We start from the raw sequence: 288358 nt of genomic DNA on the forward strand, positions 1-288358 counted from the left end.
ATTCTGTTTATGTCGAAAGAAAGAGAGAAAAATGCATTTTCGAACAAGCACAAATGTTACGTTGTCAAGATAAACTTATGTGCAAGCAAAAACTTGAAAAGGGTTTTCCAACATAATTACAAATTAAATGAGACGAAAAAGAACGTGTACAAAATCTACTTATTATAACATGTGAATAGACATTACATCGAAAGCTAACAATTTATTCTATAAATAAAAAATCAGTGATATATTATTAACGATCACAAAATCATAATATTGATCATTCTTAATGAATTGTTTTAATCCAATATTAATCCACATTTGTTTTACACATTCGACCTTTCAAATATTTGCATTCATGCCCGGTTCACGTGAAAAAGAGTTGGCGCATTAGCTGTTGTTATAATTAAACTAAGGATATATATATTTAATAATTTCTTTTTTTAAGTTAAACCATCAAGATGTCTTAAGAATAAGGCCCCCATAACTAAAGAGGCCAAAGAACGGCCTACACAATCTGACCACATGCACGATTCCTATACTGCAATATAATGCAACTTTCATACAAGTACAGTTGAAGAACAAAAATAGCACAGTCAAGAACGACACAACGAACAACAAAGCAGCAGTAATGATTTAAAAGTTAACAATGGTGACATTAACAACGTTGTTAACTTTAACTTTAACAATGTTCTAAAAACATCGGCCCAATGCCAATACATTACACCAAACCAGTAAAGTAAAAGGAAACAGCTCAAAATCGAACAGATTGAACGAATGAATATAGTTATCATCCCAACCATTGGAATCAGCTTAGACCATATATAATAACTATCTTGTTTAATACAAAGGCTGCCTTTTCAATTGTTAGAGGTGAAAGGTTTACGATTAGTGTATGAACATATATGTAAGGATGTAAATTTATTAACCAAAACGGAAATCCTGATTTCGTATAAGATTGCTCGAGTGATAATTAAAGTATTCAAAGTGGTTTGCAGTTATACAATTCACTTTTACACAAACATTAAATAAGTCTAGCACCATTTATTAGCAGCATATGTCTCTACCGTTATATGTTGCTTTGTTGAACTGTACAATGCATGTTCTTTTATCTAAAATAGCCTCGTTCTCATTGTGCATTAGTCTTTCTGATATGCTCATGATGTAATGCTATCATGAACAGATGGGTTGTCCGGTTAGTTAGTTAGTTTCTCACCAAGGCAACCCGGGTTCAATTCCCGGCCTGGGCGCATGTTAGTCTGGTTAGTGGTCACCAAGCCGGACAAGCGTGTTTTCTCCGGGTTCTCCAGTTTCACTCTCAACACAAGACCACACTCTCGCGTAACATCGTGCCAACAAGAGTGATTAATATCAGTTGCAATAGCTTGTTTCACAATCGTTGTAAAATTGAATAAAGTTTAAACTAACAATGTTCGTAAATATAAAAAAATGAAACTTGAATGCATATATCATGCAGTTAAATTTAGAATGTTATGTAACCCACACCATAGAATATAAGTATAATATATATATGTATGTATTATACATACACAATATAATCATGTTATTTTCTTAAAGGCACATACTCTCTTTTCATTATCAAACGTTTGAACTTGTTACTATTTACGAACAAAGAAACTTATTACTGGCTGCATTAGCCCTTTTGAACAGTTCTTATAAGCCGTCTGGCTTAAAGCAAAGCTAATCCGAAAAAATGAAAACGTTCAAAAGTATGTTCAAGTACCCTACATACTAATAAAAAATAATATAAACCGGAAACAGTTGATCATATCACGTCATAATAACGCTAGAAAATCACTTTAAAAAATAAAACCGGCCGGAAACAGTTTAACATATGACGTCATGATATACCATGCAGTATAAAACAGTTGTACACTTATTTAAAGCTGTTTAGTATGACACAATATTCACAGTTAATAAGTAAAAAAGTCTATAAATAATTGAAAGCAAACAACGTTCGCTCCAACTTTTACAAATTCTCCCCAAATTACAAATTGTGTGCATGTGTTAAATATTTACACCTCAACTTCAATTCCTTAAATGAACTGCCTTTCGGCAATTGCGTTCATCAATCGATGAACGCAACATCTTCGGATAACAATATACATGAAAACTATTGATCTTGTTATTGTTTGTATCGTGTCAGCAGGTCCCGTAAAATATAAATCAACAAGAAGTGTAAAGTTATTATTTAAACGTTTTATTGCCAAACGTGTTTGAATTTTACGTTTAAAAGTGATTTCAAGTGGTTGATCTTTTTACGTGTTATTGTGAGGTCAACTGAAAAAAATGTTTCCGGTAACAGTCGGGCTGTCCTATTTACAGAATGGGTAAGAAAGGATTACTGAAAGGTAATCCGAAATGAAATGAAGTATCTTTTTAACGTTTCTTGAATAAAATAATGAACTAATGGTGTAAATATAAGGAATGAATTGCGGGGTTGATGTCATTATCGGGGACTCCACACAATTAGACCAGCCCAATTGCGTTCATACCCCGCAATTCATTCCTTAAATAAAACCTTACTCAGATGTATGTTACTATTGCCTAGTGGATTAGTGACCGTATAAGGACAGAAAGGACACAGGTTCATTTGTTTTATTATTTTATTTTATTAATAACTTTAATTATTTTATGTAACATCACATTAATTGCTATTTTTTCTGATATATTCTATTTAATACCTTCACAATTGCAGCTTATGTGCCTTTAAAACTCGAAGCAGATCTTGAAACACTAGTCATTTATTACTCGGACTCACAAAAAGCGGAAGGCCCAACCAGGATTTCCTAACAGGAAAACATATGGCAAGCACTCGTGATAAATATTATCATTCACCAAGTCCGGGTTGTTAATGAACATGTTTATTGTGATTTATTATTTTAAATAATCACATATTTTTAATAAAAAAATATTTGTCAAAATGTCGAGTGCGTGCTATTGCTTTTTGTGGATAGTTCTTTTTCTGGTGTTTGGCGCAACATCCGGACTGCATATTCCTGGCGGAAATGGCACGTGTATGGCTAATCTCAAAACTGGTATGTATTGTATAGTTTATATTTATTTTCACAACGTATCTTTATATCAGATACGATTTTTTTAAATTAATGAAACGAAAGCTGCTTGTTGGATTAAGTCATTTCATGAATGACGAAACACTGACATTACCCAGCATTTGAAACGTTCGGTTGTGTCGTAGGTTGACAAGCGTTGGCTGAACACATTACTGTTACACTTTCGTGGTTATTTTTGTTAATTCTCGTACCAAAATGTATCAGCCAAATGAAAAGAAAACATATCAACACGAACATTTTACATTTGTTCTATTTTTAGTGGAAATGACGAAACATTGCTCTAAGGAGGAACACGTCGAAAGCGCTGTTGCCATTACACTATCCAAACACCAGTTCAAGGTGATTTCCGCGTGTCTTAATTGCTCCTTTACCATGGTGACGCGAGCAGACCACGTGCTTGTGGCGACACTCTACAGTTTGGGCACCGAGACTGGCTCTGATGGGAAATGTGATAAAAACCGGCTAGATGTTTACAATGGACGCAAGGTGAACGACTCGAGAATCCTTTCTGGTAGGCCGACGAAAAGTTACGTGTATAATTTGAACAGTGATCGCAATGACATAAACATTAGAACCAGATATTTCTTTTTCTCTTTTATGTTTCGAGATACGGAACAAAAAGACGATTGTTATTTCGTCTTTAGAAAAACCATCCCTACAACACCAACATTTGTATATCTTACTGAGAAAACAAATCATTCTGTTGTTGGTTTTTATTGCTTATATTTGGTATAAACGAGACTCATTGACTCGGTATAAGTTACGAAGTAAGTTATACGTTTTGCACAATGTTATACATGTAGTTATATTCATTATTCTGACTCTTGAAACATACATATTTTTACAGTTTAAGCTAAACCATTCTTTTAAGGTAAAACCGGAATCTGTGGGTGCAAATTTCCCGCCAAGAGTGAATTCCAGTCTACAGAAAATGCACTGACAGTCCGACTGTTCACTCCGTGCAACAATAGATCAACACACGGAGAACTCGTGCTGGTTGTATCGTCAATCCCTAATGGTAAGATGACCATAGTATCTTACCATACCAAGTAGTTTTACGACCAATCTAAAGTCTGACTTGATCCAGATCACAAAAGCAAATGACTAACATCATTGATATTATATGACTTTTACAAAATGTGTTTAAATGATAGAGCAATGTTCACGTAATACAGATTTGTTCACCAACAATGCCCTGCTAGAAAGAAACCTTCAAGTGGTGTGTGGTCACCAAGCCGGACAAGCGGTTTCCCAAACAGCAGGAGACCACACGCACGCGTTAAATTGTACATACGAGAGTTCACTATAATGGTGTAATAAAGTGTTTCAAAATCATTGTAAAAAATAATCAATTTAAACTTAAGCAAGCCTAAACTCAGCCTTTTAACTGTTGGTAGACTTGGTCCAGAACTTCTCATATTGTTTGAGTTAAACCCGAATTTGACGACGGCTCTTATTATGTGCATGCAACAAGCATGTTTAGTTTCGTACGTCTAACGATGACCAGCTTATTATTGACGTACACAGAGGAATGCATGTGTGAACGAATAAATCAGAGGAACTGTATAGCGACAGCATGGTGATAGTATTTTGTCAATTCATCACGATATTGGATTCAGTGACGGTGTCATAGCAATTTACCCTTAGTCCAGATTTTTTTTTGCTGCAATGGCATACATTTTATACTTACTTCAATTCCAGAACTCTACAATCGTACAGAGTGTCCAGGACAGTTCAAGTGTCTCAGTGGCGAGTGTATTGACAAGAATCTCGTCTGCGACGGTACTCCCGCTTGCAAGGACAAATCAGACGAGACTAACTGTACCGGCGCGCGCAACCACACGTGCGCTGGAAAATTTGAATGCGGAAACGGGAAATGCATCGACAAAAATCTCGTTTGCAACGGGAAGAATGACTGCACGGATAAGTCGGACGAGAAAGGATGCCATGGAAACAAGCATACGCTGATGTTTGTACTAATAGGCATTGCTGGTTTGGCTGTTATCGTGTTGGTCATCATCCTCATCGTGCTCTGCTGTCGATATTGTTGCCATGGATATGCATCAGCGTATAGAAGGCTTGCGTGAAACAATTGTTGCAATGACTTAAACTCATAATAGTTATTTTAAGCGTTTTGATTATATATATATTATGGAAATGCAGAAATCATAACCATTGAAATAGGATGCAGGGAAGCTATACCAGTAGAACATCTTGGACACATAATTCTTTTTTCCACACTGAGTTCCTGATATGTTGCGATATCGGATAAAACATCAGATCAGTGTCAGTTCCTTGTCGTTTTAAAAAAAAAAAAATAAACCGTTTTAATTATAATATTTACTATAATACTACTACAATAAAATACTTTGTTTCTTATAGTTCCGTAATAAATTGAGAAAATATATACATATATATATATATATCAGCGGAACCCGTCAATTCAATACAGGATTTCCTGAAATTTCCACTCGAGATAAATATGTACATTTACATGTAAGTATTAATTTTGTCGGTTGATATGTATAGTGATAAAACATGACATATTGTTAAGGGTTAATATTTATCAAAATGTCGATTGCATGCCATTTATTTTTGTTGGTAGTTCTGGTTTTGGGTGCAACATCAGGACTTATTCCGGGAGGAAATGAAACGTGCATGGCTAATCTAAAAACATGTATGTATTCGTATGTTCCTAATTTTGTTTTATGTCATACAGGATTGCATAAATAACCCATACTATTGATAAAATACCAACAATAACAGTATATTGCATTTATAACACTACTAAATTACACCTCAGCAGGGGTACTTTGCACGTGGAAATATTCGGAATCCCTAGCTATTTTTTTAAATACACAGTTTTTGTCGAAAGAGCCAACCTGTCTGAGTGTAAAGTTTTAATGTAATAGCTATCTTGTGTCAAAAGTAACATAGGTGAAACCTCCGTTTCCGGCCGAAAAGGGATCGCTAACCAGTAGATTGTTTTGTTGCTTTAACATGTTACTAAAATATCATCATGTTTCATTTTGTTTCTTTTCTAATTTAAATGTGTTTGTGTGAGGACATATGAATAAAAAAAATAAGCAAAAATTTTGTTACATCTTATTTTTTTCAGTGGAATTGACCAACCACTGCTCTAAGGAGGAACATGTCGAAAGCGCTGTTGCCATTACACTATTAAATCACCAGTTCCGGGTGATTTCCGCGTGTCTTAATTGCTCCTTAACCATGGTGACGCGAGCAGACCACGTGCTTGTGGTGACACTCTACAGTTTGGGCACCGAGGCTGGCTCTGATGGGAAATGTGATAAAAACCGGCTAGATGTTTACAATGGGCGCAAGGTGAACGACTCGAGTAGCCTTTCTGGTAGGTCCAGGCAAAGTTGCAAGTGGATTGTCAATGCGTCTACTTATACAATTCTTACAACATCAGCCGTTTGATAACGAGTACCTGTCCAGGGACACAGCTTCCTGACGGTCATGTAGGTTCGGCGTACACTTTCCCCGCTAAATCCAACTAATATAAATGCAGTATATATAGAATTTAGGTTATAATTCAGGTTAAATGTTCGGAAATCTGTGAAGGAAACATAAAGAAAAAACAGGGCGCATGCCACCGAACACACGTCATTTTAAGACAAGCCAACTTACCCGATTTAATTTCCTAAATACACGATTTGCATGAGCAAAGCAAATACGATGGTGGACTTTCAATGGTGTGCGACAGCGTCAAAATATGATGCAGCTCGAACCGACAGGAGGAAACCGAGACTGTATACTTTTGATGGCAATCCTTTTAAATGTTTGGCGTATATAAAAATTACCAAGTAACATCATAATTTACCATGACTTACAATTCGTAAGCTCAGGTAAAGCAGACACAACTACTTCTATTTTCATTTGGAGTTCGTCTTGCACTGAACCCTCATTATATCTATAGCTGTATTACTGACCACTGATGTTTTTATTGAAGGTAAATCTGGAATCTGTGGATGCAAATTTCCCTCCACGAGCGAATTCCGATCCACAGAAAACTCACTGACGGTCCGATTATTCACTCCGTGCAACAATATCACAACACACGGAGAACTCGTGCTTGTGGTGTCCCCAATCCGTAATGGTAAGGTGGACACAGTGTATGTTAACCAACGATCTCAAGTTCTTTTTACAAAATATGTGTAAATGATTTAAGCGGTAATGAATTCACCAATTGTTCGTAAACCAATCTCCTACGCAGTGACCTCCCCTGACAAGCAGAACCACGAGCATTTCAGCTATATAAACTACAATATAAACTGTTTTTAGACGTGTTTTTCTTCTCTTTGTTTGGTGTTTTTTTTTGTATTAAAGTTCGATTTTTTACGGTGCATGAATGTTAAAATACATTTTTTTTTATCAAAATTGAAGGTAATTTACATATTTTACCGATATGGTTTATGGTCACGTGATTAGTTTTGTACATGTTACCGAAAATATTTGAAGTTTGAAGTACTCGTATATGTATGGTGTTCAGATATATCCGTTCTGCCAGTTGGTAAACTGAGTTCGAGTAATAAATACTTAAATTACAGAACGCTACAATCTCACAGAGTGTCCAGGAAAGAACCGGTGTCTCAATGGAGAGTCCATTAACAAGAATGTCGTCTGCGACGGTACTCGCGCTGGCAAAGTCAGATCAGACGAAACTAAGTGTAACCACAAGTGCGCTGGGAAGTTTGAATGCAGAAATGGGAAATGCATCGACAAAAATCTCGTCTGCAACGGAAAGAATGACTGCGCAGATAAGTCGGACGAGAACGGTTGCCATGAAATAAAACACCATCGGCTTTCCACATTTATAGGATTGGCTGGTTTGGCTGTTATTGTGTTGGTCATCATTCTCGTTGTTCTCTGCTGCAGATTCTATTGCCATGGATATGAACCAGCTTACATGAGGCTTACGTGAACCAATTGTTACAATGACAAGACTTTTTCATAGTTATGTTGAGTCTTTTAATGAATGCTTACACGAGAGCAGCATAACAAGTGATGTAGGCTGTTATGAAGCTATAGTATATTCACATTAAGTGAACATTGGATAATAAATAAAGCAGGTCTTCTCCAGACACGACTCGTACATTTAAGTGTACATTGGTTTTATAGAACATATACAAACTAGAGATTTGGATTTTTTAAAAAAGCGCTTGTCTCCCCTATTGTGTGGTCGTAGCTGAGAAAAAATAAATGATGGTGATGAAATTTGTAATTTTGGACTGGACACGAACCAACAGTGAAGTTTGGTTTATTCACCCGTATTAAATAGTGAAGAGAAAAAGTGTTGGAAAATGTAAACAAAGTTTGCATTGTACGAAGTTCCTGGGCGCTAGCGTTATTCATTTATTGATCGGAAACCATTTTTCAGCTCAAGGTCATCGTGACATTGACCTTTGACCTACTGATCACAAAATCAAGAGGGATCATCTACATGACGAACTTGCATACCAAGTATTAAGTTCTTGATTTCAAGTGTTGTTTAGTTACTGAGCGGTAACTGTTGACCTACTGATCTCAAAAACAATAGGGTTCATCTACTAGTCATGACCAATTTGCATACCAAGTATGAAGTTCCTGGGTGCAAGTGTTGTGTAGTTATTGAGCGGAAACCGTTTCCTCACCTCAAGGTCACGGTGACCTTCACCTTTGACCTACTGATCTCAAAATCAATAGGAGTCTTCTACTAGTCATGACCAACTAGCGTACCAAGTATTACGTAATTGAGCAGAAACCATTTTAGGCTTAAAGTCACTGCCAACATGTTTATTACCTGAAGGTAACCTTGACCTTTGACCTTTTGATCTTAAAATCAATAGGGGTCATCTTCTAGTCATGAATAACCAGCATACCAAGTATGAAGTTCCTGGACCCAAAGGATCTTTAGTTATCGAGGGGAGACCGTTTCTTAACCTCAAGTTCACAGTGACCTCGACCTTTGTGCTACTGATCTCAAAAACAATAGGAGTCATCTTATAGTCTTGACCAACTTGCATACCAAGTACGAAATTCCTGGGTGCAAGTGTTCTTTAGTTATTGAGCGGAAACGGTTTCTTCACCTCAAGAGCACGGTGACCTTGACCTTTGACCTACTGATCTCAAAATCAATAGGAGTCATCTTCTAGTCATGACCAAGTTGCATACCAAGTATGATGTTCCTGGGTACAAGCATTCTTGAGTTATTGAGCAGAAACCCTTTTTAAGCTTAAGGTCACCGCCAACTTATCGTTTTTTTACCTGACCTTTTGATCTCAAAATCAATAGGGGTCATCTTCTAGTCATGAACAACTAGCATACCAAGTATGAAGTTCCTGAACCTAAAGGATCTTTAGTTATTGAGCAGATACTGTTTCTTCACCTCAAGGTCACGGCGACCTTGACCTTTGATGTAATGATCTATAAATCCATAAGGGTCATCTACTAGTCATGACCAACAAGCATACAAAGTATGAAGTTCCTGGGTTCAAGCGTTCTTTAGTTATTGAGCAGAAACCATTTTTAAGCTTAAGGTGACTGCCAACATATCGGTTTTTACCTGAAGGTTACCTTTACCTTTGACCTTTTGATCTCAAAATCAAAAGGGGTCATCTTCTAGTCATGAACAACTAGCATACCAAGCATAAAGTTCCTGGACCCAAAGGATCTTTAGTTATCGAGCGGAGACCGTTTCTTAACCTCAAGTTCACAGTGACCTTGACCTTTGAGCTACTGATCTCAAAAACAATAGGAGTTATCTAATAGTCATGACCAACTTGCATACCAAGTATGAAATTCCTGGGTGCAAGTGTTCTTTAGTTATTGAGCGGAAACGGTTTCTTCACCTCAAGAACATGGTGACCTTGATCTTCTGATCTCAAAATCAATAGGAGTCATCTTCTAGTCATGACCAAGTTGTATACCAAGTATGATGTTCCTGGGTACAAGCATTCTTGAGTTATTGAGCAGAAACCCTTTTTAAGCTTAAGGTCACCGCCAACTTATCGTTTTTTACCTGAAGGTAACCTTGACCTTTGACCTTTTGATCTCAAAATCAATAGGGGTCATCTTCTAGTCATGAACAACTAGCATACCATGTATGAAGTTCCTGAACCTAAAGGATCTTTAGTTATTGAGCGGATACCGTTTCTTCACCTCAAGGTCACGTCGACCTTGACCTTTGATGTACTGATCTATAAATCAATAGAAGTCATCTACTAGTCATTACCAACTAGCATAAAAAGTATGAAGTTCCTGGGTTCAAGCGTTCTTTAGTTATTGAGCAGAAACCATTTTTAAGCTTAAGGTCACTGCCAACATATCGGTTTTTACCTGAAGGTAACCTTGACATTTGACCTTTTGATCTCAAAATCTATATGGGTCATCTACTAGTCATGACCAACTAGCATACCAAGTTTGAAGTTCCTGGGTCTAAGTGTTCTATAGTTATTGAGCGGAAACAAAGTGTGACGTAGTGACTGACTGATGGACTGACTGACGGACAGGGCAAAAACAATATATCTCCCCATGAATGGGGGGGACAAAATAAACCGATGTACATATTTATACTTACATATATGTGTATTCACTGATGTATTTAACAATTGTTTTTGTAAAAAAAAATACTTTGAATATGAATTTTAATTGATATGACATTGTCGCTTTAATTTCATAGCTTAAGGATCATACTACGCTATGGCTGTGTACGTCTGCAACTCAATGTTCAGTCATTCCTGCTTGAGCCCCACATTCTGTTCTATGTAGATTTCCTTCCAACTTTCCAGTGTTGAGCAATATTTAGATGTTCCAAGAGAGATACACATGTATTATTGAGGAATTTGCCAGGTTGACAGAATACATACTTGAAATTAAAAATGCTATGCCTAACAATTTGACAAAATTTCATTGACATGTCTTCAATAGTTTGATGTTTTGTCCAATACTGGTTTTTGCAAGGAATCTCCACCTCTACTGACAAAGGCTTAGACAATACAACGTATTTATTTCTGTCGGCATACTCGTTTATGTATTTTGTCATTGTGATTAAAATATCTAAGAGTATATCCAATTAGTTAACATGTTTATGTATCAGAAAGAAAAATAATATTTCAATAAATTACATTTTTATTGTCAATTTATAACACATTTTTTTTCAAATATTGTACAAATGGTTTACAAATAATTACATGTTCAAGACAGAGGAAGGTTAATGAATGAGAAAAAGATGAGAAATATTGAGCAAATGTCATTCCTAACAGCATGACCTACACACTAGATAGCCAGAATACTTTACAGAATTAATACATGGTACGGACATTACACACAGTACAGACTTTACACACAGTATGGACATTACTGTGAAAGACAATCTAGTTAAGCATCACAAAACAAGTAAAAGAATCTGTCATCTTTTTTTTTTACTTCAAATAATATTGAAGCAAAATGTTTTGGACTATACATGTGCATATTTTCTCTGGCAACATTAGTTCAAAACAAAACCCCACAAAAAACATTGGTACAAAGTTTTATTTGTACCTGTAATAAATGTTTTTCGAGTGATGGCCAATGTTTTGCAAATGTCAACGCCAATGACAAACTAATGGTGTTAAAACCAATAACTTATTACAGACTACTCCTTTACAAAGATATGAAGAATACAGATATTGCAAAAAACATGATATTGATAATTGCATTTTAGCAAGCATAACCTTCAACGCCCGTGAGCACAGCTATTTCACAGCTGATCTACGGTTAGATTTGAATACAAAACAGTAGATATGCAATAGAATTAATCGTATAGGTTTTTCCAGTAAAGGATTGGAACACTTGCACTGTCACAATCAATGCATTGATGCTAAAAATCAGTTCCGGGAAACAATTCATGACAAGATAGAGCAATGAATTTACAATGGTGCATTTAAACAAGACACACATTCTGCATATAGATCAAACACAGATGACAGCATAAATGAAAAAGACAAGAAAGATATAACTATTGAATAGAATGTTTCCAATTAAAGTTTTCAGAGAATAAGACATCGATGATTGAATACTGGTGATATAACAGATACTCAAGATTATATGTTTTCTACGACACCTATGAAATAAATCTTACAATGAAATCAACAAATATCCTAATAAATTTGCAACACAAAAGGCACATTTATTGTAATATGAACTGGAAATGTTGTTTTTGAGGCGCCGCCTTCGAAAACTGATGTCTCCCCTACTTAAACTAGAGCTAAGTTAAAGGAAGGAGGGGGTTAAATAGATTTTACATTATTCAAAAAAATTAATAAGTATTTAAGTGTCTGGACGAATAAATTATCAAAAATTAACAATAGTAGATAACTTTACAATTGTGTGCCCCAGAGTTAGAGTTCTTGTAAGGTGCATAACTTCACACAGGTAATTTCAATCAATACCTTCAAGTAGTTCTCGATGTCTGCTCCAGGCAAAATTTCATTGAAGAAAAAGAAGAATGACAAATACAGTATGTCTCTCTTTCATTTGAATGGGAGAAATAAACAGTCACGAGCAACAAGAATGATGTAAATGTACAATATGGAAATGTCCTGCCAAAAGCAGATTTAAAATATGCTATAATGATCGATGAATATACAGTCAATAAGGTTTGCATAGTGGCGTTAGATTGTTAAAGTGACAATCGTATTCAAAATCAATACATACACATGTATACCGTATTAACTGAAGCTTTCTTTCAAATTTAACTAGGTATCCTTTATAAGAACAATTATTTATGACATTTTGTCATTGATCCTTTTTTTAAATATCTAAACAAATGTTTTCATTGTGGTAAATTTTATTTGGGAGTACGAGTGCTGTTTCGTTTTTACAGATTTTGTTTACTTCAACTGTTTTTGTTCTTTTAAAATGTAATATAAAAAACAGTAATTTTCAGGCTGATATATGCCATCAAATGATGTCAATGAAGATTTCTTAGTATAAGAAATCTGTTACTTTTACAAATTTGAAATGTTATCAAATGTTCTGAATTATTAAGCTAAACAAAATGTTCCAAGTCACACAGTGACAAGACCGTACTAAATAATTAAGCTCCTGAACATTTAAGAAAAATACATATGAATATTTTACATATCACATAGAAATCATGAACATGAAGACTGGTGTACAGAGGTGAAAGAACATAACGACACCATTGTTCAAACTAAGGACTGAACATGTTCACATGATGTATAGATTTTCCTCTTAACAATTGTCCTTTAAGGGAATAGACACCAGATAATACAATTGCCAGAAAAACAAGAAAATTGTCAAAAACTTACCTGTACATAAAATTGATATCATTGCGTACAACTCATTGAATCTTGCTTTCTGATGTATTACATCCCAATGACACATGTACCTTTCACAGTTTTTGCCTTTTTTCCCAATTTGAAACATACTTGGTTTGTCTACCAAATAAATACCAGTAAATGAAAAAATAGCGTCCGTATATAAATCTGTACTAATAACATGACACACACTATAAACTAGGAAAGCGTAATGATCTATTTTTAAACCGGTTAACTCTGCCGAAACAGTGTGTTTATTTAAATCATACTAGCTTGTATTGACAATTTTAGGCTTGTTATGCAGAAATAATGTATTCACTGATTTTGGGACCATCTGGTGTCTAGTCCCTTTAATCCCGTACATATCAGTATTCAGAATCATGAATTTCCAGCCGCAGCGTTACTCTTGTACTTCTCCAGCAGAACTTTCTTATATTCTGTCTGATTGGCCCATAACTCAGCAGCTTGTGCATTCAGTGGACTGTCATTGTTTGGTTCTGAAAATAATAATGCAATGTTGATTTTTTAAATAGAATTCTGGGAATCGTATGCGTCAGTCAGATGTAGAGAGTGCCAGTCGTTTTGAAAATACAAGGGCCTTGGTTGGGATAATATGCCAGTAAGTATTAATGCAAAGTTTTGTAAAGATTGGAGAAGAAATAGTGGAAATGGAAGTTACTCTGTTGAAGACGTTACTGAAAACATTGTCCTTTTGTTACAGCCATACTATGCAGAAGGCATTATTTTCATTTACTAGTAGGTGAAAACAGTGGTGACTCTCTGAGAGGAATGGTTTACCAGGTTATTTCTATTAATTTGTAAATGAATAAATTTTCATTTTTTTAACATAAAAAACATGCTGTCTTTTTCTGCGATTCACATGAAAGTCGCACTAGAAATCATGCTTTTGACATGTTAAATATAAAAGACAATTAAAGTTCAATTCAAGTTGATCAACTTCTTTAAAATCATCATGTTTGTATCAGTAATGTGTATCACTTATATTTTTACCAGGGGCTTTGCAGGGGTTTCAAATTAACCCAGGGCTCAAGGAGGTGAATAAAAAAGCCAGTTGGTGTCGGTCAACCCCTATTTCCCAATACAATTAAAAAACCAAACTAAGTTCAAAATTCCCAATAAATATTTTGAAAACAAATGATTCATTTGGCCCAAAACAAAAAAGGTTGAGGGGTTTTGTCACATCAGATTATATAAAGCAATTGTTGATTTATAGATCACATATTTCTTGACATTTGTTCATTAACTTTGATGTAATATCTTGACTTTAATTCCCAATTTGAAGGTAATGGACCATCTTCTCAAAATAGCCAAAAAAGCCCCGGTATGTCTTGGTACCAAAAAGTAACCGTATAAAATTGTTTGATCCCCCCTAAGCTGGAAGTAGTAGATAAACACACCTCCGAGTAAGCTTTGAAGTGAGATGAGGATAGTTCGCACATCGTACAGGGCAGACCATTTCTCCTTGAGGATGTCGAGGCATATATTTCCGTGGTTGTCTACGTTTGGATGGTAGCATGGTGTCTCAAATTTCACTGTCGGGGCATGGTAAGGGTAGCCACTTGGAAATTCAAGTGTCAGTTTAAAGCTAAGACTCTCGTATACCTAAAAATATAAAATATAATAATTTCAGTGGTTTTCTTCACCAAGTCTCCCTTTGGCATATGTTAATTGAGTGTGTGGAGGAACTGGTGTCGTAAAGAAAACCAACTAGTATGTCTTGTTGACAACAAATTAAACTCACTTGCCCAAGAGCTGGGAATCAAACCTTGGATGCTTATCTGACAACCATTTGATTTTATTGTTGTTTTTTAACAGAACTCAGAAGCTACACGTATCATATTACCATGAAAAACATTTATAATTTAATATAATATAATATAATGAACTATCGAAAATCTTAAACATGATCAATTCCTAACATAATCAAAGAATGGCTTAAAATGACACATGGACAAAACATAAATTAAGAATGCAAATGAATGGAATATAAACATAAAGAGTTTGTAGACCCTATTTCTATTCACGTCCAATTCATTTAAATATTTCTCATTAATTTACTTCAAATAATTCAGGTATAGCTTAATGTTGAGTCTACAAAATTAGCACTTGTGTAAGGCCGTAGATGGTCAGATGCTTTTGGTGCCAAAAATTTCATAAAGCAGGGCTTGTTAAATATTTCTTTGCTAACTGAAGTATAAGAATTCAGACATTTTTATTTAAAAGCTTTATCTTGATGACTGAAGTCTAATCATAAGGATAAACATACTGTTCCATTTGGTCCGGTTAAAGTACCAATCCATTTGAATAAATTGTCACCATCTGGAAATGCAGTGATCCCTGGGTCTCCTGACATCTGAAACATCATCCGATGTTTATTACTTTTTTAAACCAAATTCAACAATTCACAAATGTTTAAGCATCTGTTATCGTATTTAGTTTAAAGTAATCAAGATCTGAACAAAATGTCTTTCCATGTAATTTGAAGTGTAAATCATATTAATTAAAACCCAATTCAGATGTATGTCATTGTGATAATACAAATTATTATTCCCAAATAAATCTATTAACTAATTTGATGATACATGTATCTTATACTACATCTTTGCACAATTTTATACAAACCAAAACATCTTAACATCCTAGAATTCTATTAATCAGATGGAGAGCTTGTCGCATCATTTTTTGGTAAAGCCTCTTAAAGTTGTATTAGAGTTCGTGACAGGAAATCAAAGCACAGCTCCAAAATGATGCTCAAAAAAGTAATTCCTTTGTGTCTGCCATGGTTTTCAGGTGAAAGACACACAATAAACACAGACATATATAGTGAATTAAATTTGACAAGTTCAGTGAACAAGATCACAAGTACACAGTAGAAAACACAGACGATACTGCTCAGATTGGCAGACCATACGGCCCAGACTGTAGGACGGTACTGATCAAAAGACTATAAGGTCCAAATTAGTTCACCGACCTGGGTCATATTGGTCACTAATCTTGGTTGTTTCATATCAGCCGATCTGGTCCATATGGTCTGCTAATCTGAGTGACCCATATTGTCGAAATTAGCACAAGGCTGAATTTTGGCAGACTTGTCCAAACTTTTTTTAATTTGAAGAAAATCATTAGCATTAATCGGGTCACGGACACTACGGACCATGGACATTACGGACCAGATTTAGTGACATTACGGACCAGATTTAGGGACATTACGGACCATCTTCAAAAACTTATGGACCATGATTTATAATGTTTTTAAACATTTTTTTTTAATTTATTCACTCATTGGTCTTATATTTGTTAATAAATACTTTAATATAATTGCTCAGTATGACAATTATCTTTAATGTAACTGAAAAATCCCATGAAATTCCAATGTTAAACATTAATGTATTTTTAATAAAATATTATAATAATGTGAATAATAACAAACAAAATATGTGTTTATCTTATAATTGTAAATGTGAATATTAATGTTTTCATATGTGATCAATTGCTTTCTGAAATTAACTTTCGATCGTTATATTTGTTTGTTTTCGGTTTCATCTGTTTTAATTGAAAGGTTCAGTGAAAGTGCGCAGTCACAATGGGTTTTCACACATTTATGATTGCCAATTAAAGGTTGTCAGTATAATGTTTGTTTCTTTTGTAATATACCGCCGATAATTACGGGTACAATTATAATTACGGGTACAATTATAACTAATAAACACTAATTAAGGCAACAGAAATTGCCAGTTTTAAACATCAGTTGCAAGAATTGCAACAAACACTGATATGTTCTTATATGTGCTCGATTTATTTTGGGAAATAAACTGTTTTGGAAAATATTTCTGCTCGATTTATTTTGGGAAATAAACTGTTTTGGAAAATATTTTTTCTGTTGCTTTTAACTGATTTTACTGCCAATCTTTCAAATTTGGTCCATAATGTCCCTAAATCTGGTCTGTAGTGTCCCTAAATCTGGTCCGTAATGTCTGGTCCGTAATGTCCATGGTCCGTAGTGTCCGTAATTCCATTAATCTAATTTCCATGTGTGATCTTACCAACAGTGTGCGTAGCTCTTGTTGCAATCTGAAATGAACAAAAAACACAAATGTAGCTTATCAAGTGTCATCAGAGGAAAGACAATGTTTGCCTGACCTTTGTGTTGTTCAAACCAAAGGCCTTTGGTTTAGTCTAAAATATTAGACGTGTTATACGGGATTCTTCCAATCCCTAACGTCTAAACGGGAATGTGCAAAAAAACCGGGGGTGTTTTAAAAATATTGAAATTGTTTTAAGTGAAGTATTTTATGGTTGAAATTGATCATAAAGAGTTATATTCATATTTTACCATGTAAGTGAAATGCTATTTTGCACTAAACAAGCATTTAATGCATTAAAACAAGTTGTTTACCTTTCCAATAAAACGAAAGTTGACTGACACAGAAAACAATTATGCGAAGGGGAACAACTCGATACAATCGTAATAACTCGGCCTCCTCCGACAAAGCTTCGAGATAGACCTCGTTATACAATCGTAACAACTCGGCCATGGCCGAAATGTTCCGAGCGATTTAAAACTGTGCCCTGAAACCTTGCAGGTGCCCTTCATGTATATATCGTTATGTTATGACAGAATGAAATGAAGAAAAGCCGTCAAACTCATAATTATAAGTTGGATATTTATTTTTAGTGTACGGAACTAATATAAAATAACATTATCTGGTAATATTTCTTGTTTTTATAATATTTTATAGACGCTATATGCTTTAACCCGGAATCCTGATTGGAACAACTACCCACTTTCGATACTAAACAATTTGTACGTGAAGGATTTGCCATATCAAAAATCTAAAAAAAATCCGCCAACGTACAATAATTTGGACTACCTTTGGTTCAAACCACAAGCATTTCTCATGATTATTTTTACCTTCTATTTAACCTACAGATTAAATAGCAACACAGTGTAAAAAAAGATCCTGAGAAAACCCTGTGGTTTCAGCAGATCTAAGTCTTTTAAGATGCAATTTAGTAAAACATGCGGGACACGATTTTCTCATAATAACTTTCAGTGTAACATTACCTTTTTTGATTAAGTATCATGTAGACAAGTGTAAAAGTATTTATTTAGCCAATACTGCTGGTGGTTACTTTGAATATTTATACAAATTTATTTTAACTTTGAATAATAAAGTAACGTTTGTCAGATAAATATAGAAACTGCAGTGGCATATAAACAAAATAAAGAAGAAAATTACACAATTTCTTACGATATCAAAACAAAAATACTCATATTAACTTTATTCTGTTTTAAAGGTCTAAAGATTGTTCGAGAAAATGTGGTAATCAAATTAAACTTGCATATCGAAAATGACGACCTCCTTTGTATTTTTTCTACCATTCGCGAAAATATATGACAAAATATTTGTACTTACCGTTTGCTCACAGAATGAGTTTCTTTGGAGTTCATTGCAATTTTCCCTTTATCTTTAAGCCTTTGATTACTCGTACTGGGGTCTATGTTTTGTTCTGACATGGCGATCCCGTATAATTTACAGAAAGTTGCGATTGTGTTTTCTTTTAAATTAAGCTCTTCACCCTGATATAAATTTTTATCCAATCAACTGCCAGTGCATGAAAAATATTTTGTTGTGGAAATTGCAGGGGTAAATTTCGGTACATTGCAATCAATGATTTCTGAGGTATGTTTTCAGTGAAAATAATGAAATAGAAGTTAGCTGTTTTCTTTAGTAAAGTTTTTTAGCATATCAATTTCTTTTAGCACAATTTCCCTCACTTGACACTATCATATACCAGTATAGATTTTCTAAGTTTTTATCCACAGGGTTTGCACGGTCTATCTATCTCTGTTTAATGTCAACTCCTCTTCCGAATGTTACTGACATTACGGTCGGTGGAATTACCGAAATCATGGTAAATACTGAAATCACCTTTCATTTTCATAGGTATACGGTATTTCGTTTTCTTTTACAAAATACGCCCGGATTTAATACTTTATTGTGTTCGAATGTTGTTCTCGGTACCATAATTGTTGGAGGTTGGAGAGGGGTGGAGAAGTCAGAGGAGGGGTGGGTGTGGGGTCGTGGTGACTAAAACCCGGGACCCCCTTTCATTTACATAAGTTCATACAAAAGAAGAGTATACTAGGAGGTATTTGTTGGAGGTTGGAGAGGGGTGGAGAAGTCGGAGGAGGGGTGGGGGTGGGGTTTGGGTAGACTAAAACCCGGGACCCCCTTTCATTTACATAAGTTCATACAAAAGAAGAGTATGCAAGGAGGTTCTTACGCGGTTGCTTCAAAACTGCATTGTGTTTATGGGTTGTATGCTGTAGTTGTTCGTGGTTGGAGAGGCAGTGGGAGTCAAATGAGGTGGTGGGGGTGAAAACCCGGAACCCCCTTTCATTTTCAAAAGTACCCACAATAGAGTATGCGACTTGGTTTGTATGAGTTTATTAAACTGGCTAGAGGATGGGAACAGAGAAATATTTTAAAACAGTTACCTCAATTACTGCGAATTAATACTTTGCAACGTGGCATATAATGTTGACTATACGCAGGGAAAATCAAAGAAATGAACGTGGTATATATGCTTTTATTGCAGGGTATAGTTAAAAATAAATTAAAGAGATAATGTCTGTGGTAAGGAAAAATCGATGCAAAGCAGTCTGCAAAATACGTGTGGTTGGTAGTGTAGATACCGGTATGTTTTTTGCATATGAGTTTTTTGTGCTGAATTCAGTGTTCAAACAATATGTTATCTACGTTTCTATGTTACTAAAAGCATGATTCAGGAAATGTCGATAAACGATTAAATCTTGCCTTTTAATTCATCAACTTTGAACTGCGTTGCTAACATGATTGAGATATAAAAAGAATATTACATTACTATCAAAACTATCACATGACAAAACTGTGTGCTCACTCTTATTCTGGGCTACCTGTGAGAGCAGTGCTGATAGAGCTTGATGGAATATTGGTATGCTTTGGCCAAGATCTACTTTATTCCGAAATAATTTTAAACAGTAAAGTATATTTATCTTAAGTATTTAATTTGATTGAATGGATAATGCATTTAAGCTCTGCACCCACTCTTAAAACTGTCAAGAGGGAAAGTGGCTCCGTTCTACACCAGTAGGAATGAATAAACATGGACATGTAAAATAAACTTGGCAGGAATTCCTTTTTCAGTGGTAAGAATTATACAGCAATTCCTTGACTACTGGGTGTGCAAATAATTTCAAGGTATATTCTGTCAGATTTTAAGCTTATTAAATTAAAATTAATTTGTTTTTAATTAATTCTAATCAGAATGTTAAACGCAATGTTCATGTTTTTATAATCATACAAGTACATGTTCCTCTGATATCTCTCATTGTAAACTGTAGAGTTTTGTGTACCCTGAAGCTATGATAGAAGTTTGAGGACAGACTCAGATGCTTTTATCAACATGCATGGTATAATGCAGGGTTTCTGAAAATAATGGCTGAAATCAGGATTCAGAAGTTTCAACTTCAGTTTTGTGTATCCTGAAGCTATGATAGAAGTTTGTGGACAGACTCAGATGCTTTTATCAACATGCATGGTATAATGCAGGGTTTCTGAAAATAATGGCTGAAATCAGGATTCAGAAGTTTCAACTTCAGTTTTGTGTATCCTGAAGCTATGATAGAAGTTTGTGGACAGACTCAGATGCTTTTATCAACATGCATGGTATAATGCAGGGTTTCTGAAAATAAGGGCTGAAATCAGGATTCAGAAGTTTCAACTTCAGCCTATTGTACATTTGTTAAAAAAATATATTTTGCAAGCCTCTGACATCACATCAAGAACAGTAGGAACTAGGAAGTACCTTGAAATTAATATAAATGACTTTGGAAACAATCTCAAAAGGCCAGCCCAAGCTTGTTTACCATGCCTTGGGCTTGATTCTCTCATACCTCTGGCTATTTTTCAGGATTGAAAATGTTCAGCTGTTAAACCCCAGATATTGAAATAAAATTTATTTATGTATATTGAAAACAAACTGCTGTAAAATCAAAACAGTTTATATATATTATAATATATCATACCTTTTAACTTTGAATGGAATTTGCAAGAAGGAAAACACAGTCATATATCATACCTTTTAACTTTGAATGGAATTTGCAAGAAGGAAAACACAGTCATTCTAATAAATAAAACACAGTCATATATCATACCTTTTAATTTTGAATGGAATTTGCAAGAAGGAAAACACAGTCATCTAATAAATAGACTAAAGTATTAGAACTAATTTGATGAATTTATCATTATTGAGTGTATTTTGATTTTGTTACATCATAATACTGATGTTTGACACTGTGATTTTGCATTCAAGTTAAAATGATTATACTCTAAACATTCATTATCTATTATCTGTATGCGCTGCAAGTAGGATTATACGCACATGTACATGTATTCTGACCTGTGAATGGTAAAATGGGGATGTCCTGGTTTTGGTCATAGTTTTAATAATAAATCTGAAAATATAGAACACGTTCTAAATAGTTTTTGTATTTATATTCTTGAAAAAAGGTAAAGCCAAATGTTTTCTTTAGTGTATTAACATTATAGTGCATGAAATTTTAAATATTTAAAGGTGAAAACAACATCTACTGTATAATATTTTATATTCTTAACTTGAGTGTATAAATGGTATGATCTTTTAAATATTGAAAGGTATAAAACACATCTACTGTGTAATATATTGTAATTTTTATGTATTTTTTAATATAAACATTAATATAGCACCTGAAATGCTTATTCTCAAGCTGAGGGTTAAATCTAGTATTTTTTGAAACCAACCATCCATTTAGTATAATATATATATGATTTCACACGATTTCACATAATGCATTATATATTTATATAAAATAGAAATACAATCTTCTGTTTTATGTATTACAAGTTATCATCATCCCTTAGTTCTCTAAATTAACTTTATTCAATTTCTTAACTTAAAAGTAAATACAACTTTAAATAACAAAACTAGTAACATAACCAATAAATTTGTTTGACTTTGTTAGAAGTTTAAAATTAAAACTACCTATATTATTCATATTGCATATATATATATACATAATAATATCTAACTAATTCTATTTTTATATTTCAGATCCTGAAAAGTCATTGTGGATTAGTGCAAAGCGGTGTTACATTGTATTACAACTGATAATATCCAGATATATTATTTATGTCAAGTGCCGGTATTGACAAACTTACTGAAGTTTATGCCTGACTGAATTCCTGAAATAGTTATGCAATAACAAATATGTATTTTGAAAACAAGTCGAAATTATAGCACACTTAAGTATAATTTGGCAATAGATGACTTTGAATGCTATAAGTAGTAATACAAAAATCAAGGAGTTAGTGAACTGTGAAGGGCAGGAATCAACATACTGGTTATAGAAAGTTTGAACATTATGGCTAGATCTATAGAAATTGTGAACAGGTTCTTAAAATCAACAGCAGCAGACAAATGTTAGTGAAGAATAAAATACAACTCCAGCAGAAACTTAAACGTGTTTAAGCACACTTGTTGTGATACAGTAAGAAATGATATGTTAGTTGATAATATATAAAAAAAACATTTGAAGTTTTCAAATATTGTGTGTCAATTTAAAAAAATGTCATCAACTAACTGAAGAATATACTTTATAAAAGTGTTAAGATTTTGTTAGAGTGAAGACAGTATGTCAGCGACTGCTTTAAGCCTCTCTGGAAGGACGTTGGGTGCCGGAGAATTGCAGAGAATCAAAGAGAAGGGAAAGCAATGGGCGGTGTTACATGGTAAGCTGAAAATATTTATACTTGACTTCATGACCTTTCTTTAAGCCGCACCCAAACAGATTTACCGTCTTTTATTTATTGTTTTTGAATGAGCCAATTTTTGAGTAAATATGTAACAACCAGTGATGTAAGACTGCTGACAAAAGATCAGATCACAGATTTTCATATTTCTGTTCGAAACATCAATTTTTGAACATAAGATAAAAACCTGCCATCTTACCATATTTTAGTCAGCAGTCTTATATCACTAGTACATGCATGTTCGCTAAAAATGGCTTGTTCCTAGACAAAAAAATAAAAAAGCTGTCAAAACGTTCAATCTGTAAGAGTGCAGCTTTAATGATTTTATATCATTATTAGGCTCTATTTCCAATATTTTGAAAAACACATTTTTCTCAATATATGCGTAAAAACTGCCAATGAATTTACTTTAAAAAACATGGTCAATTTTGAAGAAAAAAATCACAAATATAAGGCTTTGATCTCTTATCTCTAACAATTTTTTGTGGAAATGTGACAGTGTTACAGTTTAGCAGTCATGGTTCAAATTTGAATGTATTTCTATCATGCATGAACAAACATAATTATCCTTGATATTTTGTCTTCATTTTTTCCCACCTTCAATGGTTACCCGAGTGTATGACTTTGCATTAATTCATCATAATTTGCATTTCATTTTTGGCTTCACTAGTGCATAATACGAGACATCTATTCATGTAATGTATTTATTTCACCTTTCAGTATGATAAGTTTGTATGGATAAATGTATACAAAATATAGAACATATACTCTTCAAAATAAGTTCAGGACCTCAAAGAGAAACTGATCAATCTTAATTATAAGGCATGCATATCTGTATAATATAATTTTATATAATATAGTAATTCTTTACATTTGGGGCATCAGTTTAAATTGGACCACCTTAAATTCAACATTTTTTTATACTTTTTTCCACTGACAGAAAATATGTTATGCTTAATGTATATTTGGCAAATAGAATATGGAAACCTGTGTTTTATAAACTTTCAAAAATATTTGAAAGAATTTGTTAGCATTTAATTTTCTTAACATGTTTCTGTTATACAGCACAGGGCTTCCATTAAGAATTTGAAACTGGAAGTATGAACTTCCAGTCAATCAATTTTGGAAGTTTTACACTGAAATGTGGAAGTTTATTAAAGTCTCCCGAATACAATATCTTTTTCAACTATTTTTCAACAAGTACATTAAAAATCTAATAATTTGCAACTTTAACTTGCCAAAATCACAGACTTATATTGTATTAATTCATTTTACTTAAACAGTTAAACTGATTGAAATTGTGACCATAAAAGTAATATTGACAAAAGGGTTTGAATTTTGAAATTCCAAGCTTTCAACTTTGGAAGTTTTCTTCAAAATTATGGAAGTTTTTGTACTTCCAAAGAATCATATTTGGAAGTTTTAACCCATTTCTAAGGAGTAATATACTTCCAAACTTCCTTTAACGGAAGCCCTAACAGCAACAGTTAATTTAACTTAGACAATGATTTTCCTAACACTTGCAATGAAATTAAACAAAAGAAAATTACATTGAGCCCATGTTCTAGCCAAATCTTTAAAACATTTTTTAAAGCTGTTTTTATTTACAATATTAAATCTCAAAAAATCTATGTTGAAGGTCACATGTATTTGAGTATGCGCAATTTTTCATGAAAGTCTAGTTGGTGCAGTTTTAGTTTGAAGGTTTTTTTTCTAGTATTTTGGAAAAATGATCTATATCTTTGGAATTGGGAATTTTCAAGTCATTTTTTTACAGTATTTTTAAATAGTTGTGTAGGTTTAATACACTCAAATATCTTTTTACCATTGTGGGTTTTTTAGACCTTCGAACAATATACTTCAATTTACTATATTGAAAATTGAAATTCATTACTATGACCACGAACCTATAAACCTTCAAACATATTCATTGCTTATAATACATGTGACAAGCCAGTCCTGACGGAAATTAATGGAGATCGCAGATTGAATTACTGGCAGTAATTGCTGAGTGCAGGCTTTGATTGTGGGTAGATTATTATTCATTATCATTTCACAGATATCAGGCAGTTTTCAATCCGTGGTTTATAGGTCCGTGCCTTAATACTGCATGTAGTGTTGTCTCCATGGAGGGTGACAGGCGGTCTAATGATATTATTGATGTGGTGTGCAGTTGGCCTTAAACACTGAACATCCCATATCAGGTTTATGTTCGTGGTCAAGAAAGAAATGCGTAATTGGCAAATATTGCAAGGCTGGTAGGATTCATAAATGAATGAATAATATTTTGATTAGGTGCAGTTAATTATATTTTTTATTTCATATCATTTTAATCCTCAGCTGTGGTTATGCGACCCCAGAATGATCCAAGTTCAAAGTCACATGTTGAATATGCCCCGATGACATTATTCCCGAGCCCACTGCCACGAGGTGTCCTAGCAGAAGCAAAGGCGTTACAACCCTACTTCAACCGGCTCATACACCAAGTGGCACATGACCATGAGTACCTTTGGCATTGTCTACACAAGTAAGTGAACGTCTATTTAATTCTATTAGGTTCTATTGATTTGGGCTATGGGACACTGCCTACAAAGTTACAAACTAGGTGTTGACTGTACTCTACTGTTTTATATAGTCCCCTAAAATATCTGTTATATTTTTATTTTTATTTTGTTAGTTTGTATTTTGTATGTTCAAAAAGCTTTAAAGCTTTATACTGAATATAACTTGAACACTATTCCCCAATGATGAAAATATTGTTCGTACATAAAGCCTAATATTTATTTCTAGCTAACATGTACCTACCCTTCCTGCTGTTGAACAAAATGTATCAACAATCAACTTCAAAATGTACCTTTTGAGTTTTTTTGTGCAATTCTATACAGAAATGTCCATGGTCATATTGTATACATTACAGTGTGGTAAAGGTGGATGACTATACTCGCAGACTCTGGGACATCTATACAACAGTCAGGAAGGAGGGCAGTGCCCAGGTATTGCATAAAAGTTTAAGTTCTATTACATATTATTCGTCTGTTTTTCTAAGAAAAAAATTATAATGTTGGTTTAACCACAACTTGTAGACTACTAGGATGTCTATAAAACAGTCAGGTCCAAGAGCAGTGCTCAGGTTGGGCCTTAAAGACCACAACATTTGGTTCGGGATACCCGACCCTTCACGAAATAGTTGTTGTTGTTGTTGAGTTTATAAAGGTCTGCCCGCGCCCTATAATGGCTGCATTATGGCTTGACCCCGTCACATCCCCAAGTGTGACTAAAACAGAAGTTTGAAGCCAAAGGGGGAGTTTTACTCCCATCGGTTGATGGGATATTCGCAAAAGGAGTCATTTTGTATCCAAAGTGCCCAGAAACCGGCGATTCACGAAATAGGCGCCAACCCTACAGTTTTATAGTCAGCTGGTAAAACAAGATATTTAAAAAATAAAATTAAGTGTGTGTTTTAAAATGCAGTTTAAACCTTTTATGCTTTACACAGAAGATTACTTCAATACCATTTTGCAATGATGACAATAATGTTCTTGAATTAAACCAATAAAAAAAACCAACCTACCCTTCCTGTTTTTGAAAAGATGAAACTTTAACCAAACCATTTATTTTTTTGGCCTAGGCATCAGAAATGTTGCTTTAGTAGATTGTCAACTTGTTGGTTTTAAGAAGCAAATAAGTTTTGGTTTTGTTAAAGCTTAAATTGGTGTCTTTGTTGTTGTTGTCACTGTTGGTGTCTTGCTAAAATTTTCGTTTTTGCACCGCCAAAATTATTGAAGATTTTCATGAATCTCATGTTCACCTTGACAATATGCACATGTGTAGCAAATCCCCTAATATCTCTGGCTAAATATTTGTTAATAATATGTCTCTTGTTGAAATATGAAACTGAACGAGTGTTGGCATCTAATTGCTATGGTCGTGAAAGCTAGTCGGTTTTTTGGAAGTAAAAAAGTTCAGGCACAAAACATGTAAAACTGTATATATCGAAATGAAGTTTTGTACATTTCTTGGGTAGATAGATAGATAGATTTATTCGTGCATATATATGTCATTGTAACAAACCAAATATCTCATAAAGTTATAACACAGACTGAATAACAAAGTATTAGTGATGATATCTATACTAAAGCACAACATCATTAGAATGCTTTGGATACATACGTGCGTTAACAAAGATTTAATTCAATGTGACAAATATATAACACAGGATAACCCATTAAAGTTATTCAACTTATTTCCAATGGGGTCCTTATGACAAATATAATTATTTGCCAAGATCTCAGTTATAAGCTGTTTAAATTAGGTTTACTTATACAAAAATAACATGCATGTACTCTTGACCAGTTAAAGAATGATTAAATGTTTGATATCGAACTTTTACAGTTATAATGCAACCGACTGTTAAAACCATATGACACTTTAGCATAATATGACAAAAATCTTTGGACTGATATGCAAGATTAAATGAATAACAATTAATAAAAAAGGAAATCTTCCATTTCTGCACATTTCATACCAACAATGAGATGTGATTTCACTTCTTTTTTAAAAGTATTCTTATTTTTCAATTCTTTTAACTTTATTGGAAGACTGTTCCAGTCCTGGATTGCTTGATAAAAGAAAGTATTTAATATAAAACTGTCAGCCTGTGGCACTTTAAAATTTCCAGCACTATGTCTAATGTTGTAAGAATGTGTGGATGAGACTAAAGTAAAATGTTCATGTAAGTATGATGGGCATTTGCTATTAAAGATTTTATGTACATGGTTTAGTCGTAGTTGCTTTATCCTATTTTCTATATTAAGCCATCCAATATCACTGAAAGCCGAGACTTTCAGGGAAGTTCTACAATCATAGCCATAAATAAATCTGACAACTTTGTTCTGAGTGACCTGTAATCTGTTCTTGAATTGTTTACATATACCACTGTACCAAGATGTCGATGCATAGTCAAAATGGCATTGTATTAAGGAGTTACATAACAATCTTCTTAGATTCATATCTAAAAAACGATTTTGTCTATATAAAAATTTTAGCCTAGAATTAACTTTACTGACAATATTGTTAACAATAGATGCAGCACTGAGATCATTGTCCAGTATATTTCCAAGATATTTAACAGATTGTTTAGGTTTTATGATATGGCCATTGCAGTTTACATTAAAGCTATCAACTTTTGTTAGTTTTCTTTTAGACCCAAATAAAATACATTCTGTTTTTCCAAGATGCAAAGACAGTTTGTTGTCAACTAACCACTTACTACAGTTTTCAAGTTCCTTGCCGAGTACATTACTAATAACAGACGGATCTTTGTGTGAGAAAAGGATAGCACTATCATCTGCATATAATATTAATTTACATTTTTTACTTATGCTTATACTCATATCATTGACATAGCATAAAAACAGCAACGGTCCAAGTATGCTTCCTTGAGGAACGCCACAAGAGATGTTCATGAATTCAGACGTTGTATTATTTACATTGACAACTTGTTTACGTCCAGATAAATATGATTGAAACCAATCAATTGAATCCACACCAATTTCTTTTAACTTCTGACATAGAATTTTGTGATCTACGGTATCAAACGCCTTTTGAAGATCCAGCATAATCATTCCTGTATATAGACCTTTGGAATTTTGTTCTTTTATATGGTCGGTCAAATGAATTAGGCAGGAGTCAGTTGAATAGTTACATCTAAAACCACTCTGAAGTTCGTATAATAATCCATGTTTAACAAGAAAAGATTCTAGTTGGTTGTATACAACTCTTTCTAAGATTTTTGAAACTATACATAGTATGCTTACAGGTCGATAGTTTGAAACATCAGATCTGTTGTTTTTCTTAAACAATGGTTTAACTTTAGCATTTTTGAGTTCAGATGGTACAATGTTACTTGTGATAGAACTGTTTATCAGAAATGTTACTGGTATCTTTAAAAATGGTGCAGCATCTTTTAAAAATCTTGCAGGAATGTTATCTAACCCTGTGCTTTTTGAACAATTTAGTTTACATAGTTCCTTGTAAATGTATTCTTCACTAACAGTGTGAAGTTTAAATTTAACAGAGTCAGGATTTCTATCTTTATAAAATCGTTTAAAACAGTCAGACTCATAGTTAAACAAATTGAAGGGCAAAGGTAGTTTTTTTTACTAAAGTTGAGGCTACAGTAGTAAAAAAAGTATTAAAGTGATTTGCAATCTTACATGGTTCAAAACAATTTTCATCATCAATGTTCAAAACAATATTTGGAGAAGATTTACTTTTACTACTATATCCAAGATTTTTTAAATCTGACCACAGCTTTTTTGGATCATTTTTATTTTCTTCCAGCTTGTTCGACATATATTCCGATTTGGCCTTAATTACTTCTTTCTGAACAAGGTTTCTGTAAAAACGATATTTATCTAACATCTCCTTCTGTTTGTATTTTTTGAATTTGAAATAAAAAGCATCTCTTTGACTGATGAGTTCCAGAATGTTAGAATCTAACCATGGTTCACTTCTTTGTTTTAGTCTGACTTCCTTAACAGGAGCAACAGTGTTCAAAACTGACAGAAATGTTTCTTTAAAAGACAGCCATGAATCTTCTACAGTTTTTGCAATAAACATGTTTGACCAATCGCAAAGTTTAAGTTTGTGAATAAAATGATCTACATTGTAATGTTTCAAAGACCTTACAACAACATTCTTATGCATATTATACGTCCCTTTCTGTGTTTTACGCGTACAAAATACAGGCAAATGATCACTGAGACCTATCGGAAGAGTACCAGACAGAACAATCTTGTTTTGATGGCTACATAAAATGTGATCTAACACAGAAGAGGAGGACTCTGAGATTCTGGTAGGGTCATTTATGATCTGTTTTAGATTAAAGATATTAAGAACTTGTTCAAACCTTTTAAAAAGAGCTGATTTCTTTGCAAAAAAACAAATGTTAAAATCACCAAGGATGTACCATTCTGTGTCAGATCTAACCATAGATAAAACATTTTCAAAAATATCAACAAAATCTGTTTGTTTAGGTGGTCTATAACATGACCCTATTAAAATAGGTTTGGTTTTTGGTAATAAAATATCAGCCCACACTGCTTCAAGATTGTCATTTTCTAGGTCCCGTCTTTCGGTGAACGCCAGATCTTCATTAACGTATAAGCATACTCCACCACCTTGTCTGTTCCGGTCCTTTCTGATCACATTGTATCCTTGAATTTGTATTTCCGAGTCCATAACTGAATTGTCCAGCCAGGTCTCTGAAAACGCTATGGCTGCAAATCTATATTTTGACATTAAATGTCTCACTTCGGGCAACTTTGGTAATAGAGATCGTATGTTGAAATGAATAAAATGAAGTCCTTTAAGTTCAAAGCAGTTAAAATTACTACAAGATTCAGCAAAACTATTGTCATGTAAATCTGGCAGAATTCTATCATGAATATCGTTTAAATCATCACAAAGATAAAAAGGTAATAATTTAAAAGTACATATCCGACAAGTGAAATAGAAAGATCCATTAGATTTGCATACGTTTGAGTAAAAAGAATCACTTATATAACCTGAGCATCTTATATGTGTCCGGATTTCACAAAAATCACAGTTGACAGCTTTACTACGGGCAGTTACACCTTTTCCACAAACCGAACAAGGAAATTTAGGTTGTCTTCCTTTTTTCATATTTGAAAATCCCGAATTATCAGCATACTTGTCCAATCGTAACAACTCGGCCATCTCCGGCAAGCTTCGAGATAGACCTCGTAAATAGTAGTAAGGATATACGAAAGTGCGATGCGGCTGCCGGCGATTAACACCGTTTTCAATCCGCGTAAAGAAGGTCCATTGTAACAACAAGGAAATGGATTGTGTTAAATTAAATGTGTTTGTTTAAGAGAAAATATTTATTGTAACCTCAAAGAATGTTCGTTTTATGAATATTTAGATGTTTCCTTATAGTTAAAGCACTCTGTTTCCTCAAGAAAAATCGTGAGCACACAGAAAATGTACTTGACAGTCATTGAAATGATCATACGGTTCATGGCATGCATGAATCATTACATCGGATTAAATGCACGCATGGACTAAATGTCAACATTTTCTCAACAGTTATAGGAACACCCTATGAAATGTAAGTTTTAAGTCATAATTTGCCGTGTTATTTCTCACACAATGCCTTGCCATTAAAACAACATTACTATTCTGTAAAATCATTGATTGCATTATCCAGAGTTTTGAGGGTTGTGGTAGGATGGTTGTGAGCTTGGCACCCAGTCAGCTTTACCAGCTGAAATCTATGCATGCCTTTACTTCAGCATTATTGGGTTTGGGCTGCAGATTTTTTTTGTGTAAACAGTTGGGGTGGGGTGGGGCGTTGACTATCCACGCAGTAAGCTCAATTGTTAGAGTACCAGTACAACGTTCATGTGGCTTTGCACCAGACAATTGTAACCACGCCCCCCCCCCCCCAGGTATGGGGAATAGTGGGGACTTTGACTTTCAGTACAGCCAACCCCGGCTAAAATCCTCACCCTGCGCGGACGATCCAATGGCAAAATCCCTGCCAAATGCCCCCAACACCCCAGGGACTCTAGGTAAGGTCCATTCCCCTCTATATTTTAAGTGAAGATAAAACCACCGCATTCACCCAGCACTGCAGGGCCACCTGATAGGTAAAAACACGGCCTATTTCCCCGGGTAAACCCCAGTATTCCCCCGGACCTGGAGTGGGGGGGGGTACAATTGACTGGTGCACTAAGTTGACAGAACTTGTCTTAAAATTGTATTTGTTCAAGGCAGATCATGCTTCACTTTACCTCCTAGGCTGTGGATAAAACCCACTCGTTAAAAGTTTCCTTACACATTATATTTGTCTTAATCTATAATTATTAGTCTCAGTATCTTTGAGTAAATTGGCATTTTTTATGAAAAACAACAACACCAAAAGAGTAACTGATAAGATACTCAACTGATTTATTTTTTTTGTTAATAAAAGCCTTAAACAAATATTTAGCCAGGTTACTAAGCTTTTCAGCAATGAATATCAGACTTTTTTCAATAATACTTAATCTATTTTGAATAATTAGCCTTTAGATCACTCTACACCAAATGACTCTTTTATGTCCAACTCCATAAAATACATACAAGAATAATTACAGTTTGGATCAACATGTCTCTTAATTTTATTTTTAATATTAGTAAAGTAATAACAGAGCCATCTGTATGCAATCCAATGTAAAATTAATGATAAATTAGGTTTTGCTCCCATTTTTACTTTCATTTCTGTGCCAAGCCCTTTTAAGTGCATTGAGTCTTTTGGGAGACTTCACAATATTTCTGGCATTTAATCCCCATATATGGCTTTAAGTTGCCATACAAATTTAAGTCTTCATTATAAAAAATACTGTATGTTTCCACTTTAACCATAAACACACAATGAGAGGACTATTTAAAGCATTACCATGTGTCAGAATAATAGATCTTTCTTTGCATTTTATTTGTCTAAATATATTACCGGTCTCTTGAGCAATATCCTTGTGCCTCTTTGAGTACTTGGCTTGACAGTTTGATTTTTAATACATTGTTTTGAATGTTTTATTTGTACACAACAATGATGATGATGATGATGACACTATGCTACGCCAAAACCTCAACACATTTTCTTCAAACAAAAAAGGACAGTCATTCAGAATAACTTTTATTACATCATTTGAGAAAATAAACTCATACAATCAACAAAATAAACATGCATCTGTAAAATCACAAGTAATGTTATGTGTTCGTTAAATTTAACTTAATAACAAAATAAGTATTTGTTGCAGTAAGCAATTCGCATCACTTCTAATAAACATTCCAACAGACTGAAAAATAAATCAACACAAATGGAAAAACTGTTTGCAAGTCAGCTAGTATCTTATTTTATGCCTTATCAGATTGCTATGCAAGCTGGAAGCTTACAAAATCACTCTTAAGTCTGTTGCCTAAGTAGAAACAAGTATGGGCATCCTTTTCCTGAGCTCAAGAGAAAGTATCTTGGAGGTCTTGAACTCACAACCTTGAATTTGAGACTTATCCTCTAGACCACTTTCACCTTTTCACATTTTAAAGAGCCCAGTTTACAATATGGCATTTGCAAGGATGTGCCCTATTAACGGATTTTCTGAAGTCTTAAAAATTGAACTGAACAAAATAGTTCTCCTTTATTTGGTCTGCCGATGCCATCTGTTTCTGTTTTTGTAGTTATCTTCCCTCCATAATATAGGAAAACAGTTTAAGCGTAGATAAATCCTTTACCATATTACCCTTTTAAAATATATGTTCGGATTTATTTAATAATCACGGACCAACAGATGGCTTTTATCTTCAACTTCACATCAGTATGTAAGTCATCAAATGTTTGAGATGACAAGATGTTCCACTGAACGCTTTGTTTCCATCTTGCACTCATTTTTCCATGGTAGGCGTTGCAGTTGTGTTAGATGATTTCCATGCATTGCAGGTCAATCCTCATACAATGGCATTTTTGAGTACATTCGGATTCCAATGCCTGAAATAGAAAACAGAAAATACAACAATAATAGGAATTATATCTTCAGATCAATTATTTTAAAAGCCTGTACAACAACAGAAAAGTATTCCCAAAACATTAACTGCAACACCAATTTAAAGCTGCATCCTCACAGTTTTACTGTTCTGACACCTTTTTTTTATTTTTGTCTTTAAACGAGCCGATTGGCAATTATTGTGCAAATGTAGATATTAGATTGCTGACATAATATCAGATCACAGTCTTTCACAAGTTTGAAAATTTGGTAAAAATTCCTCCAACTAGTCATATAAGGTCACACATAATATAACAGATTTCAATTGTTTGGAAAATATTTTTTTGCTATTGCTTTAAGCCATATAATTAATTATATATGTGTAAATTTAATTTAATTACTCCTTTGGGCTTTTGAAGAATGACCAAGAAGAACTGTCAATCTGTGATAGAGCAGCTTTTAGTTCTGGACTACTGGTAAATGTTTAAATTCATCTACAATGTTGATATTTTAATACTGTCAATCCTTGTTGGTTAATTGTTCAAACATGCAGGTACTTTTGGGCTTAAACCAATAGGATACTTGACACTTAAATTATTGTCCGAATTTCGAAAATCGCACAACCATTACCTCATCTGCCTTTTTTTCATTAGAACAAGCTGGGAATCAAGAGTCAGCTGCACCCCTGGTACCATACTCTTCTCTGAAAATGACAATAAGATTAAAATTTAAATGTCTGCATTTCATTGGCACAGTAAAAATGTCAGCATTTTTCAATGTTTCTGCATCACCACCACTGGTGGATATCATAGAATTTAGTCTTGAAAGAAATGTGTGCTGGTTCATGCATTCAAAAAATGAAGATCTAATTTATTTAGAGAACTATATTAGTGAACAGGGCCGAGGCATTCAGTTGTGCCATTACATTAAGTTGTTCGATACCAACACTCACGGACATATAAACCATACATCCTTGGTTAAAAGAATGTAAATTTTAATTATAAAAAAATAAAGTTAATGATATGAAATGTATGAGATAAATACACTGAAAAAGAAAGTCTAACCTATTATCGATCAAGGTAAAGTCAGATTCAGACTTATTTGTTATTAAAAAAAATCAAATAGAATATTTGTTTTCTTAATTTTTGCCACTGATCACTGGAGCTTCAAAATTGTTATTTACTATATTAGAATCTGTCAAATGAAAGAAGACTTTACCCCACCCACTAAGAATTAATGACATTTCCAATTAGTTTCTCATTAGGGCTCTTTTAAAACTATTTTTATATTTTATTAAAATACAATAAGTATAAAAATAACACTTACACACAAATAAGTGGTAAAAGTTCGCTCCTCATCCTGTCTTTGGACTAACATATCTCTTGGTTGTTTGAACATCTTCTTGGTCGGCCATGATGGACTATTTTCTTACGACCCGTATTATATCCGAGGCCATATCTTGATACTAGCCGAGGAGTTACGATTGCATACTTGTCCTGTTCAATAGGTCCAGGGTGAGGGTGCACGTCACCACTTAGTAGAAGGAACACGAAAAATATATATCTTGGATTAACCTTGGCATAATACTTCTGAAGGTTTTTAATAGTTCTCATGGAGGATACAAAATGGCTGGGTGCCACTTCAACCACTGGGGGCGAAAGGTACGAAAGAATTTCAAACGTGAAAATACTTTTTTTTGTAGAGTCAAAACAGTTGACAAGTGTTTTTTCGCCTGGAGAATATTTATGTTTTGTTTTAGGCTGGTTGGTATCGTTGTATTCCACTGCCTTTAAATATATTTGAAGAAGTATACAGGCGACTAATATTCCACGAAAAGCCACCATCTTGAACGACTAGACTGTTATCTCCTGTATTAAAACGAAATTAAATGTCTCACCAGTACGTACAGAAGAAAAAGTGACTCTCCACATATGTTGAAAAAATAATTTACTCTTCCTTTTTACTAAGCTTGTAAGTCCCTCTTCGGTTATTTCTACGCCGGGATCCGAACACTATCAAGCGTTTACGTTATATCTCCTGTGGAATTGTTGTTCGATTTTGTTGAATTTGTCATAAACGGTATGGTTGTTGGCAAAATGATTGTTCACTGTTGATTTCCCATCTTTTAAGTTAAAGTTCCGTCTTTTTCCTCTTTGTAACTCGATTTTTTTGCGCCGACGTCAAAGCAAATTTGAAGTTTTCCAAAGTTCACACAAACCATCTTGATGAAAATTGTACCATAAGACGTGAATTTTAATTTGACATCGTTTGATAATATTTTTTTAAATATTGCTTAAGAAATAATGTTAAAATAATTTATTTTTGTTAAAATATATAAGAGCGTCATTTTTTACAACTTGTTATGATGACGTCATTTCCGCATTTATGCAACATAGGGTACATTGTGAATAATTTATCACTCATAATCAAGCCTTTTTTTTCTTCATAATTATTATATATATACATGTAATATGATTGTAAAATTCCTTTATATCAAGCTAAAACTAAATTGAATGAACAATATCTGATAATTATTTACAGCCGTTGAGTCTGGGATTGATTCGTAACGACTTTATGTTGGACGTCAAAAGTAGCTGCTGTGAAATTCAGGGCATGCCACAATGTCTTGAGCTTCGCCAGATAGAAATCAACACAATCGCATCAAGCTTTGCTGGCCTAGCTTCGGGAATCTGGAAGGTACACAGGTATATGATAGAAAATGCTAATTTTTTAGATTTATCTGAAAGGTGTCTGCCATTTTAAGCTCACATGGCCCCAATTTCTTGACACTTTTTAAGCTTAACAGGCTAAGGTAGCTTATTTCAATTTCAAAAATATATATTTCAATTTGATTTTAATAAATGAAAAAAGGTTTATTATAATTTTTAATATCATGAAAATAATTCACATTCAAAGTAAAAAAACCTCTTACTGAATAGCTCAAATTATAGAAAAACAAAATTAGTGAGCTTAGCTTAATCATGTAAGAAAGAACTTGAAAAGTTTCGTGAAATTTGGGCCTGATTTTAGTACTTTGTTTTGAATATCATAATGACTCTTCTAGATGGTGTTTAAAAGAGAGGTCCGACTAAATTATGCATAACTTCCATGTTTTTATTGGCATGCCTTTATATTGCAGGTTTACAATGGCACAGGCTGGCATAGAATGTAAACCAGAACAGGTAGGCCACTTTTATTTGGATAAAGAAAAAATTATAAATGATTTTATGCTATTCAGTAAAACATCATGATATTTTCACTGCTGATATTTTCATGGCTGATATTTTCATGGCTGATATATTTACTGCTCTTACACAGCTTGGTTTCTGTTGTTTGACAAAAGAATCACTTTATCAGTGTTGACTTTGCCAATAATTTTTTTAAAGGAATACATGAATAAGACTCTATCTTTCTCAAAAAAAATATATAATTTTTTTTTAATGCTATTTAAATCAACACTTTCCTTGAAATTTAAGTAAGAAAAAACAACAACAGAAAAATTGATGAACAAATCAAAATTAATTCACTGGTGAACATTAAAAATTATATTTTCCTCCACTCAAAAAAAGTTTGCTTTCAGAGATTACTTGTCAAAATAAATTTGGATCCTACACCAAATTCTGTGAATATTCTCTGTATTTTTTCTTGAATTTTATATTTTTATCGCTGCATGAAATTTATTTCCCTTGACACAAATGTCAAGGGAGAAAAATTACATCTAGACTGTCTAAGAGGGCTGGTTTGCCCCTGCAGTTAGCCGCCCTGGACAGTGTTTTACTGCAATATAGACCTTTCTTTTGGGGTCAATGCAATATCGTACTGAAGCAACATTAAAATTTGTATGGCTTTGACATGTTTTCATTGAACCTATAAACTGACATTTTACCTGCAGTTCCATATAGAGAACATATTTGTAGAGAAATTAAAAGGGGAAAGTGATTTCTCAATGTGTTATATTGCTTTCAGATACCGGTAAATGCACCTGCTGAAGGCATTGCGAAGGGTCTGTTGTCAGCATGGGAACACTATGGCAATCAGAGGTTTGTGTTGATCTAATTACAGTCATATGTTAATACTGGTCCTAGAAGGTTCATCCAAAGAAGGTCATTTTCTCGTGACCTTTTTGTCAGCCAATCAGATGTTTACTTACAACAAGTCTGTATATATGCGATAGAGTTAAATTTAGCCAATATTTCACTGGGATTCCAAATGTGATTTGAATATTTAAAGTAGAACATATGAATATCTGCGATGTAGGTTCGAATCAAACCTTTGCTTCATTTTTATGTAAAAATATATAAAAAAAAAAAACAACATTAAAAGCACACTTTTGCCAGTCAATTTGTGTATGATTTACATTTTTTTTAACATTGATGTAACCTATTATCCAATTAATTCCAAAAGAACACAGACTATCAGTTGTGCATAATTTCTTATAAGCTGAGCTATAAAAAGCATATTTATAGTTTAACAAGTTCCAACGGGTGGGAGTCAGATTTTATCTTAAGTATATTAAAGATTATATTTGTAGTGTTATACCCCCTGAAAAAATCCCAAATAACATAAAAATGTTTTGTTCTGCAGGGCTACTGTTCTCGTTGTAGCCTCACTTTTAAACTTGTTTATGTATGTCAAATAATATTTATAGTATGTTGATTTGAAATCCAATGGAAAATGCCTCTGATGAGGATATATACCCAAATCATCTTGTCATGTTATTTGCTTATAAAATAATGTCTTTTTCTTTAACATAAAAGGTTTTTTGCCTTTTTTAGCAACAAATCCATCATTGATTGATAATTTTTTCCAGTGCGTCAGTTTTATTTGTTACAATGGAGGTTGAACGGAATGCCGTGGACCAGTGGTGGCTGGAGTCCCAACTGTTCTCGCTAAGCCACAATGTGTGTGTGCGATACACAACACTACAGTATGCATACGAACATGCCACGTTGACAGATGATAAAAGATTATTGCTGTAAGAAGTTACTTATTAAGATTTTGAGTATATTGTAAGTAATGAATTATTTTATTCTATTTTTATTGTTTCTGTAAGTAGTAAAATGTTGAGTATTTTAAGTCCTGTTACAAAATATAATGTCACAAATAACTCCAAAACTATTCCACCTTAACTTATTTAACTTATTAGGAAATGTTGGTCAGCATATTCCATACATGCCATATCCCCCGGCGGGGGGAAAAATCCCCCAGAATTTCGACCCATCCCAAAACTTGCTTAAGGTTGACAGTGGAAAGCATCAATAATATTATGAGTGTGAAATTCCATGAAGGACCATGATGACTAAGGCCAAAAATTATTGTATTTTGAGTGTATTTCTGTATTTATTCTAATATTATAAATGCAGTTATTGCGTAAATTTTCATCGCGCAAAAATCCCCTGGTGTTATATCAAAGTCCCCTGGAATTCAGACAAAAATCCCCTGGGAAGCCTCTCAGAAATATGGCATGTATGATATTCAATTCAATTGTGCACCTTTTGTGACATATCGCATTGTCTAGCAAGAATTATGGCCCTTTAATAAATGAAAAAAATGGTCTTTAAAAAATGTGTCACATGTAGCTCTAAAGGTATTGCATCTTCACTTATGAAACTTCATAGGAATGTTTGTCTGCTTTGTGAGTGCCAAATCTTTTTTACATTCCACTTGGTCCAACAAGAGTTATTGCACCTGACCAAGTAAATATCACAGATCTGCAAGATCTTGTTTGGCATGTAACACCTAAATTATTGTAACTACTATAATGAAACTTCCTAGGAACGTTAGTCAGGATGTGCTTTTGTACACCTGCCATATCTTTCATTAATAAATTCTGCAACTCAACATTTAACCATTTCTTTGTCAAGGCGGTGTCTGGTGTTTTTCATCATACTGTGATAGCTGTAGTGTTTTTTCTCAATGTAGCAACCCTAATTAGTAGAATGCTGATTTAAAATCACGAGTTGATATGAATCTGTGGTTTAATTACAGTGATGATGGAAATGAAATTGCTGTGATATACTATCGGGATGGCTATGCACCCACACACTACCATTCAGAAAAGGTAATTTAACAATTATACGGTAATAATTATAAGCACCCTCTGAATTCCATTTCCATTTTGGTAATTGGAAAGGTTATTCTAAAGAGGAACATTCTGATCAGATTTTCTGTAAAGAGCAATGTCTATCTCATGTAGAATTGTATTTGTTATTTAAACGTTTCACAGGTGTGACTTGAACACATCAGAAAATATTTTAACTATCACGGTCTATTACCACACAGTCTTCATAAAATGCACCTGACCGAATGCCCGAGGTTTAATGAAAATGTTTTGAGTCTATAGAAATTCAGTTGCTGCAGGCCCTTTTGGCCTGTACTTTGTTCATTGTACGGTAACAGTTAAAACAACTGAAATAACCTAAAAGTATGAGTTTAATTATTCCAGATGCCCAATTGGTCTGTGCTCAAAAAATCATTTCACATACACAGAACTCATTTGGTAGACCTCAGTTTATTTCCCAGTCTGGCAGCAATTTTGTGACAATGTTTTATTGAATGTGATGAGACATGTATATTTTATCCCAAAGTTCAAGCTCAACTTTAGAAAACTTGCTGAGTTGAATATTTTTGTGTTTTGAGCTTGCCTGTTTTTTTAAAGAAAAAAAGATTGTCAGATTCTCTGTGTCCTTGTCGCGAGCATTGTGCAAAGACCTCAACTTGGCCATAACTCAAAAACCTAATCAAGATATTTGAATGAAACATTATGTACACACTCCCACATGTATAGCAAGTTTCATAACTCCGGCTTTAATAATTTTTCTATTTAATAAATAGAGTTGTGCCCCTTTTTGACTGAAAAAACAACACCGATGAGTGTTTCACAGTGCTCATGTTACTTTATTATTCAGGAATGGGATGTCAGATTGATGTTTGAGAGATCAAAGGCAATCAAGTGTCCATCCGTCCACCTACAATTGGCCGGATGCAAGAAGGTGCAACAGGAGTTAGCCACCCCTGGTGCTGTCGAGAGGTTTATTAAAGACAGGGAAGTGTGTAATGGAATCAGGAACACATTTGCTGGGCAGTACACATTGGATCAGGTGAGATTTTGGCCCGAATTTCTTGAAACATCTTTTTTTTAAGAACTGATTAAGCTAGGCTCGCTATTTTTGTTTTGGTATAATTTGTATGTGTATTTACATTCTTAAGTGGTTTTGGACTATGAAATATTATTATCGTTACGATGATCACGATTAACTAATTTTCATTTAGTTAAATCAAGATTAAGTAAGAAATTGGATTAATAAAAAAAGCCTCTTAAGCTTTAGAGTAATTGGGGCCTGGTGCTTCTGTGTCTTAATACAATTAAACGATTAGTATTTAAAGTGTGCACTGTTGATTGATTGAACAATATTTCAATATACTTAGTAGGTGACCATTTCATCAAGATTCTTGGAAGTGATTTTGCATTTTCAACAGTAATATTACACTGTTCTTAGGTTTGAGAGTATTTCTAAGATGCTTGATAATAGCATTATTTTTTGTTTTATAAATCCATGTATCGGTACTCAGCTTTCCGCCACCAAAGCAAAAAACAAGCCAATAGCAAATACTGTACATTAAATACCCCCACAAAACCATCACCAATATGTAACAAATTTATTAAATAAATAGTCAATAATGTTATAAATTACAAAGGTAATTATACTTTTGCTTTGTAAATTTCATACTTATTTACACTGCATATTTTGATTATGTATAGGGCCCAGAAGGTGACGCAAATGCAAATATGGCCATCAACGATCCCAGTCATTATGTACTCAAGCCTCAGAGAGAGGGAGGAGGTATGTGTTAGGATTAGTTGGGCTCAAACCTCAGAGGGAGGGAGGAGGTATGTGTTAGGATTAGTTGGGCTCAAACCTCATAGAGAGAGGGAGGAGATATGTGTTAGGATTAGTTGGGCTCAAGCCTCAGAGAGAGGGAGGAGATATGTGTTAGGATTAGTTGGGCTCAAACCTCAGAGGGAGGGAGGAGGTATGTGTTAGGATTAGTTGGGCTCAAACCTCAGAGAGAGGGAGGAGGTATGTGTTAGGATTAGTTGGGCTCAAGCCTCAGAGAGAGGGAGGAGGTATGTGTTAGGATTAGTTGGGCTCAAACCTCAGAGGGAGGGAGGAGGTATGTGTTAGGATTAGAAGGGCTCAAACCTCATAGAGAGAGGGAGGAGATATGTGTTAGGATTAGTTGGGCTCAAGCCTCAGAGAGAGGGAGGAGATATGTGTTAGGATTAGTTGGGCTCAAACCTCAGAGGGAGGGAGGAGGTTTGTGTTAGGATTAGTTGGGCTCAAACCTCAGAGGGAGGGAGGAGGTATGTGTTAGGATTAGAAGGGCTCAAACCTCATAGAGAGAGGGAGGAGATATGTGTTAGGATTAGTTGGGCTCAAGCCTCAGAGAGAGGGAGGAGATATGTGTTAGGATTAGTTGGGCTCAAACCTCAGAGGGAGGGAGGAGGTATGTGTTAGGATTAGTTGGGCTCAAACCTCAGAGGGAGGGAGGAGGTATGTGTTAGGATTAGTTGGGCTCAAACCTCAGAGAGAGGGAGGAGGTATGTGTTAGGATTAGTTGGGCTCAAACCTCAGAGAGAGGGAGGAGGTATGTGTTAGGATTAGTTGGGCTCAAACCTCATAGAGAGAGGGAGGAGATATGTGTTAGGATTAGTGGGGCTCAAACCTCATAGATAGAGGGAGGAGGTATGTTTTAGGATTAGTGTGGCTCAAACCTCATAGAGAGAGGCAGGAGATATGTGTTAGGATTAGTGGGGCTCAAACCTCAGAGGGAGGGAGGAGGTATGTGTTAGGATTAGTTGGGTTTAAACCTCAGAGGGAGGAAGAAGGTATGTGTTAGGATTAGTGGGGCTCAAACCTCATAGAGAGAGGGAGGAGATATGTGTAAGCATTAGTTGGGTTTAAACCTCATAGAGAGAGGGAGGAGATATGTGTTAGGATTAGTGGGACTCAAACCTCAGAGGGAGGGAGTAGATATGTGTTAGGATAAGTGGGGCTCAAACCTCATAGAGAGATGGAGGAGATATGTGTTAGGATTAGTGGGGCTCAAACCGCATAGAGAGAGGGAGGAGATATGTGTTAGGATTAGTGGGGCTCAAACCTTAGAGGGAGGGAGGAGGTATGTGTTAGGATTAGTTGCGCTCAAACCTCAGAGAGAGGGAGGAGGTATGTGTTAGGATTAATGGTGCTCAAACCTCAGAGAGAGGGAGGAGGTATGTGTTAGGATTAATGGTGCTCAAACCTCAGAGAGAGGGAGGAGGTATGTGTTAGGATTAGTGGTGCTCAAACCCTTGAGCTATTAAATGAGAAGCAGACACCTGTATAACTAAAAACCAGCACCTTGGAGTTGCGTTTCTACCTGCCTGTAACCATAAATGACTTCATTTCTTACCTGAATCTTGCAATTCTTAACAATTTTTTTTTTGAGAGTATGTGTTCCAAATAATGCCATATATATATATATGTTTCTTGGTACCGAGTATTCTTTAATAAGCCCCTGAGTACTTCATATCAAAACATGGGGCTTAGTAATAATGAAGTAGTCAGGGTTCTCAATAAGTTTTAGTTAAACTAGCCCTCATATAAAAGTAACTAGCCAACTAGGGAGGCCTGGAAAAGTTTCCCGAGTGAGAAATTAATTTCGAGCATTCTTGGTCATTCTAAAGGCATTTTTGAGCACATTTTTAAATTGCAATTACATTATAAAAAATTCCTGTAATTGTCACATAATGCACTGGATACAAGTTCTACAGCTCATGTTTAAAACTGACATCAAACTTGTATGAAAGGCACATTGATTAATGAAAGTTGGAAAGGCACATTGCCTAATGAGAATTGACAACAAGAAAGGTACAAGATAAAAAATTAAACCAAGTCAAATCTGAACCAGCCTAATTGCCATTTGAACTGTCCATTTCAGCCAGCGGCCAGTTCTTGTTGAGAACCCTGTATAATATGTTTGTAAGGAATGTTGGATAAGAAAACTAGGCACATTAGACATAAGATGGTTGTCAACAATCTAGGACAAGCTTAACCAGGTTTTTCTTCCAACTCATGAGACAACATTTTTTGGTAATATGATATATATATATAATGGTGTATATGTTTTTTGTTGTTGTTTCTTGCAGGGAACAACATCTATGGAGATGAAATAGCAGAAATGCTGCAAAAAATGGGAAGTACAGAGGAAAGGAGCGCTTACATTCTGATGGAGCGAATATTTCCATGGCCTCAAAACAACCATTTATTGAAGGAGGGAAAACCATGTGACCTTTTGGAGGTCATTAGTGAGCTTGGAATATACGGAGTTTATCTAGGGTAGGTACTTAACACTGACCTAGAATAAATCAATTGATTTCTTCTAGCTTTTGTTTCGAGGAAAAAAAGTCCTCTATGTAGTGTTATAGCCTTGGCTTAGTTGTCGTAGCTGTGAGCGTCGATGACTTAAAAAACTTAAACCCTGGCCTTAAAGCTGCGCTCTCACAGATTTACCATTTTTACAAACTTTTTTATTTTTTGTCTTGGAATGAGCAAACTTTTGCGTTAATTATCTGCAAACCAGTGATAAAAGACTGCTGACAAAAGATCAGAACGCAGATTTTCTTATTTCCATTCGAAAATTGATGTTTTATGGCTAAAAGAGTTACTAACCGTTTAAGAAAAATGCATAAATCATATATTTTTGAACTTAAATATAAAAATCTGCGATCTAATGTTTTGTCAGCAGTTCTATATGACTTGTTTACATGCTTTTTTGCATAAATTGGCTCGTGCCAAGACAAAAAATATAAAAGGTAGCAAAACGGCCAATCTGTGAGAGTGCAGCTTTAAGGCATAACAAATTATATGTTTGTTTCTGGTTTCATCGCCAAAAATAATGGGTGGATAGATGTCAAAAACACTTTATTTTTTATTTTTTAAAAGATAAAAAATCAAACAATTTTTTATGTCAAATTAAAAAAAAAGATCGATATTAAAAGGAAAAATATAACACCCTTTGCCATAGACAATGTGCATTAGCAACAAAGACTTTATTTTTGGCTTTTAAAATTTTTGAGTTACCGTATTATATCATGTATAGGACGCTAGCATAGATAGGACGCAGGCAAAAAAATCGCTGAGAAAACGTGTAAAACCCCTTAATATATAAGATAGGACGCAGCGGAAAAATGTCAAAATCGGAGCCGAAAAATTGAGGTTGGTTAAGTATTTATAACATATATTGAAGTAAAAAAAACAAACAAAAATTGTATAAAATGCATATTTCGATAAGTGTCTTGTGTACTTCGATAATAATCGTCGTATTTCAGTAATTAAACGTACACAACAATGATATATGTCTTGACATTTTGAGAACATTCACGCATATTATAAGACTTATACAAATGATGTAATAGACTAGTTCTGACTGACAGTCAACCGTTGCATCTCCCTACATGCCTTCTGAATGACAGTCAACCGTTGCAACCGTTGCAAAACTGTGTATTGTCAAAACTAATGATTGTTTTGATAAGGCTTGTCGCTGCGCGGATTAAAGCATGTCAGCATAATTATTGCGCGTCGGTAATTAGCCTTGCCAGCAGAAGGCACCTCGGGTAAAGTGCGAACAAACAACAATACAGTATTACCATCGCAATAGTTTGTTCTATTGATGTTTTTCTAATGACAGACAGCGGATGTTTTTCACACCTTCGCACATTTGAAAAGATTTGATAGTGACAATAATGCTACTTTGCGTTATGCACATTCCTTTATTATTTTTTTAAAACAGTAACGTACAACAAAATGTTTTGTTAAATATCGAAACATTAAATTCATGAACAATGATTAATTGATAAATAGCTCCTTTCCCGATTTTCCGTTGCCGTTATAACTCAATCCAGTTTAAGTGCTGACTCACATAGAGTTTTTATGAGTAGCGTCCCTTTTGTAAAAAAGTAAACACTCGTGTTTGTTTTCAATTTATTTCTCAATAAATCATTTTAAACATTCAATATATTTCTGCGTGTGTTAACTTGCATGATTTTACCTATGTCAGTTGTTCACTTCGGTGATGCAGTACAGATACTTACTATAACCGCGTTCTTCCCCGGTCCGATATTTTCAACCTGAAATGGACTTGGAAAAAAACAGATGAAATTCTAATAGCATAGAAAGGACGCAGGCAATTTTTAAGAAGATAATTGGGGGTAAAAAAGTGCGTCCTATGCATGATATAATACGGTATGCCTCTTTTTGGTGACATTTGCATGGGTGAAAGTTTGAATTTTTCAAAATACTGAAAATAGGGTATTTACAGAGGAAAATGCCATTTTTACAATACATTATATAGGATAAATATTTTCCAAAATACTGAATTCAGTATCAATACTAAAAACTTTCACCCATGCATTTGTTGGTGATTTTCCCACAGCTTTCTTGTTCATTATTCAAAATTATATGCTATCATTTAAAAACAATTTTATCGAGGTAAAGAGATTGGTACACATAAGTACAACACATTGTTACATTATGTTAAACATTTAAACGGGCAAAGTGCCAAGTGGACATTTATGAAAAAAAATAATGAGTACTTTATTTCAGTAAAAACTTAAAGTATTTTTTAAATATCCTAGCTGGCACACCTTGAAATTAATTTTATAAGAAATTTTGTCAGTACATTTTTTAGAACCTTATATTTTAATATGTATATTTTACTCAGATGCTTTGAAGAAATTAGTTATTATAAGGTATTGTATTTTACTGTGTTGCTAAATTGCTTTTTTCTGAGCTATCATGGCATTTTGGCATTGAAGAAGTAGAGAAAAGTAGGGAAAATTAAGGAGTTTGTGTGCAATGTCTTAAATGAAAGGTAAATGAATATACTCCTCAGGCCCTTATTTCTCAAAACTTCTTAAGCTTAACAGACTTAAGTAACTTATTTTAATTAGCCAAAATACATATTTGATACATATTTAAATATTGAAAAATGAAAAATGGTTTATTCGGATTGTCATAAAGATAATTCCTATCTAAAGTATAAACACTCTTAAAAAGGGTAAATATCACCCAAATAATTGGAAAAAAATAGTGAGCTTAGCTTAATCCTGTCATAATGGACTAGAAGTTTAGGCCAGATGTCAAATTTTGTATTCTAATTATTTCAGATCAGCTGAGGAAGAGTTGGTTAATGAAGAAGTGGGTCATCTCCTTAGAACTAAGGCTCATACAGACAATGAGGGTGGAATAGTGGCGGGGTTCGCTACCATAGACTCACCACTCATTGTAGAGGCACCATGTGTAAAATAGACAACGAAAGCTCATACCTGAAAAACAAAGATGGAATAGCTGTGTGTGTGTCAATTGCTGGGGTGGGATGGGGGAGGGTTGGGTTGCGCTTAGTATGAGTGGATGATTTGCAATTACAGTTACAAACTGCTCAATGTGGAGATGCAATGTGTATAGAAAATTGAGGGCTCAGGTGTAAAATAATTATATAATCACACATATCTCTTTTTTTGCTTATTTATTTATTTTGCTTTGTAAGTTTCTCTTTTTCTGGAGACGAAACAGGGTAATGTATAGGTGATTTTATTCAGCATATATTTTAGTTTAAAGTTTAATCCAACGAAACAAGTTATTGCAACTTATATAAGTTACTCTGGTTGGCACAAGGTTGGGCGTGAGTGTTTTATTGTATTGTTGGGGAAACCGGAGTGGCTGGAGAAAACACACTTGTCCGGCTTGGTGACCACGAACCATACTCACATGCGCCCAGGCCAGGAAATCGAACCCTGGTCACCTACATTTTACTTTTATTGGCTTGCCTGTTTTATGAAGTAATAACATCAAAGTATTATAGCCTTGGGGTCACTATAATTAGTTGGAAATGTCGGTGTTGTATTTAAATAACCATTATGCCTCCTTATAACTATTAAAAGCGTTGGCATTAATTTTGCTTATCATTCTTTTTTTTTTTTTTTAGATCATTCAGATGAAAAAAAACTGTTGTACATGTTTTTTTTAAACTGCAAGCTGTCTATAGAATGCATTCTCATTTTATATGGTCAGATAAGGAAAAGATATATTTGTGTGTAATGTGACCAAAATGCTTGTTTTAATGATAAAACATCGTCAATCGGGAGCCGTAATGGTAATCATCGTTTAAAGCATTGGAAATATTATTTTATGTTATAGTATTTTCTTGTACATTGTTTATGCTTTTTAAGTCTTCAATATTGGTATGTAATGGGCATTATAATCACCACCCCTCTTAGAAGCAGATTGTTTCATAATTAGCGAGATATTACAATAGCATTGAAGTTATTGTAAAACACAGTCTTGAAAGTGGCTTGTAAAGATTTTTAAATTTTGCATAAGGCCATACCAAATTTATTTCTACGGTATGTTGAGCATCAGGTTTTAGTTTTAAAATCTACCTACCTGGTAGGTATGAAACGAAGCACCGTAGAAAACAACAACAATAAATGTATTTGATAGCATTTGATAACGAAAGCATCATTATACATTTACAGCTAAAAAATTTAGATTCTGAGGCCACAATTGAAAAACATTTGACCCACAGTTTGATGGGTGGATAGGTTAACAGGTTATTTTACCATGCATTCAAAAAGTAAAACCAGCCGTGTTTACTTAACATGTTTGTGGCCAGTGTTTGCTGTTTGGTTTTCTGCTTGCAGTGTATTTGCTGAGTTCCAACAGGGAAACAAATCAAAACAGTTTGCTTACGTTAGGTAATAATTTACCATACAAGGTCTTTAAGGTTGACATATTGTGACCAAACTTGGGATGTAGGAAGAATTTATGGAGACCGTTTTTGGGGGATTGCATTTGGGGACCCTAGGGTCAAGGTCAATGTCACCTACCGTAAAATAGAAAAACGTGTGAAACTGAATCTCACAACATTTTTTCTGTCAATCATCGAAAAACCTGGTTTTGTGCATTGTGGTGTTTCTTTTTCTCTTTCTTACCTCAAAATTCCACAATGAAAATAAAATTAAAGAATTAAAATAACCAATGGGGAGGCAAAGTAATATTCCGGGTAGCTGGTAAGGCCGAACCAAACCAACTATTAATTTTGGCCTCATGGTATAATTAAAATATAAACTACTAATTGTGGCCTCATGGTATAATTTAAAGATATATTTTCAAACCCGCATTATTGTCTCCTAATTATTATTTAGCTCTATAAAATCATTTTCTTTGCATAATTAAGAGTTTAAAGAAATGTTGTTTTTTATTCTGGATGCTGAAAACCTAACTGTTGGATTATGCAAAACAGTGAACCAATTTTGCAAGCTGATAGATTTAATTTTTTTTATAGATGTATCAAGATAAAGCTATTCAGTATCTTTTCAAACAATAAATATTTAACGATAATCAGAAAGTGTAACTACAGTTTATATTTTTAACATTATAAAGCTACTATAAATTGTATGTATTATTTAGTGTAAAATCTTGCATGCTACTATTGCAATTTCCTATAATGCATTTAATTTTCAAAAAGACATATTTTAAACAAATTTTTTAAGATATTTTTGAGTGAGTGCAGACTATGACAAGCATACATATTCTTAAAAGGCAAAAGCTAAGCTAAAAAGGGAGGTCATATTTTTCCAAATTTAAATTTCTTTCTTGAAAACAAAAATAAATCGAATAAAACATTGACTCAATTTATTTTATATAAAAAAAATAAAAAAAAATGCTGTTGACTGCAAATTTTATCAGTCGGCATGGTCTGTAATTGTCACACTTCATTTTCTGATCTATTATGTTTGATCAATTTTTTTTGTTAAGTCCATAAACTTGGTATACACATTGGTCATGATCAGAAGATGGGGTCAATAGGTCAAAGGTCATGGTGACCATCGTGACCTTTAATGGAAAATTGATTGGCATTCATGAAAGGCCACACATCCAATTTGAGGAATCCCATTTTCTTATTTATCTTCTTTATATATTATTATATTTATAGCCTGATTGAGGTGACATTTCAGTGTATCAAATAAATGCCTTGGTATGTAAAGACATATTTAAAGATTTTTTTTGGTTGCATTGATTTGGTTCTGTTTTAAATTCATTGTTAATTTATCCATTGTACATATTATCACTCTGACAGCATAATATCTTTTATTTATAGACATTTATTTTGTTCGGATGTTATAGCGTAATTTCTTCTTTGCTCTGGTTATTCATAATTGTGTTTAAGAAGGAGGCACTCGGATCAATTAAAGCTCAAAATCTCATGTATTTTATTATTTAAAAGTCAATTATAAGCTTATATTTTGGTTTATTAAGAAGTCATGGTTTTGTGAAAGTCATTGAGTCATCAACTTCAACACTGATGTGCAAATACCTTGGACATAATTACTCAAAATAAAATCATTTCAACAAACTTCAGTGAAAAAACTTGTGAATATTTTGTTCATTTTTTTTCATGGTGCTTTTTTCCATCTATGATAAATTGAATGTTTTGTGTGAAGCAAGCATACTTGAATATTAAGTTTGATTTGTGATGACCTGTTTCTGTTACTGATTGTTAAGAATATGTTTTAATTGATGCACATGTATTTGTTCTATACAAGAAACAATAAATAAGTATATTATAGCTCAATGTTTTGTTCTTTATCATTGGTTTACACAACTTGTACAAATAACTTTAATTCCTTTCAATAGATTACATATATATGGTCCTTTTTAGCTCACCAGCTTTTGTGATTGGTCTATGTCCGGCATCGGTCAGTTGTCTTCAACAATTTGCTTTAAGTTTAACATACATCTAAACTGCCTGGACAGTTTTGATGCAACTTCACAGGGATGTTCCTTGGGTAGTGCCCTTTGTTGTTAAAAGTTGTTAAAAGATATGAATTCCATGAAGAGCTCTGATTGCCATGGCAACTGATGGAAAATTTAAAAATCTTGACAAAAACATGAGGCCAAGATATTTGGTTTGTAACCTTGTCTAGTGGTCCTGTAGCAAGATAGTTCAAATTAAGCCTGAAGGGTCACATGTTTTACGTCAAGATATCTAGGCAAATCTTTAATAATCATCTTGTCTGAAACCCAAGACCCATGATTTTTTGTATGTAGCATAATAAAGTAGTCTTCTACCAAGTTTGTTCAAATTATGCCCCTCGGGTCAAAACTGGCCTCACTCAGGGGGTCACAAGTTTCATATAGGGAAATATTTTGTATATTTGTGTCCCTTGGGTCAAGGCTGACCACACCCCAGAGATCACATGTGTTTTTTAAACTTATATAGGAACATGTTGGTTCTTATATGACTGTGACCTTTTGACCTACTTACTAATTTTCAAAGCCACAGCAATGAAACTTGGACCATATTTAAATGTCTGGAAAATTTGATATAGAAAACTCATTTAGGCCAGTGTTATGGACCTTAATATACCTGTGCGTATTGTCTCTGGCAACAGGTCTACCAAGTTTCATTTGAATGTTTTGAATGGTTTGGGAAATATGGCCAATATTAAGTTTTTTGCACAAATATGAAGCAGTGGCAAACATGAACAAGAACACCTCAACCCTTTTCTTCAAAAACAGAGGAGCCGAAAAAACCCAATCACAAATTAAAACCATCCTTCAGTAACAGTTGAATGACAAAGCAATAAAGATTTCACTTTTGCACCAGAACAAATGAACAACAAACAAGTGACACTAACAAAACATAGTTTATTAAAATATTATAGATGTACAAATAATGATAAATAAGCCGCTTAACAAATAGTCACAACAAATTAAAATTTTATTTTAACACAACAAGAGAATTGAGGTATAAATTCAAGCCTTTTTTGCGTATGCAGAACAAACTCTATTATAAGTTGTACTACCAGTACTCATTTTATTCTAAGGATTACCGCCAATTATTCTGGTAAGGAAATATACATGTGTTAAAGGAACTATACAATTCTATTTTATACTATACTGGCCTTAATCAAGGCAATACTTATTAGACACAATTAATGCTTTGTTGGATCAAAAACAATAAAACTAAATTTCGAATATGGAGTATCAAAAACACATTAATCAATTCTTATTATTGTCATAGACTTAAATGTTACTGAGGGCTTTTCCAGTAAAACATATAACCCCTGGGGGAATAATATATGGGTGGGTGTCTATTTTCGCTAATTTGGACCCAAAAGGGTAAAATTGCTCATGTAAGGGGGTGGCATAATATTAAATTGCCTCCCCCCCCCCCCCCCCCCCCCCCAGGGGTAATATGTTTAAATGGAATAGCCCAGAAAATAAAGGTTAACCATTAGGTTCTATAACTCTTTCAATAGTCAAATTTTAATTGTGGTCCTTGGCATTATTGAATGATTAACATATATATGTCATAGATTCTGGTTTATTATGTATTGTATTTCTGTACCAGTTTCTTGACAGATTGACAAATATGGCCGAGAGACCTCAAACTTGGTAGGCAGATTTGAGGTCAGTGGGTCAAGGTGAAGGTCAACAGTTGATGAACACTAGTTGTCATCTATTATTAACAATAACCCATAAATTATCCAAAAATACCTTGTACAATGCCTTGTAATGATATGTTAGGAGAAGACTTAGGTGATCCCTAGTAAAATTTGAGAACTTTGGTATACATGTTTATATGTACTTAGCTTTTGATATATAATTTAAATACACACATCCATTGTCTTATTTTTGGCCTTTCCGATTACTCGTTTCTAAGGGAGGCTACTCCATTCTCTACTTCTGAGGAGTACATTTCTCTCATTTCTAAGGGAGGCTAATCCATTCGTTACCTCCGGGGAGTACATTTTTGCAAGATGGCAGTCGCAGACAATGAAATCACTGGGGCATGCATATCAATGTAATACAAGTAAAAAACAAACATAAATGGACATTGGTGATAGATTATATTTCAGGAATGAAATATTCACTTACCAAATTCACAAGTTAAAATAAAATGCAATCAAACACTGAAACAAAAAAATGCCATTTTTTTTAAAGCCTTAATATAATGTTTAAGACATGTCATTGGTACATATACATGTATACTGGACTTGTGAAGCACTACAAATAACTTTAAAACCAAAAAAGTATAAAACAAAGTAGTAAAAAACACTCATACATATCATTTCAATATACTTAAATGTTAAAAGAATGAAATGCAAATATAAAAATGAGCGAAGTTGGTAAACATGATCATGCTTATAATATAACATAGGTGTGAGCCGCTGACCAAGTCATGAGTATAATCCTATCGTTACAACCTGAATTTAACACACAAAGTTGTCTAACAAATAATAATTGAAATGCTTAATTTTCTGAGGTTAATCTTACTGCCCAATCACATTGAATGTGTTGATACAAATGATTCATGTTTAAATTTCTCCTGATTTCACATTTAAATGATTGATTTGGGTAAATAAATGTCATACGTCAAATATGTTAAATATTATTAGTACTTCACTGTTGTCATGTGTCAAACACTTAAATACCATTAATACTTTAATCTCATCATGATGTATGAGTATATATAGAGGATGAGCTTTACTTGATGTTTGATTCATCAGTAAAATTAGTATATATTTTTTGGCTAACTATGCCTTTCTATTCAATTTTATTGCATCTGTCCAGACCTGTAAAGACATTTAGTATAAAGAAACTTCATTTATGTCAAAATCTACTTAGTATGAGTAAATTATTTTACAAATGGTAAACAAATAATGCAATTTGTTAACTACTTACAGGAAAAAACCTTCGAATTGTCATTCAAATTCAATTGTTCAAAATATTTCAAATAAAGCTTCATACATGTAATCTACAAGGATATGAGCATCTCAATTTTTATGTGAAAACTTTGTATCTCGAGTTATGAAAAAACTTAGTAGCCTGATTTTTGTAAGAAAAGTTTTTATATTGATTATTGTGAGAAAACTTTGTATCTCGTTTTTTAAAGATTTTTTTATATCGATTTTTGTGAGTATTTTTTTATCACAATTTTTTTGTGAGAAAACATTGTACCTCTATTTTAGTAAGAAGCATTTGTATCTTGATGTATTTTATTTTTGTGCAAACTTGAACAAAACCCCCATATAAAACTCCCCATCCTTTTAACATAATTATTTTAAAAGATCTGCAGTCACAATAATTTAAAACTACTGGCACACTGTACATCTAAGTTGTTAACTGTATGAATCATCATTATTTCTGTATAAGAATACAAGTTGCCCACATTGCTAGGCAAGTATACATGTGCATGTGTTTATTATATAACTATAACATGAACTTTTCTAAATCTCTACCCTCTGTAAATAATAACATAAATACATGAGCCTTATCCTTTATATGACACTACTGTTCATTAAGTTTCTATATACAGTCAATCTGCATTGGCTCGAACTCACTTGGCTCCATTTCCTTGTCGGCTCGAACTGGATGTAAAGGACTGATTTCTTTCAACTGAATGTGAGCAATCTTAATTAGATCGACTTTTCCGAGACTCAAGGTATTATTGCCAGTCACAGTGAATTTGAGCAAATGGGGTTCTACTGAACTTATTTGAAAATTGAATTCTCAAAAATTCAGTTCACAGCATCATCCAGAGCGCATCCAAACCATACCTGTATACATGAATTATAATAGTTTAACTTGCGTAGGAGATTCTGATAAAAAGAAACACTTATTTCCTAGTTACGCCGAAAGTTCTTTTAATCAAAACTACCGAAACTACCAAAACTGCCACAACTTCCAAAACTACTCATAGAGCTCCAACTGCCGCATCGACCCATGCCAAACATTCCGAACGGACTGCCAAAACCACCCATGCCACCACCCATCATACGACTGGCTCCATACCCCAGTGCCGCACCACCAATCAGACCTAGAAATAATTGGACATGTTTATATTGTGAAGACCATTAAATTGATGACAGTTTATAACAACATAAGTGTCACTTAGCAAACACCAATGCTGGTCTGTTTATAGTCTGTAAAACTAATCACTAATATTAGGATGGTTCCATCATATGTCAGTGTTTTGTTCCACCGTCATGGTAATGGAGGCGGGGCGCCTTGATAGGGGAAAAATAGTGTTGTTTAGACAAAATGTCAACAATATTTGTTTTCAAACCTTTTATTTAAAACACCCTGACCCCAGGGTTTTTGACTCAAGTTCCTTGTTACAGGTCTGGGACAGAATTTGCAGGAAAACAATTCAGCAAAGTTGCAGTTTGTATAAATCTCCTGGGTAAGCCTGCTGCAAACCAGGTGGGGCAAAACATTGATAGATGCATAGCATATCACCGATGTATAGCTATCCATGACTCTTCAGAGCTCACCTATCTATCATGTTGTTAGGACCTTAATATTAAATGCATCTTATCATCTGCTTATCTTGTTCCAATCCTGACTTACCTGCAGCCATTTTGCCTGTATTACTGCCCATAACTCCTCCAAGGCCACCTTTCTTTTTCCTATGGTGATCAGTGGCATACACAACATTTTGTTGTGGGCCCTGGGCATACCCTCCTGCATAGCCCTGGGGTGGTTGCTGATACCCATAGGCTGCAAAATAAACGTTGCATTTACAACAAAAAGGTGTTTGTATAATAATAATATGACCACTGTGCACTGCTATGTCAGTAACATGTGGTATAAAGAACAAATGCATTGTTGATGATTGTGACCACCTGAGCCCCCAAGTATAATCTGTCAAATACAACATACCAGAGAAGTTTCATGGTCCCAAGTCAAACTGTTGTTGAGATTTTTTGCAAACAAGTTCAACCCATTATGCAATAAAAAATAGCAATATTATTGTCCTTACATATATATATACCAATACGTATCACTTCTGTTTCCTTATTATAATACCGGGGTATCAATTATTTCACACATCCCTATTCACTGACTTTACTTACGTTGTTGCTGATAACCTCCGTACTGCTGTTGTGGGTAACCCTGTTGCTGTGGATACCCTTGTTGCTGTGGATACGGTTGTTGCTGGGGGTATCCTTGTTGTTGTGGGTACCCCTGTTGGGGTGGATAAGGGCCGGGCTGACTTGTTGGTGGAGGACCGGGGGCTGTAAATAAACAGATGAGGTAATGAACTAAATCAATGAGGTTATACGCCATATAATGTGCTTCTGATTTTTCTGTGGCTCCTGATAAGGTTTGTGCTTAGAGGGAACCTGGTTGTGAATAATAAGGGCTGAGTTGACTGAATATAACGATACTTAAAAGCGCACTATATACATGTAATTATCTGTATGAAATAAGTTATTCCAGTAAAAGAGTTAATATTCCAGTCCACAGAGTTTATTTGGATGAAAAATATCATAGTTCAGTAAGAAATGTAGCATTTCAGTAAATACAGACATGGAACTATTTTACAAAGGCTATCATTAAAATTCAAAGCTCTACCATATCCTCCAAAACCTATGGGTTGAGGCATAGGCATGCCTCCAGGAGGTGGCGGGCCTGGCTGGTAGCTGTAAGGAGGTGGTGAATAAACCCCTTGGGGGTGCTGGGGCTGGATAGGACCCTGAGGCTGAGGCGGTGAGGGGCCAGACTGGTTGCTCTGGGGTCGGGAAGGGAGCTGGAAAATAAAGGGGCCATAAGTTAGTACTAATTTCTTTTGCTCAACTGTGATAGCTTACAGAAGCAGGTTCAAGTCTGCTTCCCTGTGAGACACCAGTACAAGCGTCAGTTTTAAGGGGCCATGAGAATATACCTCTACTGGGGATCAAACCCACAACCTCTTGGGCGAGAGGCGGATACCACTATCACTTGACTTTAGATTTTCTGTTAATGGCCCTCTTGGTGGAGAGTGATTGACATAGTTTGAGAAAACAACTCAACTACATTAGTGTGAGAATGAATTACTAACTTCCTATTCATTTGAAAACTTCATGTATATGCGAAAAGTTGGAATGATGTAAATACAATTATAAACATGAGGAATGCATTGCTTTAGACATGACTGCAAAGGGCCTTTGTGCATACCATACATGCATTCATAAACAGATCAAGTTTTGATGACATTCAGGACATAATTTTACATTATTCATTTAATCATCTTTAAAGGGACTGTACACCAGATTGGCACAAAAAAAACGTCTTTTTCTGTAACCAATCTCAGGACAAGTATTTAATAAAATGGTTTACTCTTTGATATCATAATTGTAAAAAAATACCAAAATGTAAAAAAAAAATCGAGTCGAAAACCGGGTTCGAACCGGGGTCGCCAAAATTGCAGCCCAGTGTTGAACCACTGTGCTACGAAGGAATACTCTCAATGGTTGGAATATTTAAGCTATATACCTAACTTGGTAATATCACGTGATAACATCGACTAGCCAATCTTTTTTAATGGAAAAATACCAAAAAACTATGTGGTACTTCAGTTAGTAAGTTTCAATGCATTGTACACATCCATACCAAGTTTATGTCAGTTTTCGACAATTTTCTTTTTTTCTCTCGCTATTTCATCATACGGAGTACAGCCCCTTTAAAGCATACATTGTAAACACTTATCAACAACCAATTTTCTATAAATATTAAAAGTAATACTTACAGTAGAAATGATTGCTGACATCCACTCACTGAAAAAATACAAGAATAAGGATTACTTTTTAATAATGCATTTTTCCCCCTTATTTTCAAACATAAAAGAAATGTTCTTGTTCCTCATAATTCAAAACTACATGTACAGGTAAAAATAAACATACAGGAAAATTGGTTTTATATTTTTCAAACAGAAATATTAATGAATTTTGTATTATGGTATCAAAAAACAGTTAACACATTATATTGTCGTTATCGTCTGTATTGACGTGTAATATCTTTTTCTAAATACTTTTAAGGCCAGAGTTTTTTGTGTTTTTTTTAACTGCTTACCCACTTTTAGCAATTATAAAATAAATAAATTCAACTTAATCTGTAAAATTTCAGATCTCAGAATGATGACTGTTTTCCCATTTATGTAAAAAATCATTTTTTGTATAGATCAAATTAAAGGCAACAATTAAATTTCTAAGTTTTGTGGCCAAAAAAGAAGAAATCAGATGAAAAAAGGAAAATTGGCATCACTGAATTCTTACTGCGAGTAATACATAGCAAAATGATTCATACTGTAACTGCTGCTCATTGTTCATAAGGAAGTAGTGTGGCTTTGCTTTATGGCTTGGTTTCTCGGGGACAGCTATCAAACATGAGATGCTCGACCCTGAGGGCAGCTGAGGAATGTCTTTGAAGTTGTTCTGTACATGCTCCCCAAATGCAAAGTGTTTGCATACATTCTGAAATGATAAAAAAGCGTCCATGGCTGTTTTTTTTTTCATGATTTTGTAATTGAAAATGTTGTGAAATTCATTTTAAATTCTTAAATGAAAATACATTAAAGTGACACTCTTATTCAAAATCAGTACATACACATATATAACAAACATAAACTTTGAGTGATAAACCTTTAACTCACTCAAACTTTATGTTTGTTTTTACCGTACTAAATAATGCATTTATGGAAAATATTAATAAATGATAACAAGATCGTAACTGTGTACTTACTATGTGAAAACGCAAAAATATTAAATGATTGGTGAGTGCTAAAGATTTACTCTGATCTACTATTGTTTCATAAGGTAGAAATACCATGTTTTCTGCACCTTTCTTTCAAATTAAACTTGGTATCCTTCATAAGTACCACTGTTTTCGACATTTATTCATCCTTTTTGGTATAGAATTGTATTAATTGTGGTAAATTTTATTTGGGAGTAAGAGTGCATGTTTAAGTCTATCTTCATGATTTTGTTACATTGAATATGTTTTGAAGGTTTGTTTTAAATTCTTAGATGAAAATAAATGAAGCATATCCTGAAAATATGTCAAAAAATGTGTTGTATTGAATTGTGTGCGACATGAATTGTCACTATCAAGATGAAAATACACGTATTCGTTAGGAATGCTGTGATGAATTACTATATAATTATACAGCAATTAGCAATTGCAAAACAGAACATTTTAAAATGTCTTTAGTTGGTGACAGGTGTTTACTGAGTAATTAGTATTTACAGCAGATATTTTTCAATAATAAATTAAACATAGACTTAGTTCAAATCAGATAATTTATAAAATACAATGTGTCACATCAATATTATTTTATATAGATAACACAGAAATGAGCATTAACCAGATTGTTATAACTCTCTTAAGTCTAAAATAACTTCAGTTCAGTTAATACACAGTTGATACACTACCGTAAATGTGTATATAGGACACACTTTCCCCCTGGGTTTTACTTAATTGCAACAGGTTTAAACATACAATGTATTCATCGACAACTGTTTTTAAATGAACAGAAGAAAAGTAAGGTGTTATGAGGACTTGCTAATGTTTTTGCAAAATGCATCTTTTTTATGACACAAATAAAGTTTCGCAAATTGTTAGAAGTATGAAAACTAATATAAAAATACCCAAAGCAGCTGGAACCTTTCAGCAGATGTTGATATTTGCTCAAATATTGTCTTCGATAAACTAACCCTTTTCATAAGCGTTATTAAGGCTAATGGTCATTTAATTACAGCTTTCTGTGATTGGTTGATGTACATTATCACGTGATGTTATCAATGTATTGTTAATAGGTCGAAATACCCTTCACTTTTTTATACAAGTACAGGAGGACTTGTGGTGAAGGCGTCTGTTTTCTATTTTTTTGTTGACTTGACTGGTGCGTGTTCGCACCCTACTAAAATCAAAATACATTTTTATTCTAAAATTTTCTGCAGTTTCAATATCATAGAGTAAAATAATTATTTAATAAGTGTTTTCAGATGCATGACCGGGAAAAGTAATTTTAATCCAAAACATGAGAAAAAAACTACTGATCCTGCCCAAACAGGAACATGTTTATTAATGAAAAATACTTTTTACAATAAATATCTGTATTTGCTTCAAATCATTCTTTTTTAGATTATCCCAACAATTTTATTTAGCTGGGAGTCAGTGTCACCCTTATGCTTGACAAATTACAGACCTCTGGTAACTAAATAGTATGTCAAAATAAATGGTTTACACTTAATGGAAGGGATACGCATTAAGCTCAGAATTGGAGTCCCTAGCTTGAATCCAGTCCATGAATCTGCCATTCTTTCTTAACCTTTTAATATATACTTACTTTCATACAAATCTGTACTTTTGCTGTCATGTCGCCTTTTTTCTTGTATGCCAGGAGATTGCTGTCAGAGTAAAGCTTCAGGTAGACGTCATTCCAACCACCTGAGAACAAACTCTCTGTAAAACACAAACAAATAAATAATCAAGCCTCAAATATCCCTTCCACAACGAGATGTGTTTTCAACAAGATTCATGATTTCTAAGTTTGAAATTTAGGTTTGAACATTTCTGTAATTATCTAACAAATACATTACATGTATATACAATAAATGTGCAATAACTGCATATAGAAATAGAAGCAGATATTGAGTTTTTTTGCACTTACATGGCGATATAATGTATTAATTGTTATATATATGTAAAATAAAGTTGTTAACTGTACTATCTTTATTTTTTTTTACTTTTTACAAAGCTGGTAAAGATCTGTAGTGCATGTGGGTAAGAACAAGCCACCTTGTTAACTTAATAGGTTGAAAATTGTGCATGTGTCACAAGAGTTTGGGTTCAAGCAACATACTGAACACTTTTTTATCTTCATTTAAGCCAGCACAATTAGACAGAGACGAGAGTGCATAAAAAAGTGACATGTAGTGACTGAAATCGACGGCAATGTTTATTCTATGTCCAGTATCTATTTTTATACTTTAGTACAAAAGAACTGTTACTTACTGCTATGTCGTTTGACATAGCCTTCTTTCACCACCGACATTGTTGTGTAATGAACAACAAACTATGAGGTCTTGAAGTGTTCAAAATTAGCACAAAACTTGAATTCCTATTTTTACGTCGCCTGGCTTGTTACAATTCCAAGTAGTAGTGTAACTACTGCAGTGTTAAAACTTTGGCTTGTTGATTCGAAAAATTTATGACTGGTCCGTTACTTATTGCGCAATACTTTATCTGCAAAAAAGAGAAAAAAAACAACAGAACATTAGTCAGTCACAAATTGATTTGTCTGCAACATATTTACAAATGGAGCTGTTCAACTAACGAATATCAAAATATTGAAAAAAGAGCAAGAAAGTAACATATGTGACAAGACACAATCATTTATCAATATCAGTTAATTTCTTAGCAAACAATTATGAAACATTCTGGAATGGTCGAACTTCGTGTGATAATCAATGATACATAGAAAAACTTATTCCATTATTCATATACATATTTATACATGTTAGAGATGAAATTTTAAAATATATTTCATAATATTCTAGAAAATTACCAAGAAACGTCAAATTTGGTAAACACAGTTAAAAAAATATTGTTTGTGAGAAACAAAAAGGCTACACCCAACTATAAATTCAAGAGGAGCACTTAGATTAGAAGAAAAAAAAACTTGTCATGCGTGAAATAAGTATTGCAGCAAAACAGAATAAAACTGAAAAACATAAATTGTTTTTTTACGGTACCTATATTTCCGTTTCTAGCGAGTTTTCATTTTCGTAGGAAAAGTAACGTAGGGTAGTTTTAATACAGTGTCAATCCGTGATTTTGTGAAACTGTTGTCTGCTGCTTGTACAATAGGGTAGCATTTTGACAGCTAGTTGGCCAGAATGAATACAAATAGCACGTCTTTTAAACAATATAAGTACTGCAGTTTATGCAAAGTAAATCACAATACAGGCAAAAAACATGTTTATTCAAAAAGACACCAGCTCATATTGAAGAACATTCTCCAAAAATTTCAAACAAAGGTAATTCAGCTATAATTTCTAAATAGTTAAAAGATAAACCGGTTTCATTTTTTTAATTTATAATAGTGAGAATTCATATTTAAGTATGAATAATCAAGTATATAGCAGTGTCGTGGTGTTTGCAATCTCAGCTTACTTTAAAGTGACACTCGTATTTAAAACAATACATGGTACACATGTAGTCATTCTAAAATGCCGGCATAAATTTTTAGAATGACTAGGTACACATACATTACAAACATACATTTTGAGTGATAATTAAACCTTTAACTACTTACTAAATAAAGCAGTTTGGAAATAATAACTGATACCAAGATTGTAACAGTGTATTTAATAGCTGAAAACACACACATATTTAATGACTGGTGGGTCCTAAAAGATTTACAGTGATCAACTATTACTATTGTCTCATAAGATAGAAATACTGTGATTTCTGCATTTTCCTTTCAGAATCAAAGTAAACACAGTATCCTTCATATAAACCGTTGTTTTCTATATTAATTCATCACTTTCGGTAATTTAAAACAATTGTATTAATTGTGGTACTGCTTATTTGGGAGTGTAATGTTCATGGAATCATGTAGTCCGGAGCCCGGAAAATAATCATTTCTGTTTTAGTGAATTTTATAGAGAATTTGATTTTCGCTTTATCGCTATGACTTCTTTATGATGATTTCGTGTATTTTTACTAATGTTATGTTTTTAGTATTAAATGTCTAAATTTAGCTAGTAAATAATTAATTAATACGAACTAAGTTGTATTCTTAATAGTTTTCTACTTTTTCGTAAGTTTGATAAACTTGACACCCCTACTCTGTAACGTTAGTTATGTATAATGGTTTCGCCCATCGTGCTTGTTAAAATGGACCATTCCATTTTGGTCACGTGATGTTAGGGTATATAAGAAGCGAAATGCATAGAAATAGTTAGTTCGTGTCTCGACGCCGATGTGAAAACATCAAGTTAATATATAGGGAAGCTTTGAAGTATCTTTTTGCACTGTTTAGGGCGGGTTCTGAACTATTGGAGGCTAGGAGAATTAAAGTGAAGCATTGCGCTACAGCTTCTAGTTTCTAGGTTCGGACATCCGTGGGGTTTCTTTTTGGCCTCTTAGTAAGCCTGGATCATTGCGATACAGACGGAACAGGGTCAATGGTTTGATTCCCCGTAAAAGCTATACATTTAGGACTGTGGGTTTCGCTGATATATTGTTATTAGTTTATAAGCGTTTTGTATGATGGTCCTGTTTGAAGTTATAGCATAATTGTTGTATTGTTTCTGTTTGGTCGTTCTTGCTTTTGGGATAATTGAACGTTGATTCTTGAACCATACCAATTATTTCTAATCATTCGGTTTTGTAAGCAATCATTGTCAATCACGTGTATATAATATTAATTTCATACTTAATTTTTGGGACAATGCAGTCTGAGAATAGGTTTATAGTTTAATTTAAGGTAGCGTGTCCGAGCTAGTTAGGGAAGAAACGTTACAGGAGTAAGAGTGCATCTTTAACCTTCTACACTTTTTTCTATTTGTATAGACCCTGTTAACTACAGAATATTACTTGCAGCATTTCTTTCAGTCAAAAATGTTCATAAATTATGACCAAAAACATGTACTACTAGTATTTTCTGTGTTGTAATATCCCAAATGTGCATTTTTGTGTGTGTTGTAATACCAAATTGATCAACAATTAGAGTCATATGGGACGACAACTTTGTTTACTGATTAAAATTGTTTATTTTACAATGATTGTGAAACAAGGTCTTACCATTAATCACTCTCGTTGGCACGATGTTACACAAGACTGATTTCTTGTGTTGTTTGGGAACCGGATTACCGGGAGGAAACAGACTTGTCTGGTTTTGTGACCATAAACCAACAGCATATGTCCATGTCTTTTATTTCCCAGATACAGCAAGTGAAGGGAACATTGTTCAGCCCAGTAGCAAAGGATTTGGAATATGAGGCTGGAGCGAAATTCTGGTGCTACTTTTGTGCCATAGAAGTTGACAAACATGACATCATGGAATCCTGCAAAGTTCTCGGATATGGCCTGCTCCAACATATTGCAAGGTGAGCTTTTGGAAACAAAATAACTACTAATAAGATTGAAAAAAAAATAACTTTATTAATATAGAGAAGAATATACAAAAAATGATTGAAGATTGCTTAACTCAAGAGATGTTTCATTTCCATGTAAAAACACATTTTTTAATGAAATTCAATGTGAGATATGAGTTATTAAATAGGACAGTTACATAATGTGAGCCTTTTCTTAGATAAAGCTTGGAAATCTGGCTGTCCGTGTCAGTTAAGAGGTTTTAATAGTTAAACTTAGTGTTTTTGCAAGGTTTGAAACTAATTGGTCCTGAAAAATTTGTGTTGTAAATCATAAACAAAATAAATGCTGGATAATTTTTGTTTCAGTTTAAGATCATAGTATATTTCACCAAGTGAGCATCAAGAGTAGCATAGCAATAAGTGAAATATTTACTATCCTCCTGGGGAAGAAAAATACAGAACCGCACCCACTGACTTATTCTCAAATGAAAATTGTTTTCCAGTGATGAGCACAAGGCAGGCTTGGAGCAGTTTTTCTGGGACAACCTTGTTAAGAAGGAGATGAAGCCGAGATATGTGCTGTCCATAGAGGATCTTAGCATGTTAGTACATGTGTATAGTTTGGAATGAAAATAGGAAGTCTTTAAGCCCATAATATCTTGATTTTCTTGGAACAATCTTGGTATGGATGCATTTGGACTATCATAATGAGCAAGTGTTTGAAATATGGACAAATAAGTACCTTGCCACTGCAGTTTCCTCTTCTGACACTAAAATCCAACTTTTTTTACTCCTTATAAAAAGTAAGTGTTGTATCTACAGTGCTCATATTTTTTTTATTTTTTTTTTGTGCTAGTTAGATTTAAGCATATTAATTCATACATTATGGCATCATAATAAGTATAAATACATATGCAGTTACTGTTACTGGTAATCATAGTAACATTATGGGTCATAGTAACAGTATGTATTTGTTATTTTCAGATTTAAGAAAGCTGCTTTTTTGGCTGTAAAGAAATACCAGAAAGCAAGTGAAGCGGATATTAAGCAAGTAAGTTGGAATTGAATTGTTGAATAATAGGAAATATATTTTGTGGGGCCAAGAGTACAGAATTATGCTGCCAGCGGAAATGATTTTGATACAAATTTGATTTTTTTAAGTTCTTGACCATGATTTTAGCAAGCTAATCGAGGCACAGGCTGAATTACTTGATCATGAAAAGAACAGCAATAGAAATTTTCTTAAGCAAAATGAGACACTTTGACTTTGTCAGCATTAGTTATCAAGTGTTTACCAACTGTCACAGTGTTCACTGGGATTATATCTCAATCGATAAAGATCCACAGCCAGATCACTCTCTTACTCCAGAGTTATGGCCCTTGAATTGTCATAGTTTGGCGAAGCTCTCCAATTTTAGCATATTTTTACCAAACTTGATCATAATGTATATGGTCATATAATCTGTACTGAGTTTGATTAACAGCCTGATCAAGTTATTCATCCGGAGTAATTGCCTTTGATTTTTATTTGATTTTTACAAAATTCAGATTGTTGTTTGTCTAACTTGAGCAATTTTTATCCAATCCTAAATTACCAAACTTGGTTACAATGTTAATAGGCGTAATACCTTGACTGAATTCATTCAACAATCAGATGGCTTTATTCACTCCGGAGTAATGGCCCTTAATTTATCAAAAAATTACAAAACTAACATTGTCTTCTCTCTAACTTTTGTGATCCAAATTCTCTACACTGGGTTAAAATCTTCAAGGGCATAATATCACAGTCAAGTTTTATTGGCAGCCAAATAAAACTATTTATATCATTATATATCATGCTGAGTTTAATAGTGAAACATATTGTTCTTGTTAAATCAATCCTTCTGAATATTGATAATTGTTGAATCATTTTCCATTTCAAAATACCGGTATGGGTGCTCCTAGCATATGACATATCCAATTCTCATTTATTTTACTTTGTGTCTATTGTATATATGAAAGAGGTGTATTCAAAAATAAAATTTGAACACCACAAGTTTTGACCATTAATATTATTTATTTCAGGCAGCATTTGAAATAGCAGCAGCGGAAACCAGACGCCAGGAACGCCTTTCAGAGGTTGTCAGTATTCTGCGACACTGTATCCAACTTCAAAATTTGTTGTCTATTTGCTCAACTTCAATTTCCCGAAATGAAATTTTTATTTTCATGAAACCTACTGCTGTAGGCCTCACATTTTTGGCATACTGTCTTAGAGATGTTCAGATATATATTTAAGTAGTGGTTGAAATTATCACAAGCCGACCAGCCCTGCATTGGTTAGATGATTTCCAGGCTTCCTCAAATTCTGTTTGTTATACAGGAAGGCTTTTTAAGAAATTTGATGCCAAGGTCTTGTGTAAGAATTCAGTAGGATTCACGCTTGTTTAACCAAAAGATTAATTTTTTTACTGTTATAGTTCATTGCTTCAAAGAAGCCAATCTGAGTCTAGTATTTCTTGCTCTCTACTTTGGTTGTTAGTGTATGTGACTCAGCATACTCATATATAACATAATAAAACTTAATAATTAACACTTTACAATTGAATAGTTCAAACCATAAACTATTTGTTGGTACCGTAATCAATGGTTCATGTAGTATGAATTTAACAAACTTATTCCTACGGTCACTGTCTCTTTGGAATAAATTTGTTCAATTTATCATATATAACCAATATAACCTACTACTATTATGTTCATGACTTTTGGGCTGTTGTTCACAGTCTATCAGACAGCGAATTGAGTGTATTCATCAATGAGGAAGCAAAAATAATGATGAATTGTAACCATTACTTAAAGTGTATTGAATTGTATTTATAAAAAATAAATAAACAATTTGTAACCATTCCTAACACTGAAATCAAGTTTGTGGATCATCATAATGATTGTAAGTCAAGAAGACTTGAACATTGTGTTTTTTTATTTCATCTTAATTTAATGCTTTGAGAAACTGCTTTGTCAAATTTATCAAAGATTTGGCAAAGCAGTTTTAGTCAATTCATACGTATTACATTTTCCTGAATGTACACAGTCAAACCAGTCCAAACAGATAACCAGTCAACTAGAAGCTAACACTGGTAACCAGTCAACAACTGAAGCAGAAAACCGATCCATATCAGCCAGAGGAGTAAAGCAGTCGGCAGAAATGAGATGGCCCATATCATCAGGAAAAGTGAACCAGTCGGCTAAAGGCGGGGCCAGTCGTGATGGAAAGCAGCCTGGAAAGAGGACAGTTTTGGCGCATGGTGAAGGTCTCTCATGTATTTCACAGGTTGGTAGTGCACTGTTTACTGCTGGCTTTCAAAGCCCTAAAGCTATTCTACTCGCAAATAGGCTTGTTTCCTGGTATTAACAATAATAATACCCCCACAAACGAAGTTTGAGGGGGTATATAGGAGTGAGCTTGTCGGTCGGTCAGTCTGTCGGTCTGTCTGTCTGTCGGTCGGTCGGTCGGTCTGTCAGTTTTCATGGTTTCCGGACGATAACTCATGAAAGGCTAGACAGATTTGAAAAATATTTGGTACACAGGTGTAACATCAGAAGATACAGGTCAAGTTCGATATTGGGGCTGGTGGGGCCAAGGTCAAGGTCACTGTTATTAAAAATAGAAAAACGGTTTCCGGACGATAACTCATGAAAGGCTTGACAGATTTGAACATTTTTTGGTACACAGGTGTAACATCGGAAGATACAGGTCAAGTTCGATATTGGGGCTGGTGGGTTCAAGGTCACTGTTACTAAAAAAAGAAAAACGGTTTCCGGACGATAACTCATGAAAGGCTTGACAGATTTGAACATTTTTTGGTACACAGGTGTAACATCAGAAGATACAGGTCAAGTTCGATAGATCCTTCAAAAACTAAATGAGCAAATATTTACCTTAAAAGTAATTGAAACTTGGAAAGATGAACAAACAAAATAAATCCAGCATGCTTCATTTGAACCAGATGCCAGTGGAATACCAGCAGAACTTAAGTATGGCATATTTAACACATAGCATAACAGTAGTGCTTACTACAAATATTGACCTGTCAGATGGATTTGTTAATTCGGCTACAGGAACAGTCCCGGGATTTATTCCCAGGTAGATAAGGATGCATTCAAGCCCAAATATGTACTTGTAAAATTTGATGATGATCGTGTTGGAAGAAAAGCTCGTAAATGCTCTAGATGTCTTATTCCAGAAGAGATCAGCTAGAGCATCAGCTAGTTTTTCTTGTCAGCAGTGTAACTTCTAAATTACTCAACAGATTTAAATAAAACAATACATGCATGATAAAAGAAGATGCAGTGTGCAGTCACCTTGGAGTTATGGCCTCTTTTCAAAGGAATGGTTTGCCATTCCTGTGTCCAGGCGGCATTTGGGGGTATTAGTCACTCCTGTGACAGCTCTAGTTTAATCCTGGTCAATTTTAATGCCTGTTGACTCCATATAATTTTAGCTGCAATTGAAAGGTAAATTGCTTGCTTATATGTAAAAAAGAAAAGAAAAAAAATGAGGCAACAAGTGTTTATCAATCTAACCTTTATAGCATATAATTGTACTTGTTATAGTCTTATGCTAGGTCTTCAAGTGCTTAGGGTGAAGTAGTGTATTTCCGCCTCTTTCGACTTGAGTCATGCATGCTTCTTTATGTTACTAAAATATGGATCAAATACCCTTGAAAATGACCGGAAAAATCTTGTTATTCCTGACATACCTTTTGATGCTTTAGGTTTTGTCATACCCTTGCTGTCCTTGTTGAGGTTGCTGAAGTGTTAAATAGGAATCTTGATGATTCCTTAAAATAGATAATCAAATGAATTTAACTTACTACAAATGTTCCCCCAGCTGCTCATATACAATAAGTCCCATAACTCTGACTGTAAATATTGCTACGTTATGCCCCTTTTTTGTAGCAAAACCTTCAGAAAGAGAAGGGTAATGCGCCTATGGCTTCAGGAAAACATGTCCACATCCAGGATGACGGGAAATAATTCCTGCTTGAGATGTCTTTACACAAAGTAAAATCTGCTAGCTTTTCAGCCTGGAGTTGTGATGGAGGGTAATGTACGGTCATGGGCCATATCAGACTGGCTGTTAGAGACCCAACTACTTTCAGGGTAGAGATATGTCACACCAAATAGCAGTGCAATTTTTGTTTTCCATCAACAGTTGTGAATAATTAATAATAAATCTTTACCTCTTTAGCCTGGAGGAGCGGAGGACGGAAATGTCCATTCAGGTGCGATGCCCCCCTGGCTTCTCAATGACACGCCCACCTCCAGGGGAGAGATTGGACCCACCCTAGAAGACTACCAGAAACACTGTATGGTGATTTGATGATGTGATTTCTGAGCTATCATTAGATCAAAAGCTTGGGTCAAATACCGTTTTTTAAGGAAAAATATTGGCATTAAAGTTTTACCATATTTATCAGTTCTTAGAACAGTCACCTATTAGAACAAGAAATCTTGGGGATGGTGCAAAATGTTTAGCATAAAAGTAAAAGCATATAAAAGCCACAATTTGTGTTGTGATTAATTTAAGGGAAGCATGCCATTTAGACTTGCTCTACCAAATTTAACAATTGTAACTATTTTACTTGTAAATTATGTGTACCGGTAGATCATTTTTATTCTGAAAATTTCCACGTTAATTAACCTTTATTTTGATTTTATTTTAGAGAGGAGACTCAAACTATCAGCTTTGACAATGTGGTCATTTCATCCACTTTAAGTGATAATTATTTAAGTAATATCTTAAAATGTATTTTTAACAAGACCCTTTAATGTTAATATACAGTGCACCAGGAGAAAAGAGCCAAGCTGCCTGCTATGAGGGTTGGGGCAAACTTTGATCATCAAGGAACTTCTGACACCAGCTGGCTGCCTTCCTTTGGACGAGTCTGGAGCAAAGGCAGGCGACTCCAATCCAAGTACAAATAGATACTTAATTTATATGTAATTGGTGAGGTACATGTACAAGTATATTTTTTCTTGCCTGATTGAATATAAGTGTTCCTTGAAAGCTTTTACATCTTATTTATTTGTATTGTTTACATGCATTTTTCTCTGTGAAACAAAATACCTTCTTTTTTTGATGAGTGATGTTAAATAAAAACTCCAATTATTCGTGATATGAGGCCCCCCGGCCCAGAACACATTGATTACATATATCTAATTAAAACCCAACAGGTTTGATCAAATTTCTGACAAAATGCAATTCTCTCAAATTGTCCATTACCCTGGTTCTAACATTTCTTTAGAAATGATTGTTTTTTTTAAAATAAGAAAAATAAAGTTTATTTTTTCAGACAACATTTTGAAAAAGAATGGAAGAAAACAAATGGAAAACCACAGCCAAGCAGCACCGTTACAGCAGAAAGCAAAATTGAAAGGATTAAATCAAGCACACCACCATGGGAGCAGCCATCTTGTTCCAGAATTGAGGTCATCCAAGATGGCTCTCAATCAGCCAATCAAGTTCAGCCTTACAAAAAGAAACTCAAGCAGACTGTAATTGATAGTGAAATTGATTCGGATTGGACAAAACAGAGTGCTGGGAAAATGCCTGCTAATATTGTGCCATACAAAAGGAAATCACAACATTTTGGAACTCCAGATAATAAATATGTAAAAATGCAAACCAACACAGATCAAAGATTTTCATCTAGTAGTGAAGTTGTGCCTACTGGCTATAAACGTCAAAGGAAAGAACATGATAATGCTTCGTCATCATCTAATCTTATACAAACTCCAGTCCTAAATTTGCAATTGTAATTGAAGTTAACTGTATTATGTTATGTCAAATATAATAGGGCATATAAGTTTCATGGACTATTTTTCTGATTGTGGAAAACTGATAGTCATATGACATTCTTTGTTAAAATGCATCTTATATTGGCAAACTTAAGAATATTGTTTATTGTATTTCGAAACTAAGAGCTTTATTGGTCAGTTTCTGGAATGTTTATTTGATTCTGTTATTACAAAGTTAGTTTTGTGTGCATCAACCTATCATACCGTGTTTAGTAATGACTGAGTATGTGTTGATAAGAGTTCTATGTGAAAAATAAATGAGAAAAGTTTCTTTTAATCCTGAACACCTTAATAATTTCTTCTGTTTTCCTTTTCTCATTTTTACCCCACCTATTTGAAGAAAAAAAAGCTAGAAAAAAGTTATACTACTCACCCCGGTGTTGGCATCACACCTTGGTTAAGGTTTTGCATGTAAGCACCTACAAGTTATTGTCTCAGCAAATATGTCATATATTGCATTGAAACTTTAGATATGTCTTCCCAACTATCTGACCTATTTCATTAATCAAGTAAGAGATGGCTCAATCTGGCATATAATGCAAGTAATTGCCCTTTATTATTTGACTTAAAAAAATGGTTCAGGTTTTGCATGTAAGCACACATAGGTTAATATCTCAGCAACTACTTGATGTATTGCATTGAGAATATATTCAAAGGTACTCAACCATGCAACGTACTTGAATAACCAAGTAAGATAACTCTTTTTTTACATATAATTTGCTGGCCATTTATCATTCAACTTCGCTACTATGGTTAAAGTTAATTAATGTAATTACACATAATTATGTTAATATTTTAGCAACTTCATGTATTGAGACTTTAAACAATGCTTCTCAACCATCTAACCAACTTAAATAACTATATAATGCAAAATATGGCCCTTGATTATTTGACTTAGAAATTCTGGTTAAGGTTTTTTTGCATTTTACCACATATAAATCAATATCTCAGCAAATACATCATGTATTGCATTGAAAATTGAGACATGTCTTCCAAACTATCCAACCTACTTAATTACTTAAGTAAGATAACTCAATTGTGCATATAATGCAAAATATTTCCCTTTAATACTTGACTTAGAAGTTCATAGTTAAAAATCTCTGTAACTACTGATTTGTCTCATGTAGGCTTTATACAACGATACTTAACCACCTTCTTGAAATACTAAGTTAGATAAATCTATTTTGAATATAATGCAAATAATGGCCCTTTTTAAGTCATAATTCTGGCTTTTTTGTAACAAAGGGAGAAAATTTAGTAGTGTAAATGGCCTTTTTGTTACTTTTAAAGGCAAGAATTTGAGTTTAATAATGCAAATAACTTTTTCGAAACAAAGGGAGGAACTTGAGCAAAAATGAAAACATTGCAAATTGATTATTTGTAACAAAGGAAAGTAAATAATCAAAAATGTGTTGCAAATGGCTTATTTGTAACAAAGGAGAGAAATTGAGTAATTATTATGCAAATGGCTTTTTAGTATCAAAGGGAGAAAATCTGGTTTTGAATATGGCTTATATGTAACAAAGAGAAGAAATCAAGGAAAAATATAGCAAATGGTGTTTTAAGTAACAAAGGGATAAAATTGAGTAATTCTTATGCAAATGGCTTTTTGGTAACAAAAGGAGAAAATTTGGTTTTGAATATGGCGTATTTGTAACAAAGGGAAGAAATCAAGAAAAAAAATAGAAAATGGTATCAAAGGGAGGAAATTGAGTAAAATTATTGCAAATGGCTTTTTTGTAACAAAGGGAGGAAAAAATAAAATAACACAAATGATTTAATTGTACCAAAGGAAAGTTACCATGAAACTACCGGTATATTGCAAATGGGTCATATGAAACAAAGGTAAGTAGTTGAGTAGTATTTTGTAAATTGAAGGTGATATGTATACAGCGGGAAAAGTTAGATGCCACATCATGCTGTGTTGAAAGTGTTTTTTGTACTTCAGATATAAACAATCTGGTGTCACAGAGACAGCGGGCTCGGCTTATTCACTGCTTTTAACCAGCATTTCGTCGAATAATAATGATCAATCATTTGCATTAAATGCAAGACAATTATCTGACTTGATTGGTTACCTTTGATTGTTGGGAGCCCTTGTATAAAATATTAATGCAGTAGTTACTGAGATATTGACTTACACGCTTACATGCAACCAGAATTTCTAAGTTGAATACTAAAGGGCCATAATTTGCATTACAAATGTACATGGAAAACAGAGTTATCTAACTTGATTAAGTTAGTAGTTGAGAACCATTGTAAATAGTTTCAATGCAAAACAAGACATATTTGCATAGATATGTACTTTTGTTTTTGAAATAAAAAGGGCCATAATTTGCATTATATCAAAGATAAGAGTTATTTTACTTAACTTAAATTCAACAGGTTGGATGGTTAGGAAAACTTGTCTTATTAGTTCCAATGCAATACTTTAGTTTTTGCGGAGATTTTTTACTTTAACTCCTTATACTTGGAAAAGTCACACTAAAATATTGACAAATTCTACAATTACCTGGGACCCCCTCATACACACATCAAATCTTGTAGCCATCTCAAGATTTTCACATATACAACAAACTACCACTGGACATAACAAGGAGTCTTTAATCAGTAAGAATTTCATATACATAATATATATACAATGTTTCTAATATTTGGACAGATATACAAAATGCAAGGAAGAAAACAATATAATATAAAATGCCTTAAAAAGCAAAGAAATTAATAAACTAAAAAAAATAATTCAAGAAATTATTAACATTTTGTAAGTATGATAATATAAGTAGATATAAAGAGTTTGGCTGGATCTTAAATTGTTATCACATTACCTTTACATTTATTTTAAAGCTGCGCTCTCACAGATTGAACGTTTTGACAACTTTTTCATTTTTTGTCTTGGAACGAGCCAATTTTTGCGAAAGTGCATGGAAACCAGTTATATAAGACTACTGACAAAAATTGGATCGTATAGTCTTATATTTAAGTTCAAAAATTGATGTTTCATGCATTTTTCCTAAACTGTTATATAGTAACAGTTAAGGCCATAAAACATTAATTTTTCGAACGGAAATATGAAAATCTGCGATCTGATCTTTTGTCAGCAATCTTTCATCATTGGTTTGCAGATATTTACGCAAAAATTTGCTCTTTCCAAGACAAAAAATAAAATAGTTGTAAAAATGGTAAATCTGTGAGAGTGAAGCTTTCAAGCTGCACTCACACAAATTGACAGTTTTGACCATTTTATTGTTTGTTGTCTCAGAATCAGCTCATTTTGGCATCCGTGCTTTCAATTTAGTCATATAAGATAACTCGCAATAGAAAAGATCTCAATTGATTGTTAAACTACCGAAAATTTCAATTTTCTTAAAGCGTTAGTTAGGCTTTTAGCCTCTTTTGTCAGCAGTCTTATATCACTGGTTGCCAGACATTTATGCAAAAAATTGGCTCATTCCAAGACAAAAAAATTGTCAAAAAAATCAATCTGTGAGAATGCAGCTTTAACAATGAAGTGAGTATTATAGAATCTTATCTCATAATGTTGAACATCATTCAGTACTCAGCAGTTGACATTCAATCTAATACTGACTACAATTATGGCAATTCTTTGTGTGCTTTCAGATTATGGATATCAACAGTTCATATTCATAATAAAATGGTCCTACAGTTTGCAGACAGTTGCCCAAAATGTTATGGTCATGTATTTGATCTGTGCATTTTCTGGCGCAAGCATGAACAATTTATCAAACAAATTGAACACTTATTAGATTTGATTTCATATTGGGAAAATCATCAATCTGAAATGAAAAACTTATGAGTGTAAGTCAGTGGTTCTTACAGCTGACAATTGTTAATCTTAAAATATATCAAGGTTCTGTGTGTACAAGGAATTCATGCCAAAAGCATGTTGAAGGTTTGTTTTCCATAGTCATTTATATTCATCACCATTGTTGATGCACAAGTCCGAGCTCTCAATCCCGATTTCTGCATCAATCCTGAAGATCATGCACCAGTCAATTGTAACCCCCCCCCCCCCAGGTCCGGGGGTAAACAGGGGATAGCTGGCGAAATGGGCCGTGTTTTTTACTTCCAGGTGGCTCCGCAGTGCCGGGTGAATGCGGTGGTTTTGTCTTCGTGCCAAATATAGCAGGGAATGGGCCTTACTTAGAGTCCCTGGGGTGCGGGGGCATTTGGCGGGGGTTTTACCAGCAGTTCATTCCCACAGGGCGGGGATTTTGCCCGTGCTTGGCTAGACCCAAAGTCAAAGTCCCCCCTATTCCCCGGACCTGGGGGGGCTGTGGTTAAAATTGACTGGTGCATAAGAACCCCGGATAAACACAACTTCATCATTTTTAGCATCTTTGGTGCCAACCTAATTTTGAATAACAAAAGAATGCACAATTATATTATTAAAAGAGCATAACTGGTTAGTGGTACAAATATTTTGCCCTATAAATAGAATGGTTTAAGTTTGATTAACATAGTTTCTGTACAACTTTTGGAGCACTTAATTATTATGTGTAATATTAAAGGTGAAGAAATATTAAAGGTAAAGAATTGTCTTAATTGTATTAAACTGGGCATGAAAATAGTGATAGGAGCATGGCAATTTATGTCTGACTTCGGATATATTTGGTTAGGTTCTATATTAAAACTGTACAAATAATATCTTACAAAGCAATTTATAGACAAAACATACAAAAGCACTTAATGACTGTATGTTTTTGTGATATTTCACAGAGCACTCTATGGGCAAAATGTATAAAAGTACTTCATGAACAATATGTATATCCTTATAAAGCACTTTATGGACAAAATGTACAATACAATAATAAACAAATAAGACAACACACAATTATACAATCAAAACACCTCGGCCATTTTCCTTCGAAACAACCTCGAATGTATATGGACCATTTTGCAATGTAAGATCTTTTTATATTTCACCACATTGCAACAAGATCGCGTAGTTATTTTAATCAAGCACATAAGTCTTTAAAGCTGCACTCTCACAGATTGAACGTTTTGACAAATATTTTTAATTTTTATTTTTTGTCTTGGAAAGAGCAAAATTTTGCGTAAATATCTGCAAACCAATGATAAAAGATTGCTGACAAAAAATCAGATTGCAGATTTTCATATTTCCGTTCTAAAAATGCATAAAACATCAATATTTTAACTTAAATATAAAAATCTGTGATCTAATTTTTTGTCAGCAGTCTTATATGACTTCGAGGTTCGTGGTATTGCGGAGATGTAAGAGGTGTTTTGATTGACAATTATAACATACTTTAACAGTATAATACTCTAATAATAATCATCATCACTTGATATTTGGCAAATCATATCATAAAAAAGTTTTTGGACAAACGAAAACAAATCACAACATTTTTATTTTGTTTAACGGACATTAACAAATTATTGCTTTTCAAAATTCATTGTTATTTCAACTAAAGTTTCATATAAAAATACAAGAATCAACATACGGTACAACTGTTTTGTTAAAACTGCTAGTGCACATATAATCAAAAATATGCTACACTCCTGCGAACAAATAACTGGGTCACTTCATTGACCTTGACTTGCATCAGAACAATTGTCTTTGTGTTACTTCAAGGTTGGGAAAATAAAAGTTCTATGAAAAACAAAAAGCCATCACATTCTTCCCGAAATGTTCAAGTCTGCCGGACATGATCGGCAAATAATGCTTTTGTATGGCAGTTTTTCTCGTAAATGATGGACTGTTAGACAATTTTTTGCATTCACTCAAAAACAAACATTTCCTTGTAATTTGATTAACAGAGGGGCCTTTAATTTTTTTTTACATGTCACTAGAAAGTAAATAATGTCATAGCCAATGGATCATACTTTTAGAAAACTTGACAAGATCAACAATGTCGACAAACATTCACATTAGTGTATTTGAAGCATTATGCTTCAAAATAAAAATATTGTGACACAAAACATATTTTGAGAGCGAACCCTAAGTACCTTCGAACATGTGTATACACAACCATTTTAGATAAAACTTTACATGTTTTTCTTTCTTTTTTCAACAATTTCAATTCACAGTATTTTAAGCTGATTAACTTCTGTTTCAGACAGGCAAATATTTTTTTTTCAACAGGCAAACCTTTCAGATTGCTTTAAAAATATTTCCGGTGGACTTGAAGCATTGATTCTTTACAATTTGGAAGAACTGAATTCTGTATCAAGTATTGTGGATTTAATGCTCTAAATATTAAGAAGACAAACTCTATTTTAAGTCTCAAAGTTACAATTTGTACAATTTAGGCTCTACAGAGCTGTCAAACTGTCTATGAAAAAAAATACCTAGAAAACTCTTCTTTATGTTTCCCCTACCAAAATCTAAAATAGATATAATGATTTCGATCTATTAGGCCACCCAAATTATATTTCATATTTGTAGGAATTTGGGCCGGAAGAATTGGAGCAAGCGGGCAAAATAAAGAAAAATCAAATTCTCCATTTCGTTTAAAAACTGGAATGGCTGAAAGCCAATCCCCTAATGAATTAATATTTATAACATTTTTGTTTTCAAAATTGACATTGCTAAAAAATAATCAAGCCTTGAAATCACTCACCCCTACATATTCCGAATATTATTGAAAAGACGACATAAAAATTGGGTAAAAAACAGCACAGAATAAACTTGATTGAACTCGAACATAAAGACAGAAACATGAACTAAATACGCCATACTGTACATTCAATGGTCCCAAACTTAACTACGTCTTTCATCTTGGACAGAGTAAAAAAATTCATATGGCAGGACAGAAAAATCTAAATTTGTAGTAAAAAACAAATGTTATATAACAGTTAAACACCTAAAATGATGCTTGTGCTAACATGGTCAACATTAGTTAACATTTCTGGCAGGGAAACACAAGGATGATACACAAGTTTATGCATACAATATAATTATGTTGTGTCAAGACTTGGACGAAACGTTGTCTAGATAATCCAGCAATTTGGGTGACCAAACATATTTTGTAAACACTGATATTTCTAGTATAAAGTAACCTGTTTTTCTTTCTCCTCATTGGAACACATAACAGAATAATCAACCTATGGTCACAATGTATGAAGTAATTTACCAAAGGTCACAAGGCAGAACATGATTGCTAAATGGTCACATGGCAGTAAACCTTATTGACATCCTTATTTATAGATCTGAATACTCAGTATAAGAGAATATGACATCATCATCCGAAGATATTATCGAGGTGATACCAATGACATCCCCGGAGTCGCAGAAATGGATTTTCTACACAATGAACTTATTGTTATCGTCTAATGCTACAGAGACAGCTTGAGAGTTTTTTTTCACCTAGTTTTTGTCTATTTTCAACTAGTTGAGGTCCGACGATACACGACTTTCTGCCTTGTTGTACTTCTGAAATACATAAAAGAAAATATTTTAAAATAAATATAATTAATTGGACAAAAAGTATAAATCAAAATATTTTAAAACAAATGGTACCATTGATAAATATATATATAAACATACTGACTTAAAAGCAATGTTACAATGAACAATTAACTATGTCCTGATAGAGAAAAATATTACATGAACATTACCCAAATTGATTCTATGTTAAATGATGTTTTGACAATAGGTTTTCAGCCTTTAGAATGAAAACAATTCAATGTTAAACATAGAATCAACTTGGTATGGCCTAAGTTGATGTGGATTTTAAATGACATTAGTTCTTACTTAATTGTATTAGAATAATGGAAAGAGTTTGCATTTGCAATGATTATAGATTTATGAAGTAAAATGAAGATTTATTTGAGAATATAATTGATGCTAAAATAATATATTTTTTATGAAACATAACAGTAATTGATCAATATCATATTTGTGTGATATAAAACAGATTGATCTATTTTGAAGACTTAATCATGCACAAAAAGAAGGGAAATATTTCTGAAAAAAACCCACTCCACCTTCTGACAAGAACCTTCAGATCCATTCACATAATGACATATTTTAATAAAAATATGAGACAAGACATGAACATGCAGCAATATAGGAAGACCCGGCCCAAATTTCTTCAAAGTTCTTAAGTGTAACAAGTAAGGTAAGCTTATTTCATTCAACCAAATAAGTTATTTAATCTTGAATTTACTAAATATTGTAATAATCATTAAATTAATTCTAAGTCAAAAAGCTCTCAAGAATGTAAATATTGGAGAAATTATACCTTAAACAAAGATAGTGAGTTAAGCGTAATCCTGGTCTAAGGGACTTAACCTGTTTCGAGAATTTGGGGCCCATACACCAGAAAAGAAAGTAACAAACATGTAATACATTCTCCTTATTTTAGACTAAAAAGCTAAAAAGGAACAAAGTTCATAACCTTGAAATGAAGAGAAATTCAGAGCAACTGTTATATAATATAATAATTATAATAATAATAATATAATACATAATATTATAAAGTATCAGGCTTTCCAGCAACTTCTGACAACATTAATGAGGGTTTATTTTTTAGGATTTTTCTGAAATAATTCAGCCTCCAAATGTTGTGTTCGGGTGTGGGTGGGGTTAACTTTATATGCATGACATCAGTAGAACAGACCAGGTGTTCTTTAATGGCTCCGATGGGATTATTATTAATCAGAACAAGTTGCATTCTTTTTGGGGTTAAGTGTCCAGGTATGCCTTATTAAAAAAAAGAAAATGGTCCATTTTGGACGCTTTTCACGACTACCAATTACGAGAAACAAAAATCCCTCATTCTTGCCAAAAATTGTGCATTTGTCGAGTGTAGCCTTGTGTTCATTGGACCATTTTATTGACTTTATACACCAGGGGATGTATACAGCTGTAATGCAGCAGATACTGATTGCTGATTGGACATTCACAGGCCTAAGGGTAGTTAATCCATGTGTTCATTGGACCATTTCATTGACTTTATACACCAGAGGATGTATACAGCTATAATGCAGCAGATACTGATTGCTGATTGGTCAATCACAGGCTTTCGGGTAGTTAATCCATATGTTCACTGGACCATTTTATTGACTTTATACACCAGGGGTTGTAAACAGCTATAATGCAGTAGATACTGATTGCTGATTCATCATTCACAGGCTTTCCGTTAGTTGATAAATAACTGATCAAATTTAGTGGATTTTAAAAAGTTGGCTTAAAGGGTGAAAAACATTTTTATTCAGCACGAAGGCTTCTCAAAAAGACACACACCAGTACCGCTAAATAGAGGAAATTAATTGCATGTTCCTTGACAGAAAATGTGAACTTAAAAACTTCAAAGAAAAATTAAGGCTTAAGTTACCCTTTTTAGGAATTTAAGCAAAGCTGTAATCTTTAGGAAAGCCATGCAGTAGATAATAAAACTATATAAAAACCTTTGGGGGTGTTTTATCTGCCTAGAAAAAAAATGATGAGGAAGATTATGTCCGCCTTGTTAAAATGATAGGAGGGATTATGTCCGCCTTGAAAAATTGATAGGGAGAATTATGTCCACCTATACAAAAAATGAGTGGGAGGGATTTTGCACAGGGGAATTTTGTCCGCCTCCCATTTTTTGTCACTGGAAAGCCTAGAGTTTGAAAGGAAACCCATTCAACTCCATACATGGTCAAAGAATTTCAGATATACCAGTACATAAACAATGCAAGGCTTGAATGTATATGTCTGACTATTTATCTCATTCTAAGTCTTCTTGATACAGCGAATCTTCCGACAAACTGGTAAGCGTTGCCCTTCTAGACTGGTACAATGCGGACTCATTCCACATTGAGTTTGAAATGTGGCCCTGGATGAGATAGCTGAAATCCCCTCCTCTATAAAGAGCAAATTAGGGCAAAAATTAAAGTGGCACCCGGAAATGTCAATAGTTAATTTATTTTGTAATCAAGAGAGCTGAGATGAGAATGGCAACACTTATCCGGGTCTTGTTTGGTTGTCTTTGGTTTGTTCAGTCCAACAAGAGGCATAACTCATAATTTAAGACAGAGTTATGGGCCTTGCTTTACATGAACAATCTCCTTGCAAGGTGCATACCAAGCTTTATTTGAATAGCTTTAACTATTTTTGTGGGATGCCGATGCTGACAACAAGGCTATAACATAATTTTTTCTTCAAACAGACAGGCTTACACAGTATCATAATGATTTTGCACATAAATAATATTATATTAGATTTCAATTCATTCACTTCGTAAGTTACCTAGAACAATCCTCAGCAACAGTCAAGCTTGGCTTAGTAAAAGACAATACTTTTCCACATCGTATTGTATTAAGAATGCTTCCCTTCTTCAAAGGAGACACTAAAACATGTTTTACAATTGGCTCTGTATGATATTTAACAAAACCCTACACAGCTATTGCTTGCCTTTGTTTTACAGTAAACATAACACATTATCACATGATGCTGACTACAAGGTAAGATCATTAAAAAAATTGAAAACGTCTTTTTTTTTTATTTAAAAAAAAAAACTTAAATTAATAAAACCTAAAAAGTATTGCTTAAATGCGTGTAAAAGTATATTTCATAAAGTGATCATTGCTGATATTAATCTACTTTTCGTCCATGTTGGCAGATATCGTCACTCACGTCTAACAGGAAATCATTGCAAAGGAGATAGCAGCCAATTTCCAAAGGCAATTTTTTTTTATTTCAAAAACCCTGTTCTAAAATTAGTATATAATTGTGTCAAGCAGATTGAATAGCAGTTATTTTAAAGCTATATCTTAAAGCAAAATATATGATAGTAAACAGCTCAGCTTATATTACGACGGCATAATTCCTTACCCATTAATGCATTAATGAAAATACACTGGAGGAGACTTAGTAGTAGATGACGCTGTCAATCCTATGTAATTCAGAAACTTTCATATTTCACTAAATAAATTAAAACTCTTAATTATTCTTGATAAAAACATTTTCTAAATTTAGTCTAAGCACGTGCATTTCAAAGCATTAACACCCTTTAGTGGTCAACATTACATTTTGTCCAATGATAAGGCAATATTTCTTAAGTTTACCAATACATTTATATCCGTTCATCAGCAGTCAGCAGTTATTAATTTTTATCAGTTGAAGCAGTAGATATAAACAGGGGCTGGCCCAAATATCGGGTAGTTAACATTATATAATGTAGACCACTAAAATATTGTAAGAATGTACTTACACAACATCAATAATTATGCAAACCTTTCGCATCAAACCATCAAACTAATTTATTTGTAAGTTAATATACTAAAACGTTAACCATTACGTAATACATGTACCATATTTCCAGACAATTTAATAACATGTTTTAATTGCACAACAATTTTTAGTTTTAGGTTTCACCAAACGATCTTATATGTACCTGTTGAAAATAAAAGTTACAAACAAATTCTTAACAATATAAATAAAATTATCTGGTGCTGAAATGTTGATGATAAACAAGAGGCACATCAGTGCCTGTGCTCCACTGGCCAAAAGGTTCAAGCAAAGACCACCTAACGAACATTTTCGTCAAGTTTCATAGAAATACAATCATCAATTTTTGAGGAGAAGTTATTTAAATATTTTTTTTACTTTAATAGCTCTGGCTGCCATGTTGTGCAGTGGACCGAAATGATTTGGGCAATTTGAGTAAAGGAGCACCAAACAAACATTTCTGTCAAGTTTTATCGAAAAAAGGTCATCGGTTTCGACGACAAGTCGTATAAAGTTTTTTTTATTTTTTAGCTCTGGCAGCCATGGTGTGCAGTGGACTGGAACCATTTAACAAATTTTGGTTAATGACCACCCAAGGAACATTTCTGTCAAGTTTCATCAAAATCTGATCATCGGTTTCTGAGAAGATGTTCTTTAAAGGTTTTTCTATTTTTTTGCCCTGGCAGCCATGTTGTGCAGCGGACCGGAACCATTTGAGCAATTTTGGTTAAGGACCACCCAAGGAACAATTCTGTCAAGTTTCATCAAAATCTGCCTATCCGTTTCAGAGAAGATGTCGTTTAAAGATTTTGCTATTTTTAGCTGTGGCGGCCATATTGTGCAATGGACCAGAACCATTTGAGCAATTTTAATAAAGGACCACCCAAGGAACATTACTGTCAAGTTTCATCAAAATCTGCCAAACCGTTTCAGAGGAGATGTCGTTTAAAGATTTTGCTATTTTTAGCTCTGGCGGCCATATTGTGCAATGGACCGGAACCATTTGAGCAATTTTGGTAAAGGACCACCAAAGGAACATTCCTGTGAAGTTTTGTCAAAATCCGCTTATCAGTTTCAGAGGAGATGTCGTTTAAAGTAAAAGTTTACGCACGCACGCACGCATGCACGCACGAACTCACGACGGACAATCTGTGACGACATAAGCTCCATGGCCTTCGGCCGGTGGAGCTAAAAATCAGTATTTAATTTAGTACTTGACTTATGAATACTTATTTTAGCTTATACTCAGTTTCACCAGTAAAACTTTTTTTCATTAGAACAAGGGGCTTAACTCATTATATATTAAAATCAGAGTATCTGCCTTGCTGTACATGAACATATTTTCTCTGGTGACAATTGTGTTTCAAGTTTCACTTCAATATGTTTTTGTTTTTAATACATTGAGGCATCAACACTTAGGTTATCACAATAGCCACGGTCTTCTTTTCCTTTGAAAAAAGTACAAGTTAAAACTGCACACAGTTACAGCTGGTATTAAATATGGTATGATTACATAAAATAGATAATTAATACACTTCAACCAAATATACTCCTCTATAATTCTTACTGTATATAATAAACCATTAGCATATCCATTTAATAAGTATACATGCCAAATATCCTACCCTGGGAAAATTACTGTCTGTGCTTTGTTATTATAAAAGCAATCCCCACTCAAAAACACTGATTTGAAACCAAATTCCCCCTGCTCGGGTAAACCTTGAATCCCCTGATTTGAAAGTAAATTCACCCAGCTCAATTAAACTTTCAACCCCCTGGTTTGAAAGCAAAGTCTCCCAGCTTGAGTAAACCTTTAATCCCCGGCTTAAAAGCAAAGTCTTCCAGCTTAGATTAACCTTTAGTTCCCTGGTTTAAAAGCAAAGTCTCCCAGCTTCAGTAAACCACTAATCCCCTGGATTGAAAGAAACTTCTCCCAGCTCAAGTAAACCTTTAATCCCCTGGTTCAAAAGCAAATTATCCCAGCTTAAGTAAACCTCTATTCCCCTGGCTTAAAAGCAAATTCTCCCAGCTCAAGTAAACCTTTAATCCCGGGGCTTAAAAGCAAATTCTCCCAGCTTAAGTAAACCTTAAATACCCTGATTTAAAAGCAAATTCTCCCTGCTCCAATAAACCTTTAACCCCCTAGCTCAAAAGCAAATTCTCCCAGCTTAAGTAAACCTTTAATCCCCTGGTTTAAAAGCAAAGTCTCCCAGCTCAAGTAAACCTTTAATCCCCTAGCTCAAAAGCAAAGTCTCCCAGCTCAAGTAAACCTTTAATCCCCAGCTCAAAAGCAAAGTCTCCCAGCTCAAATAAACCTTTAATCCCCTAGCTCAAAAGCAAATTCTCCCAGCTCAAGTAAACCTTTAATCCCCTAGCTCAAAAGCAAAGTCTCCCAGCTCAAGTAAACCTTTAATCCCCAGCTCAAAAGCAAAGTCTCCCAGCTCAAATAAACCTTTAATCCCCTAGCTCAAAAGCAAATTCTCCCAGCTCAAGTAAACCTTTAATCCCCTGGTTTAAAAGCATAGTCTCCCAGCTCAAGTAAACCTTTAATCCCCTAGCTCTAAAGCAAAGTATCCCAGCTCAGGCACACCTTTTAATACCCTTGTTTGCAAGGGAATTCCCCCTGCTCAGGTAACACCTCAAATCCCCTGGCTAGAAAACAAGTTTCCCAGCTCAGGTAAATTATGTATCTGCTCATTTGAAAGCAAAATCCCCCTGCTGAAGTAAACCCCAAATATGGTATGATTACATTAAATAGATAATTAATACACTTCAACCAAATATACACCTCTATAATTCTTACTGTATATAATAAACCATTAGCATATCCATTTAATAAGTTTACATGCCAAATATCCTACCCTGGGAAAATTACTGTCTGTGGTTTGTTATTATAAAAGCAATTCCAACTCAAAAACACTGATTTGAAACCAAATTCCCCCTGCTGGGGTAAACCTTGAATCCCCTGATTTAAAAGCAAATTCACCCAGCTCAAGTAAACTTTCAATCCCCTGGTTTAAAAGCTTAGTCTCCCAGCTCAGGTAAACCTTTAATCCCCTGGTTCAAAAGCAAATTATCCCAGCTTAAGTAAACCTCTATTCCCCTGGCTTAAAAGCAAATTCTCCCAGCTCAAGTAAACCTTTAATCCCGGGGCTTAAAAGCAAATTCTCCCAGCTTAAGTAAACCTTAAATACCCTGATTTAAAAGCAAATTCTCCCTGCTCCAGTAAACCTTTAACCCCCTAGCTCAAAAGCAAATTCTCCCAGCTTAAGTAAACCTTTAATCCCCTGGTTTAAAAGCAAAGTCTCCCAGCTCAAGTAAACCTTTAATCCCCTAGCTCAAAAGCAAAGTCTCCCAGCTCAAGTAAACCTTTAATCCCCAGCTCAAAAGCAAAGTCTCCCAGCTCAAATAAACCTTTAATCCCCTAGCTCAAAAGCAAATTCTCCCAGCTCAAGTAAACCTTTAATCCCCTAGCTCAAAAGCAAAGTCTCCCAGCTCAAGTAAACCTTTAATCCCCAGCTCAAAAGCAAAGTCTCCCAGCTCAAGTAAACCTTTAATCCCCAGCTCAAAAGCAAAGTCTCCCAGCTCAAATAAACCTTTAATCCCCTAGCTCAAAAGCAAATTCTCCCAGCTCAAGTAAACCTTTAATCCCCTGGTTTAAAAGCATAGTCTCCCAGCTCAAGTAAACCTTTAATCCCCTAGCTCTAAAGCAAAGTATCCCAGCTCAGGCACACCTTTTAATACCCTTGTTTGCAAGGGAATTCCCCCTGCTCAGGTAACACCTCAAATCCCCTGGCTAGAAAACAAGTTTCCCAGCTCAGGTAAATTATGTATCTGCTCATTTGAAAGCAAAATCCCCCTGCTGAAGTAAACCCCAAATATGGTATGATTACATTAAATAGATAATTAATACACTTCAACCAAATATACACCTCTATAATTCTTACTGTATATAATAAACCATTAGCATATCCATTTAATAAGTTTACATGCCAAATATCCTACCCTGGGAAAATTACTGTCTGTGGTTTGTTATTATAAAAGCAATCCCCACTCAAAAACACTGATTTGAAACCAAATTCCCCCTGCTCGGGTAAACCTTGAATCCCCTGATTTAAAAGCAAATTCACCCAGCTCAAGTAAACTTTCAATCCCCTGGTTTAAAAGCAAATTCTCCCAGCTTAAGTAAACCTTTAATCCCCTAACTCAAAAGCAAATTCTCCCAGCTCAAGTAAACCTTTAATCCATGGGCTTAAAAGCAAATTCTCCCAGTTTAAGTAAACCTTTAATAACCTCGTTTAAAAGCTTAGTCTCCCAGCTCAGGTAAACCTTTAATACCCTGGTTTAAAAGCATTTTCTCCCATCTCTAGTAAACCTTTAATCCCCTAGCTCAAATGCAAATTCTCCCAGCTTAAGGAAACCTTTAATCCCCTAACTCAAAAGCAAATTCTCCCAGCTCAAGTAAACCTTTAATCCCCTAGCTTTAAAGCAAAGTCTCCCAGCTCAGGCACACCTTTTAATACCCTTGTTTGCAAGGGAATTCCCCCTGCTCAGGTAACACCTAAAATCCTCTGGCTAGAAAACAAGTTTCCCAGCTCAGGTAAATTACATATCTTCTCATTTGAAAGCAAAATCCCCCTGCTTAGGTAAACCCCAAATCCCCTTAATTGAATGCTTATTCCCCCTTCACCAAATCCTCTGGTTTGAAAGCAAGCTTCCCTTAAATCCCCTGGTTTAAAAACATTTGCAGAGTTCTAGCAAACTTCCCCTGAATAGGGCAAATAAAAATTTGGCATGTATGTTCCGAGTAATAACATTTTGCGATGTCCCGCAATGAGCTAGGGAAATAAAAAGCCCGTGATATATAGTGGAATATAGCATTGTGAAGCGTGATATAAACTAATTACCACACTGTGGTCACACAAGAGCGGTTGTAATATTTCCTGCGAGTTGACCTGAATATTATAATGGTGGTTTGGTTATTACTTTCCTAGAAATTTTAGTATGTCTATCGTATGTTATTTAAGACAAAAGATAAATAGTAAATAATGAAATTCGCTTTACGAATGGTACTATTATTAGACATCATTTGGTTCATCACATCACATTACAGATTCTATAAAGAAAACTAAATTTTTTATATCCTTTTTTTTTCCAAGTACACTAGGGGTGATTTTTTCTTGAAATAACTAAAGTATACCATACATATAAAACCTTTCTACAGTTAAGCTCATTCAAAAATTTTTTGAAGAGATTTGCTCATTTCTTTGTTGATCAGATGAACAATAATATCCATCATTTAACTGGCATAGTTGAAGCAAGAAAAGGGAAGGTTCCATCAGACAAGAAGAATGAGAGGTTGTGAAAAACTATATGACAGACAGACATTTTATTAAGACTTATACTAACATACATTGTCTAATCACATATAATAATTTACTTAAATATGTCATGTTAACACTTTCCTGTATGTGTAGCTACCCTTACAAGTATAAGTTTGGAACACTGCCTGTATGTGTAACAATTCCTGTTTGTGCAGCTACTATATGTTTAAGAATGTAACACTTCCTGTATGTGTACCTACCTGTAAGTGTAGCTGCCTGTATGTGTAACTTTCTGTATGTGTAGCTACCTAAATGTGTAGCTGCCTGTATGTGTAGCTACCTGTATGTGTAGCTTCATGTATGTGTAGCTACCTGTAAGTGTAGCTGCCTGTATGTGCAGCTTCATGTGTATGTAGCTACCTGTAAGTGTAGCTTCCTGTATGTGTAGCTTCATTTATATGTATCTTCTTGTATGTGTAGCTGCCTTAATGTGTAGCTACATGTATCTGTTGCTTCCTGTATGTGTTTCTACCTGTATGTGTAGTTTCATGTATATGTAGCATCATGTATGTGTAGCTCCCTGTATGTGTAGCTCCCTGTATGTGTTTCTTCTTATATGTATAGCTTCCTGTATGTGTAGCTGCCTGTATGTGTAGGTTCCTGTATGTGTAGCTGCCTGTATTTGTAGCTGTCTGTATGTGTAGCTACTCTAATAATTATAAGTGGGCTACATCTCTTATATGGGTAGCCACTCTATAACAAGCGTAAGTTTGCTATACCTCCTATATGTGTAGCCATTCTTACAAGTTTAAGTTTGCAACACTACACCTGTATGTTTAGCTACCCTTACAAATATAAATACATTTACATATATCTGGATGACAAGGCAATAAACAAGAGCTGTCATAGAGACAGCGCGCTCGACTATTCCGCCGCTTTTCGGTGTATGGATTGAAATGTTTTGGTGAAACATGCATGGATCACTGTTAGATTAGATTTCAATGCAATACATGATGTGCTGAGATATTTACATAAATTGAATTGGAAAATATTTGAGGTGGTACGCAAACTTTAATGTAAATTCTAAGTTGAAAAAGGGGCATAATTCTGTCAAAATGCTTGATACAGTGACCTCCTCCTGTGTACAGGTTGGGGGCATGATGGTGAACAAGCTTGCAAAGTTTCAAAGCCAGATGTCAATGGACTTTGAAAATATTAGAGGTGGTACGCAAACTTTAATGTAAATTCTAAGTCGAGAAAGGGGCATAATCTTGTCAAAATGCTTGATAGAGTAACCTTCTCCTCTGTACAGGTTGGGGGCATGATGGTGAACAAGTGTGCAAAGTTTCAAAGTCATATGTCATTGGACAATGGAATATTTGAGGTGGTACGCAAACTTTAACATAAGTGGTTACGCCGACGCTCGGGTGACTAGGATAGCTCTCCTTATTCTTCGAATAGTCAAGCTAACATTTACACATACAGTACAAGTAGCATTTCACAACCCCTCAACCTAGAGAACTAGACAATACACTCTTGTCACAGCACAATCTAGCCTTTGGTTTTTTGTTACTTACAACAGTTCTGTTCTTAGCGATACCCTCTGTTTGACCACATATACATTATAATATAATACTTAAATACACACTGTACATTATTCAAAATAATGATTTAAATTATATATTAGATGTTTGTCAGGGAAATGCCAACAATGTTGAGCCCGCCCCTGTCACATTCATGAAAACCCTGAGAAAGGCTGTTGTTTGACCTTGAATGTAATTGTTGTCAAGTTTGTGGCCTTGCTTCTCATACGCATATTTTCACTGGTACCAGTCCATGTGTACTAAGTTTCAGGCGACAATGTTAAAACATTTTTTATTTAAAATATTTCTTAACTACGATAACATTTTTTTGCATGAAAATGATGACAGCAACAACACTAGGGCTCTGACAACACCTCTACATAATCCAGATAAAGACTTTTTCCCCATGGTATTATTTGATAGTGTTTCTGATGTGGCATTGCTGGGGTAAATTTAAGTATACAGCACTATACAATACACTGTGTTTGGGCAAGAATGTTATTGGCAATTTTAAGTGAATGTGCTATGTTATTGGATGATAATAATTAATAATATATGGGGGAAAGATAAAGATAATACTTGCTTAAAAAAGCCAAATATTTTTTTACTATATTAAGTCATAGAAATTGTTATGATTGCACTAAATGACCAAATAAAATGTCCAAACAATTAAATGTAAATTTCTGCTAGTCAAAATGTGTTATAAATTAGTGAAAATACATTTTTTAAAGGAAACATTATATTGAAATAAAAAAAATATGTATATATAATTTATAATAATTTTATGTCAGAAAAACTGTTTTATGAAATAAATGAAGCAAAGAAATCAAAATTCCAAATAATTGAACACAAGATTTATTATTATTAATAAAAACAATGTAAAACTAAATTTAGTAAGGTCAGGGGCGTAGCTGATGCAGATGTAATACGTAATTTATCTAAAATACATGGGAGAACAAAAAAGTGGGCTCAAACAGTTGTCTGTTTTACTAAGTTGTTCAAAGCTGCACTTTTCACAGATTGTCAATTTTGAAACTACTTTTTTTTGTCTCAGAATTGGCTTATTTTGACATAAATACCTTCAATGCAGTCATAAAAGATAACCCCCAATACAACAGACTTTAGTTGGGTAAACTGCCGCAAATAATCAAAACATTTAATGCCTAAGTAACGCTTTAGCCATAAAACTTCAATTTTCATATATAAATATGTGAATATATGTATATAAAAACTGTGATCTGATCTTTTGGCAGTAGTTTTATTTCACTGGTTTCCTGGCAAAAATTGGCTCATTCAAAGACAAAAAATAATAAAAAGTTGTCAAAACAGTCAATCTGTAAAAGTGCAGCTTTAAGAAACACAACTCATTCTAGTCAGATTTTGTCAGAATGATGTTACTAGGACCAAATACCCATCTCCTCATTGTTTATTTGTTCTGCATAACTTTTGCGTTCTTATGTAATTTTTTAATATGAAATGTGGCCGACATCATCATTTTTGCAAAACACCTCCATCATGGCAGCTGATGAAACCACAGTGACTTTTTCGAAGATAAAAAGACTTGCAAACTAAGGGCTGTTCCATTTTTTAACATATAACCCCGAGGGGGAAGGAACTTTTAAATTATGCCATCCCCCCTACAGAAGCATCCTTGTGGGATCCAAATTAGCAAAAAAAAAGACACCCACCTATATACTATTTAAATAATTGCCTTCCCCCTGGGGTTTATAATTATGTTTTACTGGAATAGCCCTAAATATAAACAAACATAAATCTCAGAAACAAATGCACTGTAACTGGACATATGCCACTGCTTGTGTGTTTCCTCTCAGTTGAAAAAAATGCACAGTAAAACGCACAATGGGTCATGGTACACATAAGTGTATTGTTTCTAGTTACATGTGTATCAAGTTTCATTTAAAAATGGTGAACATTTTTATTAAGTAAGGGCCAAGGTTTTTCGTATGTCAATGATAACACCTAGGGCTATCAGAATATCTGAGCCTTTTTCTTTGAAAAAAAAATAAGATGAAAAGTTGGTATCATCCGTACCAAGTTGTGATTTTCTGTTGTTGATTTTTTGGACCTCAGATTTCTTGCTATTTCCATAAAAAAGTGCTTATCAATATTATTTTCTTTTAAATGCAAATAGGCCCTTTGGGAATCAATATGCAAGTGAAAGTACTCCACTATTTTCTTTACAATCAAGTCTCATAGCTACGCCCCTGATAAGCATTATTCAAACTAAGACCAAAGATCTATCACACAAAAACATACTTCCTATGTTGCCGTTCCCGACTTTTCGTGATTATTGTGTCCTCAGTTTCTTGCAGCTTCTGTCGGCACTGCTGCGCTGAGCGCATATCCCCCTGTAGTTCAAGCTCCTGTAATTTAGTTGTGAGGTCGTCTTTCTTGTCCTGGAGGTCTTGGAGACACGAGTAGATTTCACTGTCCTCCTCCTCCTATATAAAGCATTTACATTCATTCAATATTTTAATATACTAATTTATATAAGTGATTGTGGAGACAGTTTGAAATATAAGTTGATCAAATGTGATCATTTAGCAAATAAGTTTTGGCAACTGCTCCTACTTGTTCCTTTTTTTAAACTGGACTATTAAATCGATGATAGATCAAAATAACAACCCTGGCCCCGATTTCTCGAAACTTCTTAAGCTTAACAGGCTTAAGTCGCTTATTTCAATTAGCCAAAATACATACTGAAAATGGATTTTGATAAATGAAAAATGGTTTATTCTGATAATCATACAGACTATTCCTACATAATTTCTAAAATTTCTTGAAGAAGTAAATAGAACACATTTTATGGAACAACAAAAATAGTGAGATTAGCTGAATCCTGTTATAAGGGACTAAAGATGTTTCGAGAAATTGGGGCCTGATTATTACCGATCATCGATTATGTTTTTGGTCTGATTTTTGATCCCTTTTTATCCCTTTTAACAAGTACAAACCTGTGGGTTCTTCATCTCAATGTAGACTAGCAAGGAGGACAACTCATGAGGTTCACTGTACTCGTTCTTCAGAGGTACACTTCGATAGCCTGAAACAGGAATATTTGAATAATGGGTTTTTGGAATTTTCTTTACTCTGGTAACCTGAAACAGAGGTATTTGAATAATGAGTCTCATATTTTGGAATTTTCTTCACTCTGGTAACCTAATAATGGGTCACATGTTTTAGAAGTTGCTATGTTCTGGTAGCCTGTAATGGAAATATTTGAATGATAAGTCTCATATTTTCTTCACTCTGGTAACATGAAATAAAAATATCTGAATAATGAGTCTCATATTTTGGAGGTTTTTTCACTCTGGTACCTTGAAACAAAAATATTTGAACAATGAGTCTCATATTTTGGAATTTTCTTTACTCTGGTAACCTGAAACACGAGGTATTTGAATGATAAGTCTAATATTTTGGAATTTTCCTCACTCTGGTAACCTGAAACAGAAGTATTTGAATAATGAGTCTCATATTTTCGAATTTTCCTCACTCTGGTAACCTGAAACAAAAATATTTGAATAATGAGTCTCATATTTTGGAATTTTCCTCACTCTGGTAACCTGAAACAGAAGTATTTGAATAATGAGTCTCATATTTTGGAATTTTCCTCGCTCTGGTAACCTGAAACAAAAATATTTGAATAATGAGTCTCATATTTTGGAGGTTTCTACACTTAGCTACCCTGTTATGGATAATATTAATATTGAGTAACTTTAGCAGGTAGCTCCTCAAAACCTAAAGTTGCTTTACATTTCACATCTCTTAAATATCACTGTGTTTAGTTAATACAGATTTATTTTAGCTTCATTGTCAAAACAGCTGTAACTTGATGTGAATCTTGCTCAAGTTTGCATTTTGTGTAGAAATCAATGCTGGGTCCATGTTGAGAGGTCACGAGAAAGCTTAAATTTTTTGGCTCAAATCGGGGCTCCTTATTCATAACATAGACCAAGAGCCCCACAGAGCAAGCGCCAATGTTAATCTGTAATTTTAAAACCAAAATGGCATTATTCATCATTTTTAATAATGAACATTATGAGCCCTGCTTCACTCGTCCATGTTGCCTCTAGCAATATCTGTACCAAGTTTCATGGGAGTTATAAGGTTTAAGTTTTGCATGACAACACCTGGTTTTGTTTTCTGCCCACAACAAAATAGCTAAAAAAACATGACAACTGCAAGGGAAATAACTCAAAAAATATTTTAGCAAGAGTTACAGTCACACATGTGCATATTGCAAAAGTAAGCGTCTGTAACCTTGTTGAGCTTGACTCTAGTCTGACTTTGTGAAGAGACATGAGAGGTGTTGCATAAGTGGGAGCGCGAGCGCCAGTGAAATAGCACTACTTTTATATCGTTTCATGCGAATACCTTTCTATTTTTCAGCCAAGCCAAAGTTAAAGTTTTTGCACAATGATGACGGTTACTGGTGCCAATGTTGATGACAACCTCAAGGCTTTAACAATTGGCTAACTTTTTTCTTCGACTAACAAGGAAATATATATATATAAAAATCATTTACCAGGTCTGAGGCACTTGATGGGAAAGGTCGCTTGTCCCAGAACATTTGGGTCTCCAAACATATCTTCATCGTAGACAACGAACCGGATCATGGCCAGATCCGGGCAGCGGATGTCAAAATCATAATTCTGCTTTGACCATACAGGATTCAGGCCATTTGATGCTGAAAGAACAGGGTTATATTTTTATAATAATAACATTTGCTTTGAAAATTTAAGGGTCCGGACCTCGCCAAAAATGTAATATGGACCGCTGACGTCATACAATTGGTAAGTGCGGCTTGCTATTTTCACAACGGCGAAAACTTGTCTCAAGTAAACATTATTAGCTTTGTTCAATAAAACACATTTAAATCGCTTTAAAAATATAGAATTGTAATGCAAAGTGTTCAGTATAATATAAGAAATATAACACACCACTTCTGGCTTTATGGCATTATAAGGACCAGTCAGTCAGCCCCCGAAGGTGAATGGACCTCCGCTAACGCCTCGGTCCATATACACCTTCGGTGGCTGACTGGCCGGTCCGTATAATGTCGTATGACCCTTAGTGGTGTGTTATATTTCTTAAATATATCACGATTGTACACTGTAAATCCTTTCCCAATGAGCCAGGTAACACTCACATGCTGGAAAGGTTTTGAACTTGTTGTTATCACAGTCTAGGCCGACAATCTCTAGCTCCACAAACGGGCTCACAATCTTCTGCTTTTGTTTGACCAGGTGACGAGCCCCAATTACCTAAGATGAGATCATATCAAAGTACAATGCAATGCGCATGAGTTTGAATTTCTGAGAATGAAATAAATAAACACCTGATAATGCTATTATGGAGACGACACATTATTAGCTCTGTTTTCGTTTCAATCCATTTCAATGTATCATGTTATTGATAGTATATATATATATATATATATATATATAATCATATAAAAATAGGTTTCAACAGTTTTTTGCCAAAACCTTCATTTTGAAATCATATTGGAGACACAGTCACACCATTTTTTTTTTAATCAGACATGCTTAACTTTGCTGAAGGACCATGTTTATTCTTAGTTTAAATCAATTTACCAAAATGTTATTGCTATTGAAGGGGATATGTTTTTAAACTACTTTCAAAGCATGATTAAGTCCAATAATAAAGCAGGACCTGTTGACTGCTACCTACCGATATCGATATGGTGAGTGGATCGACCTTTATCGACTTCTTATCAAATGGGGAATAATCCTCCGATCTCATGCATTCCGGCTGCAACACATACCCACACCTGAAAACAAGAGTGAATGATTATTTCAACAAGTCTCAAAACTCAAGTTAATCAATCATTTCTTATAAACTTTAAAGCCAAATAGTCAGGCCACAATTATTTTTTTTAAGTTTTTTTGTTTATTAAAAATGCAAATTTTAATTGAAGTGCAATATAAGACCTTCATACCTTTAAGAATGGACCAAGCAGTCAACTTGATATCATTAGATCATATTCTTTTTAACTCTTCACCAAAATGAATAAGCTTGAGGTCTTTTGCAACTTGTTTCGATTTTTTTCGCCATAATTTAACCCATACACATACATACCATTAGTCTACTAGTTGCATGGATCTATGTAGGATATGGGCGCTCATCTGAGACTGATATTCAAACTTGCAAATAGGGTCATATAGAAACCAAAATTATCCGAATTTCAAGTTCAAAGACTTACATGCCATTCTGCAAGAATCTGCCCTGGTTCAGTTGCATGGACCTGTCAGGTGTCTGGTAGTTCAGGGCACACAGCTGTGAGCCACAATTCCACATGGGCATGGGGTTGTAGTTGGTGGAATCTATACGCGCGCCCTTCGGGTACACCCTGCTCAGCTGTGTGTTATTGTACGTGGGAAGAAGTTAAGGAGCGCAGTAAAAGCCATTATCAAATATTACTGGTTCCCTTACACCCTGCTCTCTTGACAACTGTGGGACATTTCACAGGGAAATTATCGTAATCATGAATGATAATTTACAAAGCAATATCATGCGCGTAGCTGCCTATATGCAAGTATGCAGCTGAATCCACATTATTATGACAAACAAATGAAAAAAATCAGCCAAAGTGGCAGTATGCGTTCTTGACTACATGATCCTAAAACTGCTGTCCATTTTTCCAGTACCAAAAAAGCGCCTCAGAATGCCCAGAATGCACCATGTTTTTGAAACTTTTCTGACGGGGGTATGCCCCAGGCTTCCCCCCCCCAGCACAATTATGAATCCACATGAATAGAGGGCTAGCTACACCCCTGAATATCAGTGTTGCTGAATGAGGACCTCTTTGGAACCAAAGCCCATGACATTACATTGTGTCTTTATTTAGTAACAAAACCCCTGCATGACATCAAATTTAATCTTCTAGGCTGAAGAGTATTAAATTGTAACATGTGATTTTCATAGGAGGATGAGTTTTCTCCCATACGTCATTAATATTCATGAAAACTAGATTGTTTCAGTCCATTTTCCCACTGTACTTACATATATGTAAATGGAATGATATTCAGGGGTTGTCAGTTTTGGGTATAATCTAGATAAAAAAGAACCTTCCTGTTAACAGTGTGTGTATACCACGTGATAAATTGCGTCATAAATGCTATATCAGAAGGCAATATTTTTTTTAAATGAAGAGTTCAAACAAAGATAACTTTACTATTTCCTCACCATTTTAAAGGAAACATAGCACAGTCTATGCCGCTTACAGAGCCCCGCCTTCAATCTTGTACCAAAGTTTGATTGAGAGTCTAGTTTCTGACAACACTTCAACAAACCTTTACACAAAACCACAATTTTTGTTGTGTTTTTAAAAGAAGAAGTTCTGTTTGAAAAATTATAGTTAATTGTTGTTGAAATTATAAATACCCACACATAAATTGTAAAACTGATCATTATTTGAGCAAATTAACTAAGTCTTACAAAATAATTTAAAAACAATTCCCAAATTTGGGAAAAAATGGTGCAAACATTCATGATTTGAAGGGTCAAGATCATTTCCCAATTACCGAAAATACAACAAATCTTTCCTGAGGCATATAAGAAACATAGCCCGTGACGTAAAGGATATTTGATGAACTGCCTGGCTTTGCTCTTGCTACATAGACTCTCAGCCTTTATTTCCTGGAAGGACGACATCTCCAGACAGTTGCCTGAACCCTGGATCTCTGTAAAAGTTTTGTTTTATACAACACTAGGTTTACTCTATATAACAGCAGGTTTACTCCATTCAACAGCAGTTTTACCCTATATAACAGCAGGTTTACTCCATTCAACAGCAGTTTTACCCTATATAACAGCAGGTTTACTCCATTCAACAGCAGTTTTACCCTAAATAACAGCAGGTTTACTCCATTCAACAGCAGTTTTACCCTATATAACAGCAGGTTTACTCCATTCAACAGCAGTTTTACCCTATATAACAGCAGGTTTACTCCATTCAACAGCAGTTTTACCCTATATAACAGCAGGTTTACTCCATTCAACAGCAGTTTTACCCTATATAACAGCAGGTTTACTCCATTCAACAGCAGTTTTACTATATATAACAGCAGGTTTTACTACATATTTTCTATAACTGCAGGTTAAACTCTATATGGCAGTGGTTTTTACTGTATAACAGCAGTTATACTCTATAAAACAGAGGTTTTACTTCATATAACAGCAAGTTTTAATCTATATACCAGCAGTTTACAACATATTACAGCAGTTTTTCTCTATATTACAGCAGGTTTTACCCTTTAAAACATCAGTTCAGCTGTATTTACCTCTTAAGAAGCAGCTACTATGAGTGCTATGAGGTCCTATATTATATCCACAAAGATTATAAAAACTATTGCATTTTCATCATCACCTGATGATGGGGGACACAATCAAGTTTTACAATGGAATGCATAAACTCTATCAATTTAAAAAACAACAACGCTTGATGCAAATTGCAAATGTTTGCGTATAATTTCTTATAACAATATTGCACAAATTTTTGTTATACAAAATGGGTGAATTACAAAAATGGACTCGCTCACAGATTAATCGTTGGCAACACTTTTTCAGACTTTGTTGCAATCAGGTTATTTAATTTACTTTTATGAAAAAACTCCAAACACCTACACATTTGAACATAAATTCTGTTAATCATTCAATTTACAATAGTATTTAACAAACTGTTTCAAAAAATAGAACATTTTTTGTCACATGTTTAAATATATTTTTACAAGAGATTCAAATTTTCATGATGTATTTTCACTGTAGTATGACTTTTGTTCACATTTCAAACAAATTTAATGTGAAACGCTATATAGTGTGAATGAGTCCCTATGAATGTCATGCTTACTGTCAAAGTTGAATTGCACAGCGATGCAGTAGACAATCAGATCTGAAAATTCTTGAGCAATTTGGTTCCTTCGCTCCCGTTGACGCTTTATAGTGGCCTGTAACCGCAAATCAGGGGAGATAATTTTCAAAAGTGCTAAAGTAGGTTACTTTCAAGATTTAACAATTTATTATAAATATAAATGTAATGTTATTTTCAAATCATGCTACAATATCTAAGAAAAACATTTCCACTATTAACATGCATGTATCAGGTCAATGTGTACTATCTGTAATCTCACATCAATGCATATGTAAAACAGCTCCTTTTACTATGTACCAGTAAGTGATGATTTCTCATGGTTAAGTTTCATTGCATTAGTTTCAATCCAGTCATAACTGTTTAGTTATCAGTCACGGCATTTGGTTAATAGACCATCACCTGCCTGTAATTACAGTGTGGGTTTTTTCTTGACCAATTTGGGACCAAAATTTGGCTTAATCGAACACTCAAACACATATTGTTGTGCCAAATGTGAGAAAAAAAAATCCAAATTTTTTGCTGGAAAAATAAAATATATTTATAAAAGCAAAGAAAAAAATTAATTGGACACTTAATTTATTAGTATATGGAAAAGTTGTTGTATTCTTAAAGAAACAAATTAATCAATCTGTTTTATTTTTAAAGCATTTTTGAGAAACGTTCATTTTTAGGCAAAATTGGAATTCCAAATTTTAATCAAAATGAAATATTTATTCCAGTCAGAAGAAAGGCCTTGGCACCATTCCCAAAATGGTAGGAAAAAAACAACACTGGATTAGTATCACCTACATGTACATTTGTGTAAGCACGCTACAAAATTGTAAATGGTTTATATTTTCACCAAAAACTAAAAAATTGAAAGGCAATTTTATTATACATAAGATATTACACCATTTTTTATTCCAGAGAAAGGTCATTTATTAATCAAAATTTAAAACATTTTTACAGTGTAAATGTTCCATTATCTATACATGTATGCTTCACTCTTAAAACTGTTGGTATATTTTTCAGAAAAAGTCTCAGGTAAGATATAATGATACAAGTTCAAAAGAAGTATTGAAGTAAGAAATTTCTTGCATACCACGTAAGTGTTTCTGGTCATCTGACCAGCGTGGAAATCTATCATCCAGCCCACATGGAAGAGCAAGTCATGGGCAATAACAAGCCAATTTAGAATATTTTAACCCTTTGCATGCTGGGTAAATTGTCGTCTGCTCAAAAATGTCGTCTGGTTTATTCTAAATTTCTTTCAATTTACTTAAAACTTTGGGGATATATTGACTGGATGGCAAACAGCTTGGAATCAGACCAAGCGCCGAGTTACTGGTGTCTGGTCTGGTTCCAAGCTGTTTGCAAAGCCTTCAAAAACGCCATCAGCAGCCTAAGGGTTAATGTAAAATTTCATGCAATTTAAATTATGACATTTTAAAAGAGCAAAATCAAATAAATTATAATTTGAATAAATGTAATTACAAAATAACCCAAACTCTGTGAAATACTGATGGTCTAATCAACTCTTTCACTCAATTGTGATTTCAAATTATTGAGTGTCATAGCAGCAGTAAACAACACAGCGGGAGCTTTCTAGTGAAATGTCCAAAAACAGTGTTGAGCTTTCTGGTGAAATGTCCAAAAACAGTGTTGAGCTTTCTGGTGAAATGTCCAAAAACAGTGTTGAGCTTTCTGGTGAAATGTCCAAAAACAGTGTTGAGCTTTCTGGTGAAATGTCCAAAAACAGTGTTGAGCTTTCTGGTGAAATGTCCAAAAACAGTGTTGAGCTTTCTGGTGAAATGTCCAAAAACAGTGTTGAGCTTTCTGGTGAAATGTCCAAAAACAGTGTTGAGCTTTCTGGTGAAATGTCCAAAAACAGTGTTGAGCTTTCTGGTGAAATGTGCAAAAACAGTGTTTTTTTGCAACCAAATTTAATTAAATTCGAAAGTTAGAGGTATGCAAGAAAGGTATCATGTGTTTCTTGTACAGACGGAAATTCTGACCCTCGGGCACACTGCGTTGATTACTCAGCAAGCCTTGTATGTAATACCGGATTCCGCACGTGGCCTCAAGTCAAATTTTTCCAACCCCACAATGAAACACATGAAAGATGCTTATAACAAAATTCTTGAAATTGGAAAATGAAACTATTAGTTTTGAATTTTGAAATAAGAAAAGAGAAGGGCAAGAAAACAAGATTGGTACCAAATATATGTAGAATAACAGAATTTGGTATTTTATTTTAAGAATTATGAGATCATATTATGCAGTGCTAAAACAAAACACGCCATTTCGATCGTTTTAATCACAATACTATTCTCATCTGATCACAAAACTATTCTCATCTGATGACTAATAAGCAGTACTGGTACTTACCTGAGAAGTAATTTATATTATAAAACACATAATATGACACCTAAAGCTTCTAATGATTTTCCTTTACCAAAAGTCACAACATGAATAAGACAGGGAAGTGTGGTTTAATTACCGTTCTTTTTAATTGTTCTATAGGTTGCTCAGTTTTCCTCGCCTTCTATTTTAAGTAACACAAGTTTTCAGAAAAGGATTAAAAATGAGAAAAAAATGTTATAAGTCAAAGTTTTCAGAGAATGGATTAAGAATTATTCAGCAAAATATATTTCGATTAGAGATGTTAAGAAATCAAAAACTATCAATTATGTGAATAAGCATATTATTATATAGAATTATTTGGTTAAATAGCACATAATGGCAATTTGAGAGTTTTTTAAAACTACTGAAACAGAATCTGAAAAATAAGACTTTTTTTAAAGCCGTTCTCTCACAGATTAACCATTTGATAGATTTTTTTTTTTTTGTCTTGGTAAGAGCCAATTTTGGCATAAATGTCTAGAAAACAGTGATATAGGACTGCTGACAAAACATCAGATTTAAGGTTTCATTAATTAACATTCAAAAAATTTAATTTATGGCTTAAAGCATTACTAAAACATCAATAAAAATGGATTTTTTGGCAAACAAGATCTGTTCTATTGTGAGTTATCTTATATGACTGAATTAAAGGCATTGATTCCAAATCAGCTGATTCTGAGACAAAAATTAAAAGAAAAGTCAAAACTGTCAATCTGTGAGAGTGCAGCTTTAAAAGCTTCAAGATATTTGAGGAGACCTCAATTAATATAGTCTACATTTCTTCATTGATCATTTTGTGGCCCAGGGATGATTACAAATCAAAAATCCCAATCCTAAATATTTTGTTTGAGTATTAGAGATAGCAGGGTTTAAGGGCTAAAATGTACCCCACTTAAAATTGTTTTCAAAGCCTTTAATATCCATTTCAAGTTACTTCTCACTATTTTTAATGCCCCCCAATAAAAAAATAAAACAAGAGATGTTTGTCAAACATTATGCCCCCTGAGCGCCAAGTTGCCAGAAATATTTGGACAATTGAATGAAATATGCATGGACTGAAATGACAGCTGATTTGTCATTGGATGCATATGAGGCAGGTCATCTACTGGTCATACCTAATCTTCATGTCAAGTTTGATGACCATAGGTCCGGGAATTGTTGAGTTATCACTCGGACAAGCTTTGGTCTTCCAACAGACCGACCGACATGTGCAAAGCAATTATATAACCCCTCTGCTTCGAAGGGGGGCATAATTAAACTAGATGTTCACTGAAAACTGATACTTCAACTCATGCATTTAGTGACATATAAATTTCTACTGTCTACTATATAAGAAAATAAAATATGGACAATCAGAAAACCTTTTTTCAGCTTACAGTCACACTGACCTTGACCTTTGACCCACTGACCTCAAAATCAATAGGGTTCATCTGCTGGTCATGACCAATAAGCCTACCTAGTATGAGGTCCCTGGGTCAAAGCGTTCTCAAGTTATTGATCGGAAACCGTTTTTCATGTTAAGGTCACACTGACCTTGACCTTTGACCCACTGACCTCAAAATCAATAGGGTTCATCTGCTGGTCATGACCAATACACCTACCAAGTATGAGGTTCCTGGGTCAAAGCGTTCTCAAGTTATTGATCGGAAACCGTTTTTCATGTAAAGGTCACACTGACCTTGACCTTTGACCCACTGACCTCAAAATCAATAGGGTTCATCTGCTGGTGATGACCAATACACATACCAAGTATGAGGTTCCTGGGTCAAAGCGTTCTCAAGTTATTGATCGGAAACCGTTTTTCATGTAAAGGTCACACTGACCTTGACCTTTGACCCACTGACCTCAAAATCAATAGGGTTCATCTGCTGGTGATGACCAATACACATACCAAGTATGAGGTCCCTCGGTCAAAGCGTTCTCAAGTTATTGATCGGAAACCATTTGGTATTCCGACCGACCGACAGACAGACAGACAGACAGACCGACCGACATGTGCAAAACAATATACCCCACTTTTTTCAAAAGGGGGCATAATAAACAATGTACAAAAGTCTAAAATCGGAAGCTCTCAAGCTTGATATCTGTAATTAATCCTGAATTTCATCACCTCTGTGATAATTGGTAACTGTTTTTTCCCCTAGTGATTAATATACATAGTTAAATTGAGAATATTTCAGAATGTGCATGGCAAATTTATCATGAGTATTAAATAATTGGAAAGCACTTGGTTATATAGAGATAGTAATGTTATACAAAGGTCACCCACAGTCATTAAGTTCGTTAATTAAAATTCAGACTAAAATCTTCATAAAAGTTTCCACCTGTCCACCCATGTCTGAAAACCATTAAAATAAAAAACAGCACTTAAACACCAAAGCGCCTGAGAGCAAAAGGTCAACATCCTTCTGTTGTTGTTTTTCAAGTTTTTGACCTAGTTAAATAAGAGGGCATTTTTACTTGTGTACGAAGTTTCATGCAAATATCTGAATACTTTTTTTAAAAATATGGAGGGTCTAAAAAAATAATTCTCTGACCCTAAAAAAATTACAAACAACTAAGTAAGATCTTTTTTATGACTGTAAGTGACCTACTAGCATCTTTACCATGGCAACACTTGGTGAGAAAAGTATATAACTTTAGTGTAAATATTAGTTTCATGTTACTATGGCAACAAACAAAACTGCAGACAAAACAAACCTCTGCTTTTTTCTGAAATCAAATTCACAACAAAACTGCTGAAAGTGTATGACACGACATCGAAGCAAAATTACATACAAGCAAATAAAAACAATAACATGCATATAAATATTATGATCACATATTTATTTAATCTAGCCTTTAATAAATTCAGTGTTTTAGTCATGAAAACTGCATGAAATAAAATAAGGCCATACCAAATAGTTTCTATGTTTAGCATCTTTGTTAAGTGTCCTGATCGAAAAAAAATTCACACATTTTATACGATCAACGATCTTGCCAAATATTTTTAATTTCCTTATACTATAATTCCGACTGAAAAACACAAGTGTTAAAAACATGCTACATACTATGTATTAGATGAATTCTGCATGATTTCCATAATCAACACACTTAAATATAAGTTTTATTTGAACTCATTTTGCAGAGGAAACCCATCTAACAATTGAGAATGGACTAAGGAGGCTGTGGTGTCTATATTCTACATAAAATGTAACTCATTTAGTATTTGTTTTTTTCCGGGAATTTGTTTATTTTTATTTTTTTCTGGAAAGCTACAGGTTTTCGTACTTAAGGATTGATGTTAAACATAAGAGCATTTTGGTATGGCCTGATACTGGTTTGGCTTGGTTGAAAGCTTTCACTGATTACAGAACATCATGAACATCAAGGTTGTTAGAAAAATGAACATGAACAATTCGTAGCTTGCAGACATGCTTATAAATCAGTACAAGTACTTCCATTTAAATACATAAAAGTTCAGTTCATGCGGAAAGTTAAACTGAACATAAATATTATTATTTGGTTTCCCTTTTCCTTTGTCCGGTAAGAATCCCAAGACAGCCGCAAAACAAAGCCAACGCTCCTCTGTATGTTTTAAGGTTAAAAAAGGGACAGCACTCACCCATTATTACAGCCAGAGATTTGTGCCTTTTTTTACATGTAAGTATTGCCTCTGGAAACATGTATGCCAAGTTTCATTGGAATATATTGAATGGGATTTGAGTTATGGCCAAGGTTCAAGTGGTTGTACTCTAACAACGCCAAGGCCTAAAAAAAACTACATTTGGTTCGGGTTACCCGACCCTACCTACGGAATAGGCGCCGACTCTACCGTTTTTATAGTCAGTTTGAAAAAAAATGAAAAACTAAAAAATAAATAAAAAAACATTATTTTTTTTTTTTTTTTTTTTTTTAATTGCTTTTCAATTGTAGTTTAAAGCCTTAAATGCTTATACAGAAGATGATTTTAAGACCATTCTCCAATGATGAAAATAACATTCTTGTATAAAGCCTTATAAAAAATAAAAAAATAAATAAAAAAAAGCCTACCTACCCTACCTATTTTTGAAAAGGATGTAACCCTAACCAAACAATTTTTTTTTAGGCCCAAGGCTTACACAAAACATTTTTTCAATGAACTCCAGCACAGCTAAAATTTACAGACAACATAAAACTGAATGGAAATATTCACCAAGAATTTACGAACCACAACAATGAATACTCAGTCAGTCCCCCAACAATGGAGTACACTTACTACAAAAACAAACAAACCATATTTACCTGATCCTGAAGGTTATCGGCACACATGCGAATGTTTTCTATCCAGTCAAGCATTTCGCTCTCTGCATCACACGCAATATCCAGGTCTCCAGATACAAGTGACGGGCTGTAGATTCTGAAACAGCAGGGCTTGTTTCCGCGACCCTGAATGGATTCTGGGGAAAAAGAGATGTTGGTAACAATTCAACAACAAATAATTACTAAATTTCATATGTAAAAAATCTAAGGATCCAATCCCAACCACATAATTACCTGTAAACTTCCTAGACTAACCTACATTTCAGCTTGTTACCTTAACCCTTCCCTTTAGCTCACTCACTTTTCATCAAGGCATCCCAGGTTCACTACCCGGTGCAGGTTCTATTACCGGCCTGGGCATCCCAGGTTCACTACCCGGTGCAGGTTCTATTACCGGCCTGGGCATCCCAGGTTCACTACCCGGTGCAGGTTCTATTACCGGCCTGGGCATCCCAGGTTCACTACCCGGTGCAGGTTCTATTACCGGCCTGGGCATCCCAGGTTCACTACCCGGTGCAGGTTCTATTACCGGCCTGGGCATGTTAGTTTGGTTGGGGCCTCACCAAGATGGATAAGTGGGTTTTCCCCAGGCACTTTTACCCCCCAACATAAGACCACATTCTTGCTTAAGATTATGTTAAACAACAATGATTGTACTAAGCATAAGTTAATATACCTTACTTCACAATCAATGTTAAATAAATATAATGTTTAAACTGACCTCTCCCCTTTACAGATTTTGAAAAGGGTGTGTTGTAGTGTCTATAAAGATGTATTTCAAACTCTATCAAACTATTCCATAATAGTGCCTGATAATGTTGCATTATGTCCATGACTCACCTACAATACAGCTGGTAACATCAATCGCTCCCTTCTGCAGGCTACCCAGGGGCGTATTGTCCCCGCTATCGTCCTGAGACTCAATTTCGACAACGAAGTTTGCAGGGAACCAATACTGCTTCTTGTCTTGGTAGTCACCTCGCCACCTTATAAGGAAACAAGAGTAATGCATGAGGATGCCAATGCTCATCTGTTTTTTACCAGGGAATATCTTAACAATTCAGCAAGAGCTTGGTAAACATACATTTATATGTACAGTCAATACCTGTTGGCTCGATATCGCTTGGCTCGATTTCCCCTGTTGGCTCAAACATGGTGTAAAGGACCAATTTTTATGTTTACGTCATGAACAAACAAAATTCAACTGGATGGCTCAATTTTGCAAGGGTCGATGTTTATGGCCAATTTATGTTTTTACTAACACCTATTTCCACACCATTACAATGACATCACCATGACATTTTTTTCTTCAAACAAGAGTGCTGCAGAGTGAAAGGCATTGCTCGTCTGTTTTTCTTCAGTAAAAAAAGGGGCATTACTCAACAATTATGAAAGCCAGAGTTATGGGCCTTGCAGTACATGTGTGCATTGTTTCTAGCAACATGTGTACAACGTTTCATTTAAATAAATTGAAGACTTTCTATGTTATGACCAAGGTAAAACAATTTGAAGCTGAGGTCGACCATGAAGCTGTTAGGCTAAGACATTACCTCAACTATTTTTCTCGAAAAAACAGGAGCTAGTAAAACATTGTGGAGCTTAAAAATGACTTTAGTTTTCATAAGGCCAAAAAAAATAATATTGTTTGTTTAGGGTAACCTTCCCAAAATGTCTAGGTAGGGTAGGTAGGGATTTTTTTTTGATTTTTGATTTTTTTTCTTCAAAATTTGTCGTTCAGAGTGTTTTTTTGCACATGGCAGTCTTTCCTACATTGCTGTCATTGCCTGACTTTGTTTTATCATATAAACAATAATTCTGATTAAAATCTGCATTTATCCGCCCTTCGTAACTCTCTATTCGCTAACGAATATTTTTTTTGCTCAAAAACGAAAAAATATAGTTAGGATCAGCGCATTTTTAGAGGTAGGGTCGGAAATATTTTTTTTAGGCCTAATGAAATACAAACCATCCATTATCGTGCTTGTTGACGTTGGTTATCACGGCACCACGGTAAAAGGTCAGTTCATCTTCGTGGTTGGCTCCATAGTCGTGCAGCGCTTTTACGCGAACCTAGTGAAAAAGCAAGAGACCCATTAAGAAAATATGTAATATGTTGTTTATTTTTTACTTTATCAATACTTTTCTGATTATTTTCTGAATATTGTTTTTACCCCTTAATAAGGGAAATATGATAGAATAAAGATTCTACAATTAACAATCCAATTAAAATAGTAATCATCAGGGTAGATTTTAAAAAAGGCTGTGGAATCATGAATTAATTTAAGATAACTTCTATTCTGTTTAATCAAATATTCTAGGCTTATGAATAATTCACTACAATTGCTTAATGTTAAGAATGGTCAAACAAAATCAGTCTCTTGATAAAAATCAATCCTAGACTTATGTGTAAATAAATATACAGTTAAACAAGAGCCTTATAGAATTATCTTTATTATGTAGCATGTCATACATGTTTTTGAATAATTGCATAGAAACAGTGCTAAGCAAAAGGCAAAGAGTTATTAAACAGCTGTATTGTAAGGTATATGTATAGTTATCTATTTAACAATATGAGGGTGAATATAGTTTTCATATTACAGGTTTTCATGCATTCAATAAATTATATTGTAAGATAACCATATATATATCATGCTATGTGCAAACATAAAAACAACAAACATAAATGGTCTTTTATGAACAATCTTCGACAAAGATGTGTCCCTTTCAATCGGAGACCAAATAGTAATGTAATATAATGTAATATTTTCTTAAGAATTTTCAAGTTACTTCATCATTCATTTTTTAGTGTATGGAATGCATAAGAAACTAGAGCTATAATCACAGCCATGAGGAACCCCCCCCCCCCCCCTCCCCCATGCTGCCTGGACACAGGGATGGTTCAATGTCATACTTTGAGTATATATCCCTTATAAAACAGACCAACATTCCTATGAAGTTTCATAAGAGTAGATGCAATACTTTAAGAGCTACAATGTGCAGCAAGGTTTTAGTCATTTTTTTTACAACGTTAAGGGCCATTATATAAATGATTGCAAAATTTGAGTGTAAGGTCCACAGATTTTATGTGCACCATTTCGCATACTGATCAACAATCCTATGAAGTTTCATGAGAGTATGTTGAAATATTGATGGTGCTACCTGCGAAACAATTTGTTCACGTTGTGACGTGACACAACCTAATATACTACGACAAACGCAACACCTATAAAGACCATGGATAAATCTATCTAGGGGTATAATAACTTAACAAATTCAATAGTTCAATTATAAATTATATGAAAGACAATACACACTTCTAATTAAATCAGTGTAAAGATGGTGTATCATTTTGTTTCAAAACCCACCATGTCAATCCCTATTTTGCTAAACTGGAGAAATTTTGAGAATGAGATGGGATATCTATCACAAGACTTTAAGCAAAATAATATGTTCACTGTCTGTAAAATGTTTCCAAAATCCAAAACAATAGGTAGAATTTAGCTCACCTGAGCAATAGATAGATTTAAAAAAAAAAAAGATCTAAAGAAAACATGGCTTAAATGATTTAAACGATTAAGCTTTTAAAAAATGTTTTTTGAAATTTTCGAAATAATACTATTGATCTTAAATATTGACTATCTATACATAATGGAGCATCTTATGAAGGAGATATTATAAGTTACAGGATTAGTAGGTGACCCGATATGGGATATATGGGGTAAAGAAAACCATATCTGGTGAGAGCGAATATGGTTTCCTGCGCACTGTATATCCCATATCGGGTCATCTTCTAACCCTGTAACGTATATATCATGTTGACAACCTATTTACATGTTTCAATGTTTCATTTATTCATCTGAATATTCATCGGAATCGAAAATAGACACCATTTTTGTACAATATAAATTTGGTGACCCAATATAGAAAATATGGGGTCACCAGGTGACCAGTCCTGGACCAATGACATTGTGTCATTAATGTTGGAGGCGTGATATGACAAAATATCATCTGATCACAAATTTCAATTGAATACAAAGCAAGTGTTTGAATAAAATGGATGAATAAATTTCAAAAACAATGGTTCTTATGAAGGATACCATGTTTAATTTGAAAGAACAGTGCAGAAACACGGTATTTCCACCTCATGATCTCCATCAATCTTTTAGGACCCACCAGTCATTTAATACTAATGTTTTTTCAGCTATAAAATACAGGGTTACAATCTTAATTGTTATCGGTAATTGATATTTTTCATAAATACATTATTTAGTAAGAAGTTAAAGGCTTAAATTACCATTCAAAATTTATGTTTGTTATATTGATTAAAAATACAAGTTTCACTTTAAGATGGCCCCATTGTATGGCCAGGTGAGCTAAAAATAAAACAAAAAACTACCACTTCAATCCAGCAGGTTTTGTCTAACAGTGCGTAAATTACAGCTTGATATAAAGTGTACACTATTGGTGCCCAGTTGATACCTTAGACGAAAAGATTTTTGGCTGAATATATACGCCATCACTCTGACAATCAAGCGGTTCCGGATTCTGCAAGGATTTTAGGTGTTAAACAGTTTGATAGGGAAAGGAGAAAAATCGGTTGCCATGCAATCTGATTTGTTGCAGGTTTCAGCGAGGCCATTCTTAGAAAATTATTAAATTGCAGTTGCATACCTGACTCATCATAAATAATACCCTCAATTTTTTTTAATGTCAAGTGACCCTAAAAAAAGGTCAATGTTGTTCTTTTACTGTCATTGGAAGCGAATACCATTTTGTAAATTCAAGTCAGAGATATGCTTTCCTGCAATCAAACAATTTTTAAGTATGGCTATGCTTTTGTTTGTCTATGAACACTGTGACATCCAGAACTTCTCAGAAAACAGTAAAACTTTCCTTAAGCAAGAGAGCTACAGAGCAAATTCCAATGCTCATCTGTTGCATAAATAAAAATTCAGTTAAAAAAATTGGCATTATTCAAAAAATATTTAAAAATTGTTGAACTGTTTTAAAGACATGAAGGCAAACACAAACATATAATTATGTTACCCATGACATTAAAGCATTTCAGAAAAAGAATTTCACAAAATGAAAATGACTTCATCAAAGGCAGTAAATACAAATACAGCACAAGGCTCGTTCACAAGAAGTTCTGGTTGCCATGGCATCCAAACATATGTATGCACAAATTCTTTGGATTTTTATTCATTTCCTTTTTTATAGTTACCTTTGACGTGAACACATTGGGAGAATGATAAATTCCTGGCTCATATAAGGATTCTGGGTCCATATTGGGTTCCTACAATGCATGCAAAATAAAAGGAATGCATATTAAGCTTGGCAAAAGCTGGGATGAAAAAATAGGGTAATGTCTGAGGCACAATTTCTATCTGTTTTTCTGTCTCATATTGAGACAATATATATTCTGTCAGTTTTTTTCTGAAAATGTAATTACATGTATATAACAAACAGTTTTTCGATGTGGAATATAAAACGATTAAAAATATTCACAAAAATGAAAATGAATTTCAGATTTAGTTTTAAACAGTGACGCAGGCATCATTTACTCGAAAGTTCCTTATGTTTTGACCCCATCAGTTATTGTTGATAATTTTGTATGTTCATTTGTTAGAGTGACTAAGAATATACTTAATATATTTTTGTTTAATTAGTATTTTGACCCAATACTTTCAGATGTGTATGGTCATTAAATTATTAACATGCAATCTCTTGTCAGATAAATCAATATAGTACTTCTCGGACAAGAAAAAAAATGAATAAGTAACCTGACCAATTTAAATGGCTACAAAAAAATCTGTTAGGCTAATTTCTCCCACCACAAGCATATATGTCTAAGAGACATCATGATAAGATTGTTAAATTTCTAGACTGTTAAAATTAAGCCCAGCTTAAGCCAGATATAAAATAAAATATAAACCAATAAAAAAGACTTAAAAAAAAATATGCTTACTAAAAATTCAACAAAAAAAAAGAAAATCACAAAAAAAAAATTAATTAAATATCAGAAGAATCATTTAAATAAATAAGTCAGAACAAGAGATCAATTTAGTGATTATGCTCATGTTTCAGCCGATGCGATTGCTGTACTGTTTATATTTTTATCAATAAATTAATTATTTTTATCAATAAATTAGAATGCTTCTGAAGAATTGACAACCAACGTTTCATTTAGTCATCACTCTGGTTTTATTAAGCGAGTTATTCCGTGGATCGCGCATGCTTGTACAAAGACTTTCGGGGTTAAACACTTAGTTAATTATTACTTATTTTTGCATTACTAAACAATTTAATCGGCATATACTAAGATAGTAATTTATTATTTTTACTTTACTTAACAATAAAATCGGCAGCCAGGCACAGAATGCTGATTTAATGATTTATTCAAGCAAAATTTTATTATTACTTAAACTAAGGTAAAAAATATTTGGAAGTTCCGTACTTCAAGGAAGATTATTGTACAGTAAGTTGTCAATATAGACTAAGGACAATGGCATATAACTAGAATTGGCACATTCCTTCACATTGTTTTTGCCGAAGATGGAGTCATGCAAATTATACTTTCATCAAGTCATAATATAGACAGCGGTTAAGTCGAAGCAAGATGTTTATCCTCCTTAACCGAATATTGAATTGCTTTTACTTGAGAAGAAATGCTTGCAATAAGAAACAAAATTTAAGATACTGCTATTATCTTAATGGCTAAAATAAATCTGATTTGACGATAGCATTATGATGATGTTGTTGTTCAAATTCTACACTTCAGCTTGTAAATGAATTGTTTAAACTAAAACAAACATTTCAAAACAGCAGAAAAAATCCTATTAAAATATTGTTGGCAGTTAAGAGCTCAGTTTAGATAACACAAAAAAACTTATCAAAAATAATTTAAGTCTAGCAATAAACCATCAGCAAAACGAAACAATTCTGCAAACCAAGTCCCTCATGCTTGTTAAGCAAGGGTTAAAATTCCCTCAATGTTTTAATCTATATTAACAGACAATATTTTTACTATTTCTAAAAAAACAAGAGCACCGCGGTGTCCAACGCCCATCTGTTGTTGTATTTTAGTCAAGCAAGAAACATAACTCTTTTGAGTTATTTCAAGTTATGGCTGAGGTTAAAGTTTTGGCACAACAATTTAGTAAATGACGACAATGACTTGAACACCAAAGCTATCAGAACACTTTTGACTTTTTTTTATGAAAAAAAAACAACAGTTGAGCTAACAATCCTATCAAACAATGGTAACTGCTAAAGGCTATACAGGGATCTAGAAGCTATAATGTCTGAATTAGAAGCTGAAAAATTGCCATTATTAAAGCATTGAAATAGAAACTAAATAAACCAGAGAAATATAACCTTCAGAAAGGTCAAGCCAAATATAATGTGATTTTCTTCCCTAATTACTTGATTTGCTTCCCTAATTACTTGATTTGCTTCCCTAATTTCTAGATTTGCTTCCCTAATTACTAGATTTGCTTCCCTAATTACTAGATTTTTTTTCCCTGATTGCTGATTTGCTTCCCTAATTACTTGATTTGCTTCCCTAATTACTAGATTTTCTTCCCTAATTACTTGATTTGCTTGCCTAATTACTTGATTTTCTTCCCTGATTGCTTGATTTGCTTCCCTAATTACTTGATTTTCTTCCCTGATTGCTTGATTTGCTTCCCTAATTACTAGATTTTTTTCCCTAATTACTAGATTTTCTTCCCTGATTGCTTATTTTTCTTCCCTGATTGCTAGATTTTCTCCCCTGATTGCTTGGTTTTCTTCCCTGATTGCTTGATTTGCTTCCCTAATTACTAGATTTTCTTCCCTGATTGCTTGATTTTCTTCCCTGATTGCTTGATTTGCTTCCCTAATTACTAGATTTTCTTCCCTAATTACTTGATTTTCTTCCCTGATTGCTTGGTTTTCTTCCCTGATTGCTTGATTTGCTTCCCTAATTACTTGATTTTCTTCCCTGATTGCTTGATTTGCTTCCATATTTACTAGATTTTCTTCCCTAATTACTTAATTTGCTTCCCTAATTACTTGATTTTCTTTCCTGATTGCTTGATTTGCTTCCCTAATTACTTGATTTTCTTCCCTGATTGCTTGATTTGCTTCCCTAATTACTAGATTTTCTTCCCTAATTACTTGATTTTCTTCCCTGATTGCTTGGTTTTCTTCCCTGATTGCTAGATTTCCTCCCCTGATTGCTTGGTTTTCTTCCCTGATTTTTTTTATTATCTTCCCTGATTGCTAATTTTTCTCACCTATTTTCTCGATAATCTTCCCTAATTGCTTGATTAACTTCCTTGATTATCTTCCCTTTTACCCTTCCTGTATAATATGTTCATTGCAATGCTCATTTTGTCATGTATGTATGCCATAAGTTAACTGAATAAACTTGATTTTCTCCCCTGATTGCTTGATAATCTACCCTAATTACTTGATGAACTTCCTAGATTGCTTGATTTTCTACCCTGAATATCTTCCCTAATTGCTTGATAAACTTTCCTGATTGCTTGATTATCTTCCATCATGAGCATATTGTTCAGTATCTGAGTTATTTGCACTATGCATGCATTGCTTCATATCTGAGTAATTGTAACCATGACAACGACAATGACACTCGTACATCAAGTCTATAATTTTTTTTGAAAACCAGACCATCGTAAACCCCTATATAACATACATCATGCTACAATTTAAAATGACAATCCATATTCGAAAATTGCTCCTTATTTTTTTTCTTTTTCAGATTGAATAGCAACATTTGGCTTGACCTTAAGAACAAATCAGTTCACAAGCATTCATATGCATTACAACGGTAGAAATCGATCGCTATACAATGTGTCATTTCCGATACCTGAGAAGTAAAATCGTTAGGATTTATATAGATATCGGTCTGTCCACATAAACCATAAAGTCCCTGCTCTGTGGGCTCCTAAAACAAACATCAATTACAGCTTATACGCTACCAGTTACACTTTCATAGACATTACTATGTTAAACATCTTTGACAAAAATTTAAGCTAATTTCAAGCTAAGGCATTGCATATTTTACAATGCAACATTTTACCTACCTACATTCCAAAAATTAATATTTATAAGAAACACATACTTCACTTGAAAAATAAACAATCACATTGTCTTGACTTAAATTTCTAGCATTATAAATGACCTCCTCTTTGGCAGTAGTCATTTTTTTCATTTTAACCGGCTCGCATATAAATGTAGCAAGGGAAGAATGGTTAGGAATGCTTCTTACAAGAATAATGACATGTTTTAATTCACAATGTATTTTTCATGTGACAATTTATCAACGTTTGACAACAACAGTGTATTTTATATGGAGATATCTGCCCCCAATGGAAGTAGAATGACATATTGCTGATGTTATTCCTTACAGCAAGTCTAAAGACAGATGTAATTTCCACAAGAGATCTCATAGAAGCACAAAAAACTTAAAGCATGAAAAAAGAAGTCTCAGTTAGAATGAGACTGTTCAGGGAACGTGAGAGGTGAAAGTGTAAAGATTCTTAAATCTGCTTCAAGTATCTGCTTCTAGTCCACTTCAGAATTTACCTCTAGTAACTGCTTTTAGTATCTGCTTTTCGTATCTACTTCTAGTATCAGCTTCTAGAATCTACTTCTATTATCTGCTTCTAGTATTTGCTTATAATATATCCTTTAAAAATCTGCTCCTAGTATCTGCTTCTAGTACCAACTTTTAGTATCTGATTTTAGAATATGTTTTAGTATCTGCTTCTAGTATCTGCTTCTTTCAACTTCTAGTACCTGGTTCTAGTATTTACTTATAGTATCTGCTTCTAGTAACTACTTTTAGTATCTGCTTCTAAAATCAGCTTTTATCAAATTCTATAATCTGCTTCTATTATCGGCTTCTTGTATCAACTTCTATTAACTGCTTCTAGTATCTACTTCTCGAGTCTGCTTCTAATATCTACTTCTCGGGTCTGCTTCTAGTATCTACTTCTCGAGTCTGCTTCTAGTATCTACTCTTTGTCTAATGTAACTAGGAACTTTTTCACTTTCACCTCTGGAATGGCAGAGCAACACTGTGACAGAGCCCCCTAGCACCATAGCATCATAGAAACACTTCAAATAGCTATAACTATACTGTGGATAAAGTACATTATGGAAATGTCTGACTCACAAGTAACAAAAGGGAGATAAATCTGTGGAAAACAATCCCCTTTTGGTAGAAATATTCACAATAATTATCAATACAAGATCAGGAACATATAAGTGAAATTTAACAAGAGTTATTCCCCTTACCTGGCCTTCTCTATCCACTACAGACTGGTTCACTGGTTTTCGTAGTTTCATCTTTTTGTAGAGCGAGTTTTTCTCGTAATACCTGACTAGTTCAGGAAGGCTTTCAAACTCTGCATCACCCATCGTGAACAGGCGGCCTTCTTGTCGAATTCGACAATGCTTTATCTTGCCTTCAGCCCTGGAAATCACACAGGGGACATATATAATTTTGGCCTTGATTTGTTCAAATGTCCACATATACAAAAGTTGTAAGGTGACATTTAATAAATCATTCGATAAGCCTTACCCAGCTGACTCACTAAACTACATGTAACTTGCTTTTTAATGGTTCTTCAGAGGGTATTACTTGTTTCAGTTTAAATAATAATTTTTAAGATAAAAATAAAACAAAACACATCCCTGCCTACCCATCCTAGAAAATGTGGGTCAGGTTAGGTCAAACAAACTATTTAATTCTTACATTGCTTAATACTGGATCGCTGCTGCCATGCGGCACATAATGGGAGCACCCACAAATGTGATACATTGTGAGTAAAACAGTCAATATAAAGTGTCTGACCCACTTTCTTTTTCCCTCCACAGATTTTAGCGAAAAATAACAATGAATTTGTTGGTTCTCCGCTTCATGTGGGTAATGTATTTTAGGCCCTTGGCACCTGATCAGTCGACCGAACTGGGGACTGGATTTTAGAACACATAGGCAGTGCCCGTCTGCTATGTACTTAAAGAGATCACCTAGTACAACACAGCCAAGGCCAACCTTAAAAAATTTCTTGTTTGGAGTAACCCTACCCAGGTTTTTTAAGGTGGGTAGGTAGGTAGGTTTTTTTTTTTTTTTTTTTTTTTCTCCAACGACAACTGGATCTTGTGTACAGTACATTCACTACATAACACTAGTTATTCAAGGCATTGTAATAAACTTTTGAACAACAAACATCTTAACTTCTGATCCTTTATTTTTTTAATTTCAAAGAATTTCAATCTACTTAAGACTGACACAGAGATGAACTCCACAAAACAAACTTATGACACTCAAGATAAGCAAACGAAAATGTGAAACAAATTGGTTTACATACAATCATACAATGGCTTTGTGTACTTGTAGTTTACTTGATTTTACATTGTAAAATGTTTCATTATGTTTTACCAAATAAAATCAATTCTATCGGAATTTTGTGTTAGCTATTTCACAATCATGAAGGTATATTTGCAATAAATAATATTTGCAACGGGATTGTTTCATCATTCTCCATTAAAATATCAAATACATCGTACCATGTGTAGTCGACATTGAATTTTCTTACAAAGTTGTTTTTAATTTTTTTATTTAAGTAATTTATTGTCACACAAAACGTAATTTCGTTCGGTTCACGTTCGACAAACTTGCAGTCAGCCATGTTTTCGAAACGCTCATTGCGATCAGCGATAAAAACCGAAGCTCTACGAGTGTGTCTACAAATCGAAAAGAACCGAAACAGAAGAAAAGAGCAGAAACAGAAAATAGTAGCGGAAAGGCGTTGAAAAAAAAATTCGCGGATCAAAATGCCAAAAAAAAATTTGAGTCGGCAACGATTTTTATGGGTCGGTCGCGTTACTCCAAACAAGAATTTTTTTATTTTAGGCCCAATAACAATTTTTAATAAATATATGAACTGTACTGTACTGTAGTATCTTTAATAAGGTTAAGATACACGAAAGACTTATTTCTTGCTTATGTCAACACTTCATCAGAAGCAAATTCTGCCACAAGTTCATAAATCAATTACATTGGACGATTTCTGTTGATTCTGATCATATTACACGCAAGGGTAAAAGAGCAGCTCGGAGAACCTCAGAGGGAACCCATAACCCCCGACTTTATCTCTTGGAGCTTGCAAGGAAAGTGGGTCTAACACTATGAGTGTACTTATTAATAAACCGGAGTATGAACTCATTTTGTTATCACTTCCTATCTGGCCTGAATAGCTTACGTAAGTAGACGAGCACCTCTGATAACCACCACCATGTTGAATACTGGGTCCAAGGAGGAAAGCCACTGAGCACAAGGTATGTCATTGCTATTAAACATACACCTGCATGGACTTATTCTCAAACCCTATCCATTCCTACCTGAATGAGATTGCAAAAGTCGGTGATGTTCCCGGATCTCCGCAGCCATGCGGAATACTGGGTCGTACGAGGAAAGCACCATCGTACGGTATACGTCGTAACATTTCCTCTGCTTGGTCTCGATCAACATTGCTGTTGTACCACCTGAAAGATATGACTGGATAATAAGAAACAGTAAATATTATACCCAATAGGTTCAATGATTGTGAGACCTCTTATTAATTTTCCTGTTATCATTTTAATCTCTTAATATTCTAACCTCACATACTATAAAATCTGAAGTCTTATTGTTAGACGCAGAGAAGTGATTTTTAAAATATTACAAAGTATCTATAATATTATTTATTTTAACAAAAAATGTGTAAATTATTGTAAAGTATGTTATTTACACATTTATAGCAAGTTTAACCAATTTAACCAATAAATTAATTGCTTGATTTTCATTCAAATCTTGGGTGGGGATGGGGTTGACATTTTATTTTCTATTTTTCTTATATATCTCTAATTTCTTCATGCCTTTTCTTATTGCTTAATTAAGGGACCATATACATGTGTTTCTAGACAAACCACCAACACGATTGCAACAATTTTCTTTTTTTGCATGCGAATAATATACATCGACACCATATGTATGAATAAATGCCACTCCCAGCCAGTACCGGACAGATAGGCAAAGACATATCCTAGTTCAACATTTTTATTTGAATCGATAAAATTTAAGGGGCGGCATCAAAAAATGGGGTGGATGTGGACGAACATGTAGCAGTTAATCTATAGCCACCTTATTAGCCATCAAATGCAATGACAGTAATTATGGGCCCAGAATACATGCCAAGATGTTAAAGTTACTTTGAAAACAAGAGGACCATGATGGCCCATATCGCTCACCTCAGTGAAAGTTTTAAACCTGTGTTTTTTTATGTCAGTGAAAAAATCCTAAAACAAAAACCGTCTGGGCGGATTAAAGTTTCAAACTTTTAGATGCCCTGGTTACATATAATTATATAGCCTATCAAGTTTTAACAAAAAGGTCAATTTAGTCCTAGAAACAATGTCACAAGATATGCTGCCCTTCCTTCTAGAGTAAAGTCATCATTATCAATTTTAATAAAATATGTACCTTATGTAAGTCTATAGGAAACTTGTAACTCCCAGGTTGGGGTCAGTTTTGACCCCCAGGCCATGATTTGAACAAACTTGATAGAGGACAACAATATGATAATACACACAAAATATCAAGGGTCTATGCCTTCAGAAAAGAATATTTTAAATAATTTCCCAGTTTGTAAAAACTTGTGATCCCTTAGGCTGAGCCAGTTCTGATCTCAGGGGCATAATTTGAACAAACTTGGTAGCTGACCAATAGACAATGTAACACACCAAATATCTAAACTCTAGGCCTCATGGTTTTTTTTGTAGAAGATTTTTGAAGTTTTTCCTGGAATTTATTTCTTTGAACAATTTTAAAAGGGCACCACCCAAGGAACATCCCTGTGAAGTTTCATCGATATTGTCTTGGTGGTTTAGAAAGAGATGATGTTTTTAAGCAATTGTTGATGAGGGACGCTATACACTGGATGCCAGACATAGACGCATCACAATAGCTCACCTTGAGCCCTTCGTGCTCAGGTAAGCTAAAAACACAAAAAAAAATAACAACCATCAACAAATTGATTCTTCTATAATAAGTGTCAAGTTCCACTTCCAAAATTGCCTTCAAAAAAGAAATTCAAACATCTCATTAGTTTCTTAGATTAAAAACACCCTTAGCAGACGTCATCATGAACACTTAATGAGAAAGTCATTTACATTTGTAGGTCCATACCTGACAATGAAACTTTGCACAACTTCTATTTTCCTTGATTCATTTTATCCTAATCAGCTCTTTATTTGGACTAAAGTGTTGTTTTTTACAATATAAAAGACAAAACTTACACATCCAATTCAATGACGCTAAAAATAGAATCAATCTGGCATGGCCTATCATAAATTCAACAACCTATAACATGTAAATGCACATAAAAATAAACAAGTAAGTTATTGTCAACAAATGCTGCATGGCAATAACATCCATCAGGTGGTTTATCAATCTCTAAAATAGTATTATAGAATACCGTATATGTCCTATTAAAGGCGCACTTCAAACCAACTTGTTGCTTAATAGGGAATGGTTATTCTGTATATGTATAACTTCAGTAGGTGCTCTAGATGGCAGCCATAGGAATGATTTTCATCGCAATGAATTACATTTTTTGGAGTTTTGGGCTAAGGTCACATTCTTTGTTCATGTCACAGAATTGGAAAAAGACCCACAAAAAGACCCCCTGCGCATTCAATAGGACATTTACGGTACATATTTTTAAAACAGACATTTTCATTATAAATAAGAACAAGGCAGATTACATTTTCAAATACAATATTAAACACAACTTACAACAAATATGTAAACTCTAATAATTATATTCATGTACAACAGACAACCATTCTAGAAACTTATACAGCGTGTGTATACCACAGGATAAATTACAACATAAATGCTAAGTCAAAAGGCAATATTTTGCTTCGAATGAAGACTTAAAACAAAGATAACTATTATTTCCTTCACCATTTTAAATGATACGAGATTTGATCAAGGGGAACATTCTGACCAAGTTTTGAACATTTTCTGATCAATGCCTACCAAGATATGGTTCCGGACGGACGGACGGAATGACCGACGTACGGACAATGCCAAAACAATATCCCCCTCCGAAACCTTCGATTCGGCGGGGGATAACAAAGGGCTGTCTATGCTACTTCAAGTGTTTTACCAGTATTACCAGAGTTTGATAAGGTGACAAGTTTTCTCAAACGACAAACCTGTTTCAAAAATCATACTTTGACTGTTTTGCAGTTTTGTGAAAAGGTTTGTTGAACTGTTCTAAGAAACTAAACTCTCAATCAAACTCTGGTAAAAGACTGAAGGTGGGGCTCCGTCATAGACTGCGCTTTGATTCATTTAAAATGGTGAAGAAATACTAAAGTTATCTTTGTTTAAAGTCTTCATTCGAAGCAAAATATTGCCTTCCAACGGAGCATTTATGACGCAATTTATCACATGGTAACTGTTTTAGGGCATAACAAAAATAATGTTTGTTTCCAGTTCACAAACCTCAAAATTTTGCAATAAACCCTTATACTTAAATGACACCGGATCTTATTTTTCTATCCATATATTGGCATTGTTTTAGTAGTTTTGGTTCTAGCAAGATGCATGAACTTACTTTTTTTCACAAAGCATCTAGAAAACATGGAGCTCTACAAAATGGTAAGTTTTTTTATTTTGAAAATTCCATTCAGACAAAGTTGAACCTTTAAAATATATGCCTTTCTAAACTATCATTTTGTGAAGTGAATTAGTGAAACAAACATTTTATTTTTTTTGCGTAATAAACAACATTTATCATGATAAACTATGGCATAGCCAAACAATAAATGATTTATTAATAAGACTGTATGCTTTTATTCATGTAAGAATTAAAAGCCAAAATATATCAACCATGCAATGCATAGATAAAAGATAACTGCAAAGTTTTACTATTTTGAAATATTGCACATGCAATTATTAAAGATATTTTAAGAAACAGTCAAATTTTTAAAAATCAGCAACTAGGGTGAAAAAAACTTGAATGCAAGTTTTGCGAAAGCATAGAAAAGATTTTTAATCTTAGCATACAGCCTTGGATATACATTCTAACATCAATTTCATAAATATGATTTACTGAAGATCAGGAATAACATCTTACATTATATCATTATTGATGACTTTCTAACATTAACTTCTTTTCCGGAACATTTGAAAATAATTGTTGAGTATATGATAAAAAGCCAACTAAGTGAAAAAGCAGCTAGCCAAATAGCATTATTTATAGAGAGGAAACTATCACTTTAGAACAAAATGTGTGTGGTAAGTGCCATATTTTTACTAGAATTCAACAAAATTGGTTGTGTTATTGTCACTGGTTGGGAGAGCCAATCATTTTTCTAGTACAGGTCACCGAGACCTTCAACTTTGACCTACTGACCTCAGAATCAATGGAGGTCTTTACTGACCATGACCAATGTCAGGAATGTGACTGAACAGGCAGATGAAGGACTCAAACCATTTCAGCAAGAGGCTTTGGGCAGCATTAGCGCTCCAGTGGGGTGCACTCACTGTACCCTACCCAGAGGCAAAACTGGCTTTTAAGAAGCTCTTAAATTGAGGGCTCTGAGATGGTTTCATTAAATACTATTCTTACCCAGAAATTGACAATTTAGAGTAAAAATACCTTAAAACACATCCATCTCTTTGACATACATTGTTTGTGATTGGCTGTTTAACTTTCGTAAACTAAGGCCATACAAAAAATCCCATTTGGAAGAAACAGGCGGTGAAAATAATTCCCAAAAAAATCACTGACACAAAACATAGAATCAATTAGGTACGACCTAAATTCTGATCAAGTTCACTTACATAAAGCAGTTCTATTTATCCACATCATTCAAACAACAATTCACAAGATGAAATGGATGAGATTAAGCATTCAGAAACAACAGCTGTCAAAAGTACAAATGCAGCAATTTATTCCAGCCATGTGATCAGTTAAGGCCAAGAAAAATAATTTCATGAAGGTGATTCTTAAAAAATTGTTTGTTTGCAGTGGCTCATAATTTTTACGGCTTGGAGTAGGCAAAATAAAATATTAATATGGATTTATTTCGGTGTTGATTAATACTAAATTATAACTTAATTTAAGTCATACAAGAAACTAAAGCTATAACAGAAGTGATGAATACCCTCAGACCGCCACCTGGACAAAGGAATCCGCCAATACTTTTGGAGATTCATGTAACAAAATAACTATTGTTAGACCCACTGAACAAATAGCAGGTGTTGTGGCAAATCCTTGGTCTAGTAGTAACACACTTGACTGTTAATCCAGGGTTCTCAGGTTTAATTCCAAGCCGCATCACTAAAAAAATACTTCCTGGAGGGATGTTAAATTGGGGTCCCATGTCACAGTGATATACACTAGTGCATGTTAAGGAATCTGGGTAACATTCTGTATGTACACTATATAATGCTCAAAAACCTAACATGACTTTAATTAAGAAATCTTATTGGAGCACTGGTGGAATGGGCCTTGCCCAAGTCTGAGTATAAACAAGCTTATACAAATGTTGCATATGCATACCACAGTGACTGGGAAAGGGTTTGGTTAGTGCATGTGATTAATCTTATTTGGGGGAAACAAGACAGAATTTCACAGTAGGTCCAAATTCACCGGAAATTCTTGTCGGGTTTTCATGAACTTACTATCGAGGGGTATGATGCATCCCAACCTACTAACCCACTGCAAACATAGAATTTTTGAAGTACAGTTGAACACCGTTAATCCGAAATTGTAGGGACCAGAATAATTTTTTCGGAATAGCGATATTTCAGATCAACAATTTTCAAAAAATGACAGCGTTCGCGAATTAGAGATAACTTAAAATACTAAGTTGTGAAGATTGCAATGTCGGTTACACATTACCAATATGATACATTCGGTTTGAGTGATCTTTCCAATACAAAAATATTTGTTGATTTGTTTAATAAATGACAAATAATTCATTATTATACTTCTTTATTTAAACAACAAAAAACATTTAAAACAAAATGACAGCACATGTATGCATTCGGAACATAGCACGGATTGTTCGGTAGCAGGTCGTATGAGCAATGACGAAATCAAAGCTGATGAGATAGACATTTTCGAATGATATATAATATGTTGTGTTAACCAGCAATGATATACAAACTACATCAACCAAATGATTTTGTAACATACGCGTGCTCAATGGCATTCTTTAACAAGCGCTAATTGTGCTCCATTGTCACCTCAAGCCAATACCCGAGTGCATTCAAAGTATGATGAAAACTAAGACATGATCGAGTTCGAAATAAGACTTAAATAGGTATGAAATACCAAATCGGGACCGTAAATTTTACTGAACGGAATAGCTTTTATTTCGGACTAGCGATTTCGGATTAAAGATTAAAAATATAGTTAAACAAAGAAGAAGTAAAATCGGGACCGAAAAATAATTTCGAAATAGCGATAATTTCGGATAAACGGTGTTGGGAATAGCAGTGTTCAACTGTATGTGCTTCATTTCTAATGAAAATACGCTGATAGCCAAAAAAAACACACCATGTTATCTTATTATTCGTAGCCTTAGTACAATGTAAACTAGAATGATGAAGTGACTTAGTAGCTAAAAAGCCATCATTCACAATATCTATAGTGACACATCATATTATTCATACAAAACTGCAAAATTATGTTTTACAAATCCCTGGAGTTTCAGTTTAATACCTATTTAGAAACAGAGCTACCCTTATGTCAACTTGCTCTTAAACATTAGTCAAACTTTCTCAGTCGTCTATCAGGGGACATAACTTGTAAGACGAGTTATACAACTTAATTGTCTGATAAGCCTGATTAATACGGTGAAGTCTTGGTTCTTATGTAAATTGCATAAAGGAGATTTTGAATTATGGCGAAATTTGCCAAAAAACTTCCCTTTTTCAAAAACAGGAGATATAACTTGTATTATTTATCATATAAGTTATCCAAATGAATTGCCTGATGTCTCTGAACACTTGTGTGAATAATTTTCAAAATTGAACTTGTGTTCAAGAATTATCTATATTGACTATGATGGTCAAATTGTAACAAAGAAACACCTACAGGTGCACCTAATAAGCTTATATTAAATTCCAAAAAATAGAATTCACACTTAAGAATATAAAAGAGCTCTCATAAAACATAATCTATGCAGTTTTGTACAATAACAAACGAAACAAGACACAGGGCGAGAGTGTGCTGACTAAGGGTCAAAGACGCATGCCGACAACTTTACGTCGGTGAGAGACTTACTCATTCCCCTCATGAACGATTGGTTGCGGACACGGAGTCTTGAGCACCAACTCTATGTCTTGGACTCGTAGTTTGTGTTCTGGTGATCGATAATACGCTATAAGACTGTAAAGGCTGTCAAACATAGCGTTTTCCCGCAAAAAGTATTTGACCTGAAAAAAATGATCAACATGAGGTAAATTAAGTGTTACCTGATATGAAAAATTTATACTTACTCCGCATTTTCGTGGCTTTGTGGCTGCGGCACTGGCTCACGTAGAAACATGGAGAAGTTACTTCCCTTCAGCGGATGGGTGCGGTAATAATTCATAAGCGAAGACAGATTGTCAAATGTGACATTCTCTATAAGATAATATTTAACCTGCAGAAAAGAAAGAGTGTATATCAGTATCGTTAGGCCAAATGTAAAATTGAAAAAAATAGATGTGGTTCCTGTTACAAACAACAGAAAACGAGCTACTTAGGTCGGGAAAACATTTAATTGAGGAAAATTATTTTTAAATTTAGGAAAAGCATTTTCAAATTTATAAATTATAAATAAATATATAAAATTATAATTATACAAAGTATGAATATCATTGTATTGTTCACATATCAAAACTAGGGTTTCCACCTGGTCTTTCTGGCTTTGTCGGGCCTGACATGCCTTCTGCTGGCAAGGCTTATAATCAATACACATTAATTGTGCCGACATGCTATAATCCATCAGCAACAAGCCTTATCAACAGAACCATCAATTTTGAAAATGCACATTTTTGCTGTGATTGCAATGGTTGCAACAGTTGACTGACTGCTAGAAAGTGTTTTGGGAGTATTACGATATTTGTATCAGCCAATCAGGATCGATGACAGCCAGAAGGCGTGTTGGTGGGGGTTTACAGTGCTGTTACCCCAACTCCTCCTACACTTTTTCGCAACGGGAAAACAGGAAATTGCACCATTTTGATTTCTAAATGTTGTGGGCGAGAGCTATCAACCCTCCCGAACCCTCCCCTCCAGACATGCCTTATGGATTTCTGGCGGAAACTCTCATTGTAACATTCTGACAACATTACTGTTGCCAGGAAAGTAACTAAGTACAAGGTAATTGTATCACCTTGTACAATTAACAGTGTCACTGAGGGTGTCTAGTCCCTTAAGAATTCAGTACTGGTTAAAGAGAAGAAGCCGGCAGTTTTTGCATGTTTTTGAAGATTTTCTCGGTAGATTGAAATGTAACGGAAATAATACTTACATATTATTAAATTAGGGATCAAGGTCTACTAACTTTACAATATCAAAATTTGTGTTGTCACAAAGCACGTGCCTAATTGGGGCCACAAAGGGGGTAATCAATTAGTGCCAATTTACGGATTATGAGAAGCAGTACCTGGCAATTTTATTACGGTTCTTTTTTACCATTCTCACCTTCTTTAAGAAGATTTTAAAAAGAAAACGAATAAAAAGCGATTGCCGGCTACTGCTTTCCACCGGCTACTGCTCTCCAACCAGTATATCTGAGTCTGAGTCCGTAACTCAGACTCAAGAAGTTAGTGAACACAGACCCTGGTATGGTAGAGACTTAAAATTAGAGTTGGTCAGGCAATGGAATCGCAGCATTAATTATGTTAAGCCTGAAGTTTCTGTATTATTGTGTACATACTGAATAAACAAGTTCCTTCTGAATTTTACCTTTTTCATTCAATATTTAATTCATGAAATATTGAGGAAATATACATTTTGGAATCTTGCAACTGACACTTCATGTATTTCATTTTTATTAATTTTTTAAAAGAATTTTATATTTTGATAACCTTTTTCAATACAAATCCAAAACTTTCATATACTTTTTAACCATATATTTGTAGGCATTTATAGCATTATTTACAATGAACAACATTTTTTTTTTTTTTTACAATTTCTGATAGTGAAATTTTATTGAATATTTTGAAGCCCAAAAGATTTTAACATAAAAACGCCGGAAAAAAACAACCCTGGGCTTGTTGTATTCATAAAACATCTAAAGTTATTGCCTGACTTAAGTCACTTTGAAATTCCTTATTTAAGTTTCTTATTGGTCATATGATGTAAAAACGTAATCATTTCTAAAATACATTATATTTATTAACCAAATTGAAAAAAAAACATACATTAAATGTTAAAATAATTTATACATTTCTTGAAATTTGACAACAATTTTGAGAAATTGACTTAATATTGGAAACACCTTTAGATGCTTTATGAATACCGCCCAGCAATCTTCTTGCTTTTATAATATACCTGGCCCATTTCTTGTTTTGATTTTATACGGCAATGGTTTATTGAGGTATTCCATCTGAAAAATACAAAGAAAATTAGTTACTGTAGATTTTGTAAATTTTGCATGTTCATCTTATCGAAAAATTTAATAAAAGGCAAAATTTCGAAAATTTTAAAATATCAAAAATTGGAAAGCCATCATGTGTTTTAATTAAATATTTTTCTAGGTTCTAAATAAGCAGACGGATCAACATTAAAAACAACAAAACTGAAACCCTCATGTAATAAGAATAATCGACACAACAGCAGTCACAGACTGCCATATCCCATACTGAAATGAGTACAGTCTCAACTTCACATTACAACCAAGGATAACAATAAACATTATCAAAGCGTAACAAGCGAAAAAATACTGCAGCCTTAGTAATATGTCTTTATATGAAGTTTAAAGTCAATACCACAAGGATATTTCAAGATATGCTCAGGAAAAAAATAGTCTAAAAATTTAACAAGGGCAATAAGTAAGAAAATACTGCATCAAGAGTTATCTTTCTTGTGCGCAGCACTTCTCCTGAATGAGATATATCTGTTACAGTATATGAAGTTTGAAGTCAGTACCTCAAAGAATTTTCAAGTTATGCTCTAGTGAAGATTGCCTCAACAAACAAACACACACACACAAAAGCCTACCATTTCTATATCCCCTTCTCCTTTCGGCAGGGTATAAAATGCTAAAACATTGCTATTTGTACTGGTCTCATTTTTAATACTATTGAAAGAGGTTCAACAAAATAATTTTAGTGACAATTTGGTATACTTATTTGTTATTTCATAACTGCTATTGTTTTTTATTTGTAAGAGATACCTTTAAGTAGTGTACCCTCTTATTATTACTAAATCTAACTTATTGACCTGACGCTAAATCAATTGAAGATTGCCCTGGTTTTTTTACCTAACTAGTTAATCTTTCCATTGGTTAAACAATTATGAATATCTTTATGAGGGCTAGCAGGCATGTCTAAAAATAGCTCATTGAGCTCATGTTTCTTGTTAGTATATACACGACTTTAAATAAGGATTTTACAAAACAATATTTTTATCAATGACAAGCCAATTTATCATGTAAAGTAAAAATAATTGTTTAATAAAAATTTAGTAATGCATGAAAATCTTACTTGAAAGACAATGAAAAATCCCCGACAAATGTGTCGCTGTCCCTGACGAGAAATGTGCCGTCCCCGAGATGAGAATATTCCCGTAACTTCTTCTCCGCCTCCAGTCGTCCACCCGCTAATCTACCATGAAACCATTTCTCCCGAAAATGGAGCTCATCCTAAACAGAAACAAGAGCTGTCACAGTATGTGACGAATGCCCCCGAATGTGACATTGACCTACGAACAAGGTCAGTACATGAAAAGTTGATCTTGCCTTTACGTGTCAAATACATATGGCAAGTTATTTTAAATTGCCTCTGAACATAAGAAAATACCACCATTACTTGACAACCTACACTGTTATGTCCTTATATTCAGAATTCCCTTGTGAATAAACACTTAGTGTATCTTTCACCTTAGAGGTAGGGACATGGGTCTTGCACGTGACATGTCGTCTTGGTATGTGGAACACATGTGGCAAGTTATTTTAAAATCTGTCCATACAAGGGAAAGTTACAGCTCGGACACGTCAACCTATACTCTATGTCCTTATATGCAGTACTCCATTGTGAGTAAACACTATGTGTGACCTTGACCTTTGAGGCAGGGACACGGGTCTTGCACGCAACATGTCGTCTTGGCATGTGGAACACATGTGGCAAGTTATTTTAAAATGTTTCCATACAAGAGGAAGTTACAGCCCGGACACGACAACCTATACTCTATGTCCTTATATGCAGCACTCCATTGTGAATAAACACTAAGTGTGACCTTGACCTTCGAGGTAGGGACACGGGTCTTGCACGCGACACGTCATCTTGGTATGTGGAACACATTTGGCAAGTTATTTTAAAATCTGTCCATACAAGGGAAAGTTACAGCCCGGACACGACAACCTATACTCTATGTCCTTATATGCAGCACTCCATTGTGAATAAACACTAAGTGTGACCTTGACCTTTGAGGTAGGGACACGGGTCTTGCACGCGACATGTCGTCTTGGTATGTGGAACACATGTGGCAAGTTATTTTAAAATCTGTCCATACAAGGGAAAGTTACAGCCCGGACATGACAACCTATACTCTATGTCCTTATATGCAGCACACCATTGTGAATAAACACTAAGTGTGATCTTGACCTTTGAGATTGGGACACGGGTCTTGCACGCGACACGTCGTCTTGGTATGTGGTGCACATGTGGCAAGTTATTTTAAAATCTGTCCATACAAGAGAAAGTTACAGCCCGGACACGACAACCTATACTCTATGTCCTTATATGCAGCACTCCATTGTGAATAAACACTATGTGTGACCTTGACCTTTGAGGTAGGGACACGGGTCTTGCACGCGACACGTCATCTTGGTATGTGGAACACATGTGGCAAGTTATTATTAAAATGTTTCCATACAAGAGGAAGTTACAGCTCAGACACGACAACCTATACTCTATGTCCTTATATGCAGTACTCCATTGTGAATAAACACTTGGTGTATCTTTCACCTTAGAGGCAGGGACACGGGTCTTGCCTTCGGGGGCATAAAAATATCAAATTCATGTTTCATGGTTAAAAAAACTGCTACATTTATACTTCTTCATGCATAAACAATTGTTTCTGAACCAAACATTACAGAAAATGATTTCACTCACTTTACTTACGTTAAAATATTGTTTGTCATAGATACAAGAAATCAAGAGATATAAGTGTTCAATAACACACTATTTTTCTATCAATAATGTGGATTGTATTTAAATTCATTTGTACCACTCTCCAAACATTTTCAACAAAATGTGTTCACTTTATTATAAGTCCTTTATGTTTGTGTACCCTCATTCTAGTGGTGGGAATCAGTTCCAGTTTGACTATTGACTATTGGTTATCTGTTCAACTCAAGTAACCAATTATCGATAGAACAATCAATTTCCGACCATATCTTAATTGTAGTTTTAATATTGTACAATAACAGTACTCCTAATCCTTAACTATGCTTATGTTATGTGTATGTTTGAATTCAGTGTTGTTGTTGTTATCACCTATATTGTTAACGATATCAACTGAACTCTTCCGAGTGTCAAAAATTAACCGAAAGCGAAGAAGAAAAACAGCTCACTGGTTGAATCGATGATGGATTATGACCAAATTCATTCAATTTCAGGCCCAACCAATCAATTTTCGAATATATTTGATAATCGAAACAACACTACCTCATACAACACTATACATTAAATACTTCAATCTATTTCTTTAACAAAAGTGCCACAAAGCGAAAGCCAACACTTGTCAATTGTTGTTTTTTAGTCGGGGCACAACTCAGTAACTAATAAAGCCAGAATTATGGGACTCGGGCAACAAGTGTTTCAAGCTTCATTGAAAAATCTTGATTTAATGGCCCAGTGATGAGTTATGGCCAAAGTGTAAAATCAGAAACCAGCTTAAAATAAAATTACATGTGAATAAAAATTGCTTGATGATATTGCCAACATAACTTAGGGCACATATGGTTCAATGTCATGCCATGTCTAAACACAGGTGTATAGGACCGATGTCCTTTCAGATAAATATACACACCTCCTTGCGTACACCATTTTCTTCCTCCTCCTCCTCTTCCTCCTCAGCGTTATTCGTTTCTTCGCTGTAGTACATTCTGTTGGGCGTAAGCACGAAGAAATGGGGCGTCCACGTCTGAAAACATAAATCAGACAGCTGCCAAACATAAGGAAATATGACTTGTAGACAAGAAACATCATAATGTCTGCTTTGTACTGTATAATTTTGAACATCCATCAAAACTTCATATTAATTCTTATGAATATAAGTCTTGAGTATCTCTCTGTTTTGAGCGTACTGTATAATTTTAATTCAGGTTTCTCAATAAGTGTTCGTTGAACCGTCTCAAATAGTAAAGTAACCAAACAGCTATTTCTTATTCTACTTAAAATTCATTTATTTTTCCAGATTTGAACTGGCCCAATTGCCATTTGAACCGTTTGCAGCTGGTTCATATTGAGAACACTGTAATTGCAGCTTAATAAATGGCTGAACACCAAGTTTCAACTGATGTTATCAGAGTGGTGTTGAATTTTATTTACATTTATGCTTTTAGATGACATTATTAAACATTGGAAACCATGGAACAATTATTATTTTGTTAGGTTTAAATTATTATTTCGTTAGGTTTAAAATCTTAGAGACCTGGTGCTGTATTCATAAAGCATATTAGTGAATACTAGACATCAAGTGATGACATGTCACACCCAGTGAAAGAGCCTTTGACACAGAGAGAATGCTCTTCCATGCAATTGCAACACAGAATAACATGGTGTTAAAAAATTTGTGTACTTGCAAAGTTATGCCTCTATGCTTATCCGCAAAAATTCAATTTTTTGCCACTTTAATTTAATCGCTATTGAAATATAACTACATAACTTACGTTATCAATTGGATCTTCCAAGTACAGAATTCCGTTCTTAACGGAGTTACTCAGGTCACCGTCCCGTGTGTCTGAAAATAGAAAAAGATACTGGGGCTGTCTCACCAACGCAAGTACGACAAAATATCGCTAGATAAAGTAATTCAAGTCCATTACAGTATGTGCAACATGTTTAATGTTTTGTCTGCTAACTATTGCTGAACTGACAAATGCAATTGTTACTTTGTAAATACATACATTTGAACCCTGTTGGCTCGTACTGGCCTGGCTCAAACTAGATGTAAAGGACAGATTTCTTTATACTGAAGCTAAGCATTCCTGCTTGGCTAGGATTTTCCGAGGCTCGAGGTTTTTGCCGGTCCCTTGGAGTTCGAGTCAACAAGTTTGACTATTCTTACAAAAAAAATGATATTCATAAATGTATATGGGTTGTCCAACTAGATGTAAAGGACAGATTTCTTTATACTGAAGCTTAACATTCCTGCTTGGCTAGGATTTTCCGAGGCTCGAGGTTTTTGCCGGTCCCTTGGAGTTCGAGCCAACAAGTTTGACTATTCTTACAAAAAAAATGATATTCATAAATGTATATGGGTTGTCCAATTAGCGCAGTTGTTAATGCACTCGCTTCTCACCAAGGCGACACATGTTCAATTCCCGGCCAGTGCACATATGAGTTTGATTAGTGGTCACCAAACAGTAAAAGTGGGTTTCTTCCAGCACTTCTGTTTCCCCAACAACACAACACCACAGAGTGACACATTAAAAGTTATCCTAACTTTCTCCACGATTGTTGTAAAATATATATAATGTTTGATATATATTCATTATATTTTTAATAGCATACAATTCTCAAAGGAAGACTAAATTCCCAACCTTAAAAAACAAAAGAGTCTAATCAGACATAAACATGGTGTTTCAAACATTTCAGTCCCTTGTAGGAACAGGCTGCTGAGAAACTTCAAAAATAGCTTGATAAAATAAATAAAGTTCTACAATTTCCTTCCTTAATTTTGTTTTCTAATTTGTCAACCATTTACTATAATACCCTGCTGAAATTGAAATACCCTCAGGGGCAATAGAGTTGTTGTGTTTATTTATACTCAAGGGGGAAAATTGACCTTACCTCCAGACATTGGACAAACTTGCCCAAAAGGCAGATGGTATATGTTTACCCCTACAGTATTTGCACTTATATGCACATATTATACCCTGGTGTAGATTTGCCTAATGGGGCAAGTTGGGGAAAAATTTGCCCCCTGGGTAAATCTCGTCATATAAACGTGACATATGTTAAATCACTCACTGTCATCTACTGTAAAATCCTGCGGATCTGCCTGTGAGGGATCTGCAGGTAGCTTTTTGTGCTGCAAATACACAACCAAACAATGGCTACACAACACTTATATCTAAGGTTACTTAACACTAAACATTTAATAATTAATCAGCAATTTAACAAAAAAGTTTGAATGTAAGACAACAACAAAAATAATTTTATACTTATTTTAGGGGCCTATGTGCCCCAAGTTTAAAGTTAAGCCATTTTTATCTAGTCACAAATCTCCTCAAAAACTTCCATCACTTCTTGCTAAATATTTTGCTAAAAAACATTTAAGAAGGAGTTTCGCACAGTTTAATGGGTATCTGGCTTAAATATGCTCTTAAAAATTCAAGAATGTGTCCTTATTCTATATTTCAACCTTAAAAAAGATTACATTTACACAGTACTTGTTAGACTAACCTTCAGGATGATTTTCCTTTTGAGATGATCGGGCGATGGCAACATATTGGAATCTCGCTGGATAGGTTCCGTCAACAACATGTCTGAAATCAACCAAAGAACAAGTGAACAGGGGCCATTATATTATTGAAGCTTTTTAGTGAAATTTTTAACTTTGTGAAATTTGTTGAATTTTTAACTACAAATAATCGTAATCAAATATATTCATATACCTTCATTATTTGGACCTTTTTCTATCTTCTGTTCATGTTTTTGGGGTAAAAGTATTATTAATTTTCTTAAAATTCAACTGAAGTTCAAGTTGAATTTTTTCACAAATATGCCTAATGTAAACAGCCCTAGGATGCAATAAAAATTTGGTTTAAATTTGGGCTTAAATCTTATGAAAAAGAATGACAGAAATGCACAGTTCCATCAAAGTTAAGTAAGGTATCTGATTTGCAAATTAGCTTGTCATTTTGACGAGCCATAGGTGATACTGCTTCATTTTGATGCCTGGTCACCTTGTAATGTTTTGGTGTCATATAAAAGAGTGTGTATTGCTTGCTGATAAGTATCAAGACAAATAAAAGATGGAAAACACAGTAAAGATAAAATTACAGTTTAATTCTTTTGTGCATAATTTCAAACAAACTCAGACATAACTAACTGCAAATTACAGTCGAAACGCGTTAGCTCGATATCGTTTGCCTAGTTCCTCTTTGGCTCGAACTGGATATATAGGACCGATTTCTTTTTACTCTATGTAAGCATTCCCACTTGGCTAGATATCTGCTAGGTTCGAAGTATTTTGGCCGGTCTCTGGGATATCGAGCCAACAGGTTTCGACTGGTGATTTTATTGTTTAACTTAATGCACCAGTCATTTGTAACCATGGCCCCCCAGGTCCGGGGAATAGCGGGGACTTTGACTTTCGGTCCAGCCAAGCCCGGGCAAAATCTCCGCCCTGCGGGGACGATCTGCTGGTAAAACCCCTGCCAAATGCCCACGCACCCAAGGGACCCTAGATTATGCCAATTTCCCGCTATATTTGGCATGAAGACAAAACCACCGCAGTCACCCGGCACTACATGGCCACCTGGAAGGTAAAAACATGGCTCATTTCCCGGCTATCCCCGGTATACCCCCGGACCTGGGGAAGGAGGAGGGGGCGTGGTTACAATTGACTGGTGCATAACCTTAATGTTCTGAAAACTGGTCATACCTCCAAATATGTCTTTGAAAGCACTGGCCATATTTCTTTGCTGTCCTAGACTACAGTGGTTCTCTATTGACAAAATTAGCGGATAACTGCAAAAGATGGAAAAAAGATGATAATTTAAGTTCTTAGTTAAAACAGTATAAATTTTACAACGATAGTGAAGAAAGTTATGTTAACTTATACTAAGTGACTCATGATGTTGTACGAGAGTGTGGCCTTGTGTTGTGGGGAAAACCAGAGTGCCCGGGGAAAACCCACTTGTCTGGCTTGGTGACCACAAACCAAACTCACATGCACCCTCACATGCATTACAAATTAAGTTCAAAATTCACTTATTACAAAGAGGACCTCACATAGTAGCATGGGGAAACTCAATAAAATAAATATGAATAGGTCATAGATCATGAATTACAAATTAAATGAATTAATTCCGAGGGTGCAACAGCGACCATAAGAATAATTTCGTTTAAATTGTAATACATGATCAATAACTGACTTATTATTTATCGTTGAAACAAATTAGATAATTAAGTATGACATCATGGTCCAATACAATGATTGACTCGGTCATGAACAACGATAACCAAAAGTGAGTGGACAAAATACATGTCTCTGATTGGCCTGTTTTAAGTGATAAAATATATTCAATTTAGGTGAAAATCATGTCAAACACTCAAATCTTTATTAAATATCATACTATATTCATAAATAAACAGTTAATTTCCATCAATAGTAACTTACAAATCAATTTCTTGAACAATTTCTAAAAAAATAAAGTAAACCAAACTCAGGAAATTAATGAAATCTCAGAAAACAGAAAATTCTAAAATGATAATCCAAAACTCATCGGAAAACCAATAAAAAGGAAAGAAATCTGTTTAGAATGGACGAACAAAAACAAAAAATCTCAGAACAACAAAACATCTGCAAACCTCTGAAATGTAAACAGAACTAAAAACTGTATTGTTCAGCAAACTAGTTACAACACTAAATCAACACTTACTCCGAGCTAACCCACGCATATTCCTTAATTGTCTCAAGAACATCACGAAAGCGGATTTTAGAAGTCAGCGTGTGTCCGTGAAACACGAGGGGAAGGTTATCTGGACCATCCCAACAATCCACTGCAAAATTGACTCCAATACCTCAGATATTGGCCTACTTTTGATTCAAGGAGTCTGCCTATTTTTTTCACTCGCCATATTAAACTTACATACCATTTGTCATCCTTCAAATGTCTTTTTCAGAGCTTGCTAATGAATTATGAACCAAAAAAGTGTTTTTTCAATATTGGTTTTATGTAACCTACAAGTACAATATGTCTGTTGGGTATATTAAAGACATCAAAATGGCGGCTGATACAATGCTCACATCGAAATAAGCTCCATATCTACAAGCTTAGTGTGCCTGGTTAAGCATTGTTCAGATACAAATACACGTTACAGACTCAACTTGAAATTGCAAATTTCACGAGGCTCAAGGTACTTCATTACATGATAATTATAAAGTACCCACGCCATTCAGGGATAAAACAATGATGGCGTTAATTGTCGAAAATCGATCATCTTGATCCGATTTCCTATCCCTATCATCACTATTCATAAAAGAATTGCTCCTTGAATCAAAATTGGGCACAAAAATCCACCAATCAACATTCATAATGCAGGAACGGAATATCCAAAATTCATGATGCAGGAACGGAATATCCAAAATTCATGATGCAGGAACTGAATACAAACCAACTAAAAAGCCACTTATCTAAAAAACCATTGCATCCACAACCATTCCGCAAAACTAATGATAACGTTAAACTAAAACTCATTTTCAAACAACTTTTGTTTCCATAAAAAAACAACTACTCTAGCATAACCAATAAACAACAGTCATGCAAAAACACAAACAAATCAGGTGAACTGGTTTAATAGAAGATTAAAAAGCACATCTATACATATCCATAAAGTGAACTAAGATTGAACTAAAAAAATCCTCAGCATGCATTCAAATTAACGTTAAACTACAACAATAACAACAACAACAACAACAACACCAACAACAACAACAACAACAAAAACAACAACAACACGTCAAATGAAATGCACACAAACATGCACCACACGGTCAATGAAAGGCAGGGTTAAAACAGAAACAACACCACCATGCAAACTTTGACTCACTTAACTGACAAATTTGACCAAGAATGAAAAACTTTGTGCATGATAAAAACTTCAAGTAAGCCTCACTAACTCGGGAATAATGTGCAAATTATAGATTTCAAATAACTATTCTTTTATGGCCTTGACAATGTTAAGTCATTTGGTCTATCACATACTCAGAAATAGCTCACACATTTTTTTATTGCCTTGAAAGAGTCTTAATTTTTTTATTTGTGATGTAATCATTCAACTCACTCTGACTTACCCCATACATTTTCCTTTATTGCCTTGACTATGTCTAGGAATCATTCCTGTGATGTAAGCTTACAGCTTACCCTGATATATATAGCCCACATATTTATTCTCAACAACGCGTAGGTATCATTTTGTGACAGGCATATTTGACCTACTCTGATATACCCAAAATATTTCTTCTCGGCAGCTGCTAGGAATCTTATTTGTGATGTCAGGGTTCAGCTTACTATGAAACAGCATTTGTTCTTGAAAATGTCTATATATATACATGTATGTCAGAGATTCATGAGTGTACAACTTACTCTGATACAGCCCAAGCATTTTCCTTAATTGCTTTGACAACGTCTAGGAATCGTATTTGTGACGTGAGTGTGTGACCGTGATAAATCTTCGGGTATCCATCAGGACCGTCCCAGCAATCAACTGTGAGTTTCAAGCAGGGAGGAACAAGAAAAATATCATAAGTGTGAACACTAAAATTTAAATTTAAGTTGAGTATCCCTTATAAACTCAAATCCCTTCGAAATACGGCAATTAATCTCCTTCTGAGATGCATTTATACCATGTCTTCAAAACCCATATATCCAATACTCCAACCTCCCCTAATAATATTCCACATTTAACTAATTACAACCTTTATCCCCTCCCACCCTCCCCTTTTAACCATACAACCCTTTTCAAATCCCAACCCCTTCAGTACAAATACCTTCCCTAAATTCTTACCCCTCCTTTCCAATTTATCCCTGCTCTTGACTGATTCATATTTAGCCCATAAACTCTTCCTCATATAGGGGTACCCTTCAACTAGATATCTGCCTCCTGGAATACTTTAACGCCATCACTAAATTTTCCTCCCATCTTTCATTCCCCCTTACCAATAAATATCTCTTCCTTCAATTGAACAAACACATGCCTCAAATCCCACATTACTCCCACAAACTCCCATAACTTAAAACAAATGCATTCAAATAATGATATAGGTTGAATATACCTTCAACTAAAATTAACCACAATTTATCAATTGAATAAAAAATGTAATTCTTCTTGAGAATTTTATTCAAAATTTGGAAAAATGACAGATACCTTTTGGCATTGAGAACAAAACAGAACATCCTTCTGCCCTCCATCCAAGTTTCAAACCCCACCCACCCAATTTTATCAACCCAACCCCTTAAAAACATCCTCTTTCCTCATCATGAATGCTGCATGTGGACAAAAGGTTCACACTTATAATATAAAACATTGGTAACAGAACTGTTTAGAGAAGAAATCATGATGTGTTTGGACAAAGTCAATGCATAGTTTAAAATTTGATTGACCTGGCCGCTGAAGGGCTAAGGGGTTTGGGGACTTCTCAAGGCCTTTCAATGAGTGGAAGCACCCTGTACAGAATGAAAACTGGCATTTGGGAAGCTTTTTTGAGGACTATCTTCTCCTAACTTCAAATTGAAGCAAACTGGGACGTCAATAATAACAACCTAAAAAGTAACAACCAGAAGCAAATGTTAAAACAAGAGGCCCATGATGGCCCTTAATCGCTCACCTGAGTAAAAGTTTTTGACATTTGTTACACAACAAATATTCTAGGCCCCATGGTGTTTGTCAATAAGATTTAAGAAGCTTTCCTTTTCATTGCCATGGTAACCAGAGTTCTGCAGGGAATTAATTTCTAAGAACTATTTTAAAAGGGTACCATCCCCGGGAAGTTTCATCGAAAATTGTCCAGGTGGTTTAGGAGATTATTTTTATAAGCAATTGTTGACGCCGAATGCTGGACACAGACCTATCACAACCTATCACCTATGTTTGGAGGGGAGGGGGGGAGACAAATCACATCCCTGACAGTCTCCTTTTAAAAAAATAGTGCAGGCAAGCACTTTTTGTCCCATATAATTGGGACCTTGTTATGATCAAGGACTTTAGAGTGGCTTAAAACTTACTTAATGAACTGAAAGTGTCCATTGCAATTTCAAACTAGCTGTGTCTTATGCACCAAATAAAACAATTTGTTCGATGTAAATAGTATTACTTCTTGGATTTACCAGCTCAAAAAAGTGATCGTATAATTAGGGTCATTGGAAAGGGGGTCCCTCAAACCTTTACTAAACACATCATGCTTTCCTTCTCTTGATAATAAAACAAATAGAACAAATTATGATAAATCAATAAAATAAAATTTTCTAATTCATAAACAGTAGAAATATTGCAACATTAACATTCAAAAGCAACTAAAACTATTTGCAGGCCAATAGGTGTACAAGACATGCACAGAATTTAACAAAATGAATACATTTTTTGACTTTGTAAAATTATCACTTAAGGAATTCCATCCATCATTAATACAAAAAAATGCTTCAGGTAAATTTTAATTTTAAAGTTAGAAAATGTTCAGTTTGATTTTTTTAGAGTTTTCAATGAAAGCTTTTTTGATATAGACATAATATTATTTAAGAAACAAATAAATAAAATTGCTATATAATTATTGATTTTTTGTTCTATTACCTGCCATTCATAGATCATATGATAATAGTAGCATAATTATTGTGTTATTCAAAAATGTTATCCATGCAAAAATTATACATTAATAGTTAATCAGTATAAAGTAAATATACAAATAATCCCAATTTTCATATCTAAAATCCACATATTTTTTTTACACATCTTCGCATCCTAATGATGGATGGCTTAACTTAAAATTATTTTGGTAATATTATTAATATGTGAGACATTGGATACCCTTAAAGCTGCACACTCACAGATAGAATAATTTGACAACATTTTTATTTTTTGTCTTTGAACGAGCCAATTTTTACGAAAATCCATGGAAACCAGTTATATAAGACTGCAGTCAAAAAATAATATCGCAGGTTTTTATATCTTAGTTCAAAAATTGATGTTTTATGCATTTTTCTTAAACTGTTAGTAACGGTTTAAGCCATAAAACATTAATTTTCGAACGGAAATATGAAAATCTACAGTCTGATTTTTTGTCAGCAATCTTATATCATTGGTTTGCAAATCTTTACGCAAAAATTTGCTCTTTCCAAGATAAAAAATAAAAAAAAAGTTGTAAAAATGGTATATCTGTGAGAGTGCAGCTTTAACAATTAAGGTTTATCAATTATGTCCAATGTCTGCAAATCTATATGAATGTCGAATGAGATGACTTTAGTTTTGCTAAAACAATTTTCTTTAAGCTTGATAAAAACAAAACCAGCTGTGTTATTTCATTACAAGTTTGTAATTTTTTAAAATACTTACGTTCAAGGCACTTGCAGCCCATTTTCAGGCATCGGGCGTACGCTTCTACAGATGACTCGCTGGAAAACTGATCCCCTGTCAGGTACCTGTCAACAGAATAAATAAACTTCGGTGTTCACTTTAAGAGGCCAAAGCATGTAGACATGAAACGGAAAGCTATCCAGTAGTATAAAACCAGTAAGATCATTAGGAGAACATAAGTCTTATATGAAGATTTGATCCAGTAATATGAGAACAGTCAGTTCATTGTGAGTACATACATATTATGTGAAGATGCTATCCAGTAATGTGGGAGCGGTCAGTTCATTGTGAGTACATACGTATTATGTGAAGATGCTATCCAGTAATGTGGGAGCGGTCAGTTCATTGTGAGTACATACGTATTATGTGAAGATGCTAACAAGTAATGTGGGAGCGGTCAGTTCATTGTGAGTACATACGTATTATGTGAAGATGCTATCCAGTAATGTGGGAGCAGTCAGTTCACTGTGAGTACATATGTATTATGTGAAGATGCTATCCAGTAATGTGGGAGCGGTCAGTTCATTGTGAGTACATACGTATTATGTGAAGATGCTATCCAGTAATGTGGGAGCGGTCAGTTCATTATGAGTACATACGTATTATGTGAAGATGCTATCCAGTAATGTGGGAGCGGTCAGTTCATTGTGAATACATACATATTAAGTGAAGATGCTATCCAGTAATGTGAGAGCGGTCAGTTCATTGTAAGTACATATGTGTAATATGAAGATGCTATCCAGTAATGTGAGAGTGGTCAGTTCATTGTAAGTACATATGTGTAATATGAAGATGCTATCCAGTAATGTGAGAGCGGTCAGTTCATTGTGAGTACATACGTATTATGTGAAGATGCTATCCAGTAATGTGAGAGCGGTCAGTTCATTGTGAGTACATACATATTATGTGAAGATGCTATCCAGTAATGTGAGAGCGGTCAGTTCATTGTGAGTACATACATATTATGTGAAGATGCTATCCAGTAATGTGAGAGCGGTCAGTTCATTGTGAGTACATACGTATTATGTGAAGATGCTATCCAGTAATGTGAGAGCGGTCGATTCATGTCTTGTGTCACGCTATTATATTTGCTGTCCCAAATCGTGTTGTGTCCGGAAAACAAGTAGTCTACAAACTGAAACAGATAGTATATCATTAATGATTGTGAAAAGGTAAAATGGCACGTTCAAGAATATAGAGGCAGGTTTGTGAAAATATACTTTTCTAAAAGAGTGATGAATTCATTATTTATTCAAATTTTGCGCTCTGATTAGATTAGTGGGATGTCATTTAATCAACGCTATACAACATTACAAGACAGCTATTCTTTTATACAAACAAATTTTGTCTATTACACTTATTAATAAAAAGAGGTACTGCTAATGTTCAATCACTATGAAAATTTCTTTTAAAATGTAAATGTAAGTATTGATCACATTTTTTTCTTGAGTTTATGCTGTATGAATGCAGTATGGCAAGCAAGCAAATGACCAACAAGAGCTGTCACAGTATGTGACGAATGCCCCCAAATGTGACATTGACCTACGAACAAGGTCAGTACATGAAAAGTTGATCTTGCCTTTACGTTTCAAATACATATGGCAAGTTATTTTAAATTGCCTCTGAACATAAAAAAATACCACCCATACTTCACAACCTACACTGTTATGTCCTTATATTCAGAATTCCCTTGTGAATAAACACTTAGTGTATCTTTCACCTTAGAGGTAGGGACACGTATGTGGAACACATGTAGCAAGTGATTTTAAAATCTGTCCATACAAGGGAAAGTAACAGCCCTGACACGACAACCTAAACTCTATGTCCTTATATGCAGCACTCCATTGTGAATTAACACTAAGTGTGACCTTGACCTTTGAGGTAGGGACACGGGTCTTGCACGCGACACGTCGTCTTGGTATGTGGAACACATGTGTCAAGTTTTTTTAAAATCTGTCCATACAAGGGAAAGTTACAGCCCGGACACGACAACCTATACTCTATGTCCTTATATGCAGCACTCCATTGTGAATAAACACTATGTGTGACCTTGACCTTTGAGGCAGGGACACGGGTCTTGCACACGACACGTCGTCTTGGTATGTAGAACACATGTGGCAAGTTATTTTAAAATCTGTCCATACAAGGGAAAGTTACAGCCTGGACACGACAACCTATACTCTATGTCCTTATATGCAGCACTCCATTGTAAATAAACTCTAAGTGTGACCTTGACCTTTGAGGTAGGGACACGGGTTTTGCAAGCGACAAATCGTTTTGGTATGTGGAACACATGTAGCAAGTTATTTTAAAATCTGTCCATACAAGGGAAAGTTACAGCCCGGACACGACAACCTATACTCTATGTCCTTATATGCTGCACTCCATTGTAAATAAACACTAAGTGTGACCTTGACCTTTGAGGTAGGGACACGGGTCTTGCACGCGACACGTTGTCTTGGTATGTGGAACACATGTGGCAAGTTATTTTAAAATCCGTCTATACAAGAGAAAGTTACAGCCCGGACACGACAACCTATACTCTATGTCCTTATATGCAGCACTCCATTGTGAATAAACACTAAGTTTGATCTTGACCTTTGAGGTGGGGACACGGGTCTTGCACCCGACACGTCGTCTTGGTATGTGGAACACATGTGGCAAGTGATTTTAAAATCTGTCCATACAAGGGAAAGTTACAGCCCGGACAGGACAACCTGTACTCTATGTCCTTATATGCAGCACTCCATTGTGAATAAACACTAAGTGTGACCTTGACCTTTGAGGTAGGGACACGGGTCTTGCACGCGACACGTCGTCTTGGTATGTGGTACACATGTGGCAAGTTATTTTATAAAATCTGTCCATACAAGAGAAAGTTACAGCCCGGACATGACAACCTATACTCTATGTCCTTATATGCAGCACTCCATTGTGAATAAACACTAAGTGTGACCTTGACCTTTGAGGTAGGGACACGGGTCTTGCACACGACACGTCGTCTTGGTATGTGGAACACATGTGGCAAGTTATTTTAAAATCTGTCCATACAAGGGAAAGTTACAGCCTGGACAGGACAACCTGTACTCTATGTCCTTATATGCAGCACTCCATTGTGAATAAACACTAAGTGTGACCTTGACCTTTGAGGTAGGGACACGGGTCTTGCACGTGACACGTCGTCTTGGTATGTGGTACACATGTGGCAAGTTATTTTAAAATCTATCCATACAAGAGAAAGTTACAGCTCGGACACGACAACCTGTACTCTATGTCCTTATATGCAGCACTCCATTGTGAATAAACACTAAGTGTGACCTTGACCTTTGAGGTAGGGACACGAGTCTTACACGCCACAAGTCGTCTTGGTATGTGGAACATATGTGGCAAGTTATTTTAAAATCTGTCCATACAAGGGAAAGTTACAGAGCCGGCCGGACGGACGGACGGACGGACAGACGGACGGACGGTGCGATTTTAATATGCCCACCTTCGGGGGCATAAAAAGCACTAGGGGGCTTCATGGAATTTTCTCGTGTGCCGTGCTGCGTTCATACAGCATAAAATAGAAAAATACAATTAATCCTGAAGTATTTCGACCATCTTTCAATAAGATTCATTTCGACCATCTTTCAATATTAACAATATCATCTTTTGTTATTCTGTACCTCCTGTTCGGTGAAGAAGAGTTTATTATGGATTTCCCGTCCCGGGTCAGAGAGGAAGTTCTTCATCACTTCTTTCACCTCAGATTGGCCCAATGACTCCTGCACAGTAAAGAAACAACAAGCATAAGTATTGATGTGCCATTATGAATGTTACATATGAAAAGCTATGTTTAATGCGTTGTTTGCAAAAGAGTAATGTATATTTTGAACTTCTTTTAATGTGAATGGATGTGCATTTTTCACTGATAGACAGAAACAAAATGTTCTTAAGAAATACACAATTTGTCATTCTGAAATATAAATACATGCCATATTTTTGAAGGGCTTCCCAAAGAATTTTGATCAAAAAAGCAACAAGTATTTTAAGATTGTTTTCCAACTTACCCTCTGTTCTTGGGTAACAAACTGGTGCAGCTTTTCAACAGTGGCCACCCTGTGTGAACATAAAAAATACACCATGTAAATCTAGTATTATTGAGTAAATCAGCGGTGCAAACTCCAACAACTGCCATGCGTTCAGTAAACATGTATGTGGCCAAGTTCTGCTGGTAAGATCCGAGCTTGCAGTGTATGCCCTGCTTTGCAACATGGAAACAAAACAAAAAAAAATTGCTTAAGTTAAGCACTGTTAGCCTTAACTGAACACATGGCTGTCTTTTTCTTTTATATAAAAAAGGGCATTACCGTTATCAAAGGCCTTCCTGTAAATGTTTGACACATTTGGATCACAAAATCTTTTTCTTCCTTTTCATTTAAAAAAAAAATGTTTGTGGTATAAAAACACTGTCAGTAGGGTTCCCAGAAAAAAACCCTTATTTTTTAGGCCTTATATTTTTCACCATGTGTATTGTCATTATAAACAATGTACAAAAATTCGTCTGTTTTATCACAATATTTTTACAAAAGGTATTACAAATATAGTTTACAGAAAGGGGATCTTTATTTTTATTAATTTAGCTTAATAAAGGGGACAAATTTTATTTTACTTTATTTTCTGAGCCTAAATTCTTAAACACGTGCATCAGAAAACTTCAACAAATTGAGCAAAACCTTGAAAGCATTTTAACAGTGCACTCAGTGGGCCTTTGCTAATTTCAACCATTGATGCATTTACTAACTAATACTTGCTGCGTTACTGACTACATCCAATGTTACCTACCTGTCAGTATGCAATTTCCTCATAAACGGAACAAAGTATTCATCAATGACCTGTAATAATGATATAAAATAAATGATTAAGTCATTGAAAACAGTTTACAAAATCAGTTTTTTACAAAAGTTTATATACTTAAAGACAAATCTTGATCCCATTAAAGTTACGACTTCTTAAAACAAATATAATAGACCATCTGTAAATATAAGTAAATTTTTCTAGTAAAAGTGGTTAGAAAAAGCATAATTAATTCTTGGGTTGTATGTAATAAACAACTTAAATTTAACTTAATTATAAGAGTAGAATCTGAGTGTTTTGATTGGCCTATAAAATTAATTGGCCAATGAAATGAATGCAATCACTCAGGCATGACTAAGGATATGGATAAGAATTATACTGAATATGGAACTTATGGTAGTTGATGCATAACCAAGTGAATTTTGGATGCCAGCCTGGGGTGGTATTCAATATCAATCTTATCTTTGTCCTTAGACACGCCTCAGTGATTCCTTTCAGTTGGCCAGTTATTTTTACAGTCCAATCAAAACACTTGAATTCCAATCTTAAAATTAAGTGAAATCTTATGGTGCCCATTTCCATAAAGATCTAAGTCATAAAATAACTTAAATTATTGTTTGTTATTTTGCTATATATTTATGTTAACTGAACTTCAGCCAGTATTAGAAATAAAGATGAATTTTTTTAAAAATGAATAGAATGTGATGATTTTACAAATAAAAAATATTGATATAATGTCTAAGATCCTTTAAGCAATTGGGCCCCTAGTCACCCCTAGTCACCCTATATTAATTTATTATCATTTGAAAGGGTATTACATGTAGAGAAATCATCTGAAAAAATATATACGCTTTTCTCTTATTTAAAAAACAACAACATACTCTTGCTCTCAAAATATTTATTAATTAGACAACTAAACACAGGCTTCAATGAATATAAAGAAAAAATATACAAACTGCAATTACTTTATCTGTAATGCATTTAAAGTTGTTTTTTTACATATACAAAATATCCATAAGCAAAGCCCTTTCAAAAGATGCAAAACTTTGGGTCACAGAACACAATTACAATTAAACATTACGGATAATGGTCCGATAAAACGGCAAGCTTATTTGTAGGTCAGATACCTTAAAGCAATTGAACAATATACAAAGCCTATGGTACATGAATATTTCTGTCCTGTAAAAGATGACATTTCTAACAATAAATTTCAAACACATTTAAATCTATTTTTGATATGCAACAACAGGTAAAGCCCTAGAGTTATAATAATAAAAGACAGTTAATAACAGAAAAAAAAGAAAAGTATTTATTTAGGTAATCTCATTCACATAGAAGACACATTCTATGTACTTTTATATGAAAGGGAAACAACTTCAAGAGCACTGCGGATTGAACATCAACGCTTGTCTATTATTGTTTTATTCAACAAGGGACATAATTCACTAATTATCCAAAACAGAGTTGTGGGCCTTGCTATACATGTGTGAACTATCTCTGACAGCGTGTGTACCAAGTTTCATTTAAATATATTGAAAAGAGTTTTGGCCATTAGATTTTGACCCTGCAGACACAAAGGCTAGGACTGTACCAGGTCCAAGACTGTTTTTAAAAAACAGTCAAGTTAAGAGACTGGGGCAAAGGAAAAAAAAGTTTCACATATATATAACTGTGGAGAACTATTGCAAATATCAAGTTGATTCAGTATGGACATAAACAGAGGTTCAAACAGCTGATAATTGTCAATCCTGAAAAAAATAACTGGGGGGAGGGGGGGTTGAGGAGGAGAGAGTCATGCCCAAAGCAGGGTAAATAAAAAAAAGGGCTTAGACCCCTTTTGAAATTGTTTCCATATAAGTCATTTATATTCATTTCAAGGTACTTGCTATTTATGTTGATACGAAAGTCCTCGCAAAAAACAATCTGAGCACTTGAGATCTACTGATTTCTTAACATGAATTTTAGAACCCCTGCATACCCTTATATTGCTCCATGCAATAGACTGGGTTAGATTTTGTAAATTTTTGAAGGATAAGGAAATAGACAAAACCATTGTGTCACATGGAAAGATATTCAATTTCAAATACTGAACAGAAAAATCTTAACTATTACACATTTTTTTTTCAAATAGACTTTTTATATGAGATGGAGGAAGGAAATGTGAAAATCTACATCAACGGGGCTTGAATATTTTTCATTTAATAAACAGAGCAACCCAGGTGAGACCGACCCAATTTATTTGCTACTATGACAAACAGCCTTAACCTTGAACCATGAATCTCAATGTAGGTTAAACTCTTGATAAACTATTTAAAGCACTGAATATAAAAGCGCACAAAAAACACCATGTCCACTTAGCCGATCCCCCATCCACGTTCCCCGCCATCATTATAAAGCATTTAAATTTCCGATCTGAGGGAGGGGTGAATGTCACAAGGTTGTGCCCCTCATGTCAAATCCTGGATCCCCCCATCCCCATACCATCCACCAATAATACAATTCTGATGAAAAAATATTAATAACAAATTTCACGTGAAGGGAAATCCTGTTTTTACGAAACAATTAATTTTAATCAAAATCATCTCAATGATATTATGCATAGCTAACACTAACTTTTGAATCCACATGGCCGATGACAACATTTGGTTGTCCATGAAAATTCAACAACTGTTAGTGTCAATCTTTGCATAATATGGGCAAATCTCCAGATTCAAGAAGCTAGCTGTATTATAAATAAGATGGGGGTGAAACCTTTTTAAAGCAAACTAGCTGGTGTGATTATATAATATATAACTCCAGGTAAAGTGAACATATACATTACCGACTGCAAAATACACACATGAAATCAACAATTAATGAATTAAAGATATAACAAATAATACATAATACAGTTGTCAAAATGAGACATTTTTGTGAGATTAGGGCTCCCTCATTGGCTTAATCCTTCGTAACCACTTAAATTTAACATAATTCATCCTTTCCATAACTTGTAACACTAGGACTCACAATTTATCGTTCTATTACATTTTTCGTCTATCTCTAAATTTAGTTCAAAATGAAATACTTTTAATAACTTTGGCAATAATTCTATTCACATCAGATAACTTTCAATAAAATAAAAAAAAATGAAATAATTGATGCACTTTTCAGACATAAACGCCTACACGTTCCTGGAAAACACTTATGTTCTCATCTTTTATTACTTTGTTTTAAGAACCTAAAACCATAATTGGTAGAAATAAAACACTTCACAAGAAACCATACACCGTTTCTAGAAGTTCTTGATGATATTTGAACATGATAAAAACATAAAGCATAAAACTGGTGAAACATTTAATTTTAACAAAGCTGCTCTTTAATCTTTAGGAGGAAATAAAATTTCATTAAAGCGACGCTCACAGATTGACTGTTTTTTTGTCTTGGATTGAGCCAAATTTTGCGTAAATGTCTGCAAACTGGTGATATAAGACTGCTGATAAAAGATCAGATCACAGTTTTTAAAATTTACATTCAAAAATTGATGTTTTATGGCTAAAAGCATTACTAACACTTTAAGGAAAATTAAAATTTCGGCAGTTTTCCAAACAATTGAGATCTGTTGTACTCTTTGAGTTATCATATATTACTGATTTGAAGGTATTGATGCTAAAATCAGCTGATTCCGAGACAAAAATTAAAAAAAAAATGTCAAAACTGTCAATCTGTGAGAGTGCAGCTTTAAAAGTTATATTTTTTGCCTTGTGAAGATCAGTATCAATCAATTAACACTATTACAGAAACAAGAGTGCCATTTAGCAAATGTCAATGCTCATCTTTTCTTGTTTTGTTCTTTTTCAGTAAAAAAGGAGCATAACTCCACCAGTATTGATGCCAGAGATGTGGCCTTTTATCTCTGGCAACAAGTGTACATACCAAGTTTTATATGTATATATTTTACAGTTTATTAGTCATGGCTGAGGTTCAAGTTTTTTAATGTTGACACAGACTCTAACAACAACAACAAGGCTATGACAATTGTCAAGTATTTCACTTCCAAAAACAGACCATCTAAATATGGCGTTAATTATTGTGTAATTTTTAGGCATTTAAAAGAATATTCTGCATTAACAAATCCAAGGCAATTTAAATTAATTTCCTTCTACTGGGAATAGTTTAAATTGAATAAATCGGACAGGTTTTCTTTCCAAAAGATAATATTTTATTAATGTCACAAATTGTTTTCAGCACATAAATTGTATAAATGTCACATTTGTGATAATAGGCTTTGATTAAAATAATAACAATGAAGGACATCTAAAATAGAAAAATAGAGCCAGTCCTTTTAATTGAAGGCCAGCCAGACCCCATGCATGTGACATTGGTTTCATTATGCACCAGTCAATTGTAACCACGGCCCCCAAGGTCCGGGGGTATACTGGGGATAGCCTGGGAAATGTGCCGTGTTTTTACCTTCCATGTGGCCCCGCAGTGCCAGGTGAATGCCGTGGTTTTGTCTTCGTGCCAAAAATAGCGGGGAATGGGCCTGACCCAGAGTCCCTGGATAGCAGGGTCATTTAGCTGGGATTTTACCAGCAGTTCGTCCCCGCAGGGCGGGAATTTTACTCGGGCTTGGCAGGGCCGAAGGTCAAAGTCCCAGCTATTCCCCGGACCTATGGGGCCGTGGTTACAATTGACTGGTGCATTACACCACTGTAAATAATCCATCTCAAGGGAGGCTACTCTGTTAACACCATTCATTGATTATAACATATTGTGATGTAAGTGCACTACTTAATAAAAGTATTATCAAAATATGTATTTTTACAGCATTTTGTCGTAAGCTGTATATTATTATAAGTTTTAAACACTAGGTTTTTCTATAAATACTGGGCCTTAAAACAAAATAAGTGTTTCCACTAAAATGGAAATGAAACAGCCACACATGAACTAAATAGTACACTTAATGTGTTAATGTTTTTAAAACAATGGCCAATTTTATTATTTTCATTTTAATGTTATATTTTATGCCATATAGTGCAAATTATGAGTAAACCAGATTTTAAATATTTAAGGTAATTAGTAAAAGTGTAATTTTTCTTTGAAGGTTTCAAAGTTTGCGACCAAAAAATGGACAGGCAAATTTAGTGAAAATTTTATTTTTGGCCTTATATTATAAATTCGTTAAACTATATACTCACAGTGGGAACATGGACGAGGAAATGATAAAGCTGGGTAAACTCCTCCTGGACTATGGCTCCCTTCTTCTCCTTATCTACGCTCTGAAAAAAGAAAGCAAGAACAGGAGTATACATCTATGAAACTAAAGTAATCATTTCTTGAAACTACTAAGTTATCTCTTTCTTATGATCTAAAGTTATCTTTCTTTTGAATAAAAGTTATCGTTTTTTTTATTAAAAGTTATCTTTCTTCTGATTGAAAGTTACCTTTCTTTTGATCTTAAGTTATCTTTCTTTTGATCTTGAGTTATATTTTGTTTGATCTAAAGTTGATCAAAAGTTACCTTTCTTTTGATCTGGAGTTATCTTTCTTTTTATCTAAAGTTATCTTTCTTTTGATCTTAAGTTATATTTTGTTTGATCTAAAGTTGATCAAAAGTTATCTTTCTTCTGATCTGGAGTTATCTTTCTTTTGATCTAAAGTAAGCTTCCTTTTGATCTAGAGTTATCTTTCCTTGGAACAAAATTTACCTTTCTTTATTCTAAAATCATCTATCTCAGGATCTTTTCTTAGGATCTAAAGTTAACTTTCTTTGAATCCAATTTATATCTTCTTTGAATCTTAGGTAGCCTTCCTTTGGAAAAAAGTAACCTTTCTTTGAAACTTAAATTATCTTTCTTTTGAAGTAAAATTATCTTTCTTTAGATCTAAATTCAATTTTCTCTGCATCTTAAGTTAGCTTTCTTTGGAACTAAACTTATCTTTCTTTGGAACTTAAATTAAAATGATCTTTCTTTGGAACACTTGTTCTAAAGTTAGTTTTCTTTGGAAGAAAATGTATCTTTTTTTTAATCTAAAGTTAGTTTTCTTTGGATCTAAAGTTAGTTTTCTTTGAAACTAATTTTAGAACAAAAGTCGCCTTCCATTGATAAAACTTACCATTCATTTAAACTAAATGTTATCTTTCTTTGGATCTATAATTACATTTCTTTGGATCTTAAATAAATTTATGGGGGGGGGGGGGGGGGGGGGGTAATCTAAAGTTATCTTTTATTGAAACTCAATTATTCTCTTTGGCACTAAAGTTACCTTACTTTGGAACTATTTCTGTGGAACTTCATTCGCCTTTCTTTTGAAACTAAAGTTATCTTTCTTTGGAACTTAAGTAACCTTTCTTTGGAACTGACATTATCTTTCTTTGTAGCTTCAATTATCTTTAAGTTATCTTCACTTGGGAACTTAAGTTATCTTCACTTGGGAACTCAAGTTATCTTAAATTGGAATTTAATTCATCTTTCTTTCAACAAGATTTATCCTTCTTTGCAACAATAATTTTTCTTTTAAAGAAGAGACAATTCCTCCTTTCCAACAAGAAATATCTGTATGTCTAGTTGAAATTTTATTAAATTATCTTTTGGTTGCAAATTTAAAGACTAAATTATCATAACTTGATTCTTAAAGGGACTGTACACCAGATTGGCACCAAAAAAAGTTTTTTTCTGTAACGATTCTCAGGACAATTATTTACTAAAACGTTTTACTCTTTTATATCATAATTGTAAAAAAAAAATGTAAAAAAAAAATCAAGTCGGAGACCGGGTTCGAACCGGTGTCGCCAAAATTGCAGTCCAGTGTTGAATCCACTGTGCTACGAAGGCTTACACTAAACGGTTGGAATATTTAACCTATATACCTAACTTGGTAATATCACGTGATAACAATACTAGCCAATCACGCATAAGAAATTAATTCTACTAGGTAGACATACCTAGTAATCTTTTTTAATGGAAAAATAGGAAAAAACAGCGAATTGTAAACTATGTGGTACTTCAGTTAGTAAGTTCCAATGCATTGTACACATCGATACCAAGTTCATGTCAATTTTCTCTTCTTTTTTTTCGCTTTTTCATCATACGGAGTACAGCCCCTTTAAAAGAACAAATAAATAGAATGATTATGTTCACATAAAAACCATAAATAAATACTTATTAAAATTCAAAACTTTCTTAAAAGCTTTCAAATACCAGAAAGTAATGTTCCCTGGTAACAAAGGTATGTTTCTTGAAATGTGACAGACACAAATTTTGTTTGTGCAAAAACAAAATACCGTATGTGCTGTAAATAACACATGTTTCATATGTGATCATTTTAAGAGCCGCATGCCACTAGATTTAGTCATAAAATATCTTTAGTAATTTCATAACTTCTGTCACTTAGACTTAAATTTGTATAGAGAGATACTTAATATGAAAAATGACATAGGTCAGGAAATAACTTTAGATGTTTTATGAATTCTAGACCAGGCACACTTCACAAGATTAAGGGCCAAAAAGATCTTTGGCAATTACTGAGTTATTGATGCAACAGTTCAATCTATCTGAGAGCAACAATGATTCTGTTTCAAAACATATGTGTTGTGTATCTTGGGTAGAACCCAAATGTATCTGAAGGGATTTATGGATTGTCGTATCTAATCATAGGAAAAAAAAAACATAATCTCAATCTCTTACTTTCTATTTCTTATTGCATTATTTGAAAATTCCTTGGGGAAAAAATCCCTACTCTTTTAGTTGAATCAACGTCATTTTTAGCAATAAGAGAGCCCTTGACCTACTTCCCAAACTTGTTGAAAAAAAGGAATAAGTACATGTGTGTGTATTAGGACATGTACAGTAGATAATTATTGCTTTAAATATGGGCTTTTTTTTTCTTTCACAAAATTTAATGTGTTTTTCTTATTAATCTACACATCAAAAGTCTCATCAATTTTGAAAAAAGAAGAGCTTATTTCCTGAACATTTTTATCAAGTTTAAGTAATCGTACGTGCGTTACAACATTCCTATACTCTCCATGCAATTCCTGTTACTAGATAAACTCGAATTACATTTCTGAGAATGACAACTACTTTAGAACCACTGCAAAAACAATGTAATGCATTTTGATATAAATAGCAAATAGCTTTTACTGTTAATTGCAAAATATCAAACTAACAATGGTTGTTTTTTTACAGCAATTTCTAAGAGCATGCCATTCACTAATATCACAAGAGAGCCTTAGAAAAAACAACTATTCTAGTTGCTTCTCAATTCTACAGATTTTATGCTATTGTTTGCATGGTTCTTTATCATACAGTGATTTATTTTTGGAATTATTTTCACCGGCTGTGCCTTGCAAATTGGGAAAAAAAGTTGACTTTGGAAAAATTAAAAACCAGGCCAATTTTTTAAAACCTATTATAATTGCCCATTTACATTTTTATGCATACATTATTATGAGAAAGAGTTAGTCATGTCAAGATTTTGTTTATTTTTTAAGAAATTCATTGTTTTATTTAATTATTAATGTAATCTGCATTCATCAAATTAGGAAAAAAATTATAATTTTTGGGGAAAAATGGACATTTTTTTGAAAGGGTTAACAGCCTTAAGAAGGCAGTAAATTGCACCAAAAAAACAAAAACATGTCATATTTGAATTCACTATAATATATTATTTTCCTTCCTTATTTATCATGCAGTTTCAATGCTCTGAATTGATGAATTATGTATTTAACTATCTGAAAAAAATACTGGTTTTAATAACTAACTAATAACATCCAATTTTATGGTTTGGGTCTAGAGTCCTAGATCGTGTACATCAACAAAGCTGGACAAAGTAATCCCGTTATGACTGAAATGCTTTGCAGGACACAAAATGAGGATGTCTAGTTTTGTTTTTTACGCAGACATCGCAAAAGTTCAGTTAAAGTGTCGGCCATTCGGTCCGACAGCCTCTGATGTTGTCGGTCTGAAAATTTGCTGGTCAGAATTTTTTTGTTTGAAAACTAGCTTTTTCAAAGCCTTTTTTTGCTAATTTTAAATTGACAAGGAATAACAAGAGGACCATGATGGCCCTAGATCGCTCACCTGTAAAGCGGTTTAAACTGGTGGGCAGGGATAAATTTGACACAAGGGTCAGGATTTGAAGAAAACTTTATAGAAGTCTACTATAAGCAGACCTGTAATCCCCTTCCAAGACTTGTCAGTAGCCTGGCAGTGTATTATTAGTAATTTTTGACATTGGGCTGAAAATGTAGCCTCTAAATAGTTTTCAGGGCTTTTCAATACTACGGCCCTGTGACCTAGTTTTTGACCCCAATTGACCCATAATCAAACTTGATCTAAAAATTATCAAAACAACATTTTTGACAAATTTCCAGGATATTTGGAATGAAAATGTTACCTCTAGAGTGTTAACAAGGTTTTTCCATCTTTGGGCTCTGTGACCTAGTTTTTAACCCCAGAAGACCCATATTCGAACTTGACCTAAAACTTATCAAAACAGCCTTTCTGACAAATTTCCAGGATATTTGGACTGAAAATGTTACCTCTAGAGTGTTAACAAGGTTTTTCTATATTTGGGCTCTGTGACCTAGTTTTTTGACCCAAGATGACCCATATTCGAATTTGAGCTAGAAATCAACGAAAAAACATTTCTGACAAATTTCCAGGATATTTGGGCTGAAAATGTTACCTCTAGAGTGTTAACAAGGTTTTTCCATATTTTGGCTCTGTGACCTAATTTTTGACCCCAGATGACCCATATTCGAACTTGAACTAAAAATCAACGCAACAACCTTTCTGACAAATTTCCAGGATACTTGCACTGAAAAAGTAGCCTCTAGAGTGTTAACAAGATTTTTCTATTTTTGGGTCATGTGACCAAGTTTTTCATCCCAGATGACCCATATTCGCACTTGTCCACGTAATTACTGTGACAAACATCCTGACCAAGTTTCGTGACAGTTGAGGCAAAAATTGACCACTAGAGTGTTAACAAACTAAGTGTGGACGTCCGACGAACAGCGGACAACAGACGACGGACGACGGACATTCATCGATCGTAATAGCTCACCCTCAGCCTACGGATAATTAAGGTGAGCTAAAAAGGTATTAAGATAATAACCAGTTATTTAAAACAATCTAATGTTCATGACAAAAGTTTACTATTTTAGTGTTTCAAAACATCCATATTATATACAGAGTAATATAAATTACATGATAATGTATTGAAAAAGGAGTTAAATGCTGCATTGTGTTTGACTTAAAGCGTATAACACATTCTGACATCTACACTACTGAATATGACATCAGATTCGTAAACAAATGGTTATTAAAACTAGAGATTACTTTTTTGAAAAAGCGCTTGTCTCCCCTATTGTGTGGTCGTATCTGAGAAAAAAAAAGATGGACATGAAATTTGTAATTATGGACAGAGGAGTTTTCTAAACCTCATGATCAACCTCCCTACCAAGTTTGGTGAACCTAGGTCAAACCATTTTCAAGATATTGAGCGGAAATGTTTTTTACATTGGGGGTCGCCGCGACCTTGACCTTTGACCTAGTGACCCCAAAAACAATAGGGATCTTCTACACCTCATGACCAACCTCCCTACCAAGTTTGGTGAACCTAGGTCAAACCGTTCTCAAGATTTTGAGCAGAAATGTTTTTTATATTGGGGGTCGCCGCGACCTTGACCTTTGACCTAGTGACCCCCAAAACAATAGGGATCCTCTACACCTCATGACCAACCTCCCTACCAAGTTTGGTGAACCTAGGTCAAACCATTCTCAAGATATTGAGCGGAAATGTTTTTTACATTGGGGGTCGCCGCGACCTTGACCTTTGACCTAGTGACCCCAAAAACAATAGGGATCTTCTACACCTCATGACCAACCTCCCTACCAAGTTTGGTGAACCTAGGTCAAACCATTCTCAAGATATTGAGCAGAAATGTTTTTTATATTGGGGGTCGCCGCGACCTTGACCTTTGACCTAGTGACCCCAAAAACAATAGGGATCCTCTACACCTCATGACCAACCTCCCTACCAAGTTTGGTGAACCTAGGTCAAACCATTCTCAAGATATTGAGCGGAAATGTTTTTTACATTGGGGTCGCCGCGACCTTGACCTTTGACCTAGTGACCCCAAAAACAATAGGGATCTTCTACACCTCATGACCAACCTCCCTACCAAGTTTGGTGAACCTAGGTCAAACCGTTCTCAAGATTTTGAGCAGAAATGTTTTTTATATTGGGGGTCGCCGCGACCCTGACCTTTGACCTAGTGACCCCAAAAACAATAGGGATCCTCTACACCTCACGACCAACCTCCCTACCAAGTTTGGTGATCCTAGGTCATGCGGTTTTCCAGTTATCGATCGGAAACGAAGTGTGACGTACGGACGGACTACCGGACAGGGCAAAAACAATATGTCTCCCCCAGAGAGGGGGAGACATAAATACAATTTCATTAATAAAGCGTGATTTTCTATTAAAAAAATTTTTTCTGACTTTAAGTGGTGTTTGATTATTGATAAAGATTAGATCTTCATTATTTTTACATCTGGACATGAAAAGTGTCGGTCAGATGAACTGACTGCATTACATATTTAGTCGTACTGAGTGAAAATTTGCTGGTTAGGACTCTCACAGAAGGTCTTTGCGATGTCAGTTTTCTGAAGAAGATAATCATTCAAAACATCTCTATAAATGAAAACTTATGGAACTAAAGTTATTTGCTAAGACTTCTTTAAGTATTTTGAATGTCATGTATACAATATTGTCCTTATAGACTTGAATGTTAGTTTTGTGTAACCTACTGTAGGACAATTGGGTAGTGGGTTAAACAAGACACGATGGCAGGTACACTGGAAACAAAATGGCAGCTGATAGAATGTTTAAGCGGAATTATTTATGATGACCTTTTAGAAGTCTTTAGTCAGATTAATTAAGCATTATTCAAGTTCCGAATCAGACAAAATATCCAATAAGAGACCCCTCCCTCCCCCTATTAGGGCTTGGGCCTCTTTAACAACATATAATATATTTTAATTTTTATTACAAACAAGGATTCTGATTTTTATTATACGGCAACAAAACTACACCACTCTGAGAGACATTTATGAGAACAAGAACAGAGTGTAAATGGAAATTACATCATATCACTTAAAAGCGATTATTCAACCATTAACTTCGACATCAATCAGTTTCCATCCTTTGTTCACATACTTTGCTAGTTAATGGATGATTAAATTTTACTAATGAAATTGATAACTTCCTCATTCCATAAAAATAAACTGAATTTGATTTTTTTATGATGAACACTAGATATTTCAGTATCGTTCTCACCTTTCATATTTTAAAATAGCTAAACCCAATAATAAATTCTTTGTTTTGTACACCTTAAAGGGGCTAGACACCAGATGGTTCCAAAAATGTCAAATACATTATTTCCACAAAACCAGCCTGGAATTGTCAATACAAGCTAGTACGAGGCTGATAATACATAATTTACATAATTTAAAGAATATTTTGTCACTGTCTCAGCTGAGTTTACAATGGCAATGTTTAAAAATAGTGCATAACGGTTTCCCAGCTTATATATATATAGTGTGTAAATTTAGCATGTGAAAGACACCTGATTAATACAGATCTATACATATATTGACACTATTTTTAAATTAACTGGGATTTACATGGCAGACAAACCTAGTAAATTTAGAATTGGAAAAATATTCACAAACTACATATACAAATAAATTGTCTTGTAAGCTATGTGATACATTTCAGTAAGTAAGATGTAAGGCATTGTACAAAAGAAATCAATTTTGTGTAAGTTTTTGGCCATTTTCCTTTTCTCTTACAATTGTATCATCTGGTGACTTAAGTTCCTTTAACCTTTTGTAAGTTCAGTACATGGCATACCAAAGTTAAGTAAATTACGTCAGTGTATTTACACTTAAATACTGAAGTTTAGTAAATTACCTTGAGTTTAAAATTATACAAACTCATTCAGAATAAACAGTAATCATAAATAAGGCCTAAAAAAAATTGTTTGGTTAGGGTTACATCCCTTTCAAAAATAGGTAGGGTAGGTAGGCTTTTTTTTATTATTTTTTTTTTTTTTTATTAGGCTTTATATAAGAATGTCATTTTCATCATTGGAGAATGGTGTTAAAGTTATCTTCTATATAAGCAATTAAGGTTTTAAACTACATATTAAAAAGCAAAAAAAAAAAAGAAAAAAAAAATTTTTTTTTTTTTTTAGTTTTTCAATTTTTTTTCAAACTGACTATAAAAACGTTAGGGTCGGCGCCTATTCCGTAGGTAGGGTCGGGTTACCCGAACCAAATGTATTTTTTTTTTAGGCCTAAGTTTGTAACGATATAATTGAACTAAACCTGTTTATCACAGATGATATTGGCAAAATGTAGACAATCTGGGATTTTATCAAATAAATGAAAACTGAAAAAATGCAGCCATTTAAATAATTTGCAATTTCAGTTTGACTTTTTACCAAATTCATATTTACACACTGCTGTGTGCAATTATCAGTTCATTCAGTACCTAATGTGTGACTTCGCTGTTCACCATAATGCTCATCATATTCGCGAGTGTAAACCATTTAAATCTTTTATGACCAACCCATTAAAAAAGATTTATGCTAGTTTTAAAACAATATTTTGTGTACATAACACTTTTTATTTCACAAACCTAATCTGTTTTATTTAATATCAAGAGAGTATCAAACATTGATATATAGCTTTTAATAAAAATAAAACTTTATTCCAAACCAGATTTCACTTTTAAGTTATACCAAAGTTTAGTAGGGTTATACCTTATCATTTTTCCCCCCACCAGAGGATATCATTCGGAACTCCTCGGCCATTTTTTTCAAAAACAACCTCGGATGTATGCAGGTACATCAGTTGAAGTAGTTCGTAAAATTTTGAATTATATCATAAATTAAATGTAGTGTTTTAGAGTTGTATATATTGATCTAAGTCGAAATTGATTGCCATTGAATTGTATTATTGCAAACATAATTAAGAATCCCAAGAGTTAAGTCACAAAGTTTAACTGCTAAATAAAATTACTACGCGATCTACTTGCAGCGGACTTAAACGTACCACTTTTCGAGTATGTAAACCGTCCAAATACATCCGAGGTTGTTTTCGATAAAATGGCCGAGGAGCTCCGAATGCAGAGGATATATGGCATGTATGCTGATGCAATCAATTTCATAAATCAGGATAAGTTATCCACATGTAATCTTTTGGCTAAATTGCACAAAAAAGGAATTTGATTGGTCAACAGGAATTATTGGTCTAATATTGACCATCATTAAATATATTGGCCAACTTTAACCAAACCAAAGACTTAACCAGTTTTGTACAACTGGTTGGTGATTTCTTTCTTAAATGTAGTCAGTTTAAAGATGAACTCTCAGAGATTGACAGTATTTTTTGTCTTTGAATTAGTAAATATTTGCGTAAATATCTGGAAACCAGTGCTAAATGACTGCTGATAAAAGATCATATTGCACTTTTATATATTTACGTTTGAAAATTGAAGTTTTATAAATTTCGTACCGTAAATATGAAAAACTGCGATCAGATCTTAGCAGTCTTATAGAACAGGTTCTCAGACATCTAGCTACGCAAAAAGGTGGCTCAATCCAGGACAATAATAAAAAAGTTGTCAAAATGGTCCATCTGTGAGAGTGCAGCTTTAAAATTGATCTAAGTATATCTAGGTTTTTGTCTTTGAGCTTATTGGACATCAGTTAACCCTGATCTAGGTGTTTCTTGGTTTTCATTGCTTTCGTGTTTTGTTACACTTAAGATTAGTGGAATTATACCTGGTATTTTTCTTTGAGCTTGTTTCTTGGTATTTCTTGGTTTTCATTGCTTTCGTATTTTGTTACACTTAAGATTAGTGGAATTATACCTGGTATTTTTCTTTGAGCTTGTTTCTTGGTATTTCTTGGTTTTCATTGCTTTCTTGTTTTGTTACACTTAAGATTAGTGGAATTATACCTCGTATTTTTCTTTGAGCATATTTCTTGGTATTTCTTGGTTTTCATTAGTGTTTAGTTTCACTTAAGTTTAGTGGATTTATACCTGGTATTTTTCTTTGAGCTTGTTTGTTGTCAGTTTACAGTTGATCTTGGTTGTCCAGGATTTCATTGCCTTCAATGTCACACGGCCATCTCGCTCAAGTATACTGTTATACTCCCTCGTAAGCCATCTGAAACATAAAAGTAAAGATTTTGGAATTGAATCATCTTCAACAAAACAAAACTGATCAGTAATCTTAAATATTAGAAATGATTTTGTTTACATAAAGCCACATACTGTGAACTGGCATGAAAATAATTGCCACCAATTTTAAAAACTGGTTAATTCTTTTGATTAGACATAGTTTACAAAAAGGTTTATTGAATTATCAATATTTATTCAATAATTAATATAAACCAAAAAATCATTTCATTTAGCAAAATAACCGGAAGATATCATGTGAACAATTTATGAATGTTTTATTCAATTGGCTGCCAGAGTATAAATATCTAACTTACAATACACTATATACAATTTGGACATTGGTAAGTGAATATACATGTAAAATGTTTGGAATTAAATTTCCTAAGGATATACACAAGTAAGTTTTTGGAAAAAAAAAATCATCAGGATCTTTAATTTGTGGTTTTCCACATCCACGAAATCCACAGTATTGTTCCATGAATAATAACGATTTCACAGAACACAATTGATTTCCTTTTCTCATTAAATACTGACAATATTTTGACCTTCTCCTTGGAAAAACTAAAACACTTAAAAGGCACCATAAACCATGTGAAAAATTTAGAATGACAGATGTCCTAATATATAGACAATGCCTACATTAAAGGCACACATTATAGATTGATACAAAAAAAATGACTATAATAAACGAAACAGAAAAGCATATGATTTGAGAACAGATAAAAAAGGAGCATTTAATACAATAATAATGCACCAATCAATTGTAACCACGGCCCCTCCAGGTCCGGGGGTATACCGGGGATAGCCGGGAAATGGGCCGTGTTTTTACCTTTCAGGTGGCCCCGCAGTGCCAGGTGAATGTGGTGGTTTTGTCTTCACTTTAAATAAAGTGGGGAATGGGCCTTACCTAGGGTCCCTGGGGTGCGGGGTTATTTTGCGGGGATTTGACCATCTGTTCATCCCCGCAGGGCGGGACTTTAGCCGGGGTTGGCTGGACCGAAAGTCAAAGTCCCCGCTATTCCCCGGACCTGGGGGGGCCATCGTTACAATTGACTGGTGCATAATAATAATATCTAAAAAATTGTGGCACAAATTCCACAGTTAAACAAAACACCCAAATATCGCTATTATTTTTTTCTGTACACAAACATATGCTTGTATTGGCTTTGATCATTTAAGTCAAATGAGTAAACATAATAATGCATTAAATAAAAAAAAGATTTACATCAACCTTTATAAATGTGCCCCTTTAAAGCTGCACTCTCACAGATTTACCATTTTTACAAGTTTTCTATTTTTTGTCTTGGAAAGATCAAATTTTTGCATAAATATCGATCTGCAAACCACAATAGGATTGCTGACAAAAAATCAGATCATAGATTTTCATATTTCCATTCGAAAATTAATGTTTTATGGCTTAAACCATTAGTAACGGTTTAAGAAAAATGCATATAACATCATTTTTTTAACTTAAATATAAAAATCTATTTCACGAATATTTCACGAAAATTGGCTTGTTCCAAGACAAAATATTAAACAAGAGGGCCCTGAAGGCCATGAATCGCTCACCTGATACAATAAAAATCATCAACAATAACATTCTGATCAAGTTCCATGAACATACAGTCATAAATGTCACCTCTAGAGTGCTAACAAGCTTTTCCTATGATTTGACCTAATGACCTAGTTTTTGACCACCATATACCAAGATTTAAACTTGACTTAGAGATTACTAATATAAACATTCTGACCAACTGTCATTAAGATACAGGTATAAATGTGACCTCTAGAGTGTTAACAAGCTTTTTCTTAAATTTGACCTGGTGACCTAGTTTTTGACCGCACATGACCCAGAATCGAACTTGATCTAGAGAGTATAAATATATTAACATTCTGACCAAGTTTTCTGAAGATACAGTCATAAATGTGACCTCTATAGTGTTAACATGCTTTTCCTTTAATTTGACCTGGTGACCTAGTTTTTAACCCCAGATGACCCAATATCGAACTCATCCAAGATTTTATTGAGGGTAACATTCTGACCAAGTTTCATTAAAATAGTTCCCAAATTGTGACCTCTAGAGTGTTAACAGTCAAATTGTTGATGAAGGACAACGACGACGCACGACGACGGACGACAGACACAGAGCAATCACAAAAGCTCACCTTGAGCACTTCGTGCTCAGGTGAGCTAAAAATTGGCAAATCATTCAATCTGTGAGAGTGCAGCTTTAAGGGAGAACCTGGTGAACTAGTAATTTATCTTAATGACAGTAATTCATCAAAGGAAGATGGCGAAAATTACTCGGAAATGGAAATTTCGAAAGTTCTCCCTTTCTGTGACGATTGTCTACATCACAATCTTATTAATTTACACATACAGACAGTTTCTTCTAGAGAGATATGTCCGAAATTACCAAAAGAGCAAAGGTTAAATCCATTTGCATGAGATACGCAATTAACTATTTGCAGAATAAATCGAGAAAGTAGCTTAAAACTGTGAAAATCGAGAAAAGCACTTGATTAATGCAATATCGCGTGCATGCTTATTGATTCAAGACAGTTCAATTGCATTTTCACACAAAACAAGTGTGATTTTTGATGCAAATCCTGTCAATTTCCATTTCCGTAAATTCTGAAAACGAGCGGACACTTGTGACGAGAGTCTCATTTTCAATTTCAGTTTAAAGTAATTTTCTTTCCCTGAAGATTTGTAAATTGTTATTTTGTTACTTCAATCTACCACAAGAACTCAGTGGAAACATTTTACCACTGTTTTGTTCAGGCCAATTTTGGGCCTAAATTAATAAATAATTTGGAACCCAAACCATTTTTGTAAGGAAGAGTTTGTGCTTTCTTAATGAAACAAACTTTATCACAGTCTCCTTTAAATTATTCCATCTATTTTTAAAAGCATTCTGGTTCATTTTCATTCAAAACAAGACTTTTTACGTTCAAATTGTTGTAATCATTGCTGCAGACTTTAGATGTCCCAAGATGGTCCTAGACCACGCAATAGACGAAAAACAATCCGTCATTCAAATAGCTTTTAAAGTAATAACATTTTGTGCTGAAAAATAGAAAACAACTTCCCCTTTACTCAGCCGTCTAAAGCAATAACAGATTTGTACATTACCCAATACCCACTGAATCAACAACTTTATTACTTTACACAAGGGAGCCCCGAACATTTAATCAATCTGACTGCCCAATATTTTAGCGTCACTCTAGCGCACTAACAAGCTTAGCGAGTGAAAAACAAGTTGCCCTCAGAGTATTTTGAAGACTAATGAGTCTGCCTCTCCAAATAATACACTTGTGGACTGGCTGGACTAGCAACTATTAAGTCTTCTTTTCCAAATTATACACATGTCGACTGGCTAGACGGACCTTTGGCAATATTAGATGGACAGGAATTAAGAAGATTGAAATAACAAACTATTCCTATTCTTGTCTAAAGTACATGGGCACCAGAGGTTGCTAAACAGTGATCATATGTTTGTTTTTTTCTTTTTGTTTTATTTTCATTGTAATGCAGATTGCAACACTAAATTCTTACATGAACAAAATTTTAAACTATCATTATTTGTCAACCATGCAGATAAGTCAACCAAACTTATTATCTACATAAGTCAACCAAACTTATTATCTACAATCTACTGTTTTTTCTCAGTCAACCAAAAAGCCCAACTAAGCATATCTACATGTAACTTTACCTTGGTTGACATAAACAAGAGGCCCAAAAGGGCCTATGCTCTACTGGCATGGCTTTTGTGGTCATATCAATCCAGAGCATGTATGTATGGGTAAAAGGCAACAGACATATGGTTTATGTTTTGTGTTTGGCTTACCTGAAAACATAGCACGTTCAACATCTGAGCCCAGAAAGTATTGTAAGCAGATTAGTTCCATGAGCTATTTTAATATGTGCCAAGTAAAAGTCATCTGACAAAAAAAATGCTTTCAAAACTGTACTCATAGTAAAAATTTCTGTAGTTTTAAAAGTTACAAAAAGTTGGTCAAAAGGTCAAAGTCAAGGGCATCCTAGGACAACTTTGATCAATTTGAACAAACATTCACAATCAATTGTGCTGAGATGGATCCAGAACACACAAAAAGATTTTTAAACCTTTCCAGATTTATGTTTACCAAACCTGTGAACCCTGGGTGTGGCCAGTAATGACACCAGGTGCATAACTTAACATTCACAACCAATTTTGTTAAGATGAATGCGCAAACTACAGAACTTAAAGCTAAAAAAATGGCCTTTGGGCTTTCAACAAGAACAAGGCAGAGTAATTCACAAAATCATCTGCAGAAGCAAAAAGCAAATTGTCTCTCAAAATCCTAGACTTGCAAATTGTCTCCCTTAACTCTAGACTTGAATTTACATGTACATGTAAACTTGGCTAAAAATAGAATTCGCTCATGCAGACCTGGCTAAAAATAGAGAGCATTTCTTTAAAACTTTAATGGCCCATAATCTAGGCATTCATGGGCGGATCTGGCTGGTTTTCGAAAGGAACCGAGCTCTAATGGATATCTAGATACTGTACAAGTTTCATTGAGATACAATAAAAACTGAAGACTGTATCGTGTTCACAACCAATTGTTTACAACCAATTGTTTACACAATAGCATTTTTTTATACTATCAAGGGCCATAATCTAGGCATGCATGGGCGGATCTGGCTGGTTTTCGAAAGGAACCCAGCTCTAATGGATATCTAAATACTGTACAAGTTTCATCGAGATACAATCAAAACTGAAGACTGTATCGTGTTCACAAGCAATTGTTTACAGACGCACGAACGCACGACCGCACGGACGCACGGATGCACATACTACGTACACATTACCATCGTATAAGCTCTTCTGGCCTTTGGCCAGTAGAGCTAAAAATTAGAATTAACAGGATAGAAGATGGAAATACTTTACATTATGATCCCTAATTATTTCCTTTTGCGTCAATACTAGATACTTAAGGACAAAGAGCGAAAAACTTTTATTTCCATACTGAGGTGTAAAATCGAAAAAAAAGTTCTAAGAGTCATTTTATAGAGATGCAGCTAGAACCTTTCCGCTGTTATCACAATAGGCTCAAGTATCATTATTTTCTGAAAGAGAATATAATTACAGAAATGGAGGACGCTTGATCTCAGAAATGATAGGAATAAAAGGTTTCAGTTCTATGATTTCTCTGCAATTCTCGAGAAGAGAACGTTATACAAGCAACAGTCTTGTAAGAATATAGGTTAGAATCTTATATAAGCAAACTGCACAACAAATTACATTGATTTATTATGTATGCTTTCCAGTGATTTATAGAAGATAAATATCAAAGAAATAAAAATCAGTTTTTTCATTTTTTTAAACAGTGAAATAACATTTTGATATTTTTCACTCTTTTAGAATTTCAGTCCTCTCTTCTTCAAAGGACAGTGTGCACAGGGCTATGAATGCACAGGGCTATGAATCATTCAACAACAAAATGTCCAATATGATGTTAAGTTCACATACAATTGGGTGCACCTTTCTTAAAAACTCATTTATATCCTTTATGGGCATATAATAAGCAGACAAATTGTTTGTTGCAAAGTAAGATCACAATATATTTTACCTCGTGAACACCAAAAGTAAAAATTTTACGAGTGGCTTCAACAACAACACCAAGGCTATCACAATACCTAAACCTTTCTCGTCTTCAGAAATCAGACAAGTTAAAAATTACCATTAAAGGGAATACACCATATGATACCATTGCAAGAAAAAAAGACGTCAAAGACTTACTTAAAATTGATATCGTTGTGTACAATGCATTGAATTTTACTTACTGATGTATCAAATTGCTTACAACACATGTTTCTTTCAATGTTTTTGCGATTTTTCAAAATGGGAATTTACTAGTAAATCGCAGTAAATTGTAAACTCAGCTGAGACAGCAACAAATTATTATTTTAATCATGCAAAATGATGTATCATCGGCCTCATACTAAGTTTGTATTGATAATTCTAGGCTTGTTTTAAAGAAATACTGAATTTGATGATTTTTGGACCATTTGGTGTCTAGTCCCTTTAAAATACCATCTTAACTTCTATTTATACCACCTTATCACTCAGATCATAACTTTTTACCAGTTATTTATTAATACAATACCCCTTCATACCTTTCAACAACGAGGGTGTGCGATGCTGACTTGGCTTCCTGTATCAACAGATCGAGGCCCTTGAACCAGTTTTCCCGCTCGTCTGAGGAATCAACTGAAATAAGAGTTTTCATCAATAAAATATGAAAAAAAATCAATAATAACACTGTTTAACAATAATGTTGAGTGCTTTAAACCAGTATTACCCCTAATCAGAAGGACATGCTGATATTAAGTTGATTTTATCAATAAAATCAAAAAAATCACTGTTTATCAATTATATATATTGATATATATATATATAGCAGTTGGAATCATATCGTGGCACAATTTATGTGTCAAGATCTTAAAACCAGTTTCAATCATTAGGGCATATTCATATCATCACTGATATATATCTGTCTGCTATATTAGGTCAGACCCAAATTGCATAGAAGAGCACAGCAAGCGAATGTCCATGTGGTCACTTGGGTAATTTTTTACCAACACCTGCAAGCCTAACCGTCCACTCGCCCTCTCGAATTTGTGAGTAAATATCGAGGTTGGGCAAGAAGAAATTTAATCACTCTTGTCCACCTGGGCGAGTAAGATTCTTCAGATTCAATTTTTAATCCTATTTATTTTCAAAAAAAAAATGATTGCGATAAACATTATAATATAATACTGGAACGGCAGAGACTGTTTAATCATTTGTATGTTGTGGATAATAATTCAGGGAATCAAAGAAAACAAATTGTTAATTGTTAGATTTATTTTATTACTATTAGATTAATTATTATAATGTTTTTAATAATTTATAATCTATTATAAACTGGTAATATACGATCTGGTTCCCAGCTTCTTCATAAATGAATCGCACAGCAGTAGGTGGCCCAGATTAGATGAAAGAACACTTTTACGATAATCAAACGGATCAAAGTTTTAAGTCTTTTAAATAAGATTTGATTGGCTGCAAAACTAGCTTATGTTTAATCAGTGTTACTTGATTTTGCTAAAAAAATTGTTGAAAATGTACGGCGAGTAATTATTGTGCAGGGCGAGTAGAAGTTCACGTTGCCCTGCAGGGCAAGTGACCCAAAATAAATTTTTCGGGGCCTGGTCCGACTTTATCAGAAATAACAATAGAAAAATACTTTTTTTAACATTCATTGTTTCTCACCAACAACCGACAGTGTTCGCAGTTTGAAGTCGTTGCCATGGTAAATGACAAAGCAGCGTTTATCGTCCACACGCCGTGCATCGTCCGACCACTTATCAAAGTCCTTCGACTTCTTGACACGACGAACCTCTTTAATGTCACGGAAGTTGACTGAAATGGACAATTAGAAATCATTTTTTCAATGTGAATTACACACATCATATTCTTCTCTTTGGCTTGACCACTGGAGTCAAATGTGTCAAACATAATGCATGAAAGTTAAAAAATAATCATTTTGCATCAACTATTATTGTGCGCCTTTACTGGCCAGCTCTGAACTTGACAGGGACTTTTTCGTGATTTTGGTGTTTTAGCCATTTCCCTACATTTTAGCACTCACTATGGTATACAATGATGATTTACAATACAGCCTTAATTTAATCACATAGGGTCACGCCCGTGCGAAATAAAAAATGAAGCTTCATAAAAAAAGCAGCTTCAGCGAAGCTTTTTCTTCTGGTGACTTCTTTGCAAAAGCTGTGCTTTTTGAAATATAAAAAGCGCTGATTTTTTAGCCAAATAAAAAAGGAGCTTCGCGAAAGCCTTTTTTTGAAAAGCTGCTCTTTTTGAAAAGCTGTGCTTTTTAATTGAACAGCTTTAACGAAGCTTTTTTGGCACAGGTATTCCTTTCATCATTTTCTGGTGTTTTAATTTCCAATTGTAGTGAAAATAATAGTAATAAACCCTTCCAAAAAATTAATTTATCTACAGATATACATCTGTAAGCAATGTAGCCTTTATAACTAGAAATGTGTCCATAGGACACGGATGCCCCCACTTCGGTTTTTTGTCACAGAAAATAAGCCATAATGATTTTTGAAGTATTTTTGGCAAAAAAGGGCCGTAACTCCTAAATGACTAAAGCGATTTCCATGACTATCGAACTTGATCAAGATATTATGGTCACAAACATGTGTTTAAAGTTTGGTGAGGATTGGACAAACAGTTTTCAAGAATTAGATCGGAAACAATCTTCGGGACGTATTTTTCAAGTCTTTTTTTGCAAATAAAGGGCCGTAACTCCTAAATGACAAAAGCGATTTCCATGGCTATCGAACTTGATCAAGATATTATGGTCACAATCATGTATGTAAAGTTTGGTGAGGATTGGACACATACTTTTCAAGAATTGGATTGGAAACATATATTTTTGAAGTATTTTGGCAAAAAAGGGCCGTAACTCCTAAATGACTAAAGCGATTTCCATGACTATCGAACTTGATCAAGATATTATGGTCACAAACATGTGTTTAAAGTTTGGTGAGGATTGGACAAACGGTTTTCAAGAATTAGATCGGAAACAATCTTCGGGACGTACGTACGTACGTACGTACGTACGTACGGACAGACAGACAGACGTACGTACGGACAAGGGCAACCCTATATGCCGCCACTTTGTGGGGGCATAAAAAGTTAAGACTACAAATTGTACACTTTGAGATCTATACATGTATCTTCTTTATAAATGATAACATACTTTTTTCCTTATCTTATATGGATATTCACCCTACTTGAAGGTCTTTCATAAGCTTATATTGAGCTGTAAATCTATTGCCTTGTCTCAGATATGAAGGTTAAAATTGCTGTGTTTGATCTTCATGTCAATAAAAACTTACCACAATTACATACCAGAAGTCTGGGTATCTACTGTTTTAAACAATTTAACACAACTTCCCTATTTTATAACACTTCATGCAGGAAGTTAAAATGATATCAACATATTATTTCACAATCAGCAAATAAAGACTTTTTGGATCAGACTGACCCAAATTCAAGACATAAATACTAGGAAGAAATGGTACTATTCAGTTTCCGCAATTAGACTTTTGGAAGAACAAGCCGGAATTATAATATTAATGCTGGCCAAAAAAAAATCAAAAATTGTGTACCAGTAACTGTTGAAAGCATTTTACTAGTTCAGAGTTTCCAAGCTTGTGCTAATTCCGACCACGAATAACAAGTCATATTATACCTGATGACTACATTAGATTTTAATACTTAATTCTGTACCATCACACATAGTTTGGATACTTTCAAATCAGCCTTCTAACATGTTCAAATCTTTATTTACTCATTACAAAAACAAATAAATATTACATGCAGGTGGGGTTTAGCCAGGATTTAAATAGGGCCAGGTGCTTTAAAAAGGGTTTTGGTTTTAGTCAGGATTTAAATAGGGGAGGGTGCTTTAGAAAGGGTTTTAGCCAGGATTTAAATAGGGCAGGGTGCTTTAGAAAGGGTTTTAGCCAGGATTTAAATAGGGCAGGGTGCTGCAGAAAGGGTTTTAGCCAGGATTTAAATAGGACAGGGTGCTTTAGAAAGGGTTTTAGCCAGGATTTAAATAGGACAGGGTGCTTTAGAAAGGGTTTTAGCCAGGATTTAAAAAGGGCAGGGTGCTTTAGAAAGGGTTTTAGCCAGGATTTAAATAGGGCAGGGTGCTTAAGAAAGGGTTTTAACCAGGATTTAAATAGGGCAGGGTGCTTCAGAAAGGGTTTTAGCCAGGATTTAAATAGGGCAGGGTGCTTCAGAAAGGGTTTTAGCCAGGATTTAAATAGGGCAGGGTGCTGCAGAAAAGGGGCAAGTCTTTGAAGAAAATAGATATTATGATAATAATAATGTTTTAAATTGAGTTTTAATTGGATTCACTTTAGGTTTGATCTGCCAAATATATTAAAGATGCACTCTTGCTCCCAAATTAGATGTACCACAATTAATACAATTGCTTTTATTTACCAAAAAAGATGAACAAATATCGAAAACAATGGGTCTTATGAAGGATACCGTGTTTATTTTCAAAGAAGGCAGCAGAAAACACTATATTTGTACCTTATGAGATGATAGTTGAGCACTGTAAATCTCTTAGGACTCACCAGTTATTTAATATTTGTGCGTTTCAGCTATTAAATACAATCTTGTTATTAGTAATTAATATTTTCCATAAATGCATTATTTAGTAGGTAGTTAAAGGTTTATCACTCAAATTTATGTTTGTAATACATACATGTTTTTGTATTGATTTTAAATATGAGTATCACTTTAATTATATACTTATGTAAGCATATAGAAAGATTTTTTATTATTATCTAAAGCATTTCATCAATTCTACGAATACAGAGTGCAAAATGTATGCTGTTTTGTATAAGGGCAGAAGGATGCTACCAAAAAACAGTGAAGGTGCAGCATGATCTTCTTAAACTCTTAAGCTTGAACACTTAAGTACAGAGAATACTATATACATTTATGATTATCAGGTATATTTGACACTTACATGTAAGGTATTCGAGCAAGAGTGGAAACATACAATTACTAGAAAACTGTTAAAACTTATTGCCATTTGTATTTGATATGCTGTCAGAAATGGCACCTTCCTTTGATAAGAAATTTGATAACAAGGATATTTTGTTGACCAATGATTCCAAGCTGAACAATTTTAGTCTATATGCTACCACTGAAAGACATATTGTATGTAGGTGATCATTGATCTATATATATGAAGCACAGGCAACAGTTTAGAATCCCCCGCCTCTTATACTATTAGTGATTCAAATACAGAGATTCATGAAAATGCACATCCATTTCTGATAGACACCAATCGTGAAGCAGGCTAAAAGGAAGTTCTTTAGTGTTTTTCTGTTGTTATATTTTACACTTGATTCACAAAGGCGCTGAAGCTAGAGGAGCTGGGGTAGCAGCTGCTGCCCCGATATTTGGGCAAGCCAAAACATATATTGGCAAAAACTTTAGACTCTGAGAATATTTTGGCAAAACAATGATCTGGCCCTTTGGAAAGTAGCCGACACCAATATCGGTCAAGAAGGGTAAAAAGGCCAGGGTGTAAATGCAAAATCAAATAGAAAGAATGATGTGAGCCATAATATGGAGTCCGGGAATTTGCGTTACATCACAAACACTGTGGTGTCCTCTTTTTTAATATTTGCGTTTGTCAAATTTTATGCTGTATTAGGATAGAACAATATCTACAGCAATTATATTTGAAATGGCATAACACTTCTAGCTTTAAATACAAAGTAATGTGGATTTTAAGTTTTATTGTTAGTAACACTGGACACCATATTACAAAGCATTCTTATGAAGTCCAGTTGATTGTTTTCACTTATTTAGACCACTTACATCAATCAATAGCTTTATTTGAATTGCTTTAAATACAGAATCATGTATTTAGTTAAATATTTAGCAGTTTGTTACCTAGTTGAAGATTGATGTAACAAGACACAAAGTGAGATGTAACTGGACACAATTTGTGTAACAGGACACCAAAAACTGCACAAATTGTGTAACAGGACACCAAAAACTGCACAAATTGTGTAACAGGACACCAAAATCCACACTGGTGTCTTTGTTATGCACAAACAAAGTTGGAGTAATCACAATGCATCTCATCTATTTTATTATAAATTGTTTTCCATTCAAAAGTATATATAGATTCACTAATGCAAACACATTATTTTTGCATATACATCATCTATATCGCCGTAGACGGTTGTCATATGCAATGGACGTAATACGGGACACGACTTTCTTCAGTCAATACTAAATAAAAGGTTATTTCTGTTGAATTAAATAATTGTAAAGGGTTTCCATACATCACTGATCACTTTGCTAAATAAAAGGACGTATTATGATACATTCTTGGCGACCAGTGAATGCCGCGATTTGTTGCCGACGTAATTTTTTTTTGAAGTCTTTCCTCGTTCATATTTGAGGTTGCCATGCTCGTCTTGTACCGTAAAAAGGCAACGAAAATACCGAAAATTGGTGAAACAGTTATGGATGTCGTAAACAGAACTGATAATACCGCGTTTCCGAGGTGTTGCACTAAGTATTTGTTACTAATATAAAAATAATGCGACGTAACAAAAAAGACACAACTTTCGCACCCGATAGTTGACTTCCCTGTCATTATAATCCGACGTTTTCCAGAACCACCAGTTTACGACATTATCAAAGTTCACGATCGATCACGTTGTTATCATGCTGCGCGAAGATGCATCGATGTCAAGGTCATGAGTTATAATGCTTTTTTCTGTGACGTAACAAGGTGGACACATTTGGTTACGTCGCATTACATGGTTTTATTTTGGAAAATAATAGTATTACCAGGGTTGCCAGCACTTTGGTGAAATAAAATTCCCTGACTTTTCCCTGACTTTTCACTGACCAATTCATGTTTTTCACTGACCAAAATCGTCAAACACATAAACGGCCTCCTGACCTCCCCTATAGCCGTCCAATCCTCCCATTATATTTTTGCATGTAAACTTGTATTTATTTTCCAAAATATAAAACATTTACATTGTACATCAAAGTAATGATTCAAACATAGTGTTCTACTATTCTTAACTATTTCTATTCAAACACAGTGTGACTGTTTGGTCAGTGAAACATGTGAAACATTAGCATGAAAACAAGAACATAGGGCTCATTTTGGCATATCATGAAATAATCACTATAAAATTAAAGACTTTGAATGAGTATGGTAAGTAAGTGTAAGTAAGCACATTGTTTGGGTCTTTTCCTACCCAACACTTAAACTCTGTGTCCGTAAGCCAGTTATTATTGAAAGATGTCTGTTTTGAACTCATATTTGTTAATTTGTCATGCTAACAAGGAAGAGCCTGAAACAGAGTAATTTAATTATATTATCTGCCATCAAATCCCTTTATTAGATGATATAAAGAAACCGCAACACCTGAAACAAGGATAATAATCTATAGATTAGAATATAATGTCAGGTAAATTCTCTTTTCTGGTGTTATATTCCTACAATACAACAGAAATTACGTATTAGTCAGCTCTGGAGGCAAGGGTTGCAAAGCCTTTCAGTCTTTAGGCTGAATGATGTTCTAAGGTAAATAATGGGTATTATAATCACTAAGTTAACATATAATGCTTCTTAATATCACAGTTTACTGTTATTTGAATTTAATGCTTAACTGTGAGAGTGATAAAGTCAAATATTAAATGCCTAAAGACTGCCATAGCCAAGAAAGACCTTCAATGCGTATATTTTTCGACCTTTGAGATAATTTTTCCCTGACTTTTCCCTGACTTTTCAGGATTTTCATTTTTCACTGACCAAATTTCAAAATTCCCTGACAATTCCCTGACCTTGAAAAAATACCCAATTTCCCTGACTTTTCAAGTCCGCTGGCAACCCTGATTACCGCTGCTGAAATAAAACTGAAATTAGTAAATACAAATAAAATGTCCACGTTTTTATTTCACACAAATAAGCCTACAAGGATTACATAAAAAGAAATCACATTTAGTTTGTATTTTGAACAACCCCTCCTGAAAATGTCCGCACAGGACACCTGGAAAATGGATGATAAATGTATGAATTAAATGAAGTAACAGTTGCTTGAAAGGTCAACATCATATCAATAAAGACAGTTATTTGTCTTGAAAATTTTCTTTAATTTTACAAATCTGTATATCACATGCATTTCTCCAGATACATACGATTAAACTGAAATTTCTGTGATGTAACACAAAATCCCGGACTCCATATTATGGCTCATGTATGTACATATTTTTTTCACAATCGTCTTTATACATTCATTTCATTCATAGGAGCCTCTCGTCTTTATTAAATACCTCAATATTTTCATGGTGTACATAGGTAGAATGAACATATTGACTTTATGATGTTAACAAGGCTACACCAAGCCAACCGAGCAATTCCATTTTTTTTGCATTAGTTCGTCTTAAGACTTTGAATCATTAATATAAATAAATGTGTGACATTACAGCATAATTTTTTACTAGATTTTGGTTCTTAAAATGAAACAGAAAGCGCTTTTTTGTATTGATAATCCCAAAATATTCCCCATCCTAAATAGCAGAAAAAAACCCTCCCAAACCCAACCCCTGACTGCCACCCCAATGTCAATCTGCTTCCTCAGCTCCTTATTGAGAAAAGTTTCTGAATTATTTTAAGCCAATCAAAATAATATTAAGGTCAAAGGCATAAGACATTTCTTATTTGGTAAACTTTAAAGAGCATATATTTTTGAAGAATGGCACTGACCCCCCTGCTAGTGCCTCCATGCAGTTCTGGCTCATTGTCACAAAATAACATAATTATGATACACAATACTGTAATGTTTAAAAAAACATTAACTTCAACATCAAAGGATCCTGTTGGATTATAATCACCAAAATGAGATCAGGGCATCCATTGAGGTTGGATAACTTTAATAATCTCTGGGATAGGGTTAGATTGCTTATGGTCTTGCTGTGTGGAATTACCTTTAGTAAACATCTAACTTCTTGATGGCAGCACGCAGAACAGGTTATCAAAATTAAATTGCATTCAGAAACAGAAGTCATCGTCGCTAGGCAACCATATAGTATAAACCTCATTGTCACCGACTATTTTTTTCACAGTGAAAAAAACACTGTCGGAGGCTTTTGGGTTACTGGAAACATAACTACTTTTATTTAAGCCTAAGTTGTTAAGATTTTAGAATTTCACCTTAAAGGCCCATCCAAATGCCTTGAGAATGTCCTGCATTCTACTTACATCCATTTAAGAATTGATCACATGTATATAAACATTCAAATAATTATTTATGAAGATCGAAATTAGCTGTATCTTCTGCAATCAAGTATTTGTACTTATTAAAGAAATGAAGCTGACAACATACTTTTGAATAAAATAGCTGATATTTGTTACTTAGTCAGTTAAATGATGTCATGGAAATCCAATTGGAGCACAATATTGTAAAAACAATGACACCATACGTCATTGCGTGTTAAACAATGTGAACGTCAAGTTTTTTCAATATAAAGGACTCTACTTAGAGGCAAATGTAAATAAAAGTATATAAATACAGTACATCAATATTTACACGCACATGGTCTATGCAACATTATGTCTATCTTAATCTACAAGGTAACATTACATATACGATAAATCTCATCAAGCTCAGTACTATTATCTTCATGAAAGTCTACAAATGATGACCTGAAACTTACTTGCTCCCTCGGGTCGTACACCCTGCGCACGAATCCAAACAAGCTGGCTAGTTTGTTGTTTGACAGCTAATGTCCTCCGTTCTGGGCGTGTCTTTGAGAAGAAGATGGTCACAACTTTCCCGTTCTCCAGATCCCCAATCAAATGCATGGTCTGTGTGTCAGGGAGACCTTCTGTCCAACTCAAACTGGGCGCCGCCATTTTTATTCAGATCTTCGAACTTTTATTTTCGGCCACAATCCAGGTTTAAAGAATAACACAAGATTGACACGTGTTTGAGACAAGTGCTAAGTCATTGTTGATTGATATTGCGACAGATGACACCTTAGCTCACCATTTTCGACAAACTGTGCCACTTTTTTTCGGGTCAATAAACTTTCTTCCGGGTATAAAGAAATTATTATCAAGGGGGCTAACTCATTTAGGAAATATTTGGGCGAGTTCGACCAACCGCTCGGAAATGCTGACAGTATGGCAAGTTTAAAGTCAATATACGATATGTTTGAAGCAATGAGTTTCGATATTGCACCTTAGTCAAGATTTATTTAAGATATTTATTGCTGAGATTATATTTTTACAAGCCAGAATTATGTGTCGCAGAAATGGTTTTGATTCCGAAGCGATAATCGAATGTACCAATAAAGCGCGCACCTGGCCATTGGAAATATTGTGCCCTACTATTCAAACCACAATAAAGTCCTTGTTGGCGCGAGTTTTGAAATCTATTCTCTAAACAGTCATGACGTTCAAACTGATATGGTTTTTTTTATATAAAATGATTATATTAGGAATCAATAAATCCACGACCGTCACCGTGGCCTAGTGGTTAAAGCTGCACTCTCACAGATATGCCAATTTTACAACTTTTAAAAAAAAAATTGTCTTGGAAAGAGCATATTTTGGCGTAAATATCTGTAAACCAATGATGAAGGATTGCTGACAAAAAATCAGATCTCAGATTTTCATTTTTCCTTTCAAAAATTAATTTTTTATGGCTTAAACCGTTACTAACGGATTAAGAAAAATGCATAAAATATCAATTTTTGAACTTAAATAATAAAATCTGCGATCTATTGTTTTGTCAGCAGTCTTATATAACTGGTTTCCGTGGATTTTCGCAAAAATTGGCTCGTTCCAAGACAAAAAATAAGAAAGTTGTCAAAACGTTCAATCTGTGAGAGTGCAGCTTTAAGCGTCCGCCTACGGAGCGTGAGGTCGTGGGTTCGATCACCGGCAGGGTCATATCAAAAGACGTTAAAAGTTGGTACAAATAGCTCCCTTGCCTGGCGCTCGGCATTTAAAGGGTAGTGGAAAAGTGGTGTACTCAGTACTGGTTTAACCCAGGAAAGTTGTACCCCGTTTGTCGGTGCTTTACACCGAGCACGTGAACGAACCAAGGGATCTCTTCGAAAAAAGAGCTAGGGTGTAGCACCCGGATTTCCACTGTCTCTTCAGCGTGCTGTCCATTTAGCAAAAAACAAAGGACCCCGTTGGAAATAAATGCTTACACTTTCACGGGTTATCCTTGACCACAAGGTCTAAAGAAATACACACATTGGTTTATTATATACTCAGGCTGGTGGTTGAATCAGTCAGAGATGGCTAGTGATGAAAAATATTATCATAATATATACCTAACATGGTCCCCAAAATCGTTTCTAGTGTTAGATCTACAAGCATTTTGTTCATATTTCAAATGAACATCTTGTTTCGATATCAGACCTTATTAGGTGCGGATACAAGGTGCGGACAGGTCCCTTTTAGCATCTGTATTTGTGAATGCGCTTGGTTATAACTACGGTCATCAAACCAACACTTTTTCACATTGGTGCAAAGTAAACTAACACGTACTTATGTACCAATAACTAGAATATACGGATGTATCGGTCCCTCTGATTAATTGTCCAAATAAGGGTGCTTCAATGATTTGGTGCTAGATTGGGCACAAATTCGGAAATTCGACCTCCCTAATCCCCCTGTCTCCTCCCTCCATAGCCCAGTTCCCTTCTCCATCTTCCACCCACTCATCCCCTCTCTCTTCTCCATCCATCACACCATCTCTCTTCCCCCTCCCTCATCCCTACCCTCCCCGCCTCCTTCAACGCCTGTCTCTTTTCCCACTCTCATATCCCTATCTCCTCCCTCCATAGCCCCGTTCCCTTCCAGTCCATACCCCACCCACTCATCCCCTCTCTCTTCTTCATCCCTCATCCGGCCCTACCCTCCCCCGCCTCTCTCATCGCCTGTCTCTTTTCCCACTCTGATATCACTCTCTCCTTCCTCCCTAACCCCGTTCCCTTCCAGCCCATCTCCCACCCACTCATCCCCCTCTCTTCTTCATCCCTCATCCGGCCCTACCCTCCCCCGCTTCTCTCATCGCCTGTCTCTTTTCCCACTCTCATATCCCTTTCTCCTTCCTCTATAGCCCCATTCCCTTCCAGTCCATCTCCCACCCACTCATCCCCTCTCTCTTCTTCATCCCTCACACCATCCCTCTTCTCCCTCCCTCATCCCTACCCTTCCCCGCCTCTCTCATCGCCTGTCTCTTTTCCCACTCTCATATCCCTCTCTCCTTCCTCCCTAACCCCGTTCCCTTCCAGTCCATCTCCCACCCACTCATCCCCTCTCTCTTCTTCATCCCTCATCCGGCCCTACCCTCCCCCGCTTATCTCATAGCCTGTCTCTTTTCCCACTCTCATATCTCTTTCTCCTTCCTCCCTAGCCCCGTTCCCTTCCTGTTCATCTCCCACACACTCATCCCCTCTCTCTTCTCGATCCCTCATCCGGCCCTACCCCCCCCCCCCCCCGCTCCTCTCATAGCCTGTCTCTTTTCCCGATCTCATACCCCTCTCTCCTTCCTCTATAGCCCCATTCCCTTCCAGTCCATCTCCCACCCACTCATCCCCTCTCTCTTCTTCATCTCTCACCCCATCCCTCTTCTCCCTCCCTCATCCCTACCCTTCCCCGCCTCTCTCATCGCCTGTCTATTTTCCCACTCTCATATCCCTCTCTTCTCACTCCAAAACCCCGTTCACGTCCAGTCCATCTCCAACCCACTCATCCCCTCTCTCTTGGTCATCCCTCATCCCATCTCTCTTCTCCCTCCCTCAACCCTACCCTCCCCGCTTCCCGCATCGCCGGACTCTTTTCCCACTCTCACATCCCTCTATTCTCCCATCAATTTTGCTATTTCATAGTTCAACAATATCAAGCCAAGGACCATAAATGTGTACATTAAATTCGTGTATTCGTCAAATTAGCGGAAAAAGTTAAAAGTACTATACTTTGGCATTTTCCCCTTTTATATGCGTATCCCTTTAGCGTGATTTATTTCATTGCCGTCACTTTAATTTATTTCGGCGAAGATGACATTTAGAAATATTAAACGTCGATGATACCTTACTTTGCTGGCTCTTTAATGACATTCCCTATGGATTTTTTAATGATACCATAGGGTATTAGTCAGCTATGGTATAACGTCATTATACCAAAACGGATATCTATTTCGTTCACAATCACATAAAAAATGATAAAATGTAGAAAACTAGTGACAATGCGCTTCCAACTTGAATGCCGTTGTTCTGGATTTGGCCGATATTAAGAGAAAGCAGTATAAATACTATTTATACTGCTTTCTCTTAATATCGGCCACCTTCTAAACGATCACGTGCTATTTATTTGTTTTGAAAACGTGTTTCTATATAATAAATAGAAACACGTTTTCAAAACAAATAAATAGCACGTGATCGTTTATTATAACTTTATATCATGCTAAGGGATAAGGGAACGTGTCCACGAAAAAAATGTTTTAAGTATTAAGCCTGCCTTCAGAAGTTTATCTTACGGAATATTTAACCACATCTTTTTTAAAATATCTTTGTTAAAACAAGACACTTTTAAGGAAAAGGGGAGGTAGAATAAAAAGTGTGACAGGGAAAAAAGAGAAGAGGAGGCCAAGGGAGAAAAAATAAGAGGAGGCCAAGGGAGAAAAGAGAAGAGGAGGCTAGGGGAGAAAAGAGAAGAGGAGGCTAGGGGAGAAAAGAGGAGAGGAGGCTAGGGGGGGGGGGGGAGAGGAGAGGAGGCTAGGGGAGAAAAGAGGAGAGGAGGCTAGGGGGGAAAAGAGGAGAGGAGGCTAGGGGAGAAAAGAGAAGAGGTGGCTAGGGGAGAAAAGAGAAGAGGTGGCTAGGGGGAACATAGGAGAGGTGGCTAGGGGAGAAAAGAGAAGAGGAGGTTATGGGAAGAAAAGAAGAGAGGGGGTAAGGGGAAAAAGGAGAAGAGGAGGCTAGGGGAGAAATAATGAGAATGGGCTAGGGGAGAAAAGAGGAGAGGAGGCTAGGGGGGGGGGGAAAGAGGAGAGGAGGCTAGGGGAGAAAAGAGGAGAGGAGGCTAGGGGAGAAAGGAGAAGAGAAGGCTAAGGGAGAAAAAAGGAGAGGGGGCTAGGAGAGAAAAGAGTAGAGGAGGCCAGGGTAGAAAAGGGGAGAGGAGGCTAGGGGAGAAAAGAGGAGTGGAAACTAGGGGAGAAAACAGGAGAGGAGGTTAGGGGAGAAAAGAGGAGAGGAGGCTAGGGGAGAAAGGAGGAAAGAAGGCTAGGGGAGAAAAAAGGATAGGGGGCTAGGAGAGAAAAGAGAAGAGGAGGCCAGGGTAGAAAAGATGAGAGGAGGCTAGGGGAGAAAATAGGAGAGGTGGCTAAGGGAGAAAATGGGAGAGGAGGCTAGGGGAGAAAAGGGGAGTGGAAACTAGGGGAGAAAAGAGGAGAGGAGGTTAGGGGAGAAAGGAGGAGAGGTGAATAGGGGAGAAAAGTGGAGAGAAGCTAGGGGAGAAAAGAGGAAAAAATGCTAGGGGAGAAAAGAGGAGAGGAGGTTAGGGGAGAAAAGAGGAGCGGAGTTTAGGTGAGAAAGGAGGAGAGGTGGCTAGGGGAGAAAAGTGGAGAGAAGCTAGGGTTGAAGTGAGGAGAGGATGCTAGGGATATAGAGAGAGGAGGAGGCTAGGGGAGAAGAGGATGTGAGGCTAGGGGAAAAGAGGAGAGGAGACAGGGGAGAAAAGAAGAGGAGAGGAGGCTAGTGGAGAAAAGTGGAGTGGAGGCTAGGAGAGAAGTGAGGAGAAGAGGAAGGGAGGCTAGGGGAGAAAAGAGAAGAGGAGGCTAGGGGAAAAGAGTGGAGAGGAGGCTAGGGGAGGAAAGAGTAGGGGAAAAGAGATGGGAGGAAGCTAGGGGAGAAAAGGAGGGAAGGCTAGGTGTTAAAAGAGAAGAGGAGAGGAGAAGAATGGAGAGGAGGCTAGGGGAGGAAAGAGTAGAGTACGCGGGGGGAGAAGGCTAGGGAAGGAGGCTAGGGGAGGAAAGAGTAGAGGAAGCTAGGGGAGAAGAGAGGGAAGGAGGCTAGGGGAGAAGAGGAGGGGAGGCTAGGGGAGAAAAGAGAAGAGGAGAGGAGAGGAGAAGAGTGGAGAGGAGGTTAGGGGAGGAAAGAGGAGAGGACGCAAGGGGAGAATAGTGGAGAGGAGGCTAGGGGAGAAGAGGAGAGGAGGCTAGGAGAGAAAAGTGGAGAGGAGGCTAGATAAGAAAAGTGGAGAGGAGACTAGATGAGAAAAGAAGAGAGGAGAAGAGAGGAGAGGAGAAGAGGGGATAAAAGAGGAGAGGACGCTAGGGGAGAAAAGTGGAGAGGAGGCTAGGGGAGAAAAGAGGAGAGGACGCTAGGGGAGAAAAGAGGAGAGGATGCTAGGGGAGAAAAGAGGAGAGGACGCTAGGGGAGAAAAGAGGAGAGGACGCTAGGGGAGAAAAGAGGAGAGGAGGCTAGGGGAGAAAAGAGGAGAGGACGCTAGGGGAGAAAAGAGGAGAGGATGCTAGGGGTGAAAAGAGGATAGGAGGCTAGGGGAGAAAAGTGGAGAGGACGCTAGGGGAGAAAAGAGGATAGGAGGCTAGGGGAGAAAAGAGGAGAGGACGCTAGGGGTGAAAAGAGGATAGGAGGCTAGGGGAGAAAAGTGGAGAGGACGCTAGGGGAGAAAAGAGGAGAGGATGCTAGGGGTGAAAAGAGGATAGGAGGCTAGGGGAGAAAAGTGGAGAGGACGCTAGGGGTGAAAAGATGATAGGATGCTAGGGGGGGGGGGGGAAGGAGAGGACGCTAGGGGAGAAAAGTGGAGAGGAGGCTAGGGGAGAAAGGGGAAGGGATGGTGAAGGTAGAAGAGAGAGGGATGATCGAGGAAACAAAGAGGGATGAATGAGGGAGAAAATACAGGGGCGAGGGAGGGAACGTTTATTTGGCAAGCATTCAGTCAAGTCAAGTCAAGTAAAAAAGACAAGTCAAGCAGAGTCAAGTCAAGTCAGTCATAACATTATACTTATTGATCATTTCATCATTTAATTTATGTGACTGTTTTAAATAGAGAAATCGATCGTCGTACTTTAAGGCGAGTTACAAAATTCAACACATACACAATTAATTTCAAAATGTGCATAACAATAATTGTTAAAAACGAAAATAAATTACTTGAATTATGTATTTTAAAATAATTGACCAGCGAAATTAAATGTTTTCACATTCAATTGATTTAGTACAAATTGATTTGAGTACAAATGGTTCAAGCATATTCAATTTGGACGTGCATTTCATTTTTTTTATTTTTATATTGGCATTGAAATTGTTATGTACATGTATTTTGTCAATCCCTGTACCGAAAATATTTCCATTATTTCTGCAAATTGTTTCCATTTCTATACAGCATGTAATTGTCATGATTTATTCCGGATGTTGTAAATTTGCATGTGATGTAACTATTATAGTTTCATGTCGACTACACGCTTTTATTTTATTTAATTAGAATGTCCAAGTCACGTGTTTTGCCTCAAGTCAAAGAATAACTTGGCCAAGCTTTCTGTGATAATGATGGGCAGTATATTGGAACGCTCTAGTCTCATTGTCCCGAAGACATTTAAAAGGAACTGTGTCACAGATTGGCACCATTTTTTTTTCTGTAACAAATCTCAGGACAATTATCGGACAATTGTGTCGGAGACCGGATTCGAACCCGCGTCGCCAAAATTGAAGTCCATCGTTTAACTTACTGAGCTATTTGGGCTTATTCTAATTGGGTGACATAATAAAGCTATAGGCCTACCTCGGTAATATTACATGATAAAACCGACTAGCCAATCACGCATAAGGAATGAATTCTACCTGGTAGACATACCCAGTAATCTTTTTTAATGGAAAAATACGAAATAACTGCTAAACTTAAATAAATTGTCAACTATGTGGAACTTCATTTAGTATGTTTCAATGCAATTACACATCGATGCCAAGTTTATGTCAGTTTTCGACAATTTTCTTTTCCCCCCCCGCTATTTTATCATACGTGAGACAGCCCCTTTAAACTCCGGGCGTAGATTTGATAAATACCATAGGGCTGTTGCAATTTCTGATAAACAGGTTTAAAGACTCGCAAACCGATGTAAACAAGCAAGAAAGTGGCAGTAATTCCTTAAATAACCTTTTTTAGAGAAAAGAAAGAAAAACATTTCTTAGCCTATTAAAGAATATCCTACTTTCTGCTTCTACACGTGTTAAATATTTTAGATTTGCTTGTGTTTTAACGATGCAATCCTTGGCCAAAATATTAACTCGATTTTGTAGAACGATGCAACGCTGCGTGCGCCGTTATTCTTTGTATTGTACACATTTCTTAGTCATAAGTAATAGTTAAGAAATCAGACATGCTTTTAAAAGTTAGTTTTGCACATTACTTTCATAAAACGAATTGTTCGCTGAATGCTATTTTAGTTTTTTCAATAAATATCAAGAATTTTCAAGAAATGCTATTGAAAACGTGAATGTAATATGTGCTGCCGTTAACGTGAACTTATTCTTATCTAAATACAGCTGACTATGTTTAATCGGTATGCTTAACAAACTTATCATAACATACTTATTTTATTCTAGTTTAAAGTTTGTATTACTCTCTCATTTGTGACGAGAATGTATACAACCTAAAACTCTTATTCATGATATAAATTTACATCAATTTGATCGATTTGAAAATGTTCAATTTATGTTGCCTGAAGGCCATCAAATGGGACTTCCAAATACTCATTGTCCCTGTGAAGTTTCACCAAATGTTTACAAAGATGGATAAATTAAATGGATAAAGTAACAGATAAAGGTTCAAAGTTGATAAACGATTAAGTGTACATTAGCACGTAGTTCAGTCATTTCTTGACTTTTCTTTTTACCGGGGGATGTACATGGAACGGAGTTGGCTGTAGAATATCTTGTCTTCCATTGGAATGTATTCATCACTGCATCAATTGAATTTGTCCACATTTTGTCAACATTTGCTGAAACATAAGGGGGTTGACTCCGTCTTTTACAGAGGGACGATGGATAATTTGGACGTACCACCATGGCGGCTAACCTAGAACATAAATTTAACATTTTAAAATCAATCAAATGGATGGATAAACATTCATTTCATGAAAGAAATATCATTTGGAATAATAGTTCAATGTTAAATGCATTATCGTCACAGTTGAGAGAGTAGTTCAAACTAATTATTAAATAAAATATGCAATGTTATGCGAAGAATTCACGTTAACAACAGCATATATAAGATTCACGTTAACAACAGCCTTTCTTGAAATATCGATTTTTTGTTCACATTTTACATGATTTTTTTTTTTGTTTTTTGGTGTTTGACCCAGTAAGTGTGAACGAATCTTTTTGACATTGGCCGACCTTGTATTCACATAGCTGCGAATTAAACTAGACCTGTACAGTATAAAGAGAATACACAGTTTTCCTGAAACAATGGAGTCAGAGATACGCACCGTGTCTTTGGAACGCCCTCCCTCAAAACATCAATATATACATGGTTTAAATATGGCAAGAGGAGTTTAGAATTTTGCCTATTTTTACTTTAGAAAAAAGTATTCAGGTGAAATATATTAATACTTTTTACTCCGGTATTGAATAAAAAAGTTCCTTTGGACAATTAACTGTGGGGAGCACCGGTTGCGTCCAACCCTTAAATCCGTTCGAGCCACATCACGGTGTCCAAAAGTTACTGATCCACTCAAAAACAATAGATAGTAAACACTTCCGATTCCCCGTATGCCTATCAAATTGGCTTTGTAGAATCACCGACCGTTCTCGTCCACTCCTTTCCGATGTCCAACTCCGACCGTATCCTTTAATAGTTTTTGTCATGCATCGTTTATTGAGCATGTGATATTCATTTCTGTTACATATGACAACCGAATAAGAATTTTGATGCTAGAAACACTTCTTTGGATATGTTAAATTGACTATTGTACAATGCTTTGATCTTCACAGTTCCAAGTACTGGGAACGGCTAATGAATGAACAAGCGGCACACCTAATTTTAATAGCCATTTGAACACACAGAAAATATAATATAGTTATTTTGTTAATTTTAAAGATACCCTGGTGGTTAGCGTGTCATCACGTTGTTCTGTCTTCTACTGGTATTTGTAAACATATTTTGTTTCTATAAGCGTAAAAGCTTTTAAAATAGGTTTTTCAAATAGCTCTTTAACATGTGACAATGAAGTAATTACTCTGAAATGTACGCTTTATATAAATGGGATCTAACACGTGTCGTCATATAACGTGTCGACACATTTGTACCAAACGAGTTCAGGAGATGTAGTAAGTGAGCATGTTTAAATGCAATAAAAGAAACAAACGTTTTTAAGAATGTTTTACAGGAACCCTAGAGGACGATTTCCTCTCATGATTTAGATGCCAATGAACTACTTCCTTTAAATAAATGTTTATCATAAAAGAGAAAAATGAGAAATAAACGTATGCCATGGTAGAATACTACCAACAAAGCAATTATTTTATAAAAAATGTTTACAAACATGTGGGGTGATATATATGTTATCCAATCATACACGTGTGTAATACAAACATATAGAGATGCAAGCGAATGGCAAAATTGTTATCCGTGTATTCGGTAATTCTTTGATCGAATATTCGAATACCAAAATGAATCTTATTTATATCCCTGGCCTTTTTACCCTTCATCGTAGACTGTACCTGGCTACATTGTACTTCCCCAAGCAACGGACTCTCTTTTACCCTTCATCGTAGACTGTACCCGGCTACATTGTACTTCCCCAAGCAACGGACTCTCTTTTATCCCCAAATAAGCCTCTGAAATTTCCAAGTTTCGGAAGAAATCCCAATAAAGAGCAATTCATTTCGATATGTTTTAATAAAAACCCGCATAATTTCAATTCCACTACATTCTTATTTGTAAACAAGGCAAATTTGGTAGCTTTCCGGTGAATGGCGTTGTTGTTGTTGTTGTTGTTGTTGAGTAGTTTATAAATGTCTGCCCGCGCTCTATAATAGCTGCATTATGTCTTGACCCCCGCCTGATCGCCAAGTGTTACTTAAACAAAATGTTGAAGCCAAAAAGGGAGTTTTGCCCCCACCGGTTGATGGCATATTCGCTTAACGAGTAATTTTGTACCCAAAATGCCCCGAGAGTGGTCCCACAGCTCTGACTATTGCATATGGATTCAGATCTCAAGTCTTATATAGTTGTTATTTAGAAATTTGATATTACGTGTATCTTAAAACCCATTAACTTGCGAATATAGATATAACAAATACACCCCTAAATCTTTCTACTGAGTGAAACAATATGTAAAGCTTTCAATTAGTTGAAGGTTTTAAAAATTCTGCTAATGCATTTTCGAACTTTGTTGTTTATTGATGATGTTTGTGAGTTGGCAAAACAAATTTCGTCAACGTCAACCAAGGAAAATATTGAAATTTGAAATATAGCAAAACTCAAGGGGCCAGGACGTAATTTTGTTTCATGCAAACATTTAGAATGAAAAGAACCGATTCTGATACCAACTTTTGCCTTGTAAGTGGACTTTTTCTTTAAATCTTGAAAAATGTATGCGTCCAGTATGTTACGAAAAACATATTCTTCGATCGACATCTTAGTTTGGTATCATAACTTTAAAAATAAAAAAAAGTTATTGAACAGATTGTGGCTTAAAAGGCAATGTTTACAAAAAAAGTGTTTATTTTATCCACAATATTTTCGTATTTTCTCGGCAAATATGGCATATCTGTGTATGTTGTTACTGTGCTTGCATGTATATATTCATATTTTCCAAACTTCATGGTTATTACTCGACGGTACATGTTTCCACGCCGATTTTTGCACCTTAACCCCCATTATGTTTAGTGCAAGCACATTAACCACATTTTGGAGGAAATGAAAACAAACTTCTGCACAATTGTTTAGCCTTGAGAGGATACGCTTTTAGGTCTGAGAATCGCTAATGTTAATGAGTCTATCAGTTTGGTATGAAAAATGAAAAGTAGAAGCACCCAATTCTGTGATAGCAGAAGGGTGCATATGCTGGACTACACGAGACGATATTTGATCATTTTGAAAAATAAATCATTGTAAATCATTTCGTTTTAAGCTGGCTTGGTATAATTCACATATCAGTATGTATTGACCTCACGTATGGACTCGTCCAATCTGTCACATGATGCTCCGGGAGGTGGTATACATTGCGGGTGGGTGTGTAAGCTTATTAATACTCGCACTCGAGCCTTGCCAATTCGGCGAGTGCTCCGTTAAGATTGTTAGTCTCTTAAGGTTGTTGGAGCATAGTGCACAGACAGAATGTAACCCTGGTTAGAGCTACCCTGGTTCTTTAACGTGCACCAGTGTATAGCACTGTCACACGGGACCCCCATTTAACGTCCCTCCCGGAAGACGATTAGTATTTTTTCGTGATGCGACGGGGAATCGAACCTGCGACCCCTGGATTGATAGTGTTACCACCAGACCGCGGATCCGCCGTAGTATACATTGCAGGTTCAGGTCAGCCTTATGTAGTCTGGTTGTTGCCGCCGACCTAGATCGATAGTCAGTTAGCGGAACAAAAGATGTGGCAGGCATGCCTGGTTACGTGGTCTCTCTGGGTGAGCGGTAAAGCAATGATTCTGGAGAACTGAGGGAAGTTCGTGAGTCAATCGCTAGTACTATCGTTGACGCGAATTCGCCTTCTTTTTGTATTGGCGAGCTGCTCATGTTTATGATTATGCTACAATTAATGATCTTCGAATTGGCAAACAACTAGTTGTCTAGATAAATCGGAAACGTTCTCTGCTTCGTTCTTATCCTCGTGTTTCTTTGAATACAATGTTCCTGAATATTTAAATGCTACTGGTGGCATGATCTAAATTAGGTTATCTACAACCAGTCAAGTTGATTCCCCACCTTTAAGACGATATGATCAAAAGAAAGGAACAAAACACATGAACTGACTTGACTTGATTAATACCAGACAAATGTATATAAAACTATTGGTTAATCAAAAGTACGTAGACACTTAATTGTCTCCATTTTTAGACTACACTTGCCATGTTTATCTCGTAGAATGAATATGTATGTCATACGCAATATGCAAGCTGATGGGGTCAAGCATTCATGCGGTCAATAGGCGCGGACATACCTTTATAACTCTAAATCAACGTCAACTACGCCAAATGAAGCAAATTAGACTATAATGAGTTAATTACCATTCAATTTGCTATTCCTATTGTAAGCAGTCGACCTTTCAATATCAAACACGTATTGTCGTTTCTTAAATGATCTGTGAGGTAGTTTCTCGCCAAAACCTGCAGCAAAGTTAACTTCTAATTACTTTATTCATTCCTATGGAAGACGGTTGACCTTTCACTTCTATGTCCTCACTGGCCTGTGAGGTTATGTACCTCGCCTAGACCACAGAGAGCGATACAAAATGTTCACACTCATTTGAATAATTGAGATCTTGTTTTCTGACTTTATATAGACATCATAATAGAGAAAAATCAGAAATAGGCTACTATATATGGCGTCTCAATGAATGTATGTTATTATATTGAGGAAAAGAAATCGAAAACACAAAAACGCTTTCTTATCCGTATGCTTAAATCAAGCGTACTTGTAAGTACTTAACCTGCACCATTAGTGGGATGGTATATACTATGTCCTCATTTAGGGTTTGTGCAAGCATTTGGTTCTAGAAAAGAATATACGCTGCTGGTGTTCTTCAGTTGATTAGATGTTACATTCAAAATACAGATAATATATTTTTCCAGAGCATTTTGATTATTTGTGAGCTTCACTTATCGTTCCAATAGTAAAGTTCATAGCTAATTCTTAGTCAGGTTTTCACTTTACTTTTGGATAAAGTACATTGGATTAGTAATGACATTAGATGAACATGACAATACTCAGATGGAACTTAAATAAATAAAAGGGATTTAGTCGTCGCCATTATTCTAAAGTACAAGCAGCTAATGGAAATATTACTGTGTATATTTTAATGACACTGGTTATGATGTCTGTAATGTGCCATGTAATTTTCAGTTTATGTTCCTGAACCCTATTTGAGAGTGCTTCCTTTGGTTTTGTCTATATCGGAACGATAACAAGTAGGCGGAGCTACACCATTCAGTAACTTCAGGTATATTACAACGCTATTCGCGTTTACTGCACCATATTACTAACGGTTGCCTTTATTGGTACAAAATAGTTTCATGATTGAAACAATGAAAGTCGTGATTGAAATTAAGATTATACTTTTAATAACTCGGGTAATAGGTCCAGTAACTTGAACTTGAAACTGCATTTTGAGAGTGAAAAAAAGCTCCATGAACAAGGCTTTTTCATTTTGAATTTAGAATATTTATTACTCAGTCAAACGCAAATATAAGGATTTATGATAAGAAATTGGGCACTCTGCAGAAACGATTTTTTAGGTCCAGAATTTGTAAAAAATGTCTATATTTAAAAGAAAATCTTTTTGCGGGAGTATTTAATTACCAATATGAAGCTTCTAATACAATTTTATTTTCATGGCACCCAGAAACACATGTATGCAATTTGTTTATTGGTGAAATATAATTGTAGCCGTGAAAAAGGCACCCTCAGTTATCAATAATGATCTTGGAAACCACAGGTACACACATACGATCAATACAAATCAATACATATATATGCATGTTTGCACCAGGGCATTGACGGGTAGACGGGTAACCGCTGGCCGGGTTCGTTTTTGCGGGTACACTTTAAGTACCTGGTACCGACCCAAAAAGCACATGCATCTAATGTTTGGAATTTTTCATCCCCCCCCCCAAAAAAAAAAAAAAAATAAAAATAAAAATAAAATAAATAAATAAAATAAAAATGGCCAAGTTTACTTTTTATTTCAATTATGGAGAAATAAAGTAATAAAATACGCCAATGCACTATTTCGGAAAAGAAATCGTTAAAAAATAAAAAAAGGAAGTACCGCCAATCCCCATGCCAACACTTCAAAACAAAACAAATTTCGGTTCCGAGGGAGTGGCACAAGTCAAAAGGCCCCTACCATATACCTTAAATTGATTAAATATTCAGATGTCCAATAAGATTCAATAACACTATGAAACTACAAGGACAATCCAAGTAGCCAAACAGTTTACGATGACCCAGTTTAAATGCAAATGGTCATGCCCAACAAACACCAGGCGAGTTAAGTTGTTCCATTTCGGAATAGAAATAGTTGATTTCATAATTAGATATGCTTTTTAGATTCAATAACACTATGAAACTACAGGACCAACCCAAATAGCCAAACAATTAACGATGGCCCAGTTTAAATGCAAATGGTCATTCCCAACAAACACCAGGCGAGTTATGTTGTTCCATTTCGGAATAGAGATAGTTGATTTCATAATTAGATATGCTTTTTAGATTCAATAACACTATGAAACTACAGGACCAACCCAAATAGCCAAACAGTTAACGATGGCCCAGTTTAAATGCAAATGGTCATGCCCAACAAACACCAGGCGAGTTATGTTGGTCAATTTCGGAAGAGATATACCGTATTGCTGTCTAACCACAACCCATATTTTCAACCTGTCGCCAATAGTGGGAATTAATTATGACTTTTTGCAACTGACATGGTTCGTGCTTCTCTCAAAAATACATAATTAATATCACGGATTTCTAATCAGAGCCCAATGTACGTGCCAAGAACAGTAGCAAATAGCGGCTTATTCTTTATATAAGATCAAGAAGCATAATGACTGATTTTACCTGCATCATAGAGATAGCTGGGATCTAAATTACAGCAATCTTTTATCAACGATTTTTTTGTCTCGTGTGACGAAGTTGGTATTGACAATAACTACTTGAATCTATTCTCTCTTTATTTTACAGACTTAGCTTTAAGATTTGCCCCTTAGTTATAAATTGTCCATTGCAAACAGTTCCAAAACGCAGTTGACGGTAATCACTTATAATTATAAAGGTAAATATAAGCTTATTGTTTATGTCGTTAATATAAATTGAAGTCAAATGTCAATTAATTATATAGATAGTTCAAAAAAGGTTATATGCCAATGGTGGTTAAATGTATTAAGAAGATTTTCAATATGTCCTACATCTTCCGGTTTTAAATCTGCAGTTGTTTTTAATTCATCGTTAATATTCGGGAGTCACATAAATAGTCCTATCACTTTGGTTTCAACTCTTGGACTGTGTGTTTTATTGTAACTTCGAGGATTAATAACATTAATTGAAACTGACCTTGAATATTACTTGAGGAGTATCTGCGACTTGTTATTTGTGGAGTGTCTAGACAATGTAATGACTACTTCCCGGATGCAAAACATATACCCATAATAGGTACATTTTCACAGAAGCAAAATCCGCGGGAAAAGGTTCTAAGGTGTAGAGGTCTAACGTGCCAGTTGGTATAACGACACATTATAGAAACGTCGGTTTAGGGACATGGCACCAGGCGAATTTTGTAGGTTAGGTTAAACATTAACCATGTCACTTTTGATTCCTATTAATGATTTTTTAAACTAATTATTTGCAAATCAGTTTTACTAATCACCAATAAACATACAAAGTAGTATGAAGGAAAAAAACTATATATATATATATATTGCCAATTGACAGCTCGAGAAGTAGCCCCACGTTACACACGTTTACTTGACATCAGAGTTTGTGCAGTTCAAATGAACAAAATATGGCACTTGGAATTCGTTGGCCAGTGCAATAAAAAGCCATGATGTTACTTTTTATTGTTTCATATTTGAAATAGTTCTATTCGTTTATGCGTTAATTCTCAAATCAGAACGATGACCAGTAGGCGGAGCAGACTTGCGTGCAAAATTAGCGTGCGTTTATTTTTCAACGATATTTTAATGTACGAACGCTACTTAATATGCGGTAAGGTCGGTAATAGATACAACACGGATACAATAGGGTTGTTATTACTTGGTTTTGATCCGGGATGTATTCGACTCGAGTTGATTTTTGCAGATTAGTATTGCACGGGGCGCAAGCGTTAAAATGAAATGAAGTATTTTTTGAACACTTCTATTATGTGCTATTGATGTAAAAATACGTAATTGATGTCATAATCGGGGATATGAACGTAGTTGGGCTGGTTAAAAAAGTATGCGTGGAGTCCTTCGACCCAACTGCGTTCAAACCTCGATAAGGACATCAATCACGCCATTAATTCCTTAAATAAATGTCAGTTTAATGACACACTATTTTTTTTTATAACGTCATTTTAACATCACGCACTGATTCTTGATATGACGTGATGTCAGCAATTTGGAATATGTTCGTATTTCACTGGCGTGATATACGCACTACCGTATATTTCGCGATATGTATTACGTGTGGATTTATGATGGGTATATAATAAAAAACTGTTACTACACATATTCCTTGTGATTTAAAGTATAAATAACTCGCACTTTGTGCTCTTTGTACTAGGGTACAAGATGTAGTAGATATAAAAAGTTAGATAAGGAATGCATAAAATTGAAATGAACCATGTCATACACGTTTCGCTCTCAACTATTTCTAAACATAATCAATTGAAAATTAATGAGATTGAATGTGTTCTTAAATATTCTTTTGTCAGATATTATTATTCTCTTGGTAGGTGCATGGCTAACCAGCAATTAACGTTCATGTATAAAAGGATAAAGTCCGTGCCTCCGTTAGTTCTCTTTGATCAATATAATCAAGGTGTTGTCAGGTAAGTGACTTTTTTTTAAAAGATAAAACATTATGGCAAATTGTGTAAGCATATAAACAAAAATGAGTGTTCTTGTTCCAAGTTCGTGAACTATTTAATAAATAGTTGGACTTAAAAAGGTCACGGCACACGACATTGTATTCTACGAATTCCCTCTACTTGAAATGATCGGCAAGGATTACTTTGTTTAAATATAACTTCATTTATAACATTTCACGTATTTGAAAGTAGAAGCAATGGTTAGGTTATAATCTAGGGGTTATTTCCATATATGTTTTTATTAAAAAAAAAAAAAATGAGAAACAAAAGTCACTTACAGGGTTGTTTACATTCATGATGACCCGTGTGTGGTGAGCCTGCTACTTGCTACCTGCTACGTTTTGTGAGTATAGTCATGTAAAACAATTACATTCACATCTAAAGAAGTATATGCATGCTAATGAATTCCTTCACAAATACTTTTAAGTGTTGATGCTGATACTCTATTGAATCAAAACCATGAAGTATCAGTCACTTGGAATACTCATTTAATATGTGGAAAACCAAAATAATTTCAAAAGTATGGAGTAATATTCAATTGCATATGAAACTTTATCTGGAATTTTGGTTTCATAAACAAACCCCTGCCACGCATAAAGTAATAAGGAATTCATTGGTAAAATATTATATATGGTATTTTTCACTTCAAATATGACTGTGTTGTATTTATTAAAGTACCAGGGTTTGTCCGCTAAACCAATTGCTTTCAACAAAATTCATTTTGCATGTAAATAACGTTTATGTTTAAGGTCTCTTTCTACAATGGCAGGATCCTCGCGCAAATTTCCTCTGGATGGAATCGACAACACACTATCTATTTCCTGTATGTATTGATGTATTGTGACTTCAACTTATGTCACTCGCGGGCAAAATGATCAGATTTATATCAATAAGTTATTAATGTGTATGTGCAACATGCTCAACACTCCGGGTATATTTCCGGATAATAAACCTGTCCGATAACCGATAGTATCTAGGTTCCCGGCCGCAGCCAAAATGTAAACACGGATACATACATGTATTTTTGATGCAATACACGTTCATTTTGAAACTGTTTATTTAGCGTTTTGAAACTCGTCGATATTAAAATAATTACATTTTTTAATTTTTTAATTGTGTAATTACGGCTGAACACATCTTATCCGCAATTTGATAACCGCACAACATAATTATAAGGAATACTCACTACAGCGCTACTTTTAGCAAGCTACTCATGCAGAACTTAGCCCGGCTTCTTAGCTATTAAAGCAAATTGGTAATGTTAAACAGTTCGTTGATCGCAGTTCTAACAGCGCTGGGATTGATTCGCCCGTGGCATTCATTCGTCAAATGTAAAAATGTTATGTCGATCTGCCGATGGTAGATTCCGAATTACGGTTATAAAAGTCCGAAGGCCAAGCGGCATTACACTTAAAAAACAGTGAGTCCACGAAGGTTATGCTAAGGAAATCTACTCAACTAATTATCTTTGTTCTTGTAAGAGCTGTTGTCGGTTCCATTGTCAATATTGGAAATATCTTGAGTTTGTAGCCTTTAATTGTTACCCAATACGGAGGATACACATTGAGCAGCAACATATGTGACTTGCAGATATCGTTATCCACACGTCATACAATGTATTGAGGAGGCGTCAGATGAAGGCAAAACACGTCTCAAGCGGCGGTCGATCTTTGATAAGTGCTTGAAGAATCCGACCAAGATAAAGTCAGGTCTGTTCCATCTCCATTATCGAATAACTTAAATTTTGATGCTGGTAACCCATATAATTCTGGTGCAATTTGAAAGGTTATTGTGTTTTGATTACTAATAAATACAATTTATGACCGGAATGAATTGCTCAATCCATCCCTTGAGATTGAAATAATATTTGAATCGCGGTTCATTATGGATGTGTTTAATTTAGACAACTCGATGACTGGATGCAGATTCTATTAATAATGTAACATAATCACTGCGTATAATTGAAATGGATATTGTTATACACATTGTATTTGCTTCTTACTATATTGAGAAAGAAGGTGTCCTTATATAAATTTTTGTTGGGTTTTATAATCGTTTTTAAGTGCATGGCTGACCGTTAATTACGTTCACGTATTCCAAAACTCTTAAGTCTGTACCCAGCAACGAGGATAAGCATTAAGCTGCAACATATGTGACTTGCAGATATCGTTATCAACACGTCATACCTCGGATTGAGGGGGCGTTAGCTGAAGACAATAAACGTCTAACGCGGTTTTCGACCTTTGATAAGTTGCTTAAGGAATCCGACCTACAAAAAAGTCAGGTAGCATAAAGCAGGCATCAACAATTTACATATTTGTATCAGATACCGAAAAGACAGCAGTAATATTTGTATATGTATATTTGCTAGTGATGGTAAATGATTCATTTTATGCTTTTGCAGCCAGATTTTACCGTTATAAGTAAACCACTATTACAATTTCTTGGAGGTCAACTTTTCAATCCTAAACATGTTTTTATACCCTCAGTGGCCTTTGAGGTTAAGTACCTCGCCTAGAACACAGAAAGCCATACAAATGTCCACATTCATTTGAATAATGGAAATATAAAAAGTGGCTGTCTGGCTATATTTAGACTTCATAAAAGTGAAATCAGCTATGTGCTTCATTGTATGAGCTTCACAGTGAATTCAAGTAAGAAAGATCTAATTGCGTAAAAGGAAATCGAAAACACCGACACGCGTTAGCAAAGAAGATGAGTAATATTCATAATCAGAAATCAGTATATTCAGATCAAGCGTAACAGTAAGGACAAAACCAACCTACATTATGAGTGTGTTTGCTGTATACAGTGTCCATATTTTGGGGTTTGTTTAAGCATTTGCTTCTAAAAAGGAATGTACGCCGCTGACTTTCTGTGGTTTATGAGATGTTGCATCCAAAATATTGATCAGTTTTGTTTTCATAACATTTTAAAACAGAATGCCGTACGTCGTTGTTCGGGCGGGTGGACGGCCGGGAGGCGGCGTCAAACTTACCTATGGAATTGAATAACTTAAATCAACTTGTAAGTACTTACTGCACCATTAGTGGGATGGTATATACTATGTCTTCATTTAGGGTTTGTTCAAGCATTTTGGTTCTAGAGAAGAATATACGCTGTTGGTGTTCTATAGTTGATTAGAAGTTACATTCAAAATACAGATGATATCTTTTTCCAGAACATTTTGATTATATGTGAGCTTCACTCATCTTTCCAATAAAAAAGTTCATAGCTAATTCATAGTCCGTTTTTCACTGTACTTTTGGATAAAGTGTCATTAGTAATGGCATATAATGAACATGACAATACTCAGATGGAACTTAAATAAACAAAAGGGATTTAGTCGTCTCTATTATTCTTAAGTACAAGCGGCTCATGGAAATATTACTGTGTATATTTTAATGACACTGGTTATGATGTCTGTAATGTGCCATGTAATGTTCAGTTTATGTTCCTGAAGAATATTTGAGAGTGCTTCCGTTGGTTTTGTCAATATCGGAACGATAACAAGTAGGTGGAGTTACAGTATTCAGTAACTAAAAAGTAAGTATATTACAACGCTATTCGCGTTTACTGCACCATATTTCAAACGGTTGCCTTTATTGGTAAAAAACAGTTCAATGATTGAAGCAATGAAAGTCGTGATTGAAATTAAAATTATACTTCTAATAACTCGGGTAATAGGTCCAGTAACTTGAACTTGAAACTGCATTTTGAGAGTGAAAAAAGCTCAATGAACAAGGCTTTATCATTTTGAATTTAGAATATTTATTACTCAATCAAACGCAAATATAAGATTTATGATAAGAAATTGGGCACTCTGCAGAGACGATTTTTAAGATCCAGAATTTGTGCATAAAGTTTATATTTAAAAGAAAGTGTATCTTTTTGCGGGAGTATTTAATGAACACGATGAAGTTTCTAATACATTTTTATTTCATGGCATCCAGGAACACATGTATGCAATATACAAATGGCGTTTTGTCGTTATTCATTTGTTTGTATACTGGTGAAAAATAATTGTAGCCGTGAAAAAGGCACCCTCAGTTATCAATAATGATCTTGGAAACCACAGGTACACACATACGATCAATACAAATCAATACATATATATGCATGTTTGCACCAGGGCATTGACGGGTAGACGGGTAACCGCTGGCCGGGTTCGTTTTTGCGGGTACACTTGAAGTACCCGGTACCGACCAGGTAATGTTTGGAATTTTTCATCCCTTCCCCACTCCCCAAATAAATAAATAAAATTAGAATGTCCAAGTTTTTACTTTTATTTCAATAATGGAGTAATAAAGTAATAAAATACGCCAATGCACTATTTCGGAAAAGAAATCGTTAAAATTTTCCTAGAGAAGTACCGCCAACCCCCATGCCAACACTTCAAAACAAAATAAATTTCGGTTCCGAGGGAGTGGCACAAGTCAAAAGGCCCCTACCATAAACCTTAAATTGATTAAATATTCAGATGTCCAATAAGATTCCATAACACTATGAAACTACAAGGACAATCCAAGTAGCCAAACAGTTAACGATGACCCAGTTTAAATCCACCTGGTCATGCCCAACAAACACTAGGCGAGTTAAGTTGTTCCATTTCGGAATAGATATACCGTATATTGATTCCTGTATAACCACAACAGTTTTCAACCTGTCGCCAATAGCTGGAATTAATTATGGCTTTTTGCAACTGACATGATTCGTGCTTCTCTCATAAATTCCATAATTATCACCACTGATTCCCAATGTACTCGCCAAGAACAGTAGCAAATAGCGGGTTATTCCTTATATAAGATAAAGAGGCATAATGACCGCTTTTACCTGCATCATAGAGATAGCTGGGATCTAAATTACAGCAATCTTTTATCAACGATTTTTTGTCACTTGTGACGAATTTGGATTGACAATAATTTACTTGAGTCTAGTCTCCCTTTATTTTACAGACATAAGTTTTTCCCCTTAGTTATAAATTTTCCATTGGCAAAAGTTCCAAAACGCAATTAACTGTAATCACTTAAAAAGGTAATTATAAGCTTATGTTTAATAATATCGTTAATCCAAATTGAAGTTAAATGTCAATTTAGTATATGGATACATGTAGTTCAAGTGGGTTATATGTCAATAGTGGTTCAATGTTTTAAGAATATATTTATTATAAGTATTTTTTCTTATAGTCCATGTCCTACCTGTTCCGGTTTTAAATCTGCAGTTGATTTTAATTCGTCGGTAATAGTCGGTAGTCCAGTAAATAGTCCAATCAGAAGTACTTATACGTGGTCACGTGGTTTCGATGGGTATATAACTATAATTATTTCCGTTTGGTAGCGATATACACTGGTGCACGTTAAAGAACCAGGGTAGCTCTAACCAGTGTGCCATTCAGTCTGTGCATTATGCTCCAAAAATATAACATGACAAACAATCTTGTTGGAGCACTCGCCGAATAAGCCTTGTCAGAGTGTGAGTATGAATAAACTTACACACCAATAATGCAGTTACTTTGGTTTCAACTGATTGTGTATTTTATTGCAACTTCGAGGATTATTGAAACTAATTGACACTGGTTTCATAAACAATGCACTGCCACGCATAAAGTAATAAGAATTATTAAAATCTTTTATTCACTTCAAATATGCATGTGTCGTATTTAATTAACTACCAGGGTCTGTCCGCTAAACCAATTGCATGCAACAAAATACATTGGGCATGTAAGTACAGTCGAACGCTTCTATTATGCCGAAGTAAACAAAGGAGATGGCTGAAGCAATCTGATTGGTTTACAGAGATCACATGACAGGCTAAGTGACATGATAATCTCTTGATTGAATGATTACGATCAGCTGACTGATAAAGGGACTGCTAATGAAATATTCGCTTCACAATGAATAAATAATTTTATGTGTGCATAAAATACTATATTTCACCCGCGAGCAAAATTATCAGATTTATATCAATAATTTATTATTGTGTATGTGCAACATGCTCAACACTCTGGGTTAATTTCCTGGTAATGAACCTGTCCTAATCCTATGGCCTCGATTCTATTTATAACAGATAGTATCTAGATCCCCAGCCGCAGCCAAAATGTAAACACAGATACGCACGTATTTATTTTAATGCAGTACGCGTTCATTTGAAACATCTTGCGTAATCTTCTGTTTATTTAGCGTTTTGTAACTCAATATTAAAGTACATGTAATTACATTTTTCTATGACTCTAATTGCGTAATTACGGCAGAACAACACTTATTTGCACAATAATAACCGCACAACATGTTATACACTACTTTTAACAAGCTACTCATGCAGAACTTAGCCCAAATCCTTAGCTATTAAAGCAGTTTGGAAATGTTAATTAGTTCGTTGACCATTCAGTTCTAACAGCGCTGGGATTGATTCGCCCGTGCGAGTATCCATTCGTCAAATGTTAAAAATGTTATGTCGATCTGCCGATGGTAGATTCCGATTTACGGTTATAAAAGTCTGCAGGCCAAGCGGCCTAATTACACTTTAAAATAGTAAGTCCACGAAGGTTATGCTTAGGAGATCTAACTCCACTAATTATCTCTGTTTTTGTAAGAGCTGTTCTTGGTTCCATTGTCAATATTGGAAATCTCTTGAGTTTGTAGCCTTTAATTGTTACCCAATAAGGAGGATACACATTGAGCAGCAACATATGTGACTTGCAGATATCGTTATCCACACGTCATACAATGTATTGAGGAGGCGTCAGATGAAGGCAAAACACGTCTCAAGCGGCGGTCGATCTTTGATAAGTGCTTGAATAATCCGACCAAGATAAAGTCAGGTCTGTTACATCTCCATTATCGAATAACTTAAATTTTGATGCCTGGTAACCCATATAATTTTGGTGCAATTTGAAAGGTTATTGCGTTTTGATTACTGATAAATACAATTTATGACCGGAATGAATTGCTCAATCCATCCCTTGAGATTGAAATAATATTTGAATCCCGGTTCGTTCCGGTAATCCAAATATGCATAAGATTATCTAGGTGTTAGCCGGGAATGGTATTTTTTTCGACATAAATAACTTTTTATGCCATATTGTTTTGGAATTATGTCCTACCCTTTTAACCATTTTTGAATAAGTTGTATTTTAAAGATGTTATTTTTGCCCAAACATTACGACACACACAGCCTTGTCTTTCAAAACCATTTCAATAGATTTGGAATTTAGGGCAAGGATAACTGCCATAAAGTAAAACCTATTTTAAAAACATTACACTTTGTTGGAAAGGAAACATTTGAAAGGCTAGGAAAAATCCCCATATTTTCTTTGTAAGATAAGAAATAATTGAAAAACCCTCTCACTTGCCGGATTGTTAACATCACTTATTGTCCGTGTGTAGACAAGGGCTAATAACATGATTCTCTACATTGAATACGACTTGTTCATTGCCTTAAAAGAAGTGAGGTGTAACATGTTTAATTCGAAAATAATCTCTGTTCTCCTTTCTTTGTCAATATTGGAAAACTCTTGAGTCTGTACCAAGTAATGAGGAGAAGCATTAAGTAGCAACATATGTGACTTGCAGATATCGTTATCCACACGTCATACCTCGGATTGAGGAGGCGTTAGCTGAAGACAATACACGTCTGACGCGGCTTTCGACCTTTGATAAGTTCCTAAGTAATCCGACCTACAAAAAGAGCTAGGTAGCATAAAGTATCAGGCACCAACAATTTACATATTTGTATCAGTAACCGCAAAGACAGCAGTAAGATTTATGAATATTTGCTAGTGATGGTAAATGAATCTTTTTATGCTTTTGCAGCCAGATTTTACTGTTATAAGTTGACCACTATTACATTTTTTAGGAGGTCAATTTTTCAATCCCTAACACGGTTTTTATACTAACTGGCCTTTGAGGTTAAGTACCTCGCCTAGACCACAGAAAGCCATACAAATGTCCACATTCATTTGAATGATAAAGATATAAAAAGTGGTTGTCTGGCTTTATTTAGACTTCATAAAAGAGAAATCAGCTTTGTGCGTTTCACAGTAAATTCAAGTCAAGATCTAAAGATCTAATTGCGTAAAAGGAAATCGAAACCACCGAAACGCGTTAGCAAAGAAAATGAGTCATATTCATAATCAGTAATCCGTATATTCAGATCAAGCGTATCAGTAAGGGCAAAACCTACATTATGAGTGTGTTTGCTGTATACAGTGTCCTCATTTTGGGGTTTGTTTAAGCATTTGTTTCTTAAAAGAAATGTACGCCGCTGACGCTCTGTGGTTTATGAGATGTTGCATCCAAAATATTGATCATTTTTGTTTTTTTGTTAAACAGAATGCCGTACGTCGTTGTTCGGGCGGGTGGACGGCCGGGAGGCGGCGTCAAACTTACCTATGGTATTGAATAACTTTAGTTCGGGTTGACATATCTTGACCAAACTTATGTATATATGAAAGTTTATGGATACCTTTCACGGATTGCGTTTGGGGCCCCTAGGGTCAAGGGCAAGGTGAATGCAATTTAACATAGAAAAACGGTTATAACTGAATAACTCTAGTCAGGGTTGAAATATCTTGACTAAACTTAGTATTTAGGAAGAGATTATGGAGACATTTCATGGGATTGCGTTCGGGGCCCCTTGGGTTACGGTCAAAGGTCATTGTTACTAAGAATAGAAACACGGTTGAAACTGATTAACTTTAGTTAAGGTTGACATAATTAGACTTAACTTGGTAATGAGGAAAAGTTTATGGAGACCTTTTATGGGATTGCGTTTTTGGGCCCCTAGGGTCAAGATCAAGGTCACTGTTATTAAAAAAGAAAAGGGTTGGGTTGGAAGCAGAAAGCCATGCTGTCTTTAATTGGCAGCAGATATTCAATATATTGTTTTGTAAAAAATGAAATTGAGAACAAACCATTACTAACCGGGTTTATTTCATCCACGATGACTCGTGTTAAAATCCCGGAGAGTTAATGTGACTCAGTGCACTAATTACGCATTAGTCATTGTGCCAATATTTATTTTCCTGTAAGCAGTGAAGGATTGCGTAGAAGTTTTAACTCCACTTATGATCTCTGTCCTTGTAAATGTTGTTCGATGTTCCTTTGCCAACATTGGAAAACTAATGGGATGTATCGTTCTTAATACATAAAAAGATAAGCATTAAGATGCAACATATGCGACTTGCATATATCGTTATCAACACGTCATTTCATGAATTGAGGAGGCTTTAGCTGAAGCCGTTACACGTCTCATGCAGCTTTCGGCCTTTGGCAAGTGCCTAAGAAATACAACCTTAAAAAAACAGGCCCCAAAATCACGAACATACTTAAGTCAAATCTCAAACTCAATCTCTATGTATCATCAAAATGTATTGACAAACATATATTTTTTTCACAATTCTTTAAACCGCATTCTATCATTGAATATGTTGAATAGAACCTTTGGTCTAGATTCCAATGGAAAATATTATACAGCCAAAAATGTACTTGAGTACTATACATGGTATTTTAACAAATAGTATAGTAAATTTGTTGATCTAGAATAAGTTTTCTCCGAAATACAAAATCTTTCAAAAACTTATTCTTTGAGAAAAACGTTTTCAAAAAGAATAAAAACATGCAAGGTTAGAATTTAAAAATGCTTTTATCTGGTAAGATGAGTTGAGATTGACATTTGACTTAAGGATTTTCGTGAAATTGGGGCCGGGTCTCATATACCCAGATTACCCAGATGATTAATAATGTCAACTTTATTTTTTGTGCATAAACCCCAATTTATTGCTATACACATGACTAAAATGGAATCAGGCATCAACATTCACATATTTGTGTATCAGATACTTAAAAGACAAAATGTCAGCAGTCAGATTTATGTATATTTGCTAGTGATGGTTGATAATTCATTTCATTCAATGCTTTTTCATACAGGTTTTACCGTAATCAGTTAATCAATATTGACACTAATTTCATAGGAGGTCAACCTGTCAAAACCAAACACGCCTTTTTATGCCCTCACTGGCCTGTAAAGAGAAGTACCTCACCTAGACAACAGAAAACCATACAAATGTATGCATTCATCTGAATAATGGAGGTATAAAAATGGTTGTCTGGGTTTATTTAGACCTCATTATAGAGAAATCAGCTATGTGCATCTTTTTATGGGATTCACAGTGAATATAAGTAAGTAAGATCTTTGCGTGAAAGGAATTCGAAAACAAGAAAAGGCGTTAGCAAAGAACTTGATTCATATTCATTCTTATCCGTACGTTAAGCGTACATATAAGGACAAATCCAAGACCATGGGGGTGGTTGCTGTATACAGTCGCCTCATTGAGGGGTTTGTGCAAGCATATAGTTCTAGAAAAGAATGAATGCGGTTGGGTTTGTGCGGTTGATGAGCTGTTACAAACAAAAATATAGATTTTCATTGCATTTCGGTCTTCGCTTTTTGAGCCTTATAACACTTTTTAGTCCCCTACCGGTGTCACCGGAGATGACTTAAGGTTTACCGTCTGTCCGTCCTTTCATCCTTCCGTTCACAAATATCGGGCATGCGATAACTGAAAAAGTATCAAAGCTCGGTTAATGAAACTAAGCATGTGGAAAGAGGGCAATATGGAGAGTATGCACGTTAATTTATTTCTTTCGTCAAACAAAGAATTGCAGAGTTATGGCCCTTCACTAATTAAAAATATAACTGTTGACAGAATTTATTTTTCGGCCCAGGGATAACTCAAAAAGTATCCAAGCTAGTTTAATGTAAGTTAGTATGTGGAAAGAGAGCAATATGGAGATTATGCGCGTTAGTTTTTTCGTCAGACAAGGAAATGCAGAGTTATTGCCTTTGACATTAAAGATATAGCCAATTTGGTCCTGTGATAACTCAACAAGTATCAAAGCTAGGTTCATAAAAGTCAGTTTGTTGATAGAGGGCAATACGTCATAAGTAGACATGGGTGATCTGGTAGGTTTTACGGCTAAAACTGTGTCATAAAGTTTACTGAAAATGCCATGAGATCACTTTCACATGGGCTAGGGTGACTTAAACAACTTTAATTTATTGGTAGGATTTGTTAATGTTTTCATGGAGATTCTCTTCAGGCACGCTCCTCCTTTTCACAAGGCTTAACACCGGAAGGGGACATTTGGCACCCACTGCGCGGCGCTCTTTTTTCCACCGTTTTATTGAGATAAAGTGTCATTTATAATGACATTCCATTGACAATACGCAAATATGCCCATTTTTGTTGGCAATGGAATACTAGGACATTCATTTTTTTTTATTTAAGGCGCATTGAAAATAAAATGCTGTACAATATGCAGGAATAATTTATATTTTCTTTATAGAGTTAGATTTGATATTGACAATTAAACACACATATACTTCAGTGCATGAAAGCATAAAGTGTAAATTTACAATAAAATCTCGTTTTTATTATCTTTAATTGTGGGTCGATTTATAAAGGCCTGCTATAAAACTTCAAACATATTTTAATTTCATTTACCCAGGAAACAAATTTACGCAATTTACAAATTGGGTATGGTCATTATTCATAAGTGTTTTTACTGCTGAAAAGGTCTGATAACCGCGAAAGAACAGATACGTCTACCTTTAAATACTAAGAAACTTCTGTACACAAAATATATGTTGTTTTTTGTTTTGATCATTAAAATTAGTTAAACCTATTCAAATTAAATTATTTATTTTTTAATTAGTCTTTATATTTTTACAGAACAATATGGAAATCTGTTCAAGCCTACATAAGAAAACCTTGTTTTCTGTTTCCAAACATTTGAACTAATTTAGAATCAGGTGTATGTTTGCCTAAAAATTCACTTCACACACATCATTGTATTTTACGACGTATTTAGTTTTTTTCGTAGTTAAATTTTTTCATTGATAGTTAAATGATACATTGTATTTAATGCGTGTGCAGCCAAATATTAACCGTACTTATTTAATCACTATTGTCATTCCTATTGTAGACGGTCGACCTTTTTTAAGCTCATGTCCCAACTGGTCTGTGCGGTTCATTCGGAGCTCCTCGGCCATTTTTATCGAAAACAACCTGGGATGTATTTTGACGGTTTACATACTCAAAAAGTGGTACGTTTAAGTGCACTGCAAGTAGAGCGCGTAGTAAGTTTATTTAGCAGTTAAACTTTATGACTTAACCCTTGGGAATCTTAATTATGCTTGCAATAATACCCTTCGTTGACAATCAACTTAAACTAAGATCAGTAAATACAAATCTAAAACACTACATTTAATTAATGATATAATTAAAAAAAATACGAACTACTTCAACTGATGTACCGGCATACATCCGAGGTTGTCTTTGATATAAATGACCGAGGAGTTCCTAATGCTGTGCGGTTAAGTACGTCATCTAGACCACAGAAAGCCATACACTTGTCCACATTCATTTGAATAACGGAAATACGAAAATAAGTTGTCTGGCTTTATCTAAACATGATAATGGAAAAATAAATCAGCTATGTACTAGCATGTATGGGCTTTTCAATGCATACACGGAAGAAAGATCTTATTGAGAGAAAGGAAATCGAAAACACGAGCATACGTTTGCAAAGGAAATTAGTCATATTCATTCTTGTCCAAATATTCAGATCAAACATATATGTAAAAAAACAACCTACACCATGGTTTTGTTTGAGGTTCAAGCATTTAGATCTAGCAAAGAGTGTACGGTAATTGGAAGTTATCGAGGTGTTCCGTCCAAAATAATTACTATTTTTAATAACATGAGGTGCTCATAAAGTAAATACTTTGGGCAAGGGTGTCCACTGTTCAACGGAGATAAAATGAGATCAGGTACAGTGGTATCCGCTGAAGCGTTTTGGCGTGTTCGATATAAGTATGTTGAAAGAGGGCAATATGGAGATTATGCACGTTAATTTATGTTTTCGTCATACAAAGTGATGTAGAGTTATGGCCCTTGACTTATTAAAAATATAGCCAATTTGGTCCTGTGATAACTCAAAAAGTATCAAAAACTTGGTTCATGAAACTCAGTATGTGGATAAAGGGTAAAGTGGAGATTATGCACATTAGTTTATTTTTTACCGTCAGACAAATTTATGCAGAATTATGGTCCTTTACTTATTAAAATTATACAGCATGAGCATAAGATGTATGGTGATTTTAGGTGTTTACTGTCAGCTTATCGCCTGCTGCAGGTTTAAGTGAATACATATTGTATCTTCTTCACGTTCTTTTCCAGAGATGTTCACCTATATTTGTGTCTGATTTCACTTAAACAGAGAGAGCATTTCGTCTATTATATGTCAAACGTTCAAATAAATTTCAAACTGTACTTGTGATTCTCTCCAAAGAGATGGTTTCTATGATATATCGTGTTTATTCTGCGGCCTTAATGTACATGCTGACACTCTAGGGTTATTGGCGATCGGGAACCAGCGTCCAAATTCTATATATATCAATGCCCTTATTATAACTCGTATGTAATAGTTTTAATGTATATGCACATAAATAGTGAAGGAAGTGAATGATTTGAATATAAAAAGTTAAAGCAATCATTTTCGTCATCGTGCATGTAAGAGTGATCTACATATGTGCATAAAGATATGTGCGGAAAACACAGCATATTTACTTAAAAAATATTTTAAGCACGAAATGGACACTACACGGCTAAAAGGGTATTGTTTAATATTCAGACATTCTGTTAAGGAATAATTATATTACGAAACTACAGGGACAACCCAAAAGCCAGACAATTATCGATGACCTTGTTTAAACGCAAAAGGTCAAGCCTAACAGACACCAGACGAGTAATGTTTGTCCATTTAAAGACACAGTATATTGCTTGCCGCCCAACAAGAAGCCAATTTCCTCAATTGCACACTATTACTGGAAAAGAAGTAATGCTTTATGTCTCTTATGATGTATCATGCATCTCTCAAATGTCAATTCTTATTTATACAGATTTCTTGTCAGAGCCTAATGAACGTGACATTAATAGTAGCAAAAAGCGCTTTATTCATAATATAAGTTAAACGAGGAATAATGACTGCTTTTTGTCGGCATTGTGAAAATGCAAGATCTGAATTAGACTTTCTTTGAGTCAACATTTTTTCCATGCTTGTCAAACACAGATATGAAAAAAGAAAGAATTTGTGCAGTTAATATAAAATTAATATAACACTAGGAAGTCTTTGGCAATGACAATTAAAATCAACACAATAGTAGATATGTTCATGCATTTGCTATCTATTTTTCAGTTTTGGAGAGTATATGTTCTTCTTTTATAAATGTGTTCTTATCTGAGAACGGTTTCCAGTAGGCGGAGCTAACTTCCGTGCAGTACGTTATATTGATATATTAGTTTACGTACTACACCTGATTCACATGATTCGCACTTGCTGTGTTTAATTTTAATAACAAGGATAGTATGGGCAATAACTATTTATTATGTAACATAATCACTGCAAATAGTTGAAATGGACCTTGTCATGTACCATATCTGATTTCGCTTGCAACTCTTTCTACATGAAAGGCTCACATAGATTGAGATATAACGTGTCCTTATAGAATTATATGGGCAATAGCGAGCAAGGTGAACGGGCAATGAGCATTTGTTTAAAACGTGGCTGATTCCGTGCCTCCGTTAATTAATCTATGTACAAGATGATCAGACGATGTCCGGCGGGAGATTATTGTATTTCTCGTTATTAACTATTTTTACAGACAAATATTGAAATACATCCAAGCCTTAAAAAGCCTGTTTTCTGGTTTCAAACATGTGGACTAGTTTAACATTAGTTGTATTTAAACGATGTTCTTCTTGCCCCAAATATCACGGCACACTGATCATGGCGTTTTACGACAAATTGCTCTATTGGCAGGAGATATTCCATTGATGTTATTTTTTTGTAAAAAAATGATATTGAGAAAAAGGTCACTAGCCCGAGTTTATATCATCCACGATGACCCGTGAATGAATACCAAGGATTGCGTAGGGGGTTTAACACCACTAATGATCTCTGTCTTTGTTGGAGCTGTTCTCGTGTTTTGTCAATATTGAAAAACTCTTGGGATTGTAACGTTTGTTACCCAGTAATGAGGATAAGCATTAAGCAGCAACATATGTGACGTGCAGATATCGTTATCCACACGTCATACTTCGGATTGTGGCGGCGTAATCTGAAGACAATAAATGTCTCACGCGGCGTTCGACCTTTGATAAGTGATTAAGGAATACGAACCACAAACAAGCCAGTTGTGCTTACAATATAACATTGGTAGTATTTCAAAGGTAATAGCGTTTTGATTTCTGATACATACATTCCATGACCAAACGTGCATCATATATATAAAGTGATTATAGTTTGCCTAATCTTCTCTTTATTTCATCTAAACTCGGACTTGAAATTACCTCTTTTGAATTGTTTAAACAAAATTGTTTTCTTGTAGCTTACTCTGTTTGCCTGATGGTTTTGCTTTTGAATGATACTTTCGATCGGCGCGAAATACATCGTCAAATACATATTTCGGTGATATATTTGTGTCTATTAGCCAGTGATGGTTTCATAAAACATTCTATTAAATGCTTTGCAGCCAAATTGTTCCTTTATCAGTTGATACATATTGCCGTTTATATTGTATGCGGTCAACTTTTCAATCTTAAACACGCCTGTTTAAATCCTCACTGGCCTGTGGGGCTATGTACCTCGCCTAGACCGCATACAAATGTCATACAAATGTTTACATTCATTTGAATAATGGAGATATAAAAATGGTTCATCATTTTATCCACGATGACACGTGTGTCAATTCCGGAGAATTCATGTGATTCTGTACACTAATTACGACTTATTCATTGTGCCAATATTTTATTCTTAAAGCAGCGAAGGATTGCGTAGGAGTTTAAACTTCACTAATGATCTCTGTCCTTGTTAATGTTCTTCGTGGCTCCTTCGTCAATATTGGAAAACTATTAGATTTGTATCGTTCATATGTCAATAATAAAAATAAGAACTAAGATGCAACATATGTGACTAGCATATATCGTTATCAACACGTCATATGGATTAAAGGGGGCGTAAGCTGAATACTTTTAATGTTTCATGCGGGTTTGATAAGTGCCTAAAATCCAACCATAAATAAGCCAGGTGTCATATAGTTAGCTTATTAATCCAAGTTTGATTTTGATTCTTGGTATTCTTATAATTTTGCTGCGATTTTGGATGAGATATTTTGTTGATTACTGATACAAACACTTAATGACCAACGGTACATAATATATAAAATAAATACAGTTTGTATAGATGGTCTGTATTAAAAATGAAATCGGACTTGCTTGTTTCTAATAGCAAATCCGTTGAATTGCTATATTCTTTTTTTCTGCGCATGCGACCCTTTCAAATGGTTTACAAATAGCATGAAGTCACCAGGCTTAACAATCACATATTTGTGTGAGCTAAATCAAATACGAAAAGACTGCAGTCAGATTTATACATATTTGCTGGTGATGGTTTTTAATTCGTTTCATTAAATGCCCTTGCAGCCAAAATCAGTTAATCACTTTTGCCATTTCTTTTGTTGGAGGCCAACGATTCAATCCTAGACACGTTTGTATGAAGTGGTTGTCTGGCTTTATTTAGACATCATATTAGAACATCAGTGATGTACTACCATTTATAGGCTTATCAATGAATGCATGGAAGAAATACTATATTGAGTAAAGGGAAATCGAATAAACGAACGTAAGTTTGCAAAGGAAATGAATTGTATTTATTCTAACCCGAATCAAGGATATTTATGAAGACAAAACAACACCATGAGTCTGTTTGCTGTATAAGATGCCCTCTGTTATGGTTTGTGTAGAAAGACTGTACGGTTATCGTCAGTTAATTAAAAGTTACATCCAGCAATATATTATTCTTTTTAAAACATTTTATTATATGTTCCGATTTGGTGCTTCGCTCATTGTGCCCCAAAAAACAAGTTCATTGTATTTTCTTTAAAATATTCAAATATGCCATGTTTCGCAACTGGGGCACAAACAGGTATCCGGGTAACGACAGGAACTTATTGACAGTTACAGTTTTATTACACAGAATGACCATTCATTTATTGGTGTTGTTGTGTTTATAGCGAGAGCCATGTCACCTGCTGCGTGAATGATTAGTTGTTTGTTCAACGTGCTTTTTATACATGGCGTTATGTAAACCATTGTGGCTGGGTTTTTATTACAGAAACGGCATTTTTTACTTTCATATGACAAACTTTTTAGGAACCTCCAAAATCAACTTGTTTTTGTTTTAGACGACATGGTCACTATTTTATATTGTTTTTTTTTCCTGCGGCGTAAATGTATTTACGAGTACCCGGGTGTTATTAACGATTAGGTAATTTTCCATCAGTTCATGCTGTACTTGAATCAAACAGGTAATACTGTGTTTGCATATTAAAAAGTTGCAGAAATAATTAAATTGGATATAAATCGGTTTGAAATATGTCACTCTTACGCAATCATTTACGCTTCATACTTATGCAAATGTAAAGAAAAAAAACTTAAACCTGAAATTGATTTTAAACCCGAAATACAGACTTCAATTCAAATAATATAGAAATCAGTATTCAGATATTCATTTAATATTTAATAATATAAAAAAACTACAGGGACAACCCAAGTAGCCAAACACTTAACGATGATATGTTCAAAGCGTCCGTGCCACTTAGGATTTAATAATGAAAGAAAAACAAAAGAAAGTATGTAACTTTTTAGAGTCCCATATAACGTCTGATAATTTCCCTAGGTCAACACGATGCTTTTTAAAAAATAATGTACGGGAAATACCATCAAAATTCCAAACCGGTCCGTTGACTCACTACATGCTTATGCGGCAGATAAGTGGATGGAGGACAGCATCAATGTTGTTCAGTGAAAAATCGCTGAGGTACTCGCTCATGTTTTTTTTAAATGCACTTGTGTGTGTGTGTGTGTGTGTATGACGAAATTAAATGTGGCAATTCATTAGGAGTGTTAAAACTAAGTTATTAAAAGCTGCAACCATTTAAAAAATATTTATATTTGCTCAAATATCGTTCTTAAATACCACAATATTCATATTAATAGCGTCAATAGCTTTGTTGTTGCGTGTTTGGTTGAATGACATTATCAAGTGATGTTATTAATGTATGTCATACTTGAATTCGCTTGCAACTTTTGAAAAACTCAAATAAATTAAGATAGAGCATGTACTTAAATAATCATTATTATAATAATGACATTGGCAATAGTGAGCAAGATGAACGGGCAATGATCATTTGTTTAAAACGTGGCGCATTCTTTGTCCCCGTTCAATAATCTATGCCCGAGATGACCAAGGTGTTGTCGGGCACTTGAAGTTTGTTCATTTTAACTTTTTTCAATGACATATATTAAAATCTGTCCAAGAATATAAAAGAAAAACCTGTTGTCTGGTTCAAGGCATGCACACTTAAAAAGAATAAGTTGTTTCTGAAAGATGTTCTTCTAGCCCTAAAATTCAAGGCATACTCAGCATGGTATTTTACGACAAATCAAATCGATTGGAAATTGTGTGCACGGATAACTTTGTAAAAATATTAAATATATAAGTATATATCTTTTATTAATAAAAAACGCATGGTTAAAGGCAGAAAGCACTTTTTGTTTTTCATTGGCATGAGATATTCCATTGATGTTTTTGTACAAAATATAAATTAAGAAAAAAGTTGAACCGGGTTTTATTTCATCCACGATGACCCCTGTGTGAATCCCGGATATCACAGGTGATTTTCCACTCTTTTATTCTTTGTGGCAATACTATTATAAAGGCAATGAAATCACGAATAATTACTTTGGAGTTTTAACTCCACTAATGATCTCTTTTCTTGTAAGAGCTGTTCTCGGTTCCTTTGTCAATATTGAAAAAAACTCTTGGAGTTGTAGCGTTCATTTATTGCCCACAAAGGAGGATAAGCATGAAGCAGCAACATACGTGACTTGCAGACATCGTTATCCAACGTCATACTGAAGACAATAAACATCTATTGCGACTTTCTACCTTTGGTAAGGGCTAAGGAAATCCGACCCACAAATAAGCCAGGTCTGTTATAGCTCCACTATCGATAATGTTAAACTTTGATGCATTATTAACAACATAAAACTGGTAATATTCGAAACGTAATTGTGTATTGATTACTGATACATACATTTAATGACCAATCGTGCATTATATATAAAGTGATTATAGTTTGCGTAAGCCTCTCTTTATTTCAACTAAACTCGGACGTGAAATACCACTTTTTTAAAAACATCAAAGAAAGAACAACCTTGTTTTAGTTTCTAGAAGTGTAACATATTATTTTTCAGCGCATCTATTGCCTGATTGGTTTAGCGATTGAATGAATTCATTTATTACTCCGAAGTTAATATCGTAAAATACATCTTTCGGTGATATATGCATGTCTATTAGCTAGCGATTGTAGCGTTATAGCCGTATATTTTGTAGGCGGTCAACTTTCCGATTCAAACACGCCTGTTTATGTCCTCACTGGCCTGTGAGGTTAAGTACCTCGCTTAGACCACAGAGAAAGGCATACAAATGTCCACATTAATTTGAATAATGGATATATAAAAAACGCTTCATCATTTCATGTATGATGACACGTTTATGAATTAGTGAGATTTTGTACACTAATTGCGACTTATTCATTGTACCAATACTTTTTTGCGTATGACTTTTAACTCCACTAATGATCTCTGTCCTTGTAAATGTTGTTCGCGTTTTTTTTTGTCAATATTGGAAAACTATAAAGTTTGTATCGTTCATATGTTAGTCCATAAGAAAAATAGGCATTAAGATGCAACATATGTGACTTGCATATATGGATTGAGTAGGCGTTAGCTGAAGACTTGAAACGTCTCATGCGGTTTTCGACCTTCGTTATGTGCCTAAGGAATACAACCATAAATAAGACACGTCTCATATAGCTCCATTATCAATAACGACAAATGTCAATGCCTTGTAACCTATATAATTATGCTGCGTTTTGAAAAGAACTTGCTGGTTGATTATCGATACATACACTTAATGACCTGAGGTGCATTATATATAAATTAATTAAGCTTTGTTTAGTTGCTCTGTACTTCAAATTTGCATTATGTAAAGAAAACGTGCTTGTTTCTAATAGCAAATCTTTTGAATTGCTACATTCTCTTTTCTGCACATGAACACTTTTAAATGGTTTACAAACAATAAAGAGACACAAGACATCAAAATATCACATTTATGTGAATAAGGTACCTGAAAGATGTCAGCAGTCATATTTATGTATATCCATTCATTTTGTAGGAGGTCAATTTTTCAATCCTAATCACGTCTTATTATGTTCTCCCTAGACGGCGAGGTTAAGTAAGACACCTAGATCACAGAAAGCCATACAAATGTTGTCGGGCCTTATTTGGACATCATAATGGAGAAATCAGTGATGTGCTACCATGTGTAGGCTTATCGATGAATGCATGGAAGAAAGATCTTATTGAGTGAAAGGAAATCGAAAATACGAACATACGTTTGCAAAAAAATGAGTCATATCCATTCTAATCCGAATCTTCATATCAAGACTATTTATGGGACAAACCAACACCGTGAGTCAGTGCCCGGGTTTGGGATACCGTATATTGCTTCCCACCCAACCAAAATCCATATTTCTCCATATGTCGCCATTAGTTGGAATGAATTAATGCTTTATGTCACTAATGATGTTTCGTGCTTCTCCCCGTGTCAATTATCATCTTCACAGATTTCTAATCAGAACACGTTTTACGTGTCAAGAATAGTAGCAGATAGTGGGTAATTCCTTATATAAGTTTAAAAAAGCATCCTGATTGCTTGCGTTGCATAATCAAGATAGTTAAAATCTTAATTAGAGCAACCTTTCATCAACGATGGAGCTAGGAAGATTGGTGCAGTTCAAATAAAATAAAATTTCATATAGCACTAGGAAAACGTTGGCGAAGATAATTAAAATCACCACAAATATAGTCACGTTCATGTACTTACTATTTATTGTACAACATTGGAAATTCTTTTCTTTGCTTTCTTAAAATTCTAATACCAGAACAGTAACCAGTATGAAGAGCAAGATCTGTGCAATAAGTAGTGTTTAAATAAATAAAACGATATCTAAATGGAAACACGCTACTTATTACACGGTTCGGTCGGCAATATGATACAAAACAGCTACAACAGCCATCCTTCGAGATTGAAATTATAAATAACTTTCGGTTCGTGATAAATGTGTTTAACATAGATAATTCGCGAAGTAGTGAAGTTACCATTAATACGTAACACATGCACTGCGTATAATTATACTGGGCTTTGTCATACACGTTTTCGATTGCAACTCTTTCTAAATGATACTGATTAAAAACGTGTCCTTATGCTGAAGACTACCAATGTGTTGACTGGTAACGGACTTTTTTATTATCTCTAGATAACCTTTTTGACATAAAAAAAGGAAATGTGTCCCAACCTTTAAAATACCTTGGGATTTTCTGTTTCCATGGGTGTGGACCATTCTAGAATAAGTTATATTTTAACGAATTTATTCATGCCTCGATATTTACGACACACACAGCTTTGTAAATAACTACCAATATCATATCTACCATAATACCATATCTGGAATTACGGGGCAAGGCCTCCGAACAGATATCCAAGATAGATGTACATTCTGTTACGAAATCAAGACTCGAACGGCAGAACAAATTGGGCCTCCCACGTAATATGACTGTTGTTTGAAAATGGGTTTGGATATACCTGGATGGCAAATGACATTGTGGATACAAAATCGTTCTTACAAACATTCAAAGCCCGGATTAAAGACGTTAAAAACACTTTAAAAACGCTTTTAAATGTCGAACGTTATTTGTTTGTTGATCAATATGCCAAGTATGTATACACGATGCATATCTATTGTTCGCTGTTCTGGGCATCAACTTATTATTGATAAAGAGCGTCATATGGATAACAGCCGTTTATATAAATATTGTTAATTTTGCTTAAACATGCGGCATGTTAATTCAGTAAAAGATGATTTCCACATGTTTTTATATGTTCTTTGTATTCATGATACAATAAGACGAAATGTTTTTCCTCCTTATCGGCTAAATCATTTAGAAACTGGACATTTATTCACCAGAATTATGTCTGTTAAAAATGATTTTCATTGTAGCAAAATTTGTATAAGAATGAAGCAAAGACGGGATGAGTTCATGAAGAGGTTGATTTCCTAAATTGTACTTCCACTCCATATCGTATGTTTTGTGTCCCATTTGCCACTGTATTATATTAACGACTCTTCGCTTTAATTGATTAATATAAATATTGTTAATGCCATGTAAAATGTTGATCTCGTGATACTAGTTTAAACGCTTCAATAGTATCATATAGTTTACTTTTGAAATTGAAGTGTTGTAATATTCTTTCTGATATGTTTTGTTATTATAATGGATAAACATGTTTTTTATATATTTATAACAAAAGTCTGTCTGTATTTTGAGCGGGCGGACTATCATTACAAATAAACTTTCGTATTCGAATTCGTATTCTTATTCGCTTAAATTGTTTAAGTAAAACTTATTTGAAAACATTGCACGTGGTCGGAAGTAGAAAAGAAAGTTTTTTAAGGCTAGAAGAAATACACTATTTTTGTGAAAAGGGCAAAAATACCGTCACTTGCCGGATTAATAGCACCCCTGATAAATCGTGTGTGACCCCGGAATAATCACGTGATTCTTTACAGTGATTACGACTTATTCAAAACCCAGTAAGGTCCAGAAGGTTATGCGTAGGAGGTTTTACTCCACCTATGATCTCTGTTCTTGTAAAGCTGTACTCGTTCCATTGTCAATATTGGAAAAATCTGTTGTAGCCTTTAATTGTTATCCAATAAAGAGGATAAGCATTAAGCATCACCATATGTGACTTGGAGATATCATTATCCACACGTCATACCTCGGATTGAGGAGGCGCTAGCTGAAGACAATAAACGTCTCATGCGGCTTTTGACCTTTGATAAGTGCTTAAGGAATACAACCTACAAATAAGCCAGATCTCATATAGCTCCATTATCCATAATGCTTAATTTCAATGCTCTGTAACCGTTATAACTTTTGGTGCGATTTGAAAAGTATTTGCTTGTTGATTACTGGTAAATACAATTACTGAACAAATGTTCATTAAAAATAAAGCTTTTACAATTTAGTATACTAATTTTGTATTTTAAATGAAATCGGACTTGAAATTCACTATTATGCATTATTTCAAAGCATGGTTGATAAAAAAATCATCTGTTGACTTGCTATATACTCTGTTTTTGCGTATTAACCACTATCAAACGGTATAACAATAACATGGCTATGGCTGGTCGAGGGGTTGGAACAATATTCATTTACACCATTCGCTATTGCCTCGATTAGCTTGAATGGTGCTATTTCCTGCAGTACAATTTATATAGTTAAGAATAAGAACCACTCTTTCGGTCATATATTAGATTTATTCATGCACATTTATATACAGCATATTAAGAACGCGTTAAAAAATGGTTGTAGATCAACAATACTATGCATCCTCTTCATAAAAAAACCTATATCTTTTATCAACTATTAAAATAAAAAAAAATAAAATAAAAAAAGAACTTAAACAAGAAAACAATATATGAATCGTAAAGGTCCATCTCTTGATCGAAATTACACGAGATGCGATTTTAAAAGGAAAACCCTGCCTACTTGTGTCGTAATCGTACTTGATGACAAAATGAATCAGATGATACAAAGAATAATGTATCGCAAGGTTCCGTCTCAGCATAGTTTTTGTCGTGAATTACTTCTTGAAAGTAAAACTCAAAGGAGGCACCAACACTAATGCTGCCGTTATAACGCTTGTTTTGGCAGAGTTAAGGAAGAGAAAAAAAACATGCACCATAAACTTGCGACCAGTGAAAAAATCGAAAGAGGCCCAAACTACTCGAGTCGTCAGATAGTGTGCTAGTTGGAAAATGCATCACCGAAGGTTTTAAGAACCATGTGACATCAGGTCCTGTTTGATACTTTCTGGAGAATTTTACTCGAAGAACTACTGGTGTCTTTTTTATACTTGTTTGTAATGGGCATCAGAAAAGGTCCTAATCGAATAACAATTTTTTTCATCTGTCTGAGAGTGTTTTCTTTTTATCCTTGCTCTAGCGAACAGAAACAATGAGATTAGATTACTCGTCAATGCGCAGGTATTGATGCAAAAATAGGGCAGCTATTGAGTATAATTTAACAATAACTAAATAATGTTTTTAATTACACAATCCGTATTCAAATTAGGTAAAATAAATAGGATTCAAGTTTGAAATGGCTTTTTGAGGTTTTTTTTTTATGCCACGAGAAATATCTTTATTTGACCGATAATAGGAAACTTTGGGTCCGGTCATGGGTTGGGGCAAACGAAAGCAAATTTTCGTAAACGTTATTGCTAAAGCATGAACTTAACATGTTTATACAAATTGTCATAATAATTTAAACAATTTACATAACAAATGTTTATATTGACCAGTTGCAGTAACTGAATACAACAGAGAAGAACGGGTGCTGAAATAGCTGGACGGTTCTTGATTTTGCAAGAGCAAACATTTAAATAAAATAAATCGCCAAACAAATAACCTTTCTCAATCGTTCCAAAACATGTATGGATCAATGAGATAATCAAGAAATGAGCATTCCATAGAGGCGAACGAGGTTAATATAGGAATATTTAGATTTGATTTCTAACATAACACAATTATTTTTGACAACATATTTTATAAATAGTAAGTTGTCAGTTACATTTATTTTTTCATTCTTTACACACTTTTAAAAATGGAGAGTCAATTAATTCTAATTAACACGGTTTTAGTTATAAAATACCTTACACTTTACAGTTATTAGAAATAATGAGAAATTGCTTACATCAGGGGTATACAAATGTATGATTTCAGATACTTTTTCCTTATCACAACAAAACAATTACACTCGAAAAGATAATGGAATTATTTTTTATGCTAGTTGGACCGTGCGTTTGAAATAAGCAGCAAACAAACCAGGATGCTTGACATTTGCAGCAGACAGTCTAAGATGTTTATCATTGAAACATGATGTTTGATACTCCCAGCAGGGACAAACCAGGATGTTTGACATTGGCACTGGATAACCCAGGATGTTTGACATTTGCACTAGACAATCCAGGATGTTTGGCACTAGTCAAACCAAGATGTTTTACATTAGCACTGGACAATCCAGGATGTTTGACCTTGGCACAGGACAATCCAGGATGTTTGGCAGTGGCACCCGAAAATCCATGTTGTTGGACGTTCGCAGCAGACAATCCAGGGTGTTTACCAGTGGCAGCAGACGAGCTGAGTGTTTGCCACTGGGAGGAGGCAATGAACGTTCTTTACCATTGGCAGCATACAATCAATGATGTTTGTCATTTGCAGCAGCTAAATCCAGAATATTTACTGTTAGCAGCAGACAATCCAGAATGGTTGCCATTGGCAGCAGAGGAGCTAAGTGTTTGCCACATGCAGGCACAATCAATGTTCTTTGCCATTGGCAGCATCCAATCAATGATATTTGACTTTGCAGCAGATAATCCAGATTTTTTACTATTGGCAACAGAAAATTCATGATGGTTGCCATCGGCAGCAGACATGCCAAACGGAAATATTTATGCCAACAAAATGTGGAGTTGGAGAATCGTTTTTAATAATGAGTTTTAAATTATTATTTTGCCAGACGTCTTAATTAAAACGTATGAACCTTGCCTACACAAGAATAATGCTTAAAGTAGGACTGTATATACTTGTCTAAAAATTATCAAGCAATTTATTCGTTTCTTGCAATTTGGCTCATGTAATTATTGCTTTTTGCTTTATTAATGATATATTCCAAAATATTTTGGCCTATTGCCATTTACTGTTTGTCATTTGCTTCTGCTTTAACATTTGTTTATTTAAAAAAGTTTCTGAATTCGATTTATGCCTCGTGCAAGATTACTTTTCTAAATTGAGTTTTTCTTCGTGCCATTTGTCAAATGTAAATTGAGTTTTGCCTTATGTCAAATGCAATTTGTACATTATTTTTCCGTCTTGCCATTGCCCTCTGAAAATTACTCTCTACAACTTGTCATTTATAATATTGAATAATTGTAAAATTGCATTTTGCCAACTCCTTCTTGCCACTTGCTTTTGCTTCCTGTAATATATATTTTAAACGTTTTCTTGAACTTGAAGCTGAATTTTCGAATATTTGCTTTCACACAAAACAAATTACAGACGCAAACAACTGTTCGAACATAAATTCGATGTCATACCATCTAAAAACATCTTTTGAAACTGTTTGACATTGTAATACGAACTTCCCGGAAACGAACACTGCAATTTATTGACCTTTTACCCAACCAACATCAGAATTTGTCAACAACCTGGTGTTGTCTCCACTCTTTATTTGGAAAACGACCCGTCTTCAAGCGAATAAGAATATTCTCTGGCAGTGAGAGATTAATGAATATCCATGGATCATGAAACAAAATCGAAAACCCCTTTTAATCCAATGCTAATCCAGATTCGGTTTGCTTACGCGTTCGACATTTCGAAGTAGAAATTGTAGTGTGAAATTTGTGTCACCTGCATATGGATCCTGTCCGCTGACAAAACAGGCGGCGTAAATGTTTTCATTAATTTCAATAAATGGCGACCAGTGTAATTCGGTCATATATTCATGTCTTGTTTAATTTTAAAATGTAATTGTGCATTTAATGTTGTTTCTTTGAACATAGATGCATTAATAAAAGTTCATTGATGCATGTAAAAATAAAGAATAAGATGGTTAGTCTCTATGGCAAAGGTCTGCGAACATGACTTCCACTGATAACTACGCCAGTTACTGATATAATATTAGTGGCTATACCCTTCGCTTTGCCAGATGAATATAAATCAATGGCGGTATAATGTTGCAAAGATTCACTTCTGCTTGTTTATCAAAACAAGTCCAATCTTACATGCTTTGCGATACATAGGGAATATTATGCTAGTTGGTTATCACTTCGAGTTGTGTGCATAACTTTTTTTTGTATCAGACCGAAAGTCAAGTGGGAAATATCTTAATGCAAGCAACGAGAAGCGATACACTTCCACAGATCAATACAATAACGTAGTATGTCCTTTATTTCATACATTTCAAGTACTTGTTAATATAATTTACAATAATTTTGATTACAAAAGCAATTAAAATTCAACATAAGTATTAATTAAAACTGACGATAAAATGTAATGTTTGTCTTTTTTTAGGCAACAATTAAAAAGAAAACTGTAAGATTGCTACGCCACTCGTGAAATATAGCTTAGGTGTTCTGTTCGTGAAATAAAGTTCGACCATACACGGAAACAAACTCTTATCCTCTATGCATGTGTCAAGCTGTTATTAAAAGCTTGGGCATGTTAAGACATCTGGCGTGTTTTAGTAATGCCGTAGGCTATTTAATTATTTACATATGTCCCCAAATGTAATCACGGGGTCTACTATCCTTAACACGGCACCTCGTATTGGACCGAATTGATGCATGGACGTTTACCCGAGTATCTTCGGGAACGTGTTTTGTGGATATCAGTTTAGTACAAGGTAGTAGGCCAATACAGCATGACCATCTTAAAAAGCATTTTTTTCTTCACATCAAATTTATGTTTTTTGTTTTGTTTTGATCATTCAAATGAGTTAAACATATTAAAATTGAATTATTGAAATTTGCTTCAATCTATATTTTTAACAGAAAAATATGGAAATTTGTCCAATCATTTTAAAGAAAACGGTGGTTTTGGTTTGAAACAAGTGAACTAATTTAAAATTAGTTGTATTTTGCCCAACAATTCACAACCCACATCATTGTATTTCATTACGAATTCCATCTATTTGAAATTATGTGCATGGATAACTGTGTTAAAATATATTACTTATTCTTAAACGCTTACCATGGTTGGAAGCAGAAAGCAATGTATTTTAAGGCAGGAGATATTCCATTTTTACTTTTGTAAAAAATGAGTTGAGAACAAACCATCACTTACCGGGTTTATCACATCCACGATGGCATGTTTGTGATTCCTGCAAAAGTCTTGTGATCATGTACAGTAATTACGGCTTATTCATTGTGCCAGTATGTTTTTCTAAAAGCAGCAAAGGATTGCGAAGGAGTTTTAAATCCACTAACGATCTCTGTCCTTGTAAATGTTGTTCGCAAAGGTTCCTTTGTCAATATCGGAAAACTCGTATATATTCGTATCATTCATATGTTCCCCAATAAGGAGGATAACCATTAAGCAGCAACATATGTGACTTGCAGATATCGTTATCCACACGTCATACCTCGGATTGTGGAGGCGTAATCTGAAGACAATAAACGTCTCATGTGGCTTTCGACCTTTGATAAGTGCTTAATGAATCCGACATAGAAAAGAGCCAGGTCGCAAAAAGCTCAATTATCAATAATGTTAAATTCTGATGCCTGGTAACACATACCTTTACGTGAATTTGAAAGATGTTTGCTTATTGGCTACTAATTCATAAGTGAAATGGGACTTGCATTGTTTAAAAAAAGTTCTTGTTTCTCATAACAAATCTGTTGAATTGCTACATGCTCTTTTTTCTGCGCACAAACCCCTGTCAAGTGGTATGCAAATTGCATGAAGTCACCATGTATTAAAAGTTCACATACCTGTGTATTGGACACCTAAAATACTAAAAGTCAGCAGTCAGATTTATGTATACGGGTGATTTTTTATAATTCATTTCATTAAATGATAATGCAACCAGATTTCACTGTAATCACTTAATCACTTTTGCCATTCTTTCAGTAGGAGGTCAACATTTCAATCTTAAACACGTCTTATTATGTTCTCCCTAGTCGGTGCCTAGTTGCCATTCCTTTTGTTGAAGGTCAACATTTAAATCTAAAACACGTCCTATTATGTTCTTCCTAGTCGGTGCCTTGTTGCCATTCCTTTTGTAGGAGGTCAACATTTCAATCTTAAACTCGTCTTATTATGTTCTTCCTAGTCGGTGCCCAGTTGCCATTCCTTTTGTAGGAGGTCAACAATTCAATCTTAAACACGTCTTTTTATGTTCTCCCTAGACGGCGAGGGTAAGTACGACACCTAGATCACAGAAAGCCATACAAATGTCCTCATTCATTTGAATATTGGAGTTATCAAAAATGGTTGTCGGGCCTTATTTGGACATCATAATGGAGAAATCAGTGATGTGCTACCATGTGAATGCATGGAAGAATGATCTTATTGAGTGAAAGAAAATCGAAAATACGATCATACGTTTGCAAAAGAAAATGAGTCATCCATTCTAATCCGAATCTTCATATCAAGACTATTTATGGGACAATCCAACACCATGAGTCAGTGCCCGGGTTTGGAAAATTGATAACTTATATTGCTTCCCACCCAACCAGAATCCATATTTCTCCATATGTCACCGTTAGTTGGACTAAATTAATGCTTTATATCACTAACGATGTTCGTGCTTCTCCCAATGTCAATTATCATCTTCACGGATTTCTAATCAGAACCCGTTTTACGTGACAAGAATAGTAGCAGATAGTGGGATATTCCTTGTATAAGTTAAAAAAGCATCCTGATTGCTTGCTTTTGCGGCTTTATAGAGATAGTTAGAATCTTAATTAGAGCAACCTTTTATCAACGACGGAACTAGGAAGATTGGTGCAGTTCAAATAAAATAAAAATTAATATAGCACTAGGAAGGCGTTGGTAAATATAATTAAACTCATCAAAGTATAGTCACAAGAACGTGTCCTTTTGCTAAAGACTACCAATGTGTTGACTGGTAAGGAACTTTTTTTACCTCTAGATAACCTTTATGACATTAAAAACATACGGAAATGTGTCCTAACCTTTAAAAGACCATGGTGTTTTCTGTGTCCATGGGTGTGGACCCTTCTAGAATAAGTAATATTTTAATTTATTCATGCTTCGATATTTACGACACACACAGCTTTGTATATAACTAACAATATCATAGATTTTGAATTACGGGGCAAGGCCTCCAAACAGATATCCAAGACAGATGTACCTTTTGTTAATACGAAATCCTGACACGAACAGCAGAACAAATTGGGCCTTCCACGTAAAATGTTGTTTGAAAATGGGTTTGGATATACATGGCTGGCAAATGATATTGTGGATACAAAATCGTTCTTGCAAACATTCAAAGTCCGGATTAAAGACGTTATAAACACTTTTAAAACTTTTTTGTTCCCTGTTCTGGGCATCAGCTTTCATTGATAAAAAGAGCGTCATATGGATAACAGCCGTGAACATAGATATTGTCAATTTTGCTTAAACATGCGGCATGTTAATTCAGTAGAAGATGAGTTCCACATGTTTTTGATATGTCCTTTATTCGTTGTAGAGATATTTGTTTATGAATGTAGCAAAGTACGGGTTGAGTTCATGAAGAGGTTGATTTCCTAAAATTGTACTTCCAAATGTGTTCTATTGCTATTGTCTATACCATAAGACTTATACCATATCATATGTTTTGTGTCCCATTTGTCATTGTATTATATTTACCACATTTCACTTTAGTTCATCAAATATTGTTAATACAATGTAAAATATTAATCTCATGATAATAGTTTAAACGCTTCAAAATATAATATATTTTACTCTTGAAATTGAAGTGTTTTAATATTCTTTGTGATATGTTTTGTTATTATCATGGATAAACATGTAATTATTATGTATTTATAACACAAATCTGTCTGTATTTTGGGCCGGCGGACTTTCATTACAAATTCTTATTCTTATTGAAAACATTGCACTTGGTCTGAAGAAGAAATCAAAGTTTGTTAAGGCTAGGAGATTTTTTTTTTGTAAAATCAGAAATTGAGCAAAATTACCGTCACTTGCCGGATTAATAACACCCCTGATGATCCATGTGTGAACCCCGGAATAATCACGTGATTCTTTACACTAATTTCGACTTATTCCAACCCATGTGATGTCAAAAAGGTTATGCGTAAGAGGTTTTACTTCACCTATAATCTCTGTTCTTGTTAAGCTGTACTCGTTCCATTGTCAATATTGGAAATCTGTAGCCTTCAATGGTTACACATTAAAGAGGATACGCATTAAGCAGCAACATATGTGACTTGCAGATATCGTTATCCACACGTCATACCTCGGATTGAGGAGGCGTTAGCTGAAGACAATAAACGTCTCATGCGGCTTTCGACCTTTGGTAAGTGCTTAAGGAATACAACCTACAAATAAGCCAGATCTCATATAGCTCCATTATCCATAATGCTTAATTTCGATGCTCGGTAACCGTTATATTTTTTGGTGCGATTTGAAAAGTATTTGCTTGTTGTTTACTGGTAAATACAATTACTGAACAAATGTTCATTAAAAAAAAAGCTTTTACAATTGTGTATACTTATTTTTTTATTTTAAATGAAATCGGACTTGAAATTCACTATTATGCATTATTTCAATGCATGGTTGATAAAAAAAATCATCTGTTGACTTGCTATATACTCTATTTTTGAGTATTAACCACTATCAAAGGGTATAATAATAACATGGCATCCCAAACCATATATTTGTCTATTAAATAGTTTGAAGACACAAAGTCAGCAGTATCAATAGCTTGAATGGTGCTATTTCCTGCAGCAAAATACGTATAGTAAATAAGAACCACACTTTCGGTGATATATAAGATTTACTCATGCACATTTATATACAGCATATTTAGAACGCGTTAAAAAATGGTTGTGGATCAACAATACTATGCATCCGCTTCATAAAAAACCTATGTCTTTTATCATCTATTAAAATAAACAAAAAAAATAAACAATAAAACAATACATGAGTCGTAAAGGTCCATCTCTTGATCGAAATAATACGAGATGCGATTTTAAAAGGAAAACTCTGTCTACTTGTGTCGTAATCGTACTTGATGGCAAAATGCATCAGATGATACAAAGTATAATGTATCGTAAATTTCCGTTTCATCGTAGATTTTCTCGAGAATTACTTCTGAGTGCTGAGACAAAAATGCATCACTGAAGGTTTTAAGAACCATATGACATTAGGTTCTGTTTAATACTTTCTGGAGAATTTGAATTGAAGTACTACTGGTGTCTTTTTTGTACTTGTTTGCCATGGGCATCAGAAATGGTCCTAATCGAATCACAATTTTTTCATCTGTTTGAGAGTGGTTTCCTGATATCCTTGCTCTAAAGAACTGAAACATTGAGATTAGATTACTCGTCAATGCGCAGTTATTGATGCAAAAAAAGGGGAACTATTGAGTATAATTTAACAATAATTAAATAATGTTTTAAATTACACAATAAGTATTCAATTAGGTAAAATAAATAGGATTCAAGTTTGAAATGGCTTTTTAAGGTTTTTGTTTTCTTTTTATGCCACGAGAAATATCTTTATTTGACCGATAATAGGAAACTTTGGGTCCGGTCATGGGTTGGGGCAAACTAAAGCAAATTTTCGTAAACGCTATTGCTAAAGCATGAACTTAACATGTTTATACAATATTGTCATAATAATCTAAACAATTTACATAACAAATGTTAATATTGACCAGTTACAGTAACTGAATACAACAGAGAAGAACGGGTGTCGAAATTGCTGGACTGTTCTTGATTTTGCAAGAGCAAACATATAAATAAAATAAATCGCCAAACAAATTACCTTCCTCAATCATTCCAAAACATGTATGGATCAATGAGAGGCGAACGAGGTAAATATAGGAATATTTAGATTTGATTTCTAAAATAACACAATTATTTTTTTACAACATATTTTATAAATAGTAAGTTGTCAGTTCCATTTATTTTTCATTCTTTACACACTATTAAAAATGGAGAGTCAATACAATATCTTAACAATTGGAAATGATATAATTCTAATTAACACGGTTTTTAGATATAAAATACCTTACATTTTACAGTTATTAAAAATAATTAGAAATTGCTTACATCAGGGTACATCATAAAGGTATGATTTCAGATACTTCTTCCTTTCCACAACAAAACAATTACACTCGAAAAGATAATGGAATTATTTTTTATGCTAGTTGCACCGTGCGTTTGAAATAAGCAGCAAACAAACCAGGATGCTTGACATTTGCAGCAGACAGTCTAAGATGTTTATCATTGAAACATGATGTTTGATACTCCCATCAGAGAATCCAGGATGTTTGACATTGGCACTGGACAACCCAGGATGTTTGACATTGGCACTGGAAAAACCAGGATATTTGACATTGGCACTGGACAATCCAGATGTTTGACACTAGTCAAACCAAGATGTTTGACCTTGGCACTGGACAATCCAGAATGTTTGGCATTGGCACAGGACAATCCAGGATGTTTGGCAGTGGCACCAGAAAATCCATGTTGTTGGACGTTCGCAGCAGACAATCCAGGGTGTTTGCCAGTGTCAGCAGACGAGCTGAGTGTTTGCCACTGGGAGGAGGCAATGAACGTTCTTTACCATTGGCAGCATACAATCAATGATGTTTGTCATTTGCAGCGGCTAAATCCAGAATAATTACTATTAGCAGCACACAATCCAGAATGGTTGCCATTGGCAGCAGACGAGCTATGTGTTTGCCACATGCAGGCACAATCAATGTTCTTTGCCATTGGCAGCATCCAATCAATGATGTTTGACATTTGCAGCAGAGAAATCCAGATTTTTTACTATTGGCAACAGAAAACTCATGACGGTTGCCATCGGCAGCAGACATGCCAAACGAAAATATTTATGCCAACAAAATGGAAGAATCGTTTTCAATAATGAGTTTTAAATTATTATTTTGCCAGACGTCTTAATTAAAACGTATGAACCTTGCCTACAAAAGAATAATGCTTAAAGTAAGGACTGTATATACTTGTCTTAAAATTATCAAGCAATTTATTCGTTTCTTGCAATTTGGCTCATGTAATTATTGCTTTTTACTTCTTTAATGTTATAATCCAAAATATATTGGCTTATTGCCATTTACTGTTTGCCATTTGCTTCTGCTTTAACATTTGTTTATTTAAAAAGATGTTTCTGAATTCGTGTTATGCCTCGTGCAAGATTACTTTTCATTATTGAGTTTTTCTTCGTGCCATTTGTCAAATGTAAATTGAGTTTTGCCTTATGTCAAATGCAATTTGTACATTGTTTTTTCGTCTTGCCATTGCCCTCTTAAAATTACTCTCTACAACTTGTCATTTATAATATTGAATAATTGTAAAATTGCATTTTGCCAACTTCTTCTTGCCATTTACTTTTGCTTCCTGTAATTTCTTCTCTGAAATTGCTCTTTGTAATAAACTAGTTTCATTAATGTTTTCGATAAATTATGGAGTTTTATCAGTGAACCAACAATAATACAAATACCAATTTGATATTTTACTGCAAACTCAGGAGTGAACATATGCACTTTCATATGCATATTCAACATAAGTATTAATGAGAACCTGCTTTTAAAATCAATTATAGTTACTTTGTTGATCAAAACTAAAATCATCTCGTCTGAACCAGATTTTGCAGAAAATGTTGCCAATAAAAATAAAAAGAATTTTATTTGAAAGAGATTGCATGTGTTTAAAGCAAGATATTTTTGTTAATAAACAACTAATCGATTGTTAGAAAAATAATCATCAAGTTTTTCAAACGTTTTCTTGAACTTGGACCTGAATGTTCGAATATTTGCTTTAACACAAAACAAATTACAGACGCAAACAACTGTTCGAACATAAATTCGATGTCAAACCATCTAAAAACATATTTTGAAACTGTTTGACATTGTAATACGAACTTCCCGGAAAATGCACACTGCAATTTATTGACATTTTACCCCACCAACATCAGAATTTGTCAACAACCTGGTGTTGTCTCCACTCTTTATTTGGAAAGCGACCCGTCTTCAAGCAAATAAGAATATTCTCTGGCAGTGAGAGATTATTGAATATCCATGTATCATGAAACAAAATCGAAAACCCCTTTTAATCCAATGCTAATCCAGATTAGGTTTGCTTACGCGTTCGACATTTCAAAGTAGAAATTGCAGTGTGAAATTGTGTCATCTGCATATGGCTCCTGTCCGCTGACAAAACAGGCGGCGTAAATGTTTTCATTAATTTCAATAAATGGCGACAGTGTCATTTGGTCATATATTCGTGTCTTGTTTAAAATGTAATCGTGCATTTAATGTTATTTCTTTGAGCATAGATGCATTAATAAAAGTTCATTGATGCATGTCCATAAAATGTTTGCACTGAAGCAGGAGTTAATAACAAACTATAAAAAACACTCTTAAATCTCGACATCATAGAAAAAGTATATTTTTTCTCGTGGGTACGTGTATCCTGAAATAATGTTTTTCAATGAAACTCAAGAAATAAAATTCGATCTCATACTGAAATCAACAAATACACTCTATATCATATGCCTGCTTCTTACCATATCTCCATCTTATTATTAGCTTTTTACCAGTCGCCTTATGGTATTGAGCATGTGTAAAAATAAAAGATAAGACGGTTAGTCTCTATGGCAAAGGTCTGCGATCATGACTTCCACTGACAACGACGCCAAGTACTGATATCAGATTAGTGGTTTTACCCTTCGTTTTGCCAGATGAATATAAATCAATGGCGGTATAATGTTGCAAAGATTCACTTTTGCTTGTTTATCCAATCTTACATGCTTTGCGATACATAGGGAATATTATGCTAGTCGGTTATCACTTCGAGTTGTGTGCATAACGTTTTTTTTCGTACCAGACCGAAAGTCAAGTGGGAAGTATCTTAATGCAAACAACGAAAAGCGATACACTTCCACAGATCAATACAATAACGTAGTATTTCCTTTATTTCATACATTTCAAGTACTTGTTAATATAATTTACAATAATTCTGTTTACAAAAGCAATTAAAATTCAACATAAGTATTAATTAAAACTTACGATAAAATGTAATTGTATGTCTCTTTTAGGCAACAATTAAAAAGAAAACTGTAAGATCGTTACGTCACTCGTGAAATATAGCTTAGGTGTTCTGTTCGTAAAATATAGTTCGATCTTACACTGAAACAAACCATTATCCTCTATGCATGTGTCCAGCTGTTATTTAAAGCTTGGGCATGTTAAGACATCTGGTGTGTTTTAGTATTGCCGTAGGCAATTTAATTATTTACAGATGTCCCCCAAATGTTATCACGTGGTCTACTATCCCAATGAACTAATATTCACATGGCACCTTCTTATTGGACCGAATTTATGCATGGACGTTTACCCGAGTATCTTCGGGAACGTGTTTTGTGGGTAGAAGTTTAGTACAAGGTACCAGGCCAATACAGCATGACAATCTTAAAAGGCATTTTTTTTCTTCGCATGAAATTTATGATTTTTGTTTTGTTTTGATCATTCAAATGAGTTAAACATATTAAAATTAAATTATTGAAATTTGCTTCAATCTATATTTTTAACAGAAAAATATGGAAATTTGTCCAAATGATCCTTTTAAAGAAAACGGTGGTTTCTGGTTCGAAGCTAGTGAACTAATTTAAAATTAGTTGTATTTTGCCCAACAATTCACAACACACATCATTGTATTTGATTATGCGAATTCCATCTATTTGAAATTATGTGCACGGATAACTGTGTTAAAATATAACTTATTCTTAAACGCTTACCATGGTTGGAAGCAGAAAGCAATGTTGTATTCTAAGGCAGGAGATATTCCATATTTACTTTTTTAAAAATGAGTTGAGAACAAACCATCACTTACCGGGTTTATCTCATCCACGATGGCATGTTTGTGATTCCTGCAAAAGTCTTGTGATTATGTACAGTAATTACGGATTATTCATTGTGCCAGTATGTTTTTCTAAAAGCAGCGAAGGATTGCGAAGGAGTTTTAAATCCACTAATGATCTCTGTCCTTGTAAATGTTGTACGCGGTTCCTTTGTCAATACCGGAAAAATCTTATATTCGTATCATTCATATGTTACCCAATAAGGAGGATAACCATTAAGCAGCAACACATATGACTTGCAGATATCGTTATCCACACGACATACCTCGGATTGTGGAGGCGTAATCTGAAGACAATAAACGTCTCATGTGGCTTTCGACCTTTGATAAGTGCTTAATGAATCCGACATAGAAAAGAGCCAGGTCTCAAAAAGCTCAATTATCAATAATGTTAAATTTCGATGCCTGGTTACACATACCTTTACGTGAATTTGAGAGATGTTTGCTTGTTGGCTTCTGATTCATAAGTGAAATCGGACTTGCATTGTTTAAAAAAAGTTCTTGTTTCTCATAACAAATCTGTTGAATTGCTACATGCTCTTTTTTCTGCGCACAAACCCCTGTCAAGTGGTATGCAAATTGCATGAAGTCACCATGTATTAAAAGTTCACATACCTGTGTATTGGACACCTAAAAGACGAAAAGTCAGCAGTCAAATTTATGTATACGGGTGATGGATTATAATTCATTTCATTAAATGATTATGCAACCAGATTTAACCGTTGTCACTTAATCACTATTGCCATTCCTTTCGTAGGAGGTCACAATTTCAATCATAAAGAGACTGTACACCAGATTGCCACCAAAAACGTTTTTTTCTGTAACGAATCTCAGGACCATTATTGTATAGAATGTGTTACGCTTTGATAACATAATTGTAATAAAAGGTACCAAAATGTAAAAAAATAGTACGTGTCGCCAAAATTGCAGTCCAGCGTCGTATCCACTGAGCTACGACAGCTTACTCTATTCGGGTGTCATAATTAAGCTTTACACCTAACTCGGTAATATCACGTGATAACACCGACTAGCATAAGGAATGAATTATACTAGGTAGACATACCCAGTAATCTTTTTAATGGAAAAATACGAAATAACTGCTAAACTTAAATAAATTGTAAACTATGTGGTACTTCAGTTATTAAGTTTCAATGCATTGTACACATTAATACCAAGTTTATGACAGTTTTAGACAATTTTCTTTTTTCTTGCAAATTGATCATCTGGTGGACAATTGCTTTAAACACGTCTGATTATGTTCTCCCTAGTCGGTGAGGCTAAGTACGACACCTAGATCACAGAAAGCCATACAAATGCCCACCTTCATTTGAATAATGGAGTTATAATAAGTGGTTGTCTGGCTTTATTTGGACATTATAATGGAGACATCAGTGATGTGCTACACTGTGAAGCCTTATCAATGAATGCATCGAAGAAGGATCTTATTGAGTGAAAGAAAACGTTTGCAAAAGAAAATGAGTCATATTCATTCTAATCCGAATCTTCATAGCAATACTATTTATGGGACAAACCAACACCATGAGTCAGTGCCCGGGTTTGGAAAAGGGATACCGTATATTGCTTCCCACCCAACCGGAATCCATATTTCTCCTTATGTCGCTGTTAGTTGGAATGAATTAATGCTTTATGTCACTAATGATGTTCCCTGCTTCTCCCAATGCCAATTATCAACCTCACAGATTTCTAATCAGAACCCGTTTTACGTGTCAAGAATAGTAGCAGATAGTGGGTTATTCCTTATATAAGATAAAAAAGCATCCTGATTGCTTGCTTTGGTGACATGATGGAGATAGTTAGGATCTTAATTAGAGCAACCTTTTATCAACGACGGAACTAGGAAGATTGGTGCAGTTCAAATAAAATAAATATAGCACTAGGAAGTCGTTGGCAAAGATAATTAAAATCATCACAAGTTTAGTCACGTCCATGTACTTACTATTTATTGTACAACATTGGAAATTATTTTCTTAATTTAATTCTAACACCCGATCAGTCACTTATAGAAAGAGCAAGATACGTGCAATATTTAAAAAAATAACAACGATATATAACTGGAAACACGCTACTTATTACTGGGTACGGTAGGCAATATGATACAAAACAACTACAACAGTCATCCCTCGAGATTAAAGTTATAAATAACTTGCGTTTAGTGATAAATGTATTTATATCACTCGGAGAGGAGTGCGGTTAGTATTAGTAATGTAACACATACACTGCGTATAATTAAACTAGACCTTGCCATACACGTTTTCGCTTGCAACTCTTTCTTAATGAAACTTGTTGAGATGGAATGTGGTCAAGACTACCAATGTGTGGACTGGTAAGGGACTTTTTATTTCTCTAAATAACCTCTTTGACATAAAACAAACCATCTGGATTTTGCTTCAACATGCGGCGTGATTATTTAGTAGAAGATGAGTTCCACATGTTTTTGATATGTCCTTTGTATGATACAATAAGACGAAATATGTTTCCTCCTTATTGGCTTAATCATTTAGAAACTGTACATTAATTCACAAGAATCATGTCTGTTTTAAAGATAGAGAGACGTTCGTTGTAGAAATATGTGTATATGAATGTAGCAAAGTACGGGTTAAGTTCATGAAGAGGTTGATTTCCTAAAATTGTACTTCCAAATGTGTTCTGTTGCTATTGTATATGCCATCAGACTTATACCATATCATATGTTTTGTGTCGCATTTGTCATTGTATTATATTTATCACTTTTCATTTTAATCTATCAAATATTGTTAATGCCATGTAAAATATTAATCTCATGATAATAGTTTAAACGCTTCAATATTATTATATATTGTACCCTTGAAATTTCATTGTAAATGTTGTAATTTTCTTTGTGATATGATTTGTTATTATCATGGACAAACATGTTATTATAATGTATTGATAACACAAATCTTTCTGTATTTTGGGCTGGCGGCTTTTCTTTACAAATTAACATTCATATTCGAATTCGTATTCTTATTCGCTAAGTTTGTTAAAGTAAAACTTATTCGAAAAAATTGCACTTGGCTAAAATGAAACAAAAAGGTTTTTGTAAATTAAGAAAAATACCGTCACTTGCCGGATTGTAAATACCCCTGATGATTCGTGTGAGAAACCCGGAATAATCACGTGATTCTGAACACTGATTACGACTTGTTCAAATCCCAGTGATGTCAAGAAGGTTATGCGTAGGAGGTTATACTTCAACTTTTATCTCTGTTCTTGTAAAGGCTGTTCTCGTTCCATTGTCAATATTGAAAACTCTTGAATTGATAGCCTTCAATTGTTACCCAATAAAGAGGATAAGCATTGAGCATCAACATATGTGACTTGCTGATATCGTTATCCACACGTCATACAATGTATTGAGGAGGCGTTAGCTGAATACAATAAACGTCTCATGCGGCGGTCGATCTTTGATAAGTGCTTTAGGAATCCGACCAACAAATAAGACAGGTTTTATAAAGCTCCATCATCCATAATGTTATATTTCAACTGGTAACCCTTTAAATTTGTGCGATTAAAAAAAATATCTGTTTAGTAAGTGTTCTTGACTGATAAAAACAATTAATGAACAAACGTTCATTTTACATAAAGTTATTAATGGTTTAATAGTAAATTTGTATTTTAAATGAAATCGGAATTGAAATTTACTTTTTTCCCTTAATTTTAAACATGGTTGATTTTTACAAAAACATCTGTTGAAATGCTACATACTCTGTTTTTGTACATTAATTTCTATCAAAGGGTATAAAATGATCATGGCATCTCAAACATATATTTGTCTATTGAAAAGCTTGAAGACACAAAGTCACAGTATCTTTGCAACAATATCATAGCATGGCTGGTAGAAGGGCTGGAACAAGATACAAGTATTAAATCGTTATAGATGTATCGATGTTTTGAATGATACCATTTCCTGCAGCAATTTATATATCGTAAAGTACCACTCTTTCGAATTCGAAAGAAACACTCAAACTGCTCATGTCGTCAGAAAGTGTGCTAGATGGCAAAATCCATCAGCGAAGGTGAACCATGTGCCATTAGGATCTGTCTCAGCCTGGAACTTTGTGGAGAAATTCAACTCAAAAGAGGCATTGATGCAAAAATAGGAAAACTAGTCGGTATAATTTAACGATAATTAAATCATGTTTCAAACTACTTGATCCGTATTCAATTAGGGAAGATTAATAAAATTCAAGTTTGAAACGGCCTTTTGATGATTTTGTTTTCTTTTTTTGACAAGAGATATACCTTTATTTGACCGATAATAGGAAACCTTGGGTCAGGTCATACCCATGGAATGGGGTATATTATAAATACCTTTCGTAAACGCTATTGCTAAAGCATGCCCTTAATATGAACATAATATATTACCTTAATAATTTTAACAATTTACGTAAACATTTTTTTTGACCACTGACAGTAGCTGAATACAACAGAGCAGAACAGGGTGCCGAAATTGCTATACGGTTCTAGTTTCTGCAAGGGCACAATCACTTGATGTTGTTATCAAACGTTCACATCAGCTACAAACAACATTATTATACAGCCACTGCGTTAAAAGTAAATTAAAATAATGATTCCTTATATACAAGAGTCGCCAAACAAGTTTTACTTATTTACTTATTCCAATGCAGATATGAATAAAGGAGGTATATCAAATAATAAGCATAAAGTAGAGGCAAACGAGTGAAACATAGGCGTATTTTGATTGATTTCCTAAAATACACAATATCTTTTTGATAACATAGTATATAGGTAAAATTGTCAATGTAATAAATTTGTTTAATTCTTGACACATTGTTATAAATGGAGAGTCAATAAAATATCGTTACAGTTTGAAATAATATAATTTTAATTGTCGAGGTTTTGCTTAAATCATATTATACATTGTACAGTTGAATAAATATAAATCGAAATTACTTAAATAAGGGGGTACGTAAATATCTGATTTCAGATACTCAACTAAAAGGATTACACTCGAACATATAATGACATTCATGTTTTATGCAAGTTGGCCCGTGCGTTTGCTGCACCAGACAATCTAAGATGTTTGTCATTGCCCCTAGACAATACACTGTGTTTCATTCTAGCAGTAAAGAAACCTGGATGTTTGACATTGACACTGGACAATTTAGGATGTTTTACGTTGGCGCTAGACAATCATGGACGTTTGGCACTTGACAATTCAGGTTGTTGACGTTGGCAGCAGACAATCTAGTGTGGTTTTTTTTGTCAGCAGACGAGCCAGAGTGTTTGCCATTTGCAGCAGACAATCCAAACGGAGAGATTTCTGCCAACCAATAGTGGAGTTTAAGAATCCTTTTTTAATAATGAGATTTAAATTATTCTTCAGCCAACCGTCATAATTATAACTTACGAAACGTGCGTACAAAAAATAATACCTAAAGCAGCACTGTATATACTTGCCATAAAATTATCAATGAATTTATTCGTTTCTTACAATACGGCTCATGAAAATATTGCTTTTTTACTTTAATATTATATTCCAAAATATTTTGGCTTATTGCCATTTTCTTTTTTCCATATGCTTTTACATTTGTCAATTTCAAAACAATAACTGTGGATTTGTTTTATGCCTCGTGGAAGATTACCTTTCTCAATTTATTTTTGCTTCGTGCCATTTGTCAAATGTAAATTGAGTTTTGCCTCATGTCAAATGCAATTGTTCATTCTTTTCCCGTCTTGACATTGCCATCTGAAAATTACTGTCTGCAAACTGTCATTTGTTATTTTAAATAATTGCAAAATTGCATTTTGCTAACCACTTCTTGTCATTTACTTTTGCTTCCTGTAATTTCTTCTCTGAAATTGCTCTTTGTAATGAACTAGTTTTATTTATGCTTTCAATGAATAATTGAGTTTTATCAGTGAAATAACAATAATACAAATACCAATTTGATATTTTTTTATTGCAAACTAAGGAACGAACATATAAACTTTAAGAACTACTTTTAAAATCAAATGAAGTTACTTCATCTTAAACAAAACTAAAAACATCAGTTTTGAGCCAGATTTTGCAAAAGATGTTGCCAATAATAATAATTTTATATAACATAGAATGCAAATGTTTAAAGCCAAATATATATTTTAATAAAACAATCATCGTTTATTAGAAAAATGATAATCCAGTTTTTCAAATGTTTTCTTGAACTTCAAGTTAAATGTTCGAACATTTGATTTCGCATAAGACAAATTACAGACGAAAACAACTGTCCGAACATAATTTGATGTCATATCATCTAACAAAGATAGTTTTAAACTGTTTGACTTTGTATTAGGAACTTCCCGGAAAAAAACACACAGCAATTTATTGATTTTTTACCCATCCAACCTCAGAATTTGTCAACAAAGTCAAATTAAAATTTGTGAGTGTAGGGTATGATATTTATGTCACCTGCATATGGATCATCTTTGTACTGACAAAGTCCGTGGCGTAAATATTCTCCTTTATTTCATTAAATGGCGTCTAGTGTCATATGGTGATGTATTCATGTCCTTTTAAATTGTAAAATGTAATCGTGCATTAAATGTTATTTCTTTGAACATAGATGCATTAATAAAAAATCATTGATGCATGTCCATAAAATGTTTGCACGGAAGCAGGAGTAAATAACAAACTATAAAAAAAACACACTTAAATCTCGAGATCATAGAAAAAGTATATTTTTTCTCGTGGATTCGTGAATGCTAAAATTAAGTTTTAATGAGATAAAATTCTATCTCATACTGAAACCAACAAATACACTCTACATCATATGCGTTCTCCTTACTATATCTTCATCTTATTATCATCATTTGATTCTTACCAGTTGCCTTTGGTTACTAAGCATGTGTATAAATAAAAGACAAAAAGGTAAGTCTCTTTGGCAAAAATCTGCGCACATGACTACCAATGACAAAGACGCCTGTTACAAATATAAGATTCGTGGTTATACCATTCGTTTTGCCAGATGAATATATATCAATGGTGGTATAAGGTTGGCAAAATCCAACATTCACTTCTATCTGCTTATCGAAACAAGTCAAACATGGGTTGGGAATATTATGCTTGTCGGTTATCACTACGATTTGTTTGAATAACGTTCTTATCGTACGAGACCGAAAGACAAGTGAGAAGTATCTTAATGCGAGCAACGAGAAACGAAACAATTCCACAGATCAATAACCTAACGTAGTATTCACTTTATTTCATACATTTGACATCTAGCAAGTATTTTTCAATCAAATATTTACAATTCAATTGTTTTCAAAAGCATTTAAATTCAACATAAGTATTAATGAAAACCTACAATAAAATGTCATTTAATATCCTTTTTAGGCAACCATTAAAAAGAAAACTGTTAAAAAAATAATGCGTGTTTTAGTAAAACCATTTGTGATAATGATACATGTTTCGAGTTGTTACTAAAGGTATGGACATGTCAACACATAATGCGTGTTTATATACTGTTGAACCATTTATGATTGTAAGATTGTAATGCATGTGTCGAGCTGTAACTAAAAGCATGGGCATGTTACACATAATGCGTGTTTATATACGGTTGAACCATTTATGATTGTAATGCATGTGTCGAGCTGTAACTAAAAGCATGGGCATGTTAAAACATAATGCCTGTTAACGTTCTGAATATCCATTTATGATTGTGGCGCATGTGTTAAGTTGTTATTAAAAGCGTTGTCATATTAAAAACATAATGCGTCTGTTACAAACTGTAGAATAATTTACGATTATGATCCTGATGCCCAGCTTTTACTAAGTGCATTGCTTTGTTAAATTATAACGCGCGTTTTATGTAGTACAGGACTATTTATGAGTGTGATTCATTTGTCGATCTGGTTACTTAATGTAACATGGGCATGTTAAACATAATAAATGTCTACTTAATGTATACCCAAATATGAGTGCGATACGTTTGTCAGGCTGTTACTAATAGCAAGGGCATATTACAACATAACGCGTGTTTTATATACTGTAGAACTATTTAATATGAGTGTGAGGCATGTGTCAAGCTGTTACTAAAAGCAAGGGCATATTACAACATAACGCGTGTTTTATATACTGTAGAACTATTTAATATGAGTGTGAGGCATGTGTCCAGCTGTTACTAAAAGCAAGGGCATATTACAACATAATGCGTGTTTTATATACTGTATAACTATTTAATATGAGTGTGAGGCATGTGTCCAGCTGTTACTAAAAGCAAGGGCATATTACAACATAATGCGTGTTTTATATACTGTATAACTATTTAATATGAGTGTGAGGCATGTGTCAAGCTGTTACTAAAAGCAAGGGCATATTACAACATAATGCGTGTTTTATATACTGTAGAACTATTTAATATGAGTGTGAGGCATGTGTCCAGCTGTTACTAAAAGCAAGGGCATATTACAACATAATGCGTGTTTTATATACTGTATAACTATTTAATATGAGTGTGAGGCATGTGTCCAGCTGTTACTAAAAGCAAGGGCATATTACAACATAACGCGTGTTTTATATACTGTAGAACTATTTAATATGAGTGTGAGGCATGTGTCAAGCTGTTACTAAAAGCAAGGGCATATTACAACATAACGCGTGTTTTATATACTGTAGAACTATTTAATATGAGTGTGAGGCATTTGTCCAGCTGTTACTAAAAGCAAGGGCATATTACAACATAATGCGTGTTTTATATACTGTAGAACTATTTAATATGAGTGTGAGGCATGTGTCAAGCTGTTACTAAAATCAAGGGCATATTACAACATAACGCGTGTTTTATATACTGTATAACTATTTAATATGAGTGTGAGGCATGTGTCCAGCTGTTACTAAAAGCAAGGGCATATTACAACATAACGCGTGTTTTATATACTGTATAACTATTTAATATGAGTGTGAGGCATGTGTCAAGCTGTTACTAAAAGCAAGGGCATATTACAACATAACGCGTGTTTTATATACTGTAGAACTATTTAATATGAGTGTGAGGCATTTGTCCAGCTGTTACTAAAAGCAAGGGCATATTACAACATAACGCGTGTTTTATATACTGTAGAACTATTTAATATGAGTGTGAGGCATGTGTCCAGCTGTTACTAAAAGCAAGGGCATATTACAACATAACGCGTGTTTTATATACTGTATAACTATTTAATATGAGTGTGAGGCATGTGTCCAGCTGTTACTAAAAGCAAGGGCATATTACAACATAACGCGTGTTTTATATACTGTAGAACTATTTAATATGAGTGTGAGGCATGTGTCCAGCTGTTACTAAAAGCAACGGCATATTACAACATAACGCGTGTTTTATATACTGTATAACTATTTAATATGAGTGTGAGGCATGTGTCCAGCTGTTACTAAAATCAAGGGCATATTACAACATAACGCGTGTTTTATATACTGTAGAACTATTTAATATGAGTGTGAGGCATGTGTCCAGCTGTTACTAAAAGCAAGGGCATATTACAACATAACGCGTGTTTTATATACTGTAGAACTATTTAATATGAGTGTGAGGCATGTGTCCAGCTGTTACTAAAAGCAAGGGCATATTACAACATAACGCGTGTTTTATATACTGTAGAACTATTTAATATGAGTGTGAGGCATGTGTCCAGCTGTTACTAAAATCAAGGGCATATTACAACATAACGCGTGTTTTATATACTGTAGAACTATTTAATATGAGTGTGAGGCATGTGTCCAGCTGTTACTAAAAGCAAGGGCATATTACAACATAACGCGTGTTTTATATACTGTAGAACTATTTAATATGAGTGTGAGGCATTTGTCCAGCTGTTACTAAAATCAAGGGCATATTACAACATAAAGCGTGTTTTATATACTGTATAACTATTTAATATGAGTGTGAGGCATGTGTCCAGCTGTTACTAAAAGCAAGGGCATATTACAACATAACGCGTGTTTTATATACTGTAGAACTATTTAATATGAGTGTGAGGCATGTGTCCAGCTGTTACTAAAAGCAACGGCATATTACAACATAACGCGTGTTTTATATACTGTAGAACTATTTAATATGAGTGTGAGGCATGTGTCCAGCTGTTACTAAAAGCAAGGGCATATTACAACATAATGCGTGTTTTATATACTGTAGAACTATTTAATATGAGTGTGAGGCATGTGTCCAGCTGTTACTAAAAGCAAGGGCATATTACAACATAACGCGTGTTTTATATACTGTATAACTATTTAATATGAGTGTGAGGCATTTGTCCAGCTGTTACTAAAAGCAACGGCATATTACAACATAACGCGTGTTTTATATACTGTAGAACTATTTAATATGAGTGTGAGGCATGTGTCCAGCTGTTACTAAAAGCAAGGGCATATTACAACATAACGCGTGTTTTATATACTGTAGAACTATTTAATATGAGTGTGAGGCATTTGTCCAGCTGTTACTAAAATCAAGGGCATATTACAACATAACGCGTGTTTTATATACTGTATAACTATTTAATATGAGTGTGAGGCATGTGTCCAGCTGTTACTAAAAGCAACGGCATATTACAACATAACGCGTGTTTTATATACTGTAGAACTATTTAATATGAGTGTGAGGCATGTGTCCAGCTGTTACTAAAAGCAAGGGCATATTACAACATAACGCGTGTTTTATATACTGTAGAACTATTTAATATGAGTGTGAGGCATGTGTCCAGCTGTTACTAAAAGCAAGGGCATATTACAACATAACGCGTGTTTTATATACTGTATAACTATTTAATATGAGTGTGAGGCATGTGTCCAGCTGTTACTAAAAGCAAGGGCATATTACAACATAACGCGTGTTTTATATACTGTAGAACTATTTAATATGAGTGTGAGGCATGTGTCCAGCTGTTACTAAAAGCAACGGCATATTACAACATAACGCGTGTTTTATATACTGTAGAACTATTTAATATGAGTGGGAGGCATTTGTCCAGCTGTTACTAAAAGCAACGGCATATTACAACATAACGCGTGTTTTATATACTGTATAACTATTTAATATGAGTGTGAGGCATGTGTCCAGCTGTTACTAAAAGCAACGGCATATTACAACATAACGCGTGTTTTATATACTGTAGAACTATTTAATATGAGTGTGAGGCATGTGTCCAGCTGTTACTAAAAGGAAGGGAATATTACAACATAACGCGTGTTTTATATACTGTAGAACTATTTAATATGAGTGTGAGGCATGTGTCCAGCTGTTACTAAAATCAAGGGCATATTACAACATAACGCGTGTTTTATATACTGTAGAACTATTTAATATGAGTGTGAGGCATGTGTCCAGCTGTTACTAAAAGCAACGGCATATTACAACATAACGCGTGTTTTATATACTGTAGAACTATTTAATATGAGTGGGAGGCATTTGTCCAGCTGTTACTAAAAGCAACGGCATATTACAACATAACGCGTGTTTTATATACTGTATAACTATTTAATATGAGTGTGAGGCATGTGTCCAGCTGTTACTAAAAGCAACGGCATATTACAACATAACGCGTGTTTTATATACTGTAGAACTATTTAATATGAGTGTGAGGCATGTGTCCAGCTGTTACTAAAATCAAGGGCATATTACAACATAACGCGTGTTTTATATACTGTAGAACTATTTAATATGAGTGTGAGGCATGTGTCCAGCTGTTACTAAAAGCAACGGCATATTACAACATAACGCGTGTTTTATATACTGTAGAACTATTTAATATGAGTGTGAGGCATGTGTCCAGCTGTTACTAAAATCAAGGGCATATTACAACATAACGCGTGTTTTATATACTGTAGAACTATTTAATATGAGTGGGATGCATGCTTTAGATACTGTAGAATCATTTATGATTGTGATGCATGTTTCGATCTGTTACTGAGAGCATGGGCATATTTAAACATAATGCGTGTTTTACATACTGTAGAATCATTTATGATTGTGATGCATGTTTCAAGCTGTAACTAAAGAGCAAGCACATGTTAAAATATAATCATGTTGACGTTCTGTAGAACCATTTTGTTCTCATTTCTCTTTTACCATTCAATGATTTAAGTGAGATTCATTGAACAAGTGTATTTTGATCTCTCAAATGATGATTGAAGGTTTTTTTCATATGGTTTTTAATTTAGAATATTTTTATCTTAGAAAAAATATATTTTGATATAATGAAAAATCAATGCGAAATAAAAGTTAAACAAAAATGAACACACTTTGATGTTGCCCGATTTCCTGTCATTTTTTTCAGTTTTTTACACGTATTATAAATTCATTTTCTTGATTTCTTTTTCGATTCAAACAGGTGACTATATTTTCGAAGGAGAAATTAAATTGCGTGTTAAAATAACAATTTTCCAAAAAAGGAAAGATCAGTTTTGACACATTCAAGCCAGTTTCTGGAAGATTTTATCACGAAAATCGTTGTTATTAAAGTTTGCGAAACACATACGTCTTTTTCATATACATTAACAGATGTGACATATGCCCTTTAATGCGTATTCATTGCTTAATTATTATCTTTCGCAAATATCTTTGCGGTCCAAAACAGTCGATTCTGAGATATATTTGCAATATGACATTAGAGATGTGGAATTTAATTATCCAAGTGCCATCTGTTTCTTCTAAGTTAATCTTGACATTTACAACAAGTATTCTATATGAGGAACACAAAAGACATAATATTACCATGATAAACAATATATTATATAAATATGAATCGATAGCAACATCCGGGCATTGCAAAATAAAACCCTATTACTAGTAATACAATGGAAACTGCAGGGGCAATGGCTTTAGCGAAATGTTTAAAGATGCACTCTTACTCCCATATAAGATTTACCACAATTAATGATTTTGATGAAATGTTCAAAAAAATAAATAAATGTAGACAACAATGGTTCTTATGAAGGATACCGAGTTAAATTTGAAAGAAATGAGCATTAAACACGGTATTACTACCCTATGCGACCCTAGTAGACCACAATAAATCTTTAAGCACTCACCAATCATTTAATATTTTTGCGATTTCTGCTATTAAATAAGCGGTTACAATCTTGTTATCAGTAGTAACTGTTTTTCTTAAATGCATAATTTAGTAAGTTTTTTAAGGTTTATTAGTAAAAAAATATGTTTGTTATACATGTGTATGTATTGATTTTGAATAAGAGGGTCACTTTAACAAAGACCTTGCCCCAACATCACAAACATACTTAAGTCACACATTTCACCATATATCATCAAAAGTTATTAAAGTTCAGATACGATTTTACACCTTTTAAGACAGCATTCTATCAAAACATTCTGTTAAAAATATAAAGACATGCACAAATTGAATAGTACTATGTTTTTATGTGGTAAAATGAGTTGAGTCTGAGATTGAGAATTGACTTAAGTATTATTGTGATATTGGAGCCTTGTTTAGAAGGAGAACTGATAAACATGTACGCTTCTTATACCAATAATTTGCAATGTCGTTATGTGCTGTAAACAGCTTAGTTTGAGAAGAACACGCCATTTTTTTCTCCATAAAATCCTGAGTAAGATCCCTAAGCACGTCATACAAACCATTTTGTTCTGAGTAATTCTGAACATGTGTTGCACTCTTAAGAATATCCCATTGACTAAAGCCTTTATGGCCAGAAAAATAACTTCTATTTTAAGAAATGTACAGAAAAGTACGTAAATCAAGGCAGTCAGTTTTTGATTGCTGGTGTCCAGAATACACCCGTAATCCACGAACAGACTGGAAAGGTCAACTTTGTATGAGACCCTTAGTGTCACACATGGGCTGCCTATTTCACGCTAATCAATCGCCTTTCCGTCGTAAAAAAAGACATTGATAGAGAGAGAGAGAGAAAACAAAATCTGTGATGCAGGAACCAGCTTGGATTAAGTAGGCAGCGAATGTGGAAATGCAAGCAGTTTTCCTATGGCGCTTTGAGAAGTAAGACGTGCCTAACAGTGTCTGACAATATCGTATTGGTTATGGGTTTTCAAGACAATTTAGACTTAAAAGCAAATAGAGTGTGAACGTTAAGTAGAATCGATTGGACATTTAAATAGAAATTTTCTTTGACGAATATAACAAAGAAATTGATTCATTACTCGTTCGCAGGCGGACGCAGCAAATAGTGTGAGGTATTTTTGGACCAAATGGCGTGTTACATTTTTAAGAAATCAACAGGATTACTAAATCGTGTTTTGTGATAAGCTAATAACGGTTTCAACGATGGAGTGTCCTATATTTTTAAACGTTGAGCCGGCAGAAAATGACAGTCCATGTAGCTTTTATTGTGACAATCTTTTTGTTGATGATACCTCTACAATGCGGAGGCACAGTATGCCACCTAGTCCATTCCGATTATCACTTTCATCCAATGACGTAAGAAATCCTGAAGTATTACGTCGCGTTCGGTCGTTCAAAACAACGTCTAAAGGTGTTGTAAACAAGGGTGATATTTACCGCAAACGTGGATCGGTTGGTTTAAATGTGACGTCAGGACTTACTGTAACGTCATCTGATATTGATTTAACCGCATCAACGCGTGATCGATCACGCTTACCAAGCGTGACATCACAAGCAAGCAGTGCCAACAGTTTTGCGTCATCAGGAGCACCATCATACTACAGAGTTCTCGTCCTTGGCTCCCCTGGGGTTGGGAAGTCAGCGCTCATTAACCAATTTATGTCTTCAGAGAACAATACTAGTGATGATATGAGCGGTAAGTTTATGTTTTATATAGTAATATTGTACGTGTTGTTTTAAAATTGAAGATTTGAAGTAAGTCTGGGGTTGGTCGCCCATAAATTGGTTTAAATCCCTTCAATTCCCAGTGAGTTCTAACTTGGTTTGTTTATGTTTGACTTGGATCCTTGTGCCTTAAAATATCATGGTTATTTTTTTTGACTTCTTGGCAAATGTTTTATAAAAAATTAAGTAACCTAAGATGTCCATTAAAATTTAGGTAGCCTAAGGTGTTCATTAAAATTTAAGAAACCTTAGTTGTCCATTTAAATTTAAGTATCCTAAGGTGTCCATTAAAATTTAAGTAACCTAAGTTACCTAAGTTGTCCATTAGAATTTAAGTCACATAAGTTATCCATTAAAATCGGAGTAACCTAAGTTGTCCATTGAAATTTAAGTAGCCTTAGGTGTCCATTAAAATTTCAGTGTCCTAAGTTGTCCATTAAAATTTAAGTTACCTAAGTTGTCCATTAAAATTTAAGTTACCTAAGTTGTCCTATGAGAATGCCATTTAATATTTTATGAATTTAAAAGGCATCAACTAAAGGATCCTTGATAATATATACAATGCAGCTCTCTGCTACTTGCAGTATGGGGGTTGTTGATATGCAAACTATGAATAAAAATCCACAGTTTTTATTCCTACGAATTGAAATACAAAATAAAAATCTTATAAAAACATTCAAAAGAGATATGATATGAAGCGGCTGTTAATATTTTATAAATTTAAAAAAAACATCAACTTAAGATCATTCATAATAAATACAAGTCACCCATCTGCTACTTGCATGTATGTGGGTTGTTATAGATATGCAAACTATGTATAAAAACTGCACAGTTGTTTTACGAATTGAAACACAAAATTTAAAGCTTATTAAAAGTCAGGACGGGCATGCTATGTAGCGGCCGTTAATATTTTTAAATTAAAAAAGAACAAACTTACGGATCCTTGAAAATAATACCACACAGCTATCTACTAGTTGCATTTTATGGGTTGTTATGTATATGCAAACTATAAATAAAAACAACATAGAGTTTTTTATAATTGAAAAACAATATAAAAGTCTTATTGAAAATCAAGGGAGACATGCTATATAGCGGCTGTACATTTCATATCAGCTCGAATGATCTTGGACACAGTATCGTAGAAATCGCACGGTATTTACATAAATATCACATTCACAAAACAGACAACAACTGGTTAATACTCTGCTGTCTTAATCTTGTTGCTGGCGCTGCCAGTGTGCGTATTTGTTTGATTTCACTCTTACTGATAAATGTGTAAGATGCTGACCCCACTGGGCATCTGTTTCCATGTTGGTGTTACCACCATGGGAAATTATAAACAAGAAAGGCAAATGTTTGGGATGCACTTAAAACAACTTGTAATTCAAACGTGTTATTGCCGTTTGCTACGACTTTGTTTAACAAATATTCATTTGAGTATTACGATTAGAAATTAATAATGTTTATGCCAAAAATTTACAGTACTATGTGATATGAAGTATGAAGAAAACAACATTTAGCAAGGTGAATGCAAGATTCAGATTTACGGAATTGAGTATGAATCGAAAATACTTTTTGTTAACGTCTATTTCCGCGTAAGAGAGATACACTTTCACTTTGATTTTCTTTGTAATAAAGTTACAAAATGGTTCTTAGTTTTTCTTGAACGTACCCATTCTGAACTCCTCGGCCATTTTCAATCGAAAAACAACCTCGGATGTATGCAGGTCATACATCATTAAAAGTAGTTCGTAATTTGTTATATAATCGTATTAATAACTTATAGTGTTTTACGAGTAGTTTGTATAACTAAGTTAGTGAAATGTATTATCGCATTTATATTAAAGATTCCAGAGAAAGTCATTAACAACTTAATTGAAATTACTACGCCATCAACTTGCAATGTAGATCAATGACAAGATTCCTGACATTGTAAACCGAGCATTTACGTCCGAGTCTGTTTTTGATGGAAAATTACCGATATGTTCCGAATGTAGTTTCCATATACAATTAAAGTAACACTCTTTTTTAAAATCAATACATACACATGTATAACAACCATAAATTTTGAGTGACAAATCTTGGACAACTCACTTAATAATGCATTATGGAGGATATTAATTACTGATAACGAGATTGTAACAGTGTATTCAATAGCTAAAAACCAATAATATTTAATGATTGGTGAATGCTAAAAGATTTACAGTGATCTACTATAGTCTCATAAGGTAGAAATGCCGTGTTTTCTGCACAACTCGGAATCGTTCATAAGAACCATTGTTTTCGACATTTATTCATCCTTTCTGGTATATTTAAAAATTGTTATAATTGTGGTAAGTCTAAATTGGGAATACTAGTGCATCTTTAATACATGAAGGCTACAAGTAGGTTATATTTATAAAGCAAGCTACGCAAGACTGCGTCAAAATAGATTGCAACAATCTAAGAATCCAATCAATGCTTTGTTTTCCATCTCTCATGCCATTTTCTAATAAATGTCGAGAAAGAAGCAATCTGCATGAATATGAGAGCGAAATGGCATAAAATATTATCAGTGTGGTCATATTGTGTTTTTTATATCTGTCTGGAAGCGTCTGTATGTCGTGTGCCATGTTTTATTACAGTATCTGTGTCGTATCGTGGATGTTTTATATCTCCTTTAAACTAAGTCTCTTCACATTATGCAAGATACGTTCCATAATTATTTGTCGTTATGTATTAAAATATTTGTTAATCTATAGAGCTTAGAAAGTAACTTGATTAATGATTGATTTAAAAGGCATTGATATAAAAATGTTGCTTTTAGAATATTATATTATTTTTTCGTGATTTCATATATTAAAGCAGGGAAAGTATAAACAACAAAATGCACGACTAAAACAATGAAAGTACAGGAACCCCATTCGTCAATTTTTGTTAAAATTTTAAATGTAAACCCTTTTAGATTCACTAGATAATGGCACTTGAGTATGACTTTTTACATGTGGTTTGATATGCAAGCTTACTGCATTTGCTCACCAACTATTCTTGGTTGTTCCTTAAAGTGACACTCTTATTCAAAATCAATACATACACATTTATAATAAACATAATTTTTGAGTGATAAACCTTTAACTACTTACTAAATAATGCATTTGTAGAAAATATTACTTACTGATAACAAGATTGTAACCGTGAATATAATATCAGAAAATGCAAAAAATATTATTGATTGGCGAATGCTATAAGATTTGCTGTGTACTGTGGTCTACTTTAGTCTCATGACGTAGAAATACCGTGTTTTATGCTCATTTCTTTCAAATTAAACTCGGTATCCTTCATGATTGGTTTTGACATTCATTCATCCGTTTTGGAATATTTTAACAATATTATTAATTGTGGTAAATTTTATTGGGGAGTAAGAGTGCATCTTTAAATCACATAAGTCACATCAGCGCGGCTGCCAGTATACCTGACATACACGATGCGTATATTTTGCCAGCACGCTTAGATGCAACACGATATTGAATCATTTGTGACAACATGTGGCGTTTACTTTCTACGTACTTCAGCAAACATCTCCTCAATGTTAAGATCAGTTATAAATAGAAAGCTATTAATGATCTTCTTATTCTAGTTCTTAAAGCAGAATATTTATGACGACGGCTTAGAACTTTATGTTGCTTAATGATATACGTCTGGTCATAGATGACAGTATCAGTTCGAGATGGTGAATATTTGCTTTGAATAAAATAATAATTATATGTACAGGGTATATCATGATAGGACGCTTTTCTGGTGACCTGTATCACGTCGTGTTCAGTGTGTGTAAACACGGTCTGAACGAGACGTGATATCATTCTATCTTATATATACATTTCGATTTTTTCTATTTTTTCGATAAAAATGGATTTAAATTACCGCTATCTGTCAAATTTCCATATATGAAATAGCTGGCGCGTATGAATATGTTATGTACTTTTGTGTATTGATGTCTAAGGAGACTTAACTCCAACGAAACAAGGCAGCAGCTAAAGAATTTTAAAAATAACAAAAATAACGGTTTTATGTTTTACGAGCATAAACAAATCGTCATTTCTAGTTCAGACGTAAGGCAACTATTTAAACATGGTTGAAAGCGAAAGTCAAAGGAATGTTTGATGAGAATTATTATGTAGAATTGAGGATAGTTCGTGAATCAATTGCTATTATCATCGATGACGCGAATGCGCCTTCTGTTTTGCTTTGGCGAGCTGTTTATCTTAATTTGTTATGTTACAATTCATCATTATTATTAGTATTGACAAACAGTTGACTAGATAGATAATACATACCAAAGATGTTTGTGCGCAAAACACAAAATAGGGGCTAATTTAGTAATCAAAATCTATTTAATGGGATGTTTGATGATGTACTAAAAACTACAGGGACAGTTCAGCGACTCAAACCTCACTGAAAGCAGGTCAAAATCATCAATAGGTTACTGTAAAGAGCAAAATATCTACTGTTAGCAGGTAAAATATAACGGAAAGCAGGCCAAATTACACCGTAAGCAAGTCAAAGCTCTACTATAAGCCTGTCAGAACCCTATTGTATATGCCAAAACCCTCTTGTAAGCAGGCAAATCTACTGTAAGCAGGCCAACAATCGACTGCAAGCAGGCCATAACTATACGGTAGGCAAGCCAAAATATATGTGAGCAGGCAAAACTTTGCAAGACAAATATTTACTCTGAGCAGGGCAAAACCTATTGTAAGCAGCACATAACTATACTAAAGGCAAGCCGAATTATATGTAAGCAGGCAAAAACTCTGCAAGCCAAACCTTTGATGTGAATAGGGCAAAACTTTACTGTAAGTAGGTCATAACTATACTGCAAACAAGCCAAACTTTAATGTAGAAGGCCGAACTTCTACTTAAAAGGGGTTTATGTTTACACTTTTGGCTACTGGACTTGTTTCTGTAGTTTTTCACATAAATATTAACACTAATGTAAGCGATCCAAAACTGAACAAGCAACATGGAACAGGTTAAGGGACTCTTAAATACTCGCCATACACTGCTTACACACTTGATATAAATTTAGCTATTACGTTTATGGACAAAAAACAAACAGCAACTGGCAAATACGGAAGTCCAAGCCTTAAGCCATTCAATTCTCAATTGCGTTACTGACGGTTTTCGGCAAATAGAGCATTTCCTGTCATATGTTTTCAGTGATAATGTTTTATCACTACAATAAAAAGTATTTTGCTCACATTCAACATGTTTTTTTTAATGGCTGATCCACTGAAACGTGATCAAAACTGTTGAAAATAACACTGTTATCAGCATTATGTAAACAACATTTTGGAGATGCCGACTTGGAACTGCCACTGAAAATAAAACCGGTTTGTAAATGCTCAACTGTCTTTAACCAACAAAGTATTCCATTTGAGTTTTATCAAATTTGAGTATTTGAGGAATTAAACTTTAGATTTATTCCAGAAACGTATTTAAAAATACGCTATGATATCAAAACCATGGCCTTATGTCTTGCAAAGTAAAATTTCTTCGTCAATTGCGTTTGCGTGTCCAAAAATAATTCTTAAAGTGATATATGGATGAATTGTATACCAATTCCACTTTGGAGTTGACAACATGTTGCTTTGGCGGCTTTTACGCCAATATTGACAAATTTTTGGCTAGTCGTGGGCGTATTTGGCGACTCCTTCCAATAAAGTATGCCAATTCATCTTGAAAACAACAATTTTCATCACGTTACTTTGGGAGTTCATGTAGAGGGCAAATTACACCAATTCGGAATCACTACTCATTGCAACATGCGTTTTAGCACATGCCAATGAATTAAAGTATGGTTATACCATCTCAGATTATGTGCTTCTTTTTATTTTTGTAGTTTATTATGTTGATTGGTTTGTGATTTGAAAAAAAAATACAACAAGTATATGTAGATACAATGTTGTTGTGTATATACCACGAATACAAATACTTAGCAAACCTAATTGTCACTAAGTTGACGTATCCAATAACAACATATCATGTTGAAAATCCTTTTGGGGTGACCGCTTAGAGCGGTCAGAGCATACAGATGTATTTTCACAAGTGGTTAACCAGTTTATAGGTGCTAAACCACATTGTTTTTCCCACCAAAACAACAATTGTTTTTCACACGAAAACAACAACAACACAATAAATGACATTTATTTCCATGCATTGCTAACAAAATACGATTTGGCGTTAAACAATGACTTTATCCTTTTAGTGGACAATTCTTTGAAAAGTCTGTCTGTTGCGTGTTGAACAAAAATTCTTTAGGTAATATATGCATAGAACGTCCTTCAATACCACTTGATATTTGACAACAAATTGCTCTCGAGGCTTTCAGGCCAATATAATCAGACTTGTGGCCAGTCGTAGGCGTATAGAGTGTCTGTTTCCAATAAAGTATTTTAAATCATCATCAATCATTTTGCTTGACCTAATGCTAGAGCGCAAATATGATGAGTACAAAAAAGCTTTGGAGTACATCAAAAGAAGAACAGTTATTGACTGTAAATGTCTTGTATGAAGATGCACTGATGCATGTGTTGTATGTTTGTGTTGTTTTGCGACGATTTGTGTCTCTCGTTTAGTGTTTTATGCTTTAAACGAGTGCCAATAAATAGTGTCCTGATTAATTAATTGGTTTAATACTGGGCTTTTCCTTGTAGTGTCCATTGTTTGATTATTTTCATTAATATTTTAAAGCCATTTCACCAAATATCATTCTTGAAGGAAATACTAGTTTGAGCGGAGACGGCATTTCTGTTTTTCATTTGACAAAAACTGAAAACAACTTGCAAACTGTTATTTTGTTAAACAGCACTGACGTGACAAAAATATACAACATAATAACACTGCAAACACATAGAACTTCTTAAGATGAGATACTGACAGGAAATAAAAAAACCCGAGCATATTATACTGAGTGTCTTGCTGATTCTTATCTGTGAAACGCAGATTTATTAAGCCTTACACATGCTTATTTCAAGTATTGAACATTAGATGATCACTCTTATTTTGAAAACATACCTATACCTTCGAAATAGCATCAGTTTCAGATAATGGTTATTGTTTTAACATTGAGAAGTAAAGAAGAACACATGTTTGTATTGTTTAGTGAATTCCGGGAAAATGTGTAATTTAGACAAATTTGTGTTAAACGTGTTAAATTCCTCTTTTCTGACACGTTCAACATGTTATGTCTCATAGAAACCCTTTAAAATATTTCATGAACTGACTTTTACCCGACGGCAGCCATGGTGAGAAATGCAAAAACATATATAAGCCAACAACGCTCTTAGAAGTGCACATTTATAAGTAATATACGTTCATCAATAACTGAAGATTAGTTACTTTTTTTGTTAAGTTTTAAGCCCTTAATGGGTTAACTTTTGATTTGATTTTTACTACTGGGCATGTGAGAAATATTCTTTCTGGAAAATTGCGGTAATAGAACCCCACCCGCAATTAATGCAATATAGAGTGTAAAATAAGTTGCTTTAGTTTACTACTTGGCCTTTCTCTGGGTTTGTGCGTCTGATATTAATATACACATTCATAGGCAGACAAAACAAACATGTTTTTGTTATCGATATTTTGAATTTATGGAACATATCACAAGCGAGCTTAGCGAGCGCCATGAGATTCAAATATGAACGATAACAAGTTTACAGTTTAATCTTATTTGTCACGTACGCATTTCAGTTTGATTATGTAGACGGCTTACTGGAAAAATAACTGTCACACTTATTTTCTTTATATCAAAGCGTCTGCGTATTTTTTCAGATTTTTTTTTTTCAAATTTCAAACGCAATACAGCAATATCTTTGGCAAACAAAAACAGTCAAACTGTCAATAAATATAGCACTAACAACGTCCATTGCAAATAACAAGCACCAACAGGGCGATAATGAAACGCTCCTTTATTTATCCTCTTTCACAATTGTACTGTAAGGGTTGTACCTGTTCATGCTCTACAGTTAATTTCGTCTTAAAAATATCATCTCGTTAACGTCTGTGCCAGTTTATTAGGCGTTAGTTGTAGGCATCCGTGCGTAATATAATTGGAAAAGTATATGTTGCGTGTATGCTTCTATGTCATTTAAAAAAGGTTACTCTAAAAAGATTAAGAAAAAAAGACTGTCATAGAATGCTGTATAAAAAAGCATGATATAGATTGTCTTCGATGACAGCAACGGTTGCAAAAAATCACACATATTACACAGCATCGTATGGCAGGGTTCCATATATGATATGCAGATTTCGACTACAATAACTGTATATTGATTTATATATTTCGTGATGGTTTAAGCCCTAACCTTGTTCCTCTAGACAGGGTTGACATTTGACGACTAGGCTGGTCCGAGTATTTTCATAGCATGAACACTATTCGCGGTTTTCTCTGGAATCTATTAAACAGATAATTTAACCTAGATAAATAGTTATTTTCCTATATTTACTGAGTAAAAATTGACGCCTCGCAAAATAGCCTTGATTAACTATCGCGGAAAAATGCACCCCCTCATCCCCCCGCCTCACGAATTGGGTCGATTACGAACAAAAGTAATATACATTGTTAAACTATTTGCTGTAATAAAATGCTATTGGACAAATAACAACATTAGTGTCTCCTGAAATGAGCTCATGGTACTATCAAGGCATTCGGAAAACCTAGCACTTTTCTTCATTTTCAGCATCTAAATCACTCAAATAATATTATTCGGTCATTTATAGAATCCAACACATTTTTGACATTCTACACCTAGCACACTCATGGTACCTCTCAGCGCTTCGTATAATCTTTTTTATACTCTTCATCTGGACGAACTCAAGACACTATTCAGTCACCTTTTTCATATTTTTCTTCTAAACACATAACACCCAAGGTACCCTTTAGTCATTCGTAAAACTTTTTTATTCTACATCTTTGAACACACTAATGACAGTGTTCAGATATTCACAGAATGAGCTTACTGGTTTCCAATAATGAACGTAGTAATATATGATACAATGTATATAGTTTCATAATTGCGTAGTCTGTTACAACATAAAGGTAAATGAACCTATAGCAATACACATATATCTATATACATTTACATAAATTATGAAGTTATACTGCTTTATACACACATCAAGCAATCAATCGTTGGTATAATCGTTCTATATTAAAAAAATATATATAAGTACACAAGTTAATAGTTGCATGAATCATAGACTGAAAACAAACAACATTTGTAATAATATCACTTTGAGGAGATGGCGGTTATAAACCTGTATAAAATGTATATATACATACATTTATATATATATAAAAAATGTTATGAGCAATTTACACGAACTTTACGATCACCCCTGGTATATACGTTATTGAATTTTAAAAATTGCGTTCCTTAGTTCACAACCCTTATGCAAGTACATCGCTTTTTTCAATATACAACTGGAAAACAAATGGAAAAAATCAAACCGCCAAACGATCTACTTTTGGCACGATAATAATATATTAATTGTCTTGGTTTTGGGTCAAATAGTGCAAATTCCATATCCAGATCAATCTTGTACGCAGAAGATTGAACTAAGAGTTTAAAAGTACAGCAAGATAATGCAACATAAGCTTCATGTTTTGGACAGCTCGGTCGGCTAGACGTAAGTTCTACATATTGGCTTTTAATGTCAACAATGAGGAAATCCGTGGGCTAAATATAAACGATGAGTCAAAAATGAAATGCGTCAGAAGTTGTTAATTTCGTGCCGGCTGGGGGCAAATATTCCTGAGACTACCGTAATGAAAATACGAACGAAGAAAATCTGTGAAAATTAAACGGAAGGAGTGAAAAACTAATTCAATAACGAGCTAGATTTCTTTTCTTTTCTTTTTTTCTAAATAATACTGTATTCAATGTATTGTTTATTTATGTGTTTCTTTTTCGATCCATATTTCCACACCTATGATATACGAGCTGTGTATTTTAGCACAGAAATATGAAGGGGTTAACACAATAATAAGATCCAAACATTAATTGGCTTGCGATATTGCATTTATAACGAATTATACAATATTCCAGTGAATAACAACAATCGAAGCATGTTCTCCTAAAGAGTATTATGCTACAAGGGTATCTGCATATTTTTATATGTTTAAACCAATCAAATAGGAAATAATCAAAAGCGTATCTTCGTACTAGAAATTGATATGAAAGTAACATTTATGCTTTATCTTAAAGGGCACTCCCACAAATTGACAAGTCACTGAAAAGTTTAAACACAAATCTAATAGTTGAATTGGTTTAGTGCTGACCTTTTTATTTATTTTTGTGAGTAAAATGTTAAATTCAAGGTGCGATAATTGAATATAATCAAAAATTCATCAATGAGATATCCCAACATTGGTGATAATCAATTATGTTCATCAATTATCTATTTTCTTCGAATTTTATTATTTTGATTAAATTCAATTAAAATGTATGGGAACATTTTTGAAGACGCATGTTCGACTTAGGGTTCCTATAATGATGAGATGGAATATGAGCATTATATCATCGAAAAAAGGTCCTAAATTCATGAATAAATCACTTCTTATATTCATTATTTAATTATACCCCCGAATTTCAATGAAATATTTTTAAGTTGTTTAATGAAACGGAAACCAAATGTATTCTTATTAGCATCAGCTAAGGTTAATGTTTATTTTAGCATATATTTAAAACACCTAGAAATTGTTGGGCAAGTGAGCTTTATAGAACCTACCTATGTATCGTTTATATCTATAATATACCAGGAACAATAGTTGCCAAAGCACAACTAACCTTGTTTAGAGGCACGATGTCAAGGCATGACAGACATTTAACGAAAGACACACGACCTCAACAAACTAACTTTCATCTTACAACACATCCATATATGTTTCTGTTTCATATTATAAATTCATTAAATACGTTTGATTTTGTTTGGTCTATATTGTGTCGTAAGCGCAAGGAACTACATTGTAAATCAAAGGAACAGCAGACCAAATATAAATATATATGAAAATATGATTCTAGTTGACTATTAATCATTTAGGTTATTTTACCATCTTTGACAGCCAACCAAAGCGCAAACCGGTTTAAGATGTCTCTACCTCAAACATGTCCAAATGTTTAACAATAATGCCAAACTTACAACAGAGAAACAAGCATCGGTACCGATATCACAAATGGAAGCACAACTAAAACACACAGCACCATTTAGCAAAGAAATTCAAATCTTTATCTAATGTTTTTGTGTGTTTTATTGTCAATAAAATAAGAAATACAATACATTAACTAGAACACTTCCACATAAAACAACTTCCTAATGTTGTTTTCGCTTAAGAGTTGGTTGAAACGGTCTTTTCAATTTGCGGTAAATCAGGGCTGGATATCCCACAGGCATCGTAAACCGTATTGGCACAGAGTAATTTATATCCAATTGAGCCATATCATGTAATTGCAAACGAATTTAGAGTTTTTGAAGTTTAATAATCGTGTTTTAAACTTAATTGCATTTGAAATCTCATGTAACATTTATAGTCTGTCGATCGTATTCACAGATTAAAGTAACTGACTGCCGTTATCAGCAATTTTGCGTATAGGTTTAAATGCATAATTTGGAACTGCATATCGAAGAGATGGGCTCATGCAACCGCGAAGCTCATATGCACATACGGTTTTCACTCATTTGATTATACTTAAACCGACCAATTAAATCATAACTTAAAAACGCTCTCATTAACGGCGCGGAGACGAACAAAATTCTTTGAATTGTTGAAAAGCTGCTCGAAATCACCATTATAGCCGTTTCAATAAAGATTTTAGCCGATTTTATTCGTAAATTAAAATAATCTTAGTGCAATGATTGCATTATTTTGCTACATATTTGAATGAATTAAGTTTAAGCCAACTTAAAAAATGAACACAAAGTTGAGGAAATAGAACTAAAACGATCGATATATTGCGAATTTTGACGTTTATACATATGTAAGAATATTGAAGCTGTGACTATAATCCTTTATTGAAACAGCCTCCAAGGGCGAATGCAATTGACCGTTACTTCGGTACAAAATAACATTGCAATCTACCTATGTTTTACCTTTTGATGAACAATCATTGCTGAATGTATTTGCAAACAGTAGTATTACAATTTCTAATATATACGTATTCGCAGGCTGAAGTCAAATGTTTATTCTCCCAGAATACCGCTCCTACTATACAAATATTGCAACAAAAGTAAAAGTTGCATGTTTTTGATAGATCGGTGTACTAGACAAACAATCTACATATTGGCTTTTTATATTCATACTTTGGAAATCCGTTTTATAAATGTAAACAAACAGGTTGAAACGATTTTGCGTACAAAACCGCACTGGAGCAAAAACCTAATATTTGCGCTATGAAGTGACAAATCGTTTACAATCGGTTAGAAAATTAAACGGATTTTGTGCATAGCATAAACAATGCACACTTACTTCACCCGAGATGCATTTTCTTTCATAATATATTTACAACATCCAATGTTTTGTTTATAAAGGTGTTTCTTTTTAGATTTGCATTTCCACACTGTTAGACGATTCGTTTATTTTATCTCAGGAAAGTATTTATCTCATAAGCCTTTAGTCTTTGCTATACCAGTTGTGCGATTTACTGGATAAACTGCAATACTTATATCAAACTGTTAATATTGATATGTATTAGTATACGGTATTCAATTGTTACAAGTTTTACAATGTTCTCAGGAAAAAAACAGTACTAAAAGGCACACATTCTGATGAAACTGAGTAGGATTTGTTCTAGAGAAAAATACGTACATGCATATGTTTCATGTACTAACAGTATAACAGTTTTTAATGTTCATTTGTGTAGGATAAGCTCCATACAATCCATCGGCCTCCTCCTCCATTTGTTTGTAAAATGTTGTGTGTGTTTGAAAAATGTGAATTCATACTGAATAATGTTTACAGCGGCCAATAACTAACTGTATCACAAGGTTCAAGACTACCAGCCAAAGAGAGATAAACAACATCACAATGCAACTTACTAAAGAAAATAAAGACTATTTAAACTGTATTTATTGAGAACTAACTCTCGGTGAATCTTTTTTAGAATTGGATACATGCAGGTGAAACAAAAGCGATGTAAGATCTTTACTATTAACAAACAAAAAACAACAACAGAACATCTTAGACTATAACAATATTCTCGTTTTCCATCTGCCAACGATCTAACAATCTCGAATCGTTCTAATGCCGTCTCAGGTTGGGGCCGTTCATCTTGGGGGCAAATTAACAATCTGAATAATTATATTTGTAAGACGTTCGTCTTCAAACAACACCGTTCATTCAACCCTTCTTCAAGAATTAAGCCGTCAATTGAATTGTGATTTGCTGCAATCTAAAAAAAACATAACAGAGAAACATTGTGTTTTCTTGTTTAAAGACTAAGTCTGAAGTTTGGTTTTCTATAAACAGAAATTGAATAAATTCTTTATTTTGAATATAATGACTCATTAATAACATAAGAATATACTTGTTTTAAAGTGTCTTCATAACTTTATACTGGAGGTAAGGGTTCTATGGTAAATGTTTTTTTACTAAAAAATGGATCGACAACCGTCTTGAAATGAAGCAGCATATAACCAAACGTTTTAAAGAAAATATCTCATTGATCATAAAGTTTCTTACATAGACACTACATACACAAGATATGACCATATAAAGATGCGATGTTTTCTAGAAACAGCAACTACATTTCTAGATGCCCATTCATTTTCCCGTATATGTAAGCTTAAAGCAGTTTGCGGTCAAACGTCTACACAGACAATATACGTCTTCAATACAATAAGTTGAATATTCGCATTTTCCTCCAACAGAACAATTTCTTTGACTTATTCGTACGGGAAAAAGTGTTACATAAATTGCGAAATTTCCAATGCGAATACAGTAACAGAGAAACATAATAGTATGATTAATGTAGGATCTTACATCAGTTGTAATCTAATACAAACAACCACGAAACGACTTAAGGAAAGTTGTTAGTGAGCTGTTGGTCGGCTTTATAATCTTTTAGTAACTATCTTCATAAATGTTTGTACTAAGTGGAAACGAAGAAGAATCATTATATCATATGACACATTCCTCAAAATAATGAAGATGCTATTAAGTGTTCTGGTGTAATGTATTATGTTACATTAATAGGGCAAAATGAAGTTAATGACAGGTTATATTGCACGTCTAGTGTTATATATAAATAAGTTATGGTTGTATTACACTCGTAACAAGCAACGTCATGTGATAATACTATATTGGAGATTTAGTTTATGCAAACGTGGACACTATTATAAAAAGATACGTCTTAAGATAAAACATTATAAATAAACTCAGTTGCTTCACTCATAAGGCCAATGTTCAGAAACACCCTCCGCTTCTTGGATTTAAGTCAAGAAACTCACACATATTATGACGTCACATAATATTTTGAACATGGGAAGAACTTGCATTAGAACGTGTTGTGTGAGTTTTGACATGTAAATAAAGCGTTCTGTTAAACATAATTGTTATCTTTTTCAGCTACTGATAGCACAGTGTCTGTGATGTTGGATGGCGAAGAATCCCTGCTGGAATTCTGTAATTACCAAGATGAGCAGGTGCGTGGATAATTTATGTGACGTAATACAGATGACGTCATCTATTTGTTGTTTTAATTTGTTTTGATAAGTGGCTATACCTTTGTGAGTTAAATGTTAAGAATATATACGCAATTTGACAAAAACAGAATACCCGGAATATAAGTATTCTATTTATCATTATTTCACTGCCGTCAATCCGGGATACGTACGTCATTGTAACCATATTAAGTATGCTATTTTTATTTAAATGTATAATTAATAAGTATTATAAGAATAAGTATTATTAATTTCGTAATTGGATACATTAAGCTGACATAATTCTGATATTATTCTCTTGTAATCGTACGTGATGACTTTACGGCGACATTACGTACAGCTTTAATTATATACATTTTTGCTTATTTTACAGTAAGTTTATGGTAGAACTATATTAAGATATGTTTCGAATTCTCTAAAATTATTCGTTGCATGGACAAAGCCTCCAATAAAACTCTAAAAAGAGAAGAAAATCTTAAAAAATAAATAAATTAGATACAAAGTATGTTATACATTTTAAATTTTGGTGTTTGAATTTTTGTGTGGGCTAATGCCAATGGATGATATTTTTGATTGTTTGTTCATTTTTTACGTAGGTCAGTTCGGATGAATGCACGACAAATAGTTTTATAGAGTATATGGGGTTCAGTCTGTCAATTTTTTCGAACTTACTGCTAATCTAATGTCAGTAGTTAAAGGTAGCATCTTCTTGGTGTTTGCATTTTTGTTGGCCAATTACAGTCGCGGATTTTCAAATTTTCAGTTCATTAATTTCACGTAGATCGATTCTGAGAAATGCCCCAACAAACATCAAATAAGGTGAGAGTCCAATTATGAAACATAAACTGATCATTGTCGTCAATGGAGGATGCTACACTGCCAATGCTTTTTGCACCAGCGTTCTCAGTATCGTATCTCAAAAGCCATTAATCATAATTAACGATACCGAATAATGTGAAATTACACTGTGTCTTTTTACCGTTCTCTTGCAAGGTCTTTCAAATGTTTGGCCCAAAGTATATGTTACATGTCCTTTTATTCAGTTTCCAGAAGAAGATATCAACGTGGACGCCTACATGGTAGTATTCTCCATAACGGATAAAGAGACGTATGACTATGCTGTCCAGCTCGTACGTTACCTTAGAAACGAGCTTACCACTGACAAAAGCATATTCTTTGTTGGGAACAAAACGGACCTAGTCCGGAAACGTACAGTGGAAAAAAATGGTATGTTAACTAATATGAAGAATGTATCAGCCTCTTATTGTTTGGAATTTTGATTTTCAAGGACGTCTGACATGTAAAGGAATCATGAAATTAATATTATACTTAAACAGGTTTTAAGGTATATGCAAATATTTTTTTAACAAATACGAATTCTTTTGGACATAATATAATAGTGTAAATATGCATTGACTTTATATGATGGACAAAATCAATACATACACATGTATAACAAACATCGATTTTGACTGATAAACCTTTAACTATTTACTAAATAATGTAATTATGGAAAGTATTAATTACTGATTAAAAGATTGTAACCAGGTATTTAATATCAGAAAGCTCCAAACTATTAAATGATAAGTAAATGCTTAAAAATTTACTGTGGTCTACTAAAGTCTCATAAGGTAGAAATACCGTGTTTTATGCTCATTTCTTTCAAATTAAACTCATCATAAGACCATTGTTTTCGACATTTGTTCATCCTGTTTGGAATATTTAAACAATGTTATTAACTGTGGTAAATCTTATTTGGGAGTAAGAGCGCATCTTTAATAACCCTTTCTCTTTCACACAGATGCCCGCTTGTGCGCTTCGTACTACAACTGTAAATACGTTGAGACGTCTGCGTCTCTAAACCACCACGTGGACAACCTACTTGTCGGAATCCTTACACAAATAAGGTGATTAAAACGAGAAAAGAAGCCTTGAAATAACGCCAATAACCGTATGTCTAGGGATTTAGAGAAGCCATATGTCTTTTTGATGTTATCAAAGATAGTGTATTTCAACAGAATGAGGTTTTACTTATTACAAAATGGAGGAGTTGTCAGGTCGACCAATCTTGTTAACCAATAACATGTTTGGTTTCAATGCTGTATCATGTTTATGCTGATGGATGTATTCCGCGGATTAAAAAAAGTGTAAAATTATACTATTACATAACAGAATTATTTTGTTTATCAAGACATACTTCAACCTTTACATTTGTATATGTACATTAGCACAAATTCGAATATTAACCGTGGAATATGTTCTTTGTGACTGTATTAATGCCTTAAATAATCATTTATAAGCACTTTATGAAAGGAAATGTTTTTGTTTCAGACTTAAGCTCAATCCGAACAAACTCCTACAACAGATGGAGAAGTTGACTGCACCAGGTCGTATAAAGCATCGCCATGGCTCACTTAAATCTGCTCGAAGTGTGCTCCAAAAACTTTTTAACCGACAAAAGTCCTTGTCATGTGACCATTTATATGACCTTTGACATGGTTTGTGTTAATTGACATATATTCCAGGTTTTATTATAAAACTGAAAGTCGTTCGAATAATGGAACGAAACAACAAAGCGTCCGTGCGTTCTAATACCAGGTCTTGGTAACCACAAATAATGTGTAGTGGGTTTTGCTATCAGAGTGACCGACGAAAGTCTATCAAATGCGACCATCTGTACTCTTTATGACAACCTTTTCTTCCATGCTTCAGTATTATAAGGACTATTTATTTAAGTTTTATATCATTGATAAATAAAATTTCCAATTAATGATCTATTGAGGTCAGAATAAGATAAAGTGGTGGAGTAATCATTTGAATATTTATAGGAAAAACTAGAGAAACAAGTACAGTTGTGGAATGAGTAAACATACACCCCGTTCACTGGCACAGGGTCAAATCCAATGACATAGATTAGAAAAACAAACATTCATAATCAACCACATCAATACATTGTTTAGAAACTATTTCGTGTATCTCTGTAGGCAATTTAGAATTGAGTTTTACTACTGGACTTGCATAGAAACAGAGTGAAACAAGTATATCGTACTGTTTCCGTGAGTAAATCGGTTCTATTATTGTAGCAACTAGCTCGACAAAGTTAAAGTCAAGCAAGTAATTGAATGACCTCGAAACGCATTATGCCCATGAGTACAGTTACTTTCATAAGCTTTGGTAATGGATTTTACTGATTCTGAACCACTGTATACAATATAGGTTGATGTATTTTATAAAGTTTTAATGCATTTATATGTTTCTCCTATATGAATTTAATGTGCAAAACAAAACAAAATGATTTGTTTTTGGATAAAAAATATTAGGTTTTAAATAAATTGGATTTTAATTGATAGGTACGTGGTCACAAAGATTTCGCTATTTGGTATCTGTGCCAAAATCATATGGTGCACTAATTAAATTATTTCAACACAATAATGTTTGCATCTATCAAGTGTAACCCATAGTGTGCCACTCATATTTATTAAAGTGCATTTTAAAATTAAGAGTTAAATGTTTTTTTTTATGCTGGATAGACAAGTCAACCACCAAACAACAGTATGAACTACCAGATTCTGTGTAATTTTATTTCTTTTCGTGTTCAATGTCGATCTATGCTTTCACGAATTTTCATCTTCTTGGAAAAATATGAATAAGTGAATAAATGTTATTTACATATAAACTAGCTTAACCCTATTACCATTGTCCGACAACGAGTAAAATAATCATAGCCTTACTCGGGTTTCCTTTGTAGCTTCGGTCCTTGGCCTTTTCACGATTTTTACATATTCTTCGCCATGCTGACAGTAGCATGTCGCAGAAAACATGTTGCCACTATTGACCGTGTGCCAATTATAAGACTTATTAATACTTTGATATCAGTTTAATTCAGAGACATCTTGTTTCCATAAAAGTTTAAACGGAAACGAATGTATTTGAAATAACCAGGACATGCCTGAGTGCCAACGCATCCTTTAATGCTGTATAAAAAATGAGACCACAAAACACACAGCCAAATAAACATTCGACATAAAGGCAAACGCAGAAAATTGCACAATAACATATATGGTAAAAGTGTGTTTACGTGCTGAATCAAACGACATCAGGATGTTTATCCGACGACAAAAATACTGTCCTGGCAAGAGCTGCTAAATAAATATCATGTTCTTCCTTTGAAGCCAAACATATGTCAATTGAATTGTAAATTATTCGATTGGGTTGCTTTTATTTCTATCTGGGATTGTATATGATATCATATCATTTACGTTGCGGAATTTGGTTTTATTAAAACGTGATGAAATCAGAAAGCCTGAATGCTTCATTTGGTGTTATTCAATAATAAATCATGGACGAAACGCTTGTTTTTGTATATAAATAGAAACATTATTGTTGTTTAGAAATGTATTTACGACATATAAATTAAATCATAGATGCGATGTTTTATACCATATCAGTATCATATAACTGAATACTTAGATGATCGCATACACTTATTAACTGCATATGATACTGATTGTTCACAGCTACATAAATATATTGTTAGAATATGTGTTAATGTGTTTGATTCATAATATCATTACAAACTATGGATAAAATTGGTTTGCGTATTAATTTGTCAAACATATTTGTTCAGAAATAAAAAAATGTTATAATATTTGTTTTTTCTTTGATATAACTGCAAAGAAAATTCGAGTAGTCGAAAAAGTAAACGTCCACCCTGTTTAAAGAAACAAGGTTAATGCTCCACAGACACGCAACGAGAGACACACAGAGCAAGAATAAACCACAAAGATAAACTACAAATGCATCATAACAGTCACAAATGGTTTGCGTCATTCTTGTCGAAACGATAAAGCTAATGAAATATAAATTCATTGCAAATTTTAGCGGGGAAGAGGAATCCCCTAGCTTAGCTTATATAAAAATTCAGAAACCTTCGAGACTGTAGTAATCGATTTGGCAATTCCTATATATATCGAAGCAAATCTTTCACAATATATTTTTAATAATTATTCGTCAACGACCACATTTTTCAGAATTGTAGGGTGTTCTTTTTATCTTTGCAGGTAACTGATGATTTAAATCAAATTAACTTGTGTATTAACGGAATCAGGTGGCAAGACGTGGATTGAGGGTTTAAAACCCGCTTACGCTACCCGAACCCATTGTCCAAGTAAACTTTTATACCAATATGGCAGATATCAATACACCAAATCTCCCATCAAAACCTTCAGAGCATTTAATTTACATTAAAGAAGACAAAGTGCGCGCGCACGTCCTTGTTATTAATCTCGGTAATAAATGAATGAATGGTAAATATACTGTTAAATGACAATTCAGCGATAATTGCTAAGAACTTATTTGGTTTTTTCATACCTATAAAATTTCTCAATTTACAAAAATATTATACCCATGTGTAAATTCAAGAATGGGACAAACCAACAAACCAACAAACGACCAAATTACTGACGAACATACGAATGTTCTATAGAAATATATTTTGCTAGAAGCACAAACTTCCAAATAAGTGAAATGCAGGTTACACAAGGACAACCTTTTTGTGAAAAATGTGCTTTGGTATGCGACCGCGTTTGACCGTAAGTATTTTTCGCAAATCGAACGAGACTGAAATCAAGATACTAGTTTCCAAATGTATATATTGAATATGATACAAATAATTAGAGCTTATAAGGACTGCAGACTTCATCGAATACCTCCCCGCACCGAACGATTCTGATTACGGTGTTAAACCTAAAGTGAAAGTCGTACAGTAGAGATCATCTGACACTGTCTAGATACGGAAATGGATGATAAATATCTAAGTTAGTATTTTTATTGCAATTCGTCATGCAGGATGCAAATAACATGCTTGGTAAATTTGAGAAATTTGTGGATATCAATTTCTGATGAACTGACGAACTGACGGTTTGCAATAAATCAACAAAGCTGCGTAAAACTACACACTTTACCGACCTTACTCCCAAATGTTTTTAAGAAATGTAGTTAGCGACGAATTACCAATCGATATCAGGAGGTTTTGATGACCTAATGACTGTGGTTCGAAACTTTAAAGAATGATGACGAACCGTTGGACTTATATCAGAATGTAGGCGATTTAATTATTTAAGAATACAATAAAAACTACATAAATAAGCCCGGTTGTCGATAATTGAGGAAAAATGGCACAAACGACGACCTTGAATATTCAATATATGTTCAATCGGCGCTCATTTTAGTTTGAAAGACCTGCTCGATTAAAGGCGTTGTCAATGACTGCTACACCACATTTTTATGTCCTGCCTAGTTGTCTGCATCACTTTGAAATAAGTTAACCGCGCGGTTGTAAAATGGATGCCTAGCGGATGTCATTCAAGATCTGAGTCGTTGCTGATTGCTGTCAATGGCCAATTGTTCATTTGTCTGCCAAATGGTTGCCGATCAGTTGCTGAATTGCGTTAACCCAAAACAGCTCAATCGAAAACCGGTTCGGGTACTGATCCAGTAGCACCATAGGGCAATCGATTATTGGCCATGAATTCTTTTTCTCGACCAGTTATGTTGGCAAAAAATATACATGCAGCAGCATATCCCCCTAGATGACCGTTCCAAAAACAACGGCTTGATGAAAACCGACAACCAAATCAGTTTTAAATGTTTTGATACCAAAGCCCGGTAGGTTTTTTTTGAAATCAAATAACTATGACAAGTATACATGAATAGTTGACAAATGATATATGTAATAACACTAAATAATCAGGACACGATTGAAAAAAACAAGCTTTGAACTACAATGTCTAACTTGTCTCCATATCAATACTGGCTCCACGTGGGCTTATATGTTTTATTGTTCTCTTAGCAAGTGTGAGGTGGAGTTCTTGTTAACTCGCCCTCTTTAATGCGCCGTGATAAACGAAACTCTTAAGTGTTGAGAATCCGACGACTGCAGGTAGCCACTACGGGGGCGGTGGAAATTGACCGTTTCTTTGGTGCAAAAAAGCATTGCGATATTCTGATTAACCTAAGTTGGATTTGTTCTAGAAAAAAATGGACTTGTTTGGTGCATTAGTAGTAAAACAATTTATATAAAGGTAAATCTGTGTAAAATATGCTCCATATAAGCCATTGGCTTCATCCTGTATTCAACATCGTTTTTGTATAATGTTTTTGGAACAAAACAATAAACACTATGAACGAAGGTCAAAGACCTACCACTCAGAGAGAGATACACAACCTCACAAAACAAATAATAGAAGAGACATGGAAGGGGATTTAAACTGTATCAATTGAGAAATCATTCTCGGTGAGATGTTTCCGCATTGGAAACCTGCATGTGAAGCAAAAACAATGTACTATCTTTACTAGAACAAATAAATCAAATAAAAACATCATAATAGAACTATTACAATCTTCTTGAATACCACCTGATAACGATCTTCCAGTGTCAATTAGGTCTTGTGTCGTCTTAGTTTGGGAACGTTGATCTTTGGAACAAATTAACAATCTGCATAATCATATTCCTTAAAGACTCGTCTTCATACAAAATCGTTCATTCAACCCTTCTACGAACATTAAACCATCAATCAAATTGTGATTAATTGCATACAAACAATGCATGACAAAAACATCGTATGTTCAAATTCAGTTTCAAGACTTTCCCCCAAAACTATCATTTTTCTCGATTGCGTTGCTAATATTTAGGATGACAAATGACGTGTTTTGTCGTAAACAGTCAATACATTTCTGCCTTTTTGTCATAACGAAGACATTGTTGCTTTGGAGAGGGGCGTTTTCAATAATTTTACAAATCAAAATAAAACTAAACGAGAAGTTCTTTTTCGAGTTAGACATAAATATTTATGACTTTTGAAAGAGTATTTCATATACAATAAAAATTCGAATAAGTGATATATTTTGAATGTAATGACAAATTAATTTAACAAGAAAACATGTGCTTTATAGCTCATATATTCATGCTGAAGTTTACCTAAAGAGGGTTTGATATTTTCATAGAAAGCAAGCATAAAATAATCAGGCCTTTTGAAGAAACATATTTCATTGACATGAAATATCATACGTAGACAATACATATATAATGTATGACATTGTAATAAGCGATATATTCTACTAACAGCAACAACTGTTCTACATGATCACCTTAAACACATTTCCCGTATTTGAAAGCTTTCCTCTCATTAAGTCCAATATATTTCTGAAAGTAAATATACATCTTAAGTTGCATTTTCACAATTTCCACTAATAGGACAAGTTTCGTTATTCATGTGGAAAAGATGTGTAATTGCAAAAGCCAATACAAATACAGACACTATAAGTATATAATAGAATGGTATATGTGCTGTTTAAGATTAGTCGTTTTGTCGGTTAACTGTTTGAAGTTAAACAAGGATCCACAAACATTCCGCAAATATCGCTTAAGATAAAAAAATCAATAATAAAACTGTTTCAGTTGCTTCTATTATAAACATGTTTAAAAACACCAACATCTTCTTGTTCATTGGTACACAGGTCATACACACATCCGAAAAAACAAACATATTTCGTATGACGTCACTGAAAGTGGGAAGAGCGAGCATTGAAACGTGGGTGTAAGAATGTACATGTAAACTAAGCGTTCGGTTAAAACAATAGTATTGTCTATATAAGCTGTGGAAAGCACAGTATCTGTAATGTTGGTAAACAAAGAAACCCTGCTGGATTTTTGTAATTACCTAGATGAGAAGGTACGTGAGTTATATATGCGACGTTATCCGAATAGCGTCATATGTTTTAACTGTTTAAGTTTTTTTGTTAAGCTGCCTTACCATTTGTGAATTGAATGTAAGCTATAAACAATAGACTCCAGAATATAAATTTTAAATTTCATGATCATTTCAATGCAGTCAACACTTGATACGTACGTCATTGTATCCTGGTTACGCATGCTATTTTAGGCTATATATCGGTGAGTATATAACTCCTGATATTTTCCTCTTTTAATTGCACACCATGGCTTGATTAAGATTGCAAAACTTCATTAAGGCGACATAATGTACATATTAATCTTATATGTACTTTGTTTCCGTATGAACATGTTAGTACTATATTCAGATATTGTTCGATTTTATTTTCTTTGCATGAAAAAAGCCCTAATAAACAATAAAGAAGAGAGAATCTTAGAAAACACATAGTATATGCAAACTTTGAATATGTCTTTTAAATTATAAAAACTGTTCATTGTGAACAATGGAAGATGTTACACCGCCAAAGTTATTTTTACCACTGCGTACGCAGTTTCTTATTTTCAAAAGCCATTAAATATATATCAACGATGCCGAAAAAGTGAAAAATATAATTTTGACGTTTTTCCGACAAGGCCTTTCACATTGATTGCTCGAATGTAGATGTTCTTTTGTTCAGTTTTCGGAGGAAGATACAAATGTGGACGCTTATATGATAGTATCCATCATAACGGATGAAGAGAGGTATGACTGACAAAAGAAAAGTTTTTGTTTGGAACAAATCGAACCTTGTCCGGCAACGTTCCATGGAAGGAAACGATAGGTTAAGTAATATCAAGAAAGCATCAATCTCTTATAGAATCGCTTGAAAAAAGTTATAACGAATAAAGGTGAACATAAAAAAGAAATATGAAATATGAATACTACAACGGGTTTATACACATCCATTTGGACATACATGTATATGTATAAACATGAGAATTTGGAAAATTTAAATAAAAACATACATGTAACTATACATGTATATTTTTGATAGGACACAGCAAAACACCATAACCACCAAACAGCAAACACTCTTAGTAATTTACTATATTGCAACTATAAATGGCCAGTTAATAACATATTCTTTATCAGAGAGATTCTCGCTTGTGCGCTTCCTACTACAGCTGTAAAACGTAGGCGTCACAAATCAATCACGTGGACAGTCTTCTTGTCGGAATCTTAACACAACCGAAGTGATTAAACTGAAAGGGAAGCCATGAATAAAACCATAACCGTATGTGATTGGATTATGTGAAGTCATATGCCTTACTGGTGATATCAATATAGCTTATTCAGACATTATTAGGTTTTACTTGTTACGGAATAGAGGATTTGTAAAGTTAAATAAGCTCATTTCTATCAATAATTTTCGGAAAATATAAGTTTAACAATTATGTTTTTTTATTGTATTAACGCCTCAAATGATCATTAATAAGCGCATGTGAAAATGCAATAATTATTGTTTCGGACTAACGCTCAATCCGAACAAACTCCTACAACAGATGGAGAACTTGACTGCACCAGGTCGTTAAAAGCATCGTCTCGGTTCACTTAAAACACTAAAAGACACTTTTAAACCGACAAAATTCTTTGTGATGTGACCATTTTTATGACTTTTGGTTTTTGTTAAACGTAATAAAAGCCAGGTTTTATTATAGAACCGAAAGTTTCTCGAAGTATCGAACCACAATTTTTTGTTTATGGATTTCACTGCTTCGAGATCCACTGTTTTTATACATAAAAGTGAATGTTTGAATTAAGAGACAAAAGGAAATCAACTATACTAATTAACAAATTTCGTCTTTTTATCATTATTATCAATGAAAAGTTTTATACCGCTGTTCTAGCTAGTCATCTTACTATTATTTGACAACGACTAAAACATTCATTATCACGTCGCTTGCCTATGTAGCCTCGGTTCTTGTCATGTTCACGCCTTTTACATTTTCCTCGTCCTGTTGAAAACAGCGTGTCGCAAAAAATCATTTGACTTCGCTGTATAATTATTTATCGCGGGACAATTATAAGAATTATTATTTTGATTTTTAGTTTTTCAGGTGCCAGCCCCTTTTATATTGCTGTTTAAATGAAAAATATGAGATCAAAAAGGACAAGACAAAACAGACATACACATTTATAGTTTACGCACACATTTACCCTAACATAATAAAAGCTGTGTTTACGTGCTGAATCAAACGACATCAGGACGTTTATTAAACGACAAAAATACTGTCCTGGCAAGGGCTGCTAAATAAATATCATGTTCGTCCGTTGAAGCCATACATATGTCAATGGAATTATTGGGTTGCTTTCATTGCTATCATATCATTTACGTTTACATTTGCGGCATTAAGTTTATTGAAAATGTGATATAATCACAATGCCTGAATGCTTCACTTGGTGTTATTTAATAATGTGATATAATCATAATGCCTGAATGCTTCACTTGGTGTTATTTAATAATGTGATATAATCACAATGCCTGAATGCTTCACTTGGTGTTATTTAATAATGTGATATAATCATAATGCCTGAATGCTTCACTTGGTGTTATTTAATAATGTGATATAATCACAATGCCTGAATGCTTCACTTGGTGTTATTTAATAATGTGATATAATCACAATGCGTGAATGCTTCACTTGGTGTTATTTAATTAAATGTGATATAATCATAATGCCTGAATGCTTCACTTGGTGTTATTTAATAATGTGATATAATCACAATGCCTGAATGCTTCACTTGGTGTTATTTAATAATGTGATATAATCACAATGCCTGAATGCTTCACTTGGTGTTATTTAATAATAAATCATTGTAGGAAGGCTTGCTTTTGTATATACATACAAGCGTAATTGTAGTATACACATGTATTTCAGACATTTTCGATTATATCGTAGATAGTGTGTATTATAAAACATCAGTTTCATATAATTGTTTCTTAGATGAAAGCCTTACTGTAGTTTCTCTTTCTGATGCTGATTGTTCACAGCTACATAAACATATTGTTTTGATTCAACAAAATATGATATATAAAATAACTATGAATAATTAACTTTGCACTTTTGCTTTGCGTATAAATCTGTCAAACATGTTTGTTCAGAAATAAATATAGTAGAATATTTGTTTTCAAATCAACAAAATATCACTATCTTTAGAGTTTAAACAATTCTTAAAAAACATGAAGCAATGATAACTGCAGAAACAAGTCGAGTCGTCGAAAAGGCAAACATTCCCCAGTTTAAAGAAACATGTTTAATGGTCCACAAACACTAAACGAGAGACAGAAAACGCCACAAAACCGCGACGACGGATTACAAATGCATCATAACATGTCACAACTGGTTTGCGTTATGCTTTCCAAAACGATAAAGCTAATGCAATATAAATTTAATGCACATTTTTGCGGGAAAGAGCAATCCTCTAGCTAGCCAGGCTTTCATAGAACCAAGCTAGACGACGAAAATAATAAAATTTGTTAAATTATTCCCGAACTTGTGTGACTGTTGTGATCGATTTGGCAATTATATCGGAGGTTATTTTTTACGTATGATTTTTAATGATTATTCGTCAAAGACCTCATTTTTCACAATTGTATCAGCGTTCTTTTTATCTTCGTGTAGGTAACTGATGATTTTTAATGACTTAAACTGTAGTAACGAAATCACGTGACAAGACAAAATAGGTCATTTGAACCTTAAGTGTGAGTCTTTAGGATATCGCCTAGTGCTTGAGTGCTTTACACCACGTGCACTAGCGGATCAATGTTTCGTGCAATGAGTTCGCCCTACCCCCATCCATTGTCTATGTAAACTCTGAATGACAATTTGGCAGATATCAATATACCCGAACTCGCATTTAAACCTTTAGAGCATATATCTTACCTTTGAGGTAAGAGGGGGAGCACGTCCTGGTTATTCATCTTGATAATAAATGAATGATAAACACGCATAAAATGACAGCGGTAATTGCTAAGAACTTATTAGTTTTTCTGATGTTTCATACATGTAAAATTACTCAATATACAAACATATTATACATAGGTGTAAAAGTCAAGCGATGGGATGTATGACCAACAAAGCAACAAACGAGGAAAAATACAAACGAGAAGACGAATGTTCAATGGAACTATAGTTCTATAGATATTTATATGAAAACCTACAGAAACAAGCCCAGTAGCCAAAAGTTTAAACATAAACCCCGTTTAACGGCAAAGGGTAAACGCCAAAGACACAGAACACAGAAACAAAAAAATCACAAACAAGAAAACATGGAAAACAGCACAAAATTTTATATAAATAAAAAATAGATTGAGATTATAAGGACTGCAGGCTATATCGAATTTTGTGTTTGTATAGTGAAAATAATATTTTTTTGACCTTGAATACCCACGCACAAAATCCCGCAGGGAACAATTCCGATTGAGGTATTAGAGTGACACTCTTATTCAATATATATCCTCAATAACAAACCTAAATTTTGATAGGTAAACCTTTAACTACATACTAAATTATGCATTTATGGAAAATATAAATTACTGATAACAAGATTGTACCGTGTATTAAGTAGCTGAAAATGGAAACATATTAAACAATTGATTTCGACATTTTACATCTTTTTGGTAAATTATAACAAATGTTTTAATTGTGATAAATCCTTTTTGGGAGTAAGTGTGCATCTTTAAACAAAAACAAGGAAAGCTGTTCAGATCTTCTGGAACTGTCAAGATATTTATGTTGATGACAAATCCCTAAGTTTGTATTTTCATTGCAATGCGTTATGCAGGATGCCAGTAAAATGCTTGGTAAATTTTAGAAATTAGCGGATCTTTGCGATTCGCTTTAGTTTTGACAACATGACGGTTTGCAATAAATCAACAGAGCTGCGAAAAGCAACGCATTTTACCGATAAACCACAAAAGCTTCTAAGAAATGTATTAAGCACTGCCAATCAATATAAGGATGTTTTGACGACTGTGGTTCTATGTCTTTTGCCAGTGACATACAACCGGGTTTATGTTTAAACTTTTTGCTACTGAGGTTGTTTCTGTAGTTTTTCACATAAGTATAGAAACATAAATAAGGTCTTAGAATGATGACTAACCGTTATATATTAGAATGTAAATTTAATGATGTAGACTACAATGCTAATTACAGAGACAAGCCCAACAGTCGACAATTGAAGCAAAGAAAGAAAACGTATACCACAAGAACCAAGGATACAAACATCACAAAAGGTGCTCACACCCATCAAAGTATCTAAAGGTTTTAGAAACATGAATCTTCCGATGTTCAATCGGTGCTCGTTATAGTTCGAATGACTTTAGATAGCTCGATTTCAGACATTGTCTACGACTGTTACGCCACATATTCATGATGTCCTGCCAAGTGGTCTGCACCAGATTAAAATAAGTGAACCGAGTCATTGGTAAATGTATGACAAGCGGTTCCTGGTTTACTGCCGAATCATGGCTGATTGCTGTCGATGCTCGATTGCCCATTTTGAGAAAGGTCGGTGACCGATTGCTCTTTTGTCTGCCAACTGGTTTCCGATCGGTTGCTGATTTGTGTTTACCCCAACTGCTCAATCGATAACTAGTTCGGGAACTCATCCAGTAGCACCAAAGGGCAATCTATTTCAGACCATGAAATCTTTTTTCCGACCAGTTTGATTGGCAAATGAAAAACATGCAGCAGCATATCCCACTTGATGCCCTTTCCCATACTACGGTTTGTTTAAAACCGACAATCAAATCAGCTAATCAATTTTAGATTACCAAATGTCGACCGGAGTTTGTAGACAATCCGCATTTAGAGGCAAGGGTTTTTAATGGACCAATGAAACGACAAAAAGATGATCTACCTTGGCCAGAACTCAAGGTTAAAAAAACATAAAAGCATGTATGCACCAAAAGTTTTATACTCTTCAACACTGACTTGCCAATGAATGTATTAATTCAAACGCTAATTTACATACACATTAAAAATGGTCAATGCTTTGAGGACAAAGATTTAGTTTATAGTTTTGTTTTATTTTCTCTAAGGAATTAATGTTGGGGCAAGTGTGAGGGCAGATGCTTATATTAAATAAAAAAGTAACTATAGAACACGATTTACAACCTAACACTGAAATAAAGATACTCAACATCAAAATGCAAATAATAAAATAATCTTAATCTTAATTTAATATGTTAAGCACTCATTCTTGGTTAATTGTTTTCAGCATTAGAAAGCTGCGTTTGAAACTATGGCGTGAACGATCTTTACTATGAACAAAAAGAAAAGAAAACAACAAAAAAGTTTTATAATTTTTTTCTTGAGTTCTATCTATTAACGATCTGACAGTCTCGAAAACGATGAACTTTGGAACAAATTAACAATCTGCATAATCATATTCCTGAAAGGTTCGTCTTCATACAAAACCGTTCATTCAACTCTCCTACGAACATTCCACTCTCAATCCAATTGGGATTAATTGCAAACTAGAAATGCATAACAAATAGTAAGATAAAGAAATGCATAGCAAATAGTAAGATAAAGAAATGCATAACAAATAGTAACATAAAGAAATGCATAGCAAATAGTAACATAAAGAAATGCATAGCAAATAGTAACATAAAGAAATGCATAACAAATAGTAACATAAAGAAATGCATAACAAATAGTAACATAAAGAAATGCATAACAAATAGTAACATATAGAAATGCATAACTTATAGTAACATAAAGACATGCATAACAAATAGTAACATAAAGAAATGCATAACAAATAGAAACATAAAGAAATGCATAACAAATAGTAACATAAAGAAATGCATAACAAATAGTAACGTAAAGAAATGCATAACAAATAGTAACATAAAGAAATGCATAACAAATAGTAACATAAAGAAATGCATAACAAATAGTAACATAAAGAAATGCATAACAAATAGAAACATAAAGAAATGCATAACAAATAGTAACATAAAGAAATGCATAACAAATAGTAACATAAAGAAATGCATAACAAATAGTAACATAAAAAAATGCATAACAAGTAGTGACATATAGAAATGCATAACAAATAGTAACATAGGGAAATGCATAACAAATAGTAACATAAAGAAATGCATAACAAATAGTAACATTAAGAAATGCATAACAAATAGTAACATAAAGAAATGCATAACAAATAGTAAATAAAGAAATGCATAACAAATAGTAACATATAGAAATGCATAACAAATAGTAAGATAAAGAAATGCATAGCAAATAGTAAGATAAAGAAATGCATAACAAATAGTAACATAAAGAAATGCATAGCAAATAGTAACATAAAGAAATGCATAGCAAATAGTAACATAAAGAAATGCATAACAAATAGTAACATAAAGAAATGCATAACAAATAGAAACATAAAGAAATGCATAACAAATAGTAACATAAAGAAATGCATAACAAATAGTAACGTAAAGAAATGCATAACAAATAGTAACATAAAGAAATGCATAACAAATAGTAACATAAAGAAATGCATAACAAATAGTAACATAAAGAAATGCATAACAAATAGAAACATAAAGAAATGCATAACAAATAGTAACATAAAGAAATGCATAACAAATAGTAACATAAAGAAATGCATAACAAATAGTAACATAAAGAAATGCATAACAAATAGTGACATATAGAAATGCATAACAAATAGTAACATAGGGAAATGCATAACAAATAGTAACATAAAGAAATGCATAACAAATAGTAACATTAAGAAATGCATAACAAATAGTAACATAAAGAAATGCATAACAAATAGTAAATAAAGAAATGCATAACAAATAGTAACATAAAGAAATGCATAACAAATAGTAACATAAAGAAATGCATAACAAATAGTAACATAAAGAAATGCATAAAAAATAATAACATAAAGAAATGCATTCACATTTAGTAACAACACTTTCCAAAATGAGTTCAGCTTCTCATTTTTGGCTTGATTTTCCAAGAAATATTAAGTTTGCATGAGTCCCTTAAAATTTGAAATACATATATCGTTTCAAGATAGTCTAAACAGTATAGATATCATGAAACATATATACTAAAACGGATTTGGTTTTTTAAATCCAAAAACAAATCCATTTATGCCATCATGAAACAGTGAACATAAGAATTGACTTGATTATTTGAACAATTTGAATAAAAAAACAACATATGTACATCTAACTATCAGTATACTTGCATACTATAAAGTTTTAGTAATATACTTTTTTTTAACTCTTTAAGACCATTTATCAACACATTTTTTATACTAGTGCTTTCTAGTACAACTGTAAATATGTTAATATGTAAATATGTCACCAAACCATCACGTGGACAACCTACTTGTCGGAATCCATACACAAATAAGTTAATTAAAACGAGAACAGAAGCCTTGAAATTACGCCTAAAACCGTATATCTAGGGATTTAGAGAAGCTGTATGTCTTCTACGTGTTATGCAAGAATGTTTATTCCGACATAATAAGTTTTACTTTTATACACATAGAGGATTTGTAAGGTAAACAACTCCTCTTGTTGACAAAAAAATATCTTGGCTTAAATGAGTCTATTATGATCATTTTGTTCTGATTTACATTGTAGATTGAAAAATGTGTACAATAATACTATGACATAACTGTATCATATATTTAAACAAAACATAGGGTTATCTGCGTTGAATATCTACGTTGAAGCACATTTTCGGACAAAGACATTTTTTTTGTAAAAAAGAGCTAATTAGTTCTGTTCATTTTGACTTGACTGTACTCAGGCCTCAAATGATGATTAATCAGCACTTTAAGTTTTTTTATTGTTTCAGACTTAATATCGTTGATTTCCTTAAAACTCCTACAACAGATGGAGAAGTTGACTGCACCAGGTCCTATAAAGCATCGCCATGGCTCACTTAAATCTGCTCGAAGTGTGCTCCAAAAACTTTTCAATCGACAAAAGTCGCGTGTTATCTGTGGCATTGTCTGTGAATTTGAATACCAGAATTTGGTAACTACAAATAATTTGCCCTCTGTTTTTCTACCAGTATGCCCAACGAAAGTCTCTCAAATGTGACCCTTTATGTTTTATATGACAACCTCTTCGTTCATGCATCAATATGATACGGAAGGTTTTATCAGCCTTAAAGCACTAGATAAAATATCGAATCAATTATTAATTGACGTAAGAATAAGACAATACGTTCGAATAAGCAATTTATACTCTAACGTCCTTGGATCAAAAACTTAACATCTGATATGTAACGATTCATGAATACTGTATTTAAAACTGTTTCTAGTATCTGTGTCGGCAATTCAGAATTGAGTTTTACTACTGGACTTGAAACTATATTCGATTCAGAATTGAATAAAGGGAAGTTAAGCAACTATATTGTACTACATGTATATTCATCAGTTAAACGGTTAATTTATATTTATAGCAACTTACTCGACATAATTCCAGTCAAGCAACTTCTTGAATGACCCTGAAATGTATTATGCTTATGAGTACAGTAACTTTTATAAGCTTTGTTAATGGACTTCACTTCTTCGAGATCCAATGTTTTAATTTATTTAAGTGCATTTTTAAATTAAGAGTTAAAATGTTGGATAGACACGTCAACAGTATATCAGCTGTATGGATTTACTGATTTCGTGTTTTATTAAAATTATTTTCGTGTTACATTTATATGAAAAAAAAACACTACGGAAACAAGCTCAGTAGCCAAAAGTTTAAACATACCCCGTTTTATGACACGCAAAAGACATAGAACACAAAAACAAATAATCACAAACAAGAAACATGGAACAACAGCACAAAACTTCAAAAACTACACAGTACAGATTTATTAAATAAAAACTAGGTGTGTTTATCAAGTATTGTTAGATACCGACTTGAAACCGTCAGTAAAATTTAAATTTACTGTGGGTTTAAACCAGTTTACATGCACATTTATCATAACAGTCCTGAATAAAGTAAAAACGTAAAAGTTAAATCTTATCAAGTATGCATTAACTTAAGGAAACTTAATAATAAAACAAATAATATTAAACAAGAGGGCCATGATGGCCCTAAATCGCTCACCTGAGTAAAAGAGTTTAACATTTGTTATCAATATAGCTTATTTCTCAAAGAATATTGAACAAGAGCTGTCACAGTATGAGACGAATGCCCCCGAATGTGTCACTGACCTATGAACAAGTACATGAAAAGTTGATCTTGCCTTTACGTGTCAAATTGTTATGGCAAGTTATAATAAATTGCCTCTGAAATACCACCCATACTTGACAGCCTACACTCTTATGTCCTCATATTTAGCATTCCATTGTGAATAAACACTTAGTGTATCTTTCACCTTAGAGGTAGGGACATGGGTCTTGCACACGACATGTCGTCTTGGTATGTCGAAAATATGTGGCTAGTCATTTTAAAATCTGTCCAATCAGGAGAAAGTTACAGCCTGGTTACGACAGCCTAACCTCCATGTACTTATATGCAGCATACCATTGTGAATAAACACTAAGTGTGACCTTCAACTTAGAGGTAACCGCCCTCAAAAAAGGGGCTCGCTGGAGCACTGTACTAAGGTTTTAGATTATTTTAGAAACAGTTTGTTGTTCTTCTTGATACTAGAGCATTGTGTTAACAATAAATTGTGAAATTCAAGACATGAAAAAAAGAGTATCAGTGATTTGTAAAGAACAAATTCCTGGATTATTCATTCAAAGAATGGAAATGATGGAAAAACAAGTATTTACTAGTGATGTTCCGATGATCGATTATAATCGAAAATCGATTGGTTAGGTCTAAAATCGGCGAAAATCGATAGTATTTAGTTATAATCGATTATCGAAAAACTTTTTTTAGTAAGTGTTAAGATGTTATCTTTAACAAAATGGCTGATGAAAGCCACAATGAGCAAGGAAATGGACTATTTTTTATACAACAACACTTAATAACTTCAATCATAGACATAAGGTATATGCATATAATGAATAAGAGTTTAATACTCTACATGAATAAAACTACAACTCAGGTACTATCTAGTATTTTAAAAACCGATTGTACTATCGATAATCGGTTACTTGAGTGGAACCGATCATCGATAGTAAAATTGCAACCGATTCCCAACACTAGTATTTACAACATATATTGAAGTAAAAATCAAACAAAAAATTGTATATAAGGCATAATTCGATAACTGTCTTGTGTATTTCGATAATTATCGTCGTATTTCAGTAATTTAGCGTACACAACAATGATTTAAGTCTTGAAATTTTGAGAACATTCATGCATTTTATAAGAAATATGAAAATAAAAGAGACCAAACAAAATTATTTAAATACATTTGAGAGAAGTCTATGCAAGGGTGCTTCAGACCAAATTTGGTAAATATCCATCAAGAGGTTCAGAAGAATAATCGTTTTTTACTCTATTTTTAGCTAAAAGGGGCCAAACAAATTATGTGAACAAATTTAAGAGAGGTCCATGCAAGGACACTTCAAACCAAATTTGCTGAAGATCTATCAAGGGATTCATGCGAAGAAAATGTTATTTTTTTTTACTAATTTTAGCTCTGGTGGCCCTTAAAAGGGGCCAAACAAAATTATTTGAAAAGACCTGACAGAGGCCCATGCTAGGATGCTTCAGACTTGAAGATCCATCAAGCAGTTAATAAGATCAAGTTGTTTAAAGTTTTTTTCTATTTTTTGCTCTGGTGACCCCTAAAAGGGGCCAAACAAAACCATTTGAACAAAGTTGAGAGAGGACCATGTAAGGATGCTACATATCAAGTATGGAGTCATTCTGACCTTTACTTTCAGAGGAAAAGATGTTTAAGTGACAAGACAATGTAAAAACAAATGACCCCTGAGCAAGGCCAATTTGACCCCGGGACAATAATTTGAATACCTTTGGTGTAGGTCCACTAGGTAACACTATATACCAAATATGAAAGCTCTAGGACTTATATTTTGGAGAAGAGGATTTTTAAAGTTTTATTATACAAGACTATATAAAAACAAATAACTTTCAAGGCGGGGCCAAGTTTGACCCTGTGGCAATAATTTGAACAACTTTGATAGCGGTCCACAAAATGATGTTGTATACCAAATATCTAAGCTCCTGGCCTTACGGTTCTGGAGAAGAATATTTTTAAAGATTTACTATATAACACTACGTAAAAACAAGGACCCCCTAGGCGGGGTCAATTTTGACCCTGTGGCAATAATTTGAACAAATCTGGTAGAGGTCCACTAGATGATGCTGTATACCAAATATCTAAGCCCTGGGCCTTACAGTTTCGGAGAAAAAGATTTTTAAAGATTTACTATATAACACTATGTAATAAAACTAGTGACCCCTGGGGCGGGGCCATTTTTGACCCCAGGAGAATAATTTGAACAAATTTTGTAGAGGACCACTACATGATGACACATACCAATTTTCAAGGTTCTAGGCCTTGTGGTTTTTGAGAAGAAGATTTTTAAAGTTTTCCCTATAAAAGTCTATGTAAAACAAGTGACCCCCAGGGCGGGGCCATTTTTGAGCCCAGGGGGATAGTTTTAACAATTTTGTTAGAGGACCACTAGATGATGCTATATACCAAATATTAAGGCTATAGGCCTTGTGGTTTTGGAGAAGAAGATTTTTAAAGTTTTTCCTTTCCGTTGCCATGGCAACCAGAGTTGTGCATGGAATTCAATTCTTTGAACAATTTTCAAAGGGGACCACCCAAGAAACATTCCTGTGTAGTTTGTATGAAATTGGCTAAGCGGTTTATGAGGAGATGTCGTTTAAAGTAAAAGTTTACGGACTGACGGACGGACGGACGACGGATTGTGATCACAAAAGCTCACCTTGTCACTATGTGACAGGTGAGCTAAAAACTAATAGATAAACCCGAAATACTTCAATGATTAGATATCCCAACTCTATCTGCAGACGAAAGTATACAACTCAGAGTACCTAATGCAAACACTTTACAAAGATACGATGTAGTCATTGTTTGAAACTATGAGCATCACACACAGTCTGCCTTGGCAATGAAAGGTTTCAAACATGTCAATCTATACTTGCACAATTCTTCGTCTTTTATGTAAACTGTGTGAAAGTGTTTACATGTCATTTACAACTGATCTAGCTATCAATCGTTTCAAAAAGAGTAAAAAAATGATTATCAGGTTCGGTTTTCCTTTGTTCCTACGGTCGTTGGCCTGTTTATGACTTTTTCATTTTCTCCGCCCTGCTGACAACAACGTGTCGCAGCAAACATGTTGTTTTCGCGGTATAGTTAATAATCGCGTGCAAATTATAAGACTAGTTAATACATTGATGTTCAAAGTAAATAAGCCTTTTTCGATGAGATTTGATACAGAAACGAATGTATTTGAAACTACAGGAACTAGCCTAAGGGCCAACGTGTACTATATTGCGTTTTAAATGAAAAATGGAGACCACATAAAAGCACATGGCTAAAACAAACATATGTCATTTTAAAAAAAAACGCAAAAATTGTACAATAATTTATAAATCAAAGCTATGTTAACGTGCTAAATCAAATGACGTTTATCAGACGACAAAAATCCTGTCCTGGGAAGGGCTGCAAAACAAATATCATATTCGACACTTGAAGCCAAACATACGTCAATTAATGAATAAATTATACGAATGGGTTGCTTTTATTTATATTGGAATTGTATATGACATAATTATGTATATATATATATATCTTTCATGTTGCGGTTTTTGGTTCAGAAAAAAATGATGTGATCACGTGGTCTCATTTAGTTTTATCTAGCAATAACTCATGTAAGGAGGGTCTGTATATACATACAAACATAATGGTAGTTTACGAATGTATTTCAGAATTGTTCAAGTCTGTCATAGATACAATGTATAAAATCATATCTGTATTCTATAATTGATATATCATATGTACACATACATTTAGTGTTAGAATAACTGTGTAAATGTTTGTCTTAAGAAAATATCATTTCAAAACATGGATGATAATCATAGCACGATTGTTTTGCGTATTTATGTCTTGAAACACAATTGTTCAGAACAAAATGTGAGGATATTTGGTTTTGTCTCTAAATCATCAAAACATCATTTCAATTTGTAAATAACTATTATGATGCAATGAAACTAAGGAGACAAGCCGAGTTGTCAAAAAAACAAACGGTTACCCTAGAGGCACAAGGTCACTTAACAAGAGACATAAAATGCCACAAAAACACTGAGACAGACTAAGCATGCATCATAACATGTCACAAATCGTTTGCGTCATTATTGTCGAAAGCTATATCAATCCAATGCAAGTTTTTGCCGATAGGAGGAAACTCGAGGCTTGCTCTTAGAATACTTGAACAAGGCCTTCGAGTGAACTTTTAATGACAATTTTGTAAACAAAACTTGCATGAACTAATAAAATACCTACATTGACCAGCCCAATTGCGTTCATATACCAGATAATGACATTAATCCCGCAATTCATTACTTATATTTACACAAATAGTTCATTATTTCATTCAATAATTGTTAAAAAAATACTTCATTTCATTTAACTAATTCTTTCAGTAATCCTTTCTTACCCATTCTTTAAATAGAACGACCCGGCTGTAATCGGAAACGTTTTTTTTTTCAAATGACGTCACAATAACTCAGATCAACCACTTGAAATCTCTTTTTAAACGTAAAATCGAAACACTTATGGATTTATATTTTACGGGACCTGCTGACACAATACAAACAATAACAAAATCAATAGTTTTCACATATTGTTATGCAATGAATTGCAATCCGAACATATCCGAAGATGTTGGGTTCATCGATTGATAAACGCAATTGCCAAAAGGTAGTTCATTTAAGGAATGGAAGTTGAGGTGTAAATATTTCGTTTTGAATATCACAGTAAATGCAATGGCATTTGCTTATCGAAATGAAAAGTACATGGGTATGTTCGGAGTACTTTTATGGTCAGTGAGATGTTTTAAAAATCCCAGATTATGCTGTATAATAAAATAAAAATTAAAGAGATACACTTTTGGTCTGTCCGTATTAATATCGCTATTTGTGAAAAGATATATGTTTGAAACTGTTGATTTGTCAGAATTAGGTCACAAATGACTCTGATACATCAATTTTGACCAAACAATAAACCATGTTCCTGTTAAGTGAAGCTGTCTTTTTCAGCATCGAAGTCATAAGTTAAAATTCTGGTCACTTGTATTTTGATTTGAATCAAATAATACTTAATTGAGTCATTGTTCATCATTCCGATTTCCATCCAAAAAGAAACCCTAATAACCCAATATTATAGCTACCAGTATCAGATACGCATGTTTAATTGCATAATTATTGATTCAATTAATAATCCTTTAGTGCATAAGACGATGTACAATGACTTCCAGCATGGTCAAAACACATTTATTGTAAAAAATAAGATTAAATCCCCTTAATTCGAGCCATAGTGTTTATACCAGAAGCCACTATTTTGATTTTTTTTTTTCGAAACAATGCTAAACCGATCGGTATACAGTATAAAACACCACGCATGCGTTACTTCCCTTTACAAAAAAACACTTAAACTAGCGTAGAAAATTATAATTGATTATTTCTTCAGTCTTTATTTTTTTAACCAAAATCTGGCTGGCGATATAAATATAGGAGCGGGCGCACAAAAAAAAAAAAATATATATTTTTTATATTTTCAAAAAAATAGGAGCGGTAAATCCGCGGAACGAAACATCAATTTGGTGTGGCCTTAGCGGATATTGGCGGTCACGCTAAAGTTATGATGGACTGACGGCATGCAATAAATCAACAAAGCTGCGAAAAAGCGACACTTTCTGCCGACCTAAACTCCTAGACGTCTAAGAAATATATTAAACCATTTATTGTCAATCGATAGCAGCATCTATTGACAGTTGTGTTACGAAACTTGTACTAGCGAGCATTTTCAAAGATTGGTGTCGGTCCGATTTTGCTTATATTAGATTCTAGGTGCATTAATGCATACACAACTGGTTGCAGATACATGAATCGTTCGATATTCATTCGGCGCTTATTAACGTTTGAATGATCTTGGACTACTTGAATAAAGAAATAATTGTCAACGACTGCTGCTCCGTGAATTTATGTTGGTACAATTGTGAGCTGGGGTATTAACCGTTAACCGTTTTAACCTCAACCGTTATCTATTATGATATTTATTGTATTCGTAATCTGTGATTGTTGTTTTGTTACATCGTGTCTCTCTCAGTGAGTGTGTTTCTCGATGTGTGTCTTTGGTTGAGTGTGTTTCTTATTATTTGGGTCTCTCGTTGTGTGTCGCTAGATTAGTGCCTCTCGTTGTGTGTCGCTAGATGAATGTCTCTCGTTGTGTGTCGCTAGATTAGTGTCTCTCGTTGTGTGTCGCTAGAAAAGTGTCTCCCGTTGTGTGTCGTTAGTCTCGTTGTGTGTCGCTAGATAAGTGTCTCTCGTTATGTATCGCTAGATAAGTGTCTCTCGTTATGTGTCGCTAGATAAGTGTATCTCGTTATGTGTCGCTAGATGGGTGTCTCTCGTTGTGTGTCGCTAGATGAGTGTCTCTCGTTGTGTGTCGCTAGATAAGTGTCTCTCGTTGTGTGTCGCTAGATAAATGTCTCTCGTTGTGTGTCGCTAGATAAGTGTCTCTCGTTGTGTGTCGCTAGATAAATGTCTCTCGTTGTGTGTCGCTAGATAAGTGTCTCTCGTTGTGTGTCGCTAGATTAGTGTCTCTCGTTGTGTGTCGCTAGATGAGTGTCTCTCGTTGTGTGTTTCACGTTGTATAACGCTCTTTGCATGTCTCTAGTTGTTTGTTTCTTTTGTTACGTGTCTTCGATGTGCGTCTTTCGTTATGTGTCTCCAGTTGTGTGTCTAGGGTTAAATGTCTTCTCTGCCATGAACGTTGTGTCTGTAAACAAAAGGCCATCCATATCTTTTGGCAGCTTGGCTTGTCCTTGTAGTTTCCATTGCTTTGTGTTAACTTTTTTATAGCCCCTCTGATTAACTTAACTCAAAAACATTTTATGATGTTGTTTTACTATAACCATTTATTCAAAGGCATGACCGTCCAAATCACAGAGATACATCATAATTATATTGCGTGCAAAAGGCAATATTCTGCTAAACTATTCAGCAAATTTGCATTAAATGTCATTTGGATAGTCGCGTGTCTGATGAAAGTTCCTTTATTGCTTGATAAAAGTAGCGAAAGGCTTGACAAATAACAATTGCTGCTATTTGGTTACTTAAAATCTCAAAAAGCATGACACATAAGCACACCTTTCGAGTGTGTTATGTGAACAAACATTTCAATCATTTGTATCTAAACCATTTTATTACACTTCACACGCAAACCTGTTTTCTTCAGTATTATACATTCTCAACAGTTTGCTGATATATTCTCGGTGGAGTATTTACTATCCAAACAAGAATGGAAAATATAGAGGTATACCAAGAAGACAAACTTATTACAGTCTTGTATAAAGCCTCATGGTGCACTAGCAAACAAAGAAAATATAAACACCGTTTATAAAAAAAAACGTTTCGGTAACCACTTTGGACGCAAACCAGTTAATGATACCTACATCTCACGTTCGTCCCAATAGTTATCAATAATGCAAGAAACACCATATAAAGCTAGCTTCGACTAAAAGACACCATATAAAGCTTTATATAATTTCTCACAGACATCAAAGAACTACTAAAATGAAAAAAACTACTTAGTAAATCTTTTTACTGGTTTATCTTTATAAAATATCAAATCGAAATTATGCAAAACGTTAAACTAGACTTTACATGAAAACAAGCATTTACTTACGGTCTACGATGTGCTCGTTGAATATGTAGTAGTCAAGGTCACATCAAATAGCAACAAATTTTGTACTTATGTCCCGAAGACGTAGTAAACCAAAAGCATAAGGACTCCGAGGAACTTAATCATACAATAAACACTACAGGGACAAACACAGTAGTCGACAAGGTAGCGAAAACCTCTACTTCTTACTCAATAATGCAACTATGGAAAATATTAATTACTGAAAACAAGATTGTAACTGTTTATTTAATAGCAAAAAGCGCAAAAAATATAAAATGATTGGTGAATGCTAAAATATTTACTGTGATCTACTATAGTCTTCTTAGGTAGAAATACCGTGTTTTATGCACATTTCTTTCAAATTAAACCCGGTATCCTTCATAAGAACCATTGTGTTTGGACATTTATTAATCCCTAAAGGAATATTAAAACAATATTATTAATTGTGGTAAATCTTATTTTGGAATAAGTGTGCATCTTTAACATATTAAGGTTTGACACGATCGGGTATTGATCTTTCTTGAGAGAAGCAAACAGGTTGGTGTGTATCTCGGGTCCCATACCCATTGCTTTTTGTAGTGCACTCAATGTGTTTGAAATTGTGCATCAATATGTGCACAACAAAATATACTTGAGTCTCATAGTTTTATGATTAGGCACCATAGCAATAAAGGCATCAAAGAGACAAATTGAGGCAGATCTCAAAAAGCCACTTCAATTCCACTATTGTCATTATTTTAACAATTCTTAAAGGGACTATACACCAGATTGGCACCAAAAAAGGTTTTTTTTTCTGTAACGAATCTCACGACAATTATTTAATAAAATGTTTTACTCTTTGATATCATAATTGTAAAAGAAATACCGAAATGTAAAAAAAAAGAAGTCGGAGACCGGGTTCGAACCGGTGTCGCCAAAATTGCAGTTCAGTGTTATATCCTCTGTGCTACGAAGGCTTACCCTAAACTGTTGGAATATTTTAGCTATATACCTAGCATGGTAATATCACGTGATTACATCGACTAGCCAATCACGCATAAGGAATGAGTCTACTAGGTAGACATACATAGTAATCTTTTTGAATGGAAAAATAGGAAAATAACTGCGAAAAAAAAATTAATGGTAAACTATGTGGTACTTCAGTTAGTAAGTTTCAATGTATTGTACACATATATACCATGTTTATGTCAGTTTTCGACAATTTTCTCTTTTTTTCGCTATTTCATCATACTGAGTACAGCACCTTTAAACTCAGACTAAATCCATATGTTCGCTTTCCGAGGAATACTGCAAAAAGTTTATTGCAACATAAGTGTCATGTTTTTGATAGTTCGGTCGGCTAGGCATTTCATCTACATACATGTATTGGCGTTTATAATGTCTACAATAAGATCATTCGTTTGCTGGATGTAAACAATTGTTGTAGAACGAATTGGCATGATAAATTGTTCATAACGTACCACATTGGGTTACATTTTGCTGCAATCAGTAGAATGAAAAAAACCCAAATATATTGCAATCTGAAAACATCAAAAAGTCAAGTTTTATAAGCATATTCAATTAAAACATTACCAATACACAAAGACAAAAAAAAACAAGATGGAATTTAATGACAATAAGAATTTTGTAAAAATGACAAATGACGCCGCTTGCCGTATATTTCTTGCCGTATAATTCTTGCCGTATATTTCCGACCAAGTTGTTGCTTCGGATATATTTACAAAACATAAAAGAACAGAAAGAGATTATTTGTCTGGCAAAGACGTATCCAATTTAATGTCGTATACCATATTAATACACTAAACTTCAGCGTAAATGCAAATTAATTATATACTTATGTATTTTAGAATCCAACGTCGAATATCTGAAAAACTCATAAATAACAGGAATATAAGTATGTTCTTTATTTGTTCTGAAGTTGCAGTAAAAACGCGGATAAACTGATCTCTAGAAATTTTCGCATTATAAAACCAGATTTGTTGAATATGCATTTTAAACGACTGTGAGGTACCCTACGTAGACATCAAATATACAATTTTGGACTATATATAGAGGTGATTCTCTCTAGCAACAGTCAGCAGCTAACGCTCTTAATGACCACTAAAACAACATTGTTATGCATATGTTAAACCTTTTATTTGTTTGCGGCAAATACTCTAGGTAGTATACCATTACCAAACTTATAACTTGTAACATCGTGAAGTTAAGGCGAAGCAAAAAATAGGTTAACTAATGGCACATTTTTTCTGACCATAATGTTTTCCTTGCGGGTTTATTTGTTCGGTAGTTTTGTTTGTTTGTTTTTTTGTAAAAATATTGATTTTATAAAGCAGCTTACTCAGACAAAATGGAGATTGTTCAAAGTATGTATATAAATTAAACATACGCGATCAATCTACCGATGTGTTAAGCACAGACATCGATATTTATTATTTTTTTTTTAAGAAAATTTTCTCAAACGAAATGGCAACGGTTTAAAGTATATGTATAATTTGAAATTGCCGACACATCAACCCATATTTGTGGCCGAATAATAGAACAATTTTCTATGTTTGTGGTAGAGTTGTTTTGCCTGGGGATTGCGTCTTTAATTGAGCACTTTGAGATGCGGAATAAAATGGCGGTGTCCGAATATATTTTGGTGTTTTGGGAGGATATTTTCACCTGGTAAGTAAATTTTATCACTTTTTTCGCAATGTAAATCCGCCTAGCCGGAGGCCACAAGTGTTAGCTTCTATGAGTTTTTTAATCTATGTTTTTAGAGGCATTAACAAAAAAGTTATTGATTGAATGTACAAGCTGAAGGAATGCTTATTTACAAAGTGAATATAGAAAATTGCGTTACTTGAAACTGTTGTTTTAAGTCAAAGTGCACCTTTCTTGTACCTATTCTAGCTATTTTTCATTGCTTTTTTGCATATTTTTTTTATTTTCAACGGTAAGTGCACTTACTTGGGCACTATACGACCGACTTTTCTATGTTTAAACACCTTTTATGTTGGGCGAGGAAGTTTTATGTAGTTTTTGTGCGATGCAGAATCAGAATAAGCGTGTCTTAATAAAAGTGTAATTAAGACACGAGCTGTAAGAAATTCTTAGAAAGGTTAAACTTTATAACAAAAGGCAAGTTGTTATCCAATAAGAACGTACAGCGTATTTGTTATGCAAACTAACCTACCAGATACTCTTGTGTACTTTTCTAGCGATTCATATATGTGCTCATTAGATTGTTAATCTATATGTCAATGTAAGAACTCTTGATGTAACACATGCGTCTGGCAATACGGCAAAAAAATTGAATGCAAACATTATAAGTCTGATACTAGTTCACCACGATAGCTATAAGCGTCATTTACAGCTATACTTGCTACACTTCCTTGTTTTACAGCGAGTTAAACAGTGATTATCATAATATGTTTTGTGTTGTACCTTGCCATATAAACAACCGTGTGCCAATTATAAAACTTTTTAGTACTATGATTTTCAATTTTATTCAGAATCAGCTCTTTTCAATAAAATTTGATACAGAAACGAATGGATTTGAAACTACCACGATAAGTATAAGTGCCAATAAACGCGTACTTAAATGCTGTTAAATGACGATACGGGACCACAACACTGCCA

At 34.2% G+C, this 288358-nt stretch overlaps 7 protein-coding genes and 1 long non-coding RNA gene across 21 annotated transcripts; 4 read left to right on the plus strand and 4 right to left on the minus strand.

Moving 5' to 3' along the window:
- The first annotated feature begins 2769 nt into the window (after window positions 1-2769).
- LOC128245130 (sortilin-related receptor-like) lies at window positions 2770-8472 on the plus strand. 2 transcript variants are annotated; one of them, XM_052963374.1, is made up of 7 exons: window positions 2770-3041; window positions 3337-3588; window positions 3949-4095; window positions 4779-5754; window positions 6196-6447; window positions 7054-7200; window positions 7652-8472. In XM_052963374.1, the coding sequence occupies exons 4-7, from the start codon at window positions 5649-5651 to the stop codon at window positions 8023-8025; spliced, it is 879 nt and encodes a 292-aa protein (XP_052819334.1). In that variant the 5' UTR covers window positions 2770-3041; window positions 3337-3588; window positions 3949-4095; window positions 4779-5648; the 3' UTR covers window positions 8026-8472. The 2 variants fall into 2 exon arrangements, with proteins under 2 accessions (XP_052819334.1, XP_052819333.1); XM_052963373.1 differs by lacking the exons at window positions 6196-6447; window positions 7054-7200; window positions 7652-8472 and having other exon boundaries at window positions 2786-3041; window positions 4779-5456.
- Window positions 8473-11204: 2732 nt separating this feature from the next.
- LOC128243370 (ubiquitin-conjugating enzyme E2 C-like) lies at window positions 11205-19012 on the minus strand. The gene is made up of 5 exons (XM_052961123.1): window positions 18841-19012; window positions 17467-17494; window positions 15690-15776; window positions 14821-15025; window positions 11205-13899 (listed from the first exon to the last, which is right to left on the minus strand). The coding sequence occupies exons 1-5, from the start codon at window positions 18939-18941 to the stop codon at window positions 13781-13783; spliced, it is 540 nt and encodes a 179-aa protein (XP_052817083.1). The 5' UTR covers window positions 18942-19012; the 3' UTR covers window positions 11205-13780.
- A 46-nt stretch (window positions 19013-19058) lies between these two features.
- Window positions 19059-50468, plus strand: LOC128243447 (glutathione synthetase-like). The gene is made up of 13 exons (XM_052961235.1): window positions 19059-19107; window positions 22559-23235; window positions 25597-25783; window positions 26174-26249; window positions 36342-36505; window positions 36940-36982; window positions 37767-37840; window positions 38611-38775; window positions 39789-39861; window positions 40709-40900; window positions 41563-41644; window positions 43990-44179; window positions 47008-50468. The coding sequence occupies exons 2-13, from the start codon at window positions 23139-23141 to the stop codon at window positions 47147-47149; spliced, it is 1485 nt and encodes a 494-aa protein (XP_052817195.1). The 5' UTR covers window positions 19059-19107; window positions 22559-23138; the 3' UTR covers window positions 47150-50468.
- LOC128243448 (uncharacterized) lies at window positions 33082-35266 on the minus strand. The gene is made up of 3 exons (XR_008262836.1): window positions 35127-35266; window positions 34431-34503; window positions 33082-33805 (listed from the first exon to the last, which is right to left on the minus strand). It is a non-coding gene; the product is annotated as an uncharacterized LOC128243448 (long non-coding RNA).
- A 1616-nt stretch (window positions 50469-52084) lies between the features above and the next one.
- LOC128245067 (calcium-binding protein P-like) lies at window positions 52085-61349 on the minus strand. The gene is made up of 9 exons (XM_052963272.1): window positions 61239-61349; window positions 60686-60916; window positions 60018-60133; window positions 57977-58143; window positions 57420-57447; window positions 56267-56441; window positions 55765-55926; window positions 55259-55408; window positions 52085-54725 (listed from the first exon to the last, which is right to left on the minus strand). The coding sequence occupies exons 2-9, from the start codon at window positions 60723-60725 to the stop codon at window positions 54553-54555; spliced, it is 1011 nt and encodes a 336-aa protein (XP_052819232.1). The 5' UTR covers window positions 60726-60916; window positions 61239-61349; the 3' UTR covers window positions 52085-54552.
- A 191-nt stretch (window positions 61350-61540) lies between these two features.
- LOC128243709 (centrosomal AT-AC splicing factor-like) lies at window positions 61541-70886 on the plus strand. Its single transcript, XM_052961629.1, has 9 exons — window positions 61541-61710; window positions 63623-63786; window positions 64278-64376; window positions 64759-64825; window positions 65839-65892; window positions 66845-67084; window positions 69005-69122; window positions 69599-69731; window positions 70110-70886. The coding sequence occupies exons 1-9, from the start codon at window positions 61570-61572 to the stop codon at window positions 70573-70575; spliced, it is 1482 nt and encodes a 493-aa protein (XP_052817589.1). The 5' UTR covers window positions 61541-61569; the 3' UTR covers window positions 70576-70886.
- Window positions 70887-73198: 2312 nt separating this feature from the next.
- On the minus strand, window positions 73199-174937 carry LOC128243840 (1-phosphatidylinositol 4,5-bisphosphate phosphodiesterase gamma-1-like). Of its 13 annotated transcripts, XM_052961815.1 has the most exons (38): window positions 174537-174937; window positions 166497-166646; window positions 165359-165452; window positions 159052-159178; window positions 149128-149208; window positions 143939-143988; window positions 143164-143212; window positions 142780-142878; window positions 140131-140246; window positions 139091-139176; window positions 136132-136252; window positions 133425-133510; window positions 132221-132303; window positions 131786-131846; window positions 130483-130553; window positions 129621-129734; window positions 127073-127230; window positions 125919-125973; window positions 123660-123811; window positions 116713-116856; window positions 114604-114781; window positions 113171-113248; window positions 109520-109591; window positions 106262-106365; window positions 105136-105281; window positions 104278-104432; window positions 102715-102726; window positions 97612-97708; window positions 96349-96445; window positions 94966-95136; window positions 94434-94533; window positions 93892-94006; window positions 93268-93429; window positions 91697-91785; window positions 90999-91183; window positions 86722-86769; window positions 81419-81479; window positions 73199-78031 (listed from the first exon to the last, which is right to left on the minus strand). In XM_052961815.1, exons 1-37 carry the CDS (start codon window positions 174733-174735, stop codon window positions 81455-81457), a joined length of 3930 nt encoding a protein of 1309 aa, XP_052817775.1. In that variant the 5' UTR covers window positions 174736-174937; the 3' UTR covers window positions 73199-78031; window positions 81419-81454. The 13 variants fall into 13 exon arrangements, with proteins under 13 accessions (XP_052817775.1, XP_052817773.1, XP_052817776.1 ...); XM_052961813.1 differs by lacking the exons at window positions 81419-81479; window positions 86722-86769; window positions 109520-109591 and adding exons at window positions 80305-80448; window positions 108775-108840; XM_052961816.1 differs by lacking the exons at window positions 81419-81479; window positions 86722-86769 and adding an exon at window positions 80011-80031.
- A 67671-nt stretch (window positions 174938-242608) lies between these two features.
- On the plus strand, window positions 242609-262759 carry LOC128243594 (GTP-binding protein RAD-like). Its single transcript, XM_052961456.1, has 5 exons — window positions 242609-243388; window positions 258017-258093; window positions 259155-259338; window positions 259913-260018; window positions 260443-262759. Exons 1-5 carry the CDS (start codon window positions 242896-242898, stop codon window positions 260603-260605), a joined length of 1023 nt encoding a protein of 340 aa, XP_052817416.1. The 5' UTR covers window positions 242609-242895; the 3' UTR covers window positions 260606-262759.
- The last annotated feature ends 25599 nt before the right edge of the window (window positions 262760-288358 follow it).

The sequence above is a fragment of the Mya arenaria genome, chromosome 8, assembly GCF_026914265.1.
Source record: "Mya arenaria isolate MELC-2E11 chromosome 8, ASM2691426v1".
NCBI classification, from domain to species: domain Eukaryota; kingdom Metazoa; phylum Mollusca; class Bivalvia; order Myida; family Myidae; genus Mya; species Mya arenaria.

Excerpts from the sequence above, each read along its gene's own strand:
- LOC128245130 (XM_052963373.1), top strand. The coding sequence starts at position 2,927 with ATGTCGAGTGCGTGCTATTGCTTTTTGTGGATAGTTCTTTTTCTGGTG. Across the intron at positions 3,042-3,336 it reads TATGGCTAATCTCAAAACTG|TGGAAATGACGAAACATTGC; the intron begins GTATGTATTGTA and ends TTCTATTTTTAG. Across the intron at positions 3,589-3,948 it reads CGACTCGAGAATCCTTTCTG|GTAAAACCGGAATCTGTGGG; the intron begins GTAGGCCGACGA and ends CATTCTTTTAAG.
- LOC128243370 (XM_052961123.1), bottom strand. The coding sequence starts at position 18,941 with ATGTCAGAACAAAACATAGACCCCAGTACGAGTAATCAAAGGCTTAAA. Across the intron at positions 17,495-18,840 it reads ACTCATTCTGTGAGCAAACG|ATTGCAACAAGAGCTACGCA; the intron begins GTAAGTACAAAT and ends TGTTCATTTCAG. Across the intron at positions 13,900-14,820 it reads ACTTCAAAGCTTACTCGGAG|AACCAAACAATGACAGTCCA; the intron begins GTGTGTTTATCT and ends TATTATTTTCAG.
- LOC128243447 (XM_052961235.1), top strand. The coding sequence starts at position 23,139 with ATGTCAGCGACTGCTTTAAGCCTCTCTGGAAGGACGTTGGGTGCCGGA. Across the intron at positions 23,236-25,596 it reads GCAATGGGCGGTGTTACATG|CTGTGGTTATGCGACCCCAG; the intron begins GTAAGCTGAAAA and ends TTTAATCCTCAG. Across the intron at positions 25,784-26,173 it reads CTTTGGCATTGTCTACACAA|TGTGGTAAAGGTGGATGACT; the intron begins GTAAGTGAACGT and ends TATACATTACAG.
- LOC128245067 (XM_052963272.1), bottom strand. The coding sequence starts at position 60,725 with ATGTCGGTGGTGAAAGAAGGCTATGTCAAACGACATAGCA. Across the intron at positions 58,144-60,017 it reads AAGTACAGATTTGTATGAAA|AATGTATGCAAACACTTTGC; the intron begins GTAAGTATATAT and ends TTATCATTTCAG. Across the intron at positions 54,726-55,258 it reads TACAGGCAAAATGGCTGCAG|GTCTGATTGGTGGTGCGGCA; the intron begins GTAAGTCAGGAT and ends AATTATTTCTAG.
- LOC128243709 (XM_052961629.1), top strand. The coding sequence starts at position 61,570 with ATGAATACAAATAGCACGTCTTTTAAACAATATAAGTACTGCAGTTTA. Across the intron at positions 61,711-63,622 it reads TCCAAAAATTTCAAACAAAG|ATACAGCAAGTGAAGGGAAC; the intron begins GTAATTCAGCTA and ends TTTATTTCCCAG. Across the intron at positions 63,787-64,277 it reads CTGCTCCAACATATTGCAAG|TGATGAGCACAAGGCAGGCT; the intron begins GTGAGCTTTTGG and ends ATTGTTTTCCAG.
- LOC128243840 (XM_052961810.1), bottom strand. The coding sequence starts at position 174,735 with ATGGCGGCGCCCAGTTTGAGTTGGACAGAAGGTCTCCCTGACACACAG. Across the intron at positions 131,847-132,220 it reads AAAGGAAAATCATCCTGAAG|CACAAAAAGCTACCTGCAGA; the intron begins GTTAGTCTAACA and ends GTGTATTTGCAG. Across the intron at positions 80,449-90,998 it reads CGGGAACGGCAACATAGGAA|AGGAGGGGATTTCAGCTATC; the intron begins GTATGTTTTTGT and ends TGCTCTTTATAG.
- LOC128243594 (XM_052961456.1), top strand. The coding sequence starts at position 242,896 with ATGGAGTGTCCTATATTTTTAAACGTTGAGCCGGCAGAAAATGACAGT. Across the intron at positions 258,094-259,154 it reads GTAATTACCAAGATGAGCAG|TTTCCAGAAGAAGATATCAA; the intron begins GTGCGTGGATAA and ends CCTTTTATTCAG. Across the intron at positions 260,019-260,442 it reads GGAATCCTTACACAAATAAG|ACTTAAGCTCAATCCGAACA; the intron begins GTGATTAAAACG and ends TTTTTGTTTCAG.